The sequence below is a fragment of the Suillus paluster genome (assembly GCF_016628075.1).
Source record: "Suillus paluster strain FC165 chromosome Unknown EDB91scaffold_62, whole genome shotgun sequence".
NCBI lineage: Eukaryota > Fungi > Basidiomycota > Agaricomycetes > Boletales > Suillaceae > Suillus > Suillus paluster.
Window position 1 is genome coordinate 1 of NW_024537622.1, and position 241,234 is coordinate 241,234.

A 241,234-nucleotide genomic window follows, 5' to 3' on the forward strand; every position below is an offset into this window, starting at 1 on the left:
CCGACAGGGTTCACTCTACTAGTGAACCACTCTGGTTTGTTAGAGAGATCGACTTGGTAGGTCTTGCAGGGTGCATTGGCTTCGGCTAGTGCCAGTTCAATCTGCCAATTTGCGTCAGAGACCCGTGAAACGATGTCAGCAGTAAGTTCACCCTCTGGCTATAGGGTGAGAGCTGCGAAGGCATGGGTCAGACACGTCTTCTTCTTCAAGCTCCATTGATGATGTTCCTCGCCTTGTAAAGGTACGAAGTCAGCTGTTCGGGCATTATGATTTAATCGCACTGTAGATGACTGATGGGTGACTTAGACAAGATAATGCTCATATTTAGGATCACGGTTCCACACTCAACAAAGTATGTAAGTACTCGTAAGCCATCCTCGGTCACGTACACACATTTACTCATGCACTAACACAGCTCACATAACCATATTATAGCTTTGTCAACTCCTGATTAAAAATTGAAGGACAGTCAGCATAAGTTTGGGATTACTGGTCGACCTGGTTCGAAGCGAGCTGCAGGGAATGTATAAAACCATGGCGTTCCAGAGTGCAGAATCCACAGTTCAGTACTCAGTGACCAACACGACATGTCTGAAGCACTTTTCAAGTCCTTTGCTATCGTCGGCGCAGGCCCTCACATCGGGATTCCTATCGTGAAGGTGAGCATTTGTTATAATACCCTGATATTCGAGTTGTCCTTAACCAATGATCTCTATCAGGCATTCCTCGCCATTGGCAGCCCCGATTCTCGTTATCGCTCGACCAACCTCCACGAATACTTCTGCACTCCCTGCCGATGACCCCAACCTGAAGGTTGTGCGCGCAGACTATACATCTGCATCTGAGGTCTCGGCAATCCTTCGCGAGAACAAAGTAGACGTCCTCATTTCTACCGTTACGCTTGTTTTTGGAGGCGTACTTGTCCAGAACATTCTCGCCGATGCTGCAAAGGAGGCAGGCGTGAAGCTCTTCGTACCCAGCGAGTTCGGCACAGCACCGCCAGCATCTGGCTTGTCTCATGAAAAGTATGACTTTGCAGGTGAATGGTTTTAACCAATGATGGCACCTTATGCTGGACTCATCCTCCGTTCGCAGTTTATACCAAGTCGATTGGATTGCCCACTCTCCACGTCTATGTAAGTTTATGATATTTGTTGATTTTACTCTAAGCATGAAGCACTGAAAACGATATATCCATTAGAATGGATTATTCAATGAATTCGTGCCCTGGCTCACCGCCCTCACCGAGACTGGCAAGCTTCATCTCGTGGGCAAAGGAGAAATGCCAGGATCCTTCACCGCAATACCCGATGTTGCGGGATATCTGGCTCATATTCTTACCACTCAACCGCCATCTCGTCTACTTGATGTCGAAGTTCGCATCGAAGGACAACGCGCAACGCTCTTAGAGATTATTGCCCTATATAAAGGCAGTGTACCCGTGGTACATTGTGATGCGGTTCCTACGGAGGGTGTGGTCGCCGTGGAAGTCCGTACGCTCCTCCAGCAGCGCTTTGAAATCGGAGGAGCAAGTTGTGGCTGGAACCCTGAGACAGGGTCAGATGACGCGGAATTGGCGAGAAAGGACAATTTGCTGTGGGAGGGGCACCGGTGGTTGACTGTTGGGGAGGTTCTTGGACTGTAAGTTAGTCCACGTTATACTTATCAACATCGTGAACTTAATCAACGACCGAGCTTAACACATGTAATGTGATGTCTGGCACTAGAAGCCTGACGCAATCCAAGCAATCCGGATTCGATTATCATTCCTGTACCCACAATTCGATAAGAACTGCAATATTGGTTGCGAAACTACAGGGTCCAATTTTTGCACAGAATGGTGTGGCACCTCGACTTCCAAACCCTTATACAAGCAGCCATGCGTCCAGCTCTGCGCATTCCCATTCTGCAACGCATCCCGATCTTGTCAAATTCAAGAGTTCCCTTCCGTCGCATGCTGGTTGAAAAAGATAGTAAACTGGTAGCTCGTAGTCAAGCACATCACCTCAGTGAAACTGGAGTTCACGCTTCTGAAAGGCAACCACGGTTTGAAACTCCACGTGTATCTGCGTTTCGTACATTGGCGCAGATCATGATTTAAGTTTAGAACCTATTGGTGTTGCTGAGGGTGTAGGACAGTGATAGCGATGATGAGAGCAGAAATGAGATGGAGGAGTAGTTGGTGTGCTCATGTAAGATTCCGATATATCCCTTCTGTCAGCATTTCTTGCCAATGGCCAATGGTATAGTTTGTCTATTATTCGCCTGGATATACCTGGGAAGTGTTGTCGTATGGAGCTGATAATCTTGTTATCAGGTAAAAGTTCACTGTACGCGCTCAGCCAAATACGTCTTGAAAAACATGATAAGAGACTCCTAAACGCAATGTAGAGGTAAGCCATCAATCATTTGCATAGACATATATATACACACCTGATCATGAGTTTGCTTCAAGCTTGGACGCTCCAGCATTCGCTCGACGTACTTCATGAATTTAGCGAACTTATGTCCCTTTAACTCATCGCCCAGCTTATACCCCATACCGACAGGGTATTGCCCTGATTCCATTAATCAGCCTCAACCTCTGGGGAAAGGGGACGAGCACTCTACCTAGGTCAGTTTCGATGATGACCTTGAGCCTTGTGAGGTACGGAGAGATGCACGCATCTGCAATAGTGTAATGATCACCAACCGCGAAATCTTTACCCTCTTCGAGAAGTCCTTGAATAAATTCAATCCCCTTCAGGAAATACTCGTACGGCTCGCACCCTCGGACGAAGGCATAGAACGGATCATGGAAGTGTTTAGTAGTCGCATCGATGAAGAAACGGACGTTGGCGCGCAGCACAGGATCCTTTGGCAGGAGACCAGAGTCTGGATAGAGGTCTGCCAGGAACTCGAGGATGACGATCGATTCTGCTATTTTAGCGGACAGGGGAGAAGGATCCTCGGGGTCGACATCGGGTCCCCCATATGTCACAGCGGGCACCTGTGTAATACCACATTCATCTGCAATAGACACTGGACTCGGATGTCATTGCACATACCTTGCCAGCGGGGTTCACTTTATTGACGAACCACTCTGGTTTGTCCAAGAGCTTGACTTGGTAGGCCTTGTGGGGTGCATTGGCTTCAATGAGCGCCAGTTCGATCTGCCAATTTGCGTCAGAGACCCGTGAAAAAATGCTAGCAGTAAGTTCACCCTCTGGCTATAGGGTGAGAGCTGTGAAGTCGTGGGTTAGACAAGTCTTCCTCTTCATTTACATTATTCCTTGCCTTGTGACCGTATAGAGTCAGTTGTTCGGGCATGATGATTTAGTAATAATAATCGCGCTGTGGATGACTTGGACGAAAGAATGCCGCATATTCAAACCATGTTTATTATATACGAGACGCGCAAAACTTTTCAAATCTGCTGGCGCCACGTAGTCTCCCCAAGCCAGACCTTGAAAGAAGTAAGATAATGACAGTCCGAGTCATTCTGTCTTTTCAAGGTAAGTTGTAACTCACATTTCCACTGTAAACCTCTCGAGTCTCGAATTTCCTGCCAACCGTGCATGCGTTTGAATGAAATGTCAGCTCGAGTATGAGTACTTATTGTAACATCGTTTGGTAGATTCTGATATTTTTCATGGTGGTGACGGAGCCTGAGGTCGTTGAATGGCCGCTGTGTGCGTACTTTGAAATTTGAATGGTAAGTAGACTCATCATGACGATGATAAAATGGAAGTTTACCACGCGTGCAGCCAATCGGCGAAGTCTAACTTGCATATCTCCGATTCTCAAATTCACGGAACTGATAAGCTGCAGCTTCGTGTAAGTGACGTGGGGTCAGGCTAAATGTTGAAGTGGGCCGAAACCTTCAACCTGGGTGTAAGATTTTTCCCTCTCCTTCTCAAGAGTCAAAACATCAACGATATCTAACTCCACCTAGCATGCACATCATCCTCGCCATCATGATCAACTTCGTTGGGGTGCACGGGCTTCCCAGTCAGCTTTTTGTGCTATAGTAATGGATGTTCGCCTGCGCGCGAGTGAAGTATGTAGATGGCACGCGAGACGCACGCAGGTGAATTTTACTAAGTATAAGAATTTGTAAAAAATATATGGAGTCTGATGTAAAACAGAATCAGGTCTGCAGTTCGACTTTGACTAGACATCAATTGCTGCTGAGGGCCCTCGGCCACCACATTGCAACCCAGAAGCCCCACCTCCGCACTAGGTGGCCCCCGTGTGGTGCCAGGTGCGGAATGCTGGACCTGCCGCAGCGGCCTGGCTGGCCTGCACGCGCCCACGCGTCTGCAAGGCAACTGCTGGCGGGTCAATAACGGTGGTGCGATGTGCGGGCACGCCTGTTGCGGGGCCTGTCGCGGCCGCAGTGTGAGGTTGGTGGTGTTTAGGGTGGTGTTTAGAGTACCATGCGGCATAACGATCATAAGCCGCCGCTCGAATGGCTGGCGCAAGGCCGTCCAGTATTAACTCAGAATTATCAGTGTCGATGTGTATGGGGCCCTCGCCACGGACGCAGACTCTAAGGCGCACTGATTCAATTAAACACCAGGTGTGGCTGGCAACAGAAACCTCATTGGGGGTGTGGGACGCTGCAGTTGCGGAGACGAAATGTTGCCGAGATATCCGCTCCCTGTGTAAGAGCTCCCAGGCCTCTGAAAAACTTGCAAGCGATCGATAATCGTGATGTTCTTTGATCATCACCACCATGACCATATCCACCTCTGGTGCCGCCACCACTTCTGCTTTCAGCTTGCGCATTCGCCGATGACGGAGTATTGTCGAATCCCGTGCGTGTTATGCAATACGATGGGCGATGAAAGATAATCTGCAGGAAGTCATGATGGTCGTGAGAAATCGTGGTCACGAATCACGATGGCGATGATGATCTGGCCTCACCTAGTTTTTACTAGCACAATATCACGGCGCTCTTCAATACTTCTTGGCATTCCCCAAAGCAAATACCTGAGAAGGCCTGAGATGATAAAATAAGAATCAGTGCTCGCCCTCTGCTTGTGGACTTGGGATTGCATACCGCGAACTCTCTCTGGCTTGGTATCTAGAATGAACTCGAGCATTTTACGGACTTTGCCTTTAGGATCAAATGTCATCAGCTTTGGTGGGTGAGTTTGGGTCGTATGATACTTACCTGAGGCTAGGATTCCAGGACTGTCTTGACTGAGAATTCGTAGTAGTTCTCGAAGACGACCTAATGGACTGGCAGTGACAGGAAAATTCATTTCGCCTTCTTCTGCAGGTCGAGGATCAGTACATGATGCTAAAGTCGAGAGTTGATAGGAGTTTAGGGAAAATAATAGACATCAATAAAGAAAGGCGAGGTCCATGGGCCGCAGTTCTAGCGGTCAAGGGTTGAAAGGTGCAGAGAAACTGAGGCGAATAGGCGGGATAATTGAGTTCTGGTGTGAGCTGCAGGCACTGAGAGGACATTCTGATTGACTGCCTCGTAGAAAGGTTGATAGACGGTCACGGACCACGGTGTTATCGAGGATGGTGATTCGGCGAACGCGTCCAGTGAGCAAGTGCGGTATCGGCGGTATTCCTTGGTTTCAGCGCAAGTCGATAAGGGATCTGTCTTGTCGTTCAGTATGAGGCGAATCTGGAATCTTGATGGCGACAGCAAAGGGCTGAAGGGATTCGACGATGTGAGGAGGGATGTTAGGAGGCGCGGTAATGATTGGATGAATGACCTGAAGAGTGAGTATGAGAAGGGATTAGAGCCGGGTGATCATAGGATTGCATAAGGAATGCTAGGGGTGTCAACGGCGAGAGTCGGTCAGAGAGATTAGATTGAGAGTGAGATACAATGATACACTAAGCACGACGACTCTAAGACCCATTATCCATCCTAGCCAGCTGATCTACAAGGTCATCCATCACATCCTTCTTAACCTCAGCACGAACTGGCACGAGCGGGGCTGCAGGATCAAAACCTGGTGCGACACGCCTCAAAGCCTCCCTTCTCCTTCTCTCATGCTCGTCTTCTCTGGCACGGAGATAGGATTCCCTCCTTGCGGTATGTGCAGCAAGTGTTGTGCGCCGAGAGGATTCGACTGTGAGGATGTGAGGTTCTATGGTGAATGGATAGACGAACTGTGTGATTGTTAGAAGGGAGAAGAGAGGGAGAGAGAGGAACGTACGTAAGGGGTGACACTATCAGGAAGAGGATGAATGTCTGGTGGTAGATGCACCTTTTGAATTGTCAATAGTTGATGCCGATGAGGTGAAATTTGTACATACAGGAGGAGGAACACGAAGACCCGGTGATTTTATAAGTGGAACATTTGCAGCAGCTGAGTATTGCGATTCACCTAAAGACATAAGGGAGAAAACTTGATGACACATCCAAATCAAGTTTAGTCTTTGACGGCTATGGACGTCAAAGTTTATACAGTCAACGGCGCAGTAGCTGGTTCTTCATCTTCTATTCCAGATTGGCTCATTAGAAAACGAGCAGCGAGAAAAGGAAAACGCGTCTCAAGGGAACATGTACAAGGCTCTATCGAACTCATACAAGGTTTCGAATTCCCCGAAGCAAGCAATAAAATAAAAACAACTCGAGACGGTCATCATGCAATAGCAACAGGCACTTATAAACCGCAGACTAGGGTATGGGATCTAGACGAGCTCAATCTAAAATTCGAGAGACATTCAGATGCAGAAAACGTCGATTTCATAGTAAGTCACCTTCATTTTTTAACCATCCTAGCTTATATCTCCCTCAAAAGATTTTATCAGATGATTGGACAAAGATCATGCACTTGCAAAATGATCGCACTATCGAACTACACACACAAGGCGGGTTTCATTACAGGACTCGCATACCCCGCTTCGGTCGTTCCCTCGCGTACCACTTTCCTTCATGTAACGCACTCTTCTCAGCTTCAGGAAACGAGATATACCGCCTCAACCTTGAACAAGGCCGTTTCCTCAACCCTCTCATCCTTCAAGACGAAAACATCCAAGGCGTAAATTGCATAGACATCAACCCCGCCCATAACCTCCTCGCTTTCGGTGTCGACGGAAACGGCTCCGTTCAATTCTGGGATCCTCGTTCCAGATCATCCGTCGGTGTTCTTCGTTTACCAACCAGCCGGCTCTTACGGCCTAGCGCGCGGAGTACGATGCCAGGCATAGACGCCGATACACCTAGCATAGGCGTCACAGCACTCGCTTCTCGCTCGGACGGCCTCTCCTACGCAGTAGGAACATCCACAGGACACACACTCTTATATGACCTCCGATCCCCAAAACCCTTTGCACTAAAAGACCAAGGCTACGGCCTCCCAATAAAAAACCTATCCTGGATAGAAGGCAGTCGACTCGCGGGGGACGGTATGGTATTAAGCGCGGATAAAAAAGTCGTTAAAATCTGGGATCGTAATTCCGTGCGTCCCATCCTATCCTCTCCCCCTCGTGATGACACTGATGCGATGCAGCCCTCAAGCAACTTCGTAAGCATAACCCCAGCAACCGACCTCAACCACATCCACCACGTCCCTGGCAGCGGCCTCTTCCTAACCGCCAACGAAGGTATCCAAATGGCCACCTACTACGTCCCCGCTCTTGGTCCTGCACCCCGCTGGGCTAGTTTCCTGGAAAATATCACAGAGGAGATGGAAGATTCTACGACGAGGAGCGCCTATGAGGATTACAAGTTTGTTGAGAGGAGTGAGCTTGAGACGTGCGTCATCTTCTATCCCGTTTTCATTCGTTTCGAATTTACATTTCATCCCTACCCCCACCCAAACCCAACCCCAAACTCACCCCACCCACAGACTCGGCCTCTCCCACCTAATAGGAACACCAACCCTAAAACCCTACATGCACGGCTACTTCCTCTCCCTCCACCTCTACGACACAGCACGTGTCATCGCTAATCCTTTTGCATATGCTGAGCATCGTGAGAAGGTTGTCAGGGAGAGGATGGAGAAGATGGCGGAGAGTAGGATTAGGGCGAAGAAGGGTGGTGCGGGTGGTGGGGAGGGGGCAGAGGGTGTCAAGGTGAATAAGGCGTTGGCGGAGAGGATTGAGAGGGGGGTTGAGAAAGAGAGGAAGAGGGAGGAGAGGAAGAAGAAGAGGGGTGCGAAGGGAGGAGAGGATGGGGAGGCTGAGGCTGATGTTATGGACGTTGACGCCAACGCCGATGAGGACCCAGAATCACAAAAACCAACACTCCTCAACGACCCCCGATTCAAAGACCTATTCCAGAACCCCGAATTCGCAGTAGACGAGAACACGAGAGAGTATGCGCTTCTCCACCCGTCTTCCTCTTCGCAGATACAGAAGCAGCGGGCCAGGGGTAAGACGGCTGTGGAAGAGGAGGAAGAGGAGAGTGAGAAGGGGTCGTCTGGTGGGCTTACTGAGAGTGAGAGCGAGGGTGAAAGCGAAGGTAAAGGAAGCGGAGAGGGTGAGGGTGATAGTGATGATAGTAGTGATGCAGGTGGTGAGTACTCCCTTCCTTCCTCCCTCCCCCTTCCGCCGTGTCATATACTCATGTAACTAACACCACCACCAGAACTCAACAAATTCGACCCCCGCGCACGACCAGGCCAAAAGAACGAACGTGCACTCCAAGCATACGCACGTACGAAACAAAATAACAGACGCACCAACGCCAACGTTAATTTCGTCCCTCTCGTTCCGCGTACGGAAACCGGCACTAGCATGAGCGCTAGGAAGATGGGGGATAAGAGTGCTACGTTTGGACAGCGGCGTGGTTCAGCCCCCTTCCATACAACATCAACATCAACAGCGAGGGGAGGGAAAGGGAAGGGGGGTAAAAGCAAAGAAGGGTTTGAGATGAGCTGGGTCCCTTCTTCTTCCAATAAGGATGCGAGGAAAGATTCAGAAAAGGGAAACAGAGGGAGGAAAGGCGTGGAGGTGTTCGGAGCTGGTATGGAGCGTGTTGATGAAGAGAGAGTAAATGCGAATGCCTTGAGTGAAAGTGAAAGGACGGGGAGGAGTCAGAGGCGCAAGGGGATGAGGAGTGGGAGTAGGAATGTGTTTAGGCAGTTGGTGTAACGTCTTTTGTCATGTTTACCTGCCTGTGCCGCACATTAATCACGATCACGCGAGAGTTTGCAACAAGAAAATCGACGTGGACTCTAATGGTTATAGTATCGATGCGGGTGGTAACAAAGCGACGATGCCATGGTCATTGGCAATGCGATATGGGATATATGTACTATGTCAATGAGTACCGAGGCTTCAACAGGCCTTGAATCAAACGCTCCTCTTCTCTTCCGCGGGATGATGCTGTCATGACGCCAGTTACAGAAATCAACGAGTCCATCCTCTAATATGTCTTTTTCTTCTCGTCCACCGAGAGACCGCCTGTTTGGATGTAAGCTACAGAGGGTAATGGACAGGGGTTATGATGACGCACCGGGACCAATGTTCACAAGAAGGATGAGGCCTCCGACGATAGCTATAAATAAATCTGTCAATACCCCGCACTGCCAAGCGCGCGTCAAGAATAAGAACAACTCACAAAGCGTCTGGAAGAAATCATACCTGCAGCACATCACATCAGCACAAACAATCCCAAAAAAAAGAATCACGTACTTGAGGAAATCACGCTGAGGATGCGCACTACCCACGCTCCACCAGTTATTGGCAAATACATTGAAGACGCTGAGCAAGATGACGAGGAAGGTTGCGGACCATTTGGCTTTGAAGCCGATGGCTACCATCGTGCATGCTGCTAGGCCGAAGAGGGACATGAATATCCGGCCTATGCTCCATTTTCCTTGGATGATGAAACCGAGGAAGAGGAAGATGAGGAGTACGCGGCCTGCGAGGAGGAAGCTACATATTTCAGGTGAGTGAAGGGTCAGAGAAGAGTGAGAGGGCACATACTATTTCTTGCGGTCCGTTTCGCTCATAGTAGGAATCCCAGCAAAGCTTTTCTTTTTGTCGACCATTGTCTCGCTGAACACCATAACGAGCCCGCCTATGACGCTCAAGTTTCGGAGGAAGAAAGTGAGGTCGAAGATGAGACCGTAGCCGAAGCCTTGGATGACGACTACGCTGAGAAGACCGATGACTGCGTATTCTGTGTGCCGTTTCATGATGACGGCGGTGGAGGCGCTGAGCATTGTCTATGTAGGAGGCATGAGTTCAACAACTTCCTGGGGGTTGGAAAGAGGGCTTACAACGACGTTGAGCAGGAGGAAGAGGTGAGAGATTCCCCGGTAGAAATGCCTATGTCTGCAACCAACAAAATTTAATAAACGTCTCCCAAAAGTCATGGCCCATAAATAACTGACGTCTGGAGATACCAAAGCTGGTCATGCAACTGCGTTATAATCCTCAACGCATCCTCATAAAACGTCACAACAATCAAAAACCGGCCGATAGAAGGTAAATAAGGTTTCAAAGGCTGAGAATATATCTCGATAGCGTCTTCTACTTGTTTACTGACGGCGCGAATCTTCTCGAGTGGGGCGTCTGGGTTAGCTGCTCTGTAACCCGTTGACTGTTGCGGGTTTGCGAATCCATGGGGGTCTGGGGAGTGGTAGCTTGTTGAAGCTGGACGACCGATGTTGATGCGGGAGCTCATGATGGACGATGATGACCAAGGAGGTGTACGGGTTGAATTACTGAACTTAACACCGACGTGGCGTTTCAAGAGTCGTGGGAATATTATCATCCGGATGCCGATTAAGCTTTTTCAAGTTTTACATCATAGGGGAACGTGACATCTACCGAAAGTTCGAAAGACGGTGGACATCGTCGTTCGTCGTGTCGTCTACGCGAAGATAGTCTCGTCCAGTATGAATGAAATACGCGCCGACCCGGTGCGAAATGAATACCTCTAGTTCGTCGTTCAGCTCGCCTAGGCTCCAGAATACTGACCGTATAAATAGTTCAGTGTTAAACGTGCCAACGACCGCATCCGCGAACGACATAAGGGAGCGGTACAAAGCCTTGTCTGTAATATTTCACCCCGACAAGCAGCGCAACGGAAGTACAAAGGACACTGCAGCTGTAGAATTCCTTGCAATCCAAAAAGCTTACCAAGGTGAAAAGCTATTCTCAGTGCCAAATACAAATATGATAACAGCATAAACTAGTCTTATCAGATCCCTTTCTCCGGTGAGTTCTCGTTGCTAGAAACCCTGCATTACATGCGGTCTCACTCCACTAGGGAAGTGTATGATTTCCTGGGTAAGCACATCCGCACTGCATCCTCAGGGCATAATTCTCACATACATCTGTTCCATCATCGTTCAATAGGTGAAGATGGGTTAAACAAACAGTGGTCCCCAGAACTGCGGTCACAAAGTGTTGACCAAGTGCGACACATTCACCCTGGCGCAACATTGTCTGACTCGTCTTTTCAGATACGCGCTCATCTTCGACAATGGAAAGTAGATCGAAGTCAAGAAGTTTTCGATCGCCTCATTCGGCCAAGAGGCACAGTGACGTGTGGAATCGACGCATCAACACTATTCGCACGCGGTGATGATTTGGATTATGATTCCAGAGGCATCTTCGCCCGCTTGGGTGGAGTCTGGATCTCTCAATTTGCTATTCGTCACTCTGTTACGGTGAGTTCCATACCTGTTTGCGCCCACGAAGACTTTGAAGTTCATAACCGCTTGAATGTGTGCAGAAAGTGCTCAGTGAAAAGACTAACCTTAAATTCACGAGTCACCTGGGACTAGGCCCTCGAAATGATGTGCTGAGCAGAAATAACCTCATGGGCACGATACGCCATCAATTCTCTCCTCGGCTTGCTGTAGAGGTACGTATTATTATTAGATCAGATTTATTGCTCCAGGGCCAGTCCTGAATGATCGTTGTCTGAAAAGGCTACAGCACATCTGTTAGACCCTCACCTCGTTGTCGCAAAGGCGAGCTACGAAGACAACGAGAACACCCTCAATTGCCGCGTGCATTTCATCCCTGCACTCTGGAACCTTCTCCCTCCGGCTAGTACGATTTCCTTCAGTCGTCGTCTCTTCCGTCATGCATCAACGGTGGGCACTGTGGCGTGGACATTCTCTCCATTGGCCATGGGAAGCTTTCAATTTGACATACACTCGCCTCAGCCTTTTGATTTCTCGTCCCCTGAGAATTCCGTTCTCCATGCAGAGCGTATGAACGCCGAATTCACAAATAAGCCCGGCTCCGCCAGTGGTTTTGGGGTTGGGCTGCGTACCTGGTCATATGGATTTCAGCTATCTGGCGTCAACTCGTGTATCAAGACTGAATGGTCGATCTGGTTCTTTGAGCTGTCATTAAGGCTCAAGGCAGGCATAGAAATTGGATTTCGGGGATTAGCCTATTTGGTCACCGCAACATGGACTAGCGCGAATACTGCGATATCCACTAGCTTTGGCGTGAGTACGGGGGGGTTAATCATACGCTTAGAGTATGTTTTTTTTTCCTCCTCAATGTTCTCCCGGCTCACGCGCGTTCCTATCAGGTTGGATTACCTACATCAGAAATGGATATTACCAATCACTTTGTCGCCCGTAAGAAATCAAATATTGGAGTTCTTTTCGGCTGTTGTGCCTTCAACAGCTCTTGTCCTCGGATATCACTTTGTTTTAAAGCCTCGTCGGCGCCTACAAAGAGCCTTGTCAGTTCCTATCCCGCACTTCCTTCGACTCTATGATTAACATTCTCGACTTGTTAATTAAAAAGATATTTCCGCAAGGCCGAACGCGTCCTTAAAGAGGAAAACTCAGAGCAAAAGAGGCAGCTTCGCAATACGGCAGAATTGTTGAGCGAAACTGCCAAACGCCACATGCAAACCGAAAGGTCAAGAGGAGGTAAGACATCTCTGCACTTCCACCCACGTGGTTCTCACGTTGCGTCAAAGGCCTTGTCATCCTTAGTGCGATGTACGGCCCAGAAACAGACGCCAGGAATCTTACGATAGACGTAACAGTACCCGTGCAAGCCTTGGTGCACAACAGTCAGGTTTGTGTACCCGGACATCGGACAAAGGTAAGCCACACTCATATATTCTCCTCAAAGTTTGGTTCACGTGGCATCCACGCAGGCCGGCATCCAAGGATTTTACGATCCCGCCCCTGCATCGCCCAAATCTCTCCGCGTCCGTTATCTTTTCCGGGATCGACCACATTACGCAGAGATCCCGGACTATATTCCGGTTGTGTTGCCTTTGCCAGGTTCGTCCATTATACTTGTTTGGGTGTATGGGTTTATGACGTTCTTCTCGCCAAGATCATCTCGTGAATTGAACCGTTACATACCTATGGCTCTCGGTCTGTTGCGATCCTACTTATTGCCACCTCTACACAGTATGATCTAATGTCAATTTGGCATAACGACTATCTTCCTTCCATTTGTTCTCTTGTGGAGACTAGATCCTGCCCATCTTGGCGCTCAAGATATGAAATACGACCTCCGTCAAGTGCGTATCGACTTGTTCCACCGCAACCGACCAGCGCGAAATTGTCATAGCTCATGTCCAGAGCGAAGCGCGGACATCAAACATTACCATATCCGACGGTATGGTGCGCCGTTCCTCCATAAAACGAGTGTACGGGTCCGCAAAGGCCCCTTCAGCGCGGTTCTCGCTATGATCGTTCACTCGCGATGACCGTCGGTGACGATCCGGGTCCCTGGACTGCAGGCTGTGACAACTTTGAAATGCGACGGAATTTGAAAACCTGTTGTGCATGAGCGAGTTGATGAACATGCTGCACCCTGGCCCCCCCAGTTCAGCTTCGACTGTGCCTGACTGCACACCCATTTCCGTGACAGTGTTCGGCTGGGCTGGAATCGCAGAGTGAAACGATGGGTACATGCTTGCACACTGGTGGTCGGCCGTTGCCGACATATACACCTGCTTGCAGTCCTTGCAGTTACCGAAAACTGTATAATTGTCCTTATTTGTTCCCGACGAAGGTGACCTGGCATCTTGCAAGCAAGCTGATGCAGCCTGCTGGCTGCCGCGGAATTCAATATTATAAGCGCCGATCTATCTCTAATCAAACTCCACGCAGCCCAAAGGAAACCTTAAGTCTACGTGTAACAAAACGATGGATTGGTTCCGCCACTCATCCCCCTATGTGCCAGCGTGCCACGGAGTCTAAGCTACAACGGACAAAACCTTCGCGGTGCAAGCTCTCCAAATCAATATAACCATTCTGTTAGGACTTTGTGCTAAGGAAACGGATCCGGGCCCGGGGATTTGTCCACACAGACGGAATTAGCCGTAGCGCTAGAATAGACTTTCCCAAGCAATCAAGCACCTCGCCCAATTATCGGGTGATCTTCTCTCGAGTCCGGTGCCCCAGGCTTAGGTTCAGGCTCAAGAAGGGTGCCTTGTAGTTGGTGACCCTTTCAGGCTAAATTCATTAACCACTAGTAGTACTTGCCTTGTTTGCCAACATGCTCATAAAAATTTGACGGGAACGGCGGAAGGATTCAGCACGCCTGAAAGGTTCTGTGGCGTATGGTCATTCGTCACGCGCACATTGATGCCCTATGCAACATCAGTCCTGCCACGACACAGCTGGTAAGCTTTTTCTCTCTAGTATGCATTCTGGAAGACTTTCAGCGCGCACTGTGAGTATTCGAACAATTATATCTTTGGATGGTGGGAACATCGTCAGCTTCATTGACAATGTCCACTGGATAACGCATGTCGCAGACCGACTGCTGAAGCCTGACAGACAAAAGAGGAAGTTTGGCTTCAACACAATGGAGCGTACACGTTAAAACCGTATGTTCAAGACAAGTGGCTGCCGGACGTCTCGGCCAGACCCTGAAGATACAACCCGAGATTCACAATGACAAGTACAAATGCAACCAGGCCAACATTCAGAATGACGCAGTGATCACTTGCCTGCGTTGAATTAGGCTTTATCCGAGTTACTAGGAGAGACAGGCATTTGTGTTTAAGCAGTTATGTGTTATGCGGTGTATGGTCGCCGATCAGTAGGGTGATATGATTTGGGATTCATGGGCGGAGGTCACTTGCCTGCTTTTCGAATTAGGCTTGTCAGATACGCACTGGCAACGCTTGGCGATGATGAGTCTCATCAGAAAGATGGGGCAAGATCATTGCATGCCATCATGATGCATCTACTAACTGTCTTGTACCTGACATCAAACCTTGTTAGAATTTTGTTAAAGCCAGACTAGTTCTAATTCAACTTGATCGTCCAATCCCAAGCCCCTCTGGCGAATGTGCACCACATCTCACCATCAATAAGGTATGCGCAGGAAATCAAGGATCTTTGAAATGAAGTATCTTTGAAATGAAGTGAAGTTGCACTTACAAGGACCAGTTTTGATTTAAATCCTGTAGACTTGTACTTTAGTGACTGAACAGTAGTAAGGGTTCAGCAAAGTGCGGCGGCGGTTATTGTTACTAACAAGGTGAATATATGAATTAATTCAACCCTGTAGTGAGGCTGGTGCTGGTGCTTGTTGACGTTCACCGGTCGGCGATTTGCGTGGTTGCATCATTGAAAGTTGAAGCATGTCCGTCCGCCGGGACAACCATATCGGGATTTGCGCAACTTGTTAAAACTTATACCCACGTTCTTCGCACTTTATGCTGTTTTATCATTATGTATATGGCTAGTGGAGTAGTGAGCGGCGTCCCCACGTCTCGGAAATACTCCCAACTTGAACTCGAATCTGATGAGTCCGATCACAGGCGCTTTCCCAAAATCCATGTGGGTTAACTCAATTCAAACTTAGAATAATTTTAATTTCATCCCGCGGTTCACAGTTTCCTTACGAATCCAGGAATATATAACTTGTGCTGTGAAGTTTCGTTGATCTTAAGACCCTCTTGGTGTTCCCCCTTGATCCCCTCATTCTGAAGATATGCAGCAACCTTCCCTCCAAAATGTTCGCATACGTTCAACGAGAGATGCACTTCACATCTTTCATGCTGTCGCGAGGAATGCGCTCCCACTTATAACACGCCGATTGGATGCTGAGGAACGACGGGCTATCGCCCCCGGAAACGTATATGTCTGGGAAGAGCGCAGTGCAAATTCTGAGGCTACAGGTCTCGGCATGGAACGATGGTTGGTCCACTTATCGCTGGGGTGTCCAATCTTGACCATTCAATGTTATTCATATTGCTAGGACGGATGGCATGGGCTGGGGGCCAAGTAGAGTCCGCGATGTAAGTAGATGACTCAGCCACGAAAATCCCTATGGACTTATGTTTTCCACAGGAATTTCTGTTCTATCAGCAGAAAGAATGTGATGTAAATGATGATCCAGGTAGCTCCGGCACCCCCTGGGCACAAATGATTAGGTAGGTCACGTCAATCATGTGGGCATACAACGTCCATACGCCATGGAATGATCAATTTACAATTTACCTGTTTTTACAGCATGTACCCTTCTTCCCGTGCACGTGCCACGGGTGATTCTGAACGCTTGATCAAGCAAACTTACAGTGTGCGTGTCTCATTACCTGATGATCGCACCCGAGGTATCACCAGAAAATGGCACTTAAGTACGTCTCTCAGTTATCTCCGCCGCCTCCGAAGTCTAATCCTGCGTTCATCAGCTGCCTACTTCAGTCAACAGAAGCTTGATCGGCTTAACACAATCGATAATATACAAGGCGTCGGGGATGTTCCGGTTCCAGACGGATGGTTCCGAAGTGCTCGTAGAGACGCCAAGACAAGACGAGATGATGACCTACCAAAAAATGTGGTCGCAAAGCAACTCTCGCAATTTCCCATGGAGGGCGTACTTCCCAACATTAATCCGGTTCAATCCGGTTTTCAATCGTCATTTCACGCTTCAAATTCCAATCCTTCACCGTTTCCAGGGTATACACATTTTCCCACTTCAAGAAATTCCTCTCAGCTTGATCTGCTGGAAGTAGAAACCACAGGAGGGCGTAAAACCGCCTATTCATTTCCATCTTCCGCGGAAGGATCGTCTGGACATCACCCTTCTAACGTCCGCCAGACGACGTATTCGGCTCCCAATATGGTCCCTACTCAGATACAATCACATTTTCGTGACATCGTACCGTTCCAGAGTCGCTCGGAGTGTCCTTCGCCCCCCTCATCGTCATCCTCAGGACCTGCTACCCCAAGTCCACGCATCAGTCCTACACATCTCTCGGAGCAGTTAGTTCCCCTCGAATACCTTCAAGGTCTTGCATATCCGAGGCGCGAACCGATCGATGAACAATTCCTTCAGCGTTTTTCAACGCAGATCATGCCAGATTATGTCTCGAAGGGAGGAGGCCGGAGTCGCCCCCCTTCAGTGGGACACCCTGCTTTACGCTCGATAGGGTGCTCATATGCCTGAAGATTCATTGAGGCGATCTAATCCAAGACCTTCTGCAACTTCCTTCTATTTTTATATACCTCATCTCCTAGGACAACCCGTTTCTTTCCCAATTGTATCTGGACTTCGCATCGATCCTCACACATACCTTGTTAGACTTGCATATTGTTACTTGTTTTACAGACTTGATGCCGAACGCACACTGGCACCTTGTCGTTATTCCGATCATGGTGACCTTGTACTGCCCTAAATATTGTCTGTCTAGCTCGTACTAGTTCGCGGGTAAGCCTCGTATTCATACACACACCGCACAGTAACCGCAGGAATTTGTGCACTCGCACGCTAGTATATTTTCTGCAGTGATTTTTCTCCCTGTATGTAGTATATTCCTGCTTGTCTGGTATTATTGACTGTCAGTGTGAGCATTCGAAGCTCTCGTACGCAGTATTGATCCGAGACGCCGATCATGCGATCAGCGGAGGAATCGAGGTCGTGGGACGCTTTGCAACCCTGAGGGGCATTGTCCCTTGAGCTTTGACAGGGGTTTTACAGGACGTCTCAATCTCGGGTTGGCAGCTGTTGGCGGGGAGTGTCCCCGAGATTTCCCCGCCTGCTGAAAATTCTCATGTTCCCTCTCACGCAAAGTGCACAAAGACGTACTCAGTCCTTAACTCGATGCCAAGTTCAGGTACATACCATGGACCCAAGTTGGTGGATACTGTTGGCTCATAGACAGTTCTCCCATTCGTAATAATTTTACCCGCTTGCGGTTCCGTAAAGCAGTATCTTTGGCTGAAGTATGATCATATGTATTCCGTATCTAATATGGTGGCACTAGTGAAATTCTGTGGGGCGTCACTGACTCAGAGACTGTACGTCAAGATGGCATGCTAGTCAGAGTGCTGCAAGGGTAAGGCGACCTTTATCGCTACTACCTTGACGGATATTTCCAATTTAGAGCAAGGTTACCACTTGTACAGTCTGTTCAGGGGCGTCATTCCGCGGAAATGCCATATATAGGTGACTGCCCTGTTGATGCTTAATCGCCGTCTCGGACCGTACTGAGACATCGATTTGTTGCGTGGTCAGGTATGTGCAGTCGGAGTCCGGCAAATGGGCGTATTGAAGTTGGTCCTGAGATAGAACATGTGCTTTGGGTAAGTCTTACGTCCGACGAATCGACGCGACTCAGTCTGTGCCTTCGTACAGAAGGGAGAACTAGTGGATTCCCGTGATAGATCCTTGGCGATAGTGGATGGTGGGGTAGTAAGTCCACTGGAGAGTCCTTGGCGTAATATTCAGGGCTGCGAGCGGACACTCGACAAAGCGATGACGTTTATGTATTCCCGCCACCCGCGGTCAGCGTCAAACATAGCACATCGGTACTGACCGAGAGCCTTCTTCAAACTGGGGGACACTGTATGTAGGTCTTTTGGGGGGTATCATTATTGCCAACGGCCAATTTTGATGTGTCACCGAACTTGGAAAAAGATCTTGCACACAGAGTTCAATCGTTCCTGGCAAGAACGGTGGAAAGCGGTATGTACGTACAGTACGATCGATCCATCGGGTCAGGCGCGCACGCATCATGGATTGGATAATATTGAGTGTAACTCGTTATCTGTAGCTTCCTCTACACATTGAATGCCGTGTCTCCCTTTAGGGTGCGTTGCTGGCAAAAAAAATACGTACCTACTTCCAATACCAGAAGAAAAAGAAGGTGTGCTGTACGGCAATGGACCCTGCGGTCGAAGACGGCTCCGCGGAGGCAGCGTACAGGAAGAAGAGAGGGAGGTTTCCAATCCGACTACTTCGGGATTGTCGCATGATCCGGAGTCAAAGAATGGCAACACAATGAGAAGGAGCTAACTAAATGTCTTGAATAATACTTCCTCAAATGCTATGTCGTCTAGGTATATAGCGTCGAGTGGATAGTCCTCTCCACCGATGAGTGATCGCCGATCACTAAGGCTCCTCCTATTGTTCCATTCATTGTGACGTGAGGCTTTCCTTAGCAGTGAACGTAAAGGCACGAACCTTGCAACTCTTTAAACTTTAAGTAATTATATCCTGAGTATAACGAGTTTGGAAAAATGCCATTGGGCCCGAGTAAGGTTGCATGACACCAGCAGTCGGGGGAGATCCCTAAGGCCTGTAGGATCTGCAGATAGGCTTAGCAACTGCTGTACACGATATTAATCTATCAGCGATGCCTGCACGTGAGCGATGTGGAAAGTTTTCGAACAGCACCTAAGTATGATATGATGATAACTTACTGTGCACTACTTAGGTATCACAAACCGCAAAATACGTCATGCCAACCTTGGATGACATTTGATCACAAACATATGCTCGCACCTGAGGTAGCACATAGGCACACGGCGTAGCGTGCTGCGTGACCTGGCAGGCGAGATACGATGATACCGAGAAGATGTTGGGGTCTGTGAGTAGAAACAATTTATTTGTAGAACTGCAAGCTTCAGGCCTGGTCCAGCACTGCGACGCAATTGAAATCCATGGCCAGAGGCCCAGAGCTACTCAAGTGAGTTGTGTCGACGCGTCGCAGATTCAGAAGGTCTCGGACTAACCGTAACCAAAAGTCATGTGACCCAGCGAGGAAACCGGTCCCCGGTAACTACGTACTCGATCAAAAGACTCTCGAAGTGTCATAACATTCAAATACACTTGTGTCCCATGATGCCTCCAAAACCGCTCTTACCCAAATCAATAGCAGGCATCTCTAGGGAACCCGAACCAAAGACTCGCGGTGCAAATAGGTCCACGAAGGTCGCTGGCAAACTCAAGGTCCTCCCCGACCAACCGACATCGACTACCCAAACCAAACTTGAACCACGTCCGGATGCTGAGGAAAGTCTGGGTACTACAGGAGATACGGATGACGGAGATGACGAGGAGGAAGACGAAGAAGACGAAGACGAGGGCGAGGACGTCGAAGTACGCCTACGTCAAATCTCTCAGATTCCGCAGGGAACGGCGCGAAGAGATGCGCTGAGACTGACAAAGAAGAAGGCGAAATCACTACCTCGTGTAACGGCATATGCGACGGCAAGGTGAACCCTTGGTCCGTCTCTTGATCAACTATGTAACTGATGGACATCCTCGATTTAGTTCTTATCGTCTGCATGAACTTGTGAAGTTCTTCAACGCCCGGAGGATGTCCTATCGTGCAGACCCCAAGATTATTGACGAAGTTTTGTATACTCCTTACGCATATGAACCCCAAGTCAACCAAGAAGCCAATGCGAAATCTCTGCCGGAGAGTGGGGATTTGTTAGGAATCCCGGAGCTGAATCCCCCGATGTCTGAAGCAGAAGATAATGGACTTCCTGCCAAGCGCAAGAAGATTAGCAAATTTCACACTGTTCCAACCGAGGCTGAGATTTTCATTTTCGATTATGGGACAGTAGTCATCTGGGGAATGAGTGAAGCTCAGGAGAAACGTTTCTTGTCCTCCATGTAAGTATTTTGCTTTTGTTAAAATGGGCTTTGACAAACTCCTCGTAGCAAACGTTTTGAAGTCGAAAGATTGGGTAGGTGAAGGTCTTTGTACTGTCCTGCAGAACTCTGAATCGCTGGCAGCGTCAGACGACATTGAAATGGAAGATTTGAATTATTACTACGCAGATTACAGTCGGTACGTTTTGTCCTTTTCCGACCTCGCTGATTTTGACCCGCGGCACAGTATATATAACGATGTTATTACCTTGCGCAAGGGATCCGGTTACATGTGAGTCGAATATAATAGGGGTGCTGGGTATGCTGAAACACATCAAGGACGAAGCTCTCTCTATCGCACGCACTTTCGCAGTCCGTCAAGATATCCCTGGTACGCTAGCTTCACTATGTGACGCGGTTTGTTCCTGACGTCTTCTCAGTTTGAGGAGCTCATCTCGAATACTATCGAAGAGACGAAAGATATCCCCGAAACATTGTCAGAGACAGGGAAGATCGGCATGCCCCATAAAGGTCGGTCATGAGGATTGCGCATATAAACCATCTCACATATACCTTCCCAGAGATTATGCGCAAGACTGGGGAGTTATTCATATTACGGACCAACATCAACTCAGTAGGCTCTGTCTTGGACTCTCCAGTGAGAATTTTTTGGCTAGAGTATATTTACATTGAATTTACCCCTACCCTCATTGTAGGAGGTGTTCTGGGTAAGCTGGACTATTCACATGAAATATCAGAACGTTTGACACCTTTTCAGAGCTATCCTGATCTACAACCGTTGTATGATGCCGCGCGCAGTTACCTGGAGATCCCTCAGCGAATCAATCTACTGAATACTCGAGTCGAGGCTGGTTTGATTCACATGACATGCTGTCATTTGCTGACCTCATGGTCAGGTTCTTCAAGATATGCTCCAACTACTGAAGGAGTCTGTATCAAGTAAGCATGCAGAGCGTCTTGAGCAAATTGTAATTGCTCTTATTGGAATTGAAATCGGTAATGTGGTCATTTGTTTTCGAAATCATGAGCTTATGTTGTGGCCTAGTACTTGGCATTATCACCATTCTCGTCGATCTCATGGCTTGACCTTACATCCTATTGATATACCCAGCATGCACTACAGATCAACCTGTATTTAACAACCATAGAAGGCACAATTTAGCCCTTGCTGTATCTTAAGTCGTTTCCTATGGTGACGTTGGCGGCTGTCTAGATTCGCATTTCTTGGAGCGGATTGGATTGCATTCATCGGCGCTGGCAGGACGGGCAATTGCGGGCGGGAAAATGATATTGGTTGACATTTTAGCTAGCAATGGCAGGCCTGCCCAAGAACAGGCCGGAACGGATCCTGAAAACGAGAGAGGCGTATAACTCCTGCAAAAAACGTAAGGACCTCATCAGAGTCACAGCCTCGCCTCTACCTCCACAGCTCTCTCACGAGAAATTTCCTAACCTCGTTCTGGAGGGCCTGACACGAAGGCGATATTATCGTGGATGTGAGCAATGAATGTTATATTGACCACCAAACGTATAACCCTGAAACAGGGAAGTATTGTATAACTGGGCATGGGAGTTTATGGATATCACTCTGAATTTTTTTGCAATCCAGGAGGCGACCGAGATGGACTTGAGCAGACCACGCCCCTTCTGTCGGAGCCTGTGCCAAGGATGAGATTGAAAGATAGCTAAGGGACACATAGAAGACTTAATTGGGCTGAACTTTCTGCAAACACTCGCCCTCATAAAGATCCTGGTTTCTCAGTTCCTCTACCCCTGCTTTGCAAAATCTGGGATGCCGGTGACCCGGACAGGGCCCGAGGCTCGCATCTGCTGAACGCGCGCAACAACGACATACCGATTGCAAATCTGGTGCGTGTCCGGCACCCGGTGGTGACATATGACACAGAACTCTCTGAATCGGATCTTCGTCTTGCCACATATGGTGCTATCCTCCATCTTAAAGCCTCCGCGGATTTGAAGGGTGGAACATAACGTTCTTTCATTCGGAATGCACCAGTATTCGCCAGCACCCTACCCTTGCTCAGGCAGGGTCTGATCAATTGACGCGGCTGCAAAATGTCTGGGGAACTACCGGTCCTCCTCGGTAGCTTTCATGTTGCGATTCTTCATTGAAATGAGTTGTGGTATATGTAATGAAGAATCATATGCTTGCGTGCCGTTAACCTGAAGAGGGAGAAGCTGCCGATAAGTGGACACTGGAAACCGACGCTGGCACTTTTTTTTCTTTTCTTCATATGTTTTTCCCGTACATACGTAGTCCTTCAAACTCCCCACGATTCCATTGGAGCTCCAGGATCTCCCATCATGAAGAAGAATGTCCTCCTATATGGTCTGACAACGAGAGACTAGGGATCTCCCTTTTTTTTGAGCGGTACTCTGCGTTATGTGGTCCCTTATCAAGCACTACCATTACTGGTCTCGCTCCACCATGTGCGTGAGATGCTCAAGCTCAAGCTCCAATGACCACCTCGCCTTGCTGTGGTTCAGCGCTCTATGCTCAGTTCCATTAAATATCTGATCACCTTATGACTGAAATTGTGCGGCGTCTTGTTTCTGGTGGTAAAGCTCGGTTTAGAGATCCGAATCTTGATCTTGAGCTAGGTGTGCTGTATGCTTTACGAATTATCGAGCTTGCCGTGACACATTCGCCGTATTCTTCTAGATCTTGTATATGTAACCGATCAGGTCATTGTTATGGGCTATCCTGCTACTGGCCTTGAGGGCCTCTACCGAAACCGTCGCGAGGATGCTCAGCGTTTTCTTACTGCTCGACATGGTAGCGACTTTTGGGTATTTAACTTCTGCCCAGTGAGGGAGAACTTTTATGACAAGAGCGTTTTTGGAGGACGGGTGAGTCGCTATCCCTTTCCAGATCATCAGTAAGGAACAACCGTACATTATCGGCTCGCAATCGCTAATTACTGGATCCAGTGTGCCTCCCTTTGCGGTTCTCCCTTTAGTTTCCAGGGAGATAGATGCTTGGTTAACAAGTTCAAAAGACAAAGTAGCTGTCTTGCACTGTAAAGGTGCGTGTTCCCCTCCATCCACTCCGCACACTCATTAACACCAGTCTCATGCAGCCGGTAAGGGAAGGTCGGGCACGCTGGCCTGTGCTTACCTCCTCTCAACCGAAACCTTTTCTCCTACATCTCCTCTGGAAAACGTAGACGACTGGATAACCGTCCGCGTTGATGACTGCATGCAAGTAATCCCTAATGATGCGGCCCTCGAAGCACCAGGCGAAGCAGCCAAGTGCTCTACACCATCTATTGTGGGCGAAGCGTTTCCGCCAGACGAAAGCCAAAGTATGCCCTCCAAGCCCTCCGCGCCTACATTGCAACAGGTATTAGACTTCCACACCTCGCGCCGCATGAAAGCTTTATCCATTGCAACGAAACAATCAAGTGCGCGGCCGAGGAAGGCGAAGGCAGGCGTTAGTATTCCTAGTCAGAGGCGCTGGCTTTTATACTGGTCGCAACTTCTTGCTGGTCAGGGTCCACCCGGAATTTGGAGACTGCCAGATGTTGAATCGGGCATGGTTCATACCTCCAACTCATCATCGATTCCCCGGAGGAAAGTGCGCGTCACCGAAATTTCCCTTCGACTGCGTGAGCTATCTATAATTAAAACGGGTCTCGTTCGTGCAGCCAGCTTGCTAATGGATCATGGCGATAACCGTGTGTGGGCGTCGCTAGCACGTTACGACGACGTCTTTGTTGATGCTCTAGAGCGTTGGGAGCAACGTACTCGGGACGTCACTAACTTGGGAAGGCGAAAGCGGTCATTTGACTCTGAGTCCCCTGAATCAGCCGATGAAATCTTTGCCAGCGACAAATGGGACAAAGAAAAAATGGTGCACACTTTCGCTCGGATGGAAGATGCTGGAAAGCTAGGACCTGAAATGAACGACATAGACGAGGTTCGTCAACTTTGTGGTCAGACCATTCGGAATGTTTGAAAAGTGACAGAGCGTCAAGGTCTACAGCTACGTTCTCCGTCCTCTGACTGAGGAACGTTGGATCAACATTCGCGAAGCACCACCTCAACAGGAGAAAATTCACAGCTCAGAGGCTTCGATTAATTCGAACACGACTTCTATCGATTCCATATCCCAGGAAGCGGCAAACCCAAAGGGCGGCCGCGACGGAATAATAGTTGATGCTGACCGAGAATTGCGGATCAAATTCTACATGAGTCAGGTGTGTGCCTATTGTTTCCATGTCATTCCTTATGCTCAGCCTTGGCAGGTGCTTATGGCTTGGACGTGGTTCATCCCAGCCTTCCATATCGTTCCTGAGATGCCATTCTCATCGTTCATACTGGCTCGAGATGAGCTCGATTTCCCGATCGGCTTGGGAAATGATATAGTAGACGTGGAGGTGAAAATAGAATGGTGCCGAGATGAAGCGGATGATACACAAGTGGAAACTGCCCAAATGGACGAACCTTCGTCAGGGGTGGAGACTGTTGTAGCTAGCCTCGCTGGTGGCGCTGAAGTTGGCCAAGCTGCCGAAAGATAAGCTGATCGTGCGACAGCATATAATATGTCAGATCGTGGGGGCCGCCTCACTCTTAGTAGATCTGAACGGCCTGGACTAGTTTTCATTGCCACTTCCCCCTCGCCAAGTGACTCTACTTGACAGTCGGAGTCCGTGTCTGCATGCTAATATTATGCGGTTTTTCATGTGTTCCTTATCGGACTTTCCTTCGTTGTGACGTCGGTTGCCCTGAAATGAGTTGCTGGCGTAGAGGCTAGTCACGCGGCAAGAATGGTGACATGCGCAGTGGTTTCAACTTCTTATGTTAACTAGATCTAACCTTGTGGTTTCTCGTCAAAGTGTGTTTGATACAATCACTCCCACTGCACACGCTGAAGCGGTTTCGGATTTGACAGTGAGAAAAGACGGGAGAAGCGAATTATATCCGGACGATATAACAATACTAGGCTGACTCGCCTGAGGGTCATGAATCTCAACCCGGCACATGTTGGGACTAGTAGTAGGAGCCGGAGCAACGCACCGAGTCCGTTGACAGGACAAGGTGCGCACTTTCTATCATTGTGTCATATTCTACCTTACATCGTGCGCTCTTATGATACTTTCCTGCTATGTCATTGTGACTACTGAGTACTGAGTACTGAACCTTTTTTTGCCTTTTCCTACAAGATCACCCGCATTCCTTTACTTAAGTTTAGCAGATACAAGCTTTTACCTGAGACATTTGCCTTGCGCGCAAAACGACTGAGGTGAGCTATTGATGTACTCGCTTTATATTTATATACACTTACGCTACGCTCTTCCATCTGTTCGGCATAGGTAAATATATCCGAGACATCTGCCTTGCGCGTACTACAACGACTGAGTCTATCTGTTCGACACAGATCCACACAAACTTTGTGTAAATCCCTTGGTACGATAGCAAATTGAAGCTTGAAGTTTGACTCTTCCCCTATGCTACCATTCGCGCTGAAGGCCGTATGGTTTGCGCTGTCATTCTCTGGTAAGCAGATTCAGGCGTCGACTTGAGCAATTATTGGATTGACGCCGCAGTTGTGCAGGCATCCCTGCATGTTGGATAGTCCTAACAGTGTTCGCTCGCGCAATTGGGAGCTATTGGGGTCCAATGCTGTACTGCGTCTTTGCGACGATGCTCCAAGGAACTTTTTGCTTGGGTGCGTATGTGTTCTTGTGAACTGGTGAGAGAAGGGCTTTGCTGAGTCCTGACTCCTTGCAGGAATGATATATAACATGAACCCCTTTGATATGCCACCGCTATTTTGCAAAGGCAAGCTTCTAGAATGCACGAATATGTTGTTCTATTGCCCTAATATCCTGCGTAGCTCAGACCTTCGTCATATACTACGCAGCTCTCTCCCTGACTGGAGTATGTGCAGCGTTCACGATGGCGACGACAAGCGCTGTTGTGTGGCCAACTTCTGTGGTAACAACCGCTTCATCGTGCGTGGTTTGCACAAGTACCGCACCAACTTTCTTTTTGACTACTTACATGTGAGCAGGACATTGGTATGGCGAAACCAATATCTCTTGCCTATCATCGTGTTTCCGTTCGGTTCACTTGCCGTCGCCGTCCCCGTCCTACTATCCCTTCACGCAATTCAACCCACAGATGATCTACACTGTGATTGTAGTCATCCCATATGGTGTGTAACTTGCATCGCAAACACCGCGCTGAGGCTCACACGACACATACGTAGGGGACGATTCTTGGGTTACGCGGGCATATCCATGATCCTCACCATTCCATGTTTCTTCCTGTCTGCAACAGCAGCTCACCATGTATTCAAGGCACACATAATGCGTCAAGAGCTTTTCAGGGTCTCAGTTTCACAACCGCGTTCGCCGTCTGCTGAACAGGCGGCCAACACCATTCAACCTACAAACCCCCCTTCGTCACTTACGCTTGACGTGAGTCCAAAGTCCGCGGAATTCGGAGACAATCTCGCAGACGACCAGAATCAAGACGTCGTGGCGATGCCAAGGAAATATATACCTCATGTTGGCGAAACGAGCGGTGCCGCGGCAACTTCGTACCATGCCTATTCTCCGCGGTCTGAAATTCTTCCCTCCTCGCTATCCTCGCTGCCTTCGCCAAAGCGGTCTTCCGAGACACCGCGATGGGATCAATCTCAGATACATGACGAACGAGTGAGCACTGCTCCCATTGAAGAATGTACAACTAGTCTTCCAATATCGGGTGAGTCATTCCGACAGTACATGGTACCCTCGAGTACGTGTTGACCTTCCTCGAGTCACTGGCCGTTATACACAACCGAGACAGAGTCTTGCACCTGCAATATGGAGGCTCATTCTCTTCCAAATGTACTTGCTTCAAAGACTAGGTCGGTATACTCGGAAAGGTGCTAATGTGAGCCGTTAGGGCGTTCTTTATTACACAATTTCTGGCTGCGCTCTCGACCATCATTGACGTAGCAATGGATCGCCCAAAGCCAACTCCTTTTGGGACCCAGCATGTGGCGCTAGTACTTGTGGGATGGGGCCCGTCGATAGTGTTTGGTTGGTTTCTGCCCACTCCGACGAAAGCAGCCTAGCTCACCGTTTCTCCAGGTCACCTCCCGGCGGTGCGGCGTAAATTATTGTTCTGGCGACATCCAGACTCGAGTGCAAACAGCTAGTAGTGCCGTCGGAAGACCAAAAATGTGTATAAATTTGTTGTTTGATTGTGCCTGCTGCATGCTGAGCTATTCCATTCATAGTACGCTTTTCTGGTGTTGTGCACGACAGGCCCGGATCGGAGAGAGGCCTCCATTTCTCCATTTACGTTCACCATTTAAAAGCATTTGAAGCTTCCTGAGCGCTAAGCGAGCGCTCCCGCCGGAGAGGACAGGAGAGGACCCACGTATAATTTAAACGACGCTACGCATTCGGCTGCATAAAAACTCCGCTCATCGAGCGGTTTGAATTGTTAGGCCGGCGGCGGAGAGATGTGTTTAAATTTGACTCATCGGTACACGCATTTTTGCGGTTCAGTCAAATTTATCACTCTTCAGCCGTTGGGATAGCCTGATGCTCGAAAATACACTGTCATTTTTCCTCAAGGAGTTGAGTCCAGTCCAGTGGAGAGCTACCACACCCATCTATGGAGCTCGGGGTTTAGCCCAACCGGGCCGATACCGTGTGCATACACTCAGTCATGGTGCGAGAACCTCCTCTTTAATTGTTTTTTTGAGATCCAATTCATGTCCATTAGGGTAATCGGTGATTCTATGTCAGACAATTTTATCTAGTCCTATATAGTTAAGTTCGCAAATGCCCCAGTGTACATGAAGTGTGCCCGCCGGCCGTTTTAGATGCGCAACTTTGTCGAAGATGGACCAGCTATAAAACGACTCATGCAAATCGAGTCTGTTGTCCTCGTGCACAAGTCCATGTAAATGAATTTTTTTGATAACTTTTAATACGAGACACCATTGTACTGGTACCAGTCACCCTCGATGATATAGGTCACATTGGGCTTGGTTTTGAGGTAGGAGAATGCTGCCATCCTCGAGCTCAAGCTCAAGCTCAAGCTGCATTATGTTGGGAGGTCTGGTACTACTGAGACAGGTTGAGTCACGCCACACATCCCGTTTTCATGGACTTATGCCAAGGGCTGTAACGCGTATTCAATTGTTTTTAAAAGACACGGACATGGTTCTGTGCGATGTTTGGATTTTCTTATGTATGCTGCATACTCCCAGTCTAGGTATGTTCGTAACAACCCTCCATGGACAAGCTGAACTCTGCCAAAGCACCTTTCTCTCAAAGACGTACTGACTATGGATAATTTGTACCGTCAGTTCAATGTATGATATGCTGTCCAGGAAAAGAAGCAGGAGAGGTATGAACGAATCCGTGCAGAACCGATGCGCATACGAGACGTCACAGTAGGTAAAGTCAAATAAGCGTAATAACAATCCAGTTCAAACCGTGAAGAAATCAATGCACCAAAGTATGTATATCATACATTCTTCCTTCGTATTACCATCGCGAACATAACAGGGCGTGACGTGACAGCGGGTGTACGTATCGTATGAGGAGAAACCGAAAAAAGGTCGACATGCTTTTTAAGACACAACCGGTATTTGCAAGCGACTATATGCAATGTCAATCATGGTCGGGAGTGATGGATATAAACTTCTGAAAAATCTATCTTGCCAATAAACACGCATCTAGAGTTGTGAAGGTGATCAACCGAGGAGACCCTTCGCCGTCCGAGTGGGCTGCGGAGCTGTAGCCACTACCGCCAATCTCGTTGTATCGTGCAATGCGGAGACGTTGGCTTGGGGGGATGGTCTTGTCTTCCAAGCCGTGTGGTGCACCGCCGTGAAGGACGCCGACGCGCTTCATCGCGAGGAGCTGCAGAAAGCATCAGTCAGGACATGGTCACGCGACTAGTAGATTATGACTTACGTTGTGCGCGGCGTTACTGTGGTCATAAACGCCTCCGAAGAAAGCTGTCGTTGCATCTCGGCCAATGTTCTTCGTCAACAAGTGACGGCCTCCTGGGTGGTCATCAAGGAAGTCCGAAACATCATGAATGAAGCCAGCAATGCAGATAAGTGGGCGACTCTTGGCTTGTTCAAGGTCTACACGTGATGTATTAGAGACGACATCGAGCACGCAGAGATATAACGTACAGCTCTCCCAGGAAATGACGGGCAAGTCGCTGTTGTCGGAAGGCCATGAGAGCGTTTCTTGGGTCTCGCGCAGGCGCTTAAGCTGCATGGTAAGCTGACCCTTGCGGACTTCATTATCAGGGAAGGACTAAATGGTCGGTATGAGTCGTGCATCCTGACGCCTTGGCAACAGACACACCTTCAGGTGGCTTGCCAAGCCAACCTTCTGGCACGACCAGATGAACCACTTTGTAGGGTCGTATTGGTACCACTTGATGGCATTACGGTAATCCATGGGGAACTGGTGGTGGAAGTTATGGTATCCTTCACCGATAGTGACGAGAGCAGTGACGAGGTGGTCGCGAGGGCTGTGTTTGTCATCGAATGGTGTTTCACCCAACCAGTGAGCGAGTGAGTTAACGCAGAACGTCGACTAGAATCGCAAGGTCAATAATTTATCAAAGTACAAGGAACAAACGCACATGGTGAACGAAGCACAGGCGCAGAAGAGCAGCATATATGTAGCCACCCATCCAGTCGCCCCAGCCGAGGCCAGCCACGACAGTGGGGAAGATGATGCCCATAACAACAACAAGGATCAGGTAGTATTTGTGTTGCCACCTTACGATCTCGTTCTTTGTCAAGTCGCTAATATCAGCAACGCCAGGCTTGCGACGGGGCTTGACCACCATCCAACCAATGTGTGACCATAGCAGACCGCGGTGTGCGTTGTACGGGTCAAGGTCGGTGTCGGTGTAACGATGGTGAGCACGATGACCTCGTGACCACCATTTGATAGAGCCTTCAACGGCGCCTGCACCAAACAAGGCAAGAATGTACTGGAGAGGCTTTGACGCGTTGTATGAACGGTGTGCCCACAGGCGGTGATAACCAGCAGTGATACCTTGAAAGTATGGTAAGAAGGCGAGTTGCAAGGATGACAGTAAACATAAGAGAGCTCACCGAGGCCGGTCATATAGTAGTATACCACTGACCAAACGGCAGTCTCCCATTGAAGGCGGGTCTTGTACGCGCCGACGAAACCCACGACAGGCGTACCAGCGAGAATAGCAAAGTGCAGCCAGTTCAACTCTGTGTACCAGTTGTCCCAGGTGATTGGAGGAAGAGCCTTTTGATGCTTGAGAGTATACGACACGTAGTTATCTGGAATGTTGGCGTCGGCAGGTACGTGCTCGGGATCATCAATGAACTTCTTTGGGTTGGCGACACCATTGAGCTTTGGTGTTATGGGTGGAGTAAGCATCTCCGTCGACGGAGGCGTCGAGCGAGCTGGAGGGACGGACGACATGATGGAAAGTGGTCAAGGAGAAAAAGACGAGCAACGTGAGGATGCCAGCGAACATTTATTTCCTTCGGCGCAAATTCTTTGGGGTGATTCGATTCCGTAAACGCTAAAATATTTCCGTGAATCAACCTTAAAAGTTTACGACATTTTTCTCGTTTTTTCTCTCATTTTCTGTAACAACTTCGATGCACAGACCAATATATATAGAGTATTCGACGACGCGTGAACTGACCGAAAACCAGGTCGGCTAAGTGATGTTCAATACTTGCAGAACTTCATGCCATCATTCGAAGCACCGCGTGGCAACTCGTTGGGGGTAGACTTGCCCAAATATTTAGTATTCGCTTTACACCTAAATTGGATCAAAATCAGGTGAAATTAATGTTTCCATTTACATAAATATCAAAACGTCATTATCGTTCACGCCCCTACGGCGTGAACTCCGTCCGTTGCCCCATCTTTTTGCATTTCCGCAGCTCGATGGCACGTCATTCATTTCACAGCCTATCACCGAACATTGCAGTGAGTACCTTCACACAGACTCACCCAAAAATTGTGATACCAAGCCCATCGGGCAGCTCCCCAGCGAGTCTCACTTTGGCCCATCGCTGGCATCTGATTCTCTTGTGAGATACTAGGCTCAGACTAGGACGCAACGGGGGCAGCCTAACAGTTTTCTAGCCACATAGTCGTCCTAGTGAGTCCCGAGATAGACACGGGGTTGAATGATTTTCCAGTCAACTCCCATTGAATCATCAGACTTATCACGTGTGCTTCGTAAGTGCTAGCACATGGTACGTGTCAAGACTCATCAAGAACTATTGGATAAGTACAGCATGCAAAAAACAGCTAGCATGTTCTGCTGGCTGCATATCGCCATCCGGTCAGACGCGTCAGCGCTGGTCTCGAACTTGACATTCCGGAACCTCCTACTGGGAGACGTCAGTCGTGACGATTTGTCTTGCTTCCACAGGATAAAAACATCACGACTAACGCCTTCTAGAATGTTGGATGCAAGTTTCATGCATAGATTTCCCGAGATAGAGTGACAGTATTTGTCCGCCGATATTGGTAAATGGCTCGCTCACTGCTTCGGCAACATTTGCGATGTCATTACTTGCGGTGAATGATGATGGTGACGTGTAGCATGTCTGCGGCAGCCTGGAGGGCATTCAGCCATCGTTTCTCATGCAGTGCGTATCACCCTCGACGTCGATCGAACTGCAAGAAAATCACGAAGTGAATCAGTTGCGTGCACTGCGGTCACTTGGAAATCATTAAATTTGGGGAAATATAGGAGTACATGTTTTGTCTTACTTCCACATGATAAAAACATCACGACCGACGCCTTCCAGAATGTCGAATACAAGACAACACCTGCGAATAGGATGCAAGCTTCATGCATAGATTTCCCAAGACGGGATAACAAAGTATTTGTCCGCCGATATTGGTAAATGGCTCACTCACTTCTTCTGCAACATTTGCGATGTCGTTACTTGCGGTGAATGACGTGTAGGGTGTCTGCAGCAGCCTGAAGGGCATTCAGCCATCTTGACAAATGCAGTGCGTATTACCCTCGACGCCGATCGAACTGCAAGAAACCCACAAAGTGAGTCAGTTGCGTGCACTGCGGTCACTTAGAAATCATTAAATTTGGGGAAACATGTTTTGTCTTACTTCCACAAGATAAAAACATCACGATCGACGCCTTCTAGAATGTCGAATACAAGACAACACCTGCAAATAGGATGCAAGTTTCATGCATAGATTTCCCAAGAGGGGGCGACAGTATTTGTCCGCCGATGGCTCGCTCACTGCTTCTGCAACATTTACGATATCGTTACTTGCGGCGAATGATGATGGTGCCGTGTAAGGTGTCTGCAGCAGCCTGAAGGACATTCAACCATCGTTTCTTATGCAGTGCGTATCACCATCGACCCCAATCGAACTGCAAGAAACCTACAAAGTGGGTCGGCTGCGTACACTGCGGTCACTTAAAAATCATTAAATTCGGGAAAACATAGGAGTACATATGTGACCTGATGCATGATACGCAGCTCGCCCCACATCACGGCACAGGATCGATCGTGGTTCAAAGTATAGAAGCAGCATGAACGAGTGATACTTTCTGGATGTAAAAAGCGGCAGTATGTTAAGCAGCACAAGATCCGTGCACACCAATAAAGTCGGGTCCACAAGCTTGGGCCAGTACTTGAGCGTAATAAGCCAGTGGGTGTTGGGACTGCTTCGCAATATCGACTTTGCTATTATTTTTGTGGGCAGTGCTGATGCTCCGAACTTTGCACACAAGCGGATGGCCATGCGTCATCGGAGGGCCTCGAAATCACGCGAAGGTGGTGAACCTATCGTAAAACCAACATATGTCCACTATCGTACGTCGCACCTAGCATTTCTACCGAGCACTAGGGGCTCTCGTTATATCGATATCATGATACGCAGGACCCTCAGCAGTAAAAGAGCCGTGCAGATTGGAGGATAGCGATAAAGCCTCACCCGGCCAGTACTTGAGCACTAAGCCAGTGGGTCTTGGGATTACTTCGCAACGTTGACTGAACTTTGCTATCATTTCTGCAAGCGTGCAGGGTGCTAAACGTTGTACACCAAACGGACGACTGTAGATCAATGAAGGGTTCACCGGTGAACCCTATCGCGTCACACCAGTATCTACTTTCGTACGTCCTATATCATGCTCCAACTACTAGCACATTTCAAAGGACCAGCGCTGTCTCGTTATATCGATATCGCCATACGCAGGACCCCCACCATATTCGACTCACCATTGGCGCCAATACAAGACTGGAACAGACCTGGACGATCCCAATTTGCAAATTGGATACATATGATGGATCTGCATCAACAGGAACGGAAACGTAATTAGGCCGAAAACAGGCCAAAGAGCGAGAGCCCGCACATCGCTTTTGCCTAGATTGACATTCTTCTATTCAGATATCTAAGTTGCGGGGTATCGCCCATTTCATGGCTTGAAACCCAGCTTGACATTCTCCTGCAGGTGATTAATCAACGAGCACGGCCCTGCGGCGGAATCATGACTGACATTGGCCTATGTCCTCGTTCGATACTTATCAAGGGCAAGGGTATCAAATGAGGGCAGTGGAGGTGGCTGGCAAATAGGAAGCTCCGCATTGCACTCTTGTCTAGATCAGATTTCAAGTGGGGTAGTTTATCGACCACTGCCATCCCTGTAGTTTAAATATTAGCCTTATCTTTCGCGGGTACAATTCGCAAAGTTCCAGTACCGCCGGAAATCAACGACAATGGAGGGAAGCACGGAGAGCTTGCAGGCCTGGATAACCCGGGATATCGGAGGTGGTGAGGCAAGCTCAAGGAGAGGCGACCAACCGGGAAGGATGGATAGTGGGGTGACAAGTTAAATGACGGCGACCGAACGGGAATGTGTCAGGTTTATGTAGGGAAGAGCCAGCATAGCAGCGGTCGGAGCTTAGTTTGGGCTACGGATTTTGAGACCTCGGTAGCGATGCGATTCGGTAGTCTGCTGAGAGGAAATATTATCTCCGGCGGCAGGGACCGCGGCTACTTGAAAGGGGATGCGGCCTGCTGACGTACTAATAGGTACCAAAGACGTGAATAGCTCGCCACGGGACGCGTACGTCAGACCTTCAGACGTTGGACGGAGGGGCAGAAGGATTTAGAATCGTCGAAATACGTCCATTCTTTGCAAACGCGATTCCTGATGCATGCCGATGATTGCCCCGCTGCCAACCTGAAGCTTCACAAGTTGTCACTCGCGATTTGTCGACGAAAGAGGTGAAAAAGAAGAACATCGATTCCTCCACCCCCTATCCAGAGGGATCAAGAACGAATTTATGGGCGATATTCGCTGTCCGACTGTCGTGAAAGTAGTGTTACTCTCCGAAGGCCGCAGATGGGCGCCTCGGTGAAGGATTCCTTCCATAGGGTTCCATCGATGATCGTACTGGGTCGACGATCAAACGCGTCGTAGTACGGCAGACGAAGGAGAACGGGTGCCGCAGATCTGTATTAATGAAAGAAAATTGAACGGCTCTGCGGGAGTCTGCGGCCGTTGAAGGTAAAAGTTTTCCTAACGACGCTCGGCGGACACGGGAGTTGGCGTCTGGAGCAAGTCTCGGCAAGTAACTCGACCCGAACACGAGGCTATCCGGTTCTGCAAATGAAGGAGAATGGTTGCCGCAGATCTGTACTAATGAAAGAAAATTGAACGGCTTTGCGGAAGTCTGCGGGTGTTGAAGTTGAAAAGCGCCCGGCATCCACGGCAGTTGACGTTGTTCGCACACAGAGCAAGGCTTAACAAGTGACTCGAGACTTGACAACGAGGCTCACTACGGCCGCTTCTGTAGTGGTTCAAGGGTTGGGACATTCCGTCACTCTAAATGGGATGCAAGGTTGATCGATTAGGCAAATGAGTTGGACGAGTGGGCTTTTCTCCGGAATTCTGTGATTGGCATGCGATCTCCGTCGTCATGCATGTCTGTCTTCGGGTTGATTGATATTACCATTGTCGAGTCAAGTGACCATAAGATTACTTGGAAGGGCGGAGTAACGGATCCATGATGAGACATTACAAGTTGTATTCTTGTATGGAGGACCTAAACAAGTAACCGTTGACAGCGGAAGAGGATATATGAGATTGACCGGAAGCGACTCCGGTGGATGGAGGTTATCTGACTCTATCTGCCTTTCCAAGGTAAATGAGTGCCAGCAAAAGATGATGACCCCACATATGATCCCATCGGAGAGGAGCGAGATGTGGCAGTAGCACAGCTTGACTGAACGGAGGCAGATCGAAAAACAGGATCGCGGGATCGGAATCAGGAAAATAATAGGATGCCGCTGCTCCTCAAATGGGAAATAATATTTTGCCTGATCGGTCGAGCGCGGATCCTGTGCTGCTGGGTACCTAGAGTCATATCACATCATCTTCTTTGATAGGATCTGTGGCGACGCATATGCTAGAGCTAGAGCGTCTAGACCTGAAGACACACGGTCGTCAATGGGTGAGTAATAAATAAAAGTAGTTCATGGGATTGGTTGTAGTAAAGTATAGACGCTGAAGATGAAAACGGAAGTGCGTGTAGTCTTGAGGCACAAAAGAGTGTCGAAAGGAAGTAAGAAGCTTGTCTGAGTTGAAGATAATAAATGGCAAGTTTTCGGCGACAGGTACAAGTCACAAGTCCATGGCCCCGGAGCATGGCTCGAGGGTTACTCTCAGGACAACCGCCGATCCTAATACCGTAGCACCTACGTACCTTTTAGTGTGACTACTTTCGTCAAATATCACGTCAGTCTTACACTTTCCTTTCCATCTCAACCGCCACGCTGCTACCTAGCCAATTTGTACCATTAACTCCTTCTTCTTCTCGTCTTCTTATATTTACCGCCTTTACTCGACAATCAATTTTCTGCTATCTCCTTCCTCAACCACAATGCCAAGCTCCAAACGCCAAAGAGTATCGGATGACGACCCCCTCGCTCGCGCAATTGCACCGCCTCTATACGAAACACCTGCAGAACGGGAGCACCGACTTGCAACGGAGCAAGAAGCAAAGCGTGTTTCCGATGCCATTGATGAGGAACTCAATAGGCAACGTATCTCAGAGAAGAAGGGTCCTAAAGCGATCAAGATACTACTCTTAGGTGCGTTTGAATCACTTGTATTCAAGACATACAACTAAACATTCCCTGCCAGGTCAGAGCGAATCTGGTGAGTACCATGTTTGCTCTCTACTAGCTTTTAGCTCACCTGGTAGCTTGCAGGCAAATCGACCACACTGAAAAGTAAGCCCAAGTTCTATTTATGGTCAGACAGCAATTTACCTTCATTTGGCTACATTGCAGACTTTCAACTCATGAACTCTCCTAAAGTTCGCCTTCCGCTCCATCCTCCAACGGGTTATCTCAATACTGACTACCTTATTCTCTTTAGGCCTTTCGCTCAGAGCGTGCTTCATGGAGAGCCGTAATTCAACTCAATGTCGTTCAGTCGATCCACGCCATTTTGGACCTAATGTCCAAGGCACATTCATCAGCACACAGCCCTTCCACTTCATCAAATCACATGACAAGACCCAATACACCCACCAAAGAATATCCCCCACTTAACCCAGAACACTTGAAGCTTAAGATGCGCCTAGCCCCATTACTACAAGTCGAGGCCGCTTTAATGAAGAAGCTTCTTCCCCATGGCCACGTCCAGCTCTCCAGATTAGCTAATCCTACCCAATCCCTCCCTCTTCAACAGGAAATCAGCGTCAACTCTTCTACAGGCTGGAAGAGCACCTTCAATCGTCTAATAGGTCGTGATAGTTGTGACAGTGAAAATCTAGTCGACTGGTCCGACCCCGACGATCCTGGCGTCGTTCTAAACGCTTGTGCAGACGACATGAAACGCCTTTGGGCAGATCCTATTGTTAAGAAATTAATGGAGGTCGAGAAAATGAGGCCCGAAGAGATGGCTGGTTTGTACGTCTTTCAATCATCCTTTCATATCTCCCCCTCATGCCTTTTCAGCTTCCTTGATGCGCTGGATCGCGTGACTTCACCGCGGTACATACCCACGGATGGTAAGCTCAAATCGTTCTCAATAGCACGTAATTAACCTTGAAACGCAGATGATGTTCTGCGTGCGCGGCTAAAGACACTGGGGGTCTCAGAGCATCGTTTTACTATGAAAACAGGTTTGCCTCATCATGTCACACGTCTAGTGCATTCTTGACCAAATATCGAATAGGTCCATTGGGATCACCCATGAGTCATGACTGGCGCGTGTTCGATGTTGGCGGCCAGAGGTCATTGGTGAGTACCAGCACAGTGTCACGTCCACGAGGCCGCGGCTTAACTGCCTTTTTCGTAGCGAGCCGCATGGGTTCCATACTTTGATGATATGAATGCCATCATCTTCCTGGCACCCATAAGCTGCTTTGACCAAGTTCTCCAAGAAGACCCTTCCGTAAATAGATTGGTACGCCTTATCTATTCCACCTGTTTTTCGCTCATACGTCGTGGCAGGCCGATTCTTTCCTACTCTGGAAGGCCATCGTGTCTAACCCGCTGTTGAAGAAGACAGAAATGATCCTTTTCTTAAATAAATGCGACATCCTTCGTGCGAAGCTCGCGTCAGGTATTCGATTGGCGGATTACATCGTCAGCTACGGGAGCCGACCGAATGACTTTGAAAGCGCTAGCCAATGTAAGTTCATGTCCTATGCTGTCAAGTTGATTCTGACGTGTTGTCCTGTCAGATCTCAAGAAGAAATTCGCTGCTCTGTTAAGAGAGCATTCTCCTGAGCGAGTGTATTACTTTCATCTTACATCTGTAACTGTAAGATCTTCGGCAATGTCAACTAGCGCTCTTGATAACCTTATCTTGCAGGACACAAAAGCGACGACATACATCCTCGAGAACGGTGTGTACACATCTCTGCTTCTTCGCGTAAAGCTGACTCACTCTTATTACCAGTGCAAGACGTCCTCGTTCGCGATAATCTGAAAAGAAGCGCACTCGTAACATGATATCCGACTACCCTTCGCGTATTCTTGCTCGTCAAGACCTGACTGAACGCCAGACACCTTGCACGGAACTCTTGCGACACCCGCCGCCCACCTATCCACGTGGCAATCCATGTTGTATCATCAGCCGTCGTTACCCTCGGCTTTATCTGTCGCAAATGCACTTATACCTCATGGACACTTTTAGATTCGCGCCGTCCTACTCGCTACTGTGCAGCCTGTAGTTCTCTCTTTCTTCTGGGTGATAGTGCGGGGAATATTAGTGCAGGACGCTGTACACCCGCTCGCTCGTTATGCATACGTGTAGCTGTTCATAAGTATTATCATTATCGTACATCCATTGTGGGCGTTTATTGTGAATTGGACTGATAACTACGAATACATTCAAAATACACCTAGACTTTGTGGCATGGACTCAAATGGGATGTATTGCGCTCCTGAAGCAGCCCACGGTGATCCGATCTTCTGCTGAATTAAAGACGCGTCCCCCTCCGATTCGCAGTAGTTGATTGAACTTTCACAGCATGTCATAGAAAGACAGGGTAGAATCTGGACCTTTCTGATGGGCCAAGCTTTTGTTCTGCACTGCCAGGACAAGCTTATAGCCTCATTACGGTACGGATAAACTACCGTCGGAATCCCCAGCTACAGCGGACCACAAGTTTACAACTATTTATCCGGCGGACATCTCAAAGGCCTAGCCTCTAGTTACTAAGATCGCACGCATTGGCAGACAGTGGCAGCTCATGGGAGCAGAAAAAGTTGCGGCGGAGGTTGGTCTGATACCACGGTTGTTTGTCAATCGCCAAATAAGCCTGTCCGCAGTAACGTACGTGTAGCACGCGGCTTCGTTCGTAACTGCAGTCCCACAACTTGAGTTCCTTCATCATGAAGAAGGTCTTCAGTCTCTTGTCTTTGGCCCTTTTACCAGCCGTTCTTGCAGCGCCAGCTGACGAGGCACAAGTCGTTCTTGGTGGGAATGTCCATTTCCAGAGTGGGGTATTCCCCGTGCAGGATGCTGTGGAAGGTATCATCGACAAGGGCAAGGAGAAAGTACATCAATGGTTTGAAGATAGGAAGCAGTTCATCGAGCAGCATGGCTTAACCTGTAAGTTGGTATGCTTGATCCGGTTTGCTCTGACTGAAACATATGTCGTAGATGAGCTGGTTCAACACCCTCATTTCAGTGACTACAAGCTCAGGATCACAGAGCCCAAGTTGTGTGACCCCTCTGTGAAACAGTACTCCGGTTACCTTGATATCACCGACGACAAACATTTGTTCTTCTGGTACGGGATGCCGTCTACTTCTTCCCGTCGTTTCAGGCTCATCCGTGAGTTAGGTTCTTTGAGTCACGCACCTCTCCCGAGGATGCACCCCTCGTCATGTGGCTCAACGGTGGTCCGGGATGCAGCTCGTCTACTGGTCTTTTGTTCGAGCTTGGTCCTTGCAGCATCTCCGGCGAAGGTGCCAACACGACGCACAACCCCTATAGCTGGAATGCCCACGCCAACATGATCTTCCTTGACCAACCCATCAACGTTGGATATTCATACTCTGAAGATGGTAGCACCGTCAACACAAGCCCTGTTGCTGGCAAAGATGTTTACGCCTTCATGGAACTCTTCCTCAGCCGCTTCCCCGAATACTCTACTCAACCTTTCCACATCGCTGCAGAAAGCTACGGCGGCACGTATGCTCCGAACATTGCGAACGTCATCTATACCGAGAATAAGCAGTTACCTCCTTTGCCCGTTCCCGGACTTGTCAAGATCAACCTTGCTTCTGTTATATTGGGCAATGGAATGACCGATAATTACATACAGATGGCGTCGATACCTGACTACCTTTGCGAAGGACCATACCCGATCTATGATGATCCCAATGGTGCACAATGCGCTGCCTTGAAGAGCAAGGTGCCGACCTGCCAGAGGCTGATCAAAGCTTGTCACGATTTCAACTCTCGCTTAACCTGCGTACCTGCTGCGTTGTATTGCAACTCTCAGCTTTACGGTCCTATTCAACGTATGTGCCACCATTACGAGATTTAATCACACCTGAACTCGCCCTTCAGAATCCGGTCTCAACCCTTACGACGCACGTGTCAAATGCGATCCTCAAGAAGACGGCCCGCTATGCTACCGTCAGATGGGTTGGATCGAGACTTATCTGAATGATCCTGAGGTTAAAGCTGCTCTTGGTGTGAACCCGCAGCGCAATTTTGAATCCTGTAACATGGCTGTCAACCAGGCGTTCATGCTTCAGGGTGATTCAATGCACAATACGCCCCTGTTAATGACGGAGATGATCAATGATGGCGTCAGGCTGCTTGTCTACGCTGGTAACGCCGGTGAGTCAATATTTTTAATGTGACAACGCATTCCTGATGGTATTCTTAGATATGATGTGCAACTACATTGTAGGTCATGACTCAGGTTTGTGGTTGTCATCTAACGCATATATCAGGGCAACGAACGTTGGGTCGAGCAACTTGATTCCATCTTCCTGGATGAGTTCTCTACGGCTGAGACAGAACAGTGGGTAACGATGCGTTCTGGAAAAGTAGCCGGCACTGTCAGGTCTGCCGGTGCTCGCGGTTCTGGCGCTGGAAACGTTACCTTCGTTACTGTCCATGACGCTGGGTCAGTAAACCCATACATATTTTTCACTTGGCGTCTCGATAATTTACCTCTTACCTTGTCAGGCACATGGTTCCTTACGACCAACCTGAAGCTGCCTTGGTGAGTAGTAAGAGCCAAATTCTGTGGACATTTCACTCACACCACGCAGGATATGATCACGAGGTGGATCATGGACATCCCGCTCACGCTCGATTTCATGGAGTTGGCAGCACCTGTCGTGCCCTTCGGAGGGATATAGATCTACCTTTCGGGGCCCTGGCAACCTGATACGCTCTGTATTATTAGATAACGCGCGTCTTACTTATCGCACTTGTGTGCACGCCGCACTTGATACTAGAGCTTAATTGGAGCTTGAAGGTGAATTTCACACTGCACCGCCGTATCACGTGCAATGAATGTTCCGTCCAGAAACTGTTTCAAGTCTATATGCATCATGTCCTCATGTCCTTGGTCGTCGTGAGAACAAACCCCTGTCAGCTTCTATAGACTTCGTCGAAACGTCCCTCAATACTTCACAAGCTTCACTACCCCCAAGTCCGAATACCAAAGTAGAGTTATCACCCTCATCGCCCACCAAATATAGCAGTGTAAGTCTGTGCTGGTCTGTGTTACGTTCTCGCTGATTGCTGTGGGCGTTTACAGAGTTAGCGCCTTTGAAACCAATATCATATATATCTTTAACACAGGTAACAGCCGCACCAGCTCCACGCCCAGTTCCATCGCAGTCCATCGCCTGCCATGATCACACAGTCCCAAAATCTAGCTCTCTCGCCTCTAAACTTCAACCACTATCAAAATCCAAAGGTCGAAGCTTTATGGAACGAACTCACGGAGAACGCAGTGGAACCAATGCTAGCGCCCGTCCCATACCTGCCCAATTTCTCAGAGGAATGCTTGCTTTGCGCCGTTGTGATGATGAAGATGTACGACGAACAAGCACTTCTCGACCTCACCGCTTTGGAGCAAGAAGTTTCCTATGAAGAGGATCCAATTGGTCTCGTTTACGTCACCGCTGCCCCTGCGCAGTCTGCAGCACAAGAAGCGAGTGCTGGGATTATCATCACTGATTACCATCGACGCAAGGGCTTTGGTCGTGAAGCCGTAGAGCTTGTGTTGCGGTGGGCATTTGAAGAGCTCAAGTTCCATCGCGTTCAAGCAGCGTTTATGGATGGCGCCCAGAAAGATCGCGCAATGAGGCTTTTTGTGGGGCAAGGTTTCACACACGAAGGCACTCGGCGGCGTTCAGTCTTCAAGCCGGAGGGTGGGGGTGTGGTTGGTGTCTGGAAAGATGTGACATACCTGGCGATGCTTGATACAGAGTGGGCGCTTAGAGACACGTTGAGGATTACGGGCCCAGCACCGACTTTGTGGGATGAATTACTCGCGCGACATGCGCGGGAGAGGGAGGAGATGGTGAAATGGGATGAGAAGCATAGCAGGATTAGGAAGGTGTCGAGCACACAAACCCTACGCCGTGGGGAAACTCCAAACCAGCTCGACTATATGTTCAGCGCCTTCTCTTCAGACGCAGAGTCGTCATCCTCCTGCCAAAGCTCTTCCTATGGTTCAATGCCGCCATCACGCGCGCCAACTCCCTGGCGCTGCTGATATCTCCCAAGATATGCTTCAATATCTTAGTTTCAGGGAAAGCCCGAGATGGAGCCCATTAGAAGACATAGACGCCGCATCTCGGCAGTCATCCCCTTCCCCGTACAATTTTTCGATTCCCTCGACACCAATCCCTGTCCCGTCCCGTTCACCTTCAGTCATTTCAAGCGACTCTGAATTTGAATCTGAGGACGAGGGTGATGTAGCGCCTTCCATGCGAGGGCTAAACAGAATCCCCATCTCAGGTGCAAGTTCCTCGAGCAGTCAGCTATCGTGGACTCGGCGCCCTTTGATCAGTAGGGCTGGGAGCAATGACAGCGGGAGTTCTGAGTCCGAGTCCTGGTCTGATGCGACTGACTCTGGTCCAGATGCTAGTGGAAGTGATTGGGATATGATGTCTGAGCCTGAGCGATCCTCTTGAGCGTCGGCGCGCTGCTACAGTATCAGTATCTGATACCTGCCATTGAAGTTCGTAGTCCTGTTCTGATCGCTAAGCTCGCTCTGGTCAGCGACTACTTACAATCGTTTCGGGATTGCATTGACACTGCTTTATCATGTACAAACCTCACAAATGCTTCCTGATATGCTTGGCCATTTGTACCACTGCTATATACGCACATTCATCATCTGGTGTACTACCATCTTTCTATTTATCAAAAGTTCCTTGGGAGCGATGACTCAGGGATGAGAGTCGTCGAGATACGGTTCCATGGATACGACAAATGGACTTACATTCTTCTCTTGCCCTGGCAAGTTGCATAAACAGGACAGGGTTTAGGATAACGTACAGGCAGTGCCCTTTACATAAACTTCAAACTTCAAGCTTTAGTGGCGTACGCCCTAGTTCAGGGATCGGCTACCGTGCCGCAAGTACTACTAGGCAGTGTTCCAACTTCCAGAATTACCACTCAGCAAAGAAGGAACGACTCAGATTGTCTTCCTTTGTCTACGGTCTGTCTAGACCTGCTCACGCTTGTTCTACTAAGGGTAGCCGATCAATGACTTCCTTCTCCCGCGCATGCTTAGGTCTGAGGAGACAAGTGGCTTCGAGCCCGGCGTCAGTTTTATGCTCAAGCACCTCCTCGCACCTTGGTATTATGAAGGGACTGCGCATACTTGGAATACCAAACCGTTCGTTTGCACCGCATGGCGTCGTAGATTTAGCACACCATCGTCCGCGGGTAGCTTACCTCTCCACCACCAGCACGTGCGTCTAACCTTGATTAACGACCATCTCAAGTGTTTTTACAGACGGCGATGTTGCAGAGATATTCAGAATCATGATGTTTGCGCTGGTGTCGCGTCGTGTGGACGATCATCCTTGGCTGGATCTGGCAATCGGGAAAAACGCTCGATCATGCCATCGATCATCATGAACTCAGGCTTATGTCTGCCTCACAAGGCTCCTGTTAGGTGACTTCATTCGTAGTCGAAACACCGCGTGCAGTACTGAAAATTCAGCCAGACCTGCTCGTCTGCGATTTCTCGATAATTTGACGAGGCGGCTGTCAACCTCTCACTGTCCACGACTAGACGGCCAAGAGCTGAGCGTCTCTGAACAGGTGACGAATTTCTAGCCAAGTACTAGGCGTTAGCATCTGACATTTGTGCCAACCAGGGCAAAAGCATAAAAGACATATTCGAAGAATACGTCTTCAACGAGATGCCTACCCACATATTACAGCTGGATGATTACGGGCGGCCACTCCGACTAATGAGCCGAAACGAGCTGCAAGCAGACTATTTCCAGCAGTTTTCTGAGGCTGAGATCAAACATCGCCTAGACCAGCTTGACTTACAGTGCAGCGAAAAAGGAACGGTGACAAGGGAAACGGCGGTCCGCAGCCTTGTCAAAGATTCAATGAAATACGCTATCTTTTCCCATCGCTGGTTCCGCACAGGCGAACCGACATTCAGGGATATCATGAGGTTACCGCGGGGTCAAAGGTCGGGGGAAGGATTCATGAAGCTTGAGAAATTCTGCGAGAAGGCGTTTGCACATGGTTGTCGGCTTGCATGGTCGGACACGTGTTGCATCAATAAGAGGGATAGTTCAGAACTGGAGGAAGCTATCCGCGCAATGTTCAAATGGTACCGTAACGCGCATATCTGTATTGCCTACCTCCATCAGTCGTCGACGCCGTTCGACTTCGGCATGGACGAGTGGTTCAAGAGGGGATGGACCCTCCAGGAGCTTCTCGCTCCACACACGCTGAAGTTCTATCAGAAAAATTGGGAACCCATCAGTAATTCGTGCAACGACAAGGACGATGTTAAACTCGTCGACCACATCTCCCAGATTACGAAGATCCCCTCCGATGATCTGCAGAGGTTCACGCCCGGATTTACCCGCGTGCACGAAAAGATGGCGTGGGCATCGACTCGAAAGACGACGAGGATCGAGGACACCGCTTATTCCCTCATCGGTCTGTTCGACCTTAGCATGAGCGTGGCATATGGCGAAGGAAAGTGGGCATTCTACAGGTTGATGGAGACGATCTTCCATAGATGTCACGGATGGGATATCCTAGCTTGGGCGGGACCGTCATGTCCACACAACGAGGCCATCCCGGATGTCCCTCAGTGCTACACTGCATATGATCCAACGATGGCCCCAGAGCTAGAGACTGATGTCGGAGAATCACACTGGCGTGGTGACCAGTCTTTTGAGATGACGAAGAGGGGGTTGCAAGTGGAGACGCTTATCATTCCGTTGAAGACACCACCGGAGGATTCCGATACTTTGACCATCTCCCCAACGGACGACTCTTTTTACGATACCATTGCGACCTGCTTCGAAAATAAGGCAGGTGATATATGGAAGCGGAAGTACACACCCCAATGGGCAATAGGTCCGCAATGGGCAATTGGCGTATTGAATTACCAGGCCCTCGACGGACGCGTATACACTCACCAGGGGAGGATGCAGGCACACCGGCATTATGTCTGTTTACTGCTTCAGCTCGATTCATCCGTGAATATCAGGCGCCTGAGCTGGAAAAGAGTACTCACGAGAGATGTGTTGATTATCGAGACGAAGCGGGAACTCGAGGGGCAGCTTGAGACGATATGGCTGTAGATCTTGGAGATCTGTTGTATCTTAGACGAGTACTGATGCGATCGTACACCCACCACATCTTGCGGTAGGTCTTGAACATCGTGCCCAGTAGTGAGAGGGCTTGTTGAGGTTTGACACGTCTGGACTCTGCAGGATCCACTTACTATAGTAGTGGTACTTATACGGTGTTTTTGTTGTTGGCATCATCAGTCATATGCCCTATCGATGAATATGATACACGATATCATTTATGCACTGTTGTTTTAGAAATCGTCGGCTCGAATCACATTGTTACCTTTCATCGACGCAGGGCTGGGGGCTGTCCACAATGCCTGTTCGTCGACGAAGTTTCCGCTTCGAATTCACGTTCACCGCATATATTGATATACGGTACCGGGTGTTTTCGCTGCCCACCACCATCGACCACGGAGAAACCGAGGGTGGATCATATCAACACAAACGGCAAGCAAGGTGCGGCCCCAATGAATGGCTCGACTCGACTGGTCTAGCTGTTTACACTGAACGGACCAGAGACAAAAATTGACGTGATACTATCGAGAGCTATATCACAAATATGTACTTACAAAGTGCAGGCGTAGAGTAACCTTGGTTGCCGAGTTGGTAATTTAAGGTTTTATAGTACACAATGCACATGACTGGCAAGAACACGGAAAAAAAATAAACCTTATTACACATGTCCTCCTGGAGTCCTGAATCTTCTTACACTAGGCGACACATAAATATGTGTTTGTGTTGTCAGCATCAAGTTTGGCTTCCCGTAGGTAGACCAATAGAAGGAAGAAAGTCCTTCCTTCTATAAAGCATCAAGTCAGACAAGCTGAAGGACAAGGATGCAAAAAAACGAAACGGTGAGTTGCGCACCAGATCACTGACGTTAACCCCAGTGAGAATTGGACAGTGCGAGAGACGTCTGGGGAGTGCCGCATCGTGCCCAGCCAACTGAAACCGCCCTCGCACGATCTCGACAAGAAATACAGACGAATCCACGATGCAAAAGTGGTCAGGACTCAGTATGGTGCGCTGTCGTGCGGGGTTTATCAATCGATCAACCTCGGGTGTCTGCGGTTGTTCCGCGTCAGCTTGGAGCATATCATGATCTCACGCTCAATGAATAATTCAATTTAATCATGATGCATTGATGCTCCAAGTAATACAATATGTTGTTCAACGTCAGCAAGTACTGGCCCTAGTAGGAGTCTCGCCTAGGGCACCCTATTGCGTTAATCGCTCATGATGTGTAGCGGCACTCAAAAACGTATAAGGTGCGTTGCCGAACATCACCGGAGGCTTTCGTTTTCAAAGTACTACATCATGCCAGCATGATCATCTTGCCTGCACCCTATTGCGTTAATAGCGCATAAAAAATCGCTCACGCCATAGTCTAAAGCGCAGTCGGAGACCCATGGTACAGACGTCCGAGTTTCTGACATAAATTAGCGTCCCAGAAAGAGATATAATCGAGGAGAGGACTCTAGGCTTTTCGGCATTCGCTCTACTTTTTCATTCCAGACCTATCTCCTTCCTGGTCCTGATCACCACCCCGTTCTTCACTTGCTCGTCGTCTGCTAGTCGACCATGTTGACGATTACCAACGTTACTTGGTTGTACCTATGTCTTGCTGGTATCGGAGTGTATCTGGTGAAGCAGGTATTTACTGAGAACAATCCTGCACCATATCCCCCTGGACCCCTGGGGCTGCCTCTCGTTGGAAACGTCCAAGACATACCTCATGTCAAGCCCTGGCTCACCTTCGCCGAGTGGGGTAAGAAGTATGGTAAAAGCCTCCTGTTGTTCAAAAAAAACACGATTTCGATGTCTTGTGCGCAGGTCCTATTTCGCATGTCAATGTTTTGGGTCAGCACATCTTTGTGCTAAACTCTCTCAAGACTACGATGGAAATGCTGGACAAGAAGAGCACTGTGTACTCCGACCGTCCTGTTGTTCCTATGAGTGGCGAACTTATGGGCTATAAGCACACTTTGGGTTATCTCCGTTATGGTGAACGTTTACGTCTGTACCGCAAGAATTTCCATCGCATCATTGGCAGCCGCGCTGCCTTGGCTGTCTACAACCCGATCGAGGAGATCGAGACCCACCGATTCCTGAAGTGCGTACTCGCGAAACCTGACCAACTGCAAGGACATATTCGACAGTATGTTTTTATCTTCGCAATATTGGCTTGATCTTTGAATTTTATAGCACCGCTGGCGCTATCATCCTGCGCATCTCCTATGGTTATGAAGTAAAGGAGGAAAATGATCCCTTCGTTTTCCTTGCAGAACGCGCGTTGGACCAATTCTCGCGGTTCAGTATTACTGGCGATTTCATGGTTGACTTCTTGCCATGCTGTAAGGCCATAGTATTTCAACGTTTTCTCCCAATGGCCTGACTATGTTTTAGTGGCCAAGGTCCCTGAATGGTTCCCTGGTGCTGGCTTCAAGCGCATTGCTCGTGAATGTCGTGAAACACTCGAAGAGATGGCTGCTGCACCCTACAAGTTCGCCAAGGATCAGATGGTGACTAACATTTCTAGTTTGGCGACCACGCGCTATAGTTTTATTTTCCAGGCTGCTGGCATTGCCCTCAAGTCTTTCACCTTGGATCTATTGGATGGCCGTACTTTGTCTGCAGAAGAGGATCACATTGTGAAGTGGTCTGCTGTATCCCTATACGGCGGCGGTGCCGACACGGTTGGCCCCTCCCTGCATTTCGATTTTTTTTCACTAACACCTGTTTGCTCAGTCTGTTTCTGCAATCTATTCGTTTTTTCTGGCTATGACACTTTTCCCCGATGTGCAGAAGAAGGCCCAGGCTGAAATTGATGCTGTTGTTGGTCCTGATCGTCTTCCCTCCTTCGCCGACCGGGCCTCTCTCCCCTACACCGAGGCGCTTGCCAAGGAAGTCCTTCGCTGGAATGTTGTCGTTGCTAGCGGTACGCGAATCTCGCCTATCACAATCTCTAGTTGACAAGACGTATCTCAATGATAGCTGACCACAGCACCACCGAGGACGACATCCATAACGGGTACTACATTCCCAAAGGCTCCTTGATAATCCCTAACATATGGTTGGTACTTTCATTGTTCTGTATCCGATTTATTAACAGAGTTGAATGCTTGGAATTGCGACAGGTTCATGCTCAATGATCCGCAGACATATGCCAACCCCTCAGAATTCAACCCTGAGCGCTTTTTCGCCAAGGATGGAAAGGAGCCTGAGACTGACCCTCGCACGATGTGCTTCGGTTTTGGTAGACGGTAAGGACAGGTTGCTGTTCTATTGTGAGCGAAATGCTAAGTTCCTGCTCTGTAGTATCTGCCCAGGTATGCGCAACTCACAGAGGGCGCTGACCGACCAGCAGTTTTCTGACGTCGCTTTCTTTCGATTGTATAGGTCAGCACCTCGCGGATGCTTCCATCTGGATATCCACCGCGATGTCACTTGCCGTGTTTGATATTTCCAAGGTTGTCGAGAACGGCGTAGAGATCACCCCTGAAGTTGACCATTCATCTGGTTTTATCAGGTACGTCGCTCCTCATCTCGTGCCCGCGGTGCTCTGGACATACACACTCCTAGCCACCCCAAGCCCTTCAAGTGCTCGATTAAGCCTCGTTCTGACAAAGCTCTTGGGCTCGTTCAGCAAGATGTTAAGCATTGCTGACCAGTGGTTGTCCCACCTCGTTACACATCTAAGGTCAAACCAAACCAGAAGATGAAAGGTGGATCTCCTTACGTGACCTCGTAGTCAATAATTTGCAGGGAATTATAATAATGAAAAACTATACCTCGCTGGGCTGCATCATCGTACTTAATCCAATCGTGAAATGTAACTTCTGCTCATATTTTCTAGATTCTTATCAATGCGGTTCGTTCATTGCTTCAGGGCCGTGGTTACTACGAATACATGGGTGTGAAATTCTTGAGCAACCATACTATCATTCGACGGCCCGAAATGCACAATTTTCACTTATTGCTGAATAGCAACACAACAACAACATATATTCGTATCGGATCTACTGTAGTGTGTACCTTAGGTCTCTGCGCATTAGGCCCAACAAGAATTATTTTATTTTATTGCGAGCTTGTTGCAGCGGCAGCACTGGAAGTTGAGATGTCGAAAACACAATAGAAATGCACAATTTCGTCATACCATGTCACGCGCGGCACCTCGGCCAATACACAATGATATCCAAAGTCCGACAGCGCGCAAAGCGAATGAAAGTCCAGTGTTGGCGAATGCAAACAAAGCGGAGACTCAACCAAGCCGAGAGTGTGATTTCCCAATCTAGCCTGACTGTCACGCTTTGCTCATGAATCGTGAATAGCACAATGTGTGGTGGTGTTCTATTGACATAGAAACACCTGGAGTAGATTCAGAATGGTGTATTTCACATATGTTGAAGTTCTTATGTTGATAGGTTAATGGGATCTGGGTGGATCTTGGATTTAGTGTCCAAAAATCACTCATTTTGGGTACACTCGCACAATGTTTCATCTCAGGAAGGCTTCACAGCGCCGATTTTAAATATTTGATTTGGTAGTCTTATCGAACATATGCTAATACTTGTCCTCCATCTGTTCCGAATGAAATATATAGTGGTGAGCCCTGGAGTGCATTGTGCATTACCCATCGATTGTGCATTCCGAATCAGGTGATAGTACCGAATTGTCGTTGTGATGACTAGTGTCGGAGTCGGCACTGTGAAAATCGCCGAGCTCGTGAGAAGCTCTCGGGCCTCAGGAAGGAACTCGTATGTGTTCATTCAAGTCGTATCCGCTCCGCAAACCTTGGTTGTACATGCCTGTCTCCAATATTACATCGGACGCATTCTGACGGTTGGAAATCTTCTATGTACCGTAGAACCAATACTCAAACCCGCTACCTCAATCGTTTAACGGTTCCGAACCCTGCTCTTGTGACCAGTATTTGGAGCCGTAATGAAAGACAAGCTCCTGTCCACGAGCCACTGCCTTAGCTTTGGATAATACCGTTAGTAGAGCGATTCGATACCGCCGTCTGGAAACCTTACTGGTGTAAAACCCGATGTGATGCTCCCCATTAACAAGGAGAGCTCGGGTGCATATCATTCAGCTGATAGGCACAACTAGCTCCATGCTGTGACTTACCTTCTGTCGTACAATTCGCCTTTGCGGCGGGTGAGTGGTTCAAGAAACGAGTGGCATTTCCGACCGGGGCAGCATCAAACATCTCGTCAAAGTTGTTGGGTGAGAACTCAAACAGATAATTACGATGGCTGTAATTGGTGATATCACTGTATGAAGTGAGGACGTTGCAGTCGATGCCATCAACGTGAAGGCGTACTGTAGATAGTCAGCGTCTTCGTGCTTCATGAAGATGCCGACGTAGTCTGAGCCAAAACATGAGGGGTTGCGTTCCAATGTCGCGAGGAATGGCATCACCTCCGATGTAATCGCCCCGCTTCATGTTTTCCGCTGCGAAAGCTCCTAGGCCGAATTTAGCCCGCTTGATCTCGACAGCCTGGCCAGTGGTAAGCGTGAGTCAGGGACAAAGCGCGTCCTTACCTTGGCGTCATTTCGCTGAAGCCTCGTGTTCTCGCATGGCTTTTCAGTTGCACCTGATCAATGGTCATTTGCACTAAGTCACACACTTGAACTTGTTAATAACGAAGTCTGACCTCTAAACTGGAATTTAGTTCACCCTAACAATGTTTGAATGGTGTGCCCTACTTTGCATCGCAGTTCGTACATATCCCAGGCAAACATTCTCGAGTGTGTTTAACACACGGGCAAGTTTTTGAATGGCAGCGTTTGCATTTGCAACCGCGAAATTGACGAACACCTAAAGTCATTTGTTTGAAATTTGACCCGTGCCACGATGTGAAACATGACCATACGAACATTTTATACCACACCGACAAGCCAGTTGGCAGTGTCGTTTCTGAGAGTAGCAACGGCACTGCGCATCTTCACAGGGACCCTTATGATTGCAAGGCTCGATGCTACATCACAAAGAATTCCATAATTTCCATCTGGCTATTAGCTTGATCATACAGAGAAGCTTACGGAGCGAATTTTTCATGAGAGCTCGCGTCTTCTGCAATCGACCGTGAGCCAGGACCCATAGTCACCCAACAGAAAATTTGGAGTACCAAAATCGAGACGAGGCTTTCGAGCCTTTTTCTCTGTTCTGCGATTCTGTGTATGGCTTTCCTCATCGCCTGTGGGGTCATCATCATATATGCTATGCTCTGGAAATATGTGAGATCGTTGAACAAAGACCTTGAGAGAGGTAAGACTGGCAGCTCAGGGTGTATGTGAATGTGATTACTTCTCGACACGGCTTGAAGCAGAGAACTGCAAGCTGACAAGGGAATAGGTCGGGGGAGATTGATAAGATTGTTTTCAGTGTCTCTTTATCGGATTCGTTCTCCCAGTAGACTTTGTCCTATGAACCGCGCAGATCAGGGATGAACGTGTGGGTGCTCAACAATAATGACAACCATGTAAGACTCGTCTGTTAGACGGAAACATTCTTCTCCACAAGGCTCTCCTTCACTGAGTCGCATGCTTTGGCTGGTTACCTTGGGCCTAACACCTCCGAACAACGCAGACCGAGGATGCGCTAGCAGAACACATGAATGGGGGGGAAATCAAATTACACTGAACTTACAATGCGTCGTGCACAGAGTGCGCAGACAATTAAGGTTTGGACAAAAGGTCGCAAGAAGTGACGACAACCTTTGACAAAGATTGTCAACTGCAGGTTCAAAGCTAGACTCCAAGTCACGCTCAGTATCAAACGGTCTTCCAGGCCAGTGAAGGAAATCTCTGCATAAAGCAATGAGAACGTCTTGCGAGGACGTGAAACAAGCGGGCGAACCGCTGGTGTCTCTCCCATAAAAGGCCCCCATTGTACAATTCACGCAGTGGTTTGAAGATGTCCATCCTATCAATGTCCTTCGGCGAGATATTGTGAATGCTGTCTAGTCGGCGGACAGTTTCGATTTGGATCATTTCCACTGGAAATACAATCTCCAGTGGCGGTTTTAGCATGTTGAACCAATCATGGCTTACAGTCTGGATCAAAGTCTTCTTCCCATGCGAAGCACGGAAAGGGTTCTAGATATTCGTCGACCGGGAAGTCCTCGTCGTCAGCATACGGGATGAAGAGAACTTTGTCGCTTAGTTGGCGGCCAGGTTTAATGCTTTGATTGATTGGTGGACAAGATTCGTAGGGAGGGTGGGATTCAAAAGTAGGATCGACAGAGATCTCCACCACCTCCAAGGGGTATGATATACCTCGACCGTCAGCATCGTACTGCGTCACTATCAGGGAAGATCGGTTTGGGTTCTCTTGCATCTCTGAATCCTGAAGGGCTGGGTCGAATAGTTGATCTATCATTTTATTGTATTTCTGTTGCGCTCCAGGGACTCGTCGGCCAGCGAAAGAGTCGATAACCCGTTGGCACTCCCTAGGTTCCCATTTATAAAATTCTTTCCAGACTTCTTTGTAGATTTGCAAGCCCAGCTCCCGCAGCTTGATAGATTCGGATGACCGAGGCTTGGAGTTGAATAGGTCGCCCCCTTCCGTTCTATCGATGTACAGTATCGGCTCTGAGTCCGAGTCCATATCGAAAGAGAACAAAGGTTTTGTTAGGAACACGTTCTGGACTTGGTCGAGTCCATGATGTTTGTAGTTGTTTGAAAGGCACAGTAAAGTAGCAATACCAGGTGACCAGAGCGCATTACATCTCATTCCGCTACCATGGCAGAGAAGTTGAACGCCAATATGCTCTTTGCTAACTTCAACCAGGATTTCTCGTGAGTCTTAAGACTTACAAAGACTTTCTATAGCTTGCTCAAACCGTACTTTTAGGTGCATATCCGTTGGAACACGAAAAGGTTACAGCATAACCAATTGCGATCCATTCGGGAGAGTCTACACGATGAGTGGGTCCTTATCCTGTCTTGTATGGGTGTTGTGGACACTGAATTGACAGGAACATCTTATACTTAGATGACGGCGCGCGTGGCATCGTTGAAATGCTGTTCTGCACTTCGCTCATTGCGCTAGTCGGTGCCGCTGATCAACCCCAGTCCAGTCCACGGAAACTGCAGATTGTCAATACAAAGGTGTGTATCCTTTCAAATGTTTATGTAATTCAGATTGTCACACTTTACCCTCGCAGCGACAATCCATGATCTGCGAACTGCTGTTCCCGTCCTCCATTCTTGCTGTCAAACTGAACAGGAAAACTCTTGTCATTGTATTGGAAATCGAAATATATATCTATGATATATCCAATATGCGTCTTCTGCACATCATAGAGACCACACCCAACCCTGAAGGTGAGCGCGTCACCCATCGCTCTCGCCAAAGATCTACAGCTGAGCTGTACCAGCAACATGTGCCCTCTCACCATCCGCTGACAATTCCTACCTTGCATATCCGTCCCCTGTCCCTTCTCCTACCACTCAATCGCCTAGTCAGGCCTCCACCTCACAGGCACCATCCTCTAGTAATCAATCCGGCGACGTTCTCTTGTTCTCTACACGCACCTTGACGGTCGCCAATGTAATCCAGGCGCACAAATCGCCGATCTCTTTCCTTTCCATCAATTCGACAGGTACTATCCTTGCCACTGCATCCGACAAGGGTACCGTCATCCGGGTTTGGAGCATCCCTGGATCAGAGAAACTGTACCAATTCCGTCGGGGAACCCGCGAGGCACGGATACATTCGATCAACTTCAATGTGGTGTCGTCCTTGCTTGCTGTCAGCTCTGCACATGACACAGTGCACATCTTCAAGCTCGGTCCTCAGAAAGGTCCACCATCTTCGTCCAGTAAGAAGAATGAGGGCCTGTCTAGCCCCCCTGAGTCCATTGACGGCAGGGAGGGGTCTGCAGGAATGGATGGAGGCTATGAAGCATTCGCTGACGAACGTAAGAAGAGTGGTGTTTCGTACGTTGATTCTATTCTCGTACAGTCTAGAGTTTCTTTCTGATGTTGTCTAGGATGAGTCTTCGTCGGAAGTCGCTGCAGATGACCAAGAGTCTGTCGCATTCAGTTGGGGGATATCTTCCTAACACATTAACCGAGATGTGGGAACCATCTCGCGACTTTGCGTTCTTGCGACTACCAACAAGTGGAGCAAGATGTATTGTTGCGCTCAGCGGGTACGATTCAATGTCTTTTTACTTCTGCCATAGTTTTCTTATGTTCGGTTCAGTACTCTACCCCAGGTGATGGTCATTTCGTCCGAGGGCTACTTCTACTCGTACAACATCGATCTGGAGAACGGTGGTGAGTGTTCCCTGATGAAGCAGTATAGGTGAGCTTTTCTTGTACATTTCACTTTCATAGTTAACCACCTAGCAACAGCTTACTTGACCCTGATTCGGCCGGTATGGAGTAGCGGTTCTCTTTTGTTCTCTTCTTCGCACGGATAGTTTGAAGTTCGCACTCACCTTGTATAATGTACTCACAGTCTAGTTCACCGGGTACTATACAAGATCAGTCGTATTTTTTCTTACATTGACTTGTTTTGAGTTTCGTTGCCAACGCGGGTGCTTTTTGCCGGTCGGAAACAATTCAGGTCAAGTGACACAAATTCTAGTAAACGTTCGACACGTGTTTGCGCTGCGCTGCTCTGCAGGCCGGAGTTCGTTACGACTGCGATCACGACTTCAACTTATTTCTTGACCTACATACTTTTCGCTAGCTTTGTACCGGAAAACTATACCCTCACACCCTCACACAGTGCACCTTTTTGGATTACACTAATGGCTGTAGACAACTTCTCCTACAGGGACAGCATACGAGCTGCTCTTGCCTCGTGCATACCATGTTTCAGCAGCACAGTGCCTGTCGACTCCAATGATAACACCCGCAGCGACGTCAGATCCCACAGGTCGCCGTCAAACGAGCTCGAGGGGCTCTTGCGCGACACAGACACAGAAGCAGAAACGCTCTCCCTACACTCAAACATTGGAGCGGGGCGGAGAAAACCACGAAAACGCCCTGCATTCTCGCTCACTCTCTTTGGATACACATTATTCGGCCGCCCGCCGATTTACCTTTCGGACGATGAAGACGAACGGGGGTGGAGGGGGAGAGCACTCGGCACCCCATCTTCGTCTACGCTGGACTCGGACGCGGCACCACTAGACTCGTCAGTTATTGCTCGCCTGTCATCTCCAGACCGTGCAGAAGCTGAGCAACAGAGGCGGGAGGAGGAAGCACGGCAGAAAGCAGAGAGGAAGGCACGGCGCAGGGAGCGGAGGGAACGCGAGCGCATGTCTGCTCTGCTCTCGCTAAACGGTGGCTCTCTTGCTGAAGGCGATGATTTTGAGGGGTTCCAAGGCAGTGGAGAAGCCCCAGTATCCTCGCTGCCAGCCCCTGATTTTGGGTTGTTTGTACGGGCGCAAGAAGAACTGTCAGCCATAAGCGGGAAGGGAGAAGGCTCAGAGGACGCTGATGATGCAGACCTCGGCGGGGAGTTGTACACCCGCAAGAAACGCCAATCTGCTGTTTGGAGTGGTTCGGGTTCAGATTCTCGCTCTCGGACTTCTGCTTCGATCTCCAACGGAGATCCAACTCTATATTACAACCATCACCAACACGCACAAGCTGTCCCATCTTCCTATCCACACACCCAGATGCACCTGCCAAAACCAGCAAAAAAGTCAAAGCACCACGCGTCAAAACGCTTCTCGCCTCTCTCGTCTTCGACAGCATCACAATCCACGGCACCATATACTCCCACTCAGTCTGTATCTGCGTCTCCAGCTGTCACTACATTACCTATACCCCAAGAGCGCATGGAGCGCGTCATCGAGGGAGAGAATGCACGGGGGTTTCCGAGCGTTGGGCTTTCGGGAGCAAGAGGGAAAACGAAAGACATGGGCGCGTTCCTCGCGAGTCGGGAGGCTGCTCAGCCGTGAGTGGGAATGTATTCTAGTGTCCTTCGTCTTTTGGTATGCACATCTATATCGATATCTATCATATTTGGATACTTATGACTTATGTTGTTCCGTGGACGGGGTGCATATTGTTCTAATATCAACGATTTTTAGACCCTTAAGCTTGCATCTTGGTCCGAGAGGACATGTCGGCTTGACCACTCGCTAAAGAAGTTGCAGGAATATTGCTTCTATTCACCCTATCTTCGTGACAGAGCGACTGGGTGCGTGTCGTTTGAGCTGGCGGAGATCGCGCAAGAATCTGACTGGCGCACTGCTTAGAACACATACGTGAAGGGTCGGAACTTAACTTGATCAACCACTGTCTTGACCTCCGTTTCACAATTTGATCAATACAGTGCCCAATGCAGATCTGGAAACGACTAGCTCAGTTTTGACACGTTTTGGGGTTCATGCCATCACGCGGACCAAAGCTGTAGGTGACCTGGGACGTAGGGCGATGGGGCAGTGACTTCTAAGGTGCGTCAACGCGGTGATGATTGAAGGACACAGCTTGATACCAAACTAATACGTGCTATCCAAGTTTATCTGCGCGATCTGCTGTCCTTGGAATATACAGCTCAAAGCTTCTAGATAAGGTTTCAAGCGGAGGTCCATTCGAAGCCCTGCGGAATGAGTAAGACTTCGAAACTTAAATCGATGCTGCAGCATTGCAGTATCGTGGGTTCAGGGTATTGGGCTACATATACAGACGCGGAGACCTCTGGTACCAATGTAACGAAGAGTACTCCTCCTTCGTCGACGTGGCAAGCTCATCCCCTTTTTCATCCCTGTTCGCCTCGATTCAACAGAAATGGGTCGGTTCCTGGAAGACCTCGTGCACCAAGCGATGGAGCTCACCATGGAGGAGGATGATCAGAGAGCACTCAAGGTGAGGGACGTTGCCAAAGTGGTAATTGCACCGTCTTATGGCTTGAAAGGCGAAATTCCACAAGTTAAAGCAAGAGGTCATTGACGATGTCCGGGTTATTTTCCCCCACGGACAGATAACCGTATGAGGTCGCATTAGCTGATAGTATCTATCTGACCGTCCACTAGCCGCCGACACTGGGCATCCGAGGCATCAAAGTCAAGCTTCCACCAAAAGATCCCAATGGCTTGAATGGTCCAGATATCCCTGTCAGTATTACTTTCTTCTATGTGATATCCGGCTCATGTTCAACGGCAGGGCCCTTCTGCGCCTGGGATACCCGAGGTTATAAGCATATTCAATGCATATGTGCAAAATGAACTACCCACGTACCTCATTTACGTGCCAGACAAAAGGCTTGTCGGTCGCAATGAGGTGAAGCGGATGTTCCGCAAAGAGGTCACCTTGATTACGGAGGAGGCTATCCACAGTCGCCTGGTCGAGCTGAGGGAATCGTGCCCCACGGCGGAGAGGGAGGACGCGATCAAAGATCTTGTCAAGGACATTGTGAAGTACGCTGTCCTCTCGCACCGCTGGCTCGATAGCGGCGAACCCACCTTTTACGACATCTTGAAATCGTTCGAACCATATGGTTATGAGAAACTTGTGAAGTTCTGCGAGAAAGCCAGCGAGTTCGGGTGCCGGTTGGCATGGTCCGACACGTGCTGCATCAACAAGGACAGCAGCACCGAGCTCGAAGAAGCCATCCGGTCGATGTTCAAGTGGTACCGTGATGCTCATGTGTGCATTGCATACCTCTCTGATACCACCTCGATCGACGATCTCCATCAAGATGTATGGTTCACTCGCGGATGGACACTGCAAGAGTTGCTTGCACCATGGAGGATGAAGTTTTATGGCAAGAACTGGCAGCCGCTTACCAGCGATGTCGACGACAAGGAAAACTTGGAGCTCATGGCTGCGCTTTCGCGTGCCACGAGGATACCTCTCGATGACCTCCGTCATTTCCAGCCAGGCACAACCAACGTCCACGAGAAAATGATGTGGGCTTCCACTCGGACAACCACACGTATCGAAGATGTCGCTTACTCTCTCATTGGAATCTTCGACGTGAGCATGATGGTAGCATATGGAGAAGGAAAACGAGCGTTTCACAGGCTGATGGAGGCAATCATCCAGAAGTGCGATGAATGGCAGATCTTCGCATGGGCGGGGCCAAGTTCACCCGACAGTGCTGCATTCCCAGACTCGCCGAGATGTTACCGTCCCCTCAATCCAGTTGATAGCAACGACGTTCTTCTGCCATCTACAGTGTGGCGCGGCGATCAGAATATTGTCATGACGAAGCGCGGGTTGCAAATTCAAGTGCTCCTTGTTGACTTGTCACAACAGGAGGTCACCGTTTACGAGAAGATTGGCACTACGGACGTCCGGACTGACGCGTACTCTAGCTATACTGCAGGGGTCGTGGACTACTGGTGTTACGATGTGAGTGGAGAAGGCATTCTTCAGCCGGAGCAGGAACATCTCTGCGTGTTGCTCCATCCTGATCCCCGTAGCCCATATGCTGGTTGGCGCAAGGTTACGACAGCTAACCTTGTGACCATACGTACGAAGAGCAAGCTGCGAAGGACTCTGTCAACAGTTTGGCTATTGTCATCAACTCCATTAGCGCCCAAACTAGCGCCATTGTCACGTGACTTAATACCAACCGCCCACATCTCGGAACTTACCGAAGACTCCTCCGACGAAGATGAGGTATTCCTTGACGCCCCAGAATCATATGATCCGTAGAATATTCTATATCATTCTATCGACTTGCGCTTGCCCTAAGTACTCAGTAGGAAAATGTGACACTCGTTACAATCATGTAATCACTTTCTATCACAAAAACACCTGCGAAAAACGTGACTGCTGACTTGTGCAATGTGCAGGATCTCACTGCACTGCCCCAGTCACTTATCGTATCATGATTGGATATCAACGTTAACAGGGGCCCCTTCTGCTACCTGCGTCCAAACTTCAGCCACTGCCAGACACATCTGGATCCTGTATCGACGGCGATGCACGTTGCAGCGAGACTAAGCCTGAACACGTCATGGTCGTCACTCCAAACAGTATATGTCAAGTCACGCGGTCCCAAATGGTATTCGTGCAAGGTATAGTTTATACAGAGGTGGGATGTAATGAGACTAGTGACCAGTGAGGCTCGGTCATACAATTGGCAAGAGGGACTTCAAATATCGAAACAGACGAGCAGTTGTACGAGCGAAAAAGTGTAATATTACAGCTTTGTAATTGGGGTATTCAGGCGGGTAAAGTGACAACGTTCAAGAGAAATACATCAAGCTCGCCATGTTGGCATGCAAAGGCTTGAACCCACGCTTGTAAGCTTCGAGGGTACCCTCGGCTTGAGTAGTATCGAGCTGCGTCGCAGAATCAGAGAAATCGACGTTCCCCTGGGGGTCGTAGTGGTTCTTCGCGCGGGAGCAAACAATGTCCGCATCTGATACACAAATTAGTCCCCTATTCAGCAGCGATCGTGTCGGCCATAGACTCACAGTAAACAGGAGCCGGGATCGATACAGATCGTGTTGACCGTGCATATACATGGCACAAAGCAAATGAGAGGGATTGGAGGCCATCGGCGCTGGAAATGTAACCATTGTCAGCATACAATCCATCACATAGGAGCGTGGAGGTAAGTTTACGTGAAGTTATTCTCGTCATAGAGGACATTGTAATGGGCGGGACGACTCGTGCCGAGAAGACCACCATGGCTCTGAAGGTACCAGTCGAATTCGGTAGGGTGAGCAACAACTTGATCCACCACAGTGCCCGCAAGGCAGTTTCCACTCTTATCTTGTTCGCTGGGCCCAGAGCCACTGGGGAAGAAGCGAACATGATGCCGCTTCGCGACGATGATGATAGTGATCTTGGGATTAATCTTCAACTCGGCGCAAGCATCTGGGTAGGTTGTTATATTTTGACTGTGTTTCTCAAGGAACACAAACGTGCCTTTGATGGATTGAAGTTCGGAATCGAGAACTTGCTTGAACTGTCCCTCAGAAACACCATCTACGTTACATGCTTAGTAAATGGACAAGGTATTAATGACTTCAGCAACGAACCTCTGTAAAAGATCAGACGTGTAGGGGCAAGATTGCCCGTCTTCTTCTCCGCAAACTGGCGGTACTTCATATACATTGTGAGGACGTGCTAAGAGTTCGTGATTAGTGCCGGCAATCCATAAGCACAAGGAACGCTCACCTTCGCCATGTCTTGAAGGTCCTCGATAATCTCAACGCGAGATGCTTGGACGCGACTGGTGGCAATGTATTTGGCGGTGTCGGAATCAACATTACCGACAAGTGCGGTAAATGAGGGACGGCCGTCAGAGCCGGGTGCAGGGTGGATCACGTCGGCGCCTGGCGGACTGTTTGACTCCACGATACAGTAATGTAACAACGGGCTTACCCATTACAATGGTAGGTTGACGAGGGTCAGTAAGCACAGTTACCGACGAGGGATCGGGGATAGTGTTGATCCCACCCAGCTTAACATTGACCCTGTGACAAATACGCATCAGATAAAATTTTAGGATGTTTGATGGATAGTCACGTACTTCAAACAAACATTTGCGTAATACTGAGGTTTGGCGCGGAAACATTTCTGGCTCTTAAGGCACTGAGTGGCGACACCGACCTAAAATCATAATTTCAAAGGTCATACGGCGGGCTCATCAAGCAGGCTTACTGTAACATCTCCAAAACTACGCAAAATGCCATGAGTCACTGATGCAAGACGAATGGCGAGGAATTTACTGTTTAACTGCAGTGTAAATATCATTGCCATTCTCCGGCAGAACCACGACAATGAGCTGCGGGCGCTGTTTCGTCTTTGTGAAACACTCAGTGCCAGCGGCACGCAATTGCTGAAGCAGGCGTTCGAGTCATATTCAGATACTTTGCAGAATAGCACTTACGTCCGCAATTCGGCCTTGACCGTTTTGCCAGCTAACCATCGGCTTGTCGTCGGTGACACGGATACCTGTTGGAATGTATCAAATCTGACCCAAGATGTTATCGCATGAGCCACTGACCGACGTCCTTGAAGCTCCTCAGCATGCCGTCGATCATGTCTTGGGCAGCCTGTGGGTTGAAACGCTGTTGCCTCTCATAGACGACCACAATCCATCTGTCAATGGACGCAGGTCGGAAGAAGCGTTTATCGATCCTAGAATCCCATGAGCAACGTAGAGATATCGTATAACAACACCCACATGTTCCACGCGCCGTTACTCGGTGTCTAAGGAACATTAAAAGATCAGTACGTAGAAAGGCAAACACAACATGACACTGACGATGGTTGGCTGCGCGCTACCCACACCATACTTCAATTTGGGCGGTTGCAAAACGCGGGCTGTTACTGTGAGCGGTCCTGCGGTATCTTCGACGTGCATGCCGAACTGGCGCACGTATTCCGACTGGCCATATTGAAGGACCTAGCGAAGATCTCGCTGAGCATAGCGCGCTTTAGAGGACAAAGATCATACCGAAAGACCGTTCGTGATGCTTGCGAGGCGGTCACTAGGTCGCTTTGTAGCAAAATCCAGGACGTCCTTCGTTTTCTCTGGCGGTACCTGCTTCCGCATGATTTGACCTGGTGGAACCGTGCATAGTTCCAGAGGGATCAAGGCGCCGCTGCCAACCTACAAAACCTGATTAGATGCGTTGAGATCTTCTACGAATGACCTACCTCAATGCAAAGATTGTTTGGGAACCTCAAAGGACGGTTGAGGATCGTCTGGAAATACTGAGCGACGGTCCTGCTGGTTCCATCCCGCAAGGTGAAACTTAGATCCGCAGCCCCTGCGCTGCTCAACTTTTTGACGACGCGAGGGGTCTTGTTTTCACCAGCATATGTCGATTTGACCCGGATGCCTGAAACAAAGCGTTGTAAACGAATTCGCTCACGATCTGGCAGGCCGTTTCGCGGGCTAAGCAGCGCGTGTTGTCCAGGTCTACCGAAGAACTCAAGACAGAGATCCATCAACGGTCCGGCCTTGTACATTGTTCCAGTCGAGATATCGACGTTGATGAGGAGTTGTCCAATTGCGGGCCTCACAGACTGAAAATAGCCACGCCACAGGACAAGACCTGAACCGATGTCCTTCGTCTCCCGATCGGTGAAGAAAGATCGAACATTGAAGGGGTACTTCATTGTAGGTTCCATACGGACAACGACATTCAATGCCTATGGAAACGTGACGTCAATCACCAATTGAAGCGCCCCTTACGAAATTACCTACTGTCAAGGCGGTTAAAACATTGTTATCATGAGATTGTTGACCTTGAATAAAACGTTGCAGCACTCTAACAAAGAAAATTTACAGCTCAGCAACGTCCAGAGAAGTAAAATAACCTACTCTGGGTTGATTTGGGCGACTTTGGTTAGCTTGATTTTATACACCTTAGGACCTCGGCCTCCCGTGTTTTCCCCTGGGCTTCCGCGATTGGGATCGTCGGAGAGGCACACGTCAAACTACATAGATGTAAACCACGAGCATTGAGCATATCAGAAAAACATACCGATTGGCTGTTCTGCGGGCCAAAAGGCAGTTCTCTGGGAGCGAAGAGGTTTTTTCGCCCGTCGTAAACAGCACGAGGGGTAAATACATCGACAGCATCGATAGTCTGGAGGTGGTGGATTAACTCCATATTGAGGCGCGCCGGCAGGACCTTCTCATCGGGGGAGATCACTGATCGCACAGATTGACACGGCGATCAACGGCAAGTCACACGAATGATCACCAGCTTCAGTACTTACCCACTAGATCGCACAAAGAAAAAATCGTTGAGATCAGACGATGGGACGAGAGTCGAAAAGAGACAATACCAACCGTCGTAGTGATAAATGATACTCTCAGGCAAACTAATCTTGAAGAAGTTGGAGAAAACAGACACTGCTCTGCCTGCCGTTCCATATCCAGGTCGTTTTACGCCCACGGCCTGAACATGGGTTCCAGGCAGAGCGGCGGGGCCAATGCGAGGAGATGCTGCTCCCCCACCTGGGCCGCCGCGAGGAGGTGGTCCACCACGAGGGCCGCCGCGACCACCGCCACGACCACCTCTAGCGCCGCCGCCGCCGCCACCGCCTCCACGAGTCTGTCCTGGAGCTGCGCGAGGTGGCATGAAGTAGAATGATAGGAAACGAAATGATGACGATCAGCAAACAGGAGGAAAAGCCTTTGTTTGTGAAACCTTTGTTTGTTCAACTTTTGGCTTGATGGTTCGATGTAAAGGCTCCGTTTGATGTGTTAGGTATCGGCATCGATGGGGCGAATACACTGCCTCGATGCGACTTTCATAACAACTTCTATGTTATCGCCGACTTATAGACCACGAAACTACTTGATTTGAATTGAACCCTCTCTTTATATGTAACTTTTCTTCCTGGAACCGACGATCTTCTCTTCGTAGCAATCTTCAATGTCAAGTTGCCTACTGGTTTCAATTATTGTTGACGGTCTGTATAAGGACCTCGGGCCGCTTAAAGCACGGGCGCAGCACTTTTGTCAGTCATGGGGCACACTAGCAGTCTGCTTCCGAAGAGATTCCGTCAACTCTCCACACTTTAAATTCATGTTGCCGTCATCTTACCGTCATGGCATTGGCAGGGTTAGCCTAGACTCGTTGCCTAGACCTATCAATGGATCCATCATCAAAGGGATCGATCAGAATTTACTGTCAAAAACGTGTATAGCTTGACATGGAGCAGTCGGGCCGTACGTGGGGACAGGTGAAGCATCTTTGAGACTCCTTGCCAAGTTATGCGTTACAGGAGGTTACAGGCTGAACGCTACGAGCAGCTGGAGGTCCAGTAATATGTGGTACCATCTGATCTGAGTCAGACGTCATGCGGAAGAACCACGACGCTGGACGCTGGGCGTTCGTGGATCCATGCATAGGGATTCTTCCTTCATAGTCGTACTGGCTGACGTTGAACAAGAGAAGAACGGCTGGTCCGCCGTTAGTTCTGTTTTACGTACATGATACATTCTGCGAGAAGCGAAATGTGGGAGGGATTCTGTCTTCCCGAATAAATTTCCCACGTGTGCAGTTCACCAGAGGCTTCTCCCCCGGAGATTGATCAGATGTCTTTCGAGGAAGACCACAACGACGCAGAATCGTCTGCTACTGAAAATTTCAGGGAGTCTATTAACAAGTTCACATTCACCACTCCATGTCAGCCACAGGTCGATCCAGCAGTTACTACGGCCGACAGTTCGAAGCAGCTACTAACCCTGCGACGTTCCTCACGAGTTGCTGCGTCTGTGACATCCGGAAGGTCGGTAGTCAGGCGCGACTCGCATGCCTTAAGTTTGCCATTATCTAGAAAGGGTAAACGCAAGGCACCTGACGCAAGTCTGTCCAAGGACGCCGTAAAAAAGTTGAAGAGAGGATACGCCCCACCAGAAGCATATTCCCATCTATCACCCCTCACAGATTGTCTAGCCTATGGACTTGATGGTGTGTAATGGCCTCATCGTTCAAATTGTGTCTAAGGCTACACTATTTCTATTAGTCGTTTTCTGTGGAATTAAGTGGGTCGGGTAAAATTCATATAATTCAAGCTTCTGACAGAGCCCCTGTAACATTATAGTCCAGGTTACATGTCCGCCCAGAGAGGACATCACTTCGCACACCCGACAAACCACTTCTGGAAATGTCTCTATCATTCTGGTATGTCGCCTCCGCTGGTCATAGCGAAGCTCTTGACCCTAGACTTCTACGTAGGGTTTACATCTAGGTTACTGCCACCGTCAGAGGACCATTCTTTGCCCGAAAAATTCAACATTGGTCTGGTCAGTTTTCAATATTTCTTGTGTTCACTACACTAATTCACGCATTTTAATTGGTAGACGGATCTAGTTGACAGACCATCCACGGAGGTTGTTACAAGCTTACATTATAACTACATGCTAACGAATCAATTCCAGGCATCGGAACTTTCTTCTTCTGAGCGTGTCTCGTCTGTACCTATCCTGCTCAACAAGCTTGCCCTTCATCGCCCAAGGTTTCTCTGTCTCGTCGGTAAATCTAACTGGGAGGTGGTCCAAAAGGCACTCGTGCAGATGTCGACTGGACCATCCAAAGCCTCTCGATCATCAGGCACGTCAAAAGCATCGCGGGCGTCGGCCAATAATACTGGGTTGCAGCCGTTCAAGCTATGCTATCCAGCTATTGCAGGTCCCAGTACGTCGGCTAACATAAGCGAAACATTGTTATTCGTGGTTTCTAGCACGTCAGGCCGTGTCGTGCAATATAAGGTGAGGATTGCATCGTCACTTTCACAACTTTGCTTGATTATTCACGCATACAAAGCTCTCCGATAAAGTCAAGCTCTTTACTCAGTTGAAGAGCTTGGTTGACCAGCCGCGATCGGAATTGAATACTTCGGAAATGAAATGTATCACCATGTCGCATGATCCATAATATATGTATGGAAGATATCTCTCGATCGAGCCATCCGATGATCATCGTGTGCACCTTCATTATTTCCAGAGGCAGCACCAGCACCTGCCACGACAGATTGCATATATTTAGCCTCATTTTACGGGAACCCATGGACCCAAATCTACCTGCACGATAATTTCCTTGAAATACATTACTTTACCAGTGTCACGATGTTCACCCCGCTTCGATCACAGGATTCTTTGATGCAAAGTCTTATGGTATGGACGCCCCGGTGCCCCACGATTGAACCCTCGCGCACGATTTGTGACTTTGAGTCCAAATGCGTTCGCTATGGGCGTCAGCACGATCGCGACATTGTCATGACACGTGTATCAATTACAGGCATCACCGAAGACACGCACCAGCGATCAGAAGATCCACTGGAAAGATAACACTAGTTCCAGTGAGGTGAGTTCCGTGCCGACGGTTTTTTAACCTCAGGCCTGGTCTCGAACAACCCAGTAAGTACTACTTACTGCGTTCTGGAGTTCGCTTCTTCATGACCGCAGCAGGGAACCAGTTTCGACATGCCATATTTAGCATCTCTGCAATCAATCCTGTGACGATCTCGTTTCGAACCCAGACGTTTTATCGGTGCAACTACAACAGCTGCCTGAAAAGGGGGGGATTCCAATGTCGTGCTGATGCCGGCGATTGGCGGGTACCCCTTCCGGACAAAGCCGACCTGCGGAAAGGATTTGGGGCAGGTTTTTTTCATACTCACTAGGCGGAATCTCGGTGCGGAGTGTCGATATACAATCTAATCGCAGTTGCAACGTCAAATCGCGGAGATGTAAGTCCAAGTGACGATACGTCCACGATTGGCGTTCTGTTCTCACAGGCTATTCCATCAAGTGGCGCTCCTGATCCCTTGATCGTCATACTCATGGCGGTAATCCTTGTGTTTCAGCAAGACATAGCGTCACAGCCTTAGTAGGAGTCTGGTCCATGGATCATCCACCTGTGCACTAGTGCCAACACACTGCACAGCATTATGATGCATTTCGACTCACGCAAAGTTAACCTTGTATACACAGCACCTATTACGACTCCGCGAAGGAGCGATAAAGCTAGTATATAATACTGATATGATGCTGCGCCAGACCTTTCCTCCGTTGTCTCATTGTGATGGATGTTACCGAAACACAGCAGCTGTGAGTCATACACGCATAGATTTACTATGTATCCTGGTCGCGATTTAACATTACAATTTACCAGGTTGATGCACTTATATGCCGTTCTCATTGCAAACAGTACTTGGGCTTTTTATCTTTTTCCTCGAGACGATGACATCAAATTATAGGTATCTTGATATACGACCATATGGCGACCCTCACAGAAGAAATTGCTTTTATTTGGTGTCGTCCGAAAGCACTATCTGCGATGTTATTTCTCGTAAATCGCTATGTCGCTCTGCTCGGCAATATATGTGCGTTAGTTATTGATTTCCTGCCCATGTCAGATGAGGTTCGATGTTTTTGTCATGCCGCACGTAACGGCAGGCTCACAACTTATTTCCGCAGAGGTTTCAACTATGATTCTTGAAATTTTGTTGTTTTGCTCAACGAAGGTTTAGCTGTTCGAAATACACGCTATTCAGACCAGTGTTCATTTTTCTTCAACAGTTCATCGTTTGCGGTGAGTTAGAAGTTTATTGCGAGAAATGCACGTACTGAAATTTCCAGTCGTATTGGCAATTCGCACCTATGCTCTCTACAACTATAGCAAGCGGCTACTTAAGTGGATGATAATCATCGCCCTTGCTCTTGCGGGGGGAGTTTCTGTACGTGTTCGCATAGAATTATGGATACCGTCATATGGAATTTACTTTCTAGGCGGGAACTTTTGCAAATTATTCAAGCAATGGAAACATCTTGCTAGGAGTTGGCTGCTACGAAACATATACAGCACAGACGTAGGCTATCCTCTTCGCCGTTCTGCGCGACTGCTCAAAGTCGTTGCAGAGCCGCCCGTCAGTGAATCCTAAGTCACATCTGCATTCATGTCATGACTTTCTCCGATTGCAGGTTTCGGGCTGGCATGGTTGACCGTATTAGTTTTTGAAATACTCATCTTTGTCCTCACAGTGTACAGGATTTGCAAAATTAGAGGTTTGCCGCGGTTATCTCTGGTCAGCAGGAGAGATATTCTTGATATCATATTTAGCGATGGTAAATTTCTCGTTGCGCACATCAGTATTGCAAAAACTGAATCAAACAATATAGGCGCGATGTATTTTGGGTGAGGTTGCTAGTGCAATCGTGATTCAAGCGAATCTGATCCGCATTCCTTCAGAGCGATGACACTGTCTAATATCCCGAACATTCTGACGTACTATGTGAGTCAAGGAATGAAACACTGATGAAGTCACGAAGCGCTCATAGCTTGAATCAGGTTGGACCAGTGAGTGCACAAACTTGCATCTTAGATTTAGGGTCGACTATTTGCTGACGATTGGCAAGGATATCACCAGAGGCAGGATGGCCACATTTACTAGCTGGTGAGTGGTTGGTGGGATAAGCAAGCATTGATTCTTGACTATGCCCCCAGCATATCTGTTACTCTCATCTCTCGGCTGATGCTTAACCTGCACAAATCCGTTGATGCTGGTATTTGCTCCACCTCCGCCTGGAACGACGACCATGATCTCGCTGTCTTTACGACCGGGATAAATGTACAGTCCGCGATTTCCTCTCATCATTGTTAGGCTAGTATTAGGAGCAGGTGGAAAGCTGATCTTAGTCCTGTGTTCTACTCAGGGCCATTCCCTTATGTAGACAGAAAGTACATTATACTAATTATTGGATAATTATCTATGTGTTTCGCTGGCCGCAGTTCAGCTGTGGTGTAATAAGACAATCAGATTTGAATCTCGGCCCGTAAGTCGCGTCGCTGAAATTCTGCCCCACATGAAGGTACGATCTTCATTTGTTGCTACTTTGACGACACAGTACTGTAGGGTATGCTTCTGAAGCCCCCTAGTAGACTGAAGGGTGCCGAGTTACAGAGGTCTCATGCACGTACATATCATTACAATCCAAGAACTTCCCCAACAGTCAACCACCGGTGCCCTTCCCACAGCGAATTATCCTTGCTCGCCAATTCCGCATCATCTGACCCAGTCTCAGGTTTCCAGCCGCTACTTGCTCCTCCGACTTCAAAGCGCCGCTGGAGGAGCGTACGGAATTCTGCGGCGACCACACCTTCCGTAGGAAGGGCATCGCAATGTACCACAGGTACACTGCCTTTATAAAGGGCAATAATCTCAGAGAGCGTTGCGCGCTGGCCTTCGATGCGAACTTCAGCATCAAGTAGACGAGATGGCGGTTGAGTAGTAAGAATATGAGCCACGTATCCCGCAACATCGGGTGTTGCAGTGAAGGATCCTGCCATTTCTCCTTTGCCCACGAGATGCAACTTGCCAGTCTCAGTCAGTGCGGTGAGCCAGGGCACGACTTCATTGAATAATCCATTCTAATGGACATATCGTTTTCAGTGGTTCATGCTTAGAGTAAAATCAACAAATATCATAAACTTACGTAGACGCGGAGAGTGGGCAATCCAATCGACTTGGCATAAACAGCGAACGAAGGATGAGTCCAGTATAAGGTGCTATCATTGTTAAAACCACTCACCTGCAAAGTCATGCTTTTCATGAGACAGGCCGGATGCTGGCGGTGCTGTACCGAACTCGCTGGGTACGAAGAGCTTTACACCTGCCTCCTTTGCAGCGTCCGCCAGAACGTTCTGGGCAAGTACGCCTCCGAAAACAAGTGTGACAGTAGAAATGAGGACGTCCACTTTGTTCTCACGAAGGATTGCCGAGACCTCAGATGCAGATGTATAGTCTGCGCGCACAACCTTCAAGTTAGAATCATCATCAGGGAGTGCTGAAGTGTTCGTGGAGGTTGGGCGGGCAATGACGAGAATTGGTGCGCCAATGGCGAGGAAAGCCTGATAGAGATGGCTAAGGACGACACTCCAAGACCAGAACATTATATCGGATGCTCACCTTCACGATAGGAATCCCGATGTGAGGGCCTGCGCCGACGATAGCAAAGGATTTGAAAGGCGCTTCAGACATGTTGTGTTGGTCACTGACTTTCTGCAACCCGGAATGCCATCAATTTTATACCCCCCAGGCCACTCGTTTCCCAGCCTTAATCAGATTCCCCGACTCCACTTTAGTGGAAGAGGGTTCTGGAGCAACCAAATAACCCATCTTCTGCAAACGCACCCGCGGGAACAATATGAGCTGGCCGGAAAATATTTCTTGGAGCGCTACGTAGTCATCCTTTATTTATGAACCTAGGATTGAAGGTATGTGCAAGATGGTAGTCGAGTCTCTCGAACATCTGTCAATGACTCATCTTGCATGTCTGAGGGCGACGGGCGTGTTTATTAGACGGTATGTTACATCAATGCCGATGAAGGCTTGAGAGAGAAGGCCCATTCTGAATCTTAGTAATAAGAATGGACGGCAGATGCCGAACGCACCTTATATAACCTCTCCTCCTTCGCAAGTGTTTTGGTTGTTGACAAAGTTCACGATATTGATAAGCATGACATGAACGAGCTAGTGATTTCAGTCAGCAACTGACTCATCCCCCAGTTGAGCTGCCGGGATAGTATTACTGATTGACGAGAAGTCGGTTTGACTGTTACAAATGCTGAGCAGTAAGAATGCCCACTTTCATCTTAGCCATGTCTTGCTCCCTGATTACAAACATGCCTAGTAATACCTGGCGTCAACTCACCATGAAGCGATGCGATAATAGACGAAAAGCCCTGGTTGTCTCATATATAAATACGGGTTGAACATTGGTATTCTTTCATCCAACTCACCTACAGTACGATTAAATCATCATGCCCGAACAGCTGACTCTATACCTCTACAAGGTGAGGAATAATGTCAAGTGAAGAGGATGACTTGTCTGACGCATGGCCATAGGCCTCGCCTTACAGCCAGAAGGTGATATTAGTGCTGACACGATCTCACGAGTCTGACGCAAATTGACAGGCCGAAATGGCTCTTCTCGAAGCCAATGCGCCCTACAAGGGCTACCAAGTCGATCTCTTTAACAAACCAGAGTGGTTCGCAGGCAAAGTGAACCCCATCGGCAAGGTATGTGTATAATGACGCCCTGTGCCTATTGAAGACGAATGTGATTACATAGGTGCCTGTTGTGACATATGGGGGACCCGATGTCGACCCCGAGGACCCTTCGCCCTTATCCGCTAAAATTGCAGAATCTAATGTCATCCTCGAGTTCGTAGCGGACCTCTATCCCGACTCTGGCCTCCTGCCAAAGGATCCTGTTCTGCGCGCCAATGTCCGTTTCTTCATCGATGCAACTACTAAACACGTTCAGGAGCCGTTTTTCGCCTTCCTCCGAGGACTCGAGTCGTATGAAAATGTCCTGAAGGGAATTGAATTTATTCAAGGACTTCTCGATGAGAGCCGCGAATTCGCGGTTGGAGATCATTACACCATTGCAGATACATGCATCATTCCGCATATCGCAAGGCTCAAGATCGTCACCGAAAATGACATAGGTAAGTATTCGCATTCGTGCCTTTTCATGAGAGGTTGAGCCTGATTAATGGAAATAGGGAAATTCCCTGTTGGTATGGGGTATAAGCTAGGCGAGGAGTTAAAGGGACCTAAGTTTGCCAAATTTATGAAATACGTTGAGCGAATGCTGGAGCGTCCGAGCTTCAAACAAACTCATGATGAGGTGGGCATACCTATATCTGTGCAAACGACTGATGACTTACTTCTACACTGCATTTAGGGATTTGTGATCACAGCATTCAAGAGGGTGTTCGCTGGGCGCGTACAGTAAACATTTACCTGATGTCAGATGGTTAGCTTCATACAACAAATCTTTCTAGCTGTCGGGGTATGTTCAGGCGAATAATAGACAAATCATACCAAGAATCATATGTAAAAGTGGCAATTATGCTCGGTGCGACAGTACTTGGAGGGATAAATCGAAATCTTACATGAGCACACTAACTACGTACACTGCTCCATCTCCGCTTTCATCATCGTTATCACTCTCCTCATGCTCAACAACATCAATAGGTTCCAAACTTAGATCACGATATGCGCCAACTTACGCCTCGCAGATGCGTAAATTTTCGAAGCGTGGTCTCCTTTCGGTAGCGCGAATACCGAGAGACTCTTGGTGGAATCTCAAATATCTCTCGGAGAATGCTGTCAAGATTGTGAGCTTGAGTAAAATAACTTTATTAGTATACATACCGGTCGGCAGACTGCTGGACAAAGAGTCACCGATGTCGGCCACGAGTGCAAAGTCTAATCATGCAACCAGCGCAGTATAATGAACAGCTGAATCGTCATCTAAGTGTAAGCTGCGCTACACATGCTTGTCGAAGGACGTCGGTCTTCGCTGCGGGTTCATCGACATTTTCCCTCACTGGATGTTCTAACAATTGTCATTCTGACAATGTAGTAGGAATGGATTGATTTAATTTGGAACCTGGCAAAATTCAATCATTGACCAAGGTGGAAAAAACAATTGCATCGACAGTGAGTGATATAATCGATGTGATCGATAGGGAGTCTGATTAAATGTTGTCTTCATTTCCACATGCCACAAACGTCGTATACATCCACTCTGCGTCCCTGATCATGACAAGTACGCCTCCGAAGACAAGTGTGACGATAGAAATAAGGACGCCTACTTTGTTCTCGGAAGGATTTCTGAGACCTCAAATGCAGATATATAGTCTGCGCGAACCCTTCAGGCTAGAATCATCGTCTGGGAACAGTGCAGAGGTGTCTGTGGAGGTCGGTCTGGCGATGACGAGAATTGAATTGTCAATGGCGAGGAATACCTGAGAGATGGCTAAGGACGACACTCCGGGACCAGAATATTATATCAAATGCTCACCTTCACGATAGGAATCCCGATGTGAGGGCCTGCGCAGACGATAGCAAAGAACTTGAAAAGGGCTTCAGACATGTCGTGCTGGTCACTCAACTTTGGATTCTGCAGTCAGGAGCCCCATCGATCTTATACCTCTCCAGGCCACTCTTTTCAAATCAGGTCGACTGTGATCCCAGACTGACGCTGACTGAGTCCTCCAGGTTTTAGCCTATAAGGGCCCAAGGGCTCGAGGGCTCAAGGCCCGGCTTGAGGGATGTCAATCCTTGAGCCGCGGCTTTGCTATCTAGCGCTAGAGTTGCAGTACTGAGGCCCACACCATCAAACCAATATTCCCGTAACGGGAAATAGGCTCCTTAAGCGATGTCAGTCGCACAGAGTCAGACGGGACCGTCCTGTCTACTGCACACAGGAATTGGTCTGCATGTGTCACAGAACGGAGGGCCCAGATACATAAGCCACGCTGTTGCCAGTGCAGACGTAATTGATCCGTTATACACGGACGTCCGAGGTGAGATGACAAGTACATGTTTGTCGTAATGAGCAACATGGCGAATATCTGACATTGACTGAACAAGCAGAGGCCAAGCACGAGTGCCCCCGCCACGTCAAGCTGCTAAGCATAGGGCTTCGTGCCCGCGTTACTCGTTTTGAATACTCTCTCTATCTTCTCGCTGGTTTCATTAGAATTATACTCATGTTTTTTGAATGCTGTTGTTCGAGCCTGACGCAAAAGTGTTGCAAACTTTTCGGCTGCTTGTTGATGAGATCGACGCGAGAATGTACAGGAGCCATAGTAGAATTGAGATATGACGAATATTTGACCCGAGTGGCCGAGCCAGCGTCCGTGATCCGATCTACGACTCTATTTCAAACTCCGAAATGCGCTTATGTCAAATGTCTTTGTCGTGCGGTCTGTACGTAGTGAAGCGATGCGATAATACTTAGATGAAAAGCTCTGCTTGTCTCGTACATAAATACAGGTTGAACATGGGCATTTTCCAAGTCACCCGCAGTGCGATTAAATCACCATGCCCGAACAGCTGACTCTATACCTTCACAAGGTGAGGAATAATGTAAAGTGAAGAGGGCTTATCTGACCATGACTCTGCAGGTCTCGACACATAGCCAGAAGGTGAAATGGCTGCTGACACCGGCCCTCATCTCACGACTCTCTGACGCAAACTGACAGGTCGAAATGGCTCTTCTCGAAGCCAACGCACCCTACAAGGGCTACCAAGTCGATCTCTTTAACAAACCAGAGTGGTTCACAAGCAAAGTGAACCCCGTCGGCAAGGTATGTGTGATGATGTCCTGTGTTTATTGTAGACTTGAATGCGATATGACAAAGGTGCCTGCTGTGGCATACGGGGGACCTGATGTCGACCCCGAGGATCCTTCACCCCTGTCAGCTAAAATCATAGAATCGAATGTCATCCTCGAGTTCGTAGCAGACCTCTATCCAGACTCTGGCCTCCTGCCAAAGGATCCTGTTCTGCGCGCCAATGTCCGTTTCTTCATCGATGCGATTACTAAACACGTCCAGGAGCCGGTTTACGCCTTCCTCCAAGGGCTCGAGTCATATGAAAATGTCCTGAAGGGGATTGAATTTATTCAAGGACTTCTCGATGAGGGCAGAGAGTTCGCGATTGGAGATCATTACACCATTGCAGATGCATGCATCATTCCGCATATCGCAAAGCTCAAGATCGTCACCGAAACTGACATAGGTAAGTACTCACACTCGTGCCGAGAGGTCGAGCCTGATTGATGGAAATAGGGAAATTCCCTGTCGGTATGGGGTATAAGCTAGGCGAGGAGTTAAAGGGACCTAAGTTTGCCAAATTTATGAAATACGTTGAGCGAATGCTGGAGCGTCCGAGCTTCAAACAAACTCATGATGAGGTGGGCATACCTATATCTATGCAAATGACTGATGACTTACTTCTACACTGCGTTTAGGAATCTGTGATCACAGTATTCAAGAGGTTGTTCGCTGGGCGCGTACAGTGAACATTTACCTGATATCAGATAGTTAGCTCCATACGACAAAGCCTCCTAGCTGTCGGGGATTTGCGGTATGGTATGTCCAGGCGAATAATGCAAATCATACCAAGAATCGTACAAGTGGAAAAATTATTCTGGACGACAAATCCCTATGTGAGGGCCTGCGCCGACGATAGCAAATGACTTGAAAAGCACTTCGGATATGTCTTGTTGCCAAGTTGGTTACTGAAGTTTGGATTCTGCAGTCCGGAATGCCACCGATCTTATACTTCGGATTCCCAAGTCACTCTGAGTCATACGCCAGACTGTTGACGAGAATTCCTGAAGTTTGAAGACAAATGATGCAGTAAGAATTCCCACCTACAGCCTACCTTCTGAGCCATTTCTCATTATACACAACCCTATAGAGTACATACTACGTGGCGCCAGCACCATGCATGAAATGATGTCTTGCATCGTACATAAACATGGGTTGAGTATGTGCCATCCTTTCGTCTAAGTCACCCGCAGTGCAATTAAATCATCATGCCCGAACAGCTGACTCTGTACCTTAACAAGGTGAGGAACGACGGGGAGTGAAGAGGAAGATTTGTCTGACCCATGGCCACAGGTCTCGCCTTATAGCCAGAAGGTGACATCACTGCCGACACGATCTCATGAGTTTGACGCAAATTGACAGATCGAGCTGGCTCTTCTCGAAGCCAATGCGCCCTACAAGGGCTACCAAGTTGATCTCTTTAACAAACCAGAGTGGTTCGCTAGCAAAGTGAACCCCGCCGGCAAGGTATGTGTATAATGACGTCCTGTGTCTGTTGCAGATGCAGACGAATGCGATATTGCATAGGTACCCGTTGTGACATACGGGGGACCCGATGTCGACCCCGATGATCCTTCGCCGCTGTCTGCTAAAATCGCAGAATCGAATGTTATCCTTGAGTTCGTAGTGGACCTCTATCCAGACTCTGGCCTCCTGCCAAAGGATCCTGTTCTGCGCGCCAATGTCCGTTTCTTCATCGACGCAACTACTAAACACATCGAGGTTCCGTTTTACGCCTTCCTCCAAGGACTCGAGTCATACGAAAATGTCCTGAAGGGGATTGAATTTATTCAAGGACTTCTCAAAGAGGGTGGATATTTCGCGGTTGGAGACCATTACACCATTGCAGATGCGTGCATCACCCCGCACCTCGCAAGACTCAGGATCGTCACCAAAACCGACCTAGGTAGAGTACTCGCACTCGTGCCTTTCCCCGAGAGGTTGAGCCTGATTAACGGGAACAGGGAATTTCCCTGTCGGTGTGGGATATAAGCTAGACGATGAGTTAAAGCGACCCAAGTTCTCCAAATTCATGAAATACGTTGAGAGAATGCTGGAGCGTCCGAGCTTCAAGCAAACCTATGATGAGGTGTGTACATATCTATGCAAAAGACTGGTGACTTACTTTTACACTGCGTTTAGGAGTCTGTGATCACATTCTTCAAGAGGATTTTCACTAAGCGCATGCAGTGAACATTTACCTTGATAATAGATGGTTAACTTCATACTAGACAGAGCTTCCTAGCTGTCATAGATTTGTGGTATACCCAGGCGAATAATAGACAACATAATACAATTGACAAGAAATGCTGCGCGACAGTGAACGAATACATCGAAATATTATAAGAGCACACCAACTATTCCTCCATCTCATCTCCACTCTCATCATCGCTATCACTGTCCTCACCCTCAGCAACATCAATAGGTTCCAAACTTAGATCGTGATCTGCGCCAACGTATGAATCGCAGATGACGTAGAGTTTCAGAGCGTGGTTCCCTTTTGGTAGCGTGAACTCCAGTTTCACCGAGAGACTCTTGTTAACGGTGACGCGCTTGATTGATAGCAGCTGTTTCGTGCTCGGCTCCCCAACTACGAGCCACCAGTTTGCTATCTTTTTCGTTGGGTAGAAAGGTGCGACAACAGTTTGGTCGTCGGGATCCTCCTCGTCTGCATCACGTGCAAGAGTAACCTGCATGGTGATGGGAGCACCAGCAGTATATTCTCCCTTGTCAAGCTTAAAGGACACGTCAAGGGTTGGGTATGAGTTGACGAACGTCGCCACATCGCGCCTAGCCATGCTGTCAATAACTTTTGAAATAGATACGCACAATAGAACTCACATTTGGCGACCATCCATCTGCAAAAGTTCGTTGCGTTTGTCGTCTTCCATCTCCATGACGTCGTAGACGGACTCAATGCCAGCATCCTTGCAGCGTTTGACAACCTGTGTTGAAATTCGGTCAGTAGTGAACAGTGTCGCGAAGAATAGACATACCTCTGGCTCAAAGTGGGGGATTTGCTTCAGGGGTGAATCGGTCTCCCACATCGCTTGTACACACATCTGTGACAAATCCATTGCTCCCAGTGCATTCAGCCATGCGTTTGAGGACATGACATCCACACATGCTGATAGCAGGTTCAAAACCTTCTCCAGGACTAAAACTTGATCCGCTGCCAAATCGGGTGGCAGCTGGATACGAGAGAAATGAGCCTGAAGCAGTAGGAATGTCTTGAAATGAGGAGCTTCGAAGTCTGCACGATCGAGCTTGACAGGAACGCGGTCGTAGATGCGGCGGAGAATGCTGTCTTCGTGACGCCTGATAGGAATTGACTCGAACTCTGCAGACGAAGCAACGACTTCAAGGAGACCTTTGAGTTTCGTCCGCTCCTTCAGCGACAGGGTGTACACCTCAACAGTGACGTAGGAGATGTTATAGTACGCCGCGATCATCCCGAGGTTCAGCGCCGAAACGTCCATTTCATCTTCTATCGAAATGCACTTCGAGTTGACCAGTTCTTGCAAGGTGGTCTCCACAAGTTCCGACAAGTGATCTGACAGGTGCTGATGGCTGACATTGTGAAGATTGTAGTAGTTGGGGTTTTGGGTCATTCGGCGGTAGAAGTATGTCCATGTCAGGATGTCCATTGCATCTTGCTTATTTTCAATGGTCTTGACGGCGATCTCGGCGAGGAAATAGTCGTGCAACAGATGGGTAGGCAGGTGGGACTCGATGGGCAGGCCCTCTGCGAGGAACTTCTTGTAGAACTCCTTGCGCGTCTGCTGGCACATGAGGACACATCGACTGCGATCATCTTCCATTGGTCTGCAGGCACGACCCATCATCTGTAGGACGTCCATGACTGGGTAGTCGACGTATCGATGCTCCTTGCCCTCATAGTACTGCACGCCCATTATAATCACCATGTAGCTTGCGACGGGTAGACACCATGCAGTGTCCTTGCAGACGATCAGTTGCTGGTCGATAGAAGGGTTATAAAATACACACCTTAGATGCCACCAGAACCTGGATGGCTCCAGACTGGAATAAGCGTTCGACAATGCGCTTGTCTTGCTTATCAAGCGCCTCATGGTAATATCCAATGCCATGCTTCAGGCATTCGACAAGACCCTTGTCGTTGATGTGGTCGAGGTGAGGCTGCAAGTCAGCTTCTTCAATATTCAAGAAGCGATCTGGGTTGCTGTCTGCCCCGCAGTGGACCAACAAGTCGTCAACCGTAAGCCGGCACTGGCGTCTTGATGGAACGAATATGATAACAGGTTTAGTCGGCGAATGCTCAACGATAGCGAGATAGGCAGGCTTAGACATAGATATCATCAATGACGGGAAATGAGGGATGGTGAAGCTTTGGAGATGAATATCCATGTCCAGCGGTCTCGAGCTATAAAGTATCAATCAATAGGCTGAATGTGAATTGTGAACGGCAAGATGTACCTAGGCGAGAAGTTGAATATTGCATGCGATGGTGCGCCCATCCATTCACCAAGATCTCTGGCATTGGCGAGGGAAACACCGCAAGCGACGATGCGAGTCTTGACCTCCGTTTGCGCAGAGACATAGCGGGTCCTAGAGATGACCACTTCGTATGTTGGACCGACTTCTCCACCTACAAGCTGGATTTCGTCAGCAATCAACAGCCCAATGTTCTGCACATTCTTGCGCTGCCGCCATCTTCGAGACAGGATGTCCCACTAGGAGAATCGATTTAGCGAAAGGTTTGCAACATATTTAAGGAAATTGACTAACCTGAGATGGAGTGCAGACAATAACATCTCCCTTCTCAAGAAGTCGAAGGTCAGCGCTAGTATCTCCTGTGAGGCTTACAATCTCTTTGCCGCCCTGCAGATTGCTGAACTTCCGACGCCACTCCGCAACACGCTGGTCAACCATCTCCTGATAGGGCTCGATGCAAACCGCCCTGGGCTGTTCGCGTTTGCTCCAAAGGCGAAGTAGGGCGAATTCGGCGCAGATAGTTTTGCCGCTTCCAGTAGGCGCGCCAATGAAGACGTTCTCATCAGAGGTGTAAAGAGCCTGGAAGACCTGCGTCTGGATCTTGTTGAACGTCTGAATGGTGGAAGAGTAGAGACTCTCGAATTCTTTGTTGTGGAGGGCAGACAACGGGAGTGGCTGGAGCTCGAGAAGAGGAGTAGGAGGTGGGAACTTTTCTGGGAGAATCAAGTGTTTGAAGGATATGGGAAGTCGGGTTTCAGCGTGCAACCATCGGTCGGAGACAACGGATATGTAGTAGTTCGGGGGGACGGGCTCAAACATCGGAACGGTGATGGTGACGTTATGTTCATCTTCTGCGTAACGCTGACGCAAGACGAACGAGTCGTGGAAAAGAACAATCTCTCCATCGACATCTTCAACCATTATGAGGAACGTCTCAGCCGTTCCGTGGGTCTTCTCGTCCCATCGGAAGTCAGGGACAATGGACAGGTCGATACGAAGAAGCGAGCGGGTAATGGGTTGCACTTGCGCTTGCAGCTGTAACTTGGGGAAGCTATGCACCAGGCGATGCACGAGCCTTCCAGCGTTTGGAATGCCGATAAGCTCGCCGATTTCAGGAGGGTCAAGGTCAAAGTAGCGATACCATGGCTAGTGAGAAATATTTTAGCGCGCGCCTCACCTGAACCAATAACAACCTACGAATTGTTTGCCCTCCGCTTTTCTGACGACTTCCTGCGGAACACCCTTGAATTGGCGAAGAGGTGTCATGGAGCCCCACCTGAAGGCCAAACAATCAGTTGGTAATCAACGATATAATCAAAAACCACAAACATTCGTCGCTCGACCATCTTACATAGGTCAAGGCATGCGCGCGCTGGCACCGCCCACCCTCGCTTCAGGCAAATCTCAAACATAGCGCGGAGAATACTGTCAAGAGTGAGCTTGAGTAAAATAACATAAGAAGAGAACATACCGGCCGGCAGATTGCTGAACAAAGACCATGTCAGCCACGAGTGCAAAGCCTAACCATGCAATCAGCACAGTATGATAAATGACTGAGTCATTACCTACCATCAAGTTTAAGCTGCGATATATATGCTTGTAGAAGGACGTTGATCTTTGCTGCGGGTTCATCGACACTTTCCTTCACTGGAATGGGCACACGTTCTAACAATTTACCAAGCTCAAGCTTCTCCTCTTGACGGACCTGCACAAGTGGGCACTGAGACTCGCATTACAGACCGAAAATGCGGGAGACATACCGGCAAAAGTTTGAATTCATTCGAGAGTGCAAAGACCCTGAACAGCTCCAACGTCGACATGGTTGGTCTCAGATGCTGGTTGTATGTAGCCATCGAGTTATATGTGACATAGTAGTGAGACGCAATGCGGCCAAGCTCGGTGCTCTGGAAACGACCAGATGCACGCTCGTACTTGATGAGATGACACTTTTCCAGCAGAACAGCGGCAGAATGGGCAATGTCGGCGCGTTTCTGGATAAGACCATTGTCGTCCTCCTGGTAATCGACGCCAACACTATACAGTCCTGGGGACTTCAGCATACGAACATATCTGCGGAAAACGTCAGTATCTTTACTGCTACGTGAATAAATTGAGCTTACAGATATGTGTACCCCAACCACTGGACGGCCTCGTCACGGTTGCGAACAGTTCCAAGAACAATCTCCGCGTTCAAGTTGTCCGCAAGTTTTGATACGAACTGGGACTCGATCGGCAGCTGCTGATTCAGCAAGCTGAGATAGTACTGCAGCTCGGCGTGGTTCGTGATGATGATGCCCTCACCATATGTATCATACTGCGGACGACCAGCACGACCAAGCATCTGTAGCACATCCTGGGAAGAGAGTTCAACCCAGCGGCCCTTCTCGGGGTTATAGATCTGCGTGCCCTTGATGATGACAGTGTGCGCCGGGAGGTTGACACCCCACGCGAGCGTTGCAGTGCAGACCAGCACCTGGACAGCACCATCTGCGAAAAGCTCCTCAACAAGATTCCTGTCCTCTCTCGTCATACCAGCGTGGTGGATAGCGAATCCAAACGGCAGGAGGTCGCGCAGGTTACCGTCTTTGACGTTGCCTGCTTCCTCCGTGAGGATCTCACGCGTCGCCGAGTCAGGACGAACGAACTGCGTGATCGTCTCCTTCTCTATGGCCAGGTCGCGGATGAACTTGGCGGTCTTGGCAGTTTCCTTGCGAGAGTGCACGAAGACAAGCGTCTGGTTCTTGCCCGCTTGGTCAAGTACCTTCTCATAGCAAACTTCATTCATGACTTGGAAACGCTTGATAGCCTTCTTCTCGGTGACACCAATGAACTGCTGCTGAAGCGCACATGGACGATACGATGCATCGAAGTAGAAGAGACCTCTTGATTCGTCCACGCGGAGGAATGTCGCAACGTCTTGGTAGTTCGGAAGCGTAGCTGAAAGACCAACCAGGCGAACATACTCCCCTGTCTGCTCCATCCTCCGTATCGTACGTGCCACCAAACTCTCAAGCACAGGTCCACGCTCGTCGTGCAGCAGGTGAATTTCGTCAATGATCATGAGCCGAACGAGGTTCGTGTAGCTGGTGTCGGTACTCTTGCGCGTGATGACATCCCACTTCTCGGGAGTAGTGACAATGATTTGGGTCTCCGAGATCTGCTGCTTCGTCATTTGAGAGTCGCCCGTCAGCTCGCCAACCTTGATGCCGAAAACGTTCAGCCGTGCGTTGAAGTTGCCAACCATTTCTTGGACAAGAGCCTTCATGGGCGCGATATAGACAATTTTAAAATCGTCAAGGGCAAATTCACCTGTGGCCTCGTCGCGGTATTTGGACAACTCGTTAAGGATGGTAAGCATGGCGACGTTGGTCTGCAAGGCAACTTAGTATCTGAAAGGTGAAAAATGTACTTAAAAGCGCGTACCTTACCAGCACCGGTAGGCGCGCAGAGTAATATGGGTTCATCGGTCCCGAAAGCAATTGGGTAGAGCCTACTCTGAACTCGATTGAGCTTGGGTACGGTGAATGCCTTTCTTGCCCACTCTGGAAGTGTAGTGACAGGTACAAATTCGTCCTCACCGCCTTGCTTCTTCTGAGGGGCAGGGACGTGAATCTCCTCGTACCCCTTGCGTGCCCGCTTGAATGAGCCTTCAGGAAGCTTGCACTTCTTGTTGGACATCAGATGCCCACCCTGACTGAACGCCATGCTCTCTAAGTCGACCGTCCGTTTGGGCTGCACCGTAGAGCCTGGTGCAAGGGTTGCTGTCTTTGGTACTGTTGACCTTTTCTCGTCCACATCCATGGAATCATCCTGCGCCTTCTTGGCCTGGCGATCTCCAGCGAGCTCTCGCAAGATCCAGCCAACACCCTTCTCTCGCATGGCCACCTCAACATTGACCCGCTCATCTGCGTCGCTCCGCATGAGTTTCGTGCACCATACCACAACGTCCCGGTTTTTGAGGAACTTGGTGATCACGTGGAAGCTCTGGTACTCGAACAGCTCCATTAACTGGTTCTCACAATCGCGCAAGCCTGATTCTGAGCCGAGGATAGAGAGTACAGACGCTGCTTTGTCTGCCGCAGTGACTGGATCCGGGTAAACTTCCGATATCTGACGCTGCACCCAGAAGCCGTCAATCGCGTGCGGCGAAACAATGTCTTTGTCTGCTTTGGCTTTGCCAGCACCACGGGCTGACGAGCCGCCAATGACAAGCTCTTCGTCACCTGCTTCCTCGGCCTCGGGTGCGGTTTCATCTACTTCTACCTCCTCTTCGTCACCTTCGTCGTCTGAACCTTCCCGGATTTCGTAGCCTTCTTCATCCTCATCCTCTTGCTCCTCGTCGTCGAATACGACTGCAACTCCGACTTCATCGTCAATTTCGGCATCCTTGCGCTCCATGTCTGGGTCTGCCATCGTCTCATCCTCGGCGCCATAGTCGGTAATTTTTTGCGCGCGGGCGACTAACTGAGAGAACACGTCGTTGGAAATGAGACCCAACACATCCTGAATTTCTTTTTTCTTGTCAAAGTCCTTCATGGACTCGTTTTTGAGCGTTTCAAGGACGGTATCGGTTGCGCTGCGAACAATGTCCTGTGCTTGGTCGCCCAGTACCTGGTGCACTGTGGAAAGCATGACTTCGTAAACCTCACGGGTTTCGGCAGTGCGGGGGCGGTATGCAAGTCCTTCAACATCTTGCGTCGCTTCGATGATATCTGTGTACCCGAAACCAGCTTCTGCACGTCGCTTCACGACCTTTTCTGGAGCTTCCTGCTTGCCCGCGTCTCCTGCTTTTTTCTTCTTTTTCTCGACGTCTTTTGGGGCTTGACGCTGAACGCGTGAGCCCATCTCACGAGGGTCTATCCGCCCTGCAAGCGAAGTGGGGGCGCCATCGGGTTCTCTGTCTCTTCTGGGCAGAGCAGACCTGTCAGCGGTCAAGACAAGGGATGAAATTGCACCATAGTTGTAGCCAGAAAGATCTGGTTTGCCTCCTGGTCTCCCGGACATTATAGGGATTTGATCAGAGATGGGGAAAAGACACAACAATCGACCTTCGTCGCTGTTGACGTTGAAGACGAGCAGCACCTAAATTTCCAGCTTGGTGTTGTGTAAGCAGTTGATTACGTTGGCAAGTGGCTGTGCCAACCTAACACTGTTACCTCTGAGTAAATCTGGATGGCCCATACTACGTATCCAGAATCAACATGATCTATTCATCTCAGCCACATCTCAACTTCGTGGAATGTTCCGCTTTGCGCAGTGCTAGGACATCAATCCTGATAGCGTAGGCTACCCGTCGCGCTTGAGCCTTAGATCTAAGGCATCATAATTCATTCGTCCTGATCGTACCGAACAGAATCAGATTCAAACAGTCACACTGCCAACGACATGTGCTGTTTTGCCAATCGTCTCACTCGGCATGTGTCCCATCGTAGAACGATGACCGGGATTTGTGCCCTTGCTAATCAAAGGGTCCTTCGACCGTTCAGTAGAAAAAAGTCTCAACGATAATTGATAATGTTTATTGGTACACGATCCAACGATGTCCTCTGATGTACAGTCCCGCTTATTTGGCCAAGCCGAACCTCTTCGTGAAGACCTCTCCCACGATATCCTATCGACTAATTGTTAGACAACAGCGACGATCGGTAAAATAGCGGACGCACCTCGTGGAATGTAGATTTGAAACTCTGCCTTTCCAGCAACCTTTGCACGTATCCGTTAAATTTCGTGTACTTGGGGTCCTCCAGAGCCTTCAAAAAGCTCTTTCTTTCCTCATCTTTGTAGGCTCCGATTCCTTTCTGCAATATCAAATTCAGTCTTGCCCAGAACGGCGTGAATGCGATATCTGCAATAGTGTATTGGTCGCCAACAGCGTATTTTGCTCCGTCAGGTAAAATGTCCTGAATGGCATCCACACCGGTGAGGACAGTGACATGGGTGGTTTCCGGATTGCCGGTTGCAAACTTCATGAAATTGGGACTGAATTTAGTAGATACGATCTCGATGAAGAAACGGGCCTGGGCGCGAAGAACAGGGTCCGCAGGTACGATATTGGAGGAGGGGTACAAATCACCGATGAACTCGACGAGGATAAGAGACTCTGCCAATTTGATGGACTTGGGAGAAGGACTCTCTGGGGGTACATCGGGACCACCATAAGCAATAGCCGGTACCTATAACAATCCTCTTCAAGATGTGACCACTTCGCAAACAAGACTGCGGTGCATACCTTGCTGGCACGGTTCACTTTGGGAGCGTACCATTCTGGCTTATTCGCCAGATCTATCTCGTATCTTTTGAACGGAACGCCGGCCTCGGCAAGGGCAATTTCAGTCTGCATGGGATAAGTCACCCAAGGGCATGTTCAAGACTGATAAGGGCATACCCTTTGAGCGTAGGGACATATCTATGTGTATGGGTCAATGTCAGTGGACTGGCTCATAGTATGTTGCAAGTGTAGCACCTTCGCAGTGTAAAGGGTGATCTGTTCTGGGGCCATGTGGGGAATGCTGGACGCTGGTAAGTACTAGTCGTCAGCGTGTTAGAGGTGGGAGATTCGATAAGCTTAATGTAGTCTCAAGCTGAGATACTTATACTTGGGTCGAGCTGCGCATGACTAAATGATGATTGATGAACCTACTACTTCGGAATATGCGCGCGGGGTGATAAGATCTGACGCAATCGAGCCTGGGCCCTGGGAGCTGCGCTGACAGATCTGAATCATCGTGGCTAATTGGCCCGTGCGGATAGCAGCAGAAGCGCGGAGATAAACCGGTGCAAACGCGACTCCCCGCAGACGACGGGGAGTCCTATGAAGATTTGGACTAGTAATACATGACAAGTGAGCCTGACAAAAGCACCCGGGAAAACAAAAGAGCGCAAAAGAGTAGTAATACATGACGAGCAGAAATCAAACCCATCAAAACAAAGCTCGAAAGACTCGACTCGACCGCTATACGGTATCAATTGAGGGAGGGATGGGTAGGGGAATAAAAGGTTTGGAAAGGTAAATAAGTTAAAATGAGCAAAGCGATGGAAGAGACGGATCAATTATAGATGACGTTAGTCATGGATAGAACCTCCGTGAAACCGTAAAGCCTGTAGCAATACTGGGTTTTTACGAACGTAGCACTCCTACGTGTCAGAACGCCAGCGCCCGATTCGCTGTATACCCGCAGGTGGAACACCAGCGGTAGCGAGAGAGGTTGCACCACCAGCTCGCATTGAATAACCGGCGATACTGGAGGAGAAAAAGCCACGCAATCAACCAATACCGAGAGGGTGGTTTACCGTTGCTACGCAACCAAAGGAAGGGTTGAAGAGGGAATTTGAGGTCCCGCATATTGAGATAGCTTGTAAAAGGTCATCAAGACTGTCAGAACGTTGAATCAGCACTTGAGCTTGATTCCCTTCAAAACGTGAGTCAGCCTTGTCAGGAATGAAAAAAAAAAACAATCAACACTCAGGGGAACTGAGTGCCGCAGAGACAACTTTGCATAATCGCGAAGGACCAGTTGGTCTGGCCATACTAATTCTCCGAGACGCATCAACCCGAAGAAACCGCATAAGAGTTGAGTAAGCCAGAGATGGTCGTCATATGATAAGGGCCGAGGCATGGAGGAAATAACTCGGACGAGATCCACACGCAATAAAGCCTGCTTGCGGATAATTAGGTGGCCGAAACGACGTGCCGAACCTTGCAAGCAACGCTTCACCAATTGAGATTGTCGTACTGTACGAATGGATGGAAAGCAAGGTTCCAATTGGCTAACAATCCCTGGAAGGTGGCACTCCACAGAACGCGGCTGAATGTGTTGGCACATGTAAACCACATAGAAAGAGTGTGTCGGGAGTTGGTTCAACTTCGAAATGATGAGCTGCGCAGAAGGATAGGTAAGAGTTGAGATGATATGAGTAAGCATGTGAGGTCGCGGGATCAAGAGTAAAACCAAGAGATATCGAACGCTCAAGGATGAGACGTTCTAGAGACCAGGCTTCTTGGATGGGTTGCCTGGCATTGGTTGACATGTGAATCATTTTTTGGCTGCCCCCAGTGCATTCCGAGGGGGTTGAAAAGGTGAAATAATTAGTCCAGGTGAGACTCGAACTGCCTCATCATTTCTCCAGCGAGAAAGACAGTCGGCGACGATGTTCATCAGCCATAGTTCTTATGTAAGATGCCAGCTCGAAAGCATGGTGATCAGTGATCAATGAACCGATTTACATAGAATCCTTGATAGGCGTCTAGAGAATCATGCATTCATGCCCCACAAACTCAGTACCAAATATTGGGAGTATGGAAATCACCCTGACTCAACGCGTTTACGTTGCATGTCCACTTCAAGTCCGTTCTTGTGCTCTCGTCCACCAATATCTGCTCTGCATGCCTACCTGGACAATCATTTCGCCGCATGAGACCTTTTCTTCGTGTAACGATCACTTTGTCCATCGATCCTTTTACAAACATGCAGAACCTCGTCGGGTACGAGGAATCTTCGACAGACCGACACGGCCTATATGAAGGTCGACAAATCACATGGGAGGAGGACGTTGACGCAAAATAATACGCGTGCTGAAGACTCCTGGCGACAACGGTACGCACAGAAACAAGGATAGTCCTCATTAGATAGACACGAGATGCAGGTACCCGAACCTTACGCTGAATACTCCCGCATCTCAAAACTTCAGTATGTTTTATTGTCATTTTTCTACAAGCTTTAAACTACTAATAATTTATAATTTGTGCACAGTGCTTTACAGTCCCTATCCGTAGGTGCATTTGGTAAATAAAAGGTATCGCATACCTCCGTAATCATAGGACAACCTTCCCCAAGTACATTCCTAAGGGGACACTTGCTAATTTCCTGGAGTCATATGCTGTTCATCAGGAAACATGTATCTGGCTCTCCAGTATTGTCGCCCCAACTCCAGTGTACGACTCATTGACTGCAAGATGGACTGTTGAAGCACAACGTGGAGACCGGAAAGTATGATACTCAACCCAAAGCGCCTGGTACTCGCCACGGGAATTGGGAGGCCTCGTATTCCTACTCGGGATGGAATGTATGACTTTCGAGGAGCGTTGTATCATTCCGACTTCCACGCAGATGCAGAGCAGTTCCGAGGCAAACGCGTTGTCATTGTGGGCGCGGTAAGCCGTATATACGCACATTTCATACTTGCGCGTACTCACGAGACCGGTAGGGCAGCGCTAGTGGCGATATCCGTCAATATTTTGTAGCGCATGGTGCCGCTGAGATGCGTTTATGGCTGCAATAGATCGAAGTCATATTTCATATGACAAACAGGTAACAATTGTCCAAAGAAGTGCTACATGCGTTGTATCCTCTGCTGCAGCAGAAAACCCTACTTCAAGCTGCCTTTTTCCAACAAGAACCCTATCGAAGAGCTAGATTTCCGCACCAATCCACCGCCTTTAGCCTTCCTCCTGCGACTGGCGAAATCAGGCGGGACACCACGCATGACAATGCTCGACAAGGAGCTCCACGAAGGTTTGCGCAAGGCTGGATTGAACTTAACTTGGGAGCCTTCGCCCGGAAGTGGCGAGGTTGGGTTTGCAGGATTTTTATTTAGCCGCTCTGCATCAGGAACTAGATTTGTTGCTGAGACGGATGACGTTTCAAACACCCTACAGTGCTTGATATGGGCTGTGGTAAGCTGATTGTCAAAGGCAAAGTCAAGGTCTGACTCTGTATTCATCGTCGAGGGCCTTATTGTTGTCGTCCTAGCGTATGGCTGACTCGTGTTTTCTCGTCTATATTTCTCCAGTATTGTGTAGTACAGGAAATGAACCCGTCATGAAGGCCACCAGAGCGCTTCTTGGCGACAAGATTACCGACCAACTTCCACCTGATGCGTGGGGCCTTGACTCAAAGGGAGAAGTTAATCAGATGTATCGACCATCTGGACATCCGGGACTTTGGTTCGCTATCGGTTCATTTGGAATCTCACGATTCTTCAATAAACATGTCTTCTGATCATTGCGATGATACAGGCTCTCCAAATCTTGGCACGAGAGCTTGGTATAGCATAATCAAGCGCTATATATATACATGATATATTGCAGGTTAGGATCATTAATATCGACATCCTAACTACTACCATGGAACAATGAGAGAAGACCAGTCATGCAGAACAAGAGCTCTCTCTGTGCCAATCTGTCGCGTGATTTCATTCTGGCGACTGATACCCAAGATTTGGAATTCGCTCAGGAGTTGGCCGTCAAGGACACATTTTGATAAAGGCTTGGACACAGCGTCATTTCGCACAATTCTAGTAGAGTTTTTTTTAGTGAAGGAGTCCTACACAAACACCAAACGACTCACCGGTGCGCTTTTGGATTCAAACCAGCAGTGTGCTGCACATTACGTGTCAACTGCCCTTGCAAAAGCTGTAGACGTTTGAAAACCGCTTCATCCACTGGTGTGAGAGTCGATAGGGATCCATCAGCAAATCCTGCCGATCGAATAAGATACACCATTGACGCAGACAGAATAAAAGCCTCACCAGACACCAGTTTTGCTTGAGGAACGAGTTGTTCGTCTTTCGTGCGCCGAGCAACCATGATGGACGAGCGGCACTCTTTATGTCCGTGGAACTCTGTGTGGCACAACAAGTGCTGACCTCCTCGAGACTCGGGATCTTTCAATCAAAACCAGAATTCTCGAATTAGTTTCATCGTGCCCACGGTCAGGGTAACTCACCGGAAGGGTCATATGCAAATAGCCTCAGGACCCCCTCTTCGTCTTCGCTAGCAATGGCCAGGTCTCCGCCAGCAAAGAAGAAGTCCACAGTTGTGGCATGTCTCTTGCGCACGTCCTTGGCGAGTGTGACAAGTTTATATGGATCCTCCTACAAAATGCTTATTAATAAGAAATGGTAAGAGAAGATGCAAATTTCGCACTTGGAAAGCCACCAGCCAGACGCTCTTCACGGCATCTCCGATCAATAGTAGATTCTTCATCGAGCGCAGTGATGTAACGTAAACGCCGACATCCAAGAAGGCGACGCCAACCAGGCGCTCATCCAGATCAAGAGCGCGAACGAAAATCTATAGGGACTATCAACGTTGCATACTTTACAGTAGAGATAAAGGTTTACCTTCTGGCCCATAGATGACACAAGATACCCATTTATGCCGCATACAGCTGTTACAGGGCCTTTCGCGTCGTCCTTCACTCGCAACTTCAATTTGTACCACCTTTTTGGTGTCCAGTTCGGATCGGAAACGACTTCAACGACCTCGAAGATGTATGTCTGGCATCATGAGTAAACTGGACGAAATGATTGACAACAATAACATACCGCTCCTTTTACAGCTAAATCTTCTCCGCGGTTGATTGTTGTTCCCACAGCAATGAAATCCTTGCTCCCACTTTCCGTGCTTGTTGTTTCGAGAGAAACACAAGTGAGAGTGTTGACACATTCATTGGGCGCAAATTCGTAGCTGACGGATATGTCAATACCGCTCCCGACGATGTGATCAAGAGCAAACGCACCCATCCATCGTAACCCAATGTTCTGGCGAAATGAGTTCGAGCGTCGAGCAGTCGGCATAAGGGAAGGAAACACCATTCCCTGGAATGATCATCAGATAAAGACACCTTGTGCATGAGACTAGGATACAAACCATCAGGCTCCCAAAGAATGTTGCCGTCCTCATCATAGGAAGCAAAACGGGCTTGTAATGAAGAAGCTGCCACTATCAGGGAAGCCGATTGTTCAAAAACGACGTTGGAGTATGCGCGGGATCGAGGAAGGCTGCGGTACGGTAGACAACTGTCAAGTTGGACTTCTGGAGCCCATTCAAGGAGAGTGGGACCCTGTGTATATGAACGGGTAAGTGTCTCGACCTTTCAGCTTACGGCACACAAACCTCGTCAGAATACAGAAGGAAATCTCCCTTAGACTCCCAAAGAGAACACGCAGTGAATGCGTGAACGACGGTATGTCCCGATGGTACCACCCTTAATCCACCCTTATCAGTAGCTATAATCCAGCATGGCCTATCTCCTGTGAAGAAAACACCGGCAAGGGTACACTCCATGTTTGGAGAAGTCACGAATGGAACAAATGTCCGTGAGATTTTCTTATGTTCTGCAAGCACAGTCTTCTCCGTTTCTTCAACTCTCTGTATCTCAAAGGTTTTGGACACGACTTTGTGGAACTTGACCTTCAAAAATGCAGTCCGTGGGTTAGGAAGAGGAGGATCTGCTTGTTCAGTGGGGGACCCCGGCAAGGCTTCATATATAGCCATGTTTCCCGAACGCGAAAAAACCTGTCGCAAATCTTAGTCGATAAACTGCAGGGCTGTCAAATCACTTACAAACAGATGAGGAACTAAAGACGTTTCGCCTAAGGGTGCAATAAGAATTTGATCAATGTCAATATCCTGGGGCTTTCTGGGGGGATCTTGTGGTAAAGACGAAGCAGGAGGATCGCAGGTGTCCACCAAGATATTCTCCAGCGTAGAAATAGCAGTAGTTGAGAACACAAGAGTCAACTTCGGTAGTGACCAGATCTACAGAACTTATGGTTAACCAGTCCCCAACGGTTAATGCAAGGCCAACCTCCATGACGCCCTGCGGTCGCACGAGCACAAGCCATTGACTTCTGTTGCCAGCTGTTACAGCTGCCTGCAGCGTAGACGTATGCTTATCTGCGTGTCCTGCTGCAGAGGTAGTTTCGGTCGCCTTTACGTCAAACAGACCGATAGTATCCGTAAAGAAACAGCCCGCAATATATCGAGATGTCTACATCAAAGCAATAATTAGTGTGAAATAGTGTAAACGAAATTCAAAAGTACCTTATCACCCATTGGAGACATATCTTTGCGTCGAATCTTTCCTCGCTCTGTCTCACCGATGAAAAGACCGATTGACTCGTCTTCTCGCAGGATAAGCACAAAGGGATCGCAGATACTGCACGACTTTATTTTTGCCCGAGGCAAGCTACCGTCCATGTCTTTGATAATTTGCCTTTCATTGCCGTCTTGATTCCATGTCATTAGCTGCTCGGGTGAAAAGGAGAATCATCGTACCAGGCTCCAGCACGCGGATGGCATTCGTCATGACATGCAAAATGGTGGTTCGCTGGAAGAACGGAGCCGCGCCTACAGTTGTCCCAGGTATGCGAGTCGGGATAGCGACATCCATCTTTGCGGTTCGGGTTGCTATCTGCGAGGGCTAAGCAAGCCAAACACATGAAATAAAAGACTATATACCCGCGAAACACCTGGGTTAGGATTAGCGTCCGTACTAATTATGATCGTGTCGATTTCAGCCGAAAACGGGCCCGTAGCCTTTTCATAAGAGAGACCGTTTACACGCTGGGACTGGCGAACCGGAAGAGACCAAATTCCTCGTGCACCTCCAAGGACATGCAATTTCCGCTTCGTGCGTGTCGGGAGGTCGCGCTGTGCTCGATTGTGAGATGGACTGACTGTTTAACAAGAATGCGGTCGACGCACCTGAAAAAGGGTAAATCCGCCTAGATGACCTGCTCCTGTAGCAGCAACCAGTTCAGGGACAAAACGTTCCTAGAAGAATTGAGCAGATTCTAGTGTATTATAAGTCGTATACTTACTCCGTTTTTAGCAAGAGAAAACGTCATATCAGCGATTGGGCCATATGCAGGTAACGAGTCGCACAGCGAAAGGTGAATGACGGAACGAGTTCTTGCGGTAGCACTTGTTCCTGATATTGCTCCAATAGTCGCCTGTGCAGCTGTCTTGGAATCGCCATATAGATCTGTAACCCATTAGCGGATTTCGAAGTAGCGTGGCAAGGCAACAGACCGTCGTCGTCATCGTCTAAATCCATACTATCAGAAAGATTGATCATGGTGGCAGCACTAGTTTGCTGAGCAGGAAGCTCGAGAGGTACCTCTTCTCTAGCTGTCTTCATCAATACCGACGGACCAACCATGCTGCCCACAAAAAGCAGGTCTTCATTCAATAGTCTGGCGACAGCTGGTATAGTTGTCTGAGCAATAACGGGTAATACCAATAGTTTGGATACAGTCCTCCCGTCAAGGACAATCTCGATGGGATGTATCATGCCATCTTTTCGAATGACAAATAAAGTCTTCTCGTCGACAAATACGAGCCGACTACCTTCGAGACGCAGGCCAAGGTCTTTGTCTACTGGAGGCATAGGCATATCGCTGACGCGCGTAGCCCAGCCATTCACAGGAAGGGCCACGCGGCGGGCCGCTTGATCGACATAAATGATGGAATTACTTGTGAGGACAATGACACCCCCAAGTGAAGTTGCACAGGGGAGGAGAGATACGCTGTCGTAAGGGAGACCGTCGACAGCTGTGATAATTGGGTAATTGCGGCTCATGAGATCCAAGGTAAAAATATAGATGCGAGCTGTGTCACGGTACTCCTTGAGACGACTGTGAGAAACGTCTGATTAAGTGAAAAAAGTAAAAGAGAGTCGCGCCACGTACCCAGCCCACGTTTGCTCAGATTGGCAGAGCACTGCGACTGTCGGGTTGTTGTATCCAGGCAGGAAAACAAAGTCTATGACATTCCGAATGCGCTCATCGACATCGTTGACGAGGTCTAGCACGAAACTTGGCGAGTACGGTACGTCCCTGTTGGATGTTCGAATAAAGTCGGAAGCAGGGGATTCAGAAGCATGCACACCTTGCATGGTTTTGTTCCTGCTCCATAACGTCGAGTTCCGCTTGGGTCTGAAAGAAGGGAAGAATGGCGAATGCATCCTTTGGAAGAGACAGTGCTGCACATCGTGACAAGGGATCTGCACGTAGTTCTGTTCTGAAAAGTGGGCTGTCCAATGAAACCTGCAAAGTTTTTACATTTACGCGCAGTGATGAAAATAAGCACCGACCATCTGAGGCGCTCGCTCATACGTATGTATCGAAACGGTGACAAGATCATGTGCAGCGTCTGACCACTCAAGGAGAGCGATCTATGAGGACGGTCAAGGACGACCACGAGACACAGAGTATATGACATCATACCTTCGCATCCTTGAAGGATACTAATAGACGATCCAGTTGATCTTCATAGGTTGACATGATGCGCACACTCTCCATGCCAGTGACAGTGCCATGCAGAGTATGCTCTCGCACAAAGTGAAAGCGTGTCACCATTGAAGGGTCTTTCTTTGCAGTAGCCTGTAATGAAACTAAGCTACCCTCTCCCAACTCAGGCTCGAAATTCACCTTTACAGACCCCATATTAACCCACCCTTCTCCACCCTCGTCCATTTCTACTTCTCCCTCCACAGCCTCAGTGCCTTTGCGCACATTAGCCCTTCGTTCCCGCTCATCTTCAATATAGGTTGAGATTTGCGGAGGTTGCTCCCAAACTTCGAAAATCCGCAAAAGGTTGGATCTTGAGACAACGACGTTGGTAAGAACGCGAGGTAACGTTTCTTGACTGGAAGATCCAGTAACAGTTGAAGGGGTGAGTTTGAGTGTCGTTGCAAACTCAACACCACTAGGAGGAAGTATGTCGTGTCTCAAAGCATGCATTTTCTCCCTCAGCGACAAGTGCACTCCAGTCTCGGTCACTGAAATTCTCGGTCACTTGGTTTGAGATTTCCACGCGTCTTTATTTGTTTTTAAGGCTATTGCCAAACAACGTCTACCTTTGCTTATGTAAGATCTCTATGCATTTTCAATGGATGGTTACTCTTAGTTCAGAAGCAAGGACTACAAGTTGCGGGCAATTTTGCATATTAACATCTGCCAAAATGTAGATAAGCAATCTGGTTAACCTGAAAATGAAAGATGGTAAGTCTTGTCCTGAGTCCTAACATGGCGGTCTGGTCAAAAGCGCCGACCAGTGTTAAATTCATGGATCTTGCGAAAATGACTGCACACACTTGGCCTATTTTCGTTCCCGAATCCCGCTCTTCCCCCTACCTTCATATTTCTCCGCTTTCTCCCTTTCCCTCGCTTCCCTGATCATCTGTCCTTCCTGTCTCCACTCTTTGCGTTCAAATGCATCCCATTGTTCGCGAGCGTCGACCCAACGTTCCTGCACATCCCGCACGCTACCTGCCATAGGACCTGCAGCAGACGAGAACAGTGAAAAGGTGTTGGGCCTCGCCGACTTAGGAGTAGACGAAGCTTCAAGTGTCCCTTCTGGTGCTGGGGCGTCGTGTGGTGGTACAAAAACGTATCCTGTCGCTCGATCGATAGTGTGCATTAGATGGAGCATCGAGGGCTTATCCTGTGCAAACGAGTAATTCAGTATTCAGACCACATAAGAAATCCTTCTTTACAAACCTCAACCGCTAGCGTCTCAAAGCCCACAAGACTGTAGTCCTCGATTACGGAGCAGAATGCCATGTTGAGAGCAGTGTATCGTGGCGACGCGGCATTCAGTGCGTTCTCCAAGTAGGAGAGATCTTGAACTTCCGTGTAAAAATCGAGATTGAAGTCTTCGAGACAAAGTCAGAGACACAAATGTGTTACAACGACATTAAGACGCACCCAGGTCTCCATATTGAGCTATCAGATCAACCTTTGACAAAACATTGATGTGCGGCAGTTCCAGCTGTAGCATGGTCCGAAGGGATAGGAGAAGTACGGAAACATATTTGGCGGGATCGGTCACATAGTGCGCATCACAGAGGTGGATGGCAGCTAACTAGCGTTGTTCAGCGAGTCCCAGCAACAGAGACACTGTGATATAACGTACCCTAAACCCAATCTTTGTTAACCGCTGCACTATGTGTTTTAATGCGTCGTGGTTTGTGCTAAGCTCGACCTGACCAGGTACGTCGAACAAAACATATGCGTCGGGTCCAAGCTCTTTCAGCCGTGCCTCGAGCCAATCGAAGTTGGCGTCTAGATACTCCATGCAGTAAAGCATTCCTCCATTGGGGCCAAGCCCGTGCTCGTCCATCACATCCTGAAGGGTAATTAAAGAAGCAATGTCAATCGCACATGGATAAGGGATGTTGTCATTAGCTGGATCGAGGTTCACGATGGAAATTGGGCGGTTTAAAGCAGTAAATAGCTGGTGCTTGCCATAGCAGTAGGTCGATTTACCACTTCCTGGCGCACCACACACCACTTCACCAAATGGCATGACAGGAGGGACGAATGAATGAATACCATATTTGGCCATACAACTTCTCAGCCATACCCCCGATCCGGGGCAAGGAAAAACAACAAACGCAAAAACTCAAGATTCTAGAGGAATAGATTGAGTACGATAATATAAAGCAAATGTTTCAGACTGTCCGGTAATAAGTTAGAGTGACTAGTGGAAGCAAAAGAGGCAGGCACCGGTAACCGCATTCAATGCGGTTCAATTGAGAACACGAACACGCCGAAACTTTATACCCCCAAAATGTAACCCGCATTAAGATGAACTTTGCTACTATGTCTACCCTGTATTTCTAACTCCGAACCTTGGTTACTTAGGTCAAACGTCCTTGTCGTCAGGATAGGATATATATAATTAGTCGAAGAGAGTGGTGCAATTGCTTTTGGGAGGGGAATTGATGTCGGTTGTTGAGGAGGAGCAGCTCCCAGGGAAGTCGCCAGTCGCAGGAGGAAGGCTAAAGGCGGTGAATTGGTGCGGAAATCTAGTTCTTCGATAGGGTTCTTGTCAGAAAAAGGCAGCTTGAGGTAGGTTTTCTCTGCTGCAGCAGAGGATACAACGCATGTAGCGCTTCTTTGGACAATCATTACCTGTTTGTCATATGAAATATGACTTCGATCTATTGCAGCCATAAACGCAACTCAGCGGCACCAAAGTTTGCAGCAATATAATCAGGCATACTCGAGCTTTGATATGTGGGAGTATGTAGCGCAAGGTTCGGGTACCTGCGTTTCGCGTCCATTTAATAATGAGAAAAAAATGCACTCCCTTGTTTCTGTGCATACCGTTGTCGCCAGGAGTCCCCCATACGCGTATTTTTCTTGATCATCAGCGCACGGATGCCCAACTTCCCAAACCGCGCCGCACACGTAAGGCCGGATTGTCCACCACCAACTTTGTGACTCGTCAGGTCGTCACAGGTCACAACTTGAATAGGACCACCGCACCAATCAACAATGGGGTCTGCCTCTATAGCACGAAAATTTTCATTGACGTCCTCCTCCCAAGTCATTTTTCGACTCTCATATAGGCCATATCGGTTTGTCGAAGACTCCTCGTACCTGACGAGATCCTGCATGTTTGTGAAAAGAGCTAAAGCCTTCTAGTCTCCGTCGATATCTTGTGTGAGACGGAAGAAACCGCGCCCGAGTGCAGCCGGGTTTGTAATGCTGAAGGTGAAACCACCTTGTACTCCTTCAATCCCTTGCGGACCTGGTAATTTGAATGGCAAAGGGGCATTGACGGTATGATTATCTAGCTTGAAATCACGAAGACCAGAATACTCAAGCCGCAACTTTCCGCCAATCCCCTCCGACGTAAATCCGTGGATTTTTTGCAAACCTGAGTGTCCTGAAATTCCAAGAAAAACATAGAAGATCTAAGAGTGCTTATTAGCGTGCCTCAGTTGCTTGCACAAATACTGACCTCTGAACCAACCGTCCGAAAGGAAATGGCTCACAAATAACTTGACATCTCCGGTGGACGACGCGTTATCTAGGCTTTTGAATCAGTCGGTGGAGATTGCATGACGGTCCTCTGAAGCCATGTCCGTATACCAGGAGAAGGTGGATGAGCATAGCGCGGGTTCCCAGATACAAATGAAACTGGATGGGTCCTCAAAGCACTGAACGAGTAAGAGAATTCTCAGATTACACCCCGTGATAGTACATTGACGACAGGCTAGGACGTGAACACATCATCAGCTATCAGTCATTCTGATAATAGAGTAACCATTTGACTTATGCTTTCACACCGCTTTATTTAGTTAGTTCAGGTGCCACCCAGAGTGTGGCTTTGGGTCGAATGGATTTCTGTGTCACGGCGTTCGCGGCAAGATCGCGGAATATGTCTCGTATGCATGGCGAAGGCTCTAATTTGGTCACAGGTTGGATGTGTTTGGCGCTTGGATATGAAGAGTAAGCTCCGATCAAGATGAACGTTCAACGGAGATTACTGCACTCATGCTAGTTTAATGAGTGGTCAGTCAAACCACTGGCAATCAGGCCCAGCATCGAGTCGAAGCCAATAAAAAACGAATACTGCGTTCACTAAAGGGTCTTTTAATTTGGAAGAAAGCTGTTTCTTGAGACGCCGTATGTACAAACCTGCAGGCCAAGAACGATCGTGACTCCGGTACAGCCTGAGAGCGGGAAAGTCCGACATCAGGACGGCGCTGATCGGATGGGGGCGTAGAGTGATCCCATGAGGGATTAGTGAATCGACCCCGATAGTAAGCGTCACAAGATTGCCCTCGGACCGAAGGAAGTCACTGGAGGGCCGGGTGAGTACGCAGGAGGCATGCCATTTACATAACCGTGTTTGCGCTCACCTCAGGCTGCGCCAATATTAATGTGCTGTTGAGCACTCGACCAGGCAGCCCAGGCTCGTTTAATGTACTAAGTCGCCTGTATGATCAATGTGGTGATTTATTCTTCCGTTTTTTCACCCCCCTACAATATCAATGGGGTGGAACAGCCTCTGAAACGCGTGTACGCGATTTGATAGACGATTGAAGGAAATCACGCTAGTGAGTGTGACATTAGTGACACGTCATTGTCACTCGCGACTACTTAAATCCATGCCCCTGTCCACTCGCCCCTCCTTTATGATCCCGCTCTACATGCCCACCTGGATAATCACCTCTCCCAATACGAATGAACGTATTCCGTGTCATGAAAACTGTCTACCGCATGTTGTACCCAGAGGCAGAGGCGCCCTCCACAGTCGACGAATTTGAAACAAGACACGTCGTGACTCTCGGATACGCATTCTCAGAAGAAAACCCAGGGCCCCCAGACTTATCAAGCCTTGTCATCCATTTCAATTCTCTCTTTTCTTTTTCTGTCATGTTCCGCGACATGCAGATCAAAGACCGTTGGCGTAACGGCGTGTGCATCTCCGTCCCCAGCGTGCTTGCACCGGTCATGATGGACATCTATGAGTTTGCTCTCGCGAGGTTCGATATACGCTCTCGTCAGTAGTACACAACGACGGAGAGCTATTTTGCACGTAGTATATGAAAGCAGCTGCAAGTGGAGGTGAATATTGATTTGTATTCGTCCGCTATCATGACGTCAATCGAGCGCTGTAGAAATACTATCAACGCGTTTCACAACAGCAGGTTGTTGGTGGCACAGATACCAGTTCACCACCAGGCTTTTGGAAATGCACAATCTACGCCTCCGATCTTATCCACTACAACAGTTGCCAAGCTGCATCGTGCGAGTCTCATGACTGCCGTGAATCTTCTGAACTCCCGCTCGCGCAGTGCACCAAGCATCCAAATGAGGCGTTATGGTTTCCATGCCTCGAGCATCAGGGGTCTAAATGACTAGAAAACTGTCATAGGTGCAATTATTGGTGCTGCGCGAGGGATGTCTTGTATCGATCGTCCCGTCGACATTTTGTCCTATGCTTACTTACGGGAACACCATCGCGTGGATCTCTTCATGGCCTACATCCGATCCGCACGTGATCACCCTCCCAAGCACGATTGGTGCATGAAATGCGAGCTGCCTGGCTGGCAGAGGTGCCGAAACTCGCTATGTTGATCCGAAGTGCTCTATCTTGAGTGCGCAAGCGGTTGCGTGACATGTCTGTGTTAATCAGTGTGGACATGCGGCCTCTGTGCAGAGCACGGAGTCTTCATCTGCTGTCCGCGCTGCCACTGGCCGTTCTGCGACGATCGCCCGTATATTGACCGACGCAAACAGTGCCATCGCGTGAGCCTGTGCTACGGCTGCGTCGAAGAAGAAACAGATGTAGATCATCGAAGAGGTAGTGCCTCCTGTTATCTCGCCATGGTCACCGTGTGAGAGCTGTGAGGCGAAGGCTCGGGATCTTATGGGGGTAATGATTTAACTCAGACCCAGACCGAGGGGTAAGCACGCACATCCAAGTTGTCACCATGACGGAGACCTAGTGTGTTCACTAAAGCGCTTTTGTGAACGGAAGACACCTACAAGATTTCCCGACCAATGGAGCCGGAACTTTGACCTGTTCGGAAAACACAATCATACAGACATAGTGCATCAGATTCACTCAGGGTTCCAACTGCATGTTGTCCTTAGTGTAATGATTTTCAGCTCGTGACGAATACCATAAAAAGGCATCGCCAAAAATTTCCTTCCGTGTTTAAAACATCGCGTCAAAGTTCGACACAGAACGAGTCCGAGGAAAACGGTGTACTATGACAGGGTCCTCGTACTGTTTTCGATATGAGCTCAGAAGAGGACCATCGTTTTCAAGTTTGACACGCACCACCCAGAACGGCATATCCGCTACGATAACCTTAGCACCCTTCATTCTGCACTTCGCCTTCAATATCTCATAGTCCACCACCAGCTGCTCCGCATTCCTGTCACATGTCAGGACTCTAAGCTTGGGAAGCGCATCCACTGCTGTAATAATGGGCTGAAGCGTGTTGCGGTAAGTGTGATTTGGATTTCTGAAAGAAAGGTGCTCGATGGTGGGCGGGAGATCAGGCACTAGTGGAAAATGTGTGGGAACATGGTAAAGCACCAGCTCTTCCAGCGCAGTGCACATACGAAGCAGAGCAGCAGAATGTATGTTGTAGTGCGCGAGACGGAGGGAGCGAAGTCGCGGGGCATGAAGAGAAAGGATGTTTCGTTGTGTAGGACCTGGTATATCTCGCAGTTCTAGGATGCGGAGCGAGTCGGTGGACGATGCAAGTAACCAGGTTAGAACTTCTGGTGTTGGAAACCTCGACAACGCAAGATCATACAAGCAGACTTCTGCACTAGGTCGTTGCGCCAACTCTCCAGCATCGGTGTTCCTCCGTAGCACCGGTGTTGTAGCAGTGCGCCATGGCCACGCAGCAATCTCGTTGCCAATGTTGAGGAACTGGATATTGTTCCATGTCTTGAGGAGCTGGAAAAGGATGGGTGATTGGAGCCCACAACGTGCTAATTGGAGCGCTTTCAGTCTCCGCCCTGCATCTCCCAGCTTCTTCAGTATCTCTTCCTCGAACTCGTGTATTCCGTAGATGCTCAGCCCGAGCTCATACAAGTGAGGGCAAGCTTGCAGAAGCCTCACAAAGTCATCTAGACTGCATCCCCCATCCCACCCAATCGATACTTCGAGGGCCCGTACGCAGTCACCTAAGGATTTCCCCCGGATCGCTGAAGAGAGTAGTGCTGCATGAAACGTGATGGTATTGCGTGCTTCAAGGTTTTGTACACGGCGGAAGAGCAGGGATTGAGCGGGTCCTGACCAGGTTTTGCACACCAGTGCACCAGCTTTGAGGAGCGTGTAGTTTGGGGTGCCTAATGAGGTGTAGTACCCATGTTCTAAGATACATAATATAAGTTCAGGAGGAACGAAAGCCATCTGCAGAATCCGATATCCGTACTGAGCGCAGTGCTCAAGTGCTTCCAATCGCGAGTCGGAATCAGATATCTATGCGATTATTGAATTACAAGTATCTGTGACAGTAATGGACTGCAATGCTTGTTAGCACACAAGTCGAAGGGGACGCTGCAGCCAATAAGGTATGGATATCCGATGGCAAGACCGAAGAAGTAGTGGGTGGAGTCTGGACACTCGGCATCTGCCACATGACCTGCTGAGGCCTTCAACACTCGTGCCTATGATAATCAATGAGGAACTTGGTTCCAAGGGTCAATGTTCTCATTGCTCAACTGTTTCAGTTTCAGCATCAAGTTCTGCCAGCTCGCAAGATACCTATACCGCTAGTTATCACCATTATGAGATCGCCTGACAGAGTGGCCATGTCACCGTCGCTCAGAAAACTCAACATTAGTGAATCAACTTTTTTTCCGATACTAAACACCAAAATCAAATCTAAATAGTCCTGTGGGTAGTAAAAAGTGAACAACAACACATTCCAAGCCGACTCGGGACAAATGTCTACATGCGAATAATGAGCTGTTTGATCGCTGACATCCACAGGCCAATGTCATCCGTCTGCGAGCCACGAGTGAGAAGATCGACATGGATAGACAACGCAGCATCTCTGTCGTGCGCCTCCATGGCTGTTGAACAACGCTTGGATGAGAATCGCCCAAGCCATTGACGCAGAACACGTACCTCTTGCCAAGACAAGCAACTGGTCAACCACAGGCTTGGATAATGTTTCACAATTCAAAGCATCGAATAGAGAGTTGGTTCGGCGCTCAAGGTCATCCGCCATTCGCCGTTGTTGCGGCTACGGAAAATAATCAGACAAGGTCCTCTAAATCACAAAAAACAACCACGAACTGGAGTCGTCTGCTTCATCCGTATGACTTGCTCGCTAATGATATTGAAGACGGGCAATGCAGACTCGGGGATATGAGCTCGGTCCCCTGGGGCTAGAACCAATAGTCAGCCACGTGCCTCCTGCGTTCATCGAGATAACGTACGATATTTTGGTGGCGGTGGACCTTGGCGAGAACGTGGAGGCTGCGCGGCGCCGGCACCTCCGGCTGATGCAGCTCCAGGAGGTCCCTGCTGAGAAGGCAGGCCAGCAAGCGGATGCGGCGCAGGAGCCACTCGCGGTGGACCTTGTGGAAGATCATGAGGCTGTTGCTGCTGGACTTGACCAGGAGGAAGCATGTATGGACCTGGTGGTGGTTGCTGAGCTTGGCCGGGAGGAGGTGCATAGGGACCTGACGGCGGTGCGGGAGGACCCTGTCCAGGCGGAGGCGTTGCGTATGGTCTAGGTGGGCCAAGAGGCTGCCCGGGGCCACGTGGAGGACCAGGCGGTGGAGTGGCACGTGCATACGGACCAGGAGGTTGGAGCTGGGCAGGTTGCATGGACGGCGAGTACGGACCAGGACCAGACGGAAGAGGAGCATGCTGTTGGGGAGAAGACATTAATCGGTGTTGGGGAGGTTGCATGCCCTGTGGATGAGCAGGGGGTCCAGAGGGAGGTCGAGCATGAGGGGGAGGCGGTGGGTGCATCATCCGCTGTGCAGGAGGTAGAGGGGCCCGACTCTGCACGCTCGCTGGCCGTGGTGGAGGGGGAAGTGGAGCGTTCTGGCCATGACCATGCCCAGGGCCTGTGAATGGAGGGCCAGGAGCAGGAGGTGACGCGATTCTTGGAGAAGGAGCATTGGGGAAGGGTGACATGATTGCCTGAGGCTTCTGGAGGTTCAGCGAAGACGGGGCACAACGATCATTGGTCATCACTGGAGGATCGTTCCAGCCCCTGATTTGCATGCGTTTTGGCGGGCCAGAGGGAGGGACAGGACCATGGGACGGAACTGAAGTGGGGTGGATTGGCCTGGCAGCAGCGGGTAGAGGATATGGATCATAGACAGACGGCTGAGAGACGGGTTGAACAGGCGCATATGAGCGTGGCTGAGTAGGGACAGCTGGAGCAGATGGCGTGTAGTTGACGTAGCCCAATGGCACAGTGGGAGCAGCAGGTGCAGGGACGGGTGGAAGAGCAGCACGGCCGGTGCCTGCAACTGGAGCAGCTGTGCGCCCTCCAGAAGCCATCAATAGACGCTCCCTGACTCCTGCGCAGTCCAATGCAGACCCCGTGTAATCAGCCGGCGTTAACTTCAAAAACGCAACAGCCTCCTTCACCAAACCCTGAGAACTGAGCACGTCCGCATACTCAAAGTAGCGATCATACAATGCGCCGAGCTTGTACGTCTTGGCATCGGCATCTTCACCTGGTACCTGTGCCAGATCGCCATCCACGTACTTGGTGGCATCTCGGAAGACGGTCACTTTCTCTATGAAAGTGTGCAGAGCGTGGGCATGGGCTGTATACCGCGAACTGCTGAGCCGATCTTGATCATCCAATAACTCCTCCTCCTCCTCGGCGAGCTCCTCGATCCAGATGTTCAACAGTCTCTCCAGCCTTCCTGCGGCGAGGTATGTCAAAGTCGCCGTCTTCCTCAACTCGAGGGCATTGTTATCGATCTCTGCATCGCCCTCACGCATCAGACTGCTCTGGAATTCCAGCCTGCTTCCAAGTTGCTCCGCAAGGTTCGAGAATTCCTCCTGGCTCGCGAAGGTACACAGCACCACAAATATCTCTTGCCATTCTTGAAGATCGGCGTTCTGGACGATGTCCAAGAGATCATTGGTGACAATGCTCTGGAACAGACGAAGATAGGGATGAGATGTCGTCCGCCGTTCAAAGTAAGCCTTCTGGGTGCGCTGAAGAAGATCTTCACCACCCTTGATCGCGAGCAAGATAGCGTCCGCATAGCGTTCAGCAGAGAGACACAACGAAACAGCGGACTCAAAGTCGCCAAGCACCAGTGCTTTCGTCACCAACCCATCCGTCTCACTCTCGTCAGAGGGGTAGATCCTGAACGTGTTGTTCTTCAGGTTCTCGCTTGCTATACTTGAAGGACCAGACCCAATGGTGGCAGCGACACTCGAGTCGAGACCGTAGTTAAGATGAGGCACCTCGAGTTCGGATGCAGCGCCAATTGAACTAAAGAAGTCAGCACCCGCATCCATTTGGGGTGTACCAAGGGCACCTTCATCACCGAAGAGACTTGGAGCAGTTGTCGTAGATTCACCGTCTGTGACTTGGACGGCGTCGGATGCAACGCTGGCGCTCACCTCCGAGGGCGTCTTTTCAGCACCCATTGTCGACAAATCTTCTTCGCTGCCATCGTATCGTGCTTCTGGTTCCGCAAAAGACACCACTGGCTCGTGAGGTTTCGCAGCATCTGCGCCGACTTCATCCACGCTGTAACTGGACGTGTTGAATGATACACTCTCCTTCAGCTTCGCAACTGCTTCCTCGACGCGCGCCTTGACCTCCTCTTTAGAGTAGCCTAGCAGAGTGACAAGTTCATCCCTCGAATTCGCACGGAATAAACTGAGAAGGGCCTTCCAGCCATCTTCACCAGCCTTCTCCGAGCTAACCCGCTCTTCTGCGAACGCGCTCAAGGTATCATTGTCCACGGCTTGTTGCAGCTTTCGTGCCCGGTCGACAATATCCGTCTCTGCGATAACCTTTCGGATGTGCACGACGCTGCTCTGGTTCTTCCCTGAGGCAGCAGGTAGGTTGCTAACGCTTACGAGCTGTCCACCGAACCCAAACGAGCAGGAAGATGGGCGACGAAGCCACTTAGGTGGTTGTTTAAGACTGAGCGTTGGAGCCGTGGTACGGGAGTAGCCTGGGTCGTCAAATACATCTGTTCCATCAGGTTTTGGGGTCGCAGGAGGGACTGTAGCGTCATTCATAGACTGAATGGAGTGGATCCCAACCGTGCCATCGAAGAAAGCAGTCGCCAGAAGATCTGGATTTCGTGGGCACCATTCCACTTGGAAAGCCCAATTACCCGCAGAAGGGAGCTATTGAAGGATGAAGTTAGAACAGCAGACTCCAATAAATCAGGCCATACCTCGCCGATGATCTCAGATGTCTGCGGGTTCCAACAGAGGGCGCGGTTGTCCTTTCCGCACGAAAGTAAGAGGTCTGCATCATGCTTGCACCACGAGAGCGACAGAACGCCCTTCTCGTGCCCCGTGAGGATCTAGTGGGGTGCATTAGCAATGAATGAATGGAGTTATTAAGAGCGTACTTTTTCCGGTGCGCGTGCATTTCGAAGATCCCAAACCATGATCACGGGAGACAGGTCATCCTCGGATGCGGTCACAAGGCGCGTTGCCTGCATTGAAATCCAATTAGCTCCGAGGTGTCACAATCAAAATTACGAGCGCCTACATTGTCAGGGTGCCACGCAATGGCACTCATGCCGCGTCTGCCACCAACGGCCATTCCACTACCAACTCCAGTTTGGCCTGAAAGCGTGCCCGCACCACCACCGTATGCGAGGGCAACCACCTCACGTTTCCCTCGCAGATCCCATACGACAGTATATCCAGTGCTGCTAGCACCCGCAAGTACGTATTGCACCTGTTGGTTCCAAGCAACAGAGGTGATCTCGTCAAGCTTTGTGCTTCGTGTGCCTGGCGTAGGAGAATACGGCTTCGACGGGTCATTGAGATCCCAGATATAAACCTATTTGTTGCGACGAACGTGTTAGGGGGAGAATGATTTGCTGAAGTAGATTTGCATACCTCGCCATTGATGGCACCAGAAGACAGAAGATTCGTCTGTATGGGGTTGAAATCAAGGCCACGAACGGGACCAGTATGGCTGGTGTTGCGAAGCATCAGAGATTCAGAAACACTGCGCAGAATAATTAGCTGATGAAACCCCGTATGAAGATGTGCGTACTCGGCATTAGCAATGATTTTTGCTGGATCCCACAGGGCAAGTTCGCCGTTTTCCATGCCAGCTGCGATGACACCGCGTGAGCGGTCTCTATGGACTTGACCCCATGCAAGACGGTTGAACCTATGACAATCATTTTCACGGACTTCTATTGTTGCACGCGACTAGCACGCTCACCTCGAGCTGTCGGTGACCGCGCCCTTTGGGGCAGGCAATCCATCTCGTCCGAGATCATATTCGTTCTTGTCCATGAAATCTGGTTGCCATATCTCGAGCTGAGATTCATTTGAGAAAGACTCATCGAGCGCGCCAGCAACAGAACCAGTCGCGATAAGTGGGAGCGCCGCAGTCGGTGACCACGCAAAAGTGGACGTCCTGTAGATTTCTTTAAGCTTCATGGCGGATGTTTGGGTCAAGCCGTTCAAGACGTGTCAATATCCACCAAAACTTGTCCGCAGGTTTCGTACGAAATATTCCACATTTGGTCCTTTAATTCGAAATATATACTGAATTCGTCGCTCGTATGCATTTCCACTTGACTGTTTTTCTGCTGGTACTTGCACAGACTTGCGCTCTATATACGACCTGACCACCCGTCACTCGGCAAAATGATATTCATGTGCTCGGATGCTGCTTGCTGGTTCGCGCACTTCCAGGAAAAAAACTTCCAACTCGTGCAGGATGATGCCGTACTTGTGACACTTAGACTTGGCACAACATGTTCTCCTCGGGAACTTACCTCGTCAATATGTATACACCTATCGATGTAGTTGGGGTCTCCTGAAGATCACTGTGTTATCACCCACGGAATTCATACTGCCTCACCTCTCCCTTGCACTCCGTAGCTAACGGATAACCACTTCGTTGTACATCAAACGTGCTCAAGGCTGAACGCCTTCATCCGCAGCGCTTCCATACGTCTTGCCTCGATATGAGGTGTTGGCAATTGCTAGCAGTGGGGGTCTCGTCTTCTATCGCGCTAGCTTGCATTCTGAGCCATCTTGATCGGCACTCTGCGATGTGGCTCATTCGATCGCGAGGAGATTGAGTGAGATGCTGGTATTGTCGCTCTGATTCGTCGGCAACGTCGCCCTTTGACCCTGGGGTGGTTCTGCCCTGTTTCATTGGCGAATAGTGAAGACGGCGAGAATCATGGAGAAGCTCGGGAGCATTCGCTTGATCGGCGCTTCCAGTTCCGAAGTCCCCCCGCAAGTTCAAGTGACAAGTTTGTATCCTCCTTCGCTTCGTTTGCTTAATATAGTCATTTCTCCAGTCAGACTCGTTAGTCTGACGTCTTACTTCAAAGGTACGCTCTACTACGATCAACTCCCCGGTTTCAACCCTGGCACACCGGAATCATAATAATAAGGTTTGTGTACTCTCAGGCTCCGGAACAAAGCAAGATCACGAGAAGATATGGCTCCAAGCACGCCACACATCTAGGTGTACTGCCACGTTGATTTCGTACGAGCGGTAAAAATGGTTGAACCTGTTTTACTTTGGGCCAAACTGCCGCTCAATCACTGGCCAGCCTGTATTTACTAACCATGTTTACACTCACACTATGTATTGTGCCCATCGTCCGTAGGTAAACTGGATCTCATTTCTCGCGTACGCATCAGACCGCGTGTTATACAACCTGTTTGTCTCGTGTACAGAGCCTCATGGATACCCTCGCCAATGGACCTCTTATGTGTTCCACCAGGTTAAAAGCTGCATTCACAAATCACCCGTGTAAGAGCCTCACCCGCTCACAATGTTTCCCCCCTCTTTCAATCCCGCTGCCCGACCTCCCTCCCGTAGTGGAGCAGCCAAGGTGCGAAACGTGTTTATTGACCATGCATCATGCTAATTATGCTGTGCTGCACAGAATTATTTCCTCCCGGTCCCGTCCGGTTTCTCTGTCCAGGTCTTCAAGGCCCCGGCGATGTCTGCACGTCCATACGCGGCGAAAGTGGACTTAGACTACCGCCCTATGGCACGGGCGGACTCCCAGTCCAGACAACAGTCCGGACACGTTTCACGCCAGCAGGAACCCACGAGGAAGCTATTAAAGGCTCCTCCAGCCGAGGAGCCTAGCTTCGCGAAGCGATCGTACGAGCACAAGCCTAGTTCCGGGAGATACGCCATTCACCCTGGACCTGTGCCCGACACATACATCTATGAGCGTTCGATGTCGTCCAAGTCTGAGTACCCGTACTCACCTTCTGATGTAACGAGCGAATGCGACTCTATATTCTCGGTCAACACACAGATCTCCTCCGGCTCATCGAGTAGCAGTGTCACTGATAGCCCACCAAATACACGAATGCTTCAGATCAGAGCTGCATCGCCAAGCTCTGAGCACTGTCGTTCGCGTTCGCCCCCTTCGTACCACCACAGAAGTATGACAACTTTCCCACAAGGGCATGCGTGCCCTCAATGTAATGAAGCGAGTCCCCCGTCCAGAGCATCATCTAATAAGGGGGACTATATCCCTTATCCTTCACGTCCACTCCCTACGCCTCCAGTTGGCGCCAGAGTACGTAAGGATAGCATCCTCCTGGCGAGTGAACGGTCTATGCCAAGTGATACCCGCCAGCACTCGACATTGCTCAAGCATGGTGAACGCGTGCCATTCCCAGCTCCGCCAGTGGATGAGCAAGGGAGAGGTAGCACAGGCACGCAGCTGTCGCGCTCAACGTCCCTCAAAGGGAACCTCTCTATTGCTATCCCACCGCCTCCGGGTTTAGACTTAGTCCCCGGTGGACATTACGAGTACCCTCCTTTGCAGGGACCCGTACTGGATAATGAACCGATTTATCGTCCACCAGGCGTGCCACATCGCCGGAATTTTGATGGCAACCAGACACAGCCGCCGCGGTCGCTATGTCCTATTCCACTTGCACGATCTGTGCGGTGGTGTGATGACTTGATATGTCCATCCCCTATTTTCCCGGGTCAGAGAAGAAAGGGATTCTTCAATCGCAGAGGGTTTGTCGCACTTTATTGACGTGTATGAATGCTAACCTCAAGTACTTCAGAGACCAACTCTGGCGAAATGACGGTGCTTACAGGCTACCACCGCCAGGAGAGGCCTACCCTCCTGATCTTGACGGCTATCCCGAGCCCGGAGAGGGGTGGCAGAATGAGGAGGGAACTCGCATTGACATCGGTCACCGTTTGATACCAAAACCTCCCCTGCGCTCTGTATTGAAGCCAACGAATTATAAGAGTCAGGATGGTATTATCGCTGGTTACCTCACCGCAGTCCCCTCCTCACCGACCTCTGACGACGAGTGAAAATCGAATGTATCATGTGTCCGCTGCCCCATTCGCTATTTAACACGGACACTCTTCAAAGCGCACTTATTGCCTTCGATGACTCGCTCCTTTTACACGTTCATGTGCTCGCCACCGTTTTATCGGAGCTGGTATCTGTAGCATTATGATGATGATAAGTTACATGCTTGCATGTTTGTACACTAGTCTGACGAGAGAGATATAACCTCATGTTCCTCCCCAATCGTCCCTCTACTTGACTTGGCAGGAATTTCCTTCACCTTGTCTCCACCCGTTCGCCGTTTCTTGGTCGGCTGAGCGGGTCTAAGTGAGTAAGCCCAGTCAGCATCAGTATCGTCAGCATCGGACTCCTCAGCGTCAACGAGTCTCATCTGGCTCGTAAAATCCTCTCCATCGATGTCATCCGCCTCGTCAGGGTCCGATACGTCTTCATAAAGCCTTTTCTTTCTTGGTGGGACTGGTTTCCGAGTCTGTGACGGGCCACCAGGGGTGTCTTCTTGAAGCTCCAAAATATCAGGAGATTGCCTGTCAAGAGCGGCCTTTTTGCTCTTTGCTTTACGCCCATGTTTCCTGAAGGAGCATTGGATTCTAGGCCCGCCCCCGTTCACGACATCTTCACGAGTGAAGCGGGTGAGCCGAAGTGCTTGATTACCGGGTGCGACGTAAACATTCACGGTGTATGCTGTCGACAAAAACGTCTCCTTGAGGTACTGGGAAAGAAGCATCTGCACAATCAACGACTCCATGTCCTTTCACAATATCTCAGATCCAATCAAACTCGCCATGGAAAACGGGAACTCACGTCCTTTGACAGCCCCACTTTGCCGCCAGCCACAGAATCATAGTCAATCTGTATCTTCTCTTTAGCATTCCGACGCTTTCCGCCGCCACTAGTTTCGAATAAACCGCCAGCCAGACCGCGTGCCAGGTCACTGAGGCCAGCAATGGTCAGCCGCCCGCCACTGCTCTCTACAGCTTCGACTATCTTTAGAATCTGCCACGCTTCAACTGTAGCATCCTTGTGTTCCACGTTGTCAAGTGGCCTCGTGCAGTTATCACAATGACCACATCGGTCCATTGCATCTGCTTCGTTCGTGGTCCATGAGGCCATAGAGAGATCGGATGATGCCGAAAAGTACCTTGAATGATCACAAACATATTTGTGAGGAAAATAGATATTAGTACGAGTTAGGCTTACTTTGCAAATAAGATCTTGCGGCATTCTTGCATATCTTGGGCGAAACGTAACATGTCATGCACTATGAGGGAGGCGGGGAATTGCGTGATGGTTCAATTCAAACGTGCGGAGATGGCTCACATTTTGTTGAACCGTCCTGATCGCTGTATGTAATGGAAGCCTGGCGAGTAGCATCTTGTGGACGATAGTACAATACGCAGTCCGCGTCTCGGCCATCTCGTCCAGCACGTCCCGACTCCTGATAGTACCCGTCAAGAGACTTCTGTGAAATGGTAATCACTCAATGGATACACAGAGCACTCCTCTGAAGCTCCACGAACCGATATCTTGGATGTCATTTTAGCAACGTGAAAACTTCCGAAGTGGACCACGTACAGTATGGTGGAGCACGAATCGAACGTTGCCCTTGTCAATCCCTAGGCCGAAAGCTACCCCGAAGTTGATCAGGGCCGCAGGTTCATGTGATATCACACATGAGGCGGACCTATTGTAGCACAGACCACCTGAACTTTCCCTTCCCTCCACTGCGTGTGCAGCCTTTCTTTCTGCCCATCCTCGATATTCGCATGGTAGACGCCCGTTTTAATGCGGCCGTTGCTCACCGCTTGGATGCTTTCAGCAACCGACTCTGCATCCTTCAACGATATGAATTCAATACCCGCGGTCCCGTGGATTAAAATACCTTCTTCGCAAGGCAATATATAATGCCACTGTCATCTCTGTGATTCTGCAGGATGTAATTCGACATTGTTGCGATGACTTCTTTTGCTGACGATGGTTTTGGTAAGACAGTGTAATGCAGATTTTTGCGGTACAGAGGTGCTGAAAAATACACCGTCCCATCTTGTGGGGCAGCTGTGCGTAACAGCATGTTGTTTTAGCTGTCAGCACATTCAAAAAGGACGAATACCTTTGCCATCTACCACCGGTTTCATTTTGAGAATTTTGAGAATATCTTGGAGGACTCTCGGGGGGCAGGTTGCTGACAATGCGAGAATGGGCACGTGAGGAAAGAACTGGCGAAGAACGCTCAGTTTCTTGTAGTCCGGGCTAATACGCGATTAGTGATTGGTGAGTTTCTTGTATACCTGGAGGGGATAAAGATAGTACCGAAAATCGTGGCCCATTTGAGATGCGCAGTGAGCTTCATCAATGATGATCCGAGCTTGTGCGAACTAATCATAGGATTTCATGGTTAGAGGCTCAGAACCTACCAAGCTTTCCACCCTCCACGAGCTTCTGCAGAAGAGACATAAACGTCTTGCTTTTAGCTATTTTCTCTGGCTGCGACATAAATCAGCACGATATCATCTTTGAAGCTGCTGAATTACCGTGACATAGCACAATTTAATATCCCGACCGTGCTGTCCCCGAGACGATGCCATGGATGTCAGTCTTTGCTGAATTTCATTTAGTAGGGGACGCGGAGTTCCTCCTGTCAACATGACAGCTTCGACTTAAAGGACATCGGCATTAAGAAGAGAATTTCAGATAGAAGTGAACACACCTCCCGACTCTCTCAGATGTAGAATCTGATCCGTCATCAGGGAAATCAGGGGAGATATGACCAATGTACAACCTGGCGTCAGGAGGGCAGGCAGTTGATAGGTCAACGACTTTCCACCTCCTGCAACAGCGCATTAGCGACGGGAAAGAAAGCGTAGTCTATCGCCTTACCCGTTGGCATGACACACACGATATCTCGACCATCCATATTAGCGTTGCAGACACTATTACCGGTCCTTTTAGATCCAGGAAGCAAGTGGAGCACCGCACTTACCCTTTCTGACACAGTCGAAAGTCACCGATATTGAAAACCTTCTTCATTGTTAACTGTAACTGCGTTGACCAGTCGAAGCTAACTGTATAGTCGACTGTAGCAGCTTTGCTCTTGCCCTTAGTTCGGACAGCGTCATTGAGCCCCCCGGGCGGTTGTACAAGGTTGATACGGTTGTGTTCTCGAGTAAGCTCCTTCTTTTCCGCCATCAAGGTCCCCCGTAAAGCGGTCAACTTTTTGATCTGCTCGTCTATGCCTTGTATTTCAACCTCTAGAGAAGACAATCGGGTCTTGACATCATGTTTCTGAAGATACGACGGTTTCTCCGCCGATATGGATGGTCCTGCAATGTTAGCGGGTACTCCGTGACATTGGTCCATGAGCGTCATCTCAAGAATGCCCTCCATCTGCGAGTTAGGTGTCAATGAAAATCATTTGAAATTGGATGGGCCTACTACCCACATCATCTGATCCGACATGATCTGAAATGTAGCTCGACTTTTTGCGAACCATATGTCGTTGTACTGCTATGTGGGGCACTGCCAGTGGCACTTGAATCGTCCTGCGTGTCTAGATCAAGAGGCAACAACTAGACAAGGTGATGTCAGATGTCGCGGTGAAGATAGAGCCTGGAACGTGAGAAACACTGAGAGTGGACGCGACGCGTATATTTGAAATTGAATCGAAGCGGCTTTTGTTCTCTACCTCAACCTTGTTTGGTCATAATTGCAATATTGAGGAGGGAGCCAACCTTAGGATAGAGAGCTGCAGGCGCGACTGATGTGCATCCGAGTTCGTCAATCTTCCAGCTGAATGATTTCCATGAGCCCTACTAGTCTCAGAATCTAGTCCTGCTGGTTATCGTGCGTCTTTGTTTCTTCCTAAACTCTGTCCCTGATATCACAGCTGTAGTTCCCGTCAATTCTAACGTCTGCCAAATAAACTTTTCCAGTTCGCGTCTTCCCGCCTGCCTCGTAAATCTCTGGGGCCTCCAGCAGGATCACTGAGCCGCTCATGCGTTGGTTATCGGGCCGTCGTTCGTTTTCCGTGTAGTGACATGGTCATGAAGCTTAAACATACCCAGCGGCCCGAAAATCCCTAAGCCCGAAGCAAGCTTTTCTGCGGATCAATTCCGTCTGGTCACACGATGAGGCTTTTTTTTCTTATCTGAAACTTCCTTGCAATGACCCCATGACTCCCTTTCATTGACTAGTGGCAACCGTCATGCTACAGATAGCTTTGACAATCTGATGATGACAAAATCGTTCGAGTTGACAGGTTCCACGAATAAAAGCTTGTTGTCTTGTACCATGATCCATCATATTAGCTCCATTCATCGCCCTTCTCTGCAGAATTGTCAAGAATACGACAAGCATGTAATCGCAGGTGCCCACTCATTTATACTTATGAATGCACCAGACGACTTCATCATGTGCCCATTCCCTCCACCCACCCGGTCATCATCACCGAGCCAGGATCCCTCCTACTGGTGACGTGTCCAGAGGTAACAACCGTAGAGCAATCATGTAGGGATTCACAATGCCATGGATCTGTGGTTTCTGGTGCTCACGCTTCCGAATGGACTCGTGCACTCATGTCGTCCTCGGCATCTACTCATGTTGACAGTGTCGGCTGAGAGTCTATTCTTACCCTCTCTTCCCCGAGACAAAGACAAAAACACTCTCGTGACGTTCTCGTTATAGTGCGAAAGATTATTGATATTACTCATGCATAGGCCTTGTGGTTTAATGGGTGAGGCATCTGGTCCGCTACGGGAACACCCTGAAACACTGACAATTTCATTAATCCTCCCTCATTTAAAACCCAACTTGCTTTTAGTAACGAAAGACCAAGTTGCAATGATAGTGAACGACACCGGTAAACGCATCGGCTCATCCTCGTGTACTACCCATGTTCCACAGGAGCAAGAGTTGATACTCGTAAGTCATTGTCATATTACCATTTCACATTCAAGACCGTTTACACTGGCCAGATTAAATTTGACGAAGGAGACCCACGCGACCCAAAAAATTTCTCTTATGCGCGGAGATGGGTTATCACGCTGACGGGTTGTGCATTCGCTGGAATCACAGGTGACCTCGGGTTTCAGTGTTGATGCCATTCCATCTGATAGTTGCGACAGCCGCTGTAGCGTCATCTTATTCAATCAGTTATGAGTCAATGATGTCAGACCTAAATTGTACTCAACTTCAGGCGACCCTGGGATTGAGCTTGTACGCGATGGGTTTCGGGATTGTCCCTTTGATTTCTTCGTCATTCAGCGAGGTAAGAACTGACCATTTTTGACACCGTTGAGCGTCAAGTGCATCTGTGTATTAGGAGTGCGGCAGAAGACCCGTTTATATCGTCTCGTCTGTTTTGTTTTTGCTCGCTGAAGTTATGAATGCGTTGTGAGTCGTCGTGTAATTGTTGCAGCAACGGGCGCTCATCACTGGCAGGGCGCCAAACATACAAACCGTGATCGTGTCGCGTACACTCCAAGGAATTTTTGGCTCGACTGGTGCGTCCTTGGTCGGAGGTAGCATCGCTGATATATGGCAGCCACATGAGTAAGGCAAGATACCTGCGGTAGCTCCCTTACGTATTGACAATGTTCCAGACGCGGATTGCCGATGTCGCTATTTGCGTTCTCATCAATATTCTCTTTCGGCCTCGGGTCAACATTTGGGGGACTCATTGCTGCGAATCCGCACCTCGGTTGGCGGTGGGTGCAATGGGTGCACATCATGTTTGTTCAAAAAATTTTATACATCCCTTTGAGGATCTCTTTTAATATGATTATCAGGTTCACTGGAGCATATGTGCTTGATGTCATCCTGATGATGAGCGAAACCCGTTCATCAATTGTTCTAGCTCGCATCGCGAAGGACACCAGAAAGATGACCGGCGACCCCAGGTATCGGTCCAGCGCTGAAATTGACAAACCGAGCATGGCATCTCTAATCAAGACGTCGTGTACACGGCCATTGTGTACGCAAAGTTATCTTTTGTGGAGTTTTCCTAACCATACAACTCCAGATTTACTCTTAACTGAACCTATTGTGCAGAGTTTCAGTGTCAGTGACTAACATTTTGCACCCTCGATGGTGGTTGACGTCATTTGATCAGCTTTGGTGTGGCTTGACTTGGGGGATCGTGTACTGCTTGCTCGAGTAAGTGCCATTGGCTCCTGGATAGAAGGTAGTCGCTAAAGTGAGTTAAAACGAAAGATCCATCACCACGGAGTTTCAGTCTGTCTACCACTTCAGTGTCGGCGAGACAGGATTGGTATTTCTGTCTCAAAGGGAAGTCATTCTATTGCATATGTGCGCCGCATCTGATCTTTCATTTTAACAGTATCGGAGCTATCTTAGGTTTTATGGCGAATGTGTATCAAGAAACCTTGTACCGGTAAGAAAGTCAGCAGAAGACATTCGTCGTGGCTTATGGGACCCAGAAAATACTTTGCGACAAAGGGCCAAGAAGCACGACTATACATGGCATGCGTCGCTGCTATCGTCCTGCCCGTCTCAATGTTCATCTACGCGTGGACGGCATCACCTAGCATTCATTGGATAGTCCCCCTGATTGGACTGACCGTACGTCGCAAACAAGTAATCTCTCAACGTGGTCTCCCTGATTCGTTGAGTTTAAAGGGTTTTATGTCTGGCGTCTTCGTGATATTCCAAGTTTCATTTTTGTATCTCGCAGATTGGTATGCATCTTACCACATCTGTCCTGCAAATATTCAAGGGCTAAACCTAGCTACGGTCCATATACCTCATCGGCCCAAGCGGGGCAGAGCTTGGCTCGTGAGTCTGTGCTTTCTGCTCATTTATTCTGCTGAACTAGTAACTACAAGGAAATACAATGGCGTTGGTATTCCCGCTCTTCACACAACAGATGTTCGCTGGTATGACATATAAATGGGGACTGACTCTCTGGGCCCTGTTATCCGTAGTATTAGCGCCAACTCCATGGGTGGGTGATTTTGCGTCCGTATAGGGAATTTTTTGAACATTTTGAACGTCCATGCAGGTCCTTTTCTTCTTTGGTTCAAAGATCCGCTCTCATAGTAAGGTGTCACGCAAGATTCTCGAGGCCGAATCACAACAATTGGACGGCGACAGCACTGTTGCTTCTAGTCCTATTGAGGAAAAAGTAGTATGAAAGTGAGACGAATTCTTGCTTGTCATACCAAAACAGCTGTAAGGATGCTTCATGTGAATGTCACGACTTGGCTAGACCCGATATATATGCACCCTCCAGAGATGATTGTAACATCTTGTCAATGCAGTAAAGTAGACAACATTATCCGTGTTAACACAACGGTCTGGGAGCAGCGTAGTAGAAACCCGTGATGCCTAAACAAGAAGTCAATGTAATGCCCCTCCTCCCAAAGTATGCAGCATTCTAACTATCTGTCATCAGGTAAATGTTCACTGCGGGCGCTCAGCGAAAATCGTCTTGAAGAATGTAATCGCGGACTCCTAAACGCAGTGTAGAAATATGAGTATCATTAGTCGTTTGTATGAATGTATACACGCTTCGTCAAAGGTTTGCTTCAAGCTCGGACGCTCCAGCATTCGCTCAAGGTATTTCATGAATTTAGCAATCTTAGGCCCCTTTAGACTCGGAAGGCAGTTCTTGATCAGAAATGACAAGAGCAGCAGGGGGAGCCATGGAAGGCGTGATCTAATTGACAGATGATGATCCAGAAGCCATGATGCACGATGAGCTGAAGCCCAAATGAAAGCGAGAACCATCAATCAAGAGGGGCGTCCCAAACCCAAGGAACAACAAAATCACGCCAAATTCCGGTTATTAAAGTAACCTTTCCTGTCATCCAGCTTCGTCTATCGCAGAATAAACATGGAGGTCATACACACAGTGGTTGGGCTGGGACCGAGCGTTAGCTCGGTTCGGACGCTGGCGAGATTGCCGCTGGGTGGGCGGGAAAACTCGACATGCGTGCTGAGTGAATGACCATTATATGCATACTGAGATACGAAGCTAGGAGTGGGTATTCATGTACGGGTATTTATGTCTATAGACAGTACGAATACTGCGATGCATACGTTATTAAAATTTAATTTCTGGGCGTGGAGGGTGGGTGAAAATATGCGAGCGAGCGAGGATAACGTGAAACGAGCGAGTGGACTGTAAGGTGTAGTGAAGAAAGGAAGCTGGGACGAAAAAGAAAGGCTTGCCGCTCAGGCTCAGCTGGACGTGTGGTGCCGGTTCCTTCCGAGCACTCAGGAACCAGCACCTTTCGCATAGCTCAGCTGACGGAGATTTTTATTCCCAAACCTGTACCCTTGTCGGGTCCAGGAATTGGCGTTAGTATGTCATTGTCAATAGCATGCCACGCAAACCTCATCAACCAAGTTCACAGACGCCTAGTAGGTCCAGTCATCACACCCGTCGCCCTCGGACATGCAGGTCAAGTCTGTATCGATCTAACTGTGGTCCCACATACTTATCTGTTCAGACTCCAGTGGGCGACTCGGAGTTCTCTAAGAGAGTAACAAATTAATCACGGTATTTCCCCTTTGCAACTTGAATTCAACTGATCATTAGGTGCGGAAGAACCGTCACGCACCCCAACCGCGAGTGTGATGATGAAGTGCGTTTGCGCGTTCAAAAACGATGCAGAGTCGTTTCGTTTCGTCTACCGTCTCGTGGTAGACACTTTGAAATTGACTAGCTACAGTACTTTTCTCTCATGAAGTCGGCGCAAATCTACTTGTTGTATCGCTAATGTGGTGCAGAAATGCACATTTATCCTGCCTGTCTACCTTGGCCACGGCAAACGGGACAACATCGGCTTTCCGAACACGTAGTTGCAGCGTTGTTTTTACACTTGCTTTCAGGTCGCTGCCTTCCCTGAAGAGTATCCGAACTACCCGCAAATGCCTCAAGTATTGCTACCGCTGCCCTACTGAGGTGATGCATCATCATGCTAGTGACCTCCCACCAAGGATACAAGAAATCCTACGAAGGGTGTTGAAGGTTCTGATTTCCACAATATCAATAACAGACGTATATTCAGGCTGCCCTTTCTGGGATTGGGTTGGGTTGGGCCTGACATATGGTTCCACCATGGTGGTCATTTCTCAGTGTTTCTCCAAAAGGCGCACATTGGTGATGTCTTCGTCGCGTCTGGTGCACCCTGGGTACTATTATTCAAGATGGTGAGAGCAAAAAACTCTCCCGGTTTCGTCGCTATCTGAATCTCCGGAGCCGCAAGCCATCTGAATGAATGCCATCAACCCTGGGCTCAGAATCCAGAACTACTAGTAACCATCTTTATTTCCGCTTAGACTCTGCTCTTGGCATTGCAGCTATAATAATTCCCGTCAGTGAAATTACACATCTAATTGAACTCTTTCAGGTCGTATCTTTTCGTCCGCCGTAAATCTCTCCACCAATGGGCCTACTGCATTTGTACAGTGGCTGTCGCGACTCCACATAATAGAACTCAATACTAATCCTTTGGTTATCGGGCCATTACGTGTATAGTGACAGCTTACACGTACGCAGGCGGCCCGAAAGCCCCTGAGCGCGAAGCAGGCTTTTCTGGACATACGTTTGTCTAGTCGCACAATGAGGCCTTTTCAAGCGGAAATCATACCTTTTCTTATCAGACACGTCCCTTGCAACGACCCCGAGACTCCTTTTCATTACCTAGTACCAACTGTCTTGCTGTCCTGTGTCAGGGTTCATCATGTTTGCCCCATTCATCCGCGTTCCTTTGTACAATCAACAAGAATATACAATTCCAGGTGCCGCTATTCATACGTATCAATGCACCTGACATGTCACCCTCTGCCAATTTCCCTAATTCCCCTCACCCCATCCGGTCATTCCATCACTGCACTAGGATCCCTCTTACTTGTGACAAGTGCAGAGGGAATAATTGTATAGCAATCATGTAGGGATTCACGATGTCATCGATCTGTGGTTTCTAGTGCTCATGCTTTCCCAAGGGACTCCTGTATACGTGTCGATCTCGGCCACACCCATCTACTCCAATGAACAGTATCGGCCGAAAGTTTATCCTTCATCGCCTCCCCGAGGCGACCTGTGACGTTCTCGTCATAGGGGAGAAATGATATTACTCATGCATGGGCTTTATGGTGTAATAAGTAAGATATCTCAGTACACTACAGGGAAAGACCCTGTTATCTTGTCGTTTTTTCAATCTTATCGATCAATCCTCATCGACATTTAAAGGCCAATACAGCTTCTGGTACTAACAGACCAAGTTATGATAATGGACGACACCGGTAAACGCATCAGCTCACCCTCGTGTACTACCCATGTTCCACAGCCGCACCAAGAGTTGATACTTGTAAGTTATCGTCATATTCCTTTTCCACATCAACGAATGTTGACATCAGGCAGGTTAAATTTGACGAAGGGGACCGACGCGACCCCAAAAACTTCTCTTATGCGCACAAATGGGCTATCACGCTGACTTGTTGTGCGTTCGCTGGAATCACAGGTGACCTCGGGGTTTAGTGTTGGCGTCCTTCTTTCTAATGTGTTTGCACCAGCGGCTGCATCGTCATCTTATTCAATCAGCTATGAGTCGATGATGCAGGACCTAAATTGTACTCGACTTCAGGTGACCCTGGGACTGAGCTTGTACGCGATGGGTTTCGGGATTGTCCCTCTGATTTCTTCGTCATTCAGTGAGGTAAGACCTTATCAGTTTGATGTCGTTGTCCAGTAACTACATCCACATTTTAGGATTGTGGCAGACGGCCCGTTTACATCGTCTCGTCCGTTTTGTTTTTGCTCGCTGAAGTTGTGAATGCGTTGTAAGTTGTCGTGTAATTGTTGCAGCAACGGGCGCTCATCACTGGCAGGGCGCCAAACATACAAACCGTGGTCGTGTCGCGTGCACTCCAAGGAATGTTTGGCTCGACTGGTGCGTCCTTGATCGGAGGTAGCATCGCTGATATATGGCAGCCACATGAGTAAGGCAAGATACTTCTGGTAGTTCCCTTACATATTGACAATGTTGCAGACGCGGATTGCCGATGTCGCTATTTGCATTCACATCGTTATTCTCTTTCGGCCTCGGGTCAGCGTTTGGGGGCCTCATTGCTGCTAGTCCACACCTCGGTTGGCGGTGGGTGCAATGGGTGCACGTCATGTGTGTCCGCTCAACTACATGACGTTAAGCATCGCTTTTAATATTCTTCTCAGGTTCGCTGGGGCATTTGTGCTTGATGTCATCTTGGTGATGAGCGAAACCCGTTCATCCATCGTTCTTACTCGCATCGCGAAGGACACCAGAAAGACGACCGGCGACCCCAGGTATCGGTCCAGCGCTGAAATCGACAAACCGAGCATGTTATCTCTGATTAAAACGTCGTGTACACGACCAATGTGTACGCAAAACAATTTTTTGCAGAGTTTTTCCTGACCATACAACTCCAGATTTACTCTTAACTGAACCTATTGTGCAGAGTTTTAGTGTCAGTGACTACCCTTTTGCACCCTCAATCGCCGTTGACGTCATTTGATGGCAGCTTTGGAGTGGCTTGATTTGGGGGATTGTGTACTGCTTGTTTGAGTAAGTGTCATTGGTTTCTGGATAGAAGTTACTTCTAAAGTGAATTCAACGAAAGATCCGTCACTACGGAGTTTCAGTCCGTTTACAACTTCAGCGTTAGCGAGACAGGATTTGTATTGCTATGTCAAAGGAAAGTCGTTAGATTACATATGTGCTTCGCATCTGATCTTTGATCTTAACAGTGTCGGAGCTATCATAGGCTTTATGGCGAATATGTATCAAGAAACCTTGTACCGGTAAGAAAGTCAACAGAAGACATTCGCCGTGGCTTATGGGACCCAGAAAACACTTTGCGAGAAAGGGTCAAGAAGCACGACTATACATGGCATGTGTCGCTGCTATTGTCCTACCCGTCTCAATGTTCATCTACGCGTGGACGGCATCACCTAATATTCCCTGGGCAGTCCCTTTGATCGGACTTACTGTACGTCGCAGACAAAGGTTATTTCTCAAACATGTTGAAATTCCTGATTCCTCCGATTCACAGGCTTTTATGTCTGGCACCTTCATAATATACCATGTTGCATTTTTGTATCTCGCAGACTGGTATGAATCTCTACACATCTGTCCTGCAAATGTTTAATGGATATACCTAGCTACGGTCCGTATACCTCATCGGCCCAAGCGGGGCAGAGCTTGGCTCGTGAGTCTGTGCCTTCTGCTTATTTATCCTGCTGAACTAGCGAACAAAGGAAATACAATGGCGTTGATATTCCCGCTCTTCACACAACAAATGTTCGCTAGTATGACGTATAAGTGGGGACTGACACTCTTAGCTCTGTTGGCCGTAGTTTTGGCACCAACACCATGGGTGGGTGTATTTGTATCCGTGCAAGAATTTTCCAACGTTTTCATATGCAGGTCCTTTTCTTCTTCGGTTCAACGATCCGCTCTCATAGTAAGGTCTCTCGCAAGATTCTTGAGGCCGAAGAGCAACAATTGGACGGCGACAAAACCGTTGCTTCCAGTCCTACTGAGGAACACAGTATAGAAGTGTAACGAATTCTTGCTTGGCATATCACGACGGCTGTACGATCCTTCATGTGAACGTCACGACTTGACCCCCGATAGATATAAGTATGTAGATATGTGTACACACCCTCCAGAGATGTTTGTGACTTACTAAAACCTGTGAGATATATCTGCTTCACGATGCGGTCTGGGAATCAGCGCATTAGAAACCTGTACGGCCTGATCAAAAAGTCGACGGCAAGCACCTCCTCCCAAGGCATACAGCTACTCGATACTTACATGAAACATGCAAAGCGTGTCAAGGACTATCGCCACTACTTATGTAGCATGAAACACCTCTTTCTTACATCTGGGTACACCGTTGTACTGTGTACACGGACATTTACATTAAGACTAATTAATCATTTCCTTTCTTCAATTTCCTGATGTACACGACATTAATGGACAGTTGGGGACAGACCCGGGGTGTTCCATCGCTGCTGACAATGTTTATCATATGTGAATTAGCGATCGTAATGATGCTGAGCCTATTCTGAGAATGTCAGACATCCTGCCAACATTTTCCCCTGGTTTCTTCCGCTCTCAATGGCCTAGACTGCAGTACACACCTTGCTGATCATGTTCCTGTTCTCCTTATGTCGCTATTTCATTGTCTCGTCGCTAATTCATGCTCAAGTACACAAAACCTCTGCAAAGTCTGTTATCGAAGATCCCCGGCGCAACATTTGCTTATTCACCTTGTTACTTTCTCGGAAGGCATTTACTTCTGTTGTGTCATCGACCCAATCCGCCGAAGATAGCATTTCTGTGAGGTATTAATTTTCTCCAGCCCATACGGTTGGAAGGAACATTTACAGGGGTCAGTGGCTCTCGGCGATCGAAGGTGATCAGAATGTGAACTTCAACGGACCGATGGTGAAGGACACGCGTCGAACCGTGAGAGTGTTGTAATAGACGTCCCATCCAACTGAGCCTGTATATGATATGACTATAGAGGATTCGCGTGATACAGATACTATCAAGGTAGAAATGAAAATGGCTCGAGGATCTCTGCGTTTCAAACCGCATGAATAAGCACTCGCCGCGAGCGTAGCACCAGCGCACCTCGCTCTTACTGGAGCTTGAGAGCTGAACGACAGGTGGTTGAGGTTTGTAGGCGCTGTGACACAACTGAATACTTACCAGTGAACCAAGCACATAAGTTGACATGCGTAGCTTCATCACTCTTCTCCATGATGGATTTGTATGATTCGATCGCTGCTACAATTCTGCCTGCCAGAAAGAGTGCACGACAGTGTTGCTGGTTCGCGGTTTGCTACAAGGACTTGAGATCCCAGCCGAACAGCTGCACAAACTCCGCGATTGAGCATGAAAAGGATATTCAGTTACATCATCACGTACCACGACAAATTCCTCGTACATAGAATGAATTTCCAATTGATAAAAGAAAGTACTGGCATTGACGGCAGCAGTGAAGTGGTCAACAGCTTCGTTGTGGCGCATGCCAGCCAAAGCAATGTTTCCCAGTTGGACGCGTAAATACGCCTGATGTGCAAAGGGTCAGAAATAGAAACTGGGCATGATCGAGTGCATGATACTCACTTCCACTACATGACAAGCGATAGGATCGGCATTGGGACACGCAGCTAGTTCTCCGACGCGCAACATTGCTTCTTCATGTTCATTTGCATTGAACAGCGCGATGGTCTGAAAATTGCGATGAAGTATGGGAATGTAAGAGAAATATTACCTGCCTTGACGAAAAAAAGAAAATGGTCGGTCTTTAAATCACCGTCCGTGAATATGGACGCGAGGTCAAATGATGTCCTCGCAACCCGAGCCCACTTTTTTCCGCAGAGGGCAATGCCCTTGGCAATGTGGCCTGCCAACGAGGGCTGAATGTTGACAGACTGTGTCACCATCAAAGTTAGTTTTCATAACGGGCCATAATGGGTCAGTCTATCTCACCCGAATTGCATCATGAAGCGCATGGTCCCAGTTGAGTTTTCGCGCCATGATAAGTGCACGATGGGCATAGGAGGTGTGTCCGCCGCGACCATCGCCGATCTCTGCATTTAGTACCTTTTCAGCGGTAGGAAAGTCACCGGCTATCCATGCATTGCGGACTGTCGTGTTAATAGCGAGGACCTGCATGGAGCATGTTCACATTGTGTTCTCATAGTCTGAGAAGGGAACATGCCTTGAAATCAAAGTAGGCTTGACCCTTGGCATAGAAAGACGCTTAGATGACGAAGGGACGAGAAATGTAAAGGAATGTACCGGGGGTGTCACTTGCTCCTTCATCAGACCATCCATTTGACGATCCCCGGAAGCCGGCCACTCTAATATCTTCTTATCTGCACCTCCGCTGAGGATGTGCCTGCCATCTGCGGAGAAGGTGACGCAGTTCACCTCACCAGAGTGCTTGAATACGGAGACGATCCGTCGATCTGAGAGCCGCCAAACGCGGACATGTTTGTCATCAGATGCGGAGGTTAGGAGAGTGTCGTTGTAGTTCAGAGAAATGGCGCGGATACTCTCGAAATGGCCCTTCATGGGATTGCCGTCGACCTGGTACCTCTGACGCGATGAATAGTAAGTCCACACTCGTATGTTGGGATCTTGATAATCTCCCCCGGTGAGTAGGCATCCATTGGATGTCCACGCGAGTGAGCAGTTGTGGAGTCCTGTATCGTTGATCGCTGCCTTATACTGAGCCTTGAAGGAGCTGTTGAAGTCGTCGCATGTTTTAAGGGGGTTGTAGTGGGAATACTTTTCGCGATATAAACGCGGATCTGATGACCCACTTGCCAGCACTTTGCTGTCTGAAGAAAAGTCCAGCGATAATATCCAACCAGTGTGGGCACTGATAGCTTGGATGAGAGATTCGCCGGTTTCTCCATCCCAGGCAATGAGTTCTCCATCGGTGTCACCGCTTGCTATAAACCGTCCATCCCGTGATACCACCAATGCTTGCACCCGATTGCGATGCCCTTCCATCTTCTTCAACACTACACCTGTCGTCAGGTCCCACAGACGAAGCGTCGCGTCGTACGAGCATGTAACCATACGCCGTTTATCAGGGAAAACTGCGACTGCGGATACGCGTGCTTCATGATCTTCAAATACTCGGACGGGTATGGTGCTTGGAATGAGCTGCGCCATGTTGACGGTATTGAGCACGGTCGAGGTGGACTTGGTGGGGAAATTGTCGGTGTCTAGCTCGAAGTTGCAGAGGTGCGTGTACTGGGGCGTTTTTATGCTGCTTTATCCCATTAACTTCTCAGTAGACGCCCGAAACATGAGGCTGTTATCATAAGCACCTTGTTTGGAGATCTGCGCGACTGAGCTCACGCGTCCGAGTCTCCGAGACTCGTGTTGCCGCAGCTTTCCAGATGTGTCAAAAAACCTGTTCGCATGACCCAGTATCACTGCAGGTGTTGCAAAACACTATCGAATATGGGATGAGTGGACCCAACCCTTCGACCTTCCAGAAACCAACTAGATACCAAGATTTAGGCAGTCCTTGATGGTTATCCCAACTAACTTGAAATGCGGCCGGCACAACCGTTCAACTTCAACAAGCTTGGACGGTCCTGGTGTATGGCCGTCGTGACCATTGCAGGGGTCCGCGCATCAGATAGGAATTTGCCATCCCTCGAGTTTCATTGAATTAAGTCGACGCCAGTATACGTGCTATTCCTTCTGGTAACATGTTGAGCTTCTGTTCCCTAGAATGTTCTCAGAGGAGATCTGATGGTTGCAGGGCTCCTTTGATCTATTCGGCACGTTCGGCATGCACAACCCGGTGTATTTGCAATTTCGATTGAAGATAATCATTCGATTCAAACCCTGCTAACGTCGTTCGTCGAATGGGCATTTATCCGAAGTCAGTCATGGGCTAACTGCAACTTCATGGATTCGAAGGTCTACACTCTGCCCTTTGATCATTTGTTTTCTCATTTCTGACTCTGAGGAAATCTCTGAGGAAATCATTGTTCAATTCTGGGTCTCTGGGACGACTCACCAAGAGTGCCACTGATGTTTAGCATTTGGATTGTCGAGCCCTGGAACAGCGGGTCTTGCTCTTAACGAAGCAAGGGTGGGTCGATCGGATTCGGACTTCGAGTCAACGATTTGTCGTGATCGCTTGTGACATAGATGCACGTGAGTGTGACATTTCGTGTCTTGCTGAGTGCACCACATGTGCAATACCATTGGTTCTCGCCGATCTGATATGAAACAACTACACGAAGAGGATCAAGAAGTCTGCTTCGTCCTCTGGGTATCCGACATATAATCTATGGTTAACGTGAGCAACGGTGATCACCACGAGTCATGATCCTCACTGTAGAAAATGAGACAAAGGAAACATAAATAAACAACACGACACTTGACAAAGTACTTCTGATCTTTGTCAATGAGCAGATTCTACGTCCTACCACGAGTCGTCACGTCTGGCCAGGTTTCGCAGATTATCTTCACGTCTGACCACCGTCGGCCACGCTCCACCACCTGCCATAAGTTTTGGCTGGGCCGTTCGTTACTCAACTCGTGCACGTGCTTTCTTGATCTGCTCTCTAACAACGTTAACTGCATCCTGTAAATGTTTCAGGGATAAACCTAGCTACGGTCAGTATACCTCCTCTGTACAAGCGGGGCAGAGCTTGGCTCGTGAGTCCGCACTTTCTCCTTATTGATCCTGTTGAACTAGCGAACAAAAGGAAATTCAATGTCATTGATATTCCCGCTCTTCACGTCGCAGATGTTCACTGATCCATGGGCGGGTATATTTGTATTCATGCAGGTCCTTTTCTTCTTCGGTTCAAAGACCCTCTCTCATAGTAAGGTCTCTCGCAAGATTCTTGAGTCTGAACAACAACAATTGGACAGCGATAAAATTGTTGCTTCCGGTCCTACTGAGGAACAAAGTATGGAAGTGCGATGAATTCTTGGGCATACCACAACGGCCGTATGATCCTTCGTCTTTCATGTGAACGTCATGACTTAGTCCCTGATAGATTTATTTAAATATATGTCCACACCCTCTAGAGATCATTGTAACTTCTTGCAGTGAACTAAAACATGTCAGATATGTGCTTTATGATGCGGTCTGGGAGCTCAGAAACCTGTAGGGCCTACTCAAAAAGTCAATAACATGCCCTTCCTCCCAAGGTATAAAGGACTCGATTCCCACAGCGTATGTCAAGGACTATCGCCACTATGTAGCACAATTTTGTTTCTTCTTACATTTTGGTACATGGTCAAGACAACTGCAGTGGGATTTATGTTGTCTTCAAGGGAATTGCTCACACACCTTCTTGGTTTCTCGCCGGAAGGCATCAATAGTCTTCCGTGGTCATTGACCCGCTAACGATCTCATTCGTGACAAATTGAAGGACCTAGAGCTTACCACCACGTCGCACACCGCGCGCACAACCCATAGTTTCTAATGTTGACTTCCTACTTCCGGCGGCCTTGTGTTTGATTACAGAGATTAAGAATTACGCATGGTAGACAACCAATGAAGTGGCGGTACGTCCAAGTCTGAGAGGGAACTATTCAGTTTACAGTGGCAGACCAGTTTGCATGCGGATGGAAGTAAAACATGCAGGGAGGGGTCAGTGGTTCTCGATCGAAGGTGGTTAGAATCTGAACTTCAACGAACTGATGGTGAAGGATACGCGTCGAACAGCCTGAGTGTGTGTAAGCGTTGTAGTAGACATTCCGTCCAAGTAGGTCAGTATACGATACGGTTACAAGCTATTTGTGTGATACAGATACCGCCAAGGTAGAAATGAAAACGGTTCGAGGATCTCTGCGTTTCAAACCGCATGAATAAGCGCTCGCCGCGAGCGTAGCACCAGCGCGCCTCGCTCTTACTGGAGCTTGAGAGCTGAGTGACGGCAGTTGAGGAATTTAGATGCTGTGACAAAACTGAATACTTACTAGTGAACCAAGCACGTAATTTGGCATGCGTAGCTTCATCACTCTTCTCCATGATAGATTGGTAAGATTCGATCACTGCTCCAATTCTGCCCGCCAGAAAGAGTGCACGACAGTGTTGCTGGTTCGCGGTTTGCCACAAGGACTTGAGATCCCATCCGAACAGCTGCACAAAATCCGCGGTTGAGCATGAAAAGGATATTCAGTTACATCATCACGTACCACGATAAATTCCTCGTACATAGAATGAATTTCTAATTTATAAAAGAAAGTACTGGCATTGACGGCAGCAGTGAAGTGGTCAACAGCTTCGTTGTGGCGCATGTCAGCCAAAGCAATGTTTCCCAGTTGGACGCGTAAATACGCCTGATGTGCAAAGGGTCAGAAATAGAAACTGGGCATGATCGAGTGCATGATACTCACTTCCACTACATGACAAGCGATAGGATCGGCATTGGGACACGCAGCTAGTTCTCCAACGCGGAGCATTGCCTCTTCATGTTCATTCGCATTGAACAGCGCGATGGTCTGAAAATCGTGATGAAGTATGGGATATGGAAGAGAAATATCACCTGCCTTGATGAAAAAAAGAAAATGGTCGGTCTTCAAATCTCCGTTGGTGAACATGGATGCCAAATCAAATGATGTCCTTGCGAGCCGGATTCGCTTTTTTCCGCAGAGGGCAATGCCCTTGGAAATGTGACCTGCCAACGAGGGCTGGATGCTGACGGACTATGTCACCATACAAGTTAGCTTTCATAAGGGGTCATAATGGGTCTGTCTATCCCACCTGAATCGCATCATGAAGCGCGCGGTCCCAGTTGCATTGTCGCGCCATAACAAATACGCGATGGGCATAGGAGGTGTGTTCGTCGAGACCTTCGTTGATCTCAGCGTTTAGTACCTTTTCAGCGGTAGAAAATTTCCCAGCTATGCATGCATCGCGGACTGTCGTGTTAATAGCGAGGACCTGCATGGAGCATGTTCACATTGCGTTATCAGAGTCAAAGACCGGAACGTGCCTTGAAATCAAAGTAGGCTTGAGCCTTGGCGTAGAAAGACGTTTAGATGACGAAGGAGCGGGAAATGAAAATGAACTTACCTGGTGTGCCACCTGTTGCTTCATGAGACCCTCCTTTGGACCATCCTCAAATGCCGGCCACTCGGAAATATTCTTATCTACACCTCCACTGAGGATGTGCCTGCCATCTGCGGAGAAGGTGACACAGTTCACACCGCCAGAGTGCTTGAATACGGCGATGGTTCGTCGATCTGAAACCCGCCAGATGCGGACATGGTTGTCATCAGATGCAGAGGCTAGGAGAGTGCCGTTAGAGTTCAGGGAAATGGCGCGGATACTCTTGAAATGGCCCTTCATGGGATTGCCGACCCAGTGGTACTCCCAGCTCTCTGAATCCCACTGTCGTATGGTGGGATCAGCCCCTCCAGTTGCTTCAAAAAGGCACCTGCCATCGGGCGTCCATGCGAGTGAGTAGGTGTGGGGTCCTGAACCGCTGAGCGTTGCCGTATGCTGAGCCAGGAAGTAGCTGCTGAATTCGGCTTCTGTTTTTGGAGTTGTTGAATTATAATAGTCGGCGTCATAGCTGTGTGGATCACAATAATTTTCACGGTCACGGATGTATGAATGGTAGTCCCATTTGTCGTAGCCAGCATTGAAAATTTCGATATTGTGCTGTGTTGCGACTGCAAGAAGTGGGCATGACTGTGGCGAATACCGAACGCAGCGAACACTTGAATAACAGTTAATTGCATTTCCTTCTAGCTTCCACGTTGAAGTGTTCCATAGCGTTATCGTCGAGTCTCTTGACCCACTGGCCAGAAATTTCCCGTCTAAAGAAAAATCCAGCGATAATATCCAACCGGTGTGGGCACTAATAGCTTGGGTGAGAGGTTCGCCGGTTTCTCCATCCCAAGCAACGAGTCCTCCGTTGGCGTCACCACTTGCTATCAATCGCCCATCCAGTGATACCGCTAATGCCTGCACGCGATTGCGATGCCCCTCCATCTTCTTCAACACTACACCTGTCGTCAGGTCCCACAGACGAAGCGTCGCGTCGTACGAGCATGTGACCATACGCCGTTTATCAGGGAAAACTGCGACTGCGGATACACGTGCTTCATGATCTTCAAACACCCGAACGGGTATGGTGTTTGCAATGAGCTGCGCCATTTTCTAGAGGTTGGCGTTGTTGAACACGACGTGGTGGGGAGATCGTGGGTGTCTAGCTCGAAGTTGTAGAGGCGCGTGTACTGGGGCGTTTTTATGCTGCTTCATACCATTAACTTTTCAGTAGACGCCCACGACATGAGGCTGTTATCATAAGCACCTTGTTTGACGATCTGCGCGACTGAGCTCACGCGTCCGAGTCTCCGAGACTCGTGTCGCCGCAGCTTTCCAGATGAGTTAACAAGCCTGATCGCATGACTCACTATCACCGCAAGTGTTGCAAAACACTACCGAATATGGGATGAGTAGACCCAACCCTTCGACCTTCCAGAAACCAGCTCGATACCAACATTTAGGCATGGGCAGGCACAGTCTTTGATGGCCGTTATCCCAGGTCAAATCCGGCCGGCGCAACAGCAGCCTTTCAATTTCGACCATGTCCCAAGGCTGGACGGTCCTGGTGTATACCCATTCTGGTGCGTGCTGCTATAATTATGGCCAGAACAACTCTTGACGTGTTATTAGATGGAGTTATGACCATTGCAGGGGCCCGCGCAACAGATAGGAATTTGCCATCCCTCGGATCCTACGCAGAAGGGGACCATGGCACAGCCACAAATCTTGCGTGGCCTCACTTGCTGCCAAAGTGAGGTGCAGCAGGCGCCTCAAAGCGCTCCGCTCTGTGCCGAAGGCAGTGTTTGCGGTGGCAGCGCCACGGGTTGGAGCTAGTTTCATTGAATTAAGTCGACGCCCATACACGTGGTATCCTATCTGCCATGACATATCGAGCTTCTCTTCCCTAGCTGGAATGTTCTTAACGGACGTCTGACGGTTGCGGGGCTTCCTTTGATCTACACGGCACTTTAGGCATGTACAACGTGTTTGCGATTTCCATTGAAGATAATCAGTTGCTTCGAACTCTGCTATCGTCGATCGTCGAATGGTCTCATTTGTAGTAATGGGGACTTGTGAGGCTGTCATCGCCGCTGTCAGTTCGGGGCGCAAGATTGGATACACTTATTCTACGTACTATCTGCCGTCGATTACCCTTCTGCACCATCTCGGAAGATCTCTTATGAAATATCGAAGCTATTTTACCCTGGATTGAATTCGGCCGTCCCCAAGTTCTGTTAAAGCTTCTACGGGCGATAGGACACTACTCCACGGACAGTTGGACATCTGCGATTTTCCTGGGACTCCCTGCAGCAACATCGCTCTGCTGTTGGGGTCGTGGTTCGTAGGCTCTCGAGTAGCGTATGACTCTGAAGAAATCATTGTTCATCGTTCAACTCTATGTCTCTGGGACGACCCACGAGCATCACCCTCGCACCACCGCGTTGTTAGTATGAAGATTGTGGAACCCTGGAACAGCGGTTTTACTCTCAAGGAAGCGAGGGTGGATACTTGAGTGACAGTGGATCGATTGGACAGGTTCGAGTTGTCTTCTGTCACAGTAACGCTTAGATGCACGCGGGTGTGACAACTCGCGTCTGACTGACCACAATCACATGGACGATCACAAAGCACAGTCTGAAGGACACTGCCCATTTTTCCGAATACTAGGCGCCCTAGAGGGAGCCGAATCGATCGCTTGCTCTGCCTTGATAGCCTAAATAGTAGCGTGTGCTCAACCCACTGTCTTCTGCACACTGCGAAAGGTCACTTCTTAACGGCAACTGGGGGCCACGACAATGTGAGGCATGAAGGAATTCCATTCATCAATCAAGGGTTCGGAGAAAACCAATGCAATCACATTATCAAATACATGCACATGCTACTTGAGCATTGCATGCTTCCTCGATCTGCTTTCTAACAACGTTAACTGCATGTCAATATACAATATCCTACTAGCCAGGGCAACGAGCTGTGATGCAGTGAATCAGAGTGGATTTGAATGCAAAAAGCGGCATCATAGTGTAAGTCGCCCCAGAGAACACAGCGGGTATCCACCAGTTATAATTCGATGTAGCAGAGCGCCGCGTATGGGGGTTGTTAGGTAAAGACTTGAGTACTCGGAATCCGAAGCAAAGAATGTCATAAAAGCACCTACCAATCAAAGTTCCAAATCCTGCAAATTGAGCGCGTGCGAGTTTACACAAAATACAACGAACTACGACCTGATAATACTCACCACTAACGAAGAAATATATTCCCATTCTCGCGCTATGACCCCAATAAGGTGGTTCGTACATCCAAATTTCAACTATCACTCACCCAAGCTCAGAGAGGTCAGGCATCAAAAAAGTCATAAGCAGAATCGACTATAGGAAAACCTAAATACAAGCATGAGTAGTTCCTCAACCTCGGATAGATGACTAAGGGAAGGCGACAATGAGTGTACGCGTACTAAGGGAGCGTATCGGGAATGTCCGGAATACTATATACTATTAGTTAGTTAGAAATGAATGTTAAAGAACGACGATGTGACGAAGTTGCTGGCTATTGTGAGCCCGCCGTGGTGGCGGCGGGAAACACTAAGACGAATCGGACAAAGAATAACAAGACAAAACCGTGAATTTGATAGCGTGATACAAATGAGCAATATGATGGTAGGTAAGAGACCCGAGTCTGAGATCAACAAGGCGAAGCGTAGTGATATATATGGGGAACGTTCACGTGATTCTTGACGTCGTAAGCAACTGGCTTACAGCTATGTACACAATATCCAACATCGACATCGCGATGTCTACGTGATCAATCAATCCCGTCTTGAACTTTTTACCAAAATCGAAAGGAAAACTCCTTTCATGGCCCTCCAAAATAGCCATAAAGCACAACGACGGTAGCCGGAGTACTCAACCCAATCATGCCCAAATTGAGCATTCCGCATGAAATTGTTGCTGGTATTGTTAATAGCGGGACTCCGATGAACGGCGCGATGAACCCTGACGTGACTCGTCCCACAGTCTTGGACGCATTTAAAATAACGAGCTAGTGAGCCTGTCAGCAGGCAAAATCACTTGCATAACGCTAGAACCCACATCGGAGTAAAATGAAAAGGCGACGCTAATAATATCCTTAATAGCGTCCAATTGAAAGAAGAACATCGGGTAGTAGAAGCCGATATGGAAAGAAAAGCCCCTGCAGGACAGTTAATTGAAGGACTTGGAGAGAAGGTGGGTTGAAATCTCACCCTCCTGTCATCAAAATAAACGGTACACCTCGAATGCACTTGAGTCAAGGCCGACCTTGGCTACTGTTGGCTAAATGCATATGACATCATACAACATCGTCCTAGAGTCACATCAGCAAAAGACAGATCCATGTAGAGGAGATACTTACGGATCTGCCACTTCGGATATTCCTGACTAAAATCACGATGCTGTCTATCAAAATTTGCCGAAGGTTTGCCAGATTACCTGGAACAACAGGAAGCACGGGGAGGGACTCGGTCGGATCTAGACGCGAGCAAGTCGGAGCCTCTCATTGCGACGACCACGGCACATTTCGCATAATTCTTAACGCATGGCTAGAGTCAGCGTTCAACGAATGACGAAATTCCATACCATTACCATGTGGTCCCAAACGTTACGTCGGAGAGCTCGCCAAAACTTAGCACCACAATAATGTTCAGCCACCTATGATTGTTGATGCAGTCAACAAGTAACGAGAACAATGTCGCGGTGAGTCCTGACCAGCCCAAGATTCTAGTATGACAGTATGAGATGAGAAGACCCCCGCCGCTACTACCCACCTGAGGCCCGTAGTAGTGGCGCATGTCTTCACATTTCACTGCTAGCACTCTCACTGGCAGGCTACAAAGCACTCGGACTGTAGTTTCGAGGCCTTTCTCACTTTCAAGAACGAAAGGTACTCACATTCGGTCTTGAAAGTGAGAAATTTATAAGACGCCAACATGACTGAAAGTTAAACGTTTGACAGCGACGCGGTCTAGTAATTCAGATTTCTTGTTTGTCGATGTTTAGGTCGCAACAACAATAATCGTTCAGTTGAGCATGTGTTCCACGACACCGTGCGCAGCAGACTACGCTAAGTGCATATAGAACCTTTCGAATTAAAGTGAGTGAAACTGCGGGAACACGCCGCAATGCGAATACCCCGCGCGCGAAATATTATCCACACGGACAGGCCCTAACAATGAGTACATCCAATCACCAGGAGAAGAAAAAGTGACGCTAGAGAGAAAAATTAGTTTGCTTTGCTTCCCGGATACTTGATGTTCCACTGTGCGGGCAGATGATACCACGACACCAGCTCAGCCACTGGTCGATTACTGCCTCTAGATCGTAACGGCGCTCGGTCCCCGACACTCACTTTGTTCGAGTTCTTCCAGCGAACGCTAGATTGTGCCCCCGGGAGTCCGCACAGTTCTGCCGCAGGCCACCTTACTCTTATTTGGCACCATAACATGAGTGAATTCGAGGTGAAAGACGAATGACTCGGAGCTTGTTGATACCAGGTCCTTCGGTTGACGAAGGGTCCGATTCTGTCGACATTAGGCTAGCCCAAAGTGACAATAAACGGGAAAAAAGAGTCTAATTCGTCTGAATCAGACTGTTTGGAATACCAACTCTTTGTCGCCCACAACAGTACTTTTAGGCAGTGGGTTTTGCCAGTTTTGTCTGCCGCGGTGGGTTAGTACGTGAATTGTCGTGCTCTACACTTGGATGGCTCTTGGTTTTTCCTCCACCCTTGTGAGTGTCACGATTAAGAGATCCCGCTTCTGACGATGCTCGCGTGATTGCTATTTTCGAACTTACAGATTAATATTGATATTTTAACGAGCAACAGCTATAAAGCGCGTGAGAATACAACTGACGAACAACGAACGAAAAAACCAACCCGCGCTTTGCTTGAACTTCCTAGCTATAGCTTTGCACTTTTGACGGTAAGAGTCAAGTTACCAACCTGTAGATCTGATCTATAACATTGATGGTCTAGATGAACTTCTTGACGGTCATTCTTCTGGCATTGACAACTGTCAACCCTCTTGGTGCATGGGCCATGCCTGGCTTCGAGGCCACTGCCTCATGCGTTTGGGAGGGGTGTGGGGGGATCCCGTGCCCAGGAGCGCCTATTATGGGCTCCAGAAGTTGCACCGCAGTCGACGGTTCCCCGGGGAGTCAGTTCTGTTGCAAATTGTAACGCAAACGAGGGGTTCGGGTATGTCAGCGACAAAACACTTTATCAAAACACGTACTGAGCGCAAAATAGAGGTGCACATAGTTCTGCTCCCACGTTAAGCTGTGATAAAGCTTCCCCAAAGCTTCCCGCAGAATTGTCTACGGTAGATCCATCTTATGTTAGAGTCAGATACACTGGATATGTGCCTTCTTGCCTTCGACTGCTTTGGATAATACATCCTCGATTTGTTCCGACATCGCTACCATTCAGCACTCCACAGCCCGTTGTGCAGTGTATAGCTCGCATCTTCTACTGCAACCAAGCGTACATCATAAGGGAATTTCAGGACCTGAAACATCTCAGTTTGAACTGATCCTGATTCAACTGAAGCATACCGCATTGTAGAATCGCCTGCTCGGTAAGGCACATCTCGTACAGCGCCGCACATATGTGTGGGCGAACTGTATAGTTGGTGGTATGAACTGTGACGGAGTTCGCACGGACAACTATACCGTTCACCCCCAAAAATGTTCCCGCAGTTCAGCACACAGCAAAACGCTCTCCAGTATACGGCGTCATGGTTGACTCTCCTGATAGTCCCGCACGTGTCGACTATCGTTCAGACCAGTTCTTGATAACTGAATGTACAGACCTAGGAATCGATTCAGGAAAGGGCTACCTGGGCAATAGAAAGATGTTCGCGACAGTTCCAAGGACACCTTTCGATGGAAATCCGGGATTTGTGTTGGGAGAGACATATGGGGGAGCTTTCGTGGGCCTGCACACAAGCCCATACCATCGAAGACAATTGGCACCACCAATGGATGAGGTCCACATTTGAGAAAGTACATCGTGGTGAGCAGTAACGTACATTTGCAACCAGGGACCTAAATTTTCGGCCGATAAAATGTAAGTAGATGATACTGAGGGTGATATGGTGAACAAATTTTACCGCACTGTTGCTGTAAAAAGGTGAGGAAACGCACAGATAGAAAAGGTAGAGACGAACGGTAACCGAAGGATGAAGAACGCAATTATGCCTAAGCGAGTAATACTCAAGATTCGAGTCGTTAGAAAGCCACTGGGAGATCGATCGCTAAGGGTTCCGATACAGAAATGATTCCTGTTGTTGGGGTTGGAGTGAGTGAATGAGTGGGTGGGGTAGTAACATAGTTGTGGTTGGTGAGAAGGCGCATCTTGTGAAGTACACATGTGAAAGAACGTTAACTGTGCAGGATGCAGTTACATAATGCCATGTCACCCCATACGAAAACTTCAGCATGACAGTACTTATTGATCTTCAGCTAGATAAATTCGCAAGACACTGTAAATAATGAACGAATCTCCCTACTTTTACGAGGACAAGAAATTTCCCCACAATATTTTGACAGAAATATAAGTATGTTTGAATCCTACAAAACCCTCCTCCACTTCGTGGGAGTCGGGGAATCTCTGTTGGTACGAGAACTAGGATGATAGAGCTTGTCGTTCACATCCTATAAATGCCACGATCTCTTCAACTAATGGACGACTTGCAGGAGGCAACCAGCATCGCTGTATGAAATCCCAGTACCCGGGAGCGATTTGCGACTCCTCTGGAGGTTCTGGTTTCTTACCCTTGACGACCTGTGCCATCACTAACACATCGTTCTTCACATTGTAGTAGGGTACCTTGCAAGTCAATACCTAGAGCATGCGCTAAGTGAACAAGATTTTTCCGTGGAGATTCAAGTTACTAACCTGCAAGGTGATACTGCCAAAAGAGTATATATCGCACTCGGTGCTGAGTGAGACTATTGTCATCTGGTGCTTCATATAGTTCCGCAGCTGCCCATCGGATATTGCCCCAGACGTTGGTCGTAAAATAGGAGGTACCCTTGAACTCCAGGATGATAGTGGAGAGACCAAAATCAGCAAGGCACGCCCGACCATTGCCATATACCAAGACATTTGACTGAAGAGTCGGGACGTGAGTGTATGAGGAAAACCCCTTCTGTGTGGCCGTACATACCCCCGTCAGGTCACCATGGACAACTTGATTTGCCGTGCACTGAACTAGAATGAGCATTTGGAAACTTGGGTGCAGTGAAAGACGACTTACGATATTGCAACCCGAGGACAACATCATTCAGCTAGCGTTTGACAAGTCAAGAAGCGTCTGGAAATAGTTGCGAAAAGAGCCTTACAAGAGAGAACTTATCTTGAGGCGACAACATGTTCTGTTGGCGCTCAAGAAAGCCCGTGAGAGCTCCATTTTCAGCCCATGGGCAAATCATTGCGGGATAGGGTCCGAAGTTGTTTGCCACTCCCCAGAGTGGAAGAATGCAATCATGTTTGAGACGGACCCCAAACTTTCAGCTCACGACGGACTCTCTACGCCGAGTCATCATTCGATTAACTGACATGTCAGGGAAGAGAAGGTTACCTTCGTGTTCTTCCGCATCAAGTCCTCGTCACGGTTATCCGCCTCGGAGGCACGAATGGTCTTCACTGCTACCTACGTCATGGTCAGGACAACACGGCAGGAAGTGCCACAAGAAGAGCATACCTGGACGGTCTCACCGGGCTTCACTAAAACACACTTCCAGATGTCCCCATAACCTCCGGAAGCAATCGGATATTGCGGCCTTTCCTGGAGTTCGTTCGTAAGATTTTTCAGCGGATCTGACGTGGAAGTCTGGGCAGCCAGGTGAGTCAGTTGTGTACTTCAATGAAGCGCTCCTCCATACATTCGGGAGAGACTGAGCCTGTGGTCCGTCTTCCCATAGTTCATCCGGGCATGAACCCATAGGCGGAATATCTGCCCTGAGGCGGGAGATTGTCTCGGCATCGAAACTACACAAATGGATCGGCTCGATGATTTCATCCAATGTATCGCAATCCGCGCGTTCCAAGAGCGTAGCATGGATTTCTCTGCTCATTGGTGAATCATAGTGGGACTTGACCGCGAGCTTGATGGCCCTACGGGAGAGTTCCTGGCTTTCAGACACAAGCAACAGTGTCTGCAACACAAGTGTTAAGTTGAAGATGTATGGTATAAAGCGCTGAAGCACCACGCGGCTGAGGCGGATCATTTATTATTGTCTCGATGAAGAATAAATAGCGGTACGTACGACAGCTGGCTCGGCAGCATGATGGGAGCCACACGTCCTGCCAGAGTAGACATGATACTCGCATTGGTACTCAGCCCAATAAGACTGTGAAAATCAGATGAGATGAAAATTCATCTGTCACGTAAAAGACCGGCCTACTTGGTCTCCCAGTTGGGATCAGCTGTATTTCGAACCTCTAGTCGATCAACCAAGTTCACCATCAATATCTTGAATTCTATGCTGCGCAAGTACTGTGCACAAACTACGTCAGGGGCGGATGTGACAACAACAAAGAACTTGGATAGTCATTACATGGTGGGGGTCGTGGAAATCCCATACAGCAACTATGTTGGTATGAAGCACATGTAGACAGTCCCACGTCCTACGGTTCTTGAATGCTGTGCTTGGAACGAGCGCCTTCCAATATCCTGTAAAACCACCAAATCGAGACAGACTTCTCTTGCCAGCACTGACGCTGCGTAAATCACGATATAAGAATGAAACGAGCGAGACTTACTTGATCGATTCCTTAATTTTGAATCGAGTATCTACTCGCTGAGCGATGGAGACCATCACCGACACCTCGAGTGCAATATGCTGACTGACGCAGTCTTGAGTTATTTGGATCAGACGGAGGAGTGTTTCCTTATAGTTTCGTTTGGCTGTGCTCGTATATTTCAGAGGCAAGGATGAAATAGTCAGAGTATCAGTACCCTACCAGAGGTCACAGCATGGGGTATATCTGGCCCGGCGAATTTTTGTAGGGGTCGGATGCAGACGTCCTGTAGGTGGTCCGCTGATTTCTTCTCGACGAGTTCCTTGATTGCGCCTTTGCTCAATCCTTCTAGAGATGATTTATCCAGAGTACGATCCATGCGATCAATGAGCATATCGTATTTGGTGAAAACGGCGACCACGGGAACTTTGATCAAAAGTTTAGCTGCCAGCAGCGCGGAGCGACAGCCATCAAGCAACGTACTGTTTCCCAGCTTTCCCTCACGCTTCAGTGTGAGGAATTTCCTCCATGCCGGTCTCCAGTAAACGCCCGCCTGCACGGGGTAATTCAAAGAGAGTCCTTCCCGTATATTTCGTCAGCTTGCCACTACAAACTCAGTCAGGATGGAGGCTCTACCAAACAGCATGCAGCTGATCTTTCGAAGCAGGCATGTTTCTTCGACGTTCAATGAATTCTCGGTACTATTGCGACGTCGTCTTCGTATCCTGGTTCAAAACCTTGGCTATCATGGAGAACAAATCTCTCGTTCTGTCGTGAGATGAACTCCGTGTCGATGTTAGCCTCGCCCGGCTTATGATGCGAAGCGAGCTATGTCGATAGCATCAGTAACTCCATGCATGTCATACTGTAGCGAGCAGCCCACCGCTTTTTCCATTCCGAATGCTCGATTGATCGACGCAGACTTGCCAACGCCAGTCTATTGGAAGCACCGTGTCAATACTGGCTAGAGACTAGTGAAAAACTGATACCTTTCCTATCACCAGAATTCGGAACCTTGGGAATGTCTGGTGTCAACCTGAAGAATGGTACTCCATGGTGATCCCGACTCACCGAGGACAAATACAAAAGATTTCGTCGATGTCTTCACCGAAAGTGGCCATGCCGACTCGAATTAGGGAAAACTCTGCTTCGCGCGGCAGCGTCGTGGTCGATTTATCTGGAGGTCGAGTGCAGGCCGCACGTCAGCTGCGCCAAAGCAATGTCTACTTGTCAGCCCTAAGACCAAATAGAAGGAAGGTAGTCGTTCCCTCTAGAAAGACTCATGGTGTGAAATGGAAACATGTGGGTGATGGCAGTAGGCTTCGGTGCGGCCCCACACCACCTCAGGGTCAACCTCATGACACAAAAGTAATACTCTATATTTGTCCATCAATGTTTGTTACAGCTCAGGCCTACACTCTACACGACGGTGGTGAAGAGTACTGGTGCGGGTGGGTAAGGCGACTGGTAGGACTGTCCGCATGCAAGCCCAGTATGGCGCGGGCTAATTGAGGGACATTGTCCATTTAGGTACACCCTTTAGGCTCGGGACCATTCTATGTTAGAGTTACACTGGGAGATTCTTAGATATGTACCTTCTTGCCTTCGACCTTGGATAATACGTTCATCGCCTAGATCTGTGTGGTGGAAGTGGGTTTCAGTCATTATATACGCGTCCGCCTCACGTCACTCGCGTGGAGGGCGCGAAACTGCGCAGCATAATAAGGCAGCGTCTATCATGCTGTCCAGGAACTCGAGGTTGATCCAGATGCGTACGTCTTGCGCTATCATATGGTGAGTACTCAGAATATATATTGATGCAGGATACGTACCTCGAGGCTTGATTACTTTCCGCTTGCTTGAAGGTTGGACAGGACCCATTTGGTCGCCGGTCATAGAGCGGAGCTTCCAGGGCTTCACGGTGATACAAGTCCATACCATCAGAGGACAACTGACGCCGCTGATGGATAAGGAAGTACATTGTAGGTGAGAAGGGATGTTTGCAACCATAATTTTTCGGCCGATGAAAATGTAAGTGTATGATACTGAGGGTGATAGAGTGAGATAGAGTAGTAGGAAAGATTCGATATCATAGTCTGGAGAATATTATACGGCGGTGGAGACATTTAAAACCAGTTTACCCTAAAAATGATGCCGCGGTTCAGCGTACAACAGAACGCTCGCGGCGTCAAGGTGGGCAGGGATGTCGTCCAACTTCCTAACTCGCATCTTCTACCGCAACCAAGCGTATATCATAAGGAACTCGTTCCAGGACCTGACACAGATCAGTTTGAACCGAAGCATACCCATATTACAGAATCGCCTGCTCGGTATGGCGCATCTCGTGCAGTTCCGTGTATATGAGAGGGTGAACTGTATAGTTTGTTGCAAGTGGTGATCAAAATGATCCCGCGGCTCAGCGGTATACGATGTCATGGTAGTCAGGGATATCATTTTGCAAGACATGCAAACAATGGTTGCAAACAAGAATAAACAATAATTGAAACTCAGCGGCATTTGATTGAACCAAATAAGGCAAACCTTGTTTGAGTGTTTTTGTGACGAAAAGGGAGACAAGGGACAATGAAGAAAACGACAAAAGGCTGGTGAGTACCCGAGCGACAATGATCTCCCGCCTAGCTCAGTACTGCTATCCTATTGTTGCTCGTCAGCGACGAAGCTTATTATTCAACCTTGAATGGTACTTTTTCAGTGATATATACACCACCACCACTATCATTGCTTCTCTCGTCTTTGCATGACTGCCTCCTCCAAGCATTAACTACTAGACTCTAGATTCATCACGAACAACCATGAACGCACGTGAGTACCACTTTCTATCTTACTAGGAGAGCCAACCTGATATATCTCGACACAGTCTTCGCTCGCGCATCATTGAAGCGCAGCTCTCGTACTCGTACCCGAAAGAACTCAATCTCAATATCATCAGACGCTGGCTGTCCTCCATCCCGCTCGTCTTCTATCGTCACCCATAACCACACTCGACCACTTCCTCTCCAAATCATTCCAGAACTATCAGAAAATGACTTTGAAATCGACTCAGGGCCTCTGAAGCTCTCCATCCCTTACTCGGACGAACCTTCTAGACCTTCACCACGCGTGACCCTCTCTGCCTTTGCATTCTCCATCGATGACGCATTGCTTATGCTCAATGACGAGCCTCTCTCACCCGCTCTCTCTGCATCATCTTCCACCGATGACAGCAATTCCAGTTGGGAGCTGCCCTACTACCCCAGGTGCATCAGACGATGAAGACTTCTGTGAGCTGCGTCTCCCGAGTCCTCGCCTGAGGCCCAAGCGCATCAGCATTCGCCCGCTCTGCATCACCAAGACTCGTTCCATCGTCTGTGCAGATGACGAGGACGTCGCAGAGATAATAGAGAAGGACATGAAGCTCGTTGACATCCCAGAGGTAGAGGAAACCCAGGAAGAAGAAGACGAGTATGACTTCTACACGCGCCAATTCCAGGACTTCATTTCTCTATATGCACCTCAACCCTCTTGTGTGCCCATCTCTGCAGCAGCACCCGCCCGCCCAGACTCTGTCATTCTCTCATCCGAGGATGCACCCAAGTTGCCCGTGGAGGCACCAAAGCCTCGTGGACGCAGTCGATTCTCAAAAGCTCTGCCGCTCCTTCCTCTCCCTACGCCGCCTCCCTCTATGTTCCCTTTACCACCCATTCCACAGCTTTCGGCGTCGGCGATCCGCAGGAAACGTGTGATCCCACCCATGCCTAAATACCCACCTCCCCCACCACCAAGCCGCCCTCCTCCTCAGATGGCTGTTCCATCCGATATCGAGGAGCTCGATATCTCGTTCGAAGACGAACCTGTTCGTTCGACCGTCATCGAACAAGTCTGGTTCGACGACGACGAAGAAGAGTCTATCTATTCACAGCCTTCCTTCGCTCCAGCCCAGGAAAACATCCACCCCATCTCACCCGCTGTCCCCGAAACTCCCGTCGACGAAATGTACCTCCCTCGCGCAAGCATTGATTCAGATACACCCCGCAGCTCACTCGAGTCTTTCTCCTCCTCTTCCGCCCACTCATCCTCATCCTCCTCAGAAAGCTGCCCAATCTCCCCCTTCTCTTTCCCTCCTACTCCAAGAGTTCAGGAGAAAACTCACCAACTGCGCAGTCGATGGAGCTCATCCACGATGTCCTCTCTCGTTGCCGAGCCCCCACGCACGATCCTAAGTCCTCTGCGCGGTGTCTTTGGTTCGAAATCAAAGCGTCCTCCTCCAATCATCTCTACGTCTCCTCGTACCCAGGCAACAACTCCCACTCAAACCCCGTACAAAATGCCCTTGACGCGCATGGTGTTCCCAGCAACGCCCTCTCCACCTAGCACGCCTTCACGACATATCCGCCGCCAGAACTCACGTTCGTCGACGAGCTCGGCTGGCTGGTCTGAATGTGATAGCTGCGATTCGGGGAATAGCTCGAGTGGGTTGAGGCGCAAGCCGATTCCTGTTGAGATGTTCTTGCGCGCTTGAGGATAATGCGTTGGTTGGTTGTGGTATATTATTATATGACATTTCGCATTCTTGTTTCATAATAATCTTCGTTTTGTTTCTGTTTCATGTTCTCTATTACTAGTGTTGCTTTCCCTTTTACTCCGCTCTCCATTCATTCATTCATTCGTTGAAACGAATCACGACGTACTTATTGTATCTATTATCACTCACTCACCTCACATACTGTAGCCTCTCACTTGCATCATTCACTCATTCATTCATTCTGTCTTTCCTTTGTCTTTCTCTCTACTCTCTGTCTCACTATAGCATAGTACAATTGTAGCCTAGTTCATAACTAACGATAAAATGATATCTCGCTTTGAGTTTAGGGTTTTGGAAAGTTGTCAATGATCGTGAGCTCGAGGACATCCTGATACCGCAGAATGATCGCAATACCATCTTTGCAAAACCAAAAGTGAATAGTGATCACTGGATTATTGACATCAGCTGGGAAATCATAAGGAGAACCGAGCTCGTGAGTCAAAGTTGGATGCTTTCAGGAGCTGATGGCCAGCTCGAGGACCTCGTTACTCCGTCATAACCCAGACTTATCCACGATTTCAAACCGAGCTTTGACCGTGACATTTTGGAAGGGTTAATCATGAGGACATCGTGATTCCATCATCACCCTAACTCGTTGACATCACAAGGTTGCACCACTCTTGCATAGTCGAGAAGTCTGGGTTATGATGCCAGCAGTTTGGACGGGTTGGATGTCGTCGTTCCGTCACAAGCCCAGACTCCTCGATGTTACAAGTGCAATTTTCTTTATCGCACTCATGGCATCAACAAGTCTGGTCTATGGACGCAAGCAGGGCAATCGTAAGGAGAACCGGGATAGAATCTCTCGTCGTTGTTGAGAAATAAATACAAAGATATGTGCGATTATAGTCAAAATCACCTAGGAGGGCACAGTAGAAATATTCAAGAGACTCTGGACTAGAGACGGGACGTATAAGGAGGAGCGTTGGGATTGAGGTGAAGGTAAAAAGGTAAAGGTAAGTAGAACCGCGACAGCGGAATATATATGCGAATCACGCTCAACGAACAAACAGCGTCATAACAGCGGCGTGTTCGATCAACGAGCAGCATACAATCACGTGCGGTCTTTCAACCTAAAGGTGTAGGCAGTGGGCATTTCTCGCTCAGGTTCCCTTACCTTTAGGTTGAAAGACGTTGCCGCACAATAGCGATTTGAATTGAATTATTAAAGAGCCTGAGGGAGGGTTTCGATAGAGGAAATTCACGGGGAAGATCCCAAACTCCGAATAAAAACACCGCTGACCGGGCTTGAAGCTCGAGGTTCGAATTGTGCGAAAGCCAGACGCAGAGACAGCTGATCGAGTATCAAATCGTGAGCTGGAGAGGACCGCGGAGAAGAAGCAACCAGACCAGACCAAACCAAAACTCGTTGGGGAGAATGGGAGGTGTGCGGGTGGAAAAAAGATGGTGAGGCTGAGTACCTGATGGTGATACGATGCAAAGAAACCACGATGGGAAGCACTTACGAAGAACTGTTCGCTGATCTAAGATTCGGGGAGGTTCAACCGACCCCGCTGAAAGCGGGGTTTCAAACCAACCACACACTAACTAGCCAAGATTCGGCCCGAGGGAGAACACACGGGCCAACCGCTTTCGAAGTGCCAAACCCGCTGTGGCGGATCAACCCCAGTAGAAGTCGACTGTTCCCAGAATGGCTGAGGTTGCGTGAAATTGTCTGAACTAAGCGACACAATCTCAAGAGAAAAATGAGACTAATAGCACATGTGCAAATGTGTGTGATTGTGCGTGATTGTCGCAAATTGTTTAGATGCAATATTTGCATGTCACCCTATATTGTGCCAGATCTGCTGGTATTGTGTAGTATATACATTATTACAGGTAGACGCCGGATATAATAAAACTCAATGCATCCCACCACTGTCCGTTCTAGCCTGCGCTCGTTCCTGCCACTGTCCGTTCTACCCCATGCTCGTTCTAGGTTGTGCTCGTTCTAGGTTGTGCTCATTCTAGGTCGTAAGAAGTCGGAAGGAGAGTGGTGTCGCTAACGGAGCCATTCGCCAGCTGCAACCTAGTAGAAAGAGTACTTGTCAGTAGGTGCAACATGTTCTAGTCATAGTCACTACATACCTTCTTGGCAGCGAGCTCGTCGTATGACTGATTAAAGATGTTAGTCCAACCCGAGGACAAACAATACAAAAGACGCACTTTTTTCTGGCCTTCCGACAGTCCATCAGTAGTAGGTCTTGAACTCGGCTGCTGATCCAGTCTTGTTGTGAGTGAGCCATTCACGTGCTGGAGGAGATTGAGTTAGTTATGCAGTTATGTGGTAATACTTACTAGTAATTTGTATCGGATCGGGTGGCAATGGTGACTGGTGGGACAGCCCCATCGGATGCATCAGAGGGATCTAGGGAGTATTCTGGGGTCAGTATGGTAGCCATCTCTACGAGTCATGAGTGCAGGACAATTCATAAATGTGAGCCAGGGGGAAAGATAATGCATGAAAGCGCCAATAAACAACTCACCAAAGGATGAATATATGCGCATACAGTCACTCAAACATACCCTCAAGCCCTCGCTTTAATCACAGATGGGAGAAAATGCATCTCTATGAGTCACGAGCACAGAACACAAATAATTGTCGTAAATGTGAGCCACCAGTGGGTAAGACAGGTGAAAGCGCGGATCAACAACTCACCAAAGGATGAATATATGCGCATATATTCACTTAAACATTCCCTCCAGTCCTCAGAATCAGATTCTGAGTGCATCCAGTATAAGTCATTCTGAGTGAGAGGGCCTCTAAAATCACCAGAGGGAAAATAAAGTTATTAGAAGTAGGTGGACTGACGATTGACTGGAGTGAACTTGGGAGATGGTTGGAGTGAAGATGATGGTTGGGGAGAAAGAGGAAAGACAGTTGAGGGAAAAGCTGTGGTTGGGGACTTAGGATTCTCAAATACTCCAAGTCATCCTAAATTCGCGGACCCGGGACTCGGATACACAGCATAAACTTGCGAACTATTACTTTCGGGTAATTTCGTACAATTTCAGATTTCCTCCAGATATTCTCACATTGTCCTGGATCTAAATTATCTCTCCATGTATTGTACGACTTTGTCAAGTTACTGCGTTATTTTCCAACAGGCAATATGATATTCATCACGTACAATTGCAGTACATGACCAAGTCGCGACGTCACGATCAACGTTGCGCCCAATTGCAATGATTTGCGAAAACGACTAAGTCCTGAAAGTCCCCATCGTCGACACTGTCCTGCAATGTCGACGGTCCCGACGCTGAGAGCTATGTCGGACCTGTGTTTCAAATGCTTCTGCGCACGATGTTCACAACATCCAGATGGATCCACATATCAGACACGACAAGTCATTTCAAAACATATGAAAAAATGGCCCCATGTACCGCAGACTTTGACGTCCAACGTGGATGAAGCCACACACTCCATTTCAACTGCACCTGGGCAGGCAGCACCACATGCAAGGGACCAAGACTTACCTACTAACGAAGACCAGCATGACTACTTTGATTTTGACCCTCCAGATGATGTTCACGATGCAGATGAAGAGCATGGCCCAGCACCAGCACACATTGCAGGCACAGCCTCCGATCCGAGACTTCAATTTCCGTCCCGTTGTATTGCTGGATGTGCGCATTCCCGGTTCCGACCAGGATCAAGAAGACCGATCACCGCTTGTACCTTGTGCATTCCAGGAGCAGCCTGGTGTTCGTCTCGCATATCTTAATGCTGTGGTTGGCAATGTCTTTGGAAACCACACTGTTCAGGCTGCAACTGGAGTCCCTCAACAACCAACTTAACTGTATGCTCGTTGAGGGCGTCTTACCTGAGCATCCACGACCTGTTCGCCATCTCCTGAGTGCCAAACGTCGGCTTGGGATTGATCCCGATCAATGGATCACTGCAATATGCAATATGCCCCGAGTGCTGGAAGCACTATACCCCTGGTCCAGCTAAGAGAGCTTCTGTCTCCATCCTGCACTATTCTAGACTGCTCTGGGTTACTGTACGACGAGCGTGTGGATGCGAAAGGAAAGATCGTTCGGACCGCAAAGAAAATAATGTCCGCACATGTCTCTCATCGGAAGTCTTCGACGAATGTTTATGCGACCAGGATTTGTGCAAATTGATTCAGGGACAGCCGACATGATCAACCACGACGTAACGACTGATGAGGACTTTGTCATGACTGACATGCATGACGGCACACTCTGGCATGAACTTGAAACAAATACCATCCGCGAAATAGGAGAGTTGGGAACCATCCATGATTGCCCTCAAGATAACAGACCAATGGCTACGAAGATAACAGGAACATCGTTACGGCCTCCATTTAACATTGAACATTGATTGGTGAGTTTCATTATAGCTAGACTCATTGTCTCATATTTTCGGCACCTTATCTAGGATGGGCATCCTCAATAACCAGCCACATTCAACTGGGCCCATCTATTACGCAATTAATGACCTTCCGCGAGATCAGCGGTACCTTCAAGTCAATGTAATATGTGCCGTGATCATGCCTGGGCCCAAGGAGCCAAATGTACAGCAGATCAACCACTGCTTAGAGCCTTCGTCTCACGAAGTAATGGAACTGAAAAATGGTATTTTCTGCTGCTATACTATGTGCATATATGCTAATAAATATCTGTTTCTAGGCGTCAAAATGGATATCCATGGCGAAGATGAGCCTGCAAATATCTTTGCAGACAACACAATTCTTGACTGTGACATGCCAGCGTCGCACAAGTGTAATGGAACCGTGGGACACAGCCACGATTTTCACCCTTGCGCATTCTGCGATGTTGACATCGTGAAAGTCAATACTCCAGAGGGCTACGATAACTGTAGGTATCATCCTCTCGCTGCTTTCTTGCTAATCTTTAGCTCGGCTATGCAGCCTGTACTCCCAAAGATGATTATCAAATGCTCCGACAAAGTTTCTATTCAAAGGACGCTACCCAGGCACGTCAAGATGCAATCCTGAAGGATTTTGGAGTTCGATGGTCCATTCTCAATCTCATATTGGGCTGGCTACCATCTAAAAAGTCGGTACTCAACTTCATGCATGCCATCTTCTTGGGTAAGCTTTTATATGTTCCGCACTAACTTACCAACTTTTGTTTTCTGTAGGTATCATCTCACACTTATTCATGTGTGTCTTATTTGGGGGATACATGCTCTCTAGTATTGGAGGCATCAACTCTCCGAGACGAAGGTTTGAGGAGATTATCAACGCAGTAAGATGGCCCAGTCATATTACTCAGGCTCCCGAAGAATGTACTGTTGTCATGGTCACACACTTGTTCATTAATTGATTCTGACCTCAAATCTGACAGTTGGGCGAGAACCAAAGTCTCAAGAAAGCTGATGAATGGCGCTGTCTTCTTACCGTTACCCCAGTTGTACTGTGGTGGTCTTGGAGAGACGAGAATGACTGAGATTCCAGACAAGGAACCTCCCCTTCCACCAAACACAGTTCAACCTGACTTTTCACGCAACTGTCGCTCACTTTATCAGACCATCCTTCTTCTCTGCACAGATGTTCGTATTCTTTCTTCCCTGCACTATCTCCATGTCACAGGCTCGGGTCGGACAGAGTTTCATCTCGCACTATTGTCTAGAATCCCTTCAGCTTCAGCATTCCCCTGACAATCAATCACCACACATCAATGCACATATCCGAAATGATCCAAAAGGTTGGCCCGGTCTATGCTTGGTGGCTGTTTGCTTTCGAATGATTCAACAGCATGCTCGAACGTGTCCATCATAACGGTCATGACGGAGGCTGTATGGAGCTTACACTCATGTGAAACTGGGTGCAGATGCACCTCATATATGAGTACCTCCTTGCTCTTCCCCCAGACACCTGTCCCTTTGAGCAAGAGCAAATTAATCGAATCATTAAAGTTCAAGCACAGACCCGAGGAAGTATGATGTCACAGATCGCTGTCTATCACAGCAAGGCTGCCGAAGGTGAGCACTTGACCGATCTCTCGTGATCATTCTAATTGTGTATTACCATCAGATAATGTCCGTTTACCTCTGCAAGCAGCAAAATTCATCGATTTACGGTCAGCATGGTCCACCTGGTGTTTTTTACACTCTTCTTCTAGAATATTGTCGCAGACTATGGCCTCAACTTCGACTCATTAATGACTTGTCTCATGATGATGGCACTCCTTTCCTCGCTAGCAAGGTGGCTCGTATGTTGTCCTATATTTGCAAGGATGGGATACGCTATGGCTGCACTATGAACCATCGCACGCAGAGTGATTCATTGGGATTTATCTCACGGAACTCCACATGTGTCCCCGTTCAAATCATTGCTTTGTTTGTTGTTGGTATCCTCGATGTTGTTCCCCACATCTGCGCTGTGGTGAGGCAACTTCAATGTGATGATTGCATTCCAGACATGCCTTGGACATGATAGTGAGCTAATCTCGCTATCATTTGCTCTATCTTGACATGTACTAAACATTGGTATAATCTCAGTGGAAGTACCCTCGGAATTCACGTCTCATATGCCAACGAGTTTGGCCCTTACGAAATAATCCCCTGTCTCTAACATCGAGTGCCCATTGGCACTTATCCCTGTACACTCGGCTATCATCAAGAAGGATCTTTGGATTGCGGTATCATTTGATCATATAAGCATACAGTTGTTCAATATTTCTATGCAGTGCGCCTCAAGACATTTAATAGTCTGGAAATGAACCAGAGGATCTCCTTGACGACGACGACTTTCAATGAAAGGTAAAGTAATCAAAGGGAAGTTACGCACTCTACTCACTAAAGTTGTCATTGCTTTCCGCTGTGGGTAAAACAAGTGCAGCAGAGAGAAATCAATCTACTACACAGTTGGGTCTTTGCTGCCTACTGCCTCACTTGAGAGCAAGCATGTTCGACCCTAAAGGGGATTGCTACTGGGGAGTACTAGTCTCTGTCTAAACGACCCTAATCAACCCTCCCGCAGGTAGGATGAGGATCCGCAAAAATGCGGAACAAGCGGAACTCGCATGGAACAAGTGGAACCCGAGCAGAACTCAAGCGGAATGGAAAGGAATGAAACGGAACTCAAACGGATAAAGCGCAGAACGTACTGATTCGTCAGAACTCACAGGCGAAGTTGAAGGAAGTATATCACAAGGTTAGATTGATAGTGGGCATAAGTCAAAGTGATCCTCTAGTAAGGTGAAGGAAAAGTGGGAAGGTAAAAGATGGGATTCGATAAAAATAACCCCAAGCCCTGAGTACCACTACTTAAAGGGAAGATTATTTTTAAGGAACACTGAGGTACAGGTAGTAAGTCTCTCAGGAAGCAGAAGTGAAGGCAGGCAGTGCACATGGGTGCAATACTCCGGAATAGGGGTCCGTGCCATAAGGGCATGTGTCAGTTTGATCCGGATAACGTTAGGAACAGCGGGAAGAGGGATACAGCATACCAATGGACCTGGAAGGATGGGGACAGGACATGCGAAGGTTGTCCGACGATGTGCAGGAATGTCAGGATAGTGCGGGCAGGGTTCCAAAGGATGCACGGGAATGCGGAACCCATCGGACGATGCGCGGGAAATGCGGAATGTGTGGAATACATGGAACTGATGTGAGACGATGCGGAAAGGACGGGGTTTTACACCTACAGTGGGGGAATTCCCCACACTGCAGCAGGAGGCAGGCGCAGGGTGCTTGAACTGGCTACGGCAGATACCACAATTGTACTTGCAACAGGCTGCTCCTGCCTCTTCAAGTTAGCCTTAGCCTTTCCCTTGCTTTTCGCTGACATCTTCCCCTTCTCCTCCATTGCCTCTATCTTGACCCGCTTTCTTGACGAAATCAATCTCTTTTCCTCCTTCACTCACTTCTGCCCAGCAAGAATCTCCTCCGGGTCCTTTGCATCGCCCCACACCCGGCCATTGTCAAGAATGTAGCTGGGAGCATCGAACTTTTTATTGTCCGGAAGTGCAAGCCATGCACTTGAAACCATCCACCGACGGGCACAATTTTCAATCTTTTTTGCAGCCACCAATGGTAAGTCCCTCGCTTTGCCTTTCACGCCCACAGTGTACTTTCCAGTTGCAGGTGGTGATGGATCTTCAGCGTCGTCAACAGCCTCTAAAAACTGTGACATCTGAGAACAAAAGTATGTAATGTTTCATTAATAAATGTCACAGCAACACTTACCAATGTGCTCCGATATGTAGCGGCGTGAGAGATGAAGCGTCCTGTCTTTTTATTAGCATCGTCTACCTCGTCTTCATCGGGAGACATCAGTGATTCGGTAAGTGCTGCTCTATACTTCTCATCTTTGTACTCAGATGTTGCAGGCAAGTTGTTGAATTTTCGGATGCGGACTTCGACTTTCTGGGACCATAGGAAGTTTTACGACACAGTAGAATGAACTTTGGAGACCTACCCCACGTGCACGACTCTGCGTCTTTGCTCGCGAAGGGAATTTGATGGGTGCAGAAGGTGCTATTGCTGGTTCGGTACCGTCAGTCTCTGCTCCAGGAAGCACTGTTCCAGCGCGGCGGATGTTCCGTTGGAGATCCTGGTATTTTTTCACAACACAGTCATGTAAATCTTCGTCACTGATGTTGCGTAAAGCGGGGCCAGATGCAGGGCAGATGGAGACACCATTTTTGCGGATATATTGGAAGATCCGAGTGATGCTCGCGTGATTGTCAACGTGCTGGTGAGTCTCTGCCCACCGAAATCGAAGAAGGCGCTCCTTAGTTGCCTCATCCACAGGCCATGTAGCTCCGTCCTTTGGGTAGGCAGGTAGAGTATCTGCCGTCAGTTTTCCAACTCCCATGAGTGTCTGGAACACCATGCGCACAACAGCCTGCATTTGATTGAGTGCGTGCACACTATTTTTAAACACGACTGACGAACCTTCAGACCGTTATCTCCATATGCAGCCGCACTTTTTTCCATCCTCTCAACATCCTTCTCGAGTTCCTTCGTCCATCCCTTCCTCGTCAGTCCCACTACCGGCGTTAGAAACTCGCACACTTCGTTGACACTCGAATCATACATTTCAAACTCTCAAACTCTGTATTCCACACCTGCTGCGCCTCTCTGAGCTGTGAGTCCCACTGGCGTTGCATGGCCTCGAGCTGTTCCGCAAATTTCGCCTCAAGCACACGAACTTGTTGTGCATGTTGGACTTCGAGCGTTTCAGCGTGAGTCAAACGACGGTTGATTATCGCTAAATCATTCAGAACAGCTGATATCTTCAAGGACTTCGAAGGAGCATCCCCGCTGGGCTGGTGTGAGCTGCTTCCATCAGCAGATGCACCTGGTGTTGCCGACGCCAGCCGCGGATCAAATTGGGGCAGAACAGGAGATGCAGAGGTTCGACCACCAAAGTCAGGAGGGGGAGAAGACGCCGCATAGCGTGGCATAGAACCTATGCCCATTCCATGAGGCATCCCCGGACTATACCCCGCGCTTGCTCCAGGGCCAAACATCGAGGACAGAGGTGGAAAGTTGAAGTTGTAGTCCAATGTCATTGACGGGGATGGTGGGGGATACTGGACAGGCCTTACCAGCTGACAACAAGCTTGTTTCTTATCCGCATGACACCCGTAATCACATTCTTTCTTCGCTATGGGCAACGACTGAGCGTGATGATTAATAGTAGACGCTACTGCGAGCATCGTCGAAGCAGCAGCGCCGGGATATTTGCTGGGTATCATATTAGTCCTTCTATGGTAAATCTTCTGCGAATTCTGAGGATAATCTACAGGAGAACCTCGTGATAACTACAGAGAAGTCTGTAACTTCCAGCACAATTCCGGCAGCGAGTATGTGACAGAGAATGTTGCAATATTCCGGTGTATTTTCACACTTCTCCCACATTCTACCGCATCTATAATCCGCGCGTTTATGCTGTGATAAGCTTCGCCATTGACGTTGTGTAAAATGTATGCAATTTGTTGTGTGCAACATGCAATGTGCAGTGACGACGTTAGAGACATACAACCTCGCACAATCTCAGACTAGTGCACTAACACCGCCAGCCAATCTCAAACAATCTCAGCTTCGTCTCAAAATTTCGCACAATCTCGCACAACCTCAGCCATTCTGGGAACAGTGGACTTCTACTGGGGATCAACGCTCGCGAGCTCACCGTTTTCTGGAACGCTGTTGCACGACTCAGAGTCAGTGGTACAGTATAGCAAGTAGTACCACCTGGATACCCATATCACTGACTCTGCTCGTGACTGGTACCGAAAGTATTTCTAGAGTTGTAAGTGGGTCCTGCACACGATATTTCACAAGAAACAAATGAAAAGATACGCAATCACGCGGGAGAGCTCAGACAAGTCGAACAGTAGACGAAGTGGCGGTGGACAAGACGGTCTGAGGTTAGGCGCCAGGCCTAGTAGGTTTCAAAGTCCGAATTGTCAGAGGCCTACAACTACGTCATTCGTCGACGCATCGGCGCGCTGCCAGTTCAATGGTTTATAACGTTTCTATTTCATCTTGGAAAGGGCCATGGGAGTAGTCACGGTTGCTCCGATCTTCGTGGAATAAGGCGAAATTTAAGCTTTTCACTCCACAGCGCGGCAAGGCTATGCCGGCTGGGGACAGCGTGATACTACCACACTCTTGTTCAACTCTTCATGGCAGAAGGGGTTTGTCTGTTACCCAGGACACAATAATATTCGCGTACTTATTACGACGATTCATCAAAATATGGTCAATGCAACATTGTTCTCATTTTTGCTCGTTGATTACATCGACAAGTCTTTGTGCAACCTTCGGATATGATATGCTACGGGACTTGGCTCATGAGCGTGAGTGGTTTGAGACTGCGTTTGGTGGTTGTAATTTTGTGAAAGGCACTAGATAATTGCCTTGGAAGCAGCGATTTGACCTCCAGCCCAAATCTAAGGTTCGCTTCAGTGGGCGGCGCGCGCACACAGTGGCGTCAGCGATTCATTTTCAGTATTAGGCGAAGCTTGCTGGTGATGTCAAGCCTGATCTGGACTGACTCCAGGCTGTAGATCGAAGGCTTGCCACTGTCGTTCCAGGTAATAGCAATTCCGAATTTAGGGAGCCCTCTATGATCCTTCTCGATTGGTGCAAGCAAAGTCTCTTATCGAAGATCCCTAGCACAACATTTGCTAACGCGGCTTCTTGGATTCTCGAAAGGAATTTACTTCTGTTGTGTCATCGACCCCATTCGCCGAACATAACATTAACGCGAGTAGTTTTCTCTAACGATCTCATTCGTCAAGCATATGCAGATGGAAGGAACATGTCAGTGGTTCTCGATCGAAGGTGGTCAAAATGTCGAACCGATGGTGAAGGCAACACGTCGAACAGTGTGTGAGCCATTGTAATAGACGTCCCGTCCAAGTGAGCCAGTATATGATGTGATTACAAGCTATTTGCGTGATACGGACACCGCCAAAGTCGAAATGAAAACGGCTCCAGGATCTCTGTTTCAACTGCATGAGTAAGCGCTCGCCGTGAGCGTACCATCTAGCGCGCTTCGTTCTTACTGGAGCTTGAGAGCTGAGTGACATGCGGTTGAGGATTGTAGACGGAGTGACACGACTGAATACTTACCAGTGAACCAAGCACATAAGCTGATATGCGTAGCTTCATCACTCTTCTCCATCATGGATTGGTACGATTCGGTGGCTGCTCCAATTCTGCCTGCCTGAAATAGTGCACAACAGTGTTGCTGGTTCGCGGTTTGCCACAAGGACTTGAGGTCCCAGCCGAACAGCTGCAAATACCCACAATTGAGTAATGAAAATGATGATAAGTTACATCACGCACCACGACAAATTCCTCGTACATAGAATGAATTTCCAACTTATAGAAGAAAGTACTAGCATCGACGGCAGCAGTGAAGTGGTCAATAGCTTCGTTGTGGCGTGCGCCATCCAAGGCAATGTTCCCCAGTTGGACGCGTAGATATGCCTGATGTGCAAAGGACGAAAAAAATGAGTGCCAGCATGTGAAACTGGGCGAGTGCATAATACTCACTTCCACCACACGACAAGCAATAGGATCGGCATTGGGACACGTAGCTAGCTCTCCGATGCGCAGCATTGCCTCGTCGTGTTCATTCGCATTGAACAGCGCGATGGTCTGAAATTCGCAATGAAGTACGAGACATATAAGAGAAATATTACCTGCCTTGATGAAAAAAAGAAAATGATCGGTCTTTAAATCTCCGTTGGTGAACATGGATGCGAAATCAAATGATGTCCTTGCGAGCGGGACCCGCTTTTTTCCGCAGAGGGCGATGCCCTTGGAAATGTGGCCTGCCAACGAGGGCTGAATGCTGACGGACTATGTCACCGTCAAAGTTAGCTTTCACAAGGGGCCATAATGGGTCAGTCTATCTCGCCTGAATTGCATCATGAAGGGCGCGGTCCCAATTGCATTTTCGCGCCATAACAAATGAGCGATGGGCGTAGGAGGTGTGTTCGTCGAGACCATCGCCGATCTCTGCGTTTAGCACCTTTTCAGCGGTAGGAAAGTCCCCAGCTATACAAGCATTGCGAACTGTCGTCTTGATAGCGAGAACCTGCGTGGAGCATGTTCGCACTGTGTTATCAGAGTGAAAGAAGGGGACATGCCTTGAAATCAAAGTACACTTGAGCCTTGGCGTAGAAGGACGCTTAGATGACGAAGAGGCGGGAAATAAAAACGAACTTACCTGGCGTGTCACATATTCCTTCATGAGACCACCATCCTTCGAACCATCCTCTGGCAAAGCATCCTCGGATGCTGGCCACTGTGAGATTTTCTTATCTACACCTCCGCTGAGGATGTGCCTGCCATCTGCAGAGAAGGTGACGCAGTTCACCTCGCCAGAGTGCTTGAATACGGCGATGGTTCGTCGATCTGAGAGCCGCCAGAGGCGGACATGGTTGTCATCAGATGCGGAGGCTAGGAGAGTGCCGTTAGAGTTCAGGGAAATGGCGCGGATACTCTTGAAATGACCAGTCCACGGTCCACGACACTGCGTCCAGGTCGATGAGTTCGGGCGCCACTCTCGAATGGTGGGATCTTGATGATCTCCCCCTGTGAGTAGGCGTCCATTGGGCGTCCACGTGAGTGAGTAGTTGTGAAGTCCTGTGCCGGTGATCGTTGACTTATACTGAGCCTGGAAGGAGCTGCTGAAGTCGGCTTTGGTTTTGAGATTCTGGTATGGATTGTGGGAATAGTGGCCGTGATATCTATATTGACGGTGATAGAGGTATGAAGCATAGTATGAATTGTAGTCCCAATCGTCGTAGCCAGCGTGGTAAATGTAGATATTGTGCTCTGTTGCAATTGCAAGATGTGTGTGTGACTGTGCACATGGGGAATACCGAACGCAGCGGACGCTTGTACTGCAACTGATTGCATTTCCTTCTAGCTTCCACGTTGAGGTGTTCCACAGCGTCGTCGTTGAGTCTAATGACCCACTAGCCAGCACTTCGCCATCTGAAGAAAAGTCTAGCGATGATATGCAACCGGTGTGGGCACTGATAGCTTGGGTGATAGGTTCGCCGGTTTCTCCATCCCAGGCAAAGAGTTCTCCGTTGGTGTCACCGCTTGCTATAAACTGTCCATCCCGCGATACCGCCAATGCCCGAATCCGACTGTGATGCCCCTCCATCTTCTTCAACACTACACCTGTCGTCAGGTCCCACAGACGAAGCGTGGCGTCGTACGAGCATGTAACCATACGCCGTTTATCAGAGAAAACTGCGACTGCGGATACACGAGCTTCGTGATCTTCAAATACTCGAACAGGTATGGTGCTTGGAATGAGCTGCGCCATTTTCTAGAGGTTGACGGTATTGGGCACGGTCGAGGTGGACTTGGTGGGGAGATTGTGGGTGTCTAGCTCGAAGTAGCAGAGGTGCGTGTTGTTATGCTGCTGCATGGCATCAACTTCTCAGTAGACGCCCAAGACATGAGGCTGTTATCATAAGCACCTTGTTTGGCGATCTGCGCGACTGAGCCCATGCGTCTGAGACTCATGTCGTTGCAGCTTTCCAGATGTGTCAGAAAGCCTGATCGCATGACCTACTATCACTGCAGGTGCTGAAACAGACTATCGGATATAGGATGAGTGAACCCAACCCTCGAACCATTCAGAAACCAACTCGATACCAAGTTATAGGCGTAGGCAGGCACAATATTTGATGGCCGTTATCCCAGCTCAAATCTGGCCGGCGCAACAGCAGCCTTTCAATTTCAACCATGTCCCGGGGCTGCACGGTCCCGGTGTGTGGCCGTACTGGTACGCACTGCTATGGTTATAGCAAGAATAACTCTTGACATGTTATATTAGGAAGCCGAGTGAGATTTGATCTATTCAACACTTTAGGCGTGTACAACCTGGTGTATTTGCCATTAACATTGAAGATAATTAGTCGTTTCGAACTCTGAGGCCATCGTCGAATGAACATTCATACGAAGTCGGTCATGGGCCATCAGCTGAATTCGAACCGGTAACTCCTCTTTGCATATAGGTCTGCCCTTTGTTCATTTGTTCTCTCATTATGTAGTAATAGTGACCTGTGGGGCTGTCATCGCCGCTCTCAGGGTGACGCACAAGATTGTTGGGGATCCACATATTCTACGTACCATCTGCTTTCGATTACTATCCTGCACCATCTCGGAAGATGTTTCATGAAAGACCGAAGTTGATTTACCCTGGATGGAATTTGGCCGTCCCCAAGTTCTGTCAAAAGCCAGTACGGCTGACAGGACACCACTCGATGGGCAGTTGTAAATCTGCGACTTTCCTTAGACTCCCGGCAGCAACATCGGTCTGCTGTTGAGGTCGTGTCTCGCAGGCTCTCGAATAGTGTCTGACTCTGAGGAAATCATCGTTCAACCTGGGTCTCTGGGACTCACGAGTGTCGGTCCTCGCGCCACCAATGTTGATTGTCGGACCTGGGACAGCGGGTTTTGCTGTACTTGAACCAGTGGCTCGATCGGACATACTTAAGTCCCAGTTCGAGTCAAATTGTGTGACCAGTGACGGTTAGATGCACGTGAGTGTGACAAGTCGTTTTGCAGGCCTGCACGAACTGACCACTCTCGCCGGTTTCATATCAAACCACTGCATACGGAGGCTCAAGAAGTCCGCTCCGACCCTTGCGCATCTGACATATGATCTATGCCGTCTTGGCTCATTCATGGAGGTCGAACATCTAAAGACGGGAATGTGGAATGAGCTCGTAATTCTACCTTCCAGTCTTTAGGCCTCATTCCACATTCTCGTCTTTGACCTTTGAATAGAGGACAATGCTCTACAAATATCTATTTTATGCACATTCTCTGGCAGCGACGAGGGAATTCTGGAACACCGAGATCACGCGTATGGTGTCGCGGGAAAGAGATATAACGAAAGGTAGCAATGTCCCGTACTTGGCGTTTCTCATCAAGGGGGACAAATACTAAGTGCCGATATCTCTTAGTTGTTCGACAGCGAGATATGGGTATTCAATTTCGTGGGACCCCGGCTTCCATTGGCATGCATATTACGTACCGTACGTGACGATCTCGCGAATAAGTAAGAGATCCTACCATCGATAAGTTGAGAGACGAGATGAGAGGTAGGAAGGAATATGTCAGTGCTTAAGCAAACGGGAATATAGAACCCATCTAAGCACCGAAGGAAGGGTCTTGCACAGGCAGTGATTAACACACTCCTTGACGTATCTAACATGCATTTGTGGAATGAGGGTTGGAGATAGGTTGGATCTGTCATCTGACATAATGATATATGATAGTCGATGACAAGAGCAAGCTGACGACAACTACAGGGACATGGAGGGGCTACGCGATCGTACTCATATGAGCCTCTGGAGTCTGTAAGGCCCTACTAGTCTGCACGGTAAATACCTCCAACGTTTTCACCTTTGCATCACATTTACATCACATCTCGGCTTCCACGCTATTCTCTGCACACGCAGCTCATCACAGAACCAAGTTCCTGATGAGAACCTCATCCAAGTGCGATCTGCAGCTATATCTACACACAGGTGCGTCCCCTAGACTGTCGGAAGAGGTCACCAACTCGTTTTCCAGTCCATGATCATGGCCGGATCGACCATCAGTGCGATCATCACCCTTCTCGAGGTTTCAGACGCAATCTGCTCCCTCTTTGAGGCCGCAGATGCTCAAAGCACCATCACGCTCAGACGCTACCCGCCTGATCAATTCTACCGACGTGAGGTTATTCGCCGGGACCGACTTCGCCAGCATTCAAACTGCTCGTGACCGTTTCTATAACGTATATCTACCGACCATTCCCGCAGTCTTCAATCAAAGCAGGCTGACGTCATCGGGCCGGGCTTCCTAGCCAGGACATATCACGACATCATATCGGACGAGTCAGCGGTGTGGGAGTCACTGCAACAGTTGGACTGGATCTTCAAGAATACTCCACGTCGATGACTACAACTTCTTTGCCCGGCTCATCGGCTAGGGTCATATGCTTCTCTTGCACATGCACTCCGTCACTCAGAACCTCTGTTCAGTCGAACTCCTTAACACAGTCAACCTCGACAACTCTGAACTCCTGCCGGAGATGCTGACCCTCTCGAATTACATCAATAAGTGCTTGGATCAAGTTGCCAACGTGGACGGTAGAGTCCGCAGCTTGCGTCTTGGCAAAATCTCCCAGATCAATACGAGCTCTCATCGAGAAGGCTGCTGCACGTACCAGATGTTTGACTAGGAGGACACGTACAAGAAGTTGTCGTCCACCTCCTCTGACCAGGCGCTCACTGGGAACAGGGTCCCTGGCAGATATTGTGATCAGGCAGACATATACAAAATTTCCTACAATCAAGTTCAGGAGGAGAGGAATGAACGAGTGCAGTATATTTTGGATATATACGATGCACTCACCGGCAGCGACCTATCTGAATTGATGAGGCAAACGAAGGAATTGAAGCCAATAATTGAACAGCGGATACAGATACAGGAGGAGGGGCCGCCGAAAGCCCCGGAGGAGGACCCGACGTGGAAGGCACCAATGGAAATGGGCCCCACTCATCATTTTTTCTCAGCAACTCGTCCCTGCCAATATCTCTTGTAGAGTTGTAGGCAAGTTGTTTGATTCTTGCCCAATGCCCTACCTACAGATTGCCCTACTCGCTGTCAATAACCCAGACTGATGACCATTTCATCATTCCAGTTTAGTTTAAAATTGAAGCGGTCGCCAGTCTGGATTTATTACCGAGGCGCGATTGACTCGAGGTTCTAATTGCGCAAAAACCGGACGCTGGGAGAACTGGGTGTGTGTTGTAGCTGAGTCTCGAGTTGGGGCCTGCGGAGAAGAAGAAACGAGACAAAACGGAACACGTTCATCAGAATGGGAAGTGGATGGATATGTAGCACAGAGCACTTACGAACTATCCGCTGATCGAAGACTCTGAGGGAGAACACACAGGGCCAACCACCGTCGAGTGCAACCCGCGGTAGTTTACAAAACCCAGAATCAACGCAGGTGGGCTCAAGGCTCAAGCGCTCACTTGCTATGTGTATATCACGAAAAAAAATGTCGATGGAGGGTTGGGGACCATTTTCTGGAACGCTAACTTGAACGAGTCGGTGGTACAGTAATCTGTGCCACACCATGTGTAGTACTAACTCTGCTAGTGACTGATACCAAAAGTATGAGTTGTAGTGCGACCTTAGACTCGTAACCATTCTGCCTACGTGCGTTTTTGAGATGTGTGTGAATTTTGCCGTAGGCAGACTGGTCGATCTCGGAAAGATTTGGCAGGGGAAGCACGGAGTTCGAAAATTTGCAGTTGCCGATTGTGCCGCTTGATGTTATCGTCGTTATCATCCAGCGTCAACGACGCTGCATCATTTGTTCGCAGTATAATGATACCATTTCCTGTGCTTTTACCTCAGATGTTGCACTATCATCAACCATCCGAACTTCTGGCATGGACAGTTGACCACCGTGGCCTCAGTGAAGACATCAAAGTTCTAGCTATCCTGGAAATACTTCGTGGCTTGCGGATGACTGTAATAGACTTACTTCTGTGCTCTGTCTCGCAAAAACCTGCCATGATCAATTGGAGGAAGGGCTTCTTCCGAAGCTCTGCACTCGCACGATTTCTTAACGTGCTGGAGTCCGATGAGCAAGGAGCCATTCAACTTCAGAATGTACTGCGACCTCGCGCTATAGAACTCGTCACCCGTGAGATCGATGTGGAGATGGAGGACGCTAAGCCGATTTTTCATATGTCTACAAAGGACATCACTCCGGAGTACTTGCTCTCTTTCGACATCGAGCATGGATGTTGAACAGCGTGCTTTAGCCCCCCCGAAAGTCCAGTCAGGCACCACGACAATCATATACCCACTGCGTAACACAACCTTAGAATGAATTTTCCGAGTCAAGCGTACGTGATCTTTTTGCAAAAGCTTCAATGGTGTGATAGTGATTGCAATCTTGTCGGGAGAGAGCAGCAAGGGAAGGATCATTGCCAGTGTCTTGCCAGCACCTGTTGCAGCCCGGACAACAACATGTCTTGATGCAAGCAATGACATGAGGCACTCGAGTTGAAACAGCTTTGGTTGCTTCGTTCCTTCTGTAAGAAAATCGAGTCGGGCGAAAGAGTCTACAATGTTCTGGCGCTGGGATATATGCAAAGGTTCAATAAACTCTGTCGGAAGGTTCTCAAGTGCATCTAGCGCAGCAAGGGACATTGGGGAAACAGGAACGGCCTCGCAATCCATGGTTGCAAGGCCACGATCATAGCATATGCGTGAACGCACAAAGACTACGGTATAGTGATTCGAGATTGAGTACCACCGGCACAATCGGCAACTGCAAATTTTCAAACTCCGTGCTTCCCCTGCCAAATCTTTCCGAGATCGACCAGCCTGGCTACGCCACTCAAGCATCCGTGGTAGTATACGCCAGGCTGGTCACGAGCCTAGTGCGACCTGCGTTGGGCTAATGAGGGCAACATAGGTTACAAAGTCCGCTCAGACCTAATGATCTACTATCCTACTATAATAGGTCATTGAACAATCGTACCCTTCAAGTTCGATCCCGTCCTCAGCTGCCTTGCTTGCCACCTGTAGGCTTCGACTGCTGTACCATGGAGATCTGCTGCGGATCTTCGTGGTCCATGCCTCGATGGATAGAACCACCGCCTTCTGCCTTAGAAATGGTTTACCCCTTCTCAATGCTTCGATTTCATATTGGAAGGGGGCATGAGAATGGTTTGGTCACCTTTGCTCCGATCTTCGCTTGGATATACACCCTATAACCGCACCCTGCATGAGAGTTGAACAAGAGTGTGGTAGTATTGCATATCGAAAAGCTGCGATAAGGTGAGAAGTTAAATGTCGCCTTGTTTAATTGATGGATGTGCAATTCGGAATTGAATTGCTTTTACACGTTTCTGGCCCAGGAAACATCAGGAAACATCAAGATGGATCAACACTGATCGGTGAATTGCGACGGTGGTCAGTGCTAGTGTTCCGTGAAATGTTTTCTAACTCACTCGGTTTGACATGTTTTGATTAAATACTCAAAAGCCCAACGTGTATGGCAGGTTATTATACTTACCTGACATTCGGATGTCGCATCATAAGTACTTGTGTACCTGTAACCTGTAATAGTAAGTCTCAGCATTACCGCGACCTTTTGACTAGTCTCGATTCTCCATTAGGCAGAGTAACAAAGTCAGTATGCACGGTCCACATTATCGGCTCGTTGACTTACTTTCCGACACGCTGCTGGAATTTCGGAGCAAATCCAGTTCCCAGCAGCCAGGTAAAGTCATTTTCGAAACCTATCAAAAACTAGTTTAAAAACACGTGTCAAAACCCCCCTCGAGGAGGCGCCGAGTTAAACACATGTCAAGAACTCTTGGGACTTTCACGGAACACTAGTCAGTGCTGGTTCTCAATTTTTTTTTTCGTTGATTACATCTAAAATTGGTCGTTACAGCGATACGTGAACGGCACGATACTACTATTGCGGTGACGAGTCTTTGTTCAACCTTCAGACCTGAAGGCCTGATATGCCTTTCACTTGGCTCGTGACGCGTGAGTGATTTTCAAGTTGAGACCCCGCTTAAGTGGTTGTGCATTAATAATGCGGAAGGTGCCGTCGGAAAGCGAAAAACGAAATCATGAATAAGGATGAATGACAACGAAATAAAAGAGTCTGCAAGCAACAGTCGGCAGTTCTTGAGGTATGTGAAAGGTGCCATGTATTTACCGTCAGAAGCAGCGGCTTCACTCCGACCTAACCCGGCGCACACCTATGCCGCACGGTCGCATCAGCGATTCTGTTTCGAAGCTCACTGGTTATGCCAGATCTGGAATCTGGATTGGCTCCCTGTGGATCGAAGTAGTGCCTGCTTACCATCATTCCAGATAACAATAATTTGAATTTGAGAGCTAGCCTTGATCCTTATTGGTTGGTATAAGCAAACACCCCATTTTCTCCTCCGAGAAGCAGAGGCGAGTAATATATATATGTAACCGCAACTCGATACCAGGACTTGTTCAAGTCCACGGATGGCGTCCGAACTCAAACTTCAATATCTTTCTACGCCAGGTGCTGCCCCCGAAGATGCCAAAGACGATACAGAGGCACCTGTAGTCAGCCTAGACTACGACCCTCCCTCAAGCGCACAGGAATTTCCCGAAGGTGGTTGGACAGGTTGGGCCACTGCTTTTGGATCGTAAGAACGCTTGGATTTGTTGGATGGTAAAGCTGTCTCATTCGATTTGCTTAGGTTTCTTGTACAGTTCTGCGGCTACGGGTGAGTCTAGTGCTAGTTCAAAGAATAGCACGGTGGATAACGGTTAGTGAAGTTATGCTAATTCATTCGGTGTCTATGAAGGTATTGCCATCCATGACAGTGACTATAAAACGCCTTATCTTCTAGATTTCTATTCCCAGCATTACCTGACAAAAGAGACATCATCTGCAATATCGTAGGTTTCTACTTGCGTTTCCATGCTGGATATCCTTAATTCCTCTCGTAGATGGATCGGGAGCTTGAATTTTTTTTTCCTCACCACTGTGGGCGTTGTATCAGGCTCACTGTTTGACCGAGGTTATTTGTGAGTTGGCTCTATAATATGTTCTCGACGATATTCACCATGCTTACATAGCTACCATCTCATCATTGCCGGATCACTTCTGCAGAGTTTCTCTCTCTTCATGTTGTCCTTGGCGAAGCCCGATCAGTACTACCAGGTAAAATCTCACAGCTTTCTGGTCTTATTTCTGACTTTGTGTAGATATTCCTTGCTCAAGGTGTAGGCTCGGGTATCGCGTCGGGGCTGATGTTTGTCCCGAGCGCGACAGTCTTAGCGCATCATTTCCGACGAAAACGCACGGTGGTTATGTCGGCTGTCGCTGCAGGTTCTTCGTTGGGTGCTACCGTCCATCCGATTATGCTCAATAAACTCCTGAATGGTCCTACTGGCTTCTCCAATGGTGTTCGTGCAAGTGCAGGGTTCATCAGCGCTCTCCTTTTAATTGCATGTCTGTGCATGCGAACTCGCCTTGATCCGCCGAAGACACCAGTGGACTACATTGTGGTAGCTAGAAAATGTATTCGCGATGTACCGTTTATCGTCATGACAGCAGCGTAAGGCCTGCAACACACATTCTCTTAGATTCTCCTAAATGACCATCCTGCAGGACCTGTATTTTCCAGATTGGCGTTTACTACCCGGTGTTCTACCTTCAACTCGACTCTATCAAACACGGTATCGGCGTTACCTTGTCATTTTACTCTGTGGGTTCCATCGCTATGCAAACGATCGATTTAGCTGCTGACAGGCTCGCCAGCTTGTGATTTTAAATGTGTCCAGTTCTGTAGGACGAGTCACGGCGGGGTTCATCGCGACGTTCACAGGAACCCCACTCTTAACCATAGCTGCGACGATGATGTGCGCTGCCCTCAATTTTGGCATGATTGGATTGAGTAATTCGGCCACCGTCGTTGTGCTCGGTGTGCTTTATGGCTTTTTTCAAGGGTTGTGTAAGTACTTGTCTTTTCTGATAGTAAGTAATAAAGTTCAAGATTGGTTAATTGATCACGTAGACGTCGCGATGTTAGGTCCACTTATGGTCTTTTTAACACCTGACCTCTCTGAGCTTGGGTGAGTGATGGTTTCAATTCAGATGAAAGAACTAACTTATCTAATTCATAGCGCGCGGATGGGCATCGCTTTCTTCGTTACTGGTGAGTATTATCATCAGATTATAATCACTTATATATCGTCTCAAACTCGCATGCGCTCTGTGCAGGATTTGGCGTTTTGATTGGTAAGTGCATTCATAACCTTTCTTGCATTAAACTCTAAGACTTCATCTAGGACCCCCTATATCCGGCGCTCTGTTGACATCAAACTATACCTGGTGGATTCCTGCACTGTTCTCCGGGGTGAGTTCCGTGGTTACTCCTCCTTCCATTCAAGCCGATTGTGATTAACTGGATCATAGATCATTTCATTGGCTGGTGGCGTGTTGTATATTGTCACGCACTTATTGTCGAAACGCAGATTGAGGAAAAGTCATAATGCTTAACTCCAGTATTAGACGACCGGTTGTAAGCTTGCTCATGGGAATTGATACGGGTGGAATGGTGAGTGCTGGTGAACTAAAGATCAAAGGCTGAGTACCAGGTTGTGGAAGAGAAATCTGGAAGACTTACAAAGAACTGTGTGTTATCTAGGACTCGGGGGGAGAGCACATGGGCAAACCGCTTTCGAGATGACGCGAACGGTGTTCCCAGTGACCCCTTCACCACCCAATACATCCGCCGCCAGAACTCGCGCTCTTCGACGTCCTCAGCTGGCTGGTACATATGGTCAGTTCGTGCGGGAGTACACTACGAAATGACTTGTCATCACACACAATTGCAGACGCGAGTTGTCACACACATGAGCATCTAAGTGTTACTGGTCACACAACTGCGATTGTTCCATCAACCTTGCGAGCCACGACCCCCACCAGCAGACCGATGTTACTGCCGGGAGTCCACGGAAAGTCGCAGACTTCCAACTGCCCATCATTGGAGTGGTGTCCTGTCGTTCGTACAGGCTTTGGCAAATCTCGGGGACGGCCGAATTTGATCTGGGGTAAATCAGATTCGGTCTTTCATGAGAGATCTTCCGACTCGGAGGTAGTGCAGGAGGGAAATCGACAGCAGATGATACGTAGAATAAGTGGATACCAAACAATCTTACGCCTCAAACTGAAAGCGGCGATGACAGCTTCGTAGGTCCCCATTACTACAGATGAGAAAACAGATGATCAAAGGGCAGTCCTGGGAGTTGCCGGTTCGAATCAAGCAGTTGGCCTATGACCGACTTCGGATGAATGCCGATTCGATGATCGATGATAGCAGAGTTCGGTCGTACATGCCTAAAGTGCTGAGTAGACCAAAGGAAGCCCTGCAATCGTCAAATCTCCGCTAAGAACATTCTGGGGAACAGAAATTCAACATGTGACCAGATGGAATACCACGTGTATGGACGTCGACCTAATTGAAACTCGAGGGATGGCAAATTCCTATCTGTTGCGCAGACCCCTACATATAACACATTAAGAGTTATTCTCGCCATAACCATAGCAGTGTGCACCAGTACGGCCATACTTACACCGGGGTCGTCCAGCCTTGGGACATGGTTGAAATTGAAAGACTGCTGTTGCGCCTGCCGGATTTGAGCTAGGATAACGGCCATCAAAGACTGCCCATGCCTAAATCTTGGTATCTCGAACTTAGTTTCTAGAAGGTCGAAGGGTTGGGTCCACTCATCCTATATTCGATAGTGTTTTTCGACACCTGCAGTGATAGTGGGTCGTGCGAACAGGCTTTTTGACACATCTGGAAAGCTGCGGCGACACAAGTCTCGGACGCGTGAGCTCAGTCGCGCAGATCGCCAAACAAGGTGCTTATGATAACAGCCTCATGTTTTGGGCATCTAGTGAGAAGTTAATGCTATAAAGCAGTATGAAAACGCCCCAGTAACACGTACCTCCGTAACTTCGAGCCACAATTTCCCCACCAAGTTCACATCGACCGTGCTCAATACCGTCAACCTCCAGAAAATGGCACAACTCATTCCAAGCACCATACCCGTGCGGGTGTTTGAAGATCACGAAGCACGCGTATCCGCAGTCGCAGTTTTCTCTGATAAACGGCGTATGGTCACATGCTCGTACGACACGACGCTTCGTCTGTGGGACTTGACGACAGGTGTGGTGTTGAAGAAGATGGAGGGGCATCACAGTCGGGTGCGGGCGTTGGCGGTATCGCGGGATGGACAGTTTATAGCAAGTGGTGACACCAACGGAGAGCTCTTTGTCTGGGATGGAGAAACCGGCGAGCCTCTCACCGAAGCTATCAGTGCCCACACCGGTTGGATATTATCGCTAGACTTTTCTTCAGATGGGAAAGTGCTGGCCAGTGGGTCAACAGACTCGACGACGAAGCTGTGGAACACTTCAACGTGGAAGCTGGAAGGAAACGCAATTAACTGTGGTACAAGCGTCCGCTGCGTTCGGTATTTTCCAGCGCCACATTCATATTCACGCGAACATCTTCAACTTGCAATTGCAACAGAGCACAATATCCAAATTTACCACGCTGGCTACGACGATTGGGACTACAATTCATACTATGCAGCCTATACTTCAAACCTCCGTAACCGTAACAACTATGGATATTACGGCCACTATTCCGACAATTCATACAACAATCCCAAAACAAAAGCCGACTTCAGCAGCTCCTTCCAGGCTCAGCATAAGAATACAGTTCCAGGACTCCACAACTACTCACTCGCGTGGACACCCGATGGATACCTACTCACAGGGGGAGATCATCAAGATCCCACCATACGAAAGTGGTACCCGAATTCATCGACCTGGACGCAGTATAATGGACCGTGGAGTGGTCATTTCAAGAGTATCCGCGCCATTGCCCTGAACTCAAACGGCACTCTCCTAGCCTCCGCATCTGATGACAACCATGTCCGCCTCTTGCGGTTCTCAGATCTACGAACCATCGCCGTATTCAAGCACTCTGGCGAGGTGAACTGCGTCATCTTCTCCGCAGATGGCAGGCACATCCTCAGCGGAGGTGTAGATAAGAAGATCTCGCAGTGGTCAGCATCCGAAGACGCTTTGCCAGAGGATGGTTCAAAGGATGGTCTCATGAAGGACCAGGTGTTACACCGGGTAAGTTCTCTTAATTTCCTGTCTCTTCATCGTCTAAGTGTCCACGTCAAGGCTCAAGGCTACTTTGATTTCAAGGCACGTTCCCTTCTTTGATTCTGATAACGCCAAACGAACATGCTCCACGCAGGTTCTCGCTATTAAGACGACAGTCCGCAATGCATGCATAGCTGGGGACTTTCCCACAGCTGAAAAGGTGCTAAACGCAGAGATCGGTGATGGTTGTGATGAACATACCCCCTATGCCCATCGCGCAATTGTTATGGCGCGAAAACACGACTGGGACCACGCGCTTCACGATGCAATTCGAGTGAGATAGACTGACCTATTATGGCCCCTTATGAAAGCTGACTTCGATGGTGACATAGTCCGTCAGCATTCAGCCCTCGTTGGCAGGCCACATTTCCAAGGGCATCGCCCTCTGTGGAAAAAAGCGGGTCCAGCTCGCGAGGACATCATTTGACCTTGCGTCCACGTTCACGAACGGAGATGTAAAGACCGATCATTTTCTTTTTTTCATCAAGGCAGGTAATATTTCTCTTGCATATCCCATACTTCATTGCGATTTTCAGACCATTGCGCTGTTCAATGCAAATGAACATGAAGAGGCGATGCTGCGCATCGGAGAGCTAGCCGGGTGTCCCAATACCGATCCTCTTGCCTGTCGTATTGTGGAAGTGTGTATCATGCACTCCGATCACGTCCAGTTTCGTGTGCTGGCACTCATTTTTTTCTTTTTTCCCTTTGCACATCAGGCATATCTACGCGTCCAACTGGGAAACATCGCTTTGAATGGCGCACGCTACAACGAAGCCGTTGACCATTTCACTGCTGCCGTCAATGCTAGTACTTTCTTTTATAAATTGGACATTCATTCTATGTACGAGGAATTTGTTGTGGTGCGTGACGTAATTGAATATCCCTTTCATGGTCAACTATGGGTTTTTTGCAGCTGTTCGGCTGGGATCTCAAGTCTTTGTGGCAAACTGCAAACCAGCAACACTGTCATGCGCTCTTTCTGGCAGGCAGAATTGGAGCAGCTGTGGAATCGTACCAATCCATCATAGAGAAGAGTGATGAAGCTACGAATGGCAGCTTATGTGCTTGGTTCACCGGTAAGTATTCGATCGTGTCACCCCGTCTACAATTCTCAACCGCAGGTCACTCAGCTCTCAAGCTCCAGTAAGAGCGAAGTGCGCTAGACGCTACGCTCGCGGCGAGGGCTTACTCGTGCAATTTGAAACGCAGAGATTTTCGAGCCGTTTTCATTTCTACCTTGACAGCATCTGTGTCACGCAAATAGCTTGTAATTATATCATACACTGGCTCACTTGGACGGGACGTCTACTACAATACTCACACACACTATTCGACGCGCAGCCTTCTTCGATCGAGAACCACTGACTCCTGCACATGTTCCTTCCATCCGCCCCAAACCTGAATAATTCCATCCCACACTTGGAAGTGCCGCCACTTCATTTCTTGTCGGAGACCTGGCGCGGGTGTTCTGCGGAGGTCCTGGCGCAGTGGCTAGAGTCCTGGTTCATATGGTGTAGCCACGCATGTCCTTAGATCCCATCTATCTGCCGCCTGTCAACGTTGGCCTTGCTGTCCTGCGGGGGAAAGTCCCTGGTGTCTGAGCCTGTCCACGGTCCATCGTGCAGAACTTCATGAAAATGCGAATCCCCGGGCGGACACTTACAAAGGCCATGTCTGAATATGTCCGATCGGAAGCTCGCGATCCGCTGCTAAGCTTCGATCCCGTCCTCTTTCATGTTCCTTATTACCCGGGCAGTCCAGTTTTTTTATCATGATCATCCAGGGCTCAGAATTGGTGTGGGGCTCGCTTTGGTCGGATGGGATATATATTAAGTTTCAGCGTACATCAAGAAAAAGCACACTGACAATATTCCCAGGCAACCCCCACGCAACAACAACCAGTGACATCTACAAAGGCTATTTCATCACTAAAGGTTAGTATCATGCTCATTTAACGACGGCCGCTGACCCAGTTTGTCAGGTGTTGTTGTATTTGCAAACGCATGGTAAGCCCCCACCACTTTGAGACTCAATATCTCCAAATAACCAAACATTTCGGGCGATGACGCACGATGAAAACAAATACCCCAGTCCTGATGAATTCAAGTCAGGCAAGATTTCTCCGTGAAGATGGGTCCCTCACCAGCGATACGATGCCTTTAGGCTTTGGCTGGGGTCGCCGGATCTAGTGGGTATACATTCGTGCCCCTTTGCTCTCCGCTGAAAGCCCCTGGTCAGTGTGGGACGGCGTCTCGCGGACACGTCACTCTGGATCGCGATCTCGAACTTCCTGGCCGTTTTCTCGGCTCAAAAGGCTCTTGACGAATACGGCATGGACATCTCAGTCATTCCGAAGTTCTCCACTGGTATCGTTGTGTTTGCAGAATGCCATTTGTCCTCGAGAGTAGTTTGCTGATCTCTTGTCCTTTCAGCCGTCCGGAGAAATTTCCCTGCCGCATTGTTCCGCGAATTCCCGATGCATTTATGAAGAAACTGACTCAATCGACTGGGTTAGGTCCGTCTGTCAACATCACATCGGAATTCTGGAAGACTAACCTACAGTACCAGAGCAATCGTGATCGTATACCCATGGATATAACTGATTTTGGTTATGCAACGTTCGTTCTTTTGATCCAAGCATAGGGTACAAATTCTGGGCAGATGAATCTTGATGTTATGATATGACACGACATGTGCAGGAGCTGGGCGATGGTGATAATTGCCACGAAGTTATCAACCCTTTCCCCTCAAAAGCATGACCCATATGGACCTTCTACCATGCAGCAGCTGTCGCATTCACAATCTTCAAAGTCAATGATCGTGTGGTCTGGTCCACACACGAACAAGAACGGCATGTCCTTGTTATGACCTGCGATCGTTCCGCATTCCACGTGATCTGTGAGCAGCCGTAAGCATACAGTCTGAGGCCCGCATGGCCAGAACTCGCTAGACTGCAAAGTTCTCGGTGCTCACTAGCTTGGGCGCAGGGGTGGCCGATGATCCAAGCGTCATCTGCGCCAGCTACCACTGCGACGGACACGATTATAGTGGTGAACAAGATGAATTTCATAGTTGCAATCCAGGAGAGGGCTAGAGCCAAAGGCCTGATGGTGTTTATGCTATTGAATCGAAAGCTGGTACTATCTTTATACACGGGTGTGTATCTGATATTCTGTACTGGAAAAGATGCCGATGCTCCGTGGTATGGTCTCTTTCAGTTAATCGAAAGTACAGTCACAGAGCTCCAAGGTTATGATACCTCTTGACGTGGATCCATCATGGTGTCATGGTGAGAAATTGAGCTGGCAAAGCGCTTAACTTTGGGATCAGTCACTGGCACTCATAACCGAGGCCCCCACAGCACACGGCCCGGCGTTAAGTGTGTTGCATATCGAAATGTAAAGGTTATTGTATCACGGTACCTTTGTTTTGAAATTGCGACCACTAGCTTGGCGTAATTGAACTAGTGCTGCAAGTCGAAATCGAAATCGAAAACCCGACAGCAAAGGTGAAAGCTGACATCAACATTGCTATCGAACACTGAAATCTGCAAAGGGATGGCAAAGGAAAGAAACCACGAACACTTTGTCTGTTCTCTGCCTTTCTATAGCAGACAGATGCTGAGTCGGTATCGTCGTCCAACTTCAGATGGGTATACGATACGCAAGCGATTCCAGTGCCTCAAAGTCGATATTCATGCTGGGACACGGGGGATCTCTTCCCAATCCCAGGGGCAAACGGCAATAATTTTACTAGCCGACAGTTATTCGCCTCGGAGGATCCTTGGTGAGTCTCTTCAGGTACATTGGTCATCCTTGCACAAACGTTGCTAGTTTAGAAACATTTGGTTCAAGAAATTGACAGCTTAGAACTCGAAGTTGCCTGTCTCGAAGTCAACAAGGTCGGCGTGGTCCTCCAGTGGCGTATTGCCCGTGCTATGGAATCCGCCACGTACCAGCCGCCTTCTCTCCTCTGATCGCCTGGACAATTAACTTATGACACTCTTGTAGATTCTTATCCGGGATCTATCCTATTCGCAGTTACCATCAGTACTCCACATACTCATGGTATTCCCCTTGACCGGTGCTGAGGTCCGGAATACTTGTCCCTATTTGCTTGATACGCTGTTAGAACTACCTCTAGCTGGGCCCCTGGGGAAAGATATCGTTAGTTGAAATTTTCGAACGTTTTGGCAGCCTGATGGCAAGATCTTGGTCTGCCTCCGAGATCGAGCTCGCTCCACAGTTTGAATTCCTACCGCCCATCGTACTCGACCTCATTCTGAACGCGATGCGTAGTGGTTTGTTGGTGGCGGCACATCATAAATTCCGAATCCCTGTTTACAAGTTTCGAACGAGGAGATATGTGTGCAGACCTGGATGCAGAACAGTAAGCTCACTGACTTGAAGCTCGAGGTTTGAATTGCGCGAAATGCCGGACGCAGAGAAGACAGACCTTTTGAGCGTGCCGTAGCCGATTCTCCAGTTGTAAGATGGAGGGGACCGCGGAGAAGAAGCAACGAGTGACAAGACCAGATCAAACCAAACTACGTTGGTGAGAATGGGAGGTGGGTGGGTGGACAAGGAATCAAAGGCCGAGTACTGACCAGGTGGGACGAGGTAAGTAAGGGAATCTGGAAGCACGTACGAAGGAGTGTACGCTAGTCTAGGAGGAAGAGCACGGGCCAACCGCCTTCAAAGTACCAAACCCACTGTGGCTTAACAAGCCGTTGATGAAAAGTCTGAAGGCACTATTTTTGCATGCACGGGTCAGTGGTATGCCAAGTGCCGTACCTTACCTGTAGCATTATCACTAGTACTCGTGAGTCAGTGACTAGTGGTACCAAAAATATTAGAGTTGTCACGCGACCTACACACATTTCAAGTTCTGAATCACAACAGATGGATTGAAAGCACGTGCACATGCACAAGGAATTGTGGTGTAGGTTTCAAAGTCCGCTAGTCTGCCTTATACACTTACCGACGACCGTCATTCGTCCGCATTTGTTGCCTTGCTTGCTACCACTGTACCGGGGATATCTGGTGTGGGTCCTCCTGCGTGTTCGTAGTTCATCCCCAAGCTGCCGCCTCCTACCTTAGAAGTTTCGCCTGGGGCTTCCCTTGCATCCGAGTTCGTGCCCGGTCCACCGTACGCCATTGGTCTAACGGTTTACCCATTCTCGACGCTTCGATTTCATATCGGAAGGTGGCATGAGAATGGTTGTTCCGATCTTCGCTTAGTTGTAAACCATATAACCCCTTCGGCATGAGAGTTGAACAAGAGTGCGGTAGTACTCGGTAGTACTGCGCCGACAAGCGAGAAACCGCGAGAAGGTGCTTTGCCTCGTTATATTGATGGATTTGCAATTTAGAACTGAGTTACTTTTATATTTCTGCCGCAGGAAACATTGTAAGCGAACATTTTCTCCTCCGAGACGCAGAGGTGAGCAATGTGTATATACAGTCGCTGCTGACACTTGTCGCAGCCTACGGATGGCGTCTGAACTCAAGCTTCAATCTTGTTCCACGCCAGCCAAGGATGACAAAGACGGCAGAGGCATCTGAATGATACGTAGTCAGCTTAGACGACGACCCTCCCTCACGCGCACAAGAATCTCCCGTAGGTGATTGGGATCGCCTAAATTGGAAGTATAGCTAGACTTGTAGGCTAAGTAATTCCTAGAGGATGCTGTTATACATAATACACTGGTTTGCGAGCGCCGTTTGAGTTCAGTCCACGATGAATCTGAATAGCCCCTATTTACCTTCAACTTGAACTTTGCGGAGCTCTGTAAGAAAACAAGTTTACGATGACGGTCAGAAGCAAGGTATATTCAACTGCGGGCACGAGAAAAACACATTGTGCGTGATTACATAAGTAGTACTACTGGCGAAGTTCGTTCTCCAACACAGTGTTGTTACTAACCCGTTACACGTTTCTTTGCGACTGCTACAGGTGGTGATGTGTATTCTCTGAGTCGCTCATCCGTGAGGCTTGTCTCAGGCTCGTCCGTGGTCTCAGTGGATTGAACAGCAGCTGCCTTGGGAGTCATTTCTACCGTGGTGTCTTGGGACAGCTCGTCGAAGATGGATGAATGTTGCCTTGTACCGGTTATAACCGGTTAAGAGGTTGGTTATGTAAATGAATCTGCTGTTTTGGTAGGGGTTAGTAGAGTTAATAAATTATTTAATAGGGGAGCTCAAAGTTGAACGTTCTGAACGCCCAACGCACAACCTAACCCCAGTTATTAACAACACTGCTCCACAAGCTCTCCATCAACTCTCCATTTTCCTCTCTTTGTGACATCGTGATACAAAACCAACCTCTACGATGTTCGGTTTACACCTTTCAACGCAAAGCCATCGGCTGTTTGTTTTCGTGCCACTGTTCACTGCCTTCTTTTGGTTTGCAACCCTGCTTGCCATGCTTCTTACTTGGCTTATATCTGGACGTCCCCAATATGTCTCTCAGGAGGGAAAAGTTGCATACATCTCAGACGTTGGCGCGTCATTCCTCAAACCACTATTTATCGTTAGCTGCTGCATCACTGGTGTGGGTTTTGTGCTCTCTCTCGTTCTTGAGCGACTTTTGCGGCACAGAGGCAGGCTTTCTCCCTCCATGCGTAAAAGAGAGCACGTGTTTGAGATCCTTGCCATCCTAGGGTCATTCATCGGCGTATTGGGCCTCGTCCTCCTGTCTGGCTTTGATACCAAAAACTACGTAACTGCCCACCGCATATTCCTACTCGTCTTCATGCTCGGTGTCATTCTCTCCGTGATCTTTAGCGTGCTCGAATATCACTGGTTAGTTCAGAGTCATCCAGACATCTACAAGCTTCGCCGTGCATACTTGGCAAAGTTCATCATTGGAAGCATCCTCATTGTACTAGCTATCGCCTTTGGCATCACGCTGTATTACGCTCCGAATGTTGGAGGTGTCATCGAGTGGATCATTGGATTCGGGTTCACTATCTACCTGCTCACTTTTGCGTATGACCTGAGGATGGCAAAAATCATGCGACAGGAGGAGGGATCGGACATGACGGAGAGGAGCCAAATCTCGCAGGGACAAAGTGGGAATAGTAGTGAACCCAGTTCGCGAGGTGGCAACCCGTTGGAGACGGAGAAGGCGATGGGCCATTCTCAGGTTTAATCTAATGGCGTGCTATACCGCCCATACTCAACCTCTACGAGGAGGGAGCAGGAGTCAACTAGTATCATGGTTCCTCTTAACACCTTTACAACGCATGTCATAAGCAAGCCTACTCATAGTTTATTTATAGTAACGGATGGCTTAGGGGATTATATAGTAGTATCCCAGCCACTTTACTTACCAATACAGCACACATCACTACTGATGTGTGTTAGTGCGAGGGAGAATGCACCGAGCGCGCTTTAAATTCGCACATTCCCTGGCGATTTTGACGTAAGTCTTGGACTCGATCTGCGCATTCGTGACAGATATCATAGGCCTGTGTTCGTGAGTAATATATACAGGTGCTTCTCTCGCAATGATGTACCCCTGAGCCTTCAGCTTCAATCCGTGTTTGTACCTTAACACTTTGATCGGCTGCGGCTTAATCGCTGCACCGCACGCGCCGTTAGTACGAACAAACAACTTCGATTTCGTCCGCCCAGGAAAGACAAACACAGAGCGGTGACTGTAGATCGATCACGTGTGACTGAGGGCTGCTGATCTTTTCAAGTCGGCGTTGTATGATCTGCCGTGCCACATTGAGGCTCGTATGGATCCCGAAGCATTGTGAACATGTGGCCTGATGATATTAATTGTGACCTCAGAGGCTCGTATGTCATGTTTATTTATGGTCTAGAAATCCACGAGCCTGGCCCTGTTGATCAAGGTCTTGACGAGAGACTGCTTGATCAAGGAAATTAAAATGGCCGCGTATCGGTAGATCAGTGGCCTGCCCGTCTCCATTACATTTGATCCGTTCATGATCCAGGGATCAGATGAGGTCGAAAAGCACCTAGAATGATCATCAAACATGCTGCCCCGTGACTGATATAAATGCGAACGTAAAATTACCTGATGCACAGACTGTAGTCGTACTCCAAACTTCCTGGTTGACGTGACAATCGCTAGAGTGTCAGATGAGCATGGTTCTGCAAGGTAGGGCGAAGCAGATGACCTGTTTCTGGACATAAATCTTGACAGATGACCACGTCCTGAAGTTGACTGAAGCATTTTACCCGGCAGAGTGGCTCATATCAGCGATCATTGTCGATTGACCTCGCTTATATGACAAGATATGACAGAGCCTCGTCACCAGATACGTTGAATAGTAGTCACCGAAGCTAGAAACGAACCAGCTGATTTGCCACTGACACTGGTGGATGATCAGGTGGTCGAGATAGCCTTAGTAGGGCTCAGGTCGTTACCTATAAGTAGTCGATTGAACTGTAAGCAGCATTATCTCTCCTGGAGCCCTCATACTTCCTTCGTCTGAACCTCCACTGCGACGTCGGGCTGCCTGTGGTAGTCTGTCTATGATGACTCAATACTCAGCAGACCCAAGTCGCAGCTTCGTTCAGACGAGCCTCCAGACGCCCGAGAACGAAATCCGACGTCATAGCCAGTGACGAGCTGCACTCCTACCGATCCCGAAAAAACTGCTATATTCATGGAGCCTGAAGTTCACTGGACCAATCCCATTTTGCGATGGTATATTCTACCAGAAACGCAACCTTTCGTCCAGCGGTTGGCAGTCAATACTGCGATGAAGGAGGCAAACGTGTCAGCCAGCCAAGTGAGTTTGCTGGAGGCTTTAATTGATTTCCAATTCCCCAGAGTCTTCGGGGGTCGTGTTTGATCGCACTTACGATGTTCCACTGAAAATTTGCTGCCAAGCTCTCTGGGCCGAACAATAACGGTCGGCCCGAGGGACCTCCCTTTCGATGGACGATTCCATGGGCCTTCAGCATTCTCAGCGTCTCTTTCGAATTCTGAGGTGATGTCTCCGATTGGCATCTTTGGACCAGTTGTCTCCCGGATCCTGGGCCTGTCGCAGATTCAGGGCCAACTAGTTTGTCATCTCTCGAACGCCCCGGTTCTTCTGATGCGCTCTCCTCAAGCTAGAACAAGTAAACCAATCCATTTAGAAAATTTCACGAATGATTAATGGAGACTCGTCGTAATGTACAACAAGCTCAACAGCTATCAATCGTGACTTTGGCGTTATCACAGTTTATTTCTGATTTAGTTCACCTAGCCGCCACATTTCTCCTTCGCCACTTTGGACAATCTGTCCTATCGATAGTCCGGCCATTCAACTTGAATCCTGGTTGGCTCAAGATAAACTTACTGAAGGAGGCCATAATAACCTCGTCAATATGATAAAACACCGAGAGCTAAAGAAAGGAACACGATTCTGAGGAGGACAATAGCGTTATTCGTTGGTACGTATAAAACCCTGGCGGTGCTGATGCAACTTATTCCTTCGTAGTCAACCACGAACCGAAATTATGTACTTCGACTTTCGCTTGACTCGCCACCATCACGTTCGGGCCGCCGACATAGGACTGGAAAGACGCTTTCTAAGTGCCTCGGATTCATATCGGGTCCAGCAAATCAGTTCGACGATACACTTCCAGAAAGCAGAGTACACATCTGGGTCGGACCATACTTGGTCCGCTTGTTGGATTCACGTGTGTGAATTCAAACTTCAGACGAGGTGCTTTTGTTAGTTCACGCTACTTGTCAAGACAGTACTATAAGCAGTGTAAAGCGGACTGTGGAAGCCAGGCATTCACATACCAGGAGAACCTCTTGCCTGTCTGCCATTCCATAGCGGATCCTCCAAGTCGGTTGCGGGCACGCATCGTCGTCCGAGTCCAGAGGGGTATAGTACGATACGCAAGCGATGTCAGTGCCTCAAAGTCAATATTTATGCTTTGGGATCTCTTGCTAACCTGGGGCACACGGCAACAATTTTACTAGCCGGCGGTAATTCCCCTCGGAGAATCTTTGGTGAGTTACAACTTCCTCTCTCAATGTACATTCGTCATCCTTGCCACAAACGTTTCAAAACGAACGTTTAGTTCAACAAATTGACGCCTTCGCGTACCGCTATATCGGCCTGCAGAACTCGAAATCGAAATTTGCCTGTCTCGAAGTCAACAAGGTCAACATGGTCCTCCAGTGGCGTATTGCGCGTGCTGTGAAATATATTACAATCCGCCACGTACCAGCCACCTTCTCTCCCCCCTGATCGCCTGGACAATTAACTTGTTATATTCGATCTAATCACATCCAGGGTTAGTGTCCTCATCCCCTTATCCGAGATCCGTCCCATTCGCAGTTATGATCAGTAGTAAGTACCCCACGTACCCATGGTATTCCCCTTGACCGGCGCTGAGGTCCGAATAGCTGTTCCTATTCCCGGAACTTCCTCCCTCGGATCGGTTAGTCTTGTCGTTTCAGATTGACACTTGCGAATGTATATGTTTAGTTGAATTATCGTTTAGTCAGCTCACAGCTAAGCTTGTCTCCAAATATGCATACGACGGTGTGACATACGGGCCGAGGGCGCTGCTTCGAAGATCACTCATTTCTCGTGCGAATCCGTACTGGCTCAGCCCCGGATCTTCAGAGCCCTGGTACGGTCGACATCAAGAAGTTGCGATTCCCACAGTGTTGTGCGCCATGCTGTTCTGTCAAATTCCTTACTTACCTTTGCTGTTTCCATTTTCTTGTACTCCCGCCGAACCCCTGGACACTAAGCATTGCGGCAATTGCTCCATCCTTCTACCGGTGAAAAGCTCCTGTGGTCCGCGGCAGGCGTTCTGCAGCTGATGGATTCCCTCGCTGTACTTACACAAGTCAACCTGGTTTACAGTTTCTCCGATGTCTCGCCGTCGCTCTGCAATCTTGTAGAAACCATCTCTAGTCTCACCCGCAGGGCTTCTGCTACATGGCTCCATAGTGCTCTAATGCACGCGCCCCTGAAGAAATATGGTTCAAGTTTTACATTCTGTCACTCGCGTCGGCTTAAATCGGATGCTATCTTCCGCGATCCGCGGCGCTGCTTCCCGTAATCCCAGGGTTCACCTTCCCGTTTTCGCTGAGGCCCCCACCCATCCACTCATTTTTGGCTGCTCCTATGCCATACTTCTTTTTTTTCATTAAACCGGATATGCCCCTTCAGCACGTTTTCAGGGTCGTATACTTTGGCGTGTCGGTGTTCTTAGTAAGTTTCACAGGTTATCACAGTCCGATTTCTTACCCCAGCTTACCCTCGTGTCAGACTTCGACAGCAATCAGCATACTGGTAACCATTGTCGAGGAAGATTGTGCCTTGAGCAATGAGGCTACGTCAATGCTTTAACTGCCACATCTTGGCAGTGCGACTATTTCCTAGGGAAACTGATCGCCTGAGATACGTAGATCGTTTATGGTATGTTATATTTTCGCGCTGGTGAGAATTAGAGATCTGGACCCCTAAGGACCTATTGCCTCGTCTTCGTGGTGCCTGTTCTTCCGTTCGTTCTTCCATGACATGACAGTTGAAGGGTCTTCTTAATAGTTGTCATCAAAAACGTCCCGGTTGGCTGAAAACTAGTCCGCGAGCGTCTAGACTCTACTCATCATTTCAGCGATGGTGAAATGTCAAGGATGAAACAGGAAACAGTTCATCACCGACAGAACAGAACATTATATGCTGATTTGGACCGCACATCAGATCTGGTTTATCGTGAACTTGAACATATGTAGTGCGTCCAATCTTAACACCTCCTACGCTTCCGCAATCTCATCACATCTAATCTTAACCACCGGCAGCCTGGATGAACTTACGCCCGCGGGGACCACCGCCCAATTCATTGTCATTGAACTCGGCAGACGTGCGACGCGCCGAGCACACAGTGAACATCGAGATCAAATTCAGATAAGTTACAGTAACTACTTGCCAAGATTTTCCCAGTCCCGTCTACACCTCTTGCAACGCATCTCACATCTGCCACCCCTTCTCCTGAATAATGAGTGCCTTCGAATATCCGGTCCGGCTGTCCCGCTGGCGTAGGCGACCGCACTGAATGGTAGTGGAACATCGTTAGCCCGCCCTGTCATCATCTATCTCCACCACTAAGTGCGTTCTCCACAAGCGGCCCCCTTTCCTCCATACTCCCGCCTTTTCCTCCGCTTTTACCGTTCATCGAGGTAACGCCCGCATAAGTCGAGGCTCGCTTTTCGAAATTCCGCCCTATTCTTGTTTCGCCGATATTGATTCAGGAATCACCATGAACCCCATTGGACGTCCGCTCAGCGCTGGCGTTTCAGATTACTTATGATAGTGATAGTGGAATTCTGCGCGCGGTAGCTCCACAATGCACATGCTGCTACGCTCTTTACTTTTGAAACGTTTGCGAGTCTGCTTCCGGTTCAGTTTTTGGCATCATCGATGACGCGTCATCTGGATCACGTTTGATTGGATGGCGTCAGCTTGCCTATCGAGTATATAATATTGTAACGTTCACAGCTTATCTAGCAATTAGCCGTCACCTAAGGTTAAGAATGAGCGTCGGCGTTCGTTCAAATGGGTTTGCATACTCAGGCTGTGTGAACGATGAAGTAAAGCTACTAACGTCAAGTTATGCAATGATGAGACCTGTACATACTTAACTTTATTCAAATGGACTGCCACTTCACCAGCAGGGTAGACACCACTACAGATAGACACCGTGCACCACCCACATCATGCCAACCCATTTCTCGACGCATGCTGTGCTGTTACGCTTTTTAATTTTGAAACGTTTGTTCACTGCTCCCGACTCGGCTATAGCATCATCGATGACGCGACGCGTAATCTGCATCATATTTGATTGGTTGCCCATCGAGTATGTAACTGCAAGTTTCCGTTCACAGCTTATCTGGCAAGGTCAGTCAATAACCTAAGCTTAAGAATGAGCGTCGGCGTTCCTTCAAATTTGTCTGCGTACACATGTGCGTACAAGTGAGGCTACTGTACGTCAAGTCATGTAATGATGATACCTGTACATACCTGATCGTGAGTTTGATTGAATCGCCACCTTCGCCAGACTAGTTGTATGTGCAGAGATCAGAAGGTTACTAAACATCTATAATTGATGTCAACCCCCTGATTTCTACTGCACACCATGACAACTCGTATTCTCGACACTACATCCTGTGTACATAACAGAGAGCTGAGATAGAGTACGCGTGTGATAAAAATGGTACGATAGACCCTACTTACATACGACAGAAGTCAGGAAGCAGCGTATATGTAGAACAGGGATATTCGGGGCCCAGTAATTCGATCCTAAAAAAAGACAGTTAAGCTTTATCTTGTGTGGCGACTGTCTGTGAGCAGAGTAGTCTCCCTGGGCCTTAAGATAGTCGTTCCTTCTATATGAGCACAGTGCATGCTCAACTAACTATTGTGGCATGGTATGAATGCGATTACAATCGCCCAGTGAGATGCGCTTATGGAGTGAAGCAACGGCGTCCCGGGCGACCTGAATTTGTGGCGTCAGACAAGAAAATCGGAATTCCGAAGATGTGCCTACCCCCTCTATCTTACTCCCGCTACTTATCATAGGTATAGACTTCCGCTACTGAATAGCCATTATTTCCTGATCTGGTATGAAGTAATTCTATCCGACGTTTCGATCAGATTGAGGGTGAGGAACTTGTAGTATAGGTGGCATCGCGCTCGCACGTAAGACTGATTTAGCTCCGTACCGATAGGTGCTATAGATGTACGCCAATATGTGAACCTTGATTGAGAGAGTATAAGAAAAGCCTTGGCTGACCAAGGCTCAATGGATAGGTGAAGTAAACACAGTTAACCTCGTGTCGGGATTCACGTCGAGGCGGTTCCGTAGTTCTTTTGTATGTTTCTTAGCAGGATCAACACTATCCGAGGAGTGATGTGATGTGGTTGCAACCACGCTGAGCTGTCAAAGAGTCGGATGCGCTTGAGTGATTTGCCTTTATGTTCTGTCTGAAATCGGGCGCCATCGCGGAGATTGACGTGTCGGAGGATGTAAAGTTAACCCTGGTGGTGATGTTGTCAAAAGAAGATCAATAATTTGCTCGCGGGAGAAGTGAATGTACGGACGGTATGGAGGACGTAGATGGATATCGCGGTGCCGAGGGTACGAGGCAACGGGGGCAGTAGGATAGGGATGAGGATAGGATGGAAGTTGGACGGCCTGAGAAAGAAAAAACTAAGGATAGAATGAAGGTGAATGACGTAATAGGAAATGTACATATTTGTACCTTTCCCATACTCGGACCGAGACCCCGGATGGAAGTAATAGAAATAAGTAAAATAGTGATAATAAAGTGAGTCGGATATACTACGGGGTTGTATATCCTCCTCCTCCTCATCATCCTCTCATGTCCTATACAGTTGTAAGACAAGAAGGTTTCCAGCTTCCTTCACCAACACATACAGATACACCTACACCAGATCCGACTTCACCAAATAACCTTTTCATGCCACCAAACTTGTCTTTTTTACCGGACTCATTTCGAAAGTTTCCAAGTGCAGCTCAAGCTCATCAAGCTACTACTACAACTACTACCCCAGCTCCAATCGATTTCAATGACGATGATCTGGCTACACTAATCGATTCACATGAGCGTAGTACTTACGCCGATTCAGACCCTTACCGTCACAACATTTTCGATATCAGCGCACCTACAACTCATTACCGTCCCCCATCATCCACAGATATCTACCCTCAACAGCAGCATACCAACGATCTCAACCATGCTCATTTCAATAGTACACTTCCTGCTTTAAACAGTAGTATGCGTTACGAACCTCACCCAGATCCACCATCACACTTCGCGTACCGCCACACACCATCCCCGCACAATCCTAACTCACGGAGTCGTAGCCGTTCCCGCGCACCATCACTCGGCCCAACCCGAACTTCCCGCCGTGATCGCCGTGCCAATAGTATTAGTTCACATGTATCTGGCACTTCCCCACCCCCACCCCCACCCCGCCCTCACGCTATCGTTATCCCCGGTCGTGGCGGCGGTTCAACTATGGGCGGCTTCTTCGTTCCTGGCCAGCCAGAATATTCCCTTCCCACTCCTGACAGTCTATCCCATTCATTCGGTGGCTTCCAGGGATATAATGCGGCAACAGCTTCATACGCTCCCCAACCGGCTTCCTATGCTTCGCAAAACAACGTTGCTGTAAACTATGGCAGTTTTAGTGGCCGTACCGGTACTCCCAACATGGGAATCAGTCCGAGCGAAGTCTCTACCTTGGGCATGCTTGCAAGCGGTGCTACTTCACCTGCAACAGCCAAAGGGAAGCATTCTGATGGCGATGGTCTATCAGAAAAGAGGCGAAGAAGGAGAGAAAGTCACAATGCTGTCGAGAGACGGCGGAGAGACAACATCAATGAAAGAATCGGAGAACTGGCAGGGTTGATTCCAGGGGTGCTGTTCGAATGTGATGGTGGGTTTCATTCTTCCTTTCCGTGGCTCTCGGACCTATCATTCCCATACTCTTTGGCAACTGTTCATTCCCGATTTTCAATCCGATCCTTGGAGCTATTATTTTTCAATTATCTAACTCGTCTCCATAGCGCCACTTATTCCCCCAACATCCCCTACCCTTCTCAGCGCTACTTCACCAGGCGAAAACAGCGACCTTTTCTCACTACCTTTACTCCCAGACGCAGCAAACTCCGACGAGGGTCTCCCTGACGTTCCCGAAAATGGGGTGCCTGCCACCCCCGTCAACGGGAATGTCAAAAAGGATCCGAGCGAAGACGGAGATGATGGTGCGTCTTGGCGTGCTGTGAGAAGCATGTGATTTTGACGCTTATGCTGAACAGCCCGGGGTAACGCCAATGGTGGTGTGAATGGTGGCATCCCTACCAATGGGGTGACTACTGCGAATGGCTCAGAGCCGCAGATGATAAAGGCGAACAAGGGCATGATTTTGAGGAAGGTGAGTATTTTTTGTGCTGGTGTCGTTTTTTCCTCGGCTGGACGGTACTTTTATCGCCTATATGCGTCATTTTCCTTCAGTATATGCACTGCATTGCACTCTTTACTTGCGTATATGCGCCTTTCTCATGTCAACTCATCCTAAATTCGTTCTATTTACTGATTCCACCTCCAGTCCGTGGAATACATCCGCTACCTCCAACAACTCGTCAACGTGCAAGCTTCCCGCGGCCGAGATCTCGAAGAGCGCAACCGCGCCCTCGAGCGCGAACTAGCAGCAATCCGAGGAACACCCATACCCTCCTCCCGAAGCGCATCCAATTCGCACTCTGATTCTGATTCAAGCAGACTTTCTCTCGCAAGTTCACAAACATCCCTGCCACAGTCCTCATCTTCGTGGGAAGTGGAGAGGAAGTGGGAGATGGATGTTGAGGATAGGGATGGGGGCGAGGGTGAGGGCGAGGAACGTGGAAGGGGACGCCCAAGGGCGAGGAAAGAGGACGTGCTTGGGGCTTCAAAAATCCGAGAGGGTGATGGGTCTGGTGGGGATGGGAGTTTGGAGCGCGATATGGAGATATGACGTTGATCTTATCTCCCTGTCAAACGGTTTCTGTTTCTGTCTTGGGCAACAAGACAGCCATCCGGTCTGGCATCCCGTGTCAAGATATCATGTTCACGTCCTTCATGCCTGCACGATTTTCTTTTTCCTCATGTGTTCCTCGCGTTTTCTTTCTTCCGGCTCGTCACTTCCCTCGTCATGCACACTGTATCATTCATAGCCGCCTTGGTTTCTTGTGTTATTCCTCCTTATTGGGTCTTGTCTCCTCGTCGTTCTTGACTGCATCACAATCGCCTCCATCTATCCCCATTCCCATTCCCACTCCCATCCCGATTCCCATATTCTTCGACGTTCACCCACCACGAGCAGGGTTTTCGCGGATCTTCTATCCACCCAAGCCGGAGAACTTACCCACATCGCACAAAGCACAATCGCACGACACCATGGTCGAGGCTTTCCGTCTACCCCGCCACTCATTCTTTCCATCAATTATTCCAATTCCCTCCATCCACGATTTACTTTTTATTTCTTCCATCCTGTTCCCACCATACCGCGCTTCCTCCATCCACCCAGGCTGTCACCCACCATTTACCCACCCTTCCTCTTCCTCCAACAAAAAATGTACCATCAGCTTCTTACGAAACCAAAGTCAAAGTCAGTACTAGTATCAGTCAGTGAGGTGTAGTGTAGTGTCAGTGTCAAAGTATCTATCTATCGTCGTATCTACTGGCATTATCAATGTAAAAAGGGGTTTTATGCATTTGATTTACGTGCGGAGCTTGAGCTTGAGCTTGAGACGTACTTTGCGGTGTAAATGCGGTGCTTTATGGTGCGGTGGCCAGCAGTAAAAGCACTCCGAGACAACAATCAATTCAACAACAAGCAAGCCCTTATATACACCCATCTCAGGCCCAGGCAACATATACATTGCATAGTGACGTACGCCCCATCGCCCACCTGATATGGTGGTTATGATCATCTGGCGCGATTCTAGCGTCATTCCGCGAGCACGAATCTGAGTCTGATGACATACGAGTAAGTCTTGGCGGTGCGAGGCTCGTCTTTTTGTTCTTGTCGCGGTGCTTATCGATATCGATATCCTGCTAGCGCACGGGATGACGGCTGAACGTATTGCATAGTACTGACAAAACTGCGCTCTGGTATTTTGCCAAACTTGAAGGACTTTGACAAAGGGCCGGAGTGCAGTTGCATCGACGTTGATTTTCTTACCATTTGGACTGTCGGGTGCGCCGATCTTTCTGCGAGCAGGGCATTAGGGCAAGAACAATTCATCCATTTAGTTTCCGTGCGCGTGCTAGTGATCTCCGCGAGTCAGGGCACCATTGTCAGCGGCTCGAACGACGAACATTGGAAGCATAGGCTACCTACTAGGTATGCTTCCAAGCTTCGGAATCCATCTGATCATGATTCATGACAAATTACAATAGTCTCCGTTGAGTGGACAAATAGAAGGGAGAAAGCCGTCTCTTCTATGACGCATGGCAGGCATCGAATGAAATGCCTCCATGGAGACTACCCCGGATTATCGCCCACTTCTGCAATCTGCTGCTCATCTTTCATCGCACTATCGAATTCCTTCTATGGCGCACAGTAACGAATGGATCCCTCCGTGGAGACTACCCCGGATTATCGCCCCGTTCTGCTCTGCTGGATCATCTTTCATCGCGTTATCGACCCTGTAGATTTTCCCGTGCGCATTATCAATCACGACGCCATGAGCATTCGATATTTCGATATTATATTCAACGTTCAACCTCCACGGTTCCGAGTGCAACGTGGAATGGTGAAACAATATTAATGCGATACGGTGAGGTCCTCTCACAGGCCGCTATCAATCTTATCAGTAGTCGATCGATAGACGCTTGTGCTCCAGGCGTCAGGAAGTCCGTCATGGCATACCAAATAAGTATCGTGAATTCGTCATTCGATGGTAAGCATCAGAGAGTTCTCCCGTACGAAGTTGATGAATGAAATCATAGAAGACCAAGACCTCCTCGGAGTTCCTCCAGCTAGCTATAAATAGCCTCAAAGGTCCGTCTCAGAGCCGCCCGTCGATAATGGATGCGTTTTGCAAAAATACTGATGTGCACAGCAAGAATTAAGCATCGCGGGACGAACGAAGATCGAGGTGTTGTTTCATGGAACTGCTCCGATTGGTCTCAAACGTGCCTGATCTGTCCCCTGGTGTTTCAAGCTTTTTCGAGGTCGAAAGGGAAGTTTAAGTTATTCTCGGCCAGGCTAATGTTAACTATTATCATCCCAAGCTGGCCCGCGGACAAGACAAGGTTGGTGCCCACTGGTTGTTTTCATTTCAGAGTCGATTTAACATATATATCATTGTGCTCGACATGGTGGGCCCGGAATATCTCTGTCTGCACATGCTTTCAATACATTTATCACGCACATATTCGCACTCAATCGCAAGATAGTGCTGCCCCCCGTCTAGTTCCAATCTCGTCTACTCCACCGTGGGTATATACTGGCGCCGACAAAACCCTTCATACAACAAGCGGTACACTTCGTTTTCGCGCCAAGCTATGAGTGGCAGTTTATTATCTTCGGGGGTATATGATTAAGCGCATCACCACAAATATCGAACTGCCAGTAAGACAGATGAACTTATCACGGCAGGAAACGATTTCAGCACAGCGAAGTGCGAGAACAATGACGACTACTCACCCCACTGAAGAGCGACGGTATCAACCACCTATATTGAGATGAAAGTAAAGCGCCTGATATCGGACCACCTGAAAATATTTGTTCGAAGGCAAATGAAGATCGGAGAAAAACGACTCACCGAGTAATCCACCAAAGGCTGAACATTCGCTCTCTGTCAGGAGGTTTGCAACAGAGCTGAATCATACGCACAGGTGAAAGCAAAGCAAATGCCCATTCGCGCCCTGCATAGGAGGGTCAACATTGGCTGGACTATGTCTGTAAAAAAACCTACCCTAACTCAGACAGGTCGGGGGTCAACACAGTCACCAGCGGGACCAACGCTGCGATGTCTAAAGTTAGACAGTTAGTGTCAGGGATTACACTGGCAGTGTGAAACATACAAACTCCATAAACGTAGCCGTATGCAATGCCTATCACAATAACACTTGATATCTTAGTCAGAGCTATCATGGATATGATGAGGGCACTGCATGCGAGAGTGGATGCGATGGTTAAGTTTAACAACCCCGAATACGCTGCAATTATTCCTGCTGTGCAGCGTCCGATGACACAGGCAGCATTCATGATCACAAGCTAAATCGAGTTGAGAGTCGACGTTGAAGAAGAAAAAATAGAACATACCGTGTAGAATGAGAAATGGACGTCGATCCCATGTTTGATAGAGTCCAGTTGTAAGTAGAAAACGGGGAATAAAATGCCGATCTGACACAGCAGGATCCTAAGGACGATCAGCTTCGAGTCGGTTTGTGCGCGTGCCAGAGAGAACATACCCAGCGGTCATGAGGATGAATGGAACCTCGCGAGAGCATTTCCGTGCAACTGCACTATAGCTAGCACTTGGTGTCGACGTTGACAGTACTCTCGTGCGCATGAATAAGCAGGCGATCAATAACAGGGCACTGACCAAACCCGCACTGGCGCGGACGCCTCTCGCAAAGCCAACAGTGCCATTCAAAAGGTGATTAAGCATGATTGGATGAATAATGGCACCCAGTGGAGAACCGGACGCGACGAGAGCCATAATCAATGTACGTCTTTTGGAGAAGTGCTGAGAGATGACCGCCATGCTGGGACCATACATCAGGCCCATCCCAATCCCAGAAAGGACACCTTGAACCATAAAAATCTAGTCACAGATATAGGTAGCCTAACAACAAGATTGGCCGGACTGCTCACCAAGTAGAACTGACCAGGCTTTGCGAAGGATAACATGAACAAGGACAGTGCTTGGAGCGACGACCCCACAACCATCAATTGGTAGCTATCAGAAATTAGTGTGATAAACAATTGACTATGAACATATGCCAGCTTACAACCATCCTCTGTCGTACAGTAGACCTGATATCAAAGTGAGATTGGCTACGAGGAACGAGTTCAATGCACCAATCCATCTGACAATGACTGAGAGATCACAGACATCAGGATATAAGTACATTCACTTACGATATTGCAGATGGTGGTTGGTTGGTCAGATAAATCCGCGTGTAAAAATCTTTTCATGCGTCAACTTTGGAAATAATAAATCTTGCGACCACTGTGTACCTTCATAGACTCCAAAAGAATTTAAATATCTGTTTGAGCGCTGTCAACTGACATGCCTCGATCGAACAGAGCTAGGACCAACCCGTAGCCACAAAATTGCACTAGGAAACTGAGCATCATGGCGAATGTGAGATACGCAACTTGCATATATCATCCGAGAAACAGCTTACGATCCAAAGGCAGTTGCCCACGCCCGACGCCCGCCATCCAGAGGTTCAGATTCTGTTGAAGATGTCGAGGATTCAGACGACTGTTTACGTCCTAGCTCTTCCAGATCATCCAACTTCTCGTTCGTTATGAGCTCATTGCGGACTTCGAACTGTGTCATAGCCGCTATCGAAGGAAATGGTGAGTGGGTGGAAGGATTATGCACAGCAAATGAAGGCATTCCGGATTATATGGACAGTATTAATTGTGACCCTGTAAGAGTGAGGTGCAACTTCGTATGAAAGGGGTCACCTGGTAAGATGCGTTGCACTACCGGCAGGGCGTTAACAAGTCGTTGACAGTAATCTCAATGCACGCATAGAAGAAGCCGTAGGGTCTAACAGGGTCCGACCTTGTGATGATGGATACCTGACAGCACTATAACTTTGTGTTGAGTTGTTCGGCTTGTGTGGTTGACAGCGGGCTCGAAGGAAATCAGGTCCGATGATTGCCCTGTCATGAAGATAATCAGTTATACTAGTTACACATATGTAATAATCGGCCGAAATATGAGTGAATACTGACAACTTACCTAAGGAAGATAGGGAAGTAAAGCCAGGAAATCCCGCAAGGGGATAGGCAAGCATGCAATATACGTCTCTTATTGAAAATTTCTTGCATCCTTGGCGTGAGGTCACCAGCATCGCTTTAGTAGGTCAGCGGTAGCACATCTTTGCCCTTAAGTCACTTGCGGGCAATTCATACTCTTCAGGTAAGGTACAGACCCGAAGTGACTAGTACGTGTTCGGAAGCCCAGGTGCTGTAGTGGTAAGGAATGCTATTCGCCATGACCAAGCTGGGATATTCCTGCACCGCACTGATCTAGAGGAGATACATATGTCTGCGCTGACCAGTGACCTCATGAGAGAACATTATTAGTATCTTAGTGTCGTTGTAAGAAACTACGTGCGGTCGACCACGAGACGGTGTACGAGAAGAGCAGAGCGCATTGTTTTCGAACGTGAAAACGCGCTTCATCATCGTGCTTGCTGCGTGCCAGGATTTTATTTTTCACATGCATCCAGCTAAGAAACGGATGAAACTTTTGGAAGGTACTGAGGGAAGCCCAAAGCTGTTCAAAGGCAACAAGAGGGCAACCCGCTGCAGGTTGCCTTGCACGTGCCACCCATCATTGCTGCCGTAACCAGGACCTGCCAGTGTGGCGCCTCGCTGCTTACAGTGACTCTGAAATCTGAGTATCGGCGTAATGATACAAGCAGCTGTCGCGCGACAAATACGTGTATCATACACGTATTGATTGGAAGCGCGTGGTTATACATTATCATACTATATATCCTGGGACCACCGATTGAATCTACATCAGTATATATATCGACCCCACAACGATCTAAAATCTCATAGAACAAACAGTTCACCTCGTGTCCACGCCAGCTGGGGGTGACTACAGTATCTCTTCTGTTTATCGTCGGCGGTATACCAACAAGCGCACTACAACAAACATCGAGCTTCCGACCAGAGAGATGAGCTCATCATGGTGGATAAAAATCTGAGCATGTGCAAGTGCAGGAAAAACGTCAACCACTCACCCCACTGAAGAGCGACGGTGTCCACCACCTATACTGAGATGAAAGCAAAGCTCCCGATATTGGCCCGCCTGGAATCATTGGTTCAATGGCAAACAAATCCCAGAAAGCAACTACCCACCAAGTAATCCACTAAAGGCTGACCATTCGCGCTCTATCAGGAGTTCTGTAATAAGACGAAATGATACACACCAGTGAAAGCAAAACATATGCCGAATCGCGCCCTGCATAAGAAGGTCAACGTCGCCAGACCACGCACGTAAGAGAAGCTAACCCTAGCTCGGACAAGTCGGGCGTAAGCACCGTCACCAATGGGACCAACACCGCGACGTCTTGGAAAAGTCAGTGCCAGGAATTACACAAACTGCGGTGTGACACATACAAACTCCAGAAAAGTAACCATATGCAAGTCCCAACACAACCACACTGGTTATATCACTCAGAGCTATCATGGATATGATGAGGGCGCTGCATGCGACAGTGGATGCGATCGTCAAGTTCAGCGCCCCCGTATACTCTGCAATTATTCCTGCCGTGCAGCGTCCGATGGCACAGGCAGCATTCGTTATCACAAGCTAAATCGAGGTGGGAGTAATGACGAAGAAGTAAACATCACACGTACGGAGTAGAACGAGAAATTGACATCAATCCCATGTTTGATAGAGTCCAGTTGTAAGTAAAATATAGGGAAATAATACCCGATCTGAAATAGCGTTGACCTAGGCATGATCAGCCGTCGATACTTCAAGTCGGTTCGTGCGCACGTCAGAGACAACGTACCCAGCGGTTATGAGGATGAAAGGAACGTCGCGAGAGCATTTCCGTGCAACTGCACTATAGCTGGCAGTCTGTGTCAACGTCGACAGTGCTCTCGTGCGCATGGACAAGCAGGCTATCAATAAAAGACCACTGACAAAACCCGCACTGGCACGGGTGCCTCTCGCAAAGCCAACATTACCGTTCAAAAGATGATTGAGCATGATCGGATGAATCAAGGCGCCAAGTGGTGAACCGGATGCGACGAGAGACATGACCAATGTGCGTCTTTTGGAGAAGTGCTGAGAGATGACTGCCATGCATGGACCATATGTCAGGCCCATCCCAATCCCAGAAAGGACACCTTGAACCATAAATATCTAGTCACAGATATAGGTAGCGCACCAACGAGATTGATGGGGCTGCTCACCAAGTAGAACTGACCAGGCTTTGCGAAGGATAACATGAACAAGGACAGTGATTGAAGCGAACGACCCGACAATCATCAATTGGTAGCTATTAGCAATGAGCGTGATAAATAATTAGCTATGATCATATGACAACTTACAACCACCCTCTGTCGTACAATGGACCTGAGATTAAAGTGACATTGTCTGCGAGGAACGAGGTCAATGCACCGATCCATCTGATACTGACTGAGACCGGAAAAAAAATACAGAGTATAAGTGCATTCACTTACGATATTGCAGACGGTGAATTGTTGGTCAGATAAATTCGTGTGTAAAAATCTTCCCCAAGTTCGTTTATCAAGTATACAACCAATCATGCGACTGCTGCGTACCTTGATAGACTCCAAAAGATGACACATATCTGTTAGAGTGTTGTTAACTGATATATGTCGAGCGAAAGGAGCTAACCAACCCGAAACCACAAAATTGTATCAGGAAACTGTGCATCATTGTGAATGCGAGATATGCAGCTTGCTTTGAGGCACAACGTACCACCCGAAAGCAGTTGCCCATGCCCAAAACCCGCCATCTGGAGGGTAAGATTTTGAAAAAAGTTCTGGAGAATTAGATGACTGCGTATGTCCCAGCTCTTCCAGGTCATCCGACTTCTCGTGGACTGCGAGCATGTTAGGGATTATAGACTGAGTTATAGACATCGAAGGGACTGGTGGGTGGGGAAATAGTTATGCGCTGGGCTTCCGTATTATAATCCAAGCTCGTCTTGCTGCATGGCTAAGTCGTCATCGAGAGTCGGGTCACTCGGGTGTGCTAAGGCCCCTGGCCCTCCGAATCATGACTCACGAATCCTGGACCCCCAACCCATAAATTATCCCCAGGGGTATCGATGGACAGCAGATCGCAGGGGCCGTATTGAAATATCTATCAAATGCAGATTTACGGTAGGACTTGAAGAGTAATAGGGCCATACTGTTATATATTTATTAATACAAATCTAGGGTGCTTGATATTGCGTACTCACTGAGAATCCCCTATAGTCTCGACTCTCCCCAAGCCAGACTTTGAAAAACAGAAGATAGTTGTTCCTTCTTTTTCAAGCCCGACCCCCACCGTACATATACGGTACATTGTATGCATTGGAGAAACTGTTGCTGGCACTTGTTGGCACCTGCCCGATTTAGGCCGCGCGCGCTTGCAATAATTTTAGTTCTCTTCTTCGCAACATCTTCGGCTGCTCTTTCGGCTCCTCTCACACTCCACAGCCCACCACCCTAGGTACTCCTTCATCTCTCCGGCACCCTGCAGGTCCTCCCTTGCATTTACCTTCCCTGAGTCTCTCGTCCTTCAATGTCAGTACTCTCGAACCCAGCAACACCGTTCTTGATCCCTCCTTGGCCACTGCTGCCCCCGGGCCTCCCTACTTTCCCCGCCTTCCGCATGCACTCTCCTTCCCTCTCCCCACCCCTTCTGTGCCCTCCCCCACACCCCATCGCCCTGCCACGCCCTTCCTCGCTGGCATGCACTATTCACAGGCGGCCATCATGGCGGGTTTATAAGGGTTTAAATGCGACCGACGATGAGAGTGATGACTACTCCCCTATGTGTCCTCGCCTCCTTCGTGCGCCCTAACCTCGTACTACAGGGGCTATCTGGCATAGATCTCGATGGACGTATTATATAAAAAATCAGAAACCTGTCGGGTTTTTCAGGGTCTATCTCCTTGTGATCATTGATACCTGACGGCATAATAACTTGAACTACCTTGTTAGGGATTGAAGGAAGTCACTTGCCAGCGTGTGGTTGACAGCTGGCTCGAAGGAAGGAAGACCCCATGTCCGCCCTCAGCCCTGCCACGAAGACTACGATCGGTCCGACTGCTCACGCTACAGAATGATTAGCCGTACTTAGTTTGAGTGGATGCTGGACTGGCGGCGACTGGCAACGAGCCTGCCTCTGGGCAGAGTCCAGGCGGCGCTCGGTGCACGCAATATTGATATTGTCCATTGTCATAAGTGGCTAATGGCCGTGGACATAGAGGAGGAGATTTAAATGATTTCTTGTCTTGTTTCTTTGTTTTGGTGTGAAAGCAGAGCACAACGGATGTCATCCCCGTGGAGTTGTCCGTAAATTATAGACGCGAAGGTGCTCGCTGTTGTTTATTCAATTTGAAGTCGCGGGCCGGCGCCCTGGAGTGCGTGCCCCTCTACGCTATTGGTCTGTGCTCCCGGAGTATGCACACGCGCTCTGTCCAATACATATTTGCACAAAGTCTCATCCAATCCAGCGTGACCATATACCTCCCTCGACAGAATTTCTCAGAACAAGTGTTACCCCGTGTCCTCGCCAGCTATGGATGACTTCCGTTTATGCCGGTATATCATCACGCGCATCACATCGAACTTCCGACCAGAGAGATAAGTTTATCATGGTGGATAAAAGCTCAGCATACACCAGTGCAACGATGCCAACCACTCACTCCACTGAAGAGCGACGGTATCCACCATTTACATTGCGATGAAAGCAAAACGCCTGATATTGGGCCGTCTGAAAATATTGGCTCAATGCCAAATAAATGGAAACCAACTACCCACCGAAGGCTGACCAGTCGCTCTCTGTCAGGAGTTCCGAAAACAGAGCTATGAGGGTCAACATTACCAGACTACGCGTGTGAGAGAAGCCAACCCTAGCCCGGACAAGTCGGGCGTGAACACCGCGATATCTGGAAAGTCAGTGCCATAAATAAATGAGCTGCTGTGACATAAAAACTCCAGAACGGTAGTCATATGCAAGTTCCAACGCAACCACACTGGTTATATCACTCAAAGCTTTCATAGATATGATGAGAGCACTGCATGCACCAGTGGATGCGATCGTCAAGTTTAACACCCCGTATACGCTGCGATGATTCCTGTCATGCAGCGTCCGATAAAACAGGCAGCATTCATGATCCAAGCTGAATCGAGTTAAGGTTAAGAGTCGACGACGGGGTGAAGAACAATTAGACGTACAGAATAAAACGAGAAGTTGACGCTAATACCATGTTTGACGGAGTCCAGTTGCAAGTAAATCTAGGGAAGTAAAACCCAATCTGAAATAGCGTTGACCTAGGCGTGATCAGCCGCCAATACTTCAAGTGTACATCATACACATATTTGCATCTAATTCAGTATATGCCGACCTCAACGAAACCACCCGGAACAAGTGGTTAACCTCGCGCTCAGCTATGTATGACTTCCGTTTATTCCTCGTCGATATATGATCAAGCGCATCACCACATATATCGAACTTCCGGCAAGACAGATGAGCTTAACATGGTAGATGAAAGTTTTGAGCGTGGGCAAGTGCAGGGACGATGCTAATTACTCACCCCGCAGAAAAGCGATGGTATCCACCACCTATATTGAGATGAAAGCAAAACGCCTGATATTGGGCCACCTGAAAACATTGGTTCAATATTTGGCAAATAAATCCCAGAAGGAAACTACTCGCTGAGTAATCCACCGAAGGCTGAGCATTTGCGCTGTCAGGAGTTCCGAGACAGAGGTAAGTGATACACACCAGTTATAGTAAAGCATATGCCCATTCGCGCCCTGCATAGAAGGGTCAACATTGCTAGACCACGCATGTAGTAAAAGGAGCTAACCCTAGCTCGGACATGTCAGGTGTCAATACAGTTAGCAATGGGACCAAGAGCGCGATGACTTGGATAGTAGTTAGTGCCAGAAAATACGCAAGCTGCGGTGTGACACATACAAACTCCAGAAAAGTAGCCATATACAAGTCCCAACACAACCACACTAGCTATGTTACTCAGGGCTATCATGGATATGATGGCGGCACTGCATGCGACAGTGGATGCGATCGTAAAATTTAATACCCCCGTATGCGCTGAAATTATTCCTGCCGTGCAGCGTCCAATGACACAAGCAGCATTCATGATCACAAGCTAAACCGAGTTGTGAGTCGACGGCGGAATAGAAGGTATTAGACTCACGGAGTAGAACGAGAAATTGACATCAATCCCATGTTTAACAGAATCCAGTTGAATGTAAAATAAAGGGAAGTAAAACCCGATCTGGAATACCGTTGACCTAGGCATGATCAGTTGTCAATACTTCGAGTCGTTTGGTGAGCACGCCAGAGACGACATACCCAACGGTCATGAGGATGAAGAGAACCTCACGAGAGCATTTTCGTGCCACTGCACTGTAGCTGACAGTGGGAGCTGGCAGCTCTCTTGTACGCATGGATAGGCAGGCGATCAATAACAGGACACTAACAAAACCCGCACTGGCACGGACGCCGTTTGCAAAACCAACAGTGCCATTCAAAAGGTGATTGAGCATGATCGGATGAATCATGGCACCAAGTGGTGAGCCGGATGTGACGAGAGACATTACCAATGTGCGTCTTTTTGAGAAGTGCTGAGAGATGACCGCGATACTGATGCCATACTTCAGGCCTATTCCAATCCCAGCAAGGACACCTTGTACCATAAAAATCTAGCCACGGATATATGTAGCACACCAATGAGATCGATGGGGCTGCTCACCAAATAGAACTGACCAGGCTTGGCGAGGGATAACATGAACAAGGACAGTGATTGAAGCAACGACCCAACAATCATCAGTTGGTAGCTATTGGCAATCAGTGTACTATACAATCGACTATGAACATATTGCAACTCACAACCACCCTCTGTCGTACAGCGGACCTGAGATCAAAGTGACATTGATTGCAAAGAACGTGGTCAATGCACCAATCCATCTGACACTGACTAAGACACCAAACTCCAGAGCATCAGTACAATAACTTACGATATTGCAGATGGTGGTTCGTTGGTCAGATAGATTCGTGTGTAAAAATCTTCCAAATTCGTTTATTAACATACAGCCAATCATGCGACTGCTGCGTACCTTGATAAGCTCCGAAAGACGCTACGTATCTGTTAAAGTGCTGTTTAACTGATAGCTCGAACGAACGGAGCTAGAACCAACCCGAAACCACAAAATTGTATCAGGAAACTAAGCACCGTTGTGAATATGAGATACGCAGCTTGCGGGTATCATTTGAGACACAGCTTACCACCCAAAGGCAGTCGCCCATGCTCGAAACCCGCCATCCGGAGGGTCAGATTCTGAACAAGGTGTTGGGGAATTATACGACTGCGTATGTCCTAGCTGTTCCGGATCATCCAACTTATCGTTCGTCGTGAACGTATCATGGATCGTAGACTTCATAGACATCGAAGTAAATGGGGGGTGAGCAACGCTGTGCAGTAGTGGGTGCTGGGCTTACACATTATAAGACTAATATTAACCTAGACCCTACAAGAGTCCCGTGCAACCTCATACTAAAGGGGCTACATGATACGCAGGTCACAATTTAGGACAACCTGTAGAGTCTCGCAGGAACCATCATGTCCTTGTGAATTATGATAGACACCTGACGGTGACAGCTGCCTTATTGATTAATCGAAACAGTCAACTGCTCCGCTTGTGTGGTTGACAGCAGGCTCGAAAGAAAGGCGGTCTAATGACTCGAATCCGCTCATCCACTCTGTTATGAGGAAACTAGTAACGCATATAAAACGATCATTGTCACACTAGGAGCTAACGCTGATAAATAACTTACCTGACGCAGAGATCGTGTTAGTGATTTCAGCGAGGATCTAAATCATTCATCCAATACCGCAAGAGGGATGCGGAAGCCCGCCCAATCATACATCCGCCCTTGAGATGAATTCTATAAATTAGCATAATGCTCAGGGTGACCTTCGATACCATTCGTAGTAACTGAGGATGTCTTGTATCCTTGGCGTGAGGTCACGACTTCAGAAGTTCGAGAGGTACGGACAAAGAGTCTTCACAAAGTCTTCGTGCGGTTAATCACTAAAGAGCATGCCGCATCCGGTGACGTCGGGTCATACCGCCTGCGTCGGTACCTGTCAGTCGCAGCCTGCATGATGTGAACCATATCTTCCTGTATCTGGGCCTGGGTAGGCGATTCAAATCTGATACTAAGTAAGTCTGCCTCGACGTGAGAGAACACGTAGTTAGTAACCTTAAGCTTGGCAAGTGAAGCAAGTTGTTGTAATTATAGTGCTGTTCAAGAGTTTATCGCTTCAAGTTGTGCTTGAAAGTATGTATGAGAAAATGCTTGTAAACAAATATGCAATAATAAAGCAAGCGCTTCATCTGATTCAGATTCTGCAGTTGGCGCCCGTGGCGCCATTATGTCGTGATCAATGATCATACACACTGTACCCAGGCAATGCACAAGTGAAAATGACCAGCACAACCATATTTTCCACCCTTCCGAACCCTTTACGCGTCAATACCACTGACCATGGTTGTTCGAGCCAGCCAACATCATGTCCACAACCCCTCCAAGTTCGTGGTCGACATATGGCTTGTGATTATGAGTTATCTTTCCGTCCTGGACATCATTAAACTTGGAAGCGTGAGTCTGCGGCAGGTCACTGCTTCGTGAGCCTTTTTATGCATCATTCGCAGACATGTCGAACATTGCACGAATTTGCTACATTACGGCATGTTTGGCGCCACGCCCTCTTTCAGCATCGCTTTCTTGATCAGTGCTACCCCCATCTGCGTTCATGCACTGCGGAAGACATTCGTCGCCAGCTGAAAACCGCTGCCCAACTGGACCACATATGGACACAGCCTAGCCATTGTCCCTAAGCGTCTCTACACGTTTCCGCTGGATGTTTCTGGCGTATTCCAAGGTCTCAAATTTCTTCCGGGTGGTACATGGCTAGTGTTGCTCTTTCACTGTCGAAATCTCAACCCTTCTCGACACTCCAACCTGTGCTTGATCAGAGCAAGCACGGGATCTGGTGTGAATGACCTTCCCACTGCCTCTACGACCTTTCAAAGCGAGATGTGCTGGCTCCCCTTTCTCGACCAAGACGGTCCGTACAAGTCGTCCCGTGGCGATGATCTCATGCTACTACGAACCAAGTGCAATGACGGGTGCGATTTATCTTCAAAGCCTAATTCCCGGTACTCATGAAGTCTAGTAGATCTAACGCCTTCGGAATTGTACATCTGGACACAAAGTCGCCCTCAATAAGGATACCCCTCATTCTTCGCACAAAAGTATTTGTGCGCAACTATGCAGCAGCAGGAGACTATATCGTTTACGGCTGGATTACTTCTGACAGGAGGCATCTCCTTCGTATCATGCAGCTGAATGAGAATTACGACGGTTTTCGAAAGGATATGACTGTTGAAATTGACTGTCCCAGAGGACACAACGGCAAATTGCGCGTAAGTACGGAGACGAAAAAAATCATCGGAATGTATTGATTGATTTGTATAGATACGGTACGACCTGCGTCTATCCGGTCGGGTTCCGCGTATTTTGCTCGTCAGCACGCGATTGATGGCTGCGTATAATATCACCTCCACCGTACCCAGTGGCTCCGATGCAAATCCCCCATTACTTACACCATTCTGGCAGCTTCGCCCCGTTGCTGTGACATTCGGACGCATCATAAAAATGTTTCATGAGGGAGCTGTAGTGTCTTTGTACGATGGTCAGATCCGGTTCATACGACCTGACCTCGATGACTCGGAACCTAATGCCCACGTCATCGAGAAGTACACTGTGAGCTCTGTTATACAAGCTTCGGCTCTTGAGAGTGGACTCACCTTTCGTTCCAGTTTAAGCCTCCGCGTCCACAAAGCTCGCAGTGGCCGTGTTTGTTCGCAGCGCAGCGCATATTCTGGCTTTCGTCCATGTCCCAGCCAGAAAGAGCAAACAAGTCCCTGGCAAATGGCTATCGAGACGACCGCAGTCCCAGAAAAAGACCGCTGTGAAGGTCGTGTACTTATGGACTTCCAGGAAACTAAGACCTCAGACCCACGCCCATTTGCGAGCACTCGAATAGTGCAGGATTGGGACGAGCTGTCGGGGAGACTTTGTATTAGAAGCGCGCAAAGTCGCTCTTCGCAGGATCCGAGGTTGCGAAGGACTGTTTGGCAAGTTACATTGGTGGATTTTGTTTGAGGGAGATATACGAATGGAATGTAGTGTTGTGAGACCAAGGTCTGAGGAAATATTGCATACCGAGTTGGTGTTTTGGCAACAGTAAAATTTTAGTATCCTTACTGAGTACTGGTCCTCGGTGATGTCTTTTAGCTTTTATTAGAGCGTATTTGCAACGGCAAGTTTACATGCAAGTGTGCCATTGCCAAAGCCGTGTTCAACCTTGATCTGTACTGCAGACATCCTCGAGTTAAAGTCATGCTCTTCTGGAGTGCAAACACCAGCTTCAGAATATATGATGTTGAAAAGCTATCTGGGATTTGCAGAGCTTGCACTAAATCACAAAGCTCGAAAAAGGTGAAACTACAATGACATCATTTATATAATGTATTTTAAGACCAGAACATAGTAGTTACCGAAAATGCTAGACACTCCCTGTGTCATGAAGCCACTTAATGGTGATATGGTGGCCACCTTGTTCAGGCCTTGGCTTTTCCTGGCGCTGCTGTTCTCGAAGCTGAGCTGTTAAGCATTCAGAGACTCTATCAGCATCAGCAGCAGCACTGGACATTGACTTGGATTCTCGCTATGTATTTTACAGAACATGTGGTAACAGCAACACGATGTATGTAACCTGCCGAGATAGCTCCGGCAAAGTCCGTTGAATGGGTGGAGCAGAGATTTTGATTTTGGGCACTGCAAATACGCTCTATTCGTGTGTTATCAGCGGGTCTCCGCAGGACCGACGTAGTGGATGTTGGCCGTAAGTAGCCTAGTAGTACATTGATTCCTTTCGCGCGCTTACGCCCATACTATACCGGGTGGAGGCCACGAATCGAACCAGGAGAAAGTGTAACAGTGCGCAAGACCGTCTGATGATCTATATAGATGTTGATATATAACAAACCGTGTCTGAAGGTCTTTGGAACCGACATCGAACTTCGCATTCACAAACGCGAGCCGATCACGACCAAGCTCGACGTCGCATCCGCTCAGATAGACGGGTCGAAAGGTCTGTCGGGAATTGTACCAACCGTCGACGGTAGGAACGCGCGCCGGCCCAAGAGTGGACTCTACAGCCACCCCGTGATGATCGGCGACGGTTCGTGGAACATTAGCAATCATGCAGAAAAGACAACGATACGGTCGAAGCATCATCAATACGAATAACAGCAGGGATAAAAAGATCCGAGAACTTTGTAAGAAGACATAAGCAGTCGAAGACTGACAAATCAGATCGATGTGTGCAGATCGTTCAGAGCCGTGCGAACCAAACACCACAAACAGACATGACAAACATGTTTAGGGCCGGGGTTAATGGATTTCTCTGCCAAAAATTGAAAGAGGTTTTTTCGAGCATGACACAACAAACCCACTACTGCCGTAGCGGAAACAACAAACCGTGATCCGACGAGTCGTGGAATACTACTACTAAGGCTGCTAAGGGTTTTGCCTATCAGGAGTCTACAATCTCCTCTCAAGTACTCGTCCAAACTTTTTCGGGTCCCTGAAATTGCATCACTTCAAGGTACAATTCAAACTGCGTGTACAGCCATTCAATGACCCCCGTCACCTCATGAGAGTCGAACAATATTTATTGACACAGAGCATGTATATCAGACGGTTCACGCTCCACAGTGCGGAATATGCATTCGAAGCACCTACGCCACAAAATCCACCTTCTACATTCATTCGAACAACTCGATGACCCCAGTCCCATATGATGTACATACTCACACCAATCTCAGAGGCCAGCCAGACCTGTTTCATGGGCCGAGTCTGTCCATCACAACGACGCCATCCTGTTCTTGTCTGTGCGGGAGATGTACTAAGACACGGGGACACGCGTCATCCACAATAACTCGCTGATCCCAAGCAGCGCCTTGAGATAATTTGTATTAGATACTTAGCTATGTTCCAAATCGTATTATGCTACAGCGATGAACAAGTCAGATAAACGGTATCAACTAAACCACAGAGTTGTCGAAAATAGGGTCAAACGAGACGTGGGATCTGAGATAGAGCCGTCGAAGTAGGGTGCAATGATGTGGGTTGGGAGGAAGTCGGCGCAATGCATCATCATGTGAGGACTGCGTCAGGCTGGTGGTTTGCAACTATGAATAGGCTATCAGCGCTGACAACTGCACCTAGGTAAGAAACACACATACTGGGAGTCAGTAAAAAGGATAAATCTCCGTGAGATCGTTGTCGTGAAATATGTACTATCTACTATTTAGCCATCACCACGAAGGCTTCACGGGTGTAAGACTTAAGTGTACTTACCTCTAAACCCGCGACGCTCGTTAGCGCAATGCATCAAAATATGGGAGAGCATATCAACATTCAACGAAAGTTCTCAGCGCTGCAAGTAATCTGCAATGCCATATGCATATGGATAGATGCGGAAACATCCTGACATTGAGCTGCAAAATACGAGTCAGTCGTCGACAGCAAGTCAAAGCGAGCTACATACCATGCGAGGGTGACCATCCGCCTCCCCTCGTACAAAAAGATGGGTTCTATGCTTCTGCGCCAATACTCATACGACAACAGCGGAAGACCTTTCATCAACCCCGGCATCTCACCACTCCGTACCACACATTGGCGCCTCGCAGGGCAACGCAAGCTTCGCGATGTTCGCATGCGAGTTTCAACCTCATCTCTCCTCTCCGTCTGTCGAGACTCAACCCGAACCCATCAGCTAGCACCAGTCAGCGCCACGACCGCCACTGCACGTGCGTCTGACTCGCAGCTTGCGCCCAGTTCTAGTGTAATCCCGGAACCAGCATTCTCACTTCAGCATTGACTTCGGGTTCACGTGTTATGGATTATCGAGTACATTCCCCGCATATTCCTCCCACTCGAGATCAACTGAGAAGTTAGCACGTTGAGTACTCTACTGCAAGAGTGGCAACACTGGGTAGTTTAGCGAGGGCATGAATGCCACAGAGTCGGGTTTGGTGTCGTATGATGGCTGATCTCGAAGATGTTGTATCGCAACGACCACGGTGGATTGACTTGATGGGAGGGGCGTCAGATCTAATCGAGAATCTACAAGCTAACGCTAGCGAGGGTAAAGGCATCAGGATTCAGGTAAGTGAAAATTGCAAAATAGTTGAGTTGAGCGTGGATGGGCTCCTCGGGGTCTTGCATGGGCTTGAAGGAGTAATATTAATATTACGATATCTGCTGCTCGGATGAAAGTAAAGTTACGGAACCAAAATATTTCGGATGAGTAACAGGGGACTGGTCACTCCCTATCAGACTCGTAACCAGTCTTGACTATGCGTCAATTTGAGATGGGGCTGGTCACGGGCCTAACTCCCTATCAGGTCGGAAAATGAACAACATTAAGGTTAGGCCTTTAGGCCTTGAAAGCTTCTGTACACATTGTCCGTCAAAACCTCCGGATCCTCAGACTGCTGAGCCTATTGCGCATGCACAGGTGAATGTAGGATTTCATCCCAAGTACTGCTCTGAGTAAGTATACTTACTACTTAAAATAAATTTAGGGTGTCAACAAAAGCGATGACCCGGATCCGGGCCCGCCTTATGTCAAGAGTGACATTGACTTGACGTGTCCCATCAGTGCTGACGCGACTTGACGGACATAGGTCAATATATAAGCCTTCTGCCCTTTACATTCGCAATCCGTCAATTCTCCCAGCTCACTGGCTCATGGCGTCTGTCAAATCCGAGTCTCGAACACTTCATACGGCAGGGGGTGCCCTCAGGCCTCAGGAGCACAAAGAGCGCTCAGAGATATTATTGGAAGGATTTCAAATTGCCATAAGTTGTGACCCTCCCCCACACCCGGACGAGTTTCCCGAAGGTGGTTTGGTAGCATGGACCACTGCTCTTGGATCGTAAGAAGACTAAAATTAGGGCGGTGAAGTTGGTTCTTACTCGTTCTACTTAGGTTTCTTGTACAATTTTGCGGGTTCGGGTGCGTCTGGTGCTTGTATTGGCGAAGAATGACTGTAACTGAAAGTTCAAAGTTATGTCACCTCATTTGGTGTCTACCAAGGTATTGCTACGCATAAAAGCGAGCATTTAACATTGAACATTTACTTCCCTCCAGACTTCTATTCCCAGCATTACCTCACAAATGAGACGACATCTGCTATATCGTGAGTTTCTGCTTGCGTTTTCATGGCGGATATCCTCAAAGTATCGCGTAGATGGATCGGAAGCTTGAATGTATTTTTAATGACCGCCGTGGGCCTTGTATCAGGTTCACTTTATGACCGAGGATATTTGTGAGCATAACTTTGTCGGAGATCCTTGGGATACTCAGCAAGCTTATCTAGCTATCATCTCGTAATTGCTGGATCGCTTCTGCAGAGTTTCTCTCTATTCATGTTGTCTTTGTCAAAACCCGATCAGTATTACCAGGTAATCCCCCGACTTTATAATCTCATTTTCTGACTTAGTTTAGATATTCCTCTCTCAAGGCTTAAGCTTGGGCATCGCGTTGGGACTGATATATATCCCGAGCATAGCTGTCATCTCCCACCATTTCCGCCGGAGACGGACACTAGTGATGACGTTTTCCGCTTCAGGCTCGTCGCTGGGTGCTATCATCCATCCGATTATGCTCAATAACCTCCTGAATGGTCCTGTTGGCTTCGCCAACGGTGTTCGTATAAGCGCAGGTTTGGTCAGCGCGCTTCTTTTAATTGCATGTCTGTGCATGCGAACCCGCCTTGATCCACCAACGATACCAGTGAACTATATTGCGGCAACTAGAAAATGTGTCCGTGATGTACCATTTATTTTCATGACAGTAGGGTGAGACCTATAACATGACTTCTCGTGAATTCCTTTAAATAACTATCCGCAGGAGCTTTCTTTTCCAGATTGGCTTCTTCTATCCGATATTCTTCTTTCAACTTGACTCTATCAAGCACGGTCTCGGCACCACCTTTTCATTTTACTCTGTATGTTCCAGCCATGCGCATGAGATTTGCCTACTCACAGGATCACTAGCTAGTGATTTTAAATGCGTCCAATTTTGTGGCACGAATCACATCAGGGTTCATTGCGGCATTCACGGGAGTCCCAAACCTAACCATAGTTGCGACAATTTCATGCGGTGTGGTCATTTTGGGCTTGACTGGTCTGAGTAGCCTCGCCAGCGTCATTGTTCTTGGCGTTCTTTATGGCTATTTTTTTGGGCTGTGTGAGTAGTTTTCTTCCCACTAGGATGAAAAGTTTCATCAAACATGCAGACATTGCGATGGTGGCTCCACTTACGACTACTTTAACGCCCGACCTCTCTGAGCTTGGGTGAGTCATAATTTAAGTTCGGATGTACAAACAATCTGATCTGGATCATAGCGCGCGGATGGGCATCGCTCTCTCTATTGGTGGTGGGTGTTTTCGGATTGCAATTACTTCTATGTTCACTCGCACGCAATCACTGCAGGAATTGGAAGTTTGATTGGTATGCGCAGTCGTGTCATTTCTTGCTTCACATTCCAACACTTTATCTAGGAACCCCCATATCCGGAGCTCTGCTAACATCTAATTATACCTGGTGGAGACCATCTCTGTTCTCTGGGGTGAGTTGATCGTGGCTACCGTTTTCTCCAAATATACGTACGTGGATTAACTGGTTAACAGATCGTTTCGCTGGCTGGTGGCATGATGTATATCATCATGCGATTTGCGTTTGTCAGAAAGCAGATCCAGGACAAGCACATTACCCAACTTGACATACGAGTAGATAACCAGCCTGTAGACTGACACCCATGGAAGCTGCTTTAACATGTGCCTGTGTTTGGCTGCATTATAGTTCGCCGAATCGTGCCATGGTTTGAATATGGATACTGGTGAGTTGTGGTCCTTTGTTTCTCGTATGATGGGGTTGTGGTGTGTAGATATCTTATTTCCAGTCACCTTCAATGTCGGACATCAGTAGCCCACAATTTACCTTACGCTCGTCCATTCTTACTTGTCGTATATAGCTACCTTTTTCTATCCGAAGCTGAGGGTACGTCCATTCTTTCCTAACTACACGACTCGTTATTGATTTATCTACTCGCACCGTGTATCCGAGACCGAGACATTTACTCACACCGTGTATGTGTTTCCTTTATTCAAGAAGCGAGCCAGTGCTCGAATGATCGGCGTGCTGCAGGTTAAAGGATAGAATCGCCTGTTTTCTCTCAAAAGCTACGTGATTCGAACATTGTCACGTCATTTCAACTGATGCCTGGTGAGCCTTTGCCGATCTTCTTAGATGCCCTCCAAGTGATTGGTCCCTTCGTCATCAGATGATGCGGTGTGTAGTGCGTCTCCACATTTAAGTTGATTACCTTCAGATTTACCTCATTGCTGGTTGCGTTCATTCACCCCCTATGTCCCCATTTCAGACCGACCTCTTCACCAACACGGATGCCTTGAACCAAATCTATATGTTCCGCCCATCGTTTGACACCTTGCAATGAGTGCAAAGAGTGTCAACTGACCTTACCAGATAGGAGTGAGCAATTTGTTGAACGCTGGTTTACGTAAATCAACATGGATAGTTGCGTACCAAACGGTCTGATGTGATCAGAAGCTAGGACACTCGACAGGACAAAAGAGTCGCCGGGTCAGGGAGGTCCAGGGGCGTAGCCTGTCAGGTGAGAATGGCGCGATCGTGACGCGCCTGCCGCATCAATGCCGCGTCGGTGGGAGTGGCGGGTTTGACGCAGCTGAAAGTGTCCTAAAGTGCCGCGTCAAAGCGCGTCACATTCGCGTCACGGGCACGGTGGAGCAGTAGCTCCAGCCAATGTGCTGCGAGTGATGAACTTCTATGTTGTTGTCTTTGTCTCCGCTGTGTCTCTATTGGTCTTCTAAGTGATGACTAATGCTTCCAAACCTCCGCAAACCTCCGCTCCTGCAATCCTCCTGCCACTAGGGGGTGCCCCACTCCAACGTCGACTACGGGGCCTGGCCCGAAAAACCATCTGCTGGCAATCAAGAAAAACAATATTCACATTCTTGTTTGATTTTCGCGGAATCACCGCATGACAGCACGCCGACGGGCTGCGTGGGCTACTGCTTTTGGATCGTAAGAAACCTGAAATTTGAGAAGCTGGTGCTTACTCGAAGTTCTACTTAGGTTCCTTGTACAGTTCTGCGGGTTTGGGTGAGTCTGGTGCTTGTGTTGGCAAGGAATGGATCTGTGACTGAAGGTTAAAGGTTATGCCTCTTCATCTGGTGTCTATGAAGGTAAGTCGCTGCACATGAAAGTGAGCATGAAACATTCAACGTCCTCACCTTCCAGACTTCTATACCCAGCATTACCTCACAAATGAGACATCTACCATTTCGTGAGTTTCTGCTTGCGTTTTCATGGCGGATATCCTCAAGGTATCGTGTAGATGGATCGGGAGCTTGAATGCATTTTTAATCAGCGCTGTGGGCCTTGTATCAGGTTCACTATTTGATCGAAGATATTTGTGACTGTAACTTTGTTGGAGGCTCTCGACGACGTTCAGCAATCTTAAGTAGCCACCATCTCATGATTGCCGGATCACTTCTGCAGAGTTTCTCTCTATTCATGATGTCTTTAGATCAGTACTACTAGGTAACGTCACTCCCCGACTTTATAATCTCATTTTCTGACTTGTCTTCGTGATGTACCATATACTCTCATGGTGGCAGGGTGAGACATGTAACACACCTTCTCGAATTCCTCCAAAAGACTATCCTGCAGGGGCTTCCTTTTCCAGACCGGCTTCTTTTGCCCGAGATTCTTCTTTCAACTCGACTCTGTTAAACATGGTATCAGCGTTACCTTTACATCTTACTCTGTGGGTGCCAGTACTGCGCAAGCGATTTGCCTGCTGACAAGATCACTAGCTAGTGATTTAAAATGCATCCAGTTTTATAGGACGAGTCACGCCGAGCGCTGCTATCAGCAGATTCAGCACTCAGCACTAAGTGCTGAACCTTCTGATAACACATTTGCATTAATATTCAAATCATGGAATGATTCGGAGAACTGCAACACAGCAAATACAGGCACATATTACTTAGAGGGAGTTGGCTGGTTTTTTAATGATTATATGTCAAGTTGACCAATACGTTTATCCTCGATCTGCCTTCTCACAAACGTAAATCGCATGATGACATACATCATGCCACCAGCCAGTGAAACAATCTATTATCCAGTTAATTGGACTTGACTTGAATTATAGAGAAAACGGTAGTCGTGGTCAACTCACCCCAGAGAACAGAGATGATTTCCACCAGGTATAATTAGATGTCAGCAGAGCGCCAGATAAGGGGGTTCCTAGATAAAGGCTTAGAATTTGAAGCAAAAACGACACAACTGTACCTACCAATCAAACTTCCAAATCCTGCACAGTAACCGCGTGCGAGTTTGAACAATATACAAGTAATTATAATATGACAATACGCACCAACACTGAAGAGAGCGATGCCCATTCGCGCACTACGATCCAGATCAGGTTGTTCGTACATCCAAATTGAAACTACCACTCACCCAAGCTCGGAAAGGTCTGGCGTTAAAGCAGCCATCAGTGGTCCCCCGATCGCAATGACTGCATGGCTGATGAACCCATCTGAAACACGATGGAAAAAGACTACTTACACAGCCCTGAACAATAGCCATAAAGTATGCAAAGAACAACGACGCTGGCCATACTACTCAACCCAATCATGCCCAAGATGAGCATGCTGCACGAAATTGTCGCGATGATGGCTAAGTTCGGGACCCCTGTGAACGCCGCAATAAACCCTGATGTGACTCGTCCTATACAACTAGACGCATTTAGAATCACTAGCTAGGGGTCTTGTCAGCAGAAAGATCGCTTGCGCAGTACTTGAACCTACAGAATAAGATGAAAAGGTAATATTGTTACCATGCTTAATAGAGTCCAGTTGAAAGAAGAATAACGGGTAGAAGAAGCCGATCTGGAAAAGGAAGCTCCTGCAGGATGGTTATTTGCAGGAATTCGAGAAGTTATATTGCAGATCTCACCCTGCCATCATGAAAGTAAACGGTACATCACGAATACATTTTCTAGCTGCCGCAATATAGTTCACCGGTGTCGGCAGCGAACCAAGGCGAGTTCGCATGCACAAACATGCGATTAAAAGGAGTGCGCTGACGAACCCTGCACTTGCACGGACGCCATTGGCGAAGCCAACAGGGTCTTTCAGGAGGTTATTGAGTATAATCGGATGGATGATGGCACCCAGCGACGAGCCCGAAGCGGCGAACGTCATAACTAGTGTGCGTCTCTCTTGGAAATGATGCGAGACGATAGCCATGCTTGGGATATACATAAGCCCCGTCGCGACACCCAAGCCTAAGCCTTGAGAGAGGAATATCTAAACTAAGTCAGAAAATGAGATTATAAAGTCGGGGAGTGACGTTACCTGGTAGTACTGATCGGGTTTTGACAAAGACAACATGAATAGAGAGAAACTCTGCAGAAGTGAGCCGGAAATCATGAGATGGTAACTAGTTAAGATTGCTGAACGTCGTCGAGAACCTCCCACAAAGTTACACTCACAAATATCCTCTATCATATAGTGAACCTGATACAAGGCCCACGGCATCGATTAAAAACGCATTCAAGCTCCCGATCCATCTACACGATACCTTGAGGATATCCGCGATGAAAATGCAAGTAAAAACTCACGATATAGCAGATGATGTCTCATTTGTGAGGTAATGCTGGGTATAGAAGTCTGGAGGGTGAAGACCCTGAATGTTCCATGCTCGCTTTCATGTGCAACAACTTACCTTGATAGATCCCAAATGAAGTGGTATAACTTTTAAACTTCAGTCAGAGCCATTCCTTGCCAACGCCGGCACCAGACTCACCCCAACCCGCAGAACTGTACAAGGAACCTAAGTAGAACTTCGAGTAAGAACCAGTTGCTCTGTCCAAATTCGAATTTCTCACGATCCAAAAGCAGTGGCCCAAGCAATCCGACCACCTTCCAACACAACTGAGACTTTGTCCTCCTGGAGGGTGGCCTCTTCTTTATGAAGTGTTCGAGGCTCGGATTCAGATGTCATCCTGACAGTATTAGCAATAGGTACTAATGAGAAACGTCGATGTGCTGTCGTGCGGTGGTTGGGCGAGAATCAAACGAGCGTCGAGAATATGAACAGTTTTTCTTGATTGTCAGCAGATAGATTTTCCGGTCGTGCCCCGAACGGCGAAGGGGTGTAGTCGCCCCACACCCCTGGACGTCCCTCGGTGGTCGCCCCTGATCCGACAATTTTTTGTCCTCTTGAGTGTCCTCGCTTCTGATCACATCAGAAGAAAATGTCACTTTTGGCCGCGGACATGACATTACGAAAGTCGCGGAGATGAGATTATCAAAATTTGAGCATACCCAACATTATCAGGCCACATGGAACAAGTTTGCGATGACCGGCCACCAGCTAAGATCATTTGAGACTAGGGTCACATCTGATCACATTCAAGGGTTTTGCGTCAGCGAGTGGCGAACTCGGCGGAGCATAACAATGGCATGCATACCACCATCTGGCGCTTGTATCATCGCGAAATTTATATTACGGGGATGAATAACATTCCCGAGTTCCATCATGTAGTCATGAATCTAACACGTTACACGAGCCTACCTCAGGCCTACCCATGTAGGTGTGTGACTGCCCATGGGAAATTCAAACGCAGCAAACTGGTAACTCACCTCGCCCACGCAACAGTCAACATCTGTATGCGACACCTGCAAGCACCCCTTGATCTCTATCCAACTTGTGCGTCCTTGACTGTTCCCAAGTCCTTGGCTCATGCTCATCTCTACGAGCTATAGTATCATACTAATGCAAAGAAATAGGTAAGGTAAATGCAACTATGTCAAGACCAACACTGCAAAAACACACCACTATGCAATTCATGATCATGACGACTGCCGAGCGCTGCTGATACCAAGTTTGCGTCATCGATGTTGTGGCACTGTGATGCATAAGTTGATCAAGACCGAGTCAAGATTACGTAGGTCGAGTAGGGTCGAGTCCTTTATGCGGCGCGCGTATGGCGCAAGGGAAAAAAAATCCCATCACTTGAACGACTGACCTCGTCATTACCGCTCTGACGCGGGAACAAACTTGACCATAGTAACAAATGTCACGTGGGCTTATGATAGAGCGGCATTTCTGCCATCTTCTCAGTTCTGTTTCACAAACTCGCCGCAAGTTAATCGACTAGCTATCAAGCAACCATCATGGGGGCTTACTACGACGAGATCGAAATTGAAGATATGGTATGGGATGAGGTAAAGGGCGTCTATCATTATCCTTGTCCCTGCGGCGACCGCTTCGAGATCTCTCGCAAGCAGCTTGCCAATTGCGAGGATATCGCGACGTGTCCAAGCTGCAGCCTAATCATTAGAGTGGTCTATGATCCAGTAGGTTGTGCTGATTCTCTTCAGCGATATGTACTAACAGGAGCGCCAGCTTGATTTCGAAGACGAACCTCCGGATGACGAGGGGTCTGCGTCGGAGGAAAGTGAAGAAGACGACGAGGAAGATGACGACAGCGACGCCGACCAATTCGAGGATGCTCTTGAGAAGCTTACTATAACTGAGCCATTGGCGGCGGCGGTTGCAGCAGCAGCATGAGATAAACTCCTTCGCTCATTCCGTCTCGACCATTGTTTCAGACGGTGCTGGATGATATTCTAAGGTCCCATAAAAGTACAATATTAATGCATGCATGTCGTCGAGTATCTTCTATGAATGTTCTCACTAAGTCATTGCTAATCTACAGCACTAGTTTCTCTGTTGGACATAAGATCTGTTTACACGAACCGCATTGTAACCAATTCGCTATCATCGGGAATCAGTTCCCGTTCATTGTCACTGCATAGTAGCGCGCGTACAGCGACATACAAAAAGGCTATGCTCATTCATTTCTATCATTCTGAGATCCGCTGCACCGCACGACTCATCGACTTATTGAGGATATTTATTATCATCGAGTTATTCAATGCCGTTCGACTTTGCGCCTTACAGACCTCCCTATTCAGGACAAGCACTCTAATTCCCAACTTATGAGAACACCGCCCTTCAAACAATGAGCCTTACTGACCTTGGAAGAGTTCCGATATGATCTGTGGGTCACATCTAACTTCATGACTCAAACTGCGTAAACAAGCTGCGATCAATAGGGGTGAATCGTGATTGGGCGCGCTTCGCTAAGATGACAAGAGTGACTCGATACACGCGCAGTCATAGCAACAATGAATAGGGGCTAAAGGCACCGCGACGTGCTGTGCTGATAAAGATCAGAAGAACGCGTCTTCCGAAACCTTGATACGAACGCGTCCTTAGCAAACATGACAAAACTTCAACCCGGCATGCTTTAAAAGCTGAAGCATCAATCGGATAAGGTACCACTGATAATTGAATTCAATATGCCTGAACAACTGACTCTGTACTTACACAAGGTGAAGTGACAACTACATAGGTTCTCTAGAATCGCTCTAATGGAATTATGGTAACACAGCTTTCTCCCTACAGCCACAGAGTCAGTGTGCACTTCAAGATCTGGTGCTCGTCATTAACATTGCTTGTAGATCGAGCTGGCACTTGCGGAAGCAAACATCGAGTACAAGGCTTACCAAGTCGACCTCTTCAATAAACCCAAGTGGTTCGCTGCTCAAGTGAACCCCATTGGCAAGGTCCGCACCAATTTTCCAACTTGATTATCGCCTACCTCGGATCCAGGTACCCACAATCACCTACGGTGGTCCAGACGTCGACCCCAAGGACCCATCCCCTCTATCATTCAAACTTGCAGAGTCCAACGTGATCCTCCAATTCATCGCAGAGCTCTACCCAGAGTCCGGACTACTTCCCAAGGACCCTGTAGAGCGCGCTAAAGTACTTTTCTTCATGGACACCGTGGACCGCCACTTTGATAAGCCAGGTAACGAGTGGATGTACGGTCGCACAGAGTCTTATGACGGGTATCTCAAAGGGGTCGAAATAATCCAGGGGCTTCTGTCGGAGAGTGGCGAGTTCGCCGTCGGAGGTTGTTATACCATTGCCGACGCATGCATTGCGCCGCTCCTTTCGAGGTTGAAGGTCACCTATGAGACTGACATCGGAGCGTTCCCGGTGGGGCAGGGTATCAAACTCGGGGAAGAGTTGAAAGGGCCCAAGTATGCCAAATTTATGAAGTATGCGCAGGCCATGTTGGAAAGGCCGAGCCTGAGGGACACGAACGATGAGGTGCGTCCATGTATCGGTCACCTCGATCTCTCACTGAATGGTGGCTTGACTAGACATATCTGGCGGAAACTTGGAAGACATTGATTACTGAGCGTCGAGAGTGAGGTGACAGCACCGTAAAACGTAAAAGGCACTCGCATCTTATTGAAGAGAATATCTCTTGTACCCTGGTTGTGCTTCATGTGCAGGTGTGATGATACCGTACTTGTATTCAAGATAACTTTGTAGGACGTGCACCACTGCATCCAAATACGTGATCCTTTAAATTCATCGCAAAGCTCTACTGGCTACTCCCCAAGAAACCCGTCGAGTGTGCACGAAATAACATGAATTTCAACGAGCCAAATGATATTGTGCGCCATGAGGCCAAAACATTGAATTGTAATAATACGTATTGACTGATAAGACGAATAGAATACATATATGATATAATTTGCGTCCGGGATGTGGATGGGAGGCTGAGAGACGTGCGGGATATGCCACAAACGTGCGAGAGACAACGTATGGAGGTCAAACTGGGAATGCGGAGAGCCGTGCAAGATACAAATGACATGCGAAAAACGAACAAAATGCTACGTAGAGAAATGTGCGAGAGATGACATACGTGAAATACAAGAGGTCAAGAGAAGTGTGACAGAAGCAGAGAAAAAATAGAGGTGTGAAGGTATCGGGCTATGACCTCCGTTGGCGCTGCTTGACATCAGAATGTGCTTTATCGACGTGTGTTTTTTCTAGCCCCCCATCACGAGTGTAGATGAGTTCGCCACCATAAAATTCAGTACTCCAAAGAGAGAACACCTGCGCAGCGAAATATGGGAGTGCCCATGACTTCAACATTGCTGAAGTGTATACGGCATCAAAGAGTTTGTTGGGGGTAGGGATAATTCCCCGCGGGCACTCATAACAGCATAGCACATGTATTGGAGAAGTTTAGGACCACGGCTCTAGTCCTCGGGCAACAGGGATGCGGAATGAATGGACTCAAACCACATGTGCGTTCGGCTGATTCGAATGCTTTGGTACGAGACAGTCTGGAGATAAGCATGGACTTACATTTCTCTACCTCGCGAAGCAGCGACTGCTTGACACCCTCTTAAGTGTGAGTAAAGATATCAGACACGCGGCTGCTTATGATATCATGAATTGTTACTTAGTAGTAGAAGCAAATATTGAATAGAATCGATTGATCCTCCTTGACAAGACGGACCGCGCAGCGGCAATCACTTGTATATTTATAGCGTTCATGCTATGCCAAGCTCTCGTGCCAAGATCTGGAGACCCTGTATCATCGTATTGAGCAGAAGACATATGGACCGACGAAGGAAGGCTCACCAAGTGTTTACTGAAAAATCGCGAGACTCCAAATGGACCGATAGCGAACCAAAGTCCCGGATGTCCAGAGGGTCGATACGTCTGATTAAGTTCTCCCTCTGAGTCAAGGCCCCACACCTTAGGCGGAAGTTGTTCGGTAATCTTGTCGCCAAGAAGAGCTCTGGTGCCCTTCATGACGGGTTCGTTTCCTGTACTGCACCATACTTGAGAAAGATAAACGAGAAGCCGCGAGTCAGCCATACGCTAGGACGATAACATCTGCTGAGAGCTTAGATCCATCTTTAAACTTGATCCCGTCTTCGTCGAAGTGACTGATGTCTTGACCTTGCTTTACCTACGAGTGTGTCGCAGTTGTCAGACGTGGCTCTCAACAATTAATACAGGGTCAGACCTTGACTTTGCCTTCGACGATTAGCTTACCACAGCCTATGTCGAGCACTGTAGGGTGTTTGAAACGTCATCCATTTCAGCAACAAATACGAACGCACTAGTTCCTGATGCAGCGCGGCTAAATAAAAACCCTTCCAGCCCAACCTCACCACCGCCGGGCGAAAGTTCCCAAGTTAAGTTGAATCCAGCCTTGCGCAAACCTTCGTGGAGTTCCTTGTCGAGCATCTTCACGTGTTGTGTCCCGCCTGATTTCATCAGTTGCAGAAGGAAGGCTAAAGGCAGTGAATTGGTGCGGAAATCTAGTTCTTCGATAGGGTTGTTGTCAGAAAAAGGCAGCTTGAAGTGGGTTTCCTCTGCTGCGGAAGAGGATACAACGCAGGTAGCGCTTCTTTGGACAATTATTACCTGTTTGTCATATGAAATACGACCATGATCTGTTTCAGCCAAACACACACCTCAGCGGCACCGTGTGCTACAAAATCTTGACAGATGTCCCCACTAGCGTTGCCCTATCGGTCTCGTGAGTACGTGCAAGCAATAAATGCTCGCATATGACTGACCGCACCCACAACGACAACGCGTTTGCCTCGGAACTGCTCTGCATCTGTATGGAAGTCGGAATGATACAACGCTCCTCGAAAGTCATACATTCCATCCCAAGTGGGAATATGAGGCCTCCCGCCTCCTGTGGCAAGTATCAGGTGCTTTGGGTTGAAGATTACTTTCCGGTCTCCACGCTGTACTTCAACAGTCCATCTTGCGGATGACGAGTCGTACACTGGAGTTGAGGCGACGATACTCGAGAGCCAGATGCATAATTCCTGATTAACAGCGTACGACTCCACGAAATTAGCAAGTTTCCCCTTAGGAATGTACTTGGGGAAGTTTGTCCTAGTATTATTGAGATAACCAATACCTTTGAACTGCCAAATGTACCTACGGATAGGGACTGTAAAGCACTGTGCAGGTCATAAATTAGTTCAAAGCTCGCAGAAAGATGATTATAAGACATACTGGAGCTTTGATATGCGGGAGTATGCAACGTAAGGTTCGGGTATCTGTATTTCGCGTCTATTCAATAATGAGGACGATCTTTATTTCTGTGCATACCGTTGTCGCCAGCAATCTCCAATACGCGTATGTTTCTCGATTACGAGTGTACGGATGCCCAACCTCCCCAACCGCGCTGCACACGTAAGGCCGGATTGTCCACCACCAACTGTTTATGACTTGTCAGATCGTCACAGGTAATCAGATAAACAGAGCGCACCAATTAACACTGTGGGGTCCGCCTCTATGGCACGGAATTTTGCATCGACGTCCTCCTCCCAGGTAATTTGTCGACCCTCATATAGGCCGTGTCGGTCTGTGGAGGATTCCTCGAACCCCACGAGGTCCTGCATGTTTGTGAAAAGAGTTAAAGCCTTCCAGTTTCCATCGATATCTTGCGTGAGACGAAAGAAGCCGCGCCCGAGTGCAGCCGGCTTTGTAATGCTGAAGGTGAAAGCACCTTGTACTCCTTCAATCCCTCGCGGACCTGGTAATTTGAATGGTGAAGGAGCATTGACGGTGTGATCGTCTAGCTTGAAGTCACGAAGACCAGAATATTCCAGCCGCGACTTTCCATCAACCACCTCCGAAAGAAATCCGTGGATTTTTTCCGGTCCTGATAGCGTTCTGAAATTCCAAGAAAAACAAAGAAGATCTGACAGTACTTGTTAACGCAGCTCAGCCGCTTGGACCAACGCTGACCTCTGAACCACCCGTCCGAAAGGAAATGGCTGACAAATGATTTAACATCTCCGGTAGATGACGCGTTATCTAGCCTTTTGAGCCAGTCAGCGGAGATTGCATGAAGGTCTTCTGAAGTCATGGCCGTACACCAGGTGAAGGTGAAGGCGAGTATAGCACGGGTGTCGAGATATAAATGACACTGGGTGTGACCTTTAAAGCACTGAACGAACAATCGAATTACACCTTGTGATAGTACAACAACGACAGAAGGCTAGGATGTGAACACATAATCAGCTATCAGTCATTCTGATGATAGAGTACCCACTTGACTTGTGCTTTCCCACCGCATAAATAGTACCAGCGTGGTGCCCAAACGCGTGGTGCCCAAACGGTTTATGCTTTATTTAGTTGGTTCAGAATGTAAAATGTGGGTCAGATAGATTTTTGTATCACGGCTCTCGTGGTAAGACCACGGAATACCTAGTGGGAAAGCTCGACTCATATGCATTACTTCCCACTTGCTAGCCTTCAGAGAATATATGGCGAAGGTTCTGATTTGGTGACAGATAGGATGCGATTGGTGCTTGGCTGATGAATACGAACACTGAAGAGCAAGCTCCGATTAAGACGAACGGAGATTAGTAATGTAATGACTCAGGCAATAAAAAAACGAACAGTGCGTTGATCAAAGGGTCTTTTAATTTGGAGGAAGGCTTCTTGAGACCGGTATGTACAAACAGGCGAAGAACGATTGAATCTGGCACAGCCTGAGAGCGGGAAGTTTGTCATCTGGACAGCGCTGATCGGATGCAGGCGTAGAGCAATCATGAGGGAAGCGGAAGTACGTATGACACGTATCGTCTACTGTAGGGCGCAGCCCCAACGGACAATAAACATGGATTCAAAATAAATAAATAAGGGAAGTAAATAACGATTCGGAGTCGATCCACGTCGGACCTCCACTAGCAAGCCTCAGCAACGCGGCCACGCATGGCAGCATGCTGGCGGCTGTATAGCCAATCACAGAGGAGGAGCGCATACTTCCGAAGGAATATACTCATTCCGTGACGGGACTTTTGTAAGGCTTGTAAAGAGTTCGAAGGGGAAATGTAACGAAACGAAGAGAGTAAGAGACGAGTGCAAAGGTATTCGAGACGAGTCGGTAAACGTATAAGGTGGAGAGTTTCTATGAGGCTTTCGGTCGTGCTTGGAGCGGGGATCTGAATATAGGATTCGCTGTTAGATATGAGAGTACATGGGGGGTATATATACGTTTTCGAGTAGTTGACTAGGCCGGAATCGGCGTGAAGAGCATATGGTGAAGTGAAAGTACTCTGTCAAAGAAAGGGATAGTGAAGTGTGAGCAGTAGTAAAGTAACGAGAAAGAGATGAAAGGAGATATAGGGGAATGTATCCACGTAACTCGGATGTGAAGAGTAAAGCTCTTCGCGTCGGTTGAGTTACGTGGACGTGCTGATCGCGTCTCCATCTGAAGGCCTGGTCGGCGTGTAGATAATATGGAATCCTTACACTTTGCAAAGCACATAAATCCAACATCCCAACGATACTCGTATGCAGCACGTACCGACACGAACGAATCTAAGCTTACGCCCGCCATCGAACCTCGAACCTGATCCTTCAAATTCATCGCAGAGTTCTACCCAGAGTCCAGGTACTCCCCAAGATCTCGTCGAACGTGTGATGAGAAAAGGTGTAGAATATCCAACCCTGCGAATTTCTCTAGGATCCTATGCAGATTTCCTTTAAATCGGTGTCTGCTTTGTTCTTGACGAGTTCCTTGACGGCGTTGGGGCTCAATTCCGCGACAGAGGATTCGTCCAGAGTACGATTTACGCGGTTGAAGAACCTATCGTATTTGGTGAGAACGGAATTTTGATTGTGAAATCTAGAGCATGAACACCAATGTCATGGAGATACAGGCTATACGCACTCAATGCTGAAGACGAAGCGATCCCAGCCATGCAATCGCTTGAATTGGTGTCTGGCCCGAGGTTGAACGTCTGCGCAGATACTGTGAAGGTGCGTCCGCCAAACGTGAATGTAGGCACGGCTGAATCCATGCTATTGCACGGAACTGCGCAGACGCAAATATTGATCAAAATTGATGATGGTGAAATAGGTGACATGCTTACTTGTCCAGTACGTATATGCGCCCACCGGGTGGGGTATAGCGCCAGATATGTTCGCGTAGTAACGTTGTGCGACTGAATCAGACATGATGACGAGGGTGGTCCTGGTATCGATGATCGCAGGAACAGAGTGCGACCTATTGATCTTCTGCCCCGACCTCGAAATGCTGCTTAGCTCCACCTGCCAGTAGCCCCTCTTTGTCACAGGAATATACGTGAGTGTGTCGGAGCGGTAGAGGTTCGTGTTTGTTCCTCCGATGAGTATTTCGCTATCTCCTGTGGTAGTGGACAGCTTGAACCCCAGGACACTTTGTGGCAGTTGACCGCTCTCGCTCAATGTCTCGACAAGTGGCGATCCCTGGAACTCCGAGATTTCGCTGAATGCCAAGCCAGAGACCATCAGGGGGGTAATTCAGGTAGTTACCTGAACGCTGGCGAATATGCCGATGCGGCGCCGAGAGTCTGATTATTGGCCTGACAAGCTATATTGGTAGAACAGAAATAAACACGTTGGGCAACTAACTCTGTAGCCCCCAATAGAAACGACATCAGAGTACTCTTCGCCCACCGTCTCTCCAGAGCCGTAGACGAGTATGAACGGCTCCCCAGAATCTTTGGCCAAAGAGGACACAGCGGGGTCGTATTTTTTATGTCCGTCACAGGTTGCCGTGCATTTCACAGATGGAAGGACTGCAAGTAGTAGCGTTGTCAGCTTGGAAATGAAGGAATACACTTCCGGGAAAACTCAGAGGTCTGCACTGCCAGTGTCAAACACCACTTCAGAATTTCAGAATCAGACTGTGTCGTGTCACAGTGTCGATGATAAACGAACCTGTAAATTGTTTCGGAGGCGTGCCAACTTCGATCGAGCCGTACCAAAGGTCTGCATTGTAATTTGTGAGGGGTACACTTCCATTCGTAGCCCGCTTCGCCACCGGCCGAACGTTGAAGTGACTACTCAACGGGTGGGGAGATCCTGTGTTCCGTTCGTAGGCCCTCATGGTGGCAGCGTACTTCCTAGTTCACGTCAGCCTGATGAATTTGGTGGATAGAGGAAGACATACTCAGATACATAATCAAGCTGTCTCTCCGCATCAACCGCTTTTGAGTTGCTACCAGCGGTGTTGAGGAGAATGCGTTGTGTGCGGCCTATGTTGGAACGAGCGCTAGATGGAGGAGTGGGTGATCCAACAACCGCGACGACGAAAAGTGCACAGATGGCAGGAAGCTTCATCTTGCAGGTGTGACTAAGGTAAGAGAGGAGGGGCCACAAGACCAGGTTTTAATGCTTGAGACAACGTCATCTTGTCTGACCACGAATGCAATCTAGGCTGACACTAGTACTGTGACTTGGGACAGACTCACCAATGATATTCGCTTTGTCATCATACACCTTAAAAGCTTAAAACGCAAAAAGTTGATATACTTGTCGTTTTTACAAGTGATTGCTTGCACAGCTCGTCGTGTGAGAGGACAAGAGGACCTATTCTAAGTGGTTTTCTCTTACTTACTACTAACAATTCTGCAATATATTGTGGAAGACGTAGGTCGAACTCGCAGGCAAGAGGGTGAACTCGAAGCGGATGCGAGGCCGGGCTCCAAAGTATTGACAATGTATGATTATGTGTTGTGAATTGATGTAGATTTGACTACTGAAACAAACTGGAAAATAGAATAAAATATGAGCTGCGTCGAGGATGTGGATCGAAGGCTGGGAGTGTGCGGGATACGAACGACTTGTGCGAAGAAAAACGAACAAGATACTGCGTAGAGAAATGTGCGGGGACATGGGAAAAACAACAAGGGGTGCCCAGAGAAGCGTGGCAGAGTCTACGGGAAGTGCGACCAAACGGATAGAGAGGAAGCATATTAGTATATGATGCAGAGAAAACATTTGAGGTATGAAGGTATCGGGGATATGGATCACTTACCGGAGACATCTACGCAGCACTGTTCTCGCACTAAGAACAACCATCCCTGTACCTTCAATCGCACCGCTTCATCACGATTACTGTCCTGTTCCGTCTCCACGTTTGTGGAACCAACCTTATTCCTACGAACAAGATACGACAACGCCAGGAGGACATCTATTTCATCTCGTACAGAGGCATTCCTCCGCCGCGCATGTCGGGCTTCGTTATTCCGCTGGCGCTTGGCGTCAACACGTGGTTTTTCAAGCGGCATCATGACTAGCCGCCCATCACGAGTGGAGATGGGCACACCACCATACAGTTCGGGGCTCCAAGCAGGGACTACCTACTCAGTGAATGCCGCAAGTCCCCATGACTTCATCATTGCTGAAGCGTATACAGCTTCGAAGGGCAAGTTCGGGGGCCAATCATGGGGCGCAACACGGAATAGACTACCGTTATGTACGATGATGTTATAGATGGGTGGTGGGTTCGGTGGGGGATCGAGATCATGCAGCATGATATGACAGTCGCCATGGGGGAGGTAGTTGATGTCATCCCGGTCCATATATGCGTTCGGTATCTGTAATAAAAAAAACGAGGGCACTGGAGTATAATCAAAACAAGTTCGCACGTACTGGTAAAAGTATAAGAGTCGTCCCCATGAAGTGGTAAATGTCTCGGCTTACGAATAGACCGTTCTGTAAGTCCTTTACGTCCTCGATCATCTGAGGAACTCGGATGTTTGTGAAGAAGTTCATAAGGATGTATGAGGACCACAAGTATACGTGCGACAGGGATGTCCGGAAGGAGTTTTCCCACATGCATGCTATGGGTAAGTGAGGATAATTGGATACCAGGCCATATACAACGGTAAACAAACCAGTTCGCGTCCAAGTAGTAAAATCAATACCAAGATAATTAATCATATGCACGATACTACAACCACCAACACCAGCACCAGCACCAGCACCAACTGCTCCTTCCGAGTCTGCACAGGTGTCGTCCTTCACACCATCCGCAGTGCGCACTCAAACTAGAAGACCCCTCCCCCGCCCGCATCTTCTCTAACCACCGCCTCTCACTCGCCAATTCTCGTCCATCACCCGCACCAAAACTCGCTTCCAAATCCTCCTGGGACGGGCTCCACCGCAAAAAATCCTTCATACTCGATACAAAAACAAGCGGTATGTCCACACGCATACTTTCATTTCCAGTGCGCTACGCGCGAGTACGGCTGGTGCATTGGCTGTAACTTAGGGGTACATTCCTGCAAAGCAAAAGCAACACAATCATCAGTGTTTGTGTGTGTGGGAAGGTTGCGGAGGAGGGTATGTACTTGCGAGGAAACTGATGCCTAACACAAAGACTGCAACATCCCATCCGTCACAGGACTCTACAAAGACCACAAATGAATAAACCCAACACCACAACACCCACCACAAACACACACCAGGCATGAACGAATCCACATATGCCGGCCACCTCTCCGCCAATGTCTTCGAGTAAGTGTATCGGTATTGTCTTCGTGTCTGTGAGCTGTCCTGACAACACATGAACATTAAACACTCGACAGTGCAGTGAGGGAGGTAACAAACGCACCCAACCCACTCGGAAAATATTCTCATCGGGCTCAAGAAGATTATCCGCAAACCTCCGACTATTAAGCTGGTCCTGGATCGTTCGGTACTTGTATCGCCCGATCGCGCCCAAAAGAAAAGAGCCCTTGACTCCTAGCATCAGCCGACTGCAAACTGGACTTACCCCACACCAAAAAAACGACCCATAAAATCGAGATACTGGAGGACTGAAAACTGCACCTGCTCAGTCAACGACCCGATTACCGTATCAATCGTATATATATCCGATATGCATCCTATCACTCAATATCTGAGTCGACACCCCATTCCACAAAACAACACGCAGAAGAAATGCACCTACACGACGTATATTGCATCTACTCCTCAAACACATGCTGGTCAATCCCATCATAAAAATGGTCTGCATGAGCAGCACTGTCATCGATTTGAGCGAGTTCTGTGAGGAACTGGTATGCTGTAGCGACGGGGTGGTTTGAGAGGTTGATATAGGCGCTGAGGTGTTGGAAGAATATGAATGCCTTGTAGCGGCATGTTAGGAATGTAAGACCAGTAAAATAAATAGAACAATGCACGTCGAAAAGTCGCAAAGTACGTAGAAAACAATATTCCAAAAGAACACATTTTCCCTCGACGCTTTGTGCAGCGGTGCAGCAGGCATCTCGTTCTCCCTCTTCCTGTGGCGTCTACCTGCATCGACTCGTGGTGTTCTTCGCTGCGATGGGGTCCTTCTTCGTAAAGGTTTTTCTTGTGCGCTATGAAAGGCTACATCTTCGGAGAACCAGGTTGCGTGTGAGACGTTGAGGACTGCGCGGCGCATCTCGTCGCGGCCCGTGCAGGCGACATTGGCCTCCTGGTGGAGTGGGACACTTGGTATATAGACGTACGCTGGCGGGAATACGGCGGTAGCTTCAGTTGTTGGATACCAGCGTTTAGTTCAATAATCACTTGACGTGAGTTCAATACACGGTGTGACAAAACAGACGACGAGATGATGAGATCTGAAAAAAGGGTGTTGAAACCCGGTAGTACAGTCTGCAGCGCTCAGCAGTTGAAGCTGGAGTGCTTGGTATAGTACACAGTATGGGAACGAGCCTCGAAACTTTGAAAGCAGCTGGCGTGCTTGGTATTGTACACAACACGGAATAGCACGGGGGGGGGCATTAGAAAGCATGGAACTTGGCTCGAACGTCATCTACTTCTTCACTGTCAATTCCTTTGCTGCGGACAGTTGGTCAACTTCAAGTTCCGGGTTGGAAACGAGGCTAGGGACGTACACAGGCGATTTGCAAGGATGAACTCAAGAATCTTCTTCTTCGTCTCCTCTTTCTCATAGCCTCTACTAGCAATTTCCGTCACGACTTTCTCCACAGCGACAGCCGTAGGAGATTTCACATAATAGTCCACGGCAGACTTAATGAACCCCAGTTCCTCGTCATGCTGGAGGAAAGCAGCATATTCGAGGACGATAATGGTAGCTGCCTCTTGTTGGTAAAATTGTAGCTGTCCACGCAGTCGGAAACTGACCAATACCAGTCTGAATGATTCTTTTCGCAGCAGGGAACCATGTTCCCTTGCCAACCTATTGCAGATTCTTGAGAGTGGCGAGGATTAATGCGAGGAACTGTACCCACCAAAGGCTGAAGGGCAGACAAAATACGCCATCTCCGAGTTTCGATCTAGTTGTTGAGACAAGGGAAAGGTGTTACCGTTAGAACGAATTGAAACAGAGCGCTTGCCTCCTGGTACACAGTGATGTTAAAATCATCAGGTGACATTCTTGAAAATACACTTACATGCTGTTCAGGTAATATTTTTGAATAATAAACCACCAGAAAATGTCCGCTATGATGATCGGATGACTTACAAACTATCAAGGAGTTAGATTCAGATTAGAACCACGAGACAAGAGTAAGGATCTGCCCGGCGGACCATCAATGGACTTACTAGCTGTGAAAGGTCAACAAAATCTGTGTCAGGGGAGCATTTGTATCAAAGGAGATGCCATACATCCTGCAAACATACAACAAAGGGATTACTATGGTCCAGTTGCGAGAATACTGGGCTATTGAAAGACACTCACAGCCTAGAAAGAAAGTGCAAATCAGAATTGATGCATAAGGACTGGAACATAGTGAGCAGCTCACATTCTGTAGAGGGTGTAGGAATATGTAAGAGGAGTAAACATGGAAGAGAAGGCCCAGAGTATGGATACTCAACAAACTATGCATGATGTAAGTGACAAGCGACAGAAAAAAGAGGAGACTTACATTAGGCTACAAATGATTTTAATTGTCATGATTTTGGTATCATGTTAATGTAAGGCAAAATCAAAAGACCTACCACCTGTCAAAGAACCAAGGGGAGCAAGAAATGGGGATCATCAGCATAGGTTCAGGATGAGAAACCATCCAGGCACTTACCGACTGTCAACAGGCCAGCAGCAACAAGTGATCAGGATAATCAGCATGGGTTCAGGATGAGAAACCATTCAGGCACTTACCGACTGTCAACAGGACAGCAGCAGCAAGTGATCAGGATCATTAGCATGGGTTCAGGATGAGGAACCATCCAGGCACTTACATACTGTCAACAGGCCAGCAGCAACAAGTGATCAGGATCATCAGCATGGGTTCAGGATGAGAAACCATCCAGGCACTTACCCACTGTCAACAGGCCAGCAGCAACAAGTGATCAGGATCATCAGCATGAGTCCAGGATGAGAAACCATCCAGGCACTTACCTCCTGTCAACAGGCCAGCAGCAACAAGTGATCAGGATCATCAGCATGGGTTCAGGATGAGAAACCATCCAGGCACTTACCCACTGTCAACAGGCCAGCAGCAACAAGTGATCAGGATCATCAGCATGAGTCCAGGATGAGAAACCATCCAGGCACTTACCTCCTGTCAACAGGCCAGCAGCAACAAGTGATCAGGATCATCAGCATGGGTTCAGGATGAGAAACCATCCAGGCACTTACCCACTGTCAACAGGCCAGCAGCAACAAGTGATCAGGATCATCAGCATGGGTTCGGGGTGAGAAACCATCCAGGCACTTACTGACTGTCAACAGGCCAGCAGCAACAAGTGATCAGGATCATCAGCATGGGTTCAGGATGAGAAATCATCCAGGTACTTACACGCTGTCAAGAGGCCAGCAGCAACAAGTGATGAGGATCATCAGCATGGGTTCAGGATGAGAAACCATTCAGGCACTTACCCACTGTCAAGAGGCCAGCAGTAACAAGTGATCAGGATCATCAGCATGGGTTCAGGATGATAAACCATCCAGGCACTTACTGACTGTCAACAGGCCAGCAGTGACAAGCCATCAGTATTGTCAATGCTGTTTGGGTTTTGCAAACCACAATCTTACCGGCTATCATTAAAGAACAACTACAGTCATGGAAAAGATATTAGAATGTCCACAGTTTCAGCATTGCAATATTTACCATTTGTGAGTGCCCTTGCCAAGCATTGTCATATTGAATCAATCATCTTACTTTGATATATGAAAACCACTTAGCAATGTCAAATTGGTAGTCTTCATGATCAGTTGGATGTAGGAAGGATTTTCGGTGTGCATGATCAATGACTGTTCTAGATGATGTTAAAAAACAACTAGATGCTAGTTCACATGCAACTTTGCCACTCACTCAACAGCATACTTGATACAAAGTTCCATGTTGGACTGTTGCGTCGACACGAAGCACAACTTCAATTCTTCACTGTCCAATGCAAATGCTGTGCATTCCAGTAACGTGTTACAATTTGTATCCGCCCGGTTCATATCTGAATGACTCGTGTTGACTTTGACACTAGACAAACCAATATTGAACTACTTACTCTCCAAGCATATGTAGGACTTGGGACGGGCATGGTTTTCGGTATCGCACAATTCGCACAATCGATCCCAGACACGGGTATTCTTGAACAATTCTTGAACACGTTCGGCAATCCTCTTCGATCGCTCTTCTTTTGAAAGCCCGCCTAGGTCCTTCTTGATTTCTCCGAACGCCACTGGACGCAAGGCCTCGAACTTCGTGAATATCACGATTACGGGAACTGAATGGTATTCAGTACGAGCACAGTCAGACACTGGAGTCGCACGCTCACCATTACCAGTGTTGCATTCAGAGAAGAACTTCTCTTCTGCCCGTTGGATTGTTCGACAATGGTCGTCCATTGGAATACAGTACCTACGGTATGATAGTAATGGACGAGCGCCAAACACGGGAGGGAGCCACTTGCCAGATAGCATGTATTCGTTCCTCTAATTTCGTCGCGTTTGCGCGTTCTGAGATAAATCTCTTCATATCCTCGAATTCTTCTGCAGAGCCCGCTTCGAAACCGCACGAGTCGTGAAAGACAAACCCGGGATTGCTCTTGAACACCATCTCGTTCCTAATATCGTGATTTCCACGCTGAGCACCCATCAGCGCATGCATACTCGTAAGGCAGATGACAGTGCACGCACCAATCTCGTGCCTTCCACGACGGTGGCATCTATCTATCCACAAGCATGATCAGCGCTCGACCCCCGCATGTTATAAAACATATCCCACACCTTGTCTCCTTTGGCATTGTAAATCTCTGGATTTTCTGCGGTATTGCAGACCTTCTGCAGGATGGTTGTTTTGCCTGCATTGGCTCGGCCCAGGATCAGAACTCGAAAGCGCCCGAATGTCTCTCTGAGGTTCTGAGGGTCGACTTTGGGTGCCATCGGGAGATCTGGATGTGCGTCTTGAAAGTGGCGGTGGTTTCGTTGCTCGTGCAAGCAGTGGGAGTAACACGGAACGGGATCGCAATGAAGATACGAGAGCGAAACGACAACGAAATTGAGATTATGAAATCTGCGGTGAGGATGTAAGTTTAGATAAGATCGGCTATACTTAGTAAGTTAGAATCATACAACGGTAAACAGAACAGTTCGATAGTAACGTTCAAATGTCCGAGTACTCAAGCGCAGCAGAAAATATGATTAACCATTCGCACTATACACAACACCTACATTTCCTCCAACACCAGCACCTCAAACTACCCTCGCAGACACAGGTACAGGCGTTGTCTCCTTCACACTCACCGTGACCACCTTAGCTTCCCCACTCACACCAGAAGGCCACCCCCCGCCTGCGTCTTCTCCAACCACCGCTCTCGCCTCTTACTCGCTGCTTCCCTTCCAACACCTGCACTCGAACTCGTATCCACATCCTCCTTGGACGGAATCCGCCACAAAAAGTCCTCCGTACCCGATACAAAAAACAAGCGGTACGTCCGTACGCATACTTTCGTTTCTAGTGCGCTACGCGCGAGTACGGCTGGTGTGCTGGATGTAACTGAGGCTGGTACGTTCCTGCGAAGTAAAGCACTGGTTAGTATTGTGTGCGGGAGGTTGAAGAGCAGGGGCAGGTGTACACACTTTCGAAGAAACGGACGTGTAACACGGGCCTGCGATATCCCCTCCGTCACAGGACTCTACAAACCACATAAACAAATGCATCAACATCAACCCAACACCAAAACACCCATCACAAACACGCACCGAAACAAACGAATCGACATACGCCTACCGCCTCTCCGCCAACATCTCAGAATCATCGAACCTGGAATCGTCTTTCCCGAGTAATTGGATCGTCATCGGTTTCGTGTCTGGGAGCTGTAGCGGTGACACACAACATATAAATGTGAGCATTGAAATGACAGTGCGTGAAGAATAAGGAAAGAGACGCACCCAATCCACCCTAAAAATATTCTCATCAGGCCCAAGGACATTCTCCGCAAACCTCCGACTATTGAGTTGGTCCTGGATGGTAGGAGCTTGTAATGCCCGATGGCGCTTCAGAAACTCAAAGAGTTCTTGACTCTTGGCATCAGCCAACACGAGCTGGACCTACCCCCCATTAAAGAGTCAAAAGGGACTCACAACTAGATGAAGAGCAGGACGAGACGAGGACGCACCTGTTTGATTAATGACTCAATGACTTTATCAATCGTAAATATCCGGTAGGCATCCTATCGCCAATAATCGATACCCACTTCACTCCACAACCAAAAACCAAAAACACGCAAACAAAATCAAGAGAAAGAAACGCACCTTCACCCCAAACATATTCCGCATCTGCTCCTCAAACACATGCGCCTCGATCTCGTTATCAAAAAGCCTCTCACATGACTCCAACATCAACTCATAAAAATGATCCGCATGAGCAGCTCGGTCGTCTAGCTGAGCGAGGTGCGTGAGGCATGCCTAGGGCTGTGGCCACCGGATTGATTTTGGTTTTGGAGGTTGATTTGGGGGAGGAGAGCGATGCGCGCGCTAATGTGCTTGAAGAATAAGAGTCTGGAGTATAGTGCCTGTGGAAGGTACGTTAAGGAAGGATGTAAAAGTAGAACAGAATAGACGCGTACCTCGAGAAGACGCAAAAGGACATAAAAGACAGTATTCCCAAAGAACACGTTTTTCCTCGACGCCTTGCGCAACGGAGCAGCAGGCTCTCGTTCTCCCTCCTCTGGAGCGGTAGCGTCTACCTGCATGACATCGGGTATAGCAGGAGACGCAGGTCTCGAAGCAGAGGGCGAAGCAGCTTCCTGCGCACGCGTTTTCTTCCCCGTCGATTTCGCCTGCTCGCTCTTAAGCAGTTTCTTCCTCCAATCCCCACCAGAAGACATCCCACCCTTCCGCTTCCTCCCCCCTCCATTCCTGGTACTATTCGTCTCAGCGTCATCCCCATCCCTCCCCAAGCACAAACGCCCTACGAAACACCTCCTGATCCAACACGAAACACAATGGCACAAACCTCCTCAAAAAACCCTCAACCCTCCCCCTCTCCACCCCCCATTCTGTCCCTGCGTCCGATCCAAGAACGACAACGCCATCTTCACAGCATCCTGCACCTCATACGCCAATTGATGCCTGACCCTCGCACGCGCGAACGAAGGGGTTCACAAGCGCAGCGCGCTGACACACCTGGGCGTCCCTAGCAGCTTCGATCTGCGCAATGAGGACTTTCGCAGGGAGCGCTTTTTTTCCGAGGTTTTACATGCTATCCCTGCGTGGTCGAGTGCGCGAGACGGGTTTCGAGCGTCTACTTCTCGCCACACTTTATTCCGTTTCCTCTGTGCAAGTTTCCATTCTTCTTCTTTCTCCTTGAGGCGGTGGAGTACCACTGGGATAGCTATAGCCGGAGATTCTTGCATCGCCCGCAACACCTCCCACTATGCTTCCTTCCCATAGATCTTCTTAATGACCCTCGCATGCACCGCCTTGCCCGATCCTCCTGGATTAGGTTTTAGTTTGAAGGCACTGCGTTCGTCAGGGGGGAGTTGTAAGATTTCAGCAGATATGGACTCAAGGATGATGATAGTGCAGGTGGCTGCTACGACGTGGAAATCGTACTCATGGCGTTCTTCTTCGCTCTAGAGGAGAACTTCGTCGTAGATATTTTTCTTGTGCGCTACGAAGCCTGCGTCTTCAGACGACCAGGTTGGGTGGGAGACCCATTCGTCGTTGAGGACTGCGCGGCACATCTCGTCGCGGCCTGTGCATGTAACGCTTCCTTCCTGTTGGATTGTTAGTTGGTATTTGGTGCTTGGGTAGGGGGACGTACGATGGTGGGCATTCAGCGGTAGCTTCCTTATTGGAGCCCCGTATTGACTCTCCCTGGGCGGATGGGAACGATCATAAGCCCTCCTTGGCCTCGAACCCTCGCTCACGTCTGCTGCTGCTGACTCTCGTCCAACACCCAGCGCTCCCTCTCCCTTCTGTCATCCCACCCAAGAATCTCCCTAAACTGGCGCATCCACTCCGCGTCTCCAAGGAAATTCCGTGCCGAGCGGACGACGCGAGTGGTATCGATCAGTTCTTGCGTGAAGAGGCTCATGAGTTTGAAGAACTCGTTGTAGGTGTCTCGGTTCCCTAACGCGCGTTTGACGCGGTCGAAGAAGTGGGTATCGTCTAGTGGGAGGTGGGAGGGAGGGAGGGGGAGCTGTGTGAGCTTGAAGAGGTCAGTGGGGTATTTGGATTCAGGAGCAGAAAGGCACCTTGGAAGGAGCTTTGGGTGCTAAAGAGAAGGGTGTCGTTCGCGCTTGTTGGCTTTGCGTTTGCGATTTTGAGGGACGATGGGTTCGATGGGTGGTTGGGGTTCTGGACGACGGCGGAGAGGCTTGCCATTGAGAGGTGTGTTTGAGCGGGTGTAGCGTCCTGTGAGGGAGAAATAGCTTTCTTCTACATCGTCGAAAACATCCTGGCTCTTCTCGGGCATGAGAATCCTAAAATATGGGCGCAAATGGGGGTTGTCTTTGAAAAGGCGGGCGATCTCAGCTGATACTTCACGCTGTGAATATCATGTGTTATTGTACCATAAAAGAAGGCAAGAGGCTCACCTCGTCAACGGCATCAGTGGTGTTATAGAATTTTTCTAGACGTACTGAAAGGCTGGTTCTATAGAGGAGCTGTCGAGACCGAGATTCATGCCATACATGTTTGGATCAGGCTCAGGACCCAAGACTGTGGGAGAGGCAACGGATGGAGTAGAAGGCCAAGGGTCGTCACGGGTAAACTGAAGCATTGTGCCTGTAGGTGTGGTGATGGCGATAAAAGCAGACTGTTGGGGGTCAGAGGAGCACTCAATGCGATAGCCGACGGGAAGGAAGGTGTTGAAGCCCTGAATAAGGGGTGACCATTGAAGAGGTGTGAGACGCGTTTGATGACGCCTGGGGTATCTGTGCTAGATGGATGAATGATTATGAGATAGTGCATTTAAAATGAAAATTCATCAACAAATCACTTTGCCTCTGTGGGCTCTGTACAGAAGGGACCAAGCTGTGGCCAGCCATTTTTTGGTGGTGGCAAAAAAAAAGTGTTTTGCTGATGTTGGAACGTACAAACCGCTCTTAAAATCCTTCACCATATCGAGGGAGTGGTTATAGACATCTGGCTGACCATGGAACTGGACTTTGACGGCATCGAGGTAGCTCGATGCATCTGTGACGTTGATGGGGCGCTCTAGTAAGGGCTTAGAAGGGACTTGAAGTGAGCCGATTGGAAACCGAGACGTGAGCCAGTAGGAACGTGAGAAGTGGATGTTCAATGCGTGGAGATCGAGGACGGAAGAATTGTTGAGGCGGCATACTAACGTCTCGAGTAGTTTCTGGGTTGGCGTCAGGTTTGTCCGTCATTGAAACGTCTTCGTTTGCAGTCAGTAAGGTTTAAACTCAGAGGTCGCTTGCTGTCCTTCATCACCCGCGCCCCAAATCTGCCTCCTGGGTCTTTATCCTTCATATCCACGTCTTCTGTCCACTGGAGTTGATGCTCCTGAGTCCTCACGTGCACTCGACAAGACTTGTTGCGTATGTAATCAAGCTAATGCTTCAAAACTTGAAGCGCGCATCCAGCATGCGCAAACACGCGATTATAGTATATACGATGTTCGCATCCCAGAGCTATTACACTCGCATTGCAATTGCGCCTGTCATCCATTCGATCCTCGACCATCCTCCCGTTGTTTGGAGGGACGATGTCTGCAAATACTACTACTATCCACATTTCCAGTAAGAATCTCCTACTACTTATTAAGTATCTCGCCATGATGTATACATCGTGCTTCCTACCAGATATTGTCATCCGCCTCGACGATGCTTCGCACAAGAAGCTCGAATTTGCCGAATTGAAGCTTGATTCACAGCGACCGGAAATCCACCGTGTCTCAGACGAAGATAGAGACCTTACTGCAAAGTTCGATCCCGCTATGTAAGTCCACCTATACTACTGGTTGCTAGAAACTTGGTCAGAACATTGTACCACAGCGCGATGACCACTGAGCGCGCTTCCTTGTCGGTACACTTCCGACACCATAGCATGGGCATGCTTCAGCGGAAGACTACTGTGGAGTTTCCATTGGACAAAAAAGACATACTGTCCAATCCAGTGGATAAAGATGGTAAACGAGGTGAACCTATTAGTCTCAAGCCGTGTCGCATCAAGTTGATAGCCCGATGTGACAGAGTATCGGACGACTAAGCGCAAGATCACTGTCGTCGTTACAATATCGTCGGTGTATTTATAGTTTTCTTGGCTCAAAAGCAAGCTGATCATCCTTGTCCATATCGGCCGTTACGATATCAGACAGCTGCAGTCGACTAGCAGTGATATTCTAGAAATTTGTCCAAGGTTCCGACTACTGGTAATAGGCAAGGTCTGTCGGTTCATTATCTTCAAGCATAGATGTCTCATGGGCCCGCTTTGTAGACTGGAGTCGGAAAATCATCACTGATCCAACAGGCATTTAAAATAAATGAAGTGGTTAAGTAGATTTGAACCACCGCATGACGACATATGCTGATGCTCGCCTGTTCTTTACAGCATGTTTCTGAACATACGCGGGGCAAAGCAGATATCAACAGGGAATTCGTCGCGCGAGAAAACGAGCGATTTGTCCTCCACGACAGTGAGGGATTCGAAGTTGGTGACAGCAGCAGTTTTGCGGATGCAAAAGAGTTCATTGGCTGCCGACGCGAAATGCCCGAACTAAAGGACAAGATACATGCGGTCTGGTATGGTGTTCTAGCTGCCACCGCCACTCTGCCATGCTAACACTGTTTGAAGGCTCTGCCTCTCGATACCTCATGCCGATGGACGGCTGCTCGAGAGCGGAGTAAAGGAGTTTCTAGAATCGAGGAAGGAAATATTGGGAAATAGTGCGTATTGTTCACGTCTCGTCACTCGTCACTCATGTTCCAAACTGTAGTTCCGATCATTGTCGTCTTCACCAAGCATGACGTTCTCGTCGACAAAGTGGACTTTGAAGCTGAGGAATCAGGAGAATATGATGAAAACGCACTCGAAAAGCTCAAAAGAGATGCTTTGAATAATCTGTGTGTAAAGCCACTCACAGATGTAGCTGGAAGCGACGTCCTGCACGCAACGGTTTCCAGTATGGAACATTCACTTCTCTGATCTCCACCTCTGAAGTACCTTGATAGCGAAGAATGGGTACGAGAGCACCGTACGACAGCTGATCGATCTCACAACCACGAACGTCGAACAATTCGTGGACTCAGAAGCGGCATTAGCCATGATGATAGCTCAGCGGGTAAATATTGACCTTAAAGTCAAGGCGTCAATCGCGTATGCTCAACCACTATCGTGTTTGTAAACCACTAATTTCACACTTTGCTCTTCACAGCGTCGGCAAGAAAAGTTGGTCTTGTTGCAGTCTTCGAGGCCTTTTTGACTTGTGAATTTTTAGGATATTGGAGAGGCCTCGCTTCGAGCATGAACTTCACGGGTTTCACCATGTGGGACTGTTTGTCTTTGATTCACAAGGACATCATTGCTGTGTGGAACTTCAATGACCCTCGCTGTGTGAGACACATCTTGTATCGGTTCATATCTCAGGCTGCTGACATGTTTCCGCAAAGCACTTGGCCGATGACAAGTTCAAAGAACTGCTTCTAAAAGATCTGGAGAAGGACAACCTTCCGAATACAGCAGGAACTTTGTGAGTTGTTATACTCTGTGATGCTATCATTTTATGGAGGCATTGGCAGTAAATTCGGCCTCTCCGTGGTCGGGGCAATAATCGGTATTTTGACACCGCTGGCAGCCCCGTTACTACCGATCGTCGTGCCAATTGCTGCAGGGGTGGTCGTGGCAAAGTGGGCTTATGATACTTATCAACGAACGTAAGTGAATGTGTGCTTTCGCTGTTTGAAATGTGCCCTGAATAGCTAATAAACCGATCCAGAGACATCGTCTTGCGGCGGATCATGACGTACATCGTGGATTTGACATGTATCATGCAGATCTTGTTCTTGCTAGCGCCAACAGGGTCCATCTCTCGTCCCGTCGCCAAAATCGCTAACAAAGCCTATGAGGTGGCTTGCAAAAGTGATGTCCACTCGGAGATTCAATCTTGGCATATGCCTGTAACTCCTAGTCGAAGAGACGAAGCGCTTGAGAAGATTGTTGCACTGATCGAGGTTCATTCCATCAAGGCTGACGAAGTTCAGGACCTGAGGACGAAGATTGGGCCACACGTGGCGGGGTTGCAACTAGACGAAGAGTGGTAGATGATGTCTGAGCCTTCAGCTACTAGCTTGATACATTGCACATATCATTCGGACCTTGGCAACATATATGCACGTGATGTTATCCGGAGCTATTTATATTCTCTGATTTTGGGTTCTTTGGCATGATCAGTGTGGCGGCTACAACAACTTTATCAGCATCGTCTTTGTGTAGGTTGAAGTGTATATGGCATCAAAGAGTTTGTTGGGGGTAGGGATAATTCCCCGCGGGCACTCATAACAGCATAGCACATGTACTGAAGAAGTTTAGGACCACGGCTCTAATACTCGGGCAACAGGGATGCGGAATGAATGGACTCAAACCGCATGCGCGTCCGGCTGATTCGAATGCTTTGGTACGGGACAATCTGGAGGTAAGGATGGTCTTACATTTCTCTACCTCGCGAAGCAGCGACTGCTTGACACCCTCTCAAGTGTGAACGAAAATATCAGATGCGTGACTGCCTATGATATCATGAATTGTTACTTAGTAGGAGAAGCAAATATTGAATAGAATCAATTGGTCCTCCTTGACAAGACGGGCCGCGCAGCGGCAATCACTTGTATATTTATAGCGCTCATGCTATGCCAAGCTCTTGTGCCAAGATCTGGAGACCCTGTATTATCGCATTGAGCAAAAGACATATGGACCGACGAAGGAAGGCTCACCAAGTGTTTACTGAAAAATCGCGAGACTCCAAATGGACCGATAGCGAACCAAAGTCCCGGATGTCCAGAGGGTCGATACGTCTGATTAAGCTCTCCCTCTGAGTCAAGGCCCCACACCTTAGGCGGAAGTTGTTCGGTAATCTTGTCGCCAAGAAGAGCTCTTGTGCCCTTCATGACGGGTTCGTTTCCTGTACTACACCATACTTGAGAAAGATAAATGAGAAGCCGCGAGTCAGCCATACGCTAGGACGATAACATCTGCTGAGAGCTTAGAGCCATCTTTAAACTTGATCCCGTCTTCGTCAAAGTGACTGATGTCTTGACCTTGCTTTACCTACGAGTGTGTCGCAGTTGTTAGACATGGCTCTCGACAATTAATACGGGGTCAGACCTTGACTTTGCCTTCGACGATTAGCTTACCACAGCCTATGTCGAGCACTGTAGGGTGTTCGAAATGTCATCCATTTCAGCAACAAATACGAACGCACTAGTTCCTGATGCAGCGCGGCTAAATAAAAATCCTTCCAGCCCAACCTCACCACCGCCGGGCGAAAGTTCCCAAGTTAAGTTGAATCCAGCCTTGCGCAAACCTTCGTGGAGTTCCTTGTCGAGCATCTTCACGTGTTGTGTCCCGCCTGATTTCATCAGTTGCAGAAGCAAGGCTAGAGGCAGTGAATTGGTGCGGAAATCTAGTTCTTCGATAGGGTTGTTGTCAGAAAAAGGCAGCTTGAAGTGGGTTTCCTCTGCTGCGGAAGAGGATACAACGCATGTAGCGCTTCTTTGGACAATTGTTACCTGTTTGTCATATGAAATACGACTATAATCTGTTTCAGCCAAACACACACCTCAGCGGCACCGTGTGCTACAAAATCTTGACAGATGTCCCCACTAGCATTGCCCTACCGGTCTCGTGAGTACGCGCAAGCAGGAAATGTTCGCATGTGACTGACCGCGCCCACAACGACAACGCGTTTGCCTCGGAACTGCTCTGCATCTGTATGGAAGTCGGAATGATACAACGCTCCTCGAAAGTCATACATTCCATCCCAAGTGGGAATACGAGGCCTCCCGCCTCCTGTGGCAAGTATCAGATGCTTCGGTTTGAAGATTACTTTCCGGTCTCCACGCTGTACTTCAACAGTCCATCTTGCGGATGATGAGTCGTACACTGGAGTTGAGGCGACGATACTTGAGAGCCAGATACATAATTCCTGATTAACAGCGTACGACTCCACGAAATTAGCAAGTTTCCCCTTAGGAATGTACTTGGGGAAGTTTGTCCTAGTATTACTGAGATAATCAATACCTTTGAACTGCCAAATGCACCTACGGATAGGGACTGTAAAGCACTGTGCAAGTTATAAATCAGTTCAAAGCTCGCAGAAAGATGATTATAAGACATACTGGAGCTTTGATATGCGGGAGTATGCAACGTAAGGTTCGGGTATCTGTATTTCGCGTCTATTCAATAATGAGGACGATCTTTATTTCTGTGCATACCGTTGTCGCCAGCAGTCTCCAACACGCGTATGTTTCTCGATTACGAGTGCACGGATCCCCAACCTCCCCAACCGCGCTGCACACGTAAGGCCGGATTGTCCACCACCAACTTTTTATGACTTGTCAGGTCGTCACAGGTAATCAGATCAACAGAGCACACCGATTAACACAGTGGGGTCCGCCTCTATGGCACGGAATTTTGCGTCGACATCCTCCTCCCAAGTAATTTGTCGACCCTCATATAGGCCGTGTCGGTCTTTGGAGGATTCCTCGAACCCCACGAGGTCCTGCATGTTTGTGAAAAGAGTTAAAGCCTTCCAGTTTCCATCGATATCTTGTGTGAGACGAAAGAAGCCGCGCCCGAGTGCAGCCGGCTTTGTAATGCTGAAGGTGAAAGCACCTTGTACTCCTTCAATCCCTCGCGGACCTGGTAATTTGAATGGTGAAGGAGCATTGACGGTGTGATCGTCTAGCTTGAAGCCACGAAGACCAGAATATTCCAGTCGCGACTTTCCATCAACCACCTCCGAAAGAAATCCGTGGATTTTTTCTGGTCCTGATAGCGTTCTGAAATTCCAAGAAAAACAAAGAAGATCTGACAGTACTTGTTAACGCAGCTCAGCCGCTTGGACCAACGCTGACCTCTGAACCACCCGTCCGAAAGGAAATGGCTGACAAATGATTTAACATCTCCGGTAGACGACGCGTTCTCTAGCCTTTTGAGCCAGTCAGCGGAGATTGCATGAAGGTCCTCTGAAGTCATGTCCGTATATCGGCGAGTATAGCACGAGTGTCGAGATATAAATGACACTGGGCGTGACCTTTAAAGCACTGAACGAACAAACAAATCACACCTTGTGATAGTACAACAACGACAGAAGGCTAGGACGTGAACACATAATCAGCTATCAGTCATTCTGATAATAGAGTACCCACTTGACTTGTGCTTTCCCATCGCATAAATAGTACTAGCGTGGTGCCCAAACGGTTAGTGCCTTATTTAGTTGGTTCAGGATGTAAAATGCGAGTCAGATAGATTTCTGTGTCACGGCTCTCGTGGTAAGACCACGGAATACCTGGTGGGTAAGCTTGACTCATATGCATTACTTCCCACTTGCTAGCCTTCAGAGAATGCATGGCGAATCCGGCTCTGATTTGGTCACAGGTATGATGCGATTGGCGCTTGGCTGATGAATACGGACACTGAAGAGTAAGCTCCGATCAAGACGAACGCAGATTGATAATCACTAACTCTCAGCCAATAAAAAACGAACACTGCGTTAACCAAAGGGTCTTTTAACTTGGAGGAAAGCTTCTTGAGACCAGTATGTACAAACAGGCCAAGAACGATGGACTCTGGTACAGCCTGCGAGCGGGAAGTTCTTCATCAGGATAGCGCTGATCGGATGCGGGCGTAGAGCGGTCATGAGAGAAGTGAAAGTACATATGACACATATTGTCTACTGTAGGACATAGCCCCAGCTGACAATAAACACGGATTCAAAAAAAAAATGAGGGAAGTAAATGACGATTCGGAGGACCTCCACTAGCAAGCCTCAGCAACGCGGCCACGCATGACAGCACGCTGGCGGCTGCCTAGCCAATTGCAGAGGAGGAGCGCGTACTTCCGAAGGAATATACTCATTCCGTGATGAACTTTGCAAAGCACATAAATCCAACATCCCAACAACACTCGTATTACAGCACGCACCGACACGAACGAATCTAAGCTTACGCCTGTCATCGAACCTGGAACCTAATCCTTCAAATTCATCGCAGAGTTGTACCCAGAGTCCGGGTACTCCCCAAGATCTCACCGAACGTGCGATGAGCAAAAGTGTAGAATATCCGACCCCGCGAATTTCTCTAGGGGTCCTATGCAGATGTCCTTTAGATCAGTGTCTGCTTTGTTCTTGACGAGTTCCTTGACGGCGCTGGGGCTCAATTCCGCGACAGAGGATTCGTCCAGAGTATGATTTACACGGTTGATGAACCTATCGTATTTGGTGAGAACGGGGTTTTGACTAAGGGTGAGCTCCAACCTACGCAAAGAGATAGTCATTTATTCATGTACTGTTTCCCAGCTTTCCACCATGCTTCAATGTCAGGAATTCCTCCATGCCTGTCTCCAGTAAACGACCGCCTGCATGAGGTATCTCAAAACAAAGCCTTCCATATTTCATCAACTTTACATTCAGACTCGTCGAGATGGAGGCCCTACCAAACAGCGTGCAGCTGATCCTTCAAATCAAGCATGTTTCTCCGATGTTCAATGAAATCTGGGAGTACGTTCACATTGTCTTCCTCACCCGGTTCGAAACCTTTGCCATCATGGAAAAAAAACCTGACATTCTGGGGTGGGATGAACTCGTGATCGATGTTGGCTCGCCTGGCTTATGACTCGAAGCGATCTATGGGGACAACATGAGTAACTCTCTATGTCATACTGTGGCGAGCAGCCTACCGCGTTTTGCACCCCGAATGCTTGATCGATCAGCGAGGACTTGCCAACACCAGTCTGTTGAAAACACTGTCAATACTGGCCTGAGATCAACGAAAACCCAGTACCTTTCCTATTACCAGAATTCGGAACCTGGGGAACCTCTGACGTCAATCTGGGAACACGTCAAGGTCATCCTGCCCCACCGAGGACAGATTCGAATGATTTCGTCAGTGGTGGGCAAGAGTTCCAGTCTTGTATCGGAGGCAGAGAGTCGGAGACAGGCTGCTCTGCTCGCTGACCTACGACTCAGAAACGATTTTCGATGTGAGATATGGATTCTTACTTGAACAATTATCGTATTCCCAAAAAGTTCAACCACGACCATGATGTTTTCGTGAGGCTTGTGGTATCCTGTGACATTAAGTCCGTGAGTACTTGATCAAGGCGAGGCGGTCGACCTTGTCTATCAGGTGATCCCCTTGTATCAGACGTGCGGAACACCATATCGAAAGAAATGTCTTCATGGCCAGTCTTCCTAAATCGTCTCTTGTACACGTAAACGTAAGGAAAATGGATCCCCCAAGAGAAAGTTTGCTACTGTCAGAAAAAAATAACAATTTAGATGGCACATTCGTCTCGGTGTCTCCAATCCCTTACATGGGTGGAGAAAATGTCTGCCGCAGGATCTTTCCTTCATCGCGTTCAGTGTGTCTTTGCAGCTTGCCGATCCCTGCTTCAGTAGACTCTACATTCTTTTCCGACTTGCTGAATCAATAGAGATGTCTAGTTCGATATTTGATTCAGCGGGGTTGACCACGTTGATGGGAGAGTTGAGTACCGGAGATATGGAAAGGACAGGGAACGGTCGAGGCTGATTCGAGTTAGGCAAAAGTCTCCTGTATGAAAGTAGAGATGGTTGGGCAGAGACCATGCGCCATGTTTATACGGGAGGCCATCCAGCAAATCCTGTGATACGGGCGCTCGCACAGTTACACACTTTGGTACCTTTCCCTATGCCAGTACCTTGATCGCTTCCGAATCCTAAAGCGAATGCAGGAAAAAGCACCATCCTGCAGAGGGTTGCAACACAAAAGAGAACCCGATACGACGAAGAGACGGGTGATGATGATTAATCCGTTGTGACGACATCCAGAGAGGTGAGGTGTACTTTAAGTTACTACTTTCAGTTGGCAATATTATGAACCGACGTATCTCCAGCAAGGATATACTAGTGGTACTCAAATCAACTTTTGAAACTCTTGAAACTTCGCTTAAACACCGGCTAAACGCTTTCAACTCGCGGCTAAACGGCTTCAAAAACTTCGGCCGATGCACAGCGATTGAAGTCAGGCCGGTATCGCTCGCGGAGTTTTAATAACTATGCCTCCTTCTCGTCAACGTGTCCGTCGTTCTGCACACCTCAAAACCAACCCTCTAGTGCGCTGCTCGATGGCGATGGGTGATGAAACTTCAAACTCTCGAGGATCGCTCAAAGCGGCCTCCAGAGCAATCCGCACCCCCGCCTAACTATTCAGTGGCAGAGCGACCACGCTCTCACTGATCTACTTGTTTACTTATCT

At 48.5% G+C, this 241,234-nt stretch overlaps 74 protein-coding genes across 74 annotated transcripts; 40 read left to right on the forward strand and 34 right to left on the reverse strand.

The window, feature by feature from the left end:
* Positions 1-434: 434 nt before the first annotated feature.
* EDB91DRAFT_1153455 (uncharacterized protein) lies at positions 435-1,645 on the forward strand (the record flags this gene model as incomplete). The annotated part of the gene is made up of 4 exons (XM_041319522.1): positions 435-669; positions 740-1,039; positions 1,096-1,136; positions 1,202-1,645. Exons 1-4 carry the CDS (start codon positions 588-590, stop codon positions 1,643-1,645), a joined length of 867 nt encoding a protein of 288 aa, XP_041173568.1. The 5' UTR covers positions 435-587.
* A 283-nt stretch (positions 1,646-1,928) lies between these two features.
* Positions 1,929-3,309, reverse strand: EDB91DRAFT_1305203 (glutathione S-transferase; the record flags this gene model as incomplete). Its single annotated transcript, XM_041325035.1, has 5 exons — positions 1,929-2,376; positions 2,434-2,558; positions 2,611-2,989; positions 3,048-3,152; positions 3,277-3,309. 5 exons carry the CDS (start codon positions 3,307-3,309, stop codon positions 2,326-2,328), a joined length of 693 nt encoding a protein of 230 aa, XP_041173569.1. The 3' UTR covers positions 1,929-2,325.
* Positions 3,310-3,753: 444 nt separating this feature from the next.
* EDB91DRAFT_711683 (uncharacterized protein) lies at positions 3,754-5,059 on the reverse strand. Its single transcript, XM_041328176.1, has 3 exons — positions 5,045-5,059; positions 4,909-4,984; positions 3,754-4,837 (listed from the first exon to the last, which is right to left on the reverse strand). Exon 3 carries the CDS (start codon positions 4,768-4,770, stop codon positions 4,219-4,221), a length of 552 nt encoding a protein of 183 aa, XP_041173570.1. The 5' UTR covers positions 4,771-4,837; positions 4,909-4,984; positions 5,045-5,059; the 3' UTR covers positions 3,754-4,218.
* Positions 5,060-5,856: 797 nt separating this feature from the next.
* On the reverse strand, positions 5,857-6,348 carry EDB91DRAFT_1058538 (uncharacterized protein; the record flags this gene model as incomplete). The annotated part of the gene is made up of 3 exons (XM_041314168.1): positions 5,857-6,120; positions 6,168-6,218; positions 6,268-6,348. The coding sequence occupies 3 exons, from the start codon at positions 6,346-6,348 to the stop codon at positions 5,857-5,859; spliced, it is 396 nt and encodes a 131-aa protein (XP_041173571.1).
* Positions 6,268-9,191, forward strand: EDB91DRAFT_711634 (WD40-repeat-containing domain protein). Its single transcript, XM_041328175.1, has 5 exons — positions 6,268-6,705; positions 6,756-7,415; positions 7,467-7,711; positions 7,806-8,473; positions 8,546-9,191. Exons 1-5 carry the CDS (start codon positions 6,400-6,402, stop codon positions 9,049-9,051), a joined length of 2,385 nt encoding a protein of 794 aa, XP_041173572.1. The 5' UTR covers positions 6,268-6,399; the 3' UTR covers positions 9,052-9,191.
* Positions 9,123-10,663, reverse strand: EDB91DRAFT_1153471 (SURF4 family-domain-containing protein). Its single transcript, XM_041319523.1, has 7 exons — positions 10,299-10,663; positions 10,185-10,239; positions 9,889-10,130; positions 9,595-9,837; positions 9,521-9,543; positions 9,416-9,457; positions 9,123-9,363 (listed from the first exon to the last, which is right to left on the reverse strand). Exons 1-7 carry the CDS (start codon positions 10,589-10,591, stop codon positions 9,326-9,328), a joined length of 936 nt encoding a protein of 311 aa, XP_041173573.1. The 5' UTR covers positions 10,592-10,663; the 3' UTR covers positions 9,123-9,325.
* Positions 10,664-10,726: 63 nt separating this feature from the next.
* EDB91DRAFT_711776 (uncharacterized protein) lies at positions 10,727-13,359 on the forward strand. Its single transcript, XM_041328177.1, has 12 exons — positions 10,727-10,849; positions 10,899-11,053; positions 11,106-11,127; positions 11,180-11,199; positions 11,269-11,582; positions 11,648-11,779; positions 11,847-12,409; positions 12,464-12,619; positions 12,685-12,812; positions 12,863-12,990; positions 13,046-13,175; positions 13,231-13,359. The coding sequence occupies exons 1-12, from the start codon at positions 10,806-10,808 to the stop codon at positions 13,245-13,247; spliced, it is 1,809 nt and encodes a 602-aa protein (XP_041173574.1). The 5' UTR covers positions 10,727-10,805; the 3' UTR covers positions 13,248-13,359.
* Positions 13,360-15,852: 2,493 nt separating this feature from the next.
* On the forward strand, positions 15,853-17,310 carry EDB91DRAFT_1058529 (Gti1/Pac2 family-domain-containing protein; the record flags this gene model as incomplete). Its single annotated transcript, XM_041314167.1, has 6 exons — positions 15,853-16,058; positions 16,120-16,159; positions 16,212-16,294; positions 16,374-16,498; positions 16,553-16,811; positions 17,037-17,310. 6 exons carry the CDS (start codon positions 15,853-15,855, stop codon positions 17,308-17,310), a joined length of 987 nt encoding a protein of 328 aa, XP_041173575.1.
* A 2,676-nt stretch (positions 17,311-19,986) lies between these two features.
* EDB91DRAFT_1058542 (uncharacterized protein) lies at positions 19,987-21,905 on the forward strand (the record flags this gene model as incomplete). Its single annotated transcript, XM_041314169.1, has 10 exons — positions 19,987-20,360; positions 20,419-20,766; positions 20,815-20,840; positions 20,890-20,944; positions 20,993-21,037; positions 21,085-21,136; positions 21,186-21,276; positions 21,327-21,423; positions 21,526-21,607; positions 21,663-21,905. The coding sequence occupies 10 exons, from the start codon at positions 19,987-19,989 to the stop codon at positions 21,903-21,905; spliced, it is 1,413 nt and encodes a 470-aa protein (XP_041173576.1).
* Positions 21,906-23,041: 1,136 nt separating this feature from the next.
* Positions 23,042-25,533, forward strand: EDB91DRAFT_711989 (uncharacterized protein). Its single transcript, XM_041328179.1, has 6 exons — positions 23,042-23,388; positions 23,450-23,666; positions 23,719-23,813; positions 23,868-24,706; positions 24,756-24,986; positions 25,035-25,533. Exons 1-6 carry the CDS (start codon positions 23,313-23,315, stop codon positions 25,305-25,307), a joined length of 1,731 nt encoding a protein of 576 aa, XP_041173577.1. The 5' UTR covers positions 23,042-23,312; the 3' UTR covers positions 25,308-25,533.
* Positions 25,534-26,688: 1,155 nt separating this feature from the next.
* Positions 26,689-27,940, forward strand: EDB91DRAFT_1252039 (uncharacterized protein; the record flags this gene model as incomplete). The annotated part of the gene is made up of 6 exons (XM_041323450.1): positions 26,689-26,744; positions 26,804-26,947; positions 27,002-27,501; positions 27,557-27,626; positions 27,685-27,821; positions 27,873-27,940. The coding sequence occupies 6 exons, from the start codon at positions 26,689-26,691 to the stop codon at positions 27,938-27,940; spliced, it is 975 nt and encodes a 324-aa protein (XP_041173578.1).
* A 1,327-nt stretch (positions 27,941-29,267) lies between these two features.
* EDB91DRAFT_711981 (uncharacterized protein) lies at positions 29,268-31,298 on the reverse strand. The gene is made up of 6 exons (XM_041328178.1): positions 30,887-31,298; positions 30,406-30,827; positions 30,123-30,356; positions 29,945-30,071; positions 29,718-29,893; positions 29,268-29,663 (listed from the first exon to the last, which is right to left on the reverse strand). The coding sequence occupies exons 1-6, from the start codon at positions 31,230-31,232 to the stop codon at positions 29,454-29,456; spliced, it is 1,515 nt and encodes a 504-aa protein (XP_041173579.1). The 5' UTR covers positions 31,233-31,298; the 3' UTR covers positions 29,268-29,453.
* A 5,149-nt stretch (positions 31,299-36,447) lies between these two features.
* On the forward strand, positions 36,448-39,227 carry EDB91DRAFT_1153524 (guanine nucleotide binding protein, alpha subunit). The gene is made up of 13 exons (XM_041319524.1): positions 36,448-36,905; positions 36,958-36,972; positions 37,026-37,046; positions 37,107-37,132; positions 37,195-37,730; positions 37,779-37,831; positions 37,880-37,945; positions 37,999-38,063; positions 38,122-38,229; positions 38,277-38,457; positions 38,510-38,589; positions 38,641-38,674; positions 38,728-39,227. The coding sequence occupies exons 1-13, from the start codon at positions 36,695-36,697 to the stop codon at positions 38,778-38,780; spliced, it is 1,449 nt and encodes a 482-aa protein (XP_041173580.1). The 5' UTR covers positions 36,448-36,694; the 3' UTR covers positions 38,781-39,227.
* A 438-nt stretch (positions 39,228-39,665) lies between these two features.
* Positions 39,666-41,657, forward strand: EDB91DRAFT_1238894 (Alpha/Beta hydrolase protein; the record flags this gene model as incomplete). The annotated part of the gene is made up of 8 exons (XM_041321778.1): positions 39,666-39,885; positions 39,937-40,066; positions 40,120-40,802; positions 40,852-41,127; positions 41,177-41,196; positions 41,244-41,419; positions 41,482-41,518; positions 41,568-41,657. 8 exons carry the CDS (start codon positions 39,666-39,668, stop codon positions 41,655-41,657), a joined length of 1,632 nt encoding a protein of 543 aa, XP_041173581.1.
* Positions 41,658-41,825: 168 nt separating this feature from the next.
* EDB91DRAFT_1153532 (uncharacterized protein) lies at positions 41,826-43,450 on the forward strand (the record flags this gene model as incomplete). Its single annotated transcript, XM_041319525.1, has 2 exons — positions 41,826-42,983; positions 43,039-43,450. Exons 1-2 carry the CDS (start codon positions 42,158-42,160, stop codon positions 43,446-43,448), a joined length of 1,236 nt encoding a protein of 411 aa, XP_041173582.1. The 5' UTR covers positions 41,826-42,157.
* Positions 43,451-44,384: 934 nt separating this feature from the next.
* EDB91DRAFT_1252044 (uncharacterized protein) lies at positions 44,385-46,106 on the forward strand (the record flags this gene model as incomplete). The annotated part of the gene is made up of 3 exons (XM_041323451.1): positions 44,385-44,440; positions 44,493-44,589; positions 44,646-46,106. The coding sequence occupies 3 exons, from the start codon at positions 44,385-44,387 to the stop codon at positions 46,104-46,106; spliced, it is 1,614 nt and encodes a 537-aa protein (XP_041173583.1).
* A 1,360-nt stretch (positions 46,107-47,466) lies between these two features.
* On the forward strand, positions 47,467-49,971 carry EDB91DRAFT_712457 (cytochrome P450). Its single transcript, XM_041328180.1, has 11 exons — positions 47,467-47,880; positions 47,934-48,258; positions 48,306-48,454; positions 48,507-48,622; positions 48,674-48,796; positions 48,849-49,038; positions 49,095-49,173; positions 49,238-49,363; positions 49,419-49,429; positions 49,500-49,629; positions 49,683-49,971. The coding sequence occupies exons 1-11, from the start codon at positions 47,682-47,684 to the stop codon at positions 49,765-49,767; spliced, it is 1,533 nt and encodes a 510-aa protein (XP_041173584.1). The 5' UTR covers positions 47,467-47,681; the 3' UTR covers positions 49,768-49,971.
* Positions 49,972-50,744: 773 nt separating this feature from the next.
* EDB91DRAFT_1153567 (SET domain-containing protein) lies at positions 50,745-53,726 on the reverse strand. Its single transcript, XM_041319526.1, has 15 exons — positions 53,163-53,726; positions 52,969-53,107; positions 52,759-52,916; positions 52,589-52,710; positions 52,417-52,533; positions 52,238-52,367; positions 52,152-52,182; positions 51,987-52,087; positions 51,816-51,927; positions 51,651-51,705; positions 51,528-51,606; positions 51,430-51,475; positions 51,234-51,379; positions 51,137-51,178; positions 50,745-51,082 (listed from the first exon to the last, which is right to left on the reverse strand). Exons 1-15 carry the CDS (start codon positions 53,716-53,718, stop codon positions 50,991-50,993), a joined length of 1,926 nt encoding a protein of 641 aa, XP_041173585.1. The 5' UTR covers positions 53,719-53,726; the 3' UTR covers positions 50,745-50,990.
* Positions 53,727-53,803: 77 nt separating this feature from the next.
* Positions 53,804-55,696, forward strand: EDB91DRAFT_1153588 (WD40 repeat-like protein). The gene is made up of 8 exons (XM_041319527.1): positions 53,804-53,909; positions 53,965-54,038; positions 54,106-54,221; positions 54,278-54,437; positions 54,491-55,052; positions 55,106-55,267; positions 55,321-55,422; positions 55,473-55,696. Exons 1-8 carry the CDS (start codon positions 53,854-53,856, stop codon positions 55,504-55,506), a joined length of 1,266 nt encoding a protein of 421 aa, XP_041173586.1. The 5' UTR covers positions 53,804-53,853; the 3' UTR covers positions 55,507-55,696.
* A 177-nt stretch (positions 55,697-55,873) lies between these two features.
* On the forward strand, positions 55,874-57,034 carry EDB91DRAFT_1058526 (uncharacterized protein; the record flags this gene model as incomplete). Its single annotated transcript, XM_041314166.1, has 1 exon — positions 55,874-57,034. The coding sequence occupies one exon, from the start codon at positions 55,874-55,876 to the stop codon at positions 57,032-57,034; it is 1,161 nt and encodes a 386-aa protein (XP_041173587.1).
* An 832-nt stretch (positions 57,035-57,866) lies between these two features.
* On the forward strand, positions 57,867-59,738 carry EDB91DRAFT_1252049 (heterokaryon incompatibility protein-domain-containing protein; the record flags this gene model as incomplete). Its single annotated transcript, XM_041323452.1, has 4 exons — positions 57,867-57,944; positions 57,994-58,065; positions 58,112-58,192; positions 58,242-59,738. 4 exons carry the CDS (start codon positions 57,867-57,869, stop codon positions 59,736-59,738), a joined length of 1,728 nt encoding a protein of 575 aa, XP_041173588.1.
* Positions 59,739-60,274: 536 nt separating this feature from the next.
* Positions 60,275-64,138, reverse strand: EDB91DRAFT_1238898 (argonaute-like protein; the record flags this gene model as incomplete). Its single annotated transcript, XM_041321779.1, has 20 exons — positions 60,275-60,450; positions 60,506-60,594; positions 60,656-60,911; positions 60,963-61,022; positions 61,076-61,163; positions 61,215-61,372; positions 61,422-61,513; positions 61,570-61,649; positions 61,701-61,716; positions 61,769-61,878; positions 61,930-61,994; positions 62,047-62,180; positions 62,227-62,252; positions 62,308-62,448; positions 62,500-62,655; positions 62,703-63,200; positions 63,256-63,319; positions 63,373-63,488; positions 63,536-63,705; positions 63,847-64,138. 20 exons carry the CDS (start codon positions 64,136-64,138, stop codon positions 60,275-60,277), a joined length of 2,787 nt encoding a protein of 928 aa, XP_041173589.1.
* Positions 64,139-65,100: 962 nt separating this feature from the next.
* On the forward strand, positions 65,101-66,442 carry EDB91DRAFT_1058582 (uracil-DNA glycosylase-like protein; the record flags this gene model as incomplete). Its single annotated transcript, XM_041314171.1, has 7 exons — positions 65,101-65,476; positions 65,532-65,550; positions 65,610-65,689; positions 65,744-65,811; positions 65,869-65,898; positions 65,947-66,276; positions 66,332-66,442. The coding sequence occupies 7 exons, from the start codon at positions 65,101-65,103 to the stop codon at positions 66,440-66,442; spliced, it is 1,014 nt and encodes a 337-aa protein (XP_041173590.1).
* A 1,335-nt stretch (positions 66,443-67,777) lies between these two features.
* EDB91DRAFT_1153633 (uncharacterized protein) lies at positions 67,778-69,094 on the forward strand. The gene is made up of 10 exons (XM_041319528.1): positions 67,778-67,930; positions 68,038-68,101; positions 68,149-68,246; positions 68,299-68,378; positions 68,428-68,435; positions 68,491-68,634; positions 68,689-68,704; positions 68,759-68,866; positions 68,926-68,963; positions 69,014-69,094. The coding sequence occupies exons 1-8, from the start codon at positions 67,787-67,789 to the stop codon at positions 68,823-68,825; spliced, it is 621 nt and encodes a 206-aa protein (XP_041173591.1). The 5' UTR covers positions 67,778-67,786; the 3' UTR covers positions 68,826-68,866; positions 68,926-68,963; positions 69,014-69,094.
* A 293-nt stretch (positions 69,095-69,387) lies between these two features.
* On the reverse strand, positions 69,388-70,568 carry EDB91DRAFT_1153645 (uncharacterized protein). The gene is made up of 4 exons (XM_041319529.1): positions 70,476-70,568; positions 70,100-70,417; positions 70,003-70,044; positions 69,388-69,937 (listed from the first exon to the last, which is right to left on the reverse strand). Exons 1-4 carry the CDS (start codon positions 70,545-70,547, stop codon positions 69,494-69,496), a joined length of 876 nt encoding a protein of 291 aa, XP_041173592.1. The 5' UTR covers positions 70,548-70,568; the 3' UTR covers positions 69,388-69,493.
* A 761-nt stretch (positions 70,569-71,329) lies between these two features.
* On the forward strand, positions 71,330-72,309 carry EDB91DRAFT_1252053 (thioredoxin-like protein; the record flags this gene model as incomplete). Its single annotated transcript, XM_041323453.1, has 6 exons — positions 71,330-71,362; positions 71,415-71,435; positions 71,484-71,588; positions 71,641-72,019; positions 72,077-72,201; positions 72,259-72,309. The coding sequence occupies 6 exons, from the start codon at positions 71,330-71,332 to the stop codon at positions 72,307-72,309; spliced, it is 714 nt and encodes a 237-aa protein (XP_041173593.1).
* Positions 72,310-73,057: 748 nt separating this feature from the next.
* Positions 73,058-73,455, reverse strand: EDB91DRAFT_1084978 (uncharacterized protein; the record flags this gene model as incomplete). Its single annotated transcript, XM_041315833.1, has 3 exons — positions 73,058-73,200; positions 73,231-73,327; positions 73,384-73,455. The coding sequence occupies 3 exons, from the start codon at positions 73,453-73,455 to the stop codon at positions 73,058-73,060; spliced, it is 312 nt and encodes a 103-aa protein (XP_041173594.1).
* Positions 73,456-74,408: 953 nt separating this feature from the next.
* EDB91DRAFT_1252055 (uncharacterized protein) lies at positions 74,409-75,390 on the forward strand (the record flags this gene model as incomplete). Its single annotated transcript, XM_041323454.1, has 6 exons — positions 74,409-74,441; positions 74,492-74,512; positions 74,570-74,674; positions 74,729-75,107; positions 75,158-75,282; positions 75,340-75,390. The coding sequence occupies 6 exons, from the start codon at positions 74,409-74,411 to the stop codon at positions 75,388-75,390; spliced, it is 714 nt and encodes a 237-aa protein (XP_041173595.1).
* A 519-nt stretch (positions 75,391-75,909) lies between these two features.
* EDB91DRAFT_1252056 (uncharacterized protein) lies at positions 75,910-76,946 on the forward strand (the record flags this gene model as incomplete). The annotated part of the gene is made up of 7 exons (XM_041323455.1): positions 75,910-75,942; positions 75,995-76,015; positions 76,064-76,168; positions 76,229-76,607; positions 76,666-76,790; positions 76,844-76,890; positions 76,937-76,946. 7 exons carry the CDS (start codon positions 75,910-75,912, stop codon positions 76,944-76,946), a joined length of 720 nt encoding a protein of 239 aa, XP_041173596.1.
* Positions 76,947-76,976: 30 nt separating this feature from the next.
* EDB91DRAFT_1349283 (putative RNA helicase) lies at positions 76,977-84,248 on the reverse strand. The gene is made up of 13 exons (XM_041326010.1): positions 82,598-84,248; positions 81,295-82,544; positions 80,935-81,244; positions 80,744-80,879; positions 80,646-80,694; positions 80,504-80,599; positions 80,372-80,450; positions 79,469-80,320; positions 79,157-79,413; positions 78,710-79,103; positions 77,698-78,660; positions 77,543-77,646; positions 76,977-77,491 (listed from the first exon to the last, which is right to left on the reverse strand). Exons 1-13 carry the CDS (start codon positions 84,176-84,178, stop codon positions 77,059-77,061), a joined length of 6,504 nt encoding a protein of 2,167 aa, XP_041173597.1. The 5' UTR covers positions 84,179-84,248; the 3' UTR covers positions 76,977-77,058.
* Positions 84,249-84,568: 320 nt separating this feature from the next.
* Positions 84,569-85,928, reverse strand: EDB91DRAFT_1153678 (glutathione S-transferase C-terminal-like protein). Its single transcript, XM_041319530.1, has 5 exons — positions 85,638-85,928; positions 85,560-85,580; positions 85,404-85,508; positions 84,838-85,347; positions 84,569-84,785 (listed from the first exon to the last, which is right to left on the reverse strand). The coding sequence occupies exons 1-5, from the start codon at positions 85,671-85,673 to the stop codon at positions 84,738-84,740; spliced, it is 720 nt and encodes a 239-aa protein (XP_041173598.1). The 5' UTR covers positions 85,674-85,928; the 3' UTR covers positions 84,569-84,737.
* Positions 85,929-88,170: 2,242 nt separating this feature from the next.
* EDB91DRAFT_1153687 (uncharacterized protein) lies at positions 88,171-89,228 on the forward strand (the record flags this gene model as incomplete). The annotated part of the gene is made up of 7 exons (XM_041319531.1): positions 88,171-88,325; positions 88,379-88,411; positions 88,483-88,515; positions 88,551-88,793; positions 88,853-88,876; positions 88,924-89,163; positions 89,190-89,228. The coding sequence occupies exons 1-7, from the start codon at positions 88,236-88,238 to the stop codon at positions 89,226-89,228; spliced, it is 702 nt and encodes a 233-aa protein (XP_041173599.1). The 5' UTR covers positions 88,171-88,235.
* Positions 89,199-94,752, reverse strand: EDB91DRAFT_1330351 (CPSF A subunit region-domain-containing protein). The gene is made up of 23 exons (XM_041325352.1): positions 94,391-94,752; positions 94,187-94,342; positions 94,054-94,134; positions 93,849-94,006; positions 93,650-93,796; positions 92,991-93,595; positions 92,780-92,943; positions 92,664-92,732; positions 92,418-92,609; positions 92,235-92,370; positions 92,001-92,185; positions 91,765-91,947; positions 91,521-91,715; positions 91,071-91,472; positions 90,825-91,017; positions 90,694-90,772; positions 90,500-90,641; positions 90,296-90,451; positions 90,099-90,245; positions 89,899-90,046; positions 89,702-89,836; positions 89,521-89,650; positions 89,199-89,467 (listed from the first exon to the last, which is right to left on the reverse strand). Exons 1-23 carry the CDS (start codon positions 94,700-94,702, stop codon positions 89,293-89,295), a joined length of 4,290 nt encoding a protein of 1,429 aa, XP_041173600.1. The 5' UTR covers positions 94,703-94,752; the 3' UTR covers positions 89,199-89,292.
* A 308-nt stretch (positions 94,753-95,060) lies between these two features.
* EDB91DRAFT_1084985 (uncharacterized protein) lies at positions 95,061-96,269 on the reverse strand (the record flags this gene model as incomplete). Its single annotated transcript, XM_041315834.1, has 4 exons — positions 95,061-95,405; positions 95,462-95,616; positions 95,669-95,825; positions 95,877-96,269. The coding sequence occupies 4 exons, from the start codon at positions 96,267-96,269 to the stop codon at positions 95,061-95,063; spliced, it is 1,050 nt and encodes a 349-aa protein (XP_041173601.1).
* Positions 96,270-100,421: 4,152 nt separating this feature from the next.
* EDB91DRAFT_1058584 (uncharacterized protein) lies at positions 100,422-101,636 on the reverse strand (the record flags this gene model as incomplete). Its single annotated transcript, XM_041314172.1, has 2 exons — positions 100,422-100,493; positions 100,548-101,636. 2 exons carry the CDS (start codon positions 101,634-101,636, stop codon positions 100,422-100,424), a joined length of 1,161 nt encoding a protein of 386 aa, XP_041173602.1.
* Positions 101,637-102,046: 410 nt separating this feature from the next.
* On the reverse strand, positions 102,047-106,888 carry EDB91DRAFT_1153701 (uncharacterized protein). The gene is made up of 10 exons (XM_041319532.1): positions 106,642-106,888; positions 106,468-106,587; positions 106,308-106,419; positions 105,952-106,248; positions 105,809-105,895; positions 105,629-105,760; positions 102,671-105,578; positions 102,528-102,619; positions 102,357-102,474; positions 102,047-102,301 (listed from the first exon to the last, which is right to left on the reverse strand). Exons 1-10 carry the CDS (start codon positions 106,860-106,862, stop codon positions 102,177-102,179), a joined length of 4,212 nt encoding a protein of 1,403 aa, XP_041173603.1. The 5' UTR covers positions 106,863-106,888; the 3' UTR covers positions 102,047-102,176.
* Positions 106,889-107,905: 1,017 nt separating this feature from the next.
* Positions 107,906-109,837, forward strand: EDB91DRAFT_713982 (uncharacterized protein). Its single transcript, XM_041328182.1, has 3 exons — positions 107,906-108,280; positions 108,335-109,437; positions 109,488-109,837. Exons 1-3 carry the CDS (start codon positions 108,221-108,223, stop codon positions 109,744-109,746), a joined length of 1,422 nt encoding a protein of 473 aa, XP_041173604.1. The 5' UTR covers positions 107,906-108,220; the 3' UTR covers positions 109,747-109,837.
* A 91-nt stretch (positions 109,838-109,928) lies between these two features.
* EDB91DRAFT_1058601 (P-loop containing nucleoside triphosphate hydrolase protein) lies at positions 109,929-112,771 on the reverse strand (the record flags this gene model as incomplete). The annotated part of the gene is made up of 14 exons (XM_041314173.1): positions 109,929-110,495; positions 110,549-110,885; positions 110,945-111,005; positions 111,065-111,223; positions 111,316-111,372; positions 111,429-111,579; positions 111,627-111,799; positions 111,855-111,994; positions 112,055-112,109; positions 112,159-112,228; positions 112,276-112,400; positions 112,452-112,571; positions 112,622-112,674; positions 112,725-112,771. 14 exons carry the CDS (start codon positions 112,769-112,771, stop codon positions 109,929-109,931), a joined length of 2,115 nt encoding a protein of 704 aa, XP_041173605.1.
* A 1,405-nt stretch (positions 112,772-114,176) lies between these two features.
* EDB91DRAFT_1305304 (major facilitator superfamily domain-containing protein) lies at positions 114,177-116,891 on the forward strand (the record flags this gene model as incomplete). Its single annotated transcript, XM_041325036.1, has 17 exons — positions 114,177-114,473; positions 114,561-114,661; positions 114,715-114,814; positions 114,865-115,007; positions 115,062-115,132; positions 115,181-115,291; positions 115,342-115,470; positions 115,528-115,712; positions 115,761-115,798; positions 115,851-115,894; positions 115,952-116,047; positions 116,079-116,132; positions 116,179-116,320; positions 116,378-116,436; positions 116,487-116,533; positions 116,584-116,702; positions 116,760-116,891. Exons 1-17 carry the CDS (start codon positions 114,449-114,451, stop codon positions 116,889-116,891), a joined length of 1,596 nt encoding a protein of 531 aa, XP_041173606.1. The 5' UTR covers positions 114,177-114,448.
* A 1,412-nt stretch (positions 116,892-118,303) lies between these two features.
* On the forward strand, positions 118,304-119,037 carry EDB91DRAFT_714047 (uncharacterized protein). The gene has a single exon (XM_041328183.1). The coding sequence runs from the start codon at positions 118,482-118,484 to the stop codon at positions 118,917-118,919; it is 438 nt and encodes a 145-aa protein (XP_041173607.1). The 5' UTR covers positions 118,304-118,481; the 3' UTR covers positions 118,920-119,037.
* A 1,088-nt stretch (positions 119,038-120,125) lies between these two features.
* Positions 120,126-122,307, forward strand: EDB91DRAFT_1058610 (major facilitator superfamily domain-containing protein; the record flags this gene model as incomplete). The annotated part of the gene is made up of 15 exons (XM_041314174.1): positions 120,126-120,228; positions 120,281-120,423; positions 120,477-120,547; positions 120,596-120,706; positions 120,757-120,885; positions 120,939-121,123; positions 121,173-121,210; positions 121,265-121,308; positions 121,364-121,459; positions 121,491-121,544; positions 121,591-121,732; positions 121,796-121,854; positions 121,905-121,951; positions 122,001-122,119; positions 122,170-122,307. Coding segments are annotated over 15 exons (1,479 nt in total), but the record flags the coding sequence as incomplete, so codon positions are not given.
* A 321-nt stretch (positions 122,308-122,628) lies between these two features.
* Positions 122,629-123,332, forward strand: EDB91DRAFT_1153729 (uncharacterized protein). The gene is made up of 3 exons (XM_041319533.1): positions 122,629-122,807; positions 122,889-122,968; positions 123,018-123,332. The coding sequence occupies exons 1-3, from the start codon at positions 122,706-122,708 to the stop codon at positions 123,097-123,099; spliced, it is 264 nt and encodes an 87-aa protein (XP_041173609.1). The 5' UTR covers positions 122,629-122,705; the 3' UTR covers positions 123,100-123,332.
* Positions 123,333-131,934: 8,602 nt separating this feature from the next.
* Positions 131,935-132,993, reverse strand: EDB91DRAFT_1153768 (uncharacterized protein). Its single transcript, XM_041319534.1, has one exon. The coding sequence runs from the start codon at positions 132,604-132,606 to the stop codon at positions 132,262-132,264; it is 345 nt and encodes a 114-aa protein (XP_041173610.1). The 5' UTR covers positions 132,607-132,993; the 3' UTR covers positions 131,935-132,261.
* Positions 132,994-133,951, reverse strand: EDB91DRAFT_1153773 (uncharacterized protein). Its single transcript, XM_041319535.1, has 5 exons — positions 133,921-133,951; positions 133,697-133,871; positions 133,548-133,648; positions 133,396-133,495; positions 132,994-133,345 (listed from the first exon to the last, which is right to left on the reverse strand). The coding sequence occupies exons 3-5, from the start codon at positions 133,556-133,558 to the stop codon at positions 133,160-133,162; spliced, it is 297 nt and encodes a 98-aa protein (XP_041173611.1). The 5' UTR covers positions 133,559-133,648; positions 133,697-133,871; positions 133,921-133,951; the 3' UTR covers positions 132,994-133,159.
* A 1,148-nt stretch (positions 133,952-135,099) lies between these two features.
* EDB91DRAFT_1153776 (uncharacterized protein) lies at positions 135,100-135,706 on the forward strand. The gene has a single exon (XM_041319536.1). It carries the CDS (start codon positions 135,373-135,375, stop codon positions 135,616-135,618), a length of 246 nt encoding a protein of 81 aa, XP_041173612.1. The 5' UTR covers positions 135,100-135,372; the 3' UTR covers positions 135,619-135,706.
* Positions 135,707-136,966: 1,260 nt separating this feature from the next.
* Positions 136,967-140,208, reverse strand: EDB91DRAFT_1252071 (uncharacterized protein; the record flags this gene model as incomplete). The annotated part of the gene is made up of 17 exons (XM_041323456.1): positions 136,967-137,136; positions 137,171-137,185; positions 137,240-137,453; positions 137,511-137,549; positions 137,925-137,996; positions 138,048-138,176; positions 138,229-138,559; positions 138,613-138,696; positions 138,751-138,842; positions 138,904-139,060; positions 139,109-139,253; positions 139,310-139,513; positions 139,571-139,640; positions 139,790-139,915; positions 139,971-140,024; positions 140,077-140,101; positions 140,159-140,208. 17 exons carry the CDS (start codon positions 140,206-140,208, stop codon positions 136,967-136,969), a joined length of 1,977 nt encoding a protein of 658 aa, XP_041173613.1.
* A 1,442-nt stretch (positions 140,209-141,650) lies between these two features.
* On the forward strand, positions 141,651-143,998 carry EDB91DRAFT_1153794 (uncharacterized protein). The gene is made up of 3 exons (XM_041319537.1): positions 141,651-141,910; positions 141,966-142,319; positions 142,345-143,998. The coding sequence occupies exons 1-3, from the start codon at positions 141,901-141,903 to the stop codon at positions 143,604-143,606; spliced, it is 1,626 nt and encodes a 541-aa protein (XP_041173614.1). The 5' UTR covers positions 141,651-141,900; the 3' UTR covers positions 143,607-143,998.
* Positions 143,999-145,671: 1,673 nt separating this feature from the next.
* Positions 145,672-146,071, reverse strand: EDB91DRAFT_1252074 (uncharacterized protein; the record flags this gene model as incomplete). Its single annotated transcript, XM_041323457.1, has 4 exons — positions 145,672-145,698; positions 145,758-145,784; positions 145,836-145,922; positions 146,003-146,071. 4 exons carry the CDS (start codon positions 146,069-146,071, stop codon positions 145,672-145,674), a joined length of 210 nt encoding a protein of 69 aa, XP_041173615.1.
* A 2,262-nt stretch (positions 146,072-148,333) lies between these two features.
* On the forward strand, positions 148,334-149,943 carry EDB91DRAFT_1084995 (uncharacterized protein; the record flags this gene model as incomplete). The annotated part of the gene is made up of 11 exons (XM_041315835.1): positions 148,334-148,514; positions 148,568-148,750; positions 148,801-148,822; positions 148,856-148,907; positions 149,071-149,211; positions 149,252-149,366; positions 149,417-149,457; positions 149,493-149,643; positions 149,696-149,741; positions 149,797-149,873; positions 149,897-149,943. The coding sequence occupies 11 exons, from the start codon at positions 148,334-148,336 to the stop codon at positions 149,941-149,943; spliced, it is 1,056 nt and encodes a 351-aa protein (XP_041173616.1).
* A 1,582-nt stretch (positions 149,944-151,525) lies between these two features.
* EDB91DRAFT_1058624 (uncharacterized protein) lies at positions 151,526-152,031 on the reverse strand (the record flags this gene model as incomplete). The annotated part of the gene is made up of 2 exons (XM_041314175.1): positions 151,526-151,798; positions 151,852-152,031. Coding segments are annotated over 2 exons (453 nt in total), but the record flags the coding sequence as incomplete, so codon positions are not given.
* A 3,143-nt stretch (positions 152,032-155,174) lies between these two features.
* On the reverse strand, positions 155,175-155,493 carry EDB91DRAFT_1153807 (uncharacterized protein). Its single transcript, XM_041319538.1, has 3 exons — positions 155,467-155,493; positions 155,251-155,413; positions 155,175-155,196 (listed from the first exon to the last, which is right to left on the reverse strand). Exons 1-3 carry the CDS (start codon positions 155,485-155,487, stop codon positions 155,180-155,182), a joined length of 201 nt encoding a protein of 66 aa, XP_041173618.1. The 5' UTR covers positions 155,488-155,493; the 3' UTR covers positions 155,175-155,179.
* Positions 155,494-164,205: 8,712 nt separating this feature from the next.
* Positions 164,206-166,234, forward strand: EDB91DRAFT_1252080 (major facilitator superfamily domain-containing protein; the record flags this gene model as incomplete). Its single annotated transcript, XM_041323458.1, has 13 exons — positions 164,206-164,372; positions 164,427-164,453; positions 164,506-164,628; positions 164,680-164,757; positions 164,809-164,893; positions 164,938-165,290; positions 165,344-165,440; positions 165,494-165,686; positions 165,750-165,807; positions 165,859-165,890; positions 165,956-165,973; positions 166,024-166,091; positions 166,151-166,234. The coding sequence occupies 13 exons, from the start codon at positions 164,206-164,208 to the stop codon at positions 166,232-166,234; spliced, it is 1,383 nt and encodes a 460-aa protein (XP_041173619.1).
* A 1,426-nt stretch (positions 166,235-167,660) lies between these two features.
* EDB91DRAFT_714726 (WD40-repeat-containing domain protein) lies at positions 167,661-169,065 on the forward strand. Its single transcript, XM_041328184.1, has 3 exons — positions 167,661-168,605; positions 168,660-168,889; positions 168,965-169,065. Exons 1-3 carry the CDS (start codon positions 167,762-167,764, stop codon positions 168,980-168,982), a joined length of 1,092 nt encoding a protein of 363 aa, XP_041173620.1. The 5' UTR covers positions 167,661-167,761; the 3' UTR covers positions 168,983-169,065.
* Positions 169,066-169,703: 638 nt separating this feature from the next.
* On the forward strand, positions 169,704-170,076 carry EDB91DRAFT_1153870 (uncharacterized protein). The gene is made up of 3 exons (XM_041319539.1): positions 169,704-169,785; positions 169,839-170,001; positions 170,056-170,076. Exons 1-3 carry the CDS (start codon positions 169,765-169,767, stop codon positions 170,070-170,072), a joined length of 201 nt encoding a protein of 66 aa, XP_041173621.1. The 5' UTR covers positions 169,704-169,764; the 3' UTR covers positions 170,073-170,076.
* A 628-nt stretch (positions 170,077-170,704) lies between these two features.
* On the forward strand, positions 170,705-171,633 carry EDB91DRAFT_714942 (uncharacterized protein). The gene is made up of 4 exons (XM_041328185.1): positions 170,705-170,859; positions 170,907-171,113; positions 171,164-171,301; positions 171,358-171,633. The coding sequence occupies exons 2-4, from the start codon at positions 170,998-171,000 to the stop codon at positions 171,566-171,568; spliced, it is 465 nt and encodes a 154-aa protein (XP_041173622.1). The 5' UTR covers positions 170,705-170,859; positions 170,907-170,997; the 3' UTR covers positions 171,569-171,633.
* On the reverse strand, positions 171,418-172,282 carry EDB91DRAFT_1153877 (uncharacterized protein). Its single transcript, XM_041319540.1, has one exon. It carries the CDS (start codon positions 171,993-171,995, stop codon positions 171,699-171,701), a length of 297 nt encoding a protein of 98 aa, XP_041173623.1. The 5' UTR covers positions 171,996-172,282; the 3' UTR covers positions 171,418-171,698.
* A 2,973-nt stretch (positions 172,283-175,255) lies between these two features.
* On the forward strand, positions 175,256-176,354 carry EDB91DRAFT_1238911 (Frag1/DRAM/Sfk1 family-domain-containing protein; the record flags this gene model as incomplete). Its single annotated transcript, XM_041321780.1, has 2 exons — positions 175,256-176,027; positions 176,293-176,354. The coding sequence occupies 2 exons, from the start codon at positions 175,256-175,258 to the stop codon at positions 176,352-176,354; spliced, it is 834 nt and encodes a 277-aa protein (XP_041173624.1).
* Positions 176,355-176,752: 398 nt separating this feature from the next.
* On the reverse strand, positions 176,753-179,865 carry EDB91DRAFT_1085002 (uncharacterized protein; the record flags this gene model as incomplete). Its single annotated transcript, XM_041315836.1, has 15 exons — positions 176,753-176,912; positions 176,972-177,024; positions 177,457-177,537; positions 177,766-178,017; positions 178,086-178,099; positions 178,248-178,293; positions 178,414-178,479; positions 178,700-178,815; positions 178,855-178,951; positions 179,010-179,100; positions 179,131-179,149; positions 179,273-179,372; positions 179,419-179,538; positions 179,616-179,653; positions 179,760-179,865. The coding sequence occupies 15 exons, from the start codon at positions 179,863-179,865 to the stop codon at positions 176,753-176,755; spliced, it is 1,359 nt and encodes a 452-aa protein (XP_041173625.1).
* A 3,436-nt stretch (positions 179,866-183,301) lies between these two features.
* Positions 183,302-185,459, forward strand: EDB91DRAFT_1252083 (helix-loop-helix DNA-binding domain-containing protein; the record flags this gene model as incomplete). Its single annotated transcript, XM_041323459.1, has 4 exons — positions 183,302-184,382; positions 184,513-184,710; positions 184,765-184,880; positions 185,055-185,459. The coding sequence occupies 4 exons, from the start codon at positions 183,302-183,304 to the stop codon at positions 185,457-185,459; spliced, it is 1,800 nt and encodes a 599-aa protein (XP_041173626.1).
* Positions 185,460-187,899: 2,440 nt separating this feature from the next.
* EDB91DRAFT_1338532 (major facilitator superfamily domain-containing protein) lies at positions 187,900-190,008 on the reverse strand (the record flags this gene model as incomplete). Its single annotated transcript, XM_041325625.1, has 14 exons — positions 187,900-188,077; positions 188,139-188,206; positions 188,257-188,274; positions 188,328-188,359; positions 188,410-188,467; positions 188,519-188,711; positions 188,760-188,856; positions 188,909-189,264; positions 189,315-189,399; positions 189,452-189,529; positions 189,582-189,630; positions 189,681-189,709; positions 189,763-189,789; positions 189,851-190,008. 14 exons carry the CDS (start codon positions 190,006-190,008, stop codon positions 188,012-188,014), a joined length of 1,314 nt encoding a protein of 437 aa, XP_041173627.1. The 3' UTR covers positions 187,900-188,011.
* Positions 190,009-191,307: 1,299 nt separating this feature from the next.
* Positions 191,308-194,105, reverse strand: EDB91DRAFT_1338533 (major facilitator superfamily domain-containing protein; the record flags this gene model as incomplete). The annotated part of the gene is made up of 16 exons (XM_041325626.1): positions 191,308-191,394; positions 191,435-191,502; positions 191,553-191,597; positions 191,624-191,655; positions 191,706-191,763; positions 191,814-192,006; positions 192,054-192,150; positions 192,212-192,551; positions 192,618-192,703; positions 192,756-192,833; positions 192,888-192,936; positions 192,990-193,018; positions 193,153-193,298; positions 193,459-193,536; positions 193,637-193,674; positions 193,973-194,105. 16 exons carry the CDS (start codon positions 194,103-194,105, stop codon positions 191,308-191,310), a joined length of 1,557 nt encoding a protein of 518 aa, XP_041173628.1.
* A 1,605-nt stretch (positions 194,106-195,710) lies between these two features.
* On the reverse strand, positions 195,711-197,855 carry EDB91DRAFT_1226993 (major facilitator superfamily domain-containing protein; the record flags this gene model as incomplete). The annotated part of the gene is made up of 14 exons (XM_041320995.1): positions 195,711-195,920; positions 195,983-196,050; positions 196,105-196,122; positions 196,174-196,205; positions 196,259-196,316; positions 196,369-196,561; positions 196,610-196,706; positions 196,768-197,117; positions 197,168-197,252; positions 197,305-197,382; positions 197,433-197,481; positions 197,532-197,560; positions 197,613-197,639; positions 197,701-197,855. The coding sequence occupies 14 exons, from the start codon at positions 197,853-197,855 to the stop codon at positions 195,837-195,839; spliced, it is 1,323 nt and encodes a 440-aa protein (XP_041173629.1). The 3' UTR covers positions 195,711-195,836.
* Positions 197,856-198,822: 967 nt separating this feature from the next.
* Positions 198,823-200,909, forward strand: EDB91DRAFT_1153939 (uncharacterized protein). The gene is given in 8 exon segments (XM_041319541.1): positions 198,823-199,077; positions 199,131-199,308; positions 199,361-199,607; positions 199,658-199,904; positions 199,957-200,244; positions 200,264-200,278; positions 200,301-200,377; positions 200,403-200,909. 8 exon segments carry the CDS (start codon positions 198,964-198,966, stop codon positions 200,644-200,646), a joined length of 1,410 nt encoding a protein of 469 aa, XP_041173630.1. The 5' UTR covers positions 198,823-198,963; the 3' UTR covers positions 200,647-200,909.
* Positions 200,910-204,179: 3,270 nt separating this feature from the next.
* Positions 204,180-206,403, forward strand: EDB91DRAFT_1330355 (major facilitator superfamily domain-containing protein). Its single transcript, XM_041325353.1, has 13 exons — positions 204,180-204,491; positions 204,545-204,571; positions 204,624-204,755; positions 204,807-204,884; positions 204,936-205,020; positions 205,064-205,416; positions 205,469-205,565; positions 205,615-205,807; positions 205,857-205,914; positions 205,966-205,997; positions 206,054-206,071; positions 206,122-206,189; positions 206,251-206,403. Exons 1-13 carry the CDS (start codon positions 204,304-204,306, stop codon positions 206,371-206,373), a joined length of 1,452 nt encoding a protein of 483 aa, XP_041173631.1. The 5' UTR covers positions 204,180-204,303; the 3' UTR covers positions 206,374-206,403.
* A 2,227-nt stretch (positions 206,404-208,630) lies between these two features.
* Positions 208,631-210,673, reverse strand: EDB91DRAFT_1349309 (MFS general substrate transporter; the record flags this gene model as incomplete). Its single annotated transcript, XM_041326011.1, has 14 exons — positions 208,631-208,780; positions 208,845-208,912; positions 208,962-208,979; positions 209,043-209,074; positions 209,126-209,183; positions 209,234-209,426; positions 209,476-209,572; positions 209,624-209,976; positions 210,025-210,109; positions 210,162-210,239; positions 210,291-210,339; positions 210,395-210,423; positions 210,476-210,502; positions 210,558-210,673. The coding sequence occupies 14 exons, from the start codon at positions 210,671-210,673 to the stop codon at positions 208,682-208,684; spliced, it is 1,302 nt and encodes a 433-aa protein (XP_041173632.1). The 3' UTR covers positions 208,631-208,681.
* Positions 210,674-211,508: 835 nt separating this feature from the next.
* On the forward strand, positions 211,509-212,446 carry EDB91DRAFT_1330356 (zf-CSL-domain-containing protein). Its single transcript, XM_041325354.1, has 3 exons — positions 211,509-211,543; positions 211,701-212,031; positions 212,081-212,446. Exons 2-3 carry the CDS (start codon positions 211,849-211,851, stop codon positions 212,243-212,245), a joined length of 348 nt encoding a protein of 115 aa, XP_041173633.1. The 5' UTR covers positions 211,509-211,543; positions 211,701-211,848; the 3' UTR covers positions 212,246-212,446.
* Positions 212,447-212,935: 489 nt separating this feature from the next.
* Positions 212,936-214,211, forward strand: EDB91DRAFT_1153965 (thioredoxin-like protein). The gene is made up of 5 exons (XM_041319542.1): positions 212,936-213,072; positions 213,132-213,152; positions 213,202-213,306; positions 213,353-213,859; positions 213,913-214,211. The coding sequence occupies exons 1-5, from the start codon at positions 213,040-213,042 to the stop codon at positions 213,961-213,963; spliced, it is 717 nt and encodes a 238-aa protein (XP_041173634.1). The 5' UTR covers positions 212,936-213,039; the 3' UTR covers positions 213,964-214,211.
* An 806-nt stretch (positions 214,212-215,017) lies between these two features.
* EDB91DRAFT_1153973 (uncharacterized protein) lies at positions 215,018-217,089 on the reverse strand (the record flags this gene model as incomplete). The annotated part of the gene is made up of 11 exons (XM_041319543.1): positions 216,852-217,089; positions 216,692-216,800; positions 216,593-216,639; positions 216,522-216,540; positions 216,142-216,472; positions 216,037-216,090; positions 215,680-215,986; positions 215,583-215,629; positions 215,434-215,525; positions 215,192-215,384; positions 215,018-215,139 (listed from the first exon to the last, which is right to left on the reverse strand). Coding segments are annotated over exons 1-11 (1,366 nt in total), but the record flags the coding sequence as incomplete, so codon positions are not given.
* A 1,966-nt stretch (positions 217,090-219,055) lies between these two features.
* On the reverse strand, positions 219,056-220,699 carry EDB91DRAFT_1252092 (aspartic peptidase domain-containing protein; the record flags this gene model as incomplete). Its single annotated transcript, XM_041323460.1, has 7 exons — positions 219,056-219,182; positions 219,254-219,410; positions 219,469-219,842; positions 219,890-219,939; positions 219,989-220,155; positions 220,298-220,482; positions 220,530-220,699. The coding sequence occupies 7 exons, from the start codon at positions 220,697-220,699 to the stop codon at positions 219,056-219,058; spliced, it is 1,230 nt and encodes a 409-aa protein (XP_041173636.1).
* A 1,022-nt stretch (positions 220,700-221,721) lies between these two features.
* EDB91DRAFT_1252093 (uncharacterized protein) lies at positions 221,722-222,136 on the reverse strand (the record flags this gene model as incomplete). Its single annotated transcript, XM_041323461.1, has 2 exons — positions 221,722-221,958; positions 222,014-222,136. 2 exons carry the CDS (start codon positions 222,134-222,136, stop codon positions 221,722-221,724), a joined length of 360 nt encoding a protein of 119 aa, XP_041173637.1.
* Positions 222,137-226,628: 4,492 nt separating this feature from the next.
* On the reverse strand, positions 226,629-227,699 carry EDB91DRAFT_1058564 (GTP-binding protein; the record flags this gene model as incomplete). The annotated part of the gene is made up of 5 exons (XM_041314170.1): positions 226,629-226,768; positions 226,823-227,041; positions 227,093-227,175; positions 227,198-227,425; positions 227,533-227,699. 5 exons carry the CDS (start codon positions 227,697-227,699, stop codon positions 226,629-226,631), a joined length of 837 nt encoding a protein of 278 aa, XP_041173638.1.
* Positions 227,700-228,082: 383 nt separating this feature from the next.
* Positions 228,083-232,105, reverse strand: EDB91DRAFT_1238915 (uncharacterized protein; the record flags this gene model as incomplete). The annotated part of the gene is made up of 17 exons (XM_041321781.1): positions 228,083-228,344; positions 228,547-228,632; positions 228,708-228,866; positions 228,935-228,988; positions 229,071-229,195; positions 229,240-229,330; positions 229,379-229,742; positions 229,809-229,895; positions 229,923-230,122; positions 230,144-230,191; positions 230,225-230,392; positions 230,435-230,609; positions 230,690-231,027; positions 231,094-231,309; positions 231,359-231,416; positions 231,860-231,980; positions 232,003-232,105. 17 exons carry the CDS (start codon positions 232,103-232,105, stop codon positions 228,083-228,085), a joined length of 2,655 nt encoding a protein of 884 aa, XP_041173639.1.
* On the forward strand, positions 232,075-235,045 carry EDB91DRAFT_1305470 (uncharacterized protein; the record flags this gene model as incomplete). The annotated part of the gene is made up of 14 exons (XM_041325037.1): positions 232,075-232,724; positions 232,781-232,923; positions 232,979-233,024; positions 233,100-233,169; positions 233,223-233,276; positions 233,337-233,527; positions 233,580-233,671; positions 233,722-233,907; positions 233,957-234,101; positions 234,160-234,173; positions 234,223-234,338; positions 234,395-234,474; positions 234,524-234,658; positions 234,721-235,045. Exons 1-14 carry the CDS (start codon positions 232,492-232,494, stop codon positions 235,043-235,045), a joined length of 1,830 nt encoding a protein of 609 aa, XP_041173640.1. The 5' UTR covers positions 232,075-232,491.
* A 492-nt stretch (positions 235,046-235,537) lies between these two features.
* EDB91DRAFT_1227015 (FAD/NAD(P)-binding domain-containing protein) lies at positions 235,538-237,974 on the reverse strand (the record flags this gene model as incomplete). The annotated part of the gene is made up of 10 exons (XM_041320996.1): positions 235,538-235,659; positions 235,712-235,904; positions 235,954-236,045; positions 236,103-236,149; positions 236,200-236,506; positions 236,557-236,610; positions 236,662-236,992; positions 237,212-237,320; positions 237,372-237,806; positions 237,854-237,974. 10 exons carry the CDS (start codon positions 237,972-237,974, stop codon positions 235,621-235,623), a joined length of 1,728 nt encoding a protein of 575 aa, XP_041173641.1. The 3' UTR covers positions 235,538-235,620.
* Positions 237,975-241,234: the final 3,260 nt, after the last annotated feature.

What these genes read in the sequence shown, in the direction of transcription:
- EDB91DRAFT_1153776 (XM_041319536.1), top strand. Translation starts at nt 135,373, where the DNA reads ATGGGCCATGCCTGGCTTCGAGGCCACTGCCTCATGCGTTTGGGAGGG.
- EDB91DRAFT_714047 (XM_041328183.1), top strand. Translation starts at nt 118,482, where the DNA reads ATGTGGTGCAGAAATGCACATTTATCCTGCCTGTCTACCTTGGCCACG.
- EDB91DRAFT_1153729 (XM_041319533.1), top strand. Translation starts at nt 122,706, where the DNA reads ATGTACACGACATTAATGGACAGTTGGGGACAGACCCGGGGTGTTCCA. An exon ending in CGATCGTAATGATGCTGAGC is followed by an intron (nt 122,808 to 122,888) that starts CTATTCTGAGAA and finishes TGCAGTACACAC; the next exon opens with CTTGCTGATCATGTTCCTGT. An exon ending in TGCTCAAGTACACAAAACCT is followed by an intron (nt 122,969 to 123,017) that starts CTGCAAAGTCTG and finishes TTGCTTATTCAC; the next exon opens with CTTGTTACTTTCTCGGAAGG.
- EDB91DRAFT_1153768 (XM_041319534.1), bottom strand. Translation starts at nt 132,606, where the DNA reads ATGTACGAACCACCTTATTGGGGTCATAGCGCGAGAATGGGAATATAT.
- EDB91DRAFT_1153939 (XM_041319541.1), top strand. Translation starts at nt 198,964, where the DNA reads ATGGTTGTTCGAGCCAGCCAACATCATGTCCACAACCCCTCCAAGTTC. An exon ending in ATGGACACAGCCTAGCCATT is followed by an intron (nt 199,309 to 199,360) that starts GTCCCTAAGCGT and finishes GCGTATTCCAAG; the next exon opens with GTCTCAAATTTCTTCCGGGT. An exon ending in ATATTCTGGCTTTCGTCCAT is followed by an intron (nt 200,378 to 200,402) that starts GTCCCAGCCAGA and finishes AGAGCAAACAAG; the next exon opens with TCCCTGGCAAATGGCTATCG.
- EDB91DRAFT_1153870 (XM_041319539.1), top strand. Translation starts at nt 169,765, where the DNA reads ATGTACGAGGAATTTGTTGTG. An exon ending in TGTACGAGGAATTTGTTGTG is followed by an intron (nt 169,786 to 169,838) that starts GTGCGTGACGTA and finishes GGTTTTTTGCAG; the next exon opens with CTGTTCGGCTGGGATCTCAA.
- EDB91DRAFT_1330356 (XM_041325354.1), top strand. Translation starts at nt 211,849, where the DNA reads ATGGGGGCTTACTACGACGAGATCGAAATTGAAGATATGGTATGGGAT. An exon ending in TTAGAGTGGTCTATGATCCA is followed by an intron (nt 212,032 to 212,080) that starts GTAGGTTGTGCT and finishes CAGGAGCGCCAG; the next exon opens with CTTGATTTCGAAGACGAACC.
- EDB91DRAFT_1153633 (XM_041319528.1), top strand. Translation starts at nt 67,787, where the DNA reads ATGGCGACCCTCACAGAAGAAATTGCTTTTATTTGGTGTCGTCCGAAA. An exon ending in TCCTGCCCATGTCAGATGAG is followed by an intron (nt 67,931 to 68,037) that starts GTTCGATGTTTT and finishes CAACGAAGGTTT; the next exon opens with AGCTGTTCGAAATACACGCT. An exon ending in CTCTTGCGGGGGGAGTTTCT is followed by an intron (nt 68,247 to 68,298) that starts GTACGTGTTCGC and finishes TTTACTTTCTAG; the next exon opens with GCGGGAACTTTTGCAAATTA.
- EDB91DRAFT_1153567 (XM_041319526.1), bottom strand. Translation starts at nt 53,718, where the DNA reads ATGGACTCGGACTCAGAGCCGATACTGTACATCGATAGAACGGAAGGG. An exon ending in CACTCTGTGCACGACGCATT is followed by an intron (nt 52,711 to 52,758) that starts GTAAGTTCAGTG and finishes GTGTTCTGCTAG; the next exon opens with CGCATCCTCGGTCTGCGTTG. An exon ending in TGTACGAACTGCGATGCAAA is followed by an intron (nt 51,706 to 51,815) that starts GTAGGGCACACC and finishes TGACCATTGATC; the next exon opens with AGGTGCAACTGAAAAGCCAT.
- EDB91DRAFT_1153965 (XM_041319542.1), top strand. Translation starts at nt 213,040, where the DNA reads ATGCCTGAACAACTGACTCTGTACTTACACAAG. An exon ending in TTTCTCCCTACAGCCACAGA is followed by an intron (nt 213,153 to 213,201) that starts GTCAGTGTGCAC and finishes CATTGCTTGTAG; the next exon opens with ATCGAGCTGGCACTTGCGGA. An exon ending in AAGTGAACCCCATTGGCAAG is followed by an intron (nt 213,307 to 213,352) that starts GTCCGCACCAAT and finishes CCTCGGATCCAG; the next exon opens with GTACCCACAATCACCTACGG.
- EDB91DRAFT_714726 (XM_041328184.1), top strand. Translation starts at nt 167,762, where the DNA reads ATGGCACAACTCATTCCAAGCACCATACCCGTGCGGGTGTTTGAAGAT. An exon ending in GTATAATGGACCGTGGAGTG is followed by an intron (nt 168,606 to 168,659) that starts GTCATTTCAAGA and finishes GCACTCTCCTAG; the next exon opens with CCTCCGCATCTGATGACAAC.
- EDB91DRAFT_711683 (XM_041328176.1), bottom strand. Translation starts at nt 4,770, where the DNA reads ATGCGCAAGCTGAAAGCAGAAGTGGTGGCGGCACCAGAGGTGGATATG.
- EDB91DRAFT_1153588 (XM_041319527.1), top strand. Translation starts at nt 53,854, where the DNA reads ATGGCAGAGAAGTTGAACGCCAATATGCTCTTTGCTAACTTCAACCAG. An exon ending in AACTTCAACCAGGATTTCTC is followed by an intron (nt 53,910 to 53,964) that starts GTGAGTCTTAAG and finishes CCGTACTTTTAG; the next exon opens with GTGCATATCCGTTGGAACAC. An exon ending in GACCACACCCAACCCTGAAG is followed by an intron (nt 54,438 to 54,490) that starts GTGAGCGCGTCA and finishes GAGCTGTACCAG; the next exon opens with CAACATGTGCCCTCTCACCA.
- EDB91DRAFT_711634 (XM_041328175.1), top strand. Translation starts at nt 6,400, where the DNA reads ATGGACGTCAAAGTTTATACAGTCAACGGCGCAGTAGCTGGTTCTTCA. An exon ending in AAATCTGGGATCGTAATTCC is followed by an intron (nt 7,416 to 7,466) that starts GTGCGTCCCATC and finishes GATGCGATGCAG; the next exon opens with CCCTCAAGCAACTTCGTAAG. An exon ending in TGATAGTAGTGATGCAGGTG is followed by an intron (nt 8,474 to 8,545) that starts GTGAGTACTCCC and finishes CACCACCACCAG; the next exon opens with AACTCAACAAATTCGACCCC.
- EDB91DRAFT_714942 (XM_041328185.1), top strand. Translation starts at nt 170,998, where the DNA reads ATGAAAACAAATACCCCAGTCCTGATGAATTCAAGTCAGGCAAGATTT. An exon ending in GGCTGGGGTCGCCGGATCTA is followed by an intron (nt 171,114 to 171,163) that starts GTGGGTATACAT and finishes GCCCCTGGTCAG; the next exon opens with TGTGGGACGGCGTCTCGCGG. An exon ending in TTCTCCACTGGTATCGTTGT is followed by an intron (nt 171,302 to 171,357) that starts GTTTGCAGAATG and finishes TTGTCCTTTCAG; the next exon opens with CCGTCCGGAGAAATTTCCCT.
- EDB91DRAFT_1153877 (XM_041319540.1), bottom strand. Translation starts at nt 171,995, where the DNA reads ATGAAATTCATCTTGTTCACCACTATAATCGTGTCCGTCGCAGTGGTA.
- EDB91DRAFT_711981 (XM_041328178.1), bottom strand. Translation starts at nt 31,232, where the DNA reads ATGTCGTCCGTCCCTCCAGCTCGCTCGACGCCTCCGTCGACGGAGATG. An exon ending in GCCTGTGCTTCGTTCACCAT is followed by an intron (nt 30,357 to 30,405) that starts GTGCGTTTGTTC and finishes TTGCGATTCTAG; the next exon opens with TCGACGTTCTGCGTTAACTC. An exon ending in ACAGTAACGCCGCGCACAAC is followed by an intron (nt 29,664 to 29,717) that starts GTAAGTCATAAT and finishes TGCTTTCTGCAG; the next exon opens with CTCCTCGCGATGAAGCGCGT.
- EDB91DRAFT_1153701 (XM_041319532.1), bottom strand. Translation starts at nt 106,862, where the DNA reads ATGAAGCTTAAAGAAATCTACAGGACGTCCACTTTTGCGTGGTCACCG. An exon ending in TTGCGTGGCACCCTGACAAT is followed by an intron (nt 105,896 to 105,951) that starts GTAGGCGCTCGT and finishes ATTTCAATGCAG; the next exon opens with GCAACGCGCCTTGTGACCGC. An exon ending in ATGCACGCGCACCGGAAAAA is followed by an intron (nt 105,761 to 105,808) that starts GTACGCTCTTAA and finishes GCACCCCACTAG; the next exon opens with ATCCTCACGGGGCACGAGAA.
- EDB91DRAFT_713982 (XM_041328182.1), top strand. Translation starts at nt 108,221, where the DNA reads ATGTTTCCCCCCTCTTTCAATCCCGCTGCCCGACCTCCCTCCCGTAGT. An exon ending in CCCGTAGTGGAGCAGCCAAG is followed by an intron (nt 108,281 to 108,334) that starts GTGCGAAACGTG and finishes TGTGCTGCACAG; the next exon opens with AATTATTTCCTCCCGGTCCC. An exon ending in GGATTCTTCAATCGCAGAGG is followed by an intron (nt 109,438 to 109,487) that starts GTTTGTCGCACT and finishes CAAGTACTTCAG; the next exon opens with AGACCAACTCTGGCGAAATG.
- EDB91DRAFT_1153678 (XM_041319530.1), bottom strand. Translation starts at nt 85,673, where the DNA reads ATGGCCCCAGAACAGATCACCCTTTACACTGCGAAG. An exon ending in AAGTGAACCGTGCCAGCAAG is followed by an intron (nt 85,348 to 85,403) that starts GTATGCACCGCA and finishes GGATTGTTATAG; the next exon opens with GTACCGGCTATTGCTTATGG. An exon ending in TCAAATCTACATTCCACGAG is followed by an intron (nt 84,786 to 84,837) that starts GTGCGTCCGCTA and finishes ATTAGTCGATAG; the next exon opens with GATATCGTGGGAGAGGTCTT.
- EDB91DRAFT_1153645 (XM_041319529.1), bottom strand. Translation starts at nt 70,547, where the DNA reads ATGTCTGAAGCGCCTTTCAAATCCTTTGCTATCGTCGGCGCAGGCCCT. An exon ending in TCGGGATTCCTATCGTGAAG is followed by an intron (nt 70,418 to 70,475) that starts GTGAGCATCCGA and finishes CATCTCTATCAG; the next exon opens with GCTTTCCTCGCCATTGGCGC. An exon ending in ATGAAAAGCATGACTTTGCA is followed by an intron (nt 70,045 to 70,099) that starts GGTGAGTGGTTT and finishes CCTTCGTTCGCT; the next exon opens with GTTTATGCCAAGTCGATTGG.
- EDB91DRAFT_1153773 (XM_041319535.1), bottom strand. An exon ending in CCTTTTCATTTTACTCCGAT is followed by an intron (nt 133,346 to 133,395) that starts GTGGGTTCTAGC and finishes CAGGCTCACTAG; the next exon opens with CTCGTTATTTTAAATGCGTC.
- EDB91DRAFT_711776 (XM_041328177.1), top strand. Translation starts at nt 10,806, where the DNA reads ATGAATGAAATACGCGCCGACCCGGTGCGAAATGAATACCTCTA. An exon ending in TTATCAGATCCCTTTCTCCG is followed by an intron (nt 11,128 to 11,179) that starts GTGAGTTCTCGT and finishes TCACTCCACTAG; the next exon opens with GGAAGTGTATGATTTCCTGG. An exon ending in GGAAGTGTATGATTTCCTGG is followed by an intron (nt 11,200 to 11,268) that starts GTAAGCACATCC and finishes ATCGTTCAATAG; the next exon opens with GTGAAGATGGGTTAAACAAA.
- EDB91DRAFT_1153471 (XM_041319523.1), bottom strand. Translation starts at nt 10,591, where the DNA reads ATGAGCTCCCGCATCAACATCGGTCGTCCAGCTTCAACAAGCTACCAC. An exon ending in CAGCTTTGGTATCTCCAGAC is followed by an intron (nt 10,240 to 10,298) that starts GTCAGTTATTTA and finishes TGTTGGTTGCAG; the next exon opens with ACATAGGCATTTCTACCGGG. An exon ending in TCCTCCTGCTCAACGTCGTT is followed by an intron (nt 10,131 to 10,184) that starts GTAAGCCCTCTT and finishes CCTCCTACATAG; the next exon opens with ACAATGCTCAGCGCCTCCAC.
- EDB91DRAFT_711989 (XM_041328179.1), top strand. Translation starts at nt 23,313, where the DNA reads ATGACTGAAATTGTGCGGCGTCTTGTTTCTGGTGGTAAAGCTCGGTTT. An exon ending in GAATCTTGATCTTGAGCTAG is followed by an intron (nt 23,389 to 23,449) that starts GTGTGCTGTATG and finishes GTATTCTTCTAG; the next exon opens with ATCTTGTATATGTAACCGAT. An exon ending in AGCTGTCTTGCACTGTAAAG is followed by an intron (nt 23,814 to 23,867) that starts GTGCGTGTTCCC and finishes AGTCTCATGCAG; the next exon opens with CCGGTAAGGGAAGGTCGGGC.
- EDB91DRAFT_1330351 (XM_041325352.1), bottom strand. Translation starts at nt 94,702, where the DNA reads ATGCATGCTTTGAGACACGACATACTTCCTCCTAGTGGTGTTGAGTTT. An exon ending in CATCCGCGTGCTGGAGCCTG is followed by an intron (nt 92,186 to 92,234) that starts GTACGATGATTC and finishes CATGGAATCAAG; the next exon opens with ACGGCAATGAAAGGCAAATT. An exon ending in TGTCATCTATGGGCCAGAAG is followed by an intron (nt 90,246 to 90,295) that starts GTAAACCTTTAT and finishes TAGTCCCTATAG; the next exon opens with ATTTTCGTTCGCGCTCTTGA.
- EDB91DRAFT_1349283 (XM_041326010.1), bottom strand. Translation starts at nt 84,178, where the DNA reads ATGTCCGGGAGACCAGGAGGCAAACCAGATCTTTCTGGCTACAACTAT. An exon ending in ATGAATTCAAACTTTTGCCG is followed by an intron (nt 80,880 to 80,934) that starts GTATGTCTCCCG and finishes CCACTTGTGCAG; the next exon opens with GTCCGTCAAGAGGAGAAGCT. An exon ending in AGGTTCTGGTGGCATCTAAG is followed by an intron (nt 78,661 to 78,709) that starts GTGTGTATTTTA and finishes ATCGTCTGCAAG; the next exon opens with GACACTGCATGGTGTCTACC.
- EDB91DRAFT_1153794 (XM_041319537.1), top strand. An exon ending in CACCGATGACAGCAATTCCA is followed by an intron (nt 142,320 to 142,344) that starts GTTGGGAGCTGC and finishes CTACTACCCCAG; the next exon opens with GTGCATCAGACGATGAAGAC.
- EDB91DRAFT_1153524 (XM_041319524.1), top strand. Translation starts at nt 36,695, where the DNA reads ATGCCAAGCTCCAAACGCCAAAGAGTATCGGATGACGACCCCCTCGCT. An exon ending in CAAATCGACCACACTGAAAA is followed by an intron (nt 37,047 to 37,106) that starts GTAAGCCCAAGT and finishes GCTACATTGCAG; the next exon opens with ACTTTCAACTCATGAACTCT. An exon ending in CCCGAAGAGATGGCTGGTTT is followed by an intron (nt 37,731 to 37,778) that starts GTACGTCTTTCA and finishes ATGCCTTTTCAG; the next exon opens with CTTCCTTGATGCGCTGGATC.
- EDB91DRAFT_1153807 (XM_041319538.1), bottom strand. Translation starts at nt 155,487, where the DNA reads ATGTACGAGGAATTTGTCGTG. An exon ending in TGTACGAGGAATTTGTCGTG is followed by an intron (nt 155,414 to 155,466) that starts GTGCGTGATGTA and finishes GGGTATTTGCAG; the next exon opens with CTGTTCGGCTGGGACCTCAA.
- EDB91DRAFT_712457 (XM_041328180.1), top strand. Translation starts at nt 47,682, where the DNA reads ATGTTGACGATTACCAACGTTACTTGGTTGTACCTATGTCTTGCTGGT. An exon ending in GGTTGACTTCTTGCCATGCT is followed by an intron (nt 48,455 to 48,506) that starts GTAAGGCCATAG and finishes ACTATGTTTTAG; the next exon opens with TGGCCAAGGTCCCTGAATGG. An exon ending in ACGGCGGCGGTGCCGACACG is followed by an intron (nt 48,797 to 48,848) that starts GTTGGCCCCTCC and finishes CTGTTTGCTCAG; the next exon opens with TCTGTTTCTGCAATCTATTC.
- EDB91DRAFT_1330355 (XM_041325353.1), top strand. Translation starts at nt 204,304, where the DNA reads ATGGCGTCTGTCAAATCCGAGTCTCGAACACTTCATACGGCAGGGGGT. An exon ending in GTACAATTTTGCGGGTTCGG is followed by an intron (nt 204,572 to 204,623) that starts GTGCGTCTGGTG and finishes GAAAGTTCAAAG; the next exon opens with TTATGTCACCTCATTTGGTG. An exon ending in CCACCTTTTCATTTTACTCT is followed by an intron (nt 205,566 to 205,614) that starts GTATGTTCCAGC and finishes CAGGATCACTAG; the next exon opens with CTAGTGATTTTAAATGCGTC.